Source organism: Diceros bicornis, chromosome 11, assembly GCF_020826845.1.
Source record: "Diceros bicornis minor isolate mBicDic1 chromosome 11, mDicBic1.mat.cur, whole genome shotgun sequence".
In the NCBI taxonomy this organism is placed as follows: Eukaryota; Metazoa; Chordata; class Mammalia; order Perissodactyla; family Rhinocerotidae; genus Diceros; species Diceros bicornis.
The window spans coordinates 67,228,204-67,500,539 of NC_080750.1; the positions used below are offsets into that span (position 1 = coordinate 67,228,204).

Genomic DNA, 272,336 nt, shown 5'->3' on the forward strand with positions numbered 1-272,336 from the left:
ATGACTTAATGAAAAAACATGTAAAGCAGCTGACACATAGAAATAAATTTTAAAAATTAATTCCCTTGGGGCTGGCCCCGTGGTGTAGTGACTAAGTTCATGCACTCCACTTTGGTGGCCCAGGGTTTGCAGGTTAGGATCCTGGGCATGGACCTGCACACCGCTCATCAAGCCATGCTCTGGTGGCGTCCCACATACGAAATAGAGGAAGATTGATACAGATATTAGCTCAGGGCCAGTCTTCTTCACCAAAAAAAAAAAAATTTAATTCCCTTAATACTGTTTATCTACTTCTTACAAGTCATAATAAGAGTGCTATTTCTTCACATTGTCCTGCTAAGATATGGAGTAGTAAAAAGTGAGGGGTGCATTTAGAATTAGAAGACCTGCTTCTAACTGCTAGCTGGTGACTTTGGATAAGTCATTTGAGCTCAATAAACAGAGCTTACTCATTTGGGAAAAAAAAAAAGATAAATTAATAAGCTTGAAACCTTTGAATGTGGTACTCATGTCAGTTATGTCCTATGATTTTCTCATTTCATGAAATATTACATTTATTTACATGTTTTCCTCTCTATCATTCCCAAGAATACCTAAAATACTGAGTAGCTTTATTAGCCAGTCTTCTTGCTTGCATTTACTCTATGGAAATTAGAATAGTTTAATCAATTGTAAATAACATAATAAATGCTAAGGAAATAAGAAGAAACTGAAAATTCCCATTACACAAGCATTCCTATTTGTAACCATGTTTCATTTAAGTCATTGTGTTACCAAACCAAGTGGGCTTGCCTCCTGGTAAGACTCTACACCAGTGGAAGTTGTCTCACAAAGTGTATTTGCAGCAAATAGGAGGCCGTGAGGAATCATTTCCAAAGTCATGGAGTCCCCGAACAAAGGAAAGCAGGAACTTTTATTTGGTTGGGGAATGAATATTCAAAACGGAGAGGGGGGTATTCTCTTGCACAGGCTCTGTTGAAGAACATGCTTCCACATAATGAGGCCTAAGCTCCTCCTGGAGAAAGCTTTGCATTAAAAATAAGGCAAAGGTCATGGGCATAGCTCTTGTGGTGAGGCTTGGTCAGTTTCAGGATGGCTGGTGGTTACATCTCCTCAACACACAAAAGGAAAAGAAACAACTTGGAAAAACAGTTAATTGCTTCCAAACCCACCTTTGAGTTTCTCCCGGTGCCTAGTCAGTGACAATTGCAGCTGAAGCATTTCAAGAACTCGAAGTATATTAAACTACTGCAACTCAAATGGCTTATCAGATTAATTAGTGCAGGTCGCGGCCCAGAAAGATGGAGACACAAGATGAACTAAGAGAAGTGGAAGGCAAGAACCAAGGGAGATGCAGAAAATAGAAACATTCCGGGCATTTGTGGGGAGAGTGAGCAGCCTGGAGATCAGGACTGCAAAATGAGGAAGGAGTGAGGAGCCCCTAGAGCAGAGGGAAGGAAGTGAATCAAAGGGCCTGCAGACAAACATGCCTCAGTTGTCATTCCATAAACTGGGCATGGGGGGTGCGACACTCTCTCTCTCCCATAAACACACACACATGCACTCTCACATATAACACAACTCTCTTAGACAAACGTCAAGCAGAATAAAATCTATCTGAATTCTATCAATCTATCATGTTCCCCAAAAAACTAGATAAGTGCATGATGATATTTTATTTCTTCAAGATAGCACCCTAACAGATGAGAAATATTTCAGTCACTAATTCAGTCTCTTGATCAGTTTTGTGATATGTTACTGAGTCTCTATTATAAAAACATCACTACTCAACCACATGAAGTAAGGCATATACGTAAGAGAATATAATATCGGACTTATGGCAGATGTGACAGCAAACAGAAGGAGGGGAAAGAGGGGGAAGGGAAAAGGAGAGAAAAGAGGGAGAGGAAGGAATTCTCACATACTGCTGGTGAGAGAGTAAATTGACTTAATCACTTTGGAAAATACTTTGTCCTTATCCAATAAAGTTTAAGATGCATACACCCTACAACCCAAAAATTCCACTCCTAAGTAATTACTCTACAGAAATGCATGCTTACATGCTCCTGAATATGGTCATAGTAGCATTATAGTCGGTAATAGCCTAAAACTGTAAACAAAATGCCCATAAAAGAAGAATAGTTAAATTATGGTTTAACTCCAATTCATCCAAAGGAATACTATACAGCAATGAAAATGAAGGAACTACAGCTACACACAGCAATGATGCCATGGATGAAAACATCTTAAAAATATAATGTTGAACAAAACAAGCCAAACACAAAAATATTTCCTCTATACAATTCCACTTATAAAGTTCAACATCAGGAAAAACTAAATTAATTTTAGAGATACATACATAAGTGGTAAAATCATAAAGCAAAACAAAGAAGGAAGGAAAGGGATTGTAATCCATGTGATGGTTAATCTTATGTGTCAACATGATTAGGCGATGGTACCCAGACATTTAGTCAAACACCAGTCTAGGTGTTGCAGCAAAGGCATTTCTTAGAGGAGATTAACATTTAAATCAGTAGACTTTGAGTAAAGCAGATTACCCTCCATAATGTGGGTGGGCCTCAGCCAATCAGTTGAAGACCTTAGGGGAAAAAGACTGAGGTCCCCAAAAGAAGGAATTCTGCCTCTAGACTGCCTTCAGACTCAACCTGCAACATCAACTCTTCCCTGAGTCTCCAGCCTGCTGGCCTGATCTGCAAGCTTTGGACTTAGCCCCCATGACTGCATGAGCCAATTCCTTAAATTTCTCTCTCTCTCTCTCTCTTTCTCTCTCTCTCTCTCTTTCTCTCTCTCTCTCTCCATACATGTATGTGTGTGTGTCCTATTGATTCTGTTTCTCTGGAGAACTCTGACTAATACTATCTAAAATGGGCCTTTGGGTTGCTAGGCCCATTTCTATTTCCTGGGTGATAGTTACACAGATGTTCACCCCTCAATTATTTATTAAGCTGTATATTGATGTTTTATGTACTCTTCTATATATGAACTATATTTTCCAATAGAAAATGATTTATAAAAGTATTACTTTCTAGCTAGCAGTGAGAAGTTCACAAATAAACACAGGAAATTGTGTCTAGCATCAAATGGCATATCTTATAGCTGGATAGCTGGGGAGTTATATAAAATATTCAAAGGTCATTTATGTCATATTTTCCTCCAGTGGCTTATCTTTGATTCTGCCCGTTCTCTAAAAACTCAAGTCTCCTTCTAATGAACCCCGACAATACTTTATCTAAACCTCTTTCTACTTTTTCTTATCTCCTCAATTAGACCCTAAGCACCTTAAGGGAAAGACTTATATCTCTTTCATTTTTGCAGTCTGGAGCACAGCATACAGAAGGAGCGCAATAATGATTTCTTAGATGAATTAATGAACCAGTTCATTAATAAATAAATAACATTTTTCTGAATAACGGACCCTGAATTATGATTTGTCATGGTTCTGAATAATAAGGGAATGGTATAGACTAGAACAGTCGAGAAAAATTCATGGAAAAGATGGTCTTGTGCTGGATTCCGAAGGACAGCAGAATTTAAGTAGGCAAGCCTGAAGAATAGGCATTCTGTCCATAGCTTAGAGAATTTGTAAAGACAGAGGTGAACACAGAGGGCTTGCAGAGCAATGGGGAATATCTGCAGGGATGGGGCAGAGAGTACGAACTGAGAAGTAGAGCAAAGCTGGGCAGATAGGTGAAGTCAGGCGGGGAGACTGGGTCTGATTCTCTAGGAAACGAGAACCGATTACTATTTTCTTATCCTTTCACTTTACATGAAGATCCCACTTTTGGAAAGGGAAACCTGCAAACTCCAGTTCTCCATGTGGTGAGACTTCATCACTAAAAGATCTAAATTCTATGTTACTACAGCTCCAACGCTACTGATCAAAGCTATCGAAACACTTAGATGTCCTCTTTTTCTTTGGTTTTCAGCCAGGGAGAAATGTAATTGTTACTAAAGGCATTAACAGAGTACTTTAAAACATAGGAATGATCGTTTTAAATAGTGGCCTTTGGTTTCTGTCATGTAAGCATGGGACCCAAGTTGTTACATTGAATTATTGGACGCAAGATAACAAGATACAAAAGGTTAAGACCCCAAAATGGAGTAGATTGAATTTTGTCCACAGAGCTGAGTAATATTTTTCAATTATTTAAACGGTTATTTTGACATCAAGTAGACTTAACCACTAACAAATTAGACTTTCATGTTTTGTGCTCTTGAGTTCATGCATTTAGTGTCTAGGAAAAGTAATAACCTTTACGGTAATGCCAGTAACAACACAGAGAGATTGCCAACACAGGGAAATATGTTGGCCCATAGTTTCAGTCATCTCTGTGCCATTGTTCTCGCTGAAAACTTGCTCATTGCTTTTCTTTCTCTTTAGATATACACGGATTCCTAACATAGCTTTCCTAACTCTAAAGTTGTTTTTCTTTTAGTCTATTACATTCATAAAAGATAAAACAGCCATCCATAATTGAATCCTTTTTTAACAAAAAAAATGAAATTAAGAAAAAGCAGAGAAAATGGGAGATGGGGAAAGTGTCTGAACAAATGGTTGAAACTGTGGGCAATTTTCCAGCTTGATTTATGCTGCTCTTAATTGCATTCCCAGGAGCCTCTTCTGCTTGTTCTTTAATAGGAGAGGGGATGATCTATGCTTTGACCGGGAGTGAACCTTAAATGATGGACAGCACGGGCATTCAACAATTACGCCCTGCGCGTGTGCAGGAGACTTCCCCTGCCTGGGCTGAGAACTTAGTCAGTTTGTGATTCAGTCGGTTTGTGATTCCCATAAAAGCCAGAGCCCACACTTGGTGTGCATTTGAATGCCACAGTGTCACTTCACCTGTTTTAAAGGATGGCGTTTGTTGTAAATTCTTTGTCCTGGAATTCACAGAGAATGTTTCACACATCAGTGCAAAACTGAGGGAGAAACAAATTTGGAGGTCATTATCCAACTGTAAGGTGCTATAATAGCATGTGCTATAAAAATGAAATTTCTTTTGAAAACAACATTACAAATATGCACGCATCGCCTCTTGTCCTACTACACAGAGACGACCACAGTTAACTTGGTCGTGTGTGTTCTTCCCACACACTACAGGTGAGGATGTTATTATAAACCGAGTGCTTGTGTCCCCTCAACATTCATATGCTGAACCCTAGTCCCCAACGTGATGGTGTTAGGAAATGAGGCCTTTGGGAGGTCATTAGAGTTAGATGAGGTCATGAGGATGGAGCTCCCGTATGGGATTCATGTTCTTATAAGAAGAAGAGACCACAGCTCTCCTCTCTCCGCGCACAAAAAAGAGGTCACGTGAGAACACAGCCAGAAGGCAGCTGACTACAAGCCAGGAAGTAGGTCTCACCAGAAACCAAATCAGCTGGCACCTTGATCTTGGACTTCCAGCCTCCAAAACTGAGAGAAATAAATGTCTGTTGTTTAAACCACCCAGTCTATGGTATTTTGTTATAGCAGCCCGAGCAGACTAAGACAGGTGTATTTTTTAGAGTGTGGACCAATGGTTTTCCATCCCTTTCACTCCTATCTTTCTTTTTTACTTTGCCCAGTAGTGAAGTGCTCTACAGAGAGAGAAAGGTTTGTATGATAATGCTCTTCTCTGTAGTAGAGTGGTTAAAAGCAGAGGCTATAGTCTGTTTGAATTCAAATCTACCACTTATTGGCTATGTGACATTAGGCAAGCTACTTAACCTCTCTGGGCCTCAGTTTCCTCAACTAAAATAGGATGTATACAGTACCTACTTCAAAGGGCTCTTATAGGAATTAAATTAGTAAATATATATATAGTATTTAAAATATCTGTTATATCGTAATCACTCTACAAGAATTTGCTGCTACTATTCCTGTTACCACTAAGGACATCTCAGATTGAGCACTACCAGTGTGGAGCTGAAATTTGGGGAGGAGGCCAGAGAGATGGGGACAACATGGGGGGAAGAGAGAAGAAGAAGAGAAACCAGAGAGAGAAGGGTACTCCAAGACAGCCACCTGACTCCGTAAGGACTGAAAAACACTGTAAAAGAAAAATTGTTCTAAACCCCGCCAGGGACAAAACCTTTTTGGATGATGTAATTCACAACTCATTTTGAAAAGAAATTAGTATTTCTGATCAAACGCTTGAGCAATTTTCTGATAAACTTTAATGGGATTAAGACTTGTTCTGGGGCCGGCCCAGTGGCATAGCGGTTAATTCCGTGTGTTCTGCTTCAGCTGCCCAGGGTTCTCCAGTTCAGATCCTGGGCACGGACCTGCTCACTGCTCATCAAGCCAGGCTCAGGCAGCGTCCCATATAGAAGAGCTACAACTCTACAACTGTGATATACAACTATGTACTGGGGCTTTGGGGAGAAAAAAGAAAAAGAGGAAAATTGGCAACAGAAGTCAGCGCAGGGCCAATCTTCCTCAAAAAAAAAAGACTTGTTCTGGTAAACAGTGCTCTGCAGTGACTGCCAGCCAAGAGTCCAGTGGTCACGCACCCCTGGGTGCTGGGTGAAGTCCCAGGTTCGTCTCAGTGTAATCATTAATGGTGTGCCCTTGCTCTCTCAAACTATGCCAGTTGGAACAATAAATTCTTTGGACAGTATTCCTTTCCTTTTTGTATGGTGTAACTTTTTATATATAGTTTAACAATGATTATCTGACCATTCTTTTTTCTTTAAATGTGTCTTCCAAAAGTGAATATTTAGACTATATTAAAACCTTTTCCTTTGCAGCAAGAATAAAATAAAACTTTGACACATGTTCTTAACTAAACTGCCAAAAAAAATTTTTACTTGACAACAACTTGATGGGTAAAAGAAAAGATGTCTGGTCCTGTCCTCCTGTATGCTTATGATCTTTTAGAAATAAGTTTGTTACCAGCAAAGAACAGTTGGAATTTGAAATTTAAAATACAGTAGCATTTACATTAGCACCAAAAAAGTGAAATACTTAGGTACAATTCTAAAAAAATACTTACAAGATCTATATGAAGAAGCTACAAAACTTTGATGAAAGAAATCAAAGAGGAACGAAATAAATGGAGAGGTAGTCTATGATCATGGATAGGAAGAATTAATATTGTTAAGAAATCAGTTCTTCCCACTTTATCTATAGATTCAATGCAATCTCATTCAAAATCCCAGAAAGCTATTTTGTGGATAACAATGAATTGATTCTCCAGTTTATACTGAGAGGCAAAAGACCCAGAATAGCCAAGATAACATCAAAGAAGAAGAACAAAGTCAGAGGACTGACAGTACTCGACTTCAAGATTTACTGAAGCTACAGTAATCAAGACTGTGAGATACTAATGGAAGAACAGACAAATAGATCAATGGAATCACATAGAGAGCCCAGAAATAGACCCACACAACTCTAGTTAACTGAGCTTTGATGAAAGAGTAAAGGTGATTCAAAAAGAAGATAGTCTTTTCAACAAATGGTGGTGAAACAACTGTAACACCAACGTGCAAAAAATACATCTAGACACAGTCCTTACACCTTTCACAAGAAACTAACTCAAAATGGATTATAGATCAAAATGTAAAACACAAAACCATAAAACTCCTAGAAAATAACATAGGAGAAAGTCTAGGTGACCTTGGGTTTGGTGATGACTCTAAATACAATAGAAAAGCACAACCCATGAAAAAAGAAAGAAAGATTTGACTTCATTAAAATGAAAAACTTCTGCTCTACAAAAGACGCTGTTCAGAGAATAAAATGATGAGCAGCAGACTGGGAAAAAATATTTGCAAAACACATATCTGATAGAGGACTGTTATCCAAACTACACAAAGAAATCTTAAAATTCAACAATAAGAAAACAAGCACCAAGAAAACAACCAAGAAATGGGCAACAGATCTGAACAGAAATCTCACCAAAGAAAATATGCAGTTGGAAAATAAGCATATGAAGAGAGGCTCAACATCATACATCATTAAGGAGTTGCAGAGGAAGTCAAGATGGCAGCGTAGGCAGACTCTGATCTCACTTCCTCCCATGGACACAGCCGGTTTACAACTACTCTTGGAAAAATTACCCAGAGAGAGAACTGAAAACTGGATAAGAGGAACCCCTGCAACAAACGACAATCCTAATTGAAGTGGAAGAAGCAGAAATTCCCTTCTGGAGAGAAAAAACACCACCTTCACAAGCTGCAGCACTCCATGGCCACCCAGGAGCAACCCAAAGGTACTAAGCCTTCCCTGAAGGAGTGGGCACCTGAGCCAGGAAGTGTGCCCGCTATAGGAATTTTTTGGATCCAGCACAACCGAGACAAGTGGCATAATATCTGACTTTGCTTGCTGCAAACAACATTGGGGAATACCCCCAGAAAAGCTGGTTCACAAAGAAATTAAAGCTAGCTCTTAAAGGGGCAAGCACAAATTCACCCATTTCAGAAAGCAACCTAAAATCGTCAGAAAGAAAGGTGCACAGTCCTTTGGTGAAAAGAGACTCACCTGATAGGCTCTGAGTGCATCTCAGTGAGAGGTGAGACCTCTCCAAGGACTGAGACATTGGTGGCAGCCATTGTGACACACACCATTGTGACACACACCAGACACACACCATTGTGACCTGGTGTGGGAGTGCTGACACAGACACTGGCAGATGCCATTGGAGTTCTCCCTGTGGCCTGCTAGCCCAGGGTCTGCCCCACCCACTAGAGCACGGATTTAATCCAGCTCAGCCAGGGCAGGCAGCCCACGCTAGGGACTGGCCCCACCCAACAACAAGCCCTCGGGCAACTTGTGGGCCTGCATAGATTGGTGACAGGATTCTTCACAGCCTAGCCAGTGGGTCCACCTCTGTGGGGCAGGGTGTGCACAAGGAGCAGGTAGAGAGTGTGGGGCATTGGTGGAGTGTGTTAGGCCCCTGCCTTGGAGAAACTGAGTCTACTTCAGGGGCTCAGGGCATGCACATGGGGCAGGACTGTGTTGACTGTGTGTGTGGACATGTGGGCAGCGGAGGTTGTCAGCTGCAGAAGACTTGTGATTCTCAGAGAGAATCACAAGATTGGCCCCACCTTCCAAAGCTTGAAACAATTGGGTGCTCCCATGCCTGAGGCCAGCCCCACCCAGCTGCAATCCTCAGAGAGCTGACAAGAGCCTTCTAGGCCAGAGGCTTATAGCAACTGTAAGCCCCTGAGCCTAATAAACAGCCACGGTTAGGTCCTATTCACTTAATGGAAAAACTGCAACAGGAATGTGATATTAGACTTTGCAGCCAACTGTGCTGGGTCTCCCCATGCCCAATAAAGAGACTGAAGGGCCCACAACCACTACACACAGCTAAGCATTACAACGAGCCAGCCAGGGGCATAGCTCAGCCTCTCTGGGCACCTAGGCAAGAGCAACCCTGCCACAACAGAAGGACACGTGTAGCCCACAGAGGGGTCACTCCTGGAACATTTGGAACTGGTGACGAGAGGGAAGCACACTGCCTGGCCTCATAAGGCATCACTTACGTGAGGTCACCTCTCCAAGATCAGGAGACGTAGCTGACCTACCTAATACATAGACACAAGCACAGGGAAAGAGGCAAAATGAAGAGGCAAAAGAATATGTTCCAAGTAAGGGAGCAGGACAAAACCTCACAAAGGTACTAAATGAAACAGAAATGAGCAACCTACCTGACAGAGAGTTCAAACAAAGAGTATTACGGATGCTCACTGATCTTGGGAGAAGAATGGATGAATCCAGTGAGAACATCAACAAGGAAATGGAAGATATAAAAAAGAACCAATCAGAAATGAAGAATACAATATTAGAAATGAAAAATTCACTAGAGGGACTCAAAAGCAGAGTAGAGGATACAGAAGAATGATCAGAGAGCTGGATGAAACACTAGAAGAAATCACCCAAGCTGAACAGATAAAAGAAAAAAGAATTAAAAAGAGTGAGGACAGTCTAAGGGACCTCTGGGACATTAAGCACACTAACATCTGTATTATAGGTGTCCCAGAAGGAATAGAGTAAGACAACGGGGCAGAGAATCTATTTGATGAAATAATAGCTGAAAAATTCCCTGGCCTAAGGAAGGAAACAGAAATCCAGGTGCAGGAAGCACAGAGAGCACCAAACAAGATAAATTCAAAGAGGCCCACACCAAGACACATCATAATCAAAATGCCCAGAATAAAAGATAAAGAGAGAATCCTAAAAGCTGCAAGAGAAAGACAACAAGTTACATAAAAAGGAAACCCTATAAGGCTATCAGCTGACTTCTCAGCAGAAACTTTACAAGCTAGAAGAGAGTGGCACAATATGTTTAAAGTGCTAAAAGGAAAAAACCTACAACCAAGAATACTCTACCCAACAAGGTTATCATTCAAAATGGAAGGAGAGATAAAAGGTTTCCCAGATAAGCAAAAATTAAAGGAGTTGTCACCAAGAAACTAGTTCTACAAGAAATGCTGAAGGGATTTATTTGAGTGGGAAAGAGAAGACCACAAATAGGAAAAATTATCTATTTCCATGATAAGAAGGTAATGGACACAAACACACAAAAAAGAGGTTAGATATGATATCAAAAACATAAAACGTGAGAGGTAGGGAGTTAAAGAGTAGAACTTTCAGATAGAGGTCAAACTAAAGAAACCATCAACTTAATATAGATTGCTATACACATAGGTTACTGTATATGAACCCCATGGTAATCACAAACCAGAAACCTATAATAAATACACAAAAACATTAGAGAAAGGAGCCCAAACTAAGTACATATGCATCAATAGCTACTTTAAGTGTCAATGGACTAAATGCCCCAATTAAAAAGCATAGGATGGCTGATAGGATGAAAAATCAAGACCCATATATATGCTACATACAAGAGACACATTTCAGACCTAAAGACACTCACAAACTGAAAATGAAGGGATGGAAAAAGATACTCCATGCAAATGGCAATGAAAAGAAAGCGGGGGGTAGCAATACCCATATCAGACAAAATAGACTTTAAAACAAAAACTATAACATGAGACAAAGAAAGGCACTACATAATGATCAAAGGAACAATCCAACAAGAGGGTATAACACTTGTAAATATCTATGCACCCAAATAGGAGAACCTAACTATATAAAGCAATTATTAACAGACATAAAAAGAGACATAGTAACACAATAATAGTAGGGGACTTTAACACTCCATTTACACCAATGGATAGATCATCCAAACAGAAGATCCATAAGGAAACATTGGCCTTAAATGACACACTAGAACAGATGGAACTAGTAGATATATACAGAACGTTCCATCCAAAAGCTGAAGAATACACATTCTTTTCAAATGCACATGGAACATTCCCCAGGATTGATCACATATTAGGCCACAAAACTAGTCTCCATAAATTTAAGAAGATTAGAATAATGCCAAGCATCTTTTCTGACCACAATGGGATGAAACTAGAAATCAACTATAGGAAGAAAATCAAAAAAGCCACAAATATGTGGAGATTAAACAAAATGGTACTGAACAGTGATTGGGTCAATGAAGAAATCAAAGGAGAAATCGAAAAATACCTAGAGACAAACGAAAATGAAAATACGACATGCCAGAATTTATGGGAAACAGCAAAAGTGGTTCTAAGAGGGAAATTTATAGCAATGCAGGCCTATCTCAACAAACAAGAAAAATCTCAAAGAAACAACATAACAGTGCACCTAAAGGAACTGGAAAAAGAAGAACAAACAAAGCCCAAAATCCATAGAAGAAGGGAAATAATAAAAATCAGAGCAGAAATAAATGAAATAGAGACTAAAAAAACAGTAGAAAAAATTAATAAAACCAAGAGCTGGTTCTTTGAAAAGAGAAACCAAATTGACAAACCTTTAGCTAGACTCACCAAGAAAAAAAGAGAGAAGGCTCAGATAAGTAAAATCAGAAACGAAAGAGGAGAAATTATGACAGACACCTCAGAAATACAAAAAATTATAGGAGAATATTATGAAAAGCTATATGCCAACAAATTAGATAATCTAGAAGAAATGGATAAATTCTTAGAATCATACAACCTTCCCAAACTGAATCAAGAAGAAATAAAGAATTTGAATAGATCAATCACCAGTAAGGAGATTGAAACAGTAATCAAAAACCTCCCAAAAATAAAAGTCTAGGACCAGACAGCATTCTGGTGAATTCTACCAAACATTCAAAGAAGACTTAGTATCTATCCTTCTCAAACTCTTCCAAAAAATTGAAGAGGTGGGGAAGCTTCCTAACTCATTCTACAATGCCAACATTACCCTGATACCAAAACCAGACAAGGACAACACAAAAAAAAAAGAAAATTACAGGCCAATGTCACTGATGAACATCGATGCAAAAATCCTCAACAAAATACTAGCAAATCGCATACAACAATACTTAAAAAGATTATACACCATGATCAGGTGGGATTTATTCCAGGGATGCTGGGATGGTTCAACACCCACAAATCAATCAACATGATACACCACATTAACAAAATGAGGAATAAAAATCACATGATCATCTCAATAGATTCAGAGAAAGCATTTGACAAGATACAGCATCCATTTATGATAAAAACTCTGAATAAAATGGGGATAGAAGGAAAGTACCTCAACATAATAAAGGCCATGTATGACAAACCCACAGCTAATATCATCCTCAATAGTGAAAAACTGAAAGCTATCCCTCTAAGAACAGGAACCAGACGAGGATGCCCACTCTCACCACTCTTATTTAACATAGTATTGGAAGTCCTAGCCAGAGCAATCAGGCAAGAAAAAGAAATAAAAGGGATCCAAATTGGAAAGGAAGAAGTGAAACTGTCACCATTTGCAGATGACATGATTTTATACACAGAAAACCCTGAAGAATCCACCAAAAAACTTTTAGAAGTAATAAACGAATACGGCAAAGTTGCAGGATACAAAATCAACATACAAAAATCAGTTGCATTTCTATACACTAACATTGAAGCAGCAGAAAGAGAAATTAAGAATACAATCCCATTTACAATTGCAACAAAAAGAATAAAATTCCCAGGAATAAACTTCACCAAAGAGGTGAAAGATCTGTACACTGAAAACTATAAAACACTGCTGAAAGAACTTGAAGAAGACACAAAGAAATGGAAAGATATTCTGTGCTCTTGGATTGGAAGAATTAACATAGTCAAGATGTCTATACTTCCTAGAGCAATCTATAGATTCATTGCAATGTCTATCAAAGTTCCAACAACATTTTTCAGAGAAATAGAACAAAGAATCCTAAAATTTATATGGAACAACAAAAGACCCCAAATAGCCAAAGGAATCCTGAGAAAAAAGAACAAAGCTGGAGGTATCACACTCCCTGATTTTAAAATATACTACAAAGCTATGGTAACCAAAACTGCATGGTACTGGCACAAAAACAGACACACAGATCAATGGAACAGAATCGAGAGCCCAGAAATAAACCCACACATCTATGGACAATTAATTTTCAACAAAGGAGCCAAGAACATACAATGGAGAAAGGAAAGTCTCTTCAACAAATGGTGTCAGGAAAACTGGACAGCCACATGCCAGAAAATGAAAGTAGACCATTATCTTACACCATACACAAAAATTAACTCAAAATGGATTAAAGACTTGAATGTAAGACATGGAACCATGAAACTTCTAGAAGAAGACATAGGAAGTACGCTCTTCGACATCCATCTTGGCAACATATTTTCAAGCACAATGTCTGACTGGGCAAGAGAAACAATAGAAAAAATAAACAAATCGGGCTACATAAAACTAAAAAGCCTCTGCACAGCAAAGGAAACCACCAGCAAAACAAAAAGACAACCTAACAATTGGGAGAAGATATTTGCAAACCATATATCTGATAAGGCGTTAATCTCCAAAATATATAAAGAACTCATACAGCTCAACAACCAAAAAACTAACAACCCAATTAAAAAATGGGCAAAAGACCTGAACAGACATTTCTCCAAAGAAGATATACAGATAGCCAATAGGAACACGAAAAGATATTCAACATCATTAACTATCAGGGAGATGCAAATCAAAACCACAATGAGATATCACCTCATGCCCGTCAGAATGGCTATAATTAACAAGACAGGAAACAACGTGTTGGAGAGGATGTGGAGAGAAGGGAACTCTCATACACTGCTGGTGGGAGTGCAAACTGGTGCAGCCCCTATGGAAAACAGTATGGAGATTCCTCAAAAAATTAAGGATAGAACTACCATACGATCCAGCTATTCCACTGCTGGGCATTTATTCAAAGAACATGAAAACACCAATGCATAAAGATACATGCACCCCTGTGTTCATCGCAGCATTATTCACAATAGCCAAGACTTGGAAGCAACCTAAGTGCCCATCAAGGGACGAATGGATGAAGAAGATCTGGTATATATACACAATGGAATACTACTCAGCCATAGGAAAGGATTAATCCAGCCATTTGTGGCAACATGGATGGACATTGAGGGTACTATGCTGAGTGAAATAAGTCAGAGGGAGAAGGTCAAATACCGTATGATTTCCTTCATTAAGTAGTAGATAATAACAACAATAAACAAACACATAGAGACAGAGATTGGATTGGTGGTTACCAGAAGGGATGGTGGGAGGGAGGAGGGCGAGAGGGCTGATTAGGCACATGTGTGTGGTGATGGATCATAATTAGTATTGGGGTGGTGAACATGATGTAATCTATGTAGAAATAGAGGTATACTGATGTACACCTGAAATTTATACAATGTCATAAACCAGTGTTACCACAATAAAAACAATTTTTTTTTAAAAAAGGAATTGTAAATTAAAACAATGAGATAACACTAACACACACATTAGAATAACCAAAATCCAAAACACTATGACACCAAATGCTGGCAAAGACGTGGAGCAAAAGAAAATTTCATTCATTGCTGGTGGAAATCAAAATGGCACAGCCACTTTGGAAGATAGGTTGGCTGTTTCTTACAAAACTAAACATACTGTTACCGTACAATCTAATAATCAAGCTCTTTGGTATTTATCCAAATGAGCTGAAAACGTGTTTACACAAAAAACTGCACATGAAGGGTTATAGCAGCTTTGTTCATAATTGCCAAAACTTGGGATCAACCAAGATGTCCTTCAATAGATGAATGAGCAAACAAACTGTGGTACATCTAGACAATGGAATATCATTCAGCAATTGAAAGAAATGAGCTATTAAGCCACAGAAAGACATGGAGGAACCTTAAATGCTTATTGCTAAGTGAAAGAAACCAGTCTGAAAGTCTAAATATTGTATGATTCCAACTCTGTGACATTCTGGAAAAGGTAAAACTATAGAGACAGTAAAAAGTTGAGTGGTTGCCAGGGGATTGGGGAGAAGGAGAGAGGGAGGAGTGAGCGGAGCACAGGGGATTTGGGAGCAGTGAAACTATTCCGTATGATGCTGTAATGGTAGATACATGTCAATACACATTGGTCAAACTCATTGAATGTAAATACACAGAGTGAACCCTGATAAATATGGACTTTAATTAATAATAATATATTAAAATTGGCTCATCAGTTGTAAAAAAATTTGCAAAACTAATGCAAGATATTAATAACAGGGGAAACTGGGGAATGAGGATGAATGGGCATATGAGACTCTGTGCTTCCTGCTCATTTTTCTGTTAGCTAAAACTGCTCTGAAAAATAAGGTCTATAAATTTTTTAAAAGTTTGCTTTCTTTCTGACAATGGACTGTGTCTGCCCACTCTTCCAGGTGTTTTTTGCATATGTGAAAAATTAAATGGACAACAATGGGATCATATTATCAATATTCTTTCATAGACTTTATCTTTTTTTGTAACTGAATCTTATGAGGATTTTTCCAAGGCAGTAAATATTCTACAACATTATTTTGGCTATAGTGATTTCCATTTATGCATACAAGTGATTATACCAATTTCCCATTTTAGATATTTAGGGTGGTCCCAACAGCTGGTAAATAAATAGCACTATGATAACATTCTTTTGCTTACATTCTTTCAAACAGAGTGATTCATTGGTTAGGATAAGCTCCTAAAGGCAAAATTGTTTGATAAAGTCATATGCATGTTTAAGGCCTCTTATAATTATTGCCAAATTTCCCTCCAGAAACATCCCAGTTTTCATTCCCCACAGTCTGGTCCCTTGCCAACACTGAGTATTATCATTATGTAAAATCAATGCTGATTCCATAGGTAAAAGCTCATTATTATTAGTTTAAATTTGCATTTTACTACTAATGAACTTAAATATACTTTAATATGTTTTTGGCCATCTAGAATTCCTTATGATCTTACTGAAAGGTATTTTTAAATTAATTAACATATTAAAGGAAATGCTGGCTAGGGACCTAGTTTTATTAAAAAAAAAAAAAACTAAATCTCTAAATCTATAGGCCCACATATTCCATAATGATAATTCAAAGAATGCTTTTAAGTGTTAAAAAAAAAAGACAGTAATTAATTTTCTTCAAAGAACTTTAGATTAATAATTTCCAACTCTGTTAGTGGCTATCTACAGATAAAAAAAGCATAGCACCTATTAAGCTTCTTGATACCAGCTGGAAAATTTTTAAAACAAGATTTTGTTATATAGCACATCTGGTAGAAAAGAATCAACCTATAGGAAGACAGCAGATATAAAGTAAATGCCCAAAAGCAGAAAGGCTTTGTCTACATGCCAACCTTTCCATTCACCTGTACTGTGGTGAGATTGTGGTAATTGATGTAAATGAACTATGTTCGCTGTGAAAAGCTGGCCTGATTCCTTGAAATCTTAGAACCATCACTCAGAATGCAGTAGAATGATAAATCTTCCATTTTACTTACTTTGAAACTCACCAGCCTGCTACTAATAGGCTTACTGCCAAACCTTTAAAGTTTTATGAAGAGAATGGGAGGAAGTTCAAAAGTGGATAAGAGATCTCAACACCTCTCTGAAAGATGGGAAGTAAATGGCAGCCAGTGGCCAGTGAAGCAGAGCTGAGCGTGCCCGGCTTTGAACTCAGGGGTGGAAGCCTCAGACCTGCCCTGCAGACAAGGAGGATGTGACTGGAAGCGGAGCCTTAATGGAAGGTCTATGTATGTAAAAGTTCACCACCCACCCACCCCTACAACCACTGCAAAGCAAGCGGAGAAAGTAGGTGTCTACAGTCTCCTCTCCAACACACTACCAGAAAAGACAGAAGAAAACACAAAACATAATCTAAGGATACTCTTTAAAAAATGAACGAGCTGCCTTGCCATCAAGGACAATGACTCAATTTGAAGGGCACTTATGTAACGGCTCATCCTCTCTCACCCAGTTAGCAGGTCACCTCCAAATCAGTCCTTTTATCACTTCGTATTTAGATATGAACAAGTAATAAAAACTTACCAGACATTTGAGGAAAACCTACAACATGAAAAAGAGAGACAGACCAAGAGAAATGTACTAGTTGCAAGATTTTGTGTGAATGGATTCCTCTATTATTTCACCAGCTATGAACTACAAGCACAACTACAAGTTGGTTTGCAAATTCCTGATGCACAGCTGGTATTGCTTCTCTAAAGACACACAGAGAACCAAGAGGTCAATTTCAATATGTGGAGGCTGATCATCAGCAGATGATTAATCTATTGATCTATTGGCTGATCATCAGCCAATTAGAGGTTTCTACTAATACCTGTGACTACTACAACTGGAGGACATTTTAGGTTGCTATATACCACAGCACTTCATTTCATCCACTGCAGAGTCATGGTACTCGCAAAATGTTTGCAAGAACTGGACTCACGCTGAATAGCTGGATGCTATTCTTGGTTTGAAATCTGGGGGAGAACTAAACGCTATTATTCAGAGCTCATTAGTAGAAAGCAAGAGTAGCTCGAATGTCCCTGTGTTGATCCTTGCTCTCACTGGGACTGACACTGTCGTATGACAAACCTCCGTTTCCTTTGCCTTAAGCTCACATGCTGCTATCATTTCAATCACAGGAAACAGATATGGAGTTCTCCCAGTTTCAAGGAGAACTAAGCCACCACACTCCTGTGATTCAATTCGTGTCCTAGGCACAGACAATGATGATCGGACATTCCTATCAGAGCCTATCATTTTTAAGGGAAGCCAGGAAATGTCATTCTACTGACTCTTTTAATTTCTTTTTCTTCCTTCATTTCAGGGATTTATAGTGCTGCTCTATTTTGCTTTCGAAAATAGAACTTGAATCACGTAGCTGGTGTGTTTCCGTGACATTTTATAGAGAACCGTCACAAACAAACTCTCATATTTGTAGTTTGGTACTGGACGTTTTGGCAGTTTCTGTCAGTGCTCAGTATAGCTCCTGTTAAATTACTTTCAATGGAATGACAAATACTTCATTAAGGTTGGTGCAAAGCTCACAATCGGGACACTAATTTGTTTACAGGAAGTGGACTGGTAGCAATTAGAATGAGTTCTCAGAGAGAAGAACTGAAAGACACAGTCTCCAGTGTCTCAATCCTACATTTAGAAAGACAAAAGCCCCATTTGGTTGCTTCATGCATGCTACCTGAGGCCAGAACAAATGCAATTCATGAGTGACTCCTTCCTTGCAACTGCTAAGGAGAATACAGTAGTACAGTTATCATATTTTTAGGAAATGCAATTATAGTGAGGAGTGAAGAACATGAATGGTGAGCAAAAACTTGGCTGAATGTCAACTCAGGCCATGTAGCACTGACAGAGGACGTTGCTGACATTGCTATCAACGTCTAGAACCAGAATCTCTTGTGCTTTCAAGTGGTTCTCACGGAAAGGTCCTGGGATTCACATCAGACCTCCTCCAACACCCAGGGAATCCGCCTAAGAGCAAATGTAGCCCCGTCTGTATCCTTGACTCTGATCAACTCTTAGCAAGTTGGACAGGGCACAGAGAGAAGCTTCTCCAAGAGTTGACATTTATAAATGACCTCCCAAGTCCAATTCTTACACTAGTGCTATCGGAAGCATACGTGTCAGGGAAGCAGTTAGTATAATATTTAATTGCACTTCAGCCATAATCATATTCACCAATGATAGAAACTTCGGAACAGTGATTTCTCAGATCTTCCTTTAGTTGTAAGGAATTCATTCCAGGTATCTCATGTGAATGTACTTTCTATGAGCAAAACAAAGCCTAGTGACTGATGAAAGGGAGGAGTTCATTCACACTTTCTAACTTAAACTCACCCCTGACTAATGTAAGTACTCACAGAAACTCCCAAACATTGGTCTGGATTTCTAGAGCTGGAATTCACGCTCTACTTGTAAGCTCTAGGGATTTACAGGAGAAAATAAATATTATCTGTTTGAACTTTTTAATACCAAAACAATAGTAGTTAGCAAACTAATTTGTTGCACTTAAAAGCTGGCTGTTGTGAGCATTCAGAGAAGCTTCTAAACAATAACTCGTGTTATCAAGGACTAGAATCAAAGCTCTGAATCTTGTGCAATCCTCCCTGAAATGTCGAGGAAGCCACACCAACAATTCCTTGTACTTTTATATTCTGCCAAAAAAATAAGTCACAAGACTGAATTTTCTAGCGAGGGAAATGAAAAATAAGCCTACTGAAGTATTGAAAACGTCTTCTTGAAACTGCCTTAAATTCAGACCACTGCTGTCTGTGTTTTCTGTAGAGATACCTGTACTAATTATATGGCCTATTGGGTGATATGGAGTTAGCTTATTACACACCTGCATTTTCCTAACTGTATCACTTTCTGACAGATGCTTAGAAATTTTGCTTTCGTTGTCTAGGATGTGAATTAAGCACTCGAGCTTGTATGGCTTGGTTCTCCCTGAATCTCTAAGGAATTGAGATCAGATTCTCACTGAAGTTATGATTCTTATAAACAAACTGGGGTTTGTGATGGAGTGCCAAGGTTTCCAAAATACAAGCATTAACGCAATAGCACAGGGCCTCGGTTCTTCTTGACATTGCAAAGAATTCTTACCTTTACCCACAGAGAGTTCATTCGCTCTAACAAACTGGTAGCAATGCTATGTGCTGTGAGCTTTTAGCAAGAAAATGTGCTTCGGTAGAGCATCAACAAGTGTAGACAGAAAATGCAAATATTACTGTCGTTGTCCAAGGACTAGAATCAAAGTATGGGCACTTGTGGCCCCCTATTTTCACTTAAACTTCAAGGGATCCACTCTAGTTGATCTCTGCCATTTTGCTCCCCATGAGCGAAAGGATATTTTCAGCCTCATAGCAGGTGCAAGGAAGACAGTAACAGCCCTGGATAGCCAGCATTCAAAAAGCTTCCCCTTGTTGGCCTGTGTTGTTTGGAGCCAGCTTCAAAGTTCTGGAGAGTTGTCCAAGTTTTAAAAAGCACACACCAGCTACTTCATTCAAGTCTCCTTCAAAAAAAATTATTTTCAAAATTTGGTAGCTTCTCAAACAAGGACGTTGGCATATTTTCTTTGCCCAACAGTCTCAACCATAGCAACCCTTCGAAGAAGCCTCTAGACACTGTTGTCTCTCTCCAGGTGGACAGGACAGATGCAAGAGGCTCTCAGTTCTCAGGGAATTACCAAGGCGTTGACTCCAGCTGCTTCCTGGAAGGCTGCTTCTGGAAACTGAATTAAAAAGACAAAAATGTTTGGGCAGAAAAATGAAGGTGTTAGCACGCTCCTTGATTAGTCGTCAGCCTAACGGACATCAACGAAGACACCCCAGTATTGTTATCTCAGCCAAGGAATAGATTTTAAGCTGTTACTTCTCTCTCCCCAGTTGCCTCAAAACTTCCATGAATCCCTGCTGGCTCTCACTACGGATAAACAGAATTACTGGTATTCATAACAAAATCATTATTATAAATTGTTTGTGATACATTCCATAAAGGGAATGAACAGCATGGTGTGAGAGAGAAACATTATGGGAAACAGTCAGGGGTTGGGTAGTTAGCTGCTGAGGAGCGACAGAATGCATGATACGACTCTCTCTCAACTGTAAAGGCATCATCTCCTCCTCCCAGTCCATTTCCAGGGAGCACACGAGGGCAAGAGGGAGGAGCGTCCTAACCGCAGCAGTGAGGGTATTATCAATCGTGATGCTGAGCAGTGCTTCTGCTTTGGCAAGAAGTGATATTGATGGAGCTTCTGAACATGTCATTTCCTGGGGTTAGACTCCAGGGCTAGAGCTTGGGTCACTTCCTTCTCCTCGAAATTTTAAGGATTCCACTCAAGATGTTCTACTTCCCAAGATCAAGCTTTGTAGATGGTGAGGAGCAGGCTGTAAGAGAATCTTAGTGAGCCTCAATCCTGGTCACAGAGGGTACAGATAGAAGCTTCCACAACATGTTCTGAATGCCTAGGATTTGACCTTATGCTGGATTCTTCCCTGCTAAAAGAATCCACCCCCACACAGCATTAATAACTAATATGAACTCTAGTGAAAATCTCACCAAGGAGACAGTGGAGGGACATGCGTAACATTGCACAGCCCACAGCACACTCCTTAAAGTCCTCATTAAAGGCTCTTTGGTGCCCCAGCCCCTACACCCAGTTTGCATTTCCAAAACCATCACCAGGGTCCTCCAGTTCACTAGATCCACCCTCTTAGGGAGGTGATTGGTTGCCATCTTTTATTATGTTACGCGCTCTAGGGGAGCTCACTTAGGATCCTCACCTGTGGTAGTTTGTTTTTCTAAACAAGTTCAGTACTCCTACAAACAGGAATTATGATGAGTAAAACTGTCTAATTACACTGATAAAGGTAACCAGGTAATCAAAAAGCAAGGGAAAATCAGGCATGGTTTGCAAGCATCAGCAACAGATAACCGAAACTGAAGAGTCAGGGTCATGATTACAGTCAGCTGCAGCACAGTGGTTTCATGGACCATAGGGGCCCAGTCAGCAGTCAGGGAGCTGGACCAAGGCCCCACAGGAAGGAGCCCCTAGACATCAACAGGGGTCAAGGCCTAAGCTAAGTGGAATTTGGAGCAGGGCTCTAGTCTCAGTAGGGAAATAGAGGCAGAAGCCCAGTCCTGCAGAGTTGGAGAAGCAGGAGACGGCGTGACTCAAAGGTCTTGTAGTTATCCAGAAGCCATGCACAGACATGAGGTCAGTGAGCACCACAGCTTTCGTTTCTGAGAGCCCTCCTGCTCCTCCTCAAAACTAGGAAGTTCTAAACCAAGGTGGAGAACATCAAGGCTGGCTATAAGAAGGGCCAAGGGGGCTGCGGAGCTGTGTCTGCCTGGGGCCAGGCACTGCGGTTTGATGCGGACTCTTAGTAACCAAGGACAAACCATGAAATTAAAAAGTTATCATGTACATTCTTCTGGAGAACAGATACTCCCCAACTCGTCATTCTGATTAACTGTTTCTGAGAATTACCTGGATGATGAACCTATGAGTTATTTAAAAAATTGGAAACCACATAGCAGTCTCTTGGATTTTTCCCCCTCAACTTTCTATGTCTTTGATCTAAGATGTTCTATTGTTTTCTGATTCTACTCATTTCTCATGTCAGGAAGCTAAGAGCAAACCCCCCAGATGTTTGCTTAGTTTAATTTAACAGAATATTTCTCCTTAGTTATTTCCTCCTAATTTTAATTTTTTCTCAGCAAAACGAGACTCAGGCACACAATAAAATATTTTTGTATTCAATTTCAGAACTTCTTTAAAAGTATTTTTTGCAAACAACCTAAACTCCCAATATTAGGAGAATAAGTTAGAAAGTATATTTGCATCTAAAGGAACAGCCCACAGCCTTTAAAAGCAATCATTAAGCAGACAACAAGGGAAAAGCTGATGATAAACTATGAAGTGAAAAAAAATAAAATGCTAAATTCTCCTCAGGACATTCCAGAGGATCAAATACAAAATCTGACCTTGGAAGAAATAGCTTACACTCCAAATGAAGTTCAAGATTGTGCTAATCTACACCAGCAGAAACCTAGTAATATGGGTAGGAGTGGATTGTAAGCATGTTAGACCAAGGGGACAGAGCATAGCACAGGACTGGGCTGAGTGCATTGATACTGGTGAAACGACCAGAGATGCAGGGTTTCACATGTCAGCTACTACAACTGGAAATGGTTCTAACAGTCTGCTTGGCTGGGAGACTGAAACTTGGACTCAGCAGTAGCCTACATCCACCAAGGCTGGTATTCTAGAACTTTCATGACATAATGTAGAGGAAGGAATTCAAGGAGTCATGGAGATAGGGATGTTGAGTGGATTTCTCATACACATCATGTACACCTATCTGCACCCCTTCTAAATTCCTCAAGAGGGCTCAGGGGACACTTCCTCACTCAGGCATTGAGAATTACAGTAGTGAGAGAAACACCAGTACCCTCACAAAGCTTTCTGGTGGCTGTCTCCTGGATGCTGATGTGACAGTGGAGGACGTCTCTACTGAGATGGGCTCCTTGGTTTCAGAGGAATGATGGGATCTCAGAGTAGCAGAGGTCAAATAGCACTTAACTGTCAGAGACGGGGATGTACAGTTAGAGTGATGGGCACTAGAATCTTTTGATCTGCCTGGATCTTTGATCCAATGTGGCTCATTGATCACAGTGTGATCCTAAGAATGGAGTAGATGGGAAACCTACTAAAAATATGTCTTGGTCTATACAGAAGGAAAATTCCAGATCTGGTGGTCAGAAACCTGACTTGAGTGACTACAATGAAAAAAGTTTACCCCAGTTTCTACACTCAATCCATTTCACAAACCCTTGATTGAAGAGGAGACTCAGTCACCTTAAGGAAGGACCCTGCAACACTCTCACAACTATATACTCCTCCAAGCCTTCTCTCAAAGGACATATGACCCTAATAAATGGTGACTGTACATGGAGAAAGGAGAATGCCTGGACCTTTTGGGGATTACAAGAGACTGGCTCAGAACTGACGCATATTCCTAAGGACCTAAAACATCTCCGTGTTCCACTAATCAAAGTGGGGGTTATAATAGTGAGCTGACAAGTGGAATTTTAGCTCAAGTCTAAATCACAGTGCACCCGGTAGGTCCAAGGACCATTCTTACAGTTATTTCTCCATTTCCTGAATGTATAATTGGAACAGCCACACTCGACAACTGAAAGACTCCCCACATTGGCTCTCTGACCCGTGTGGTAGGAAGGACTAAGCAGAGTCCCTGAATACCCTCTCTCTGCTAGGACAGTAAACCCAAGGCAGTGCTGCCTCCTGAGAGGAATCTGCAGAAATCTTCCCCCATGAGACCTGAAGGAAGAAAGAGTGATGATACTCGTCACTTTTCTCATGTAACAGATCCATCTGATCCGTCAGGAGGTGGATAGATCTTGGAGAATGTTGATTATTATAAACTTAAACAGGTGCAGGCTTCTATCGCAGCTGCTGCTCCAGGTGTGGAAACTTTCCTGGAGCAAATCGGAACAACTCCTTGCGTCTCGTATGCAGCGCCTGATGTGGCAGATGCTTGGTTTTCTCTGCACCAGTTTCCAAGGACCACCAGAAGCAATCTGCTTAACCATGGCCTGTGGGTTGACAACCTGTTTTTTTTTTTTTAAATAAACTCCAGATGTTACAATAAAAAAAAAAAAAAAGAAGCAATCTGCTTTAATTGGCAGGGCCAACAGTACGCATTCAAATTTTACCAGAGGGTAGAAATATTGATGGTCTTGACATCCCACAAAAATCATACTGATCTACTATACTGACAACATTATGCAGATTGGACCTGATGCACAAGAAATAGCAAATATATTAGATGCCTTAGTAGGAAGACAAACGTAAGCCAGACAATGAGAGATGAGTCCTGTCATCCAAACAGAGCATGCTGGGATATCCTCTCCAAAGTGAAAACAAATTGTTGCGTCTTTCACCTCTTACCACTGAAAAAGAGATGATAACGCTTGGCAGGTCTTTTTTTATTTTAGATGGAACATATATCACATTAAATGTGCTATTCTGACCCATCAAGCTTCTGGTTTTGAGTGAGGACCAGAGGCCAAGAGGGTATCTGCAGCAGGCCCAGGCCCCAGAGCCAGCTGCTCTGTCACTTGGGCCTTATGACCCAGAATATCCATGATGCATGACGTTTCCATGGAAACTAATGATGTGGTATGAAGCCTCTGACAAGCTTCAATAGGGGAGTCATAGTGCAGAACCTTAAGGCTAGGAGCAAAGCCTTGCCCTCTTCCACAGATAATTATTCTTCTTTTGAGAAACAGCTCCTGGCTCTCTACTGGGCCTGACAGGGACTGAATACCTAGCCATGGGATATCATATGGTTATGGGGCCCGAGTGTCCCATTGTGAACCGGTGTTATCCCACACACTGCGTCATAACATTGCAGATGCCCAAGATCAGAGAGACACATCCCCACGTAGCAATGGTACAATGAGTCAGGCTCCAGCAGGCTCAGAATGCACGAGTAACTTGCATGAGCAAGTGTCTCAGACTCCCCTGACATCTGCTCCTGTTCAGTCCACTTGTGCAACCTCATAGAGATTTGCTTAGGATTCATTGACTGAGGAAGGAGAAGGCTCCACCCTTGTTTCAGACAGTTCTGCACAGTATGTGAACCTGAAATAGACTGCTGCTTACTATAACCCAACCGGAAGTGTCCCTAAAAGACGGCGGGAAGAACTCCAATCAGAACATTTGTTGTTGTCTTTGGAGAGGTAGCCAGAGGGACAGGCCTACACTGATTCACAGGGAGGGGCTAATGGTTTGGCAGTTGCTCAGGGACTTTGAACAAGATGGGAAGATTGGTGACTAGGGTGCCTGATGACAAAGAGGTATATGGGTGGATCTCGGAGAATAAGCATGGGGTGTGGAGATAGATGTGCCCCTTATGAATGCCAACTACAGTGCATCACTGCCGGTGAGGCTCTTAACAATTAGGTGAGAGTGAGCCAGCCTCCTCCCCAGCCACCCAGTTCTTTCTCTACATGTGCATGTGCAAGAGGCTCTGGTGTTGGGATGGGGGCAGTATTAGTTTGGACTGCTAGAACAAAATAGCATAGACTTGGTGGCTTAAACAATAGACGTTTATTTCTCACTGTTCTGGAGGCTGGGAAGTCCAAGATCAAAGTGTTGGCATGTTAGATGTCTGGTGAGGGCCTTCTTCCAGGCTGCAAATGGTCACCTTCTTGCTGGATTCTCACATGGTGAAGAGAGAGAGCCAGCTCTCTGATCTCTTCTTAGATGGGCACTGATTCCATTCATGAGGGCTCCACCTCATGACCTAATTACCTTCCAAAGCCCCATCTCCAAATATCATCACATTGGAGATTAGACTTCAATGTATGAATTTGGGTGCGGGGTGGGGGAGCACAAACATTCAGTCCACAGCAGGGGCTATGCATAAATCCATTAACGTGGGCTTCTCTCCAGTCAAGGCTAATCTAGCTAACGCCGCTGCCTAACCTGTCAACTATAGAGACCAACGCTGGGCCCACATTATGGCACCTTTCCCTGGGGAGGCCACCCAGCTGCCTGGTAGTGGTTGGTTATACTTGACTGCTTCCACATAAAGGAGACACAAACTTGACTTCATTGGAATGGACACACAGTTGCCTTTCTGGACAAAAATTCTTCTGCCAGTATGATTATGTGTGGACTTACAGAACACCCTATTCACCATTATTCCACACAATATAGCTTCTCACCAAGGAACTTGTTTTATAGCAAAATAAGTAAAACAAAGGCCTCATGCCCATGATATTCACTTGTCTTAATGAGTGCCACATCCTTAGAAAGGACAAGCTTGATAGAACCTGGTGGCCCAGTGGAATGGCCTCCTGAAGGCTCAGTTATGATGTCAGTTAGGAGACAACATCCTGAAAAGCCGGGGTCCTATCTTATAAGAAGCAATATGTACTTTGAATCAGCAAATAATACACTGATGTTTTCTTCCTTCATAATCAGAATACCTGAGACCCAGAATAAATGGAAGAAAATGGGAGTAACTCCCTTCACTATTACACCTAACAATCCACTTGCAGAATTTCTGTTTTCCATCCTTGCAACTTTAATCTTTGCTGGTTTGGAGGCATCCGTCCTCATGGGAGGAAGGCTTCCACCAGGGACAAAAACAATGGTTCCACGATGACTGCCACCAGGCCATGTTGGAGTCCTCACGCCTCTGAACCAACAGGCAAAAGGGGGGATGCCTGAACCAGCTAGGGTGACTGGTGCTGATTCCAAGTACCTGGGGTACTTCTACACAATGGACAGAAGAAGATATTTCTGGAACCCAGTGGTTCCTGTGGATTCTTCAAGATTCTCTCCCTGCTCAAGATTACCTCCCTGCTCAAAATAATAGTAAGTGGAAAACTACAGAAACTAAAAAAAGACAAGACCACTGAGGATTCAGACCATTTTGGAATAAAGATTTGGGTCACTCTACCTGGTAAAGAACCCCAACCAGCTGAGGAAAAAGGGAACATGGAATAGACAGTGGAAAAAGGAAACTTTTTTAATATGTTGGAATATAAAAAAGATAGTACAGAGAGTGTCTGGCCATCTATACCCTTCACCCAGCTTCTCCTAATGTTATCATCATCACTACTGTGGTGCATTTGCAAAACTAAGAAACCAATACTGGTGCATTGCTAGCAACTAAACCCCAGACTTGGTCTAAGTTTAGCAGTTTTTCCACCAATATTCTTTTTTCTATTCTGGGATCCAATCCATAATATGATTCCTAGATTCAGTTGTCATGTCTCCTTAGCCTCCCCTGGTCTGTGACAGTTTCTCAGCCTTTTGTAGTGTTTCATGGCCTTGACAATTTTGAGGAGTCCTGGTCAGGTATTTTGAAGAATGTTCCTCAATTTAAGTTGGTCTGACATTTCTCTCCTGATTAGACTGGGGTTATAGGATTTGGGAAAGAATACCTCTGAGATGAAGTACCCTTCCTGTCACATCATTCAGGCGTACATGACATTATGGGTGATGTTAACCTTCATCTCTTGGTGTTATACTTGACTATTAAGGTTGAGTTTGCCAGGTTTCACCATGGTCAAGTTGCTATTTATCCCTTTCCATACTCTATGCATTAAAAGTGAGCCACTAAGTCCAGCTCAACCTCAAAGGGTGGGGTGGGGGGAGAATTAAGTCCTCCTCCAGAAAGGAGGGTGGCATCTGTGCACGTTTTTTTTGGAATTCTTCTGTAAGGAAGAGTTGTCTCTTCTCCCCATTTATTTATTCAATCATTTATTTATATCAATATGGACTGACTTACACTTTGGGTTATAATCCAATATGACTTTACATTTTGTAGCTCAAATTGTTCCATTGTGGCCATAGGAGCCCTTTCATGTTGGCTCCTATGTCCCTTTGACATATCTCCATCTTTTTGTTTTTTGAGCATTTCCTTACTTTCTGGAACTACAAGATACTCTACTCTCATCCTATATTTTTCCTGTCCCAGATCTAAAACCAGCCATTCCTCCAAAGAACTCTGATTCTTTTTATTGGAGAATAGCATTTAGAAATCAAGATCTGGGCACTAGGTGTCTGTCATTGCTTCTAGGCCCTCTCAGTGGACAAAGCTAGGTGCATGTGTGTATATACTAACTCATGTGTATACACACATCTATGATTGTTTATGTATCCATCCATGTGTATACAAATATTAAGTGCACCTGAGTTCCAGTGATGCCTCCAACCCTAATCCAGTACCACAGGCTTCATTCTAGCCTTTCCTCCTTGCTTATCTGTCACTCTAGGAAAAGAAAGTTTTAAATATTAACTATGGCCTTATAAACAAGTGATCTAGCAGCTTATGCATATTTTCCCTTTCTTGTGCTTTGTGTATATAGTATATATTGATTAATTTTTCCCTCTCTCTTACTTCTCCCTTTTTATTTCATATAAGGATTATTGGTAGTGGTTAACTGTCGATTTGTTATCTAGGTTACAGAATATTCCCGAAGGACTCTAACTGAATTAGGGGAGTAATAAATATCACCCAGAGATGGATGCCATGACTGACTCCCGGAGTGGGGTACCTCCCTTGTGGGGGAAGAGAGTCACAGCATCTTCTTTACATGAGAGACAGTTGCGTCTGATTAGGTGGAAGCATCAAGTTGTTATTGTTCTCACTGGGAAGTTCAGAAGCATGTAGGAAGCTGTGTATATGGATGCTGGGTACCCAAAGAGGTGAACTGGAATATTATGCTCTATCTCTCAGCTCCAAGTCCACACTTCTGTGCTCTGCTCTGTGACTCCAGGACTGGAATTCTACAGACTACATTTCAGCGGGCTTCCTGTTGGGTTCTGCGAAGAGTGAGCAGTAGAGGGAGATGAAAAGGCTGCCAGCATCACACAGCAATGGCGGCAGCTGCTCTCATTCCAGCTTCTTTCCAAACTTTCAGAACCAGCCTCCTGTGCCACCTCAGATGCTCAGGTGGCCGCGCCCCCTCCTCAGAGAGCTGAGTCCTAGCTCCACAGAGACGCCCTCCAACCTCCCGCTTTCTGATCATGTCGCCTCCTTCCTTCCCTGCCGCAGTCCTAGGCACGTAGCTGCTCCCTGCAGGGACTGTCTGTGTGTTACTCAGTTTCCCCTTTTTGCTTTGTCAGTTCTCCAACTCCTGTTTATCCAATTCTCTATATTAAATTTTCTCTGTTAAAATAACTAATTTAGTTTCTATTTTCCCACCTGTGTCCTCACAGATATTGAACAAAATGTATAAGCATGCAGCTAAGAAACCACAAGCAATACGCAAGCTGAAAATGGTTGTTTTGGTGTGGTGAGCTCATGGGTGCTTCTCTACCTTTCTCTAAATATTCCTAAAGTCCTGGTGTGATTTGGTTTCGTAATTCTGTGCTCTTTTCAGAGGACAGCGTGTACCCTGTGTACTAGGGCAAGGTACCCCTATGTGTAAAGTTAGGTAAGCGGATCAATTTATATAACTCACTGGTAATTGCCAGATGGGAGGGGACAAAAGGCAAGTGCTAGGAGAAAAAGCAAATAGAATACTGAGAAAGATGCTATTTAATGGAGAAAAATAGGTTTTCTGGTAACAGAAAAACAGTCCGAGTTCAAAAAGAGCACAAGGTTTTACTACATTAAAAATTCTGTCTCTCTTTTTCTTTCTCTGCCATTGGAAAGTAGATGGGGTACACAAGGAAACTGGGGTACTCCCAGGAGAAACAAGGTGTGTTTCCAGAAGCAATATGCATGGGAGACAGCTATCCCACCGGATGTTTCCCAGGGGATGGACTGCAAGCATTAGCGCCCTCTGCTGGTCAGAACTCTGAGGATGAATGGACAGCACCCTGAGTGTTATGGACTGAATTGTGTCCCCCCACAAATTCCTATGTTGACGTCCTAACGCCCAGTACCTCACAGTATTATTTTATTTGTAGATAGGGTCTTTAAAGAGGTGATTATGGTTAAAATGAGGTCATTAGGGTGGGCCCTAATCCAACCTGACTGGTGTCCTTATAAGAGGAGATTAGGACACGGACACACACAGAAGGAAGACCATGTGATGACAGGGAAAAGATGGCCATCTACAAGCCAAGGAGAGAGGCCTCAGGTGAAACCTTGACACCTTGATCTCGGATTTTTATTTTCCAGAACTGTGAGAAGATAAATGCCTGTTGTGTAAGCCACCCAGCCTGTGGCATTTGTCATGGCAGCTCTAGCAAACTAAAACACTGAGTCCTTGGTTACCTTGGTGACAGCCCCTTTGCTTTGACTCCACTCCAGAAAAATGCATGTTTTGTTACTATATAAGGCTGTGGCCCCAAACTCCTATCAAGTCTCCTTCTCTGGAGAACTGGGCTGGACAAAGTATGAATTGCAAGGGCTTCACATCAGGTTATCTCAAGTCCAAAGTGGACTGGCTTTCTATCCCAACAATAAGGAATGTGAGGCAGTGTAGCACAGCATGGAGCCAGGCAGATCTGGTTTCGATCCAATCTTGACGCTCACTGAATGTCAAGCAAGTCAATTCCTCACAGATTCCTTCTCTGTAAAATAAGGATACTAATATTTACCCCATCACTGTGGACTGAATGTTTGTGTCACTCCACCCAAATTCATATGTTGAAGCCATAACCTCCAGTGTGGGTGTGTTTGGAGAGCGGGCCACTAAGGAAGTGACTAAAGTTAAATGAGGTCATACAGGTAGGGCCCTGATCCAATAGGATCGGTGTCCCTTATAAGAAGAGACAGCAGAGAGCTCTTTCCCCCACCCCCCACCAGCACACACACAAGGAAAGGCCATGTGAGGACACAGCAAGAAGGAGGCCAGATAAGCCAGGAAGAGAGCTCTCACCAGAAACCACACTGGCCAGAACCTTGATCTTGGACTTCCAGCCTCTAGAATTGTGAGAAAATAGATCTCTGCTGTTAAGCCACTCCATCTGTGGTATTTTGTCATGGCAACCTGAGCTAACGGATATACTCATAGAGAGGCATCAGGGTGTTAAATAAGAGAACATCTCACCAGCTCCCAGTGTCAATAAACACTAGCAGTGATTATTAAAAACTTGAGACTAGTGGATAGAAATGAAAGCGAGGGCCGGCCCTGTGACTTGATGGTTAAGTGCGTGTGCTCCGCTGCTGGCGGCCCGGGTTCGGATCCCGGGCGCGCACTGACGCACCACTTCTCTGGCCATGCTGAGGCCGCGTCCCACATACAGCAACTAGAAGGATGTGCGGCTATGACATACAACTATCTACTGGGGCTTTGGGGGGGAAAAATACATAAATAAAATTATAAAAATAAAAGAAATGAAAATGACTTTGTTTTCTAGTGGTCAGAGGTACCCAAATGGAAGCAAGGCCTTGGCAGGTATGACTGCGCCCATGATGAAGCTCCAGCTCAGGCCAGATAGCCTGCGGAAGTGTTGTCACAGAGATAACTCCAGCACCAAAAAGTGGTTGGAGAACATGTTTTTCAGCTCCCTTTCCACTCCAAGTGTTTTTGGAAGTTTGCACTGAGATTTTAAAATCTTTCCAAGCTGCGTTAATACTCATTTTCTCTGGAGAATATATCCTCAAACCTGTAAAGTGATGGTCAATACCACAAAATGTTATCAGAAAAGATGTCCTTGTTGAGCTATCCTCTTGTGTGCGTGTGCGTGTGTGCGTGTGCGTGTGTGTGTGTATGTGTCTGCTTGTACAATTGAAAATTCCTGCTTTCATGTTTCTCTGATGTCAGTGTAGCAGATGTTTCACAGACCACCTTCCTGGTGACAATAAAGTCACACACACAGAGAGAAAAAAGCCAACGAAACAGTTCATCTGTGGCTTCCTCAACTGTCTCCAACACCTCAGGGCAGCCCTAACCAGAATCTCCCTCTGTTTCACAGGAAACTTCTTCCCCGCCTGAGACACTGCACGGGCATTAAGAGTCGATTTTGTTCATTAGCAACTGAGGGTCTTAGTCAAGGGGCCGCATGTTGGCCCCAAATATGTCCTGACTTCCTGCAGGAGACCCCAGCCTGGCCTGTCCAGTGCCCCATCACCCCGGCCTGGTGCGTGCCTGTAGGACATTGGACTCGGCTGTCGTTCTGGGATCCCCTCACAGGACACAAGAATCACCATGGGTCAGATGTACGTGCCCTTCTCCACCAGGTTTCCCTCACCTTGAGAATAGCCACAAACAACCCTATCATGAGTAGTACTGCTTCAGTTTTAGTGCCTCTCATATCTGTAAGCCATTTGGAAGTAACAAATCCCTTTGTGCTTGCTTTGAACATCTTTGAATTTTGTCAAAGACCAACAACTGTGTGAAGCTGGTTACTGTCATCCGTAGATAATTGCACGGACCCACTGTGTGAGAACCATGAGAGAGGCTGAGAAGCAGGACCTTGGGGATTGTGCTGGAAGCGCCCTCTGGTGGACATAGGATTTGCTGCCTCTTGGTCTCTGCCAAACTGCATGCTGAAAAATTGTTACTGAACCGTATTAAACCCGTTTGATAACTTTACTAAAGTCAAGCATATTGTCTTGTTTTCAAAAATTGATTGGTAAGTTTATTTAATGTTGTTGAAGTGGCATAGAGGCTCAGAGTGCGGGATTTAAAGACAGACAGCGTGGGTTTGACTCCCAGCAAAGCTACTTTCTAGCTGTATAAAGTTAGGCAAATTATTTAAACTCTATATGCTTCGATTTCCTATTCTATAAAATGTCTCAAACTGTGTTGTGATAACTATTTGGGTAAATGCATGCAAAGTGCTTAGAACAGTGCCTAGCACTAAAGAAACGCTAATCCTTAATCCTAAAAGATGCTGAGAAGCCAGGTGTCTGATTCAAAGTTACACTCTCCAGAAATCGTTTATTAATCAAGGGCCCTGCTTTGATCAGTCACATAATGATCAAGATTCCTGCCTCTGAAACTGGCACACTCTCTGTACCTACACTTCAGCAGGTGTCTCCTGCTGCCACCTGCAAGTTCAGCAATGCCCCCGTGTTGGGACTAGTCTGGCTGGGCTATGCCATCACGTGATGTTGACTAATACTGTGTGGTCTCACTTATATGTGGAATCTAAAAATGCCAAACGCAGAGAGACAGAGAGCAGAATGGTGGTGACCAGGGGCTGGGGGAGATGGGGAGATATTGGTCAAAGGGTACAAACTTTCAGTTATAAGATTAACAAGTTCTGGGGATCTAATGTACAGCATGGCAATTATAGTTAATACTGTATTATATGCTTAAAAGTTGATAAGAGAATAAATCTTAAATGTTCTTATCACAAAAAAGAAATGGTAATTATGTGACAGGATGGAAGTGTTAGCTAACCTATAGTGGTAACCATTTTGCAATATATAAGTGTATCAGATCAACACATTGTACGCCTTAAACTTACACAATATGTCAATTGTATCTCAATAAAGCTGGAAAAAAAATCATATAAATGTCTGGGCATATCCTTTGCTCATTTATCCATAGGGTCTTGCATTCTGCTTATCTATTTTTCTGAGTATTTCCCATATGTGAAAATACTAATATTGTTGTATTTGTGACAAATACTGTTTGCATTATATTATGTTAATCTTTTGTAAATCTTATATTTATTTCTAGATAATCTGGTCTTCATTTTTAAATGTAAATGTACCTAAATTGAAAAAATAAATAATAAAAATAAAAAGTGATCCTACAGAAGGACTATGGGTAAGGTTGCTGGCACATACAGCACTCTTGAATCAAATAGATGAGAAACCAACCAAGTCTTTTGGGGAGTTATACTTCTGAATGAACAACCAGCTGAGACTGAAAGGGACTGTGACCGTTCAAGGTTTAAGATGGCTCTTAGGCCCTATTTTAGATCCAGCTTATGCACCTTCCCAAACAGTCTGTCCCCTGGGCCTCAGCCACTTGTCTTTAATCCTAAACAAAGTGGCCCCAGATATGGTTCATGCTCATAAAATCCCAACCACTGCCTCATTACTTCATCCATTTTTTCATACCATTTTTTTATTGAGATATAATTTACATACCATAAAATTCACCCATTGAAAGTGTAAAATTCAGTGGTTTTTAGTATATCACAAAAGTGCATGACCATCACCACTAATTCCAGAACATTTTCGTCACCCCCAAAAGAAACCGTGTACCCAATAGCAGTCATGCCCCATTCTCCCCTCCCCCCAGTCCTTGAGGAGTACCACTCTACTTTCTGTCTCTATGAATTTGCCTATCCTGGACATTTCATATAGATGGAATCAAACAATAACTGGCCTTTTTGTCTGGTTCCATCACTTAGTGTAATGTTTTCAGTATTCATTCATGTTGTAGCATGTGTCAGTACTTTAATCTTTTCATGGCTGAATAATATTCCATTGCATGGTATACCACATTTCGCTTCTCCATTCTTCAATTGATGGGCATTTGAGTTATTTCTACTTTTTGGCTATTGCAAATGAATTATGTTCATTCATGTATAAGTCTTTGTGCAGACATATGTTTTCAGTTCTTTGGGGTATGTATAACAAGGAGTAGAATTGCTGGACCATGTGGTATCTCTTTGTTTAACTTTCTAAGGAACTCCTAAACTGTTTTCTACAACAGCTGCAACTTTTTACATTCCCACCAACAGTGTGTGAGGGGTCCAGTTCTCCATATACTCACCGACACTCCATCTCATTGTGGTTTTGATTTGCATTTCCCTAATGACTAATGACGACAAGCATCTTTTCATGTGCTCATTGATCATCTGTATATCTTCTTTGGAGAAATGTCAATTTAAATCCTTTGTCCATTTTTAAACTGGATTTTCTTTTTATCATTGAATTGTAAGAATTCTTTATATATTCTGGTATGATTTGCAAATATTTCCTCCCATTCTCACCACTGCTGCATCTTCTAACCCTACAGTTATCACAGTCTCTCCCAGTTGTGAGGACCAAGGTTCCTCATAGCTTTGTTGTTTTGTCATGGCAGTATTCACAAAAGCTCCAGTGCCCATGTCAGCCAACTGAAGCCATGGAGGCTCTGGCTTCCCCAGTTGGCCACCCAGTAGGATCAGGTAACACAACCCAGAAATGTGGGGAAGTTAGTGCCCCAAGAGGTACACATTGACTACTGAGGGACAGAAGATGGGAAGGAGTCAGCAGATAATTACCCACTCTTCCTCCACACAATGGATGATTCTGAACACAGTAGTTCTAGCTTCTTCACAGTTGGCCTGTGTGATCAAGTAACCTCCTGCTTTTTCTTGTGAAGTTGTGATAAGTTGAGCAACCCCAGGCTAAGACAGGGCCCCAGCTATCTACAGGACTGAGAAAGCTTGTGAGCCCTCAAAAAGGACAGCATTCCCCAAAACCCATTTCACATGTGGCCAAGGAAGTCCATCACAGAGGCTGGAGTCAGGGACCCTGGGAGTGGAGTGGGGCCTAATCAGTGCTGTCAGGCTGAACGCCGCACATGAGTTACCAGTCCCAGGGGAGGACACTAAACACGTCTGCCCTCCACATCTTGATATCAGAGTCACCAAGAAAAACAGAACACACTCAAGCGCTGGATGGAATAACACTTCCCTTATGCAGAGAGGAGACAGAGCAAGATCAGCTTCAGTAGCGTGCTATTGTCCCTCATGGCTAACGGGTCCCCCTGCAGCCAGTGTAGGACAATCGGCTTATGCACACCCCTCTCATGCCGCAGCAGAAGGACCCTGACCCCTTCCCCTTGGAGTCTGAAACACTGAAAGCTGGGGGTGTGCTGAGGGCCACTGGCTCACACACTTACGAACGCTCGTCGAGCATGAGACAAGGAAAGATATTCCCTCACAAGGCAATAAGCCCCGCACAGGCTGTGAGGGCTCTTTATCTCTTGGTAAGGAAGTGTTGCAGGCCCTAGGCCCATTCCTATATGGCCAAGAGAGGCGCGAGACCGCCTTTCCCAACAAACACCCTCTCGGGATGGTGGTGGATCCTGCCATCACTCATCTCTGGGTTGCTTCACCGCCCTGTCTTTCTGCTCAGCTCTTTCCTCCCCTGTGTAACCAAGTCCTTGTTTTATAATGTTTCCCCTCTTTGAGATACATAGAGTGCTTCTGAGATCCAACAGAAGAAAGACATAAGGAAATCTTCCCAAATGTGGTATAAGGACACCCCAGGACAATCACTGTGCTCAGGTACAGAAGGAAATCCCTCTACATTGCAGTCAGCAAGAAATTTCAAGGATACTCTTCTTCAGGAAGATGAAATTGACAGAATACCTAATGGGGCTGAATATTATGAGAGAAGACATAGACAGTTGTGGTTTAGGGGTATATATGTGGTAAGTACACGAAAAATAAGCAAACAAACAACAAAACAACAAATAAATCAGGGAATATAGAGTTATGCAGAAAAAGCAAAGTCATCATAGTTTACTACCTGACAGCTCTGAGTAGTATTTATATGGTCATAAAAATGTAAATACACACTACTGCTTAAACCATAATTATATTGGGAAAATAACAGTTTTATCCTCATATTCCATGGTGCTTAAAACTGAAGATTTTGAGGGGCCGGCCCAGTGGCGCAAGCAGTTGGGTGCGTGCCCTCTGCTACGGCAGCCCGGGGTTCACCGGTTCGGATCCCAGGCGCGCACCAATGCACTGCTTGTCAAGCCATGCTGTGGCGGCGTCCCATATAAAGCGGAGGAAGATGGGCACGGATGTTAGCCCAGGACCAGTCTTCCTCAGCAAAAAGAGGAGGATTGGCACAGGGCTGATCTCCTCACAAAAAAAAAAAAAAAAAATTTTGACCATTTTGAAAAATCAAGAAGCTATATAGACGTTCTTTAGAGTTATTGATGTAAATACCAAAATTATCACCTGAAAGGAGTGAAGATAGTTGCCTCTTGGAGGTGGACCAAGAGGGCAAGAGATGCAGGATTGCTACTTTTTCTAACACACCTTGTAGAATGTTCTACACTCTAAAGTTGAAAACAACAGCGTGCATAACTTGACTCCAATAAAAATGAGGCCTGGGCTGCGCAGGGCTGTGGTATATTCAGCTACAGCTACACCTCCTTCCAGCTGGGAAGGCAAGGCTGAGAGTTTGAGAAAGAGGGGGTATATTTCTTGCTAGTGAAAAGGATAATATATTTTGCTGGTAGGAAGGCCAATCAAAATCAGCAGAAACGGCACTTGGTGTTCTCGATCCTCACAAAAACGCCACTAGCCAGCAAACACCTGTGAGGACCGCCCTCCACAGAAGGAGCCTGAGAAGCAGCCACCTGATTCAGGCAGTGTGTTCCGTCTCATAACCCCGAGACCGTCTGTGAGAGAATTAGCCACAGGAGGAATCTCAGCTTCAGCGGGTATTTCAAATAGTCCCAGAGAAAGAGCTCTGAGGGTAAATCAAAAGCCATTTTATCCGGATGTGGTGTCTTTGTCATGTGTCCTCTTGGCTAAGCTGAGACACATTTCCCAGTTCCCACAATTCCTTTGTGTTTCTGGGTCACAAGGAAGATTCTTGGGCGACTTGGAGGGCAGAGGGGAAGCAGCAGCCGTTTTGTAGCTCAGGCACATTGTTGCTGATCTGCTGACCCACCTGGGCGGCGGGAAGCAGCAGCTGGGCCTGAACCTGCTCGTCCTTCCCCTGGAGCCTCCCTCGGCTTCTCCAACTCCTGGGTCAGGGGTGTGAGTTCAGCTCCATGTAAAAAGTCCCCAGCTTCTGCAGGACACTCATTCCACCAAGGCCAGAGGCGACAAGAACTGACACAGGTTTCAGGCCGTCCCAGGGTTCCAGCCCATGCCTGTGGTACGCAGCCTGCCCTTTACATCCATCTTCCCTTCCAGGCTCCCTGTCGGGTGGACTTGACACTCCAGCACCAGACATGGAGACAACAGCCTTACAGAGACTGCTTAGCCAGCTCCTGCAATAGTGTAAGTCCCTGCCACAATCCCTTGATCCCTTATCCCTTTGCATATTTAGACTCCTTTTCCTATGGCACTGCTTCTCTGGTTGAACCCAGACTTGGAATTTTAAAATGAACTTTGTCTGCTTCCAGGGATGGGAATGGGGCAGACTGTGTATGGAACCTGGCTTGGAGGAGTCAGACCAGGAATGTTGCACGCTGCATGCTTGGGCACAAGAAGCCCAAAACAAGAGGTGACCAAGGGCCAGCACCAGAGAGGTGGCAGTGAAGCTTTCAGTAGGCAGAGGGTGGACTTGAGGCGTGGAGCCGTGGTCAGTTGCCAGGGTCAAATTCAAAGCACGAAGAGCCAACTTGGGTGACTGGTGGCAGACAAGGGTCATACCTGCGCCATAAAAGCCACAGTGGCCAAGGTGGTCAGGGTTGAGTAGAGCAGAGATTGGCTTGAGAAGCCAGTGACCCCTCCCCTCTGCAGCCCCACCCCACGCACCCCGATGGGGTCTGTTTGCATCAGGTAATTTGCGTACTGTGTCAGGCAACACCCAGACAGGAAAACAGAGACCACTCTGGATATTCAGAGGAGAATGGGATTTAATGCAGTGAATTGGTTACAATGTGTTGGCAGAACTGGAGACGTAAAGTAGGATGAGGGTGGGAATTATCCAGAGATCAGGAAGCTACTCCCTGAGCTGGAGCTGTGCTTGCTGCTGCTGCGGTTTCTGGAACTCTGTCGCTGCTGCTGTTGCTGCTGCTGAAGTGATGCTGCTGGAGCCCCCATCACCTGACCCGGCTGCTGCTTCCTGAGCCAGAGCCAGAGAGAGAGAGCAAGAAATAGACCCATCACCTGACCCGGCTGCTGCTTCCTGAGCCAGAGGCAGAGAGAGAGAGCGAGAAATAGACCCATCACCTGACCCGGCTGCTGCTTCCTGAGCCAGAGGCAGAGAGAGAGAGCGAGAAATAGACCCATCACCTGACCCGGCTGCTGCTTCCTGAGCCAGAGGCAGAGCCAGAGCCAGAGCAGGCGAGAGAGACCCCCATCACCTGACTCAGCTGCTGCTTCCTGAGCCTGAGCCAGAGTGAGAGAGAGAAAGGCAGGCTTCCTCTATCTCATCCTTTCTGGTTTCCCACTAGTGCCTTCCATTGATGGGCCTTACCTGGAAACGAGCTAGCAAGGGAGTCTGGGAAATGTAGTTTTTGGACTTCTAGCCCCCTGTAAAACCAAGAAGAGCAAAGAAGGGAAACAATACAGCTGAGTGCCAACAGGCAGCATCTGGGATGCATGTAGTGCTCTTATTTTTCCAAATTGGCTAGAGGATCAGGGAAGATGTTTTTGTGAATGGGCATCTTGGGAAGAAATGTGGACAAAAGAGGAGATGGCATTGCATCCGTTCCCACCTGGTCTCGTGGGCTGACTTTGATCTTTCCTGGAGCAAAGTCAGAAAAGTCAGTAGCTGCGGGAGCTGTTTTCTTGAAAGTCTGTGTGGACAGAAAGCGGTGGGGCCCAAGCGACGGAGCGTCACAAATCCGTAGGGATCAGGTTTGTTGGACTGCTTGCCAGTGCTGAACTCCTGGGAGCAGGAGAGGAGCGTTAGCGGTGAGGAGATGCGCACAAGGAAGGTGGCGAGGGAGGTGAAGGCCGGCTCTGCAACCAGGGGTGTCTGTAAAGCTCTGAGGAGCCTGCGCCAGTCTGCTCGGGCTGCCGCAGCCAAGCCCCACAGGCTGGGCGGCTTCAACAGCAGACATCTGTTTCCTCACAGTTCTAGGGGCTGGAAGTCCAAGACCAAGCTGTCGACAGAGCTGGTTTCTCCTGAGGCCTCTCTCCTTGGCTGGTAGATGGCCATCTCTCCCTGTGTCCTCGTATGGTCTTCCCTCTGTGTGTCTGTGTCCTAATCTCCTCTTCTCATAAGGACACCAGTCAGTTGGATTGGGGCCCACCCCAGCGACCTCATTTTATCTTAACTATCTCTTTTAAGACCTTGTCTCCAGATACAGTCACATTCTAAGATCCTGGGGGTTAGGACTGCAACAGATGAACTTGGGGTGGGAGGACATAATTCAGCCCATAACAATTGGGAATTTTGGAGAGTCAGGGTTGCCAAAAATCCTCAGGAATCCCCCTCAGCCCTGAGCAGCCCCCTTCCTGATGGAGGGCCCAGGTGACACTTTTCAACACAAGAAGACAGATAGAACACATAACGTTAAGGGGATGCATATGCCACTACAACAGGACACATCTGATCACTGTCAGCTAATTTATAGTTTTGGATGACTGCCCTCATAGTCGAAGCCAGCGCTTCGCAAACTTCCATATGCATACAGATCTCCTGGAGCTTGTTAACATGCAGATTCTGACTCAGTGGGTCAGCGTGGGGCCTGAGAGTCTGCATTTCTGACCTACTCCTAGGGGCCACCCACGCTGCTGGCCTGCAAACCATACTTTAAGTAGCAAGACAGTGGTTCTCAACTCCGACCATATTAGAATCTGGGGAGTTTTTAAAACTCCCAAGGTCTGAGCTACACCTCAACCACTTAAGTCAGAATACTGATTCTCAGGGCCCAGGCATCAGTATTTGTAAAGCTTCCCAGCCAATTCCAATGTGCAGCAAGATGGAGAACCACTTCTTTGATGAATTCCCACTACCCACAGTGTGATGGAACTGGGAAAAAGACAACTCCACCACCCGTACCCACACTGCGCCCCCCTCCACCAGGCGGCTCTGACACCAGGCAGCACGCAGATGGCCACCAGCGTCGCTGCCTTCCTATGGCAGTGCCAGCAGCAGAAGCGGTTTCAAGTGCAGGCACTGGATCTCGACCGGAGACAGAGGCAGACTAATTCCTCAGGATGTGGGGAACACTGAAGATTCCCCAAAATAACTGGGGGAGAATCTGAGGAGGCTAAAGTTTCACGTCGGCGCGTGGGAGATAAGAGGTTAGCAAAATCTGGGTGTCAGTTTTAAAGTGACCTCTTTCACATCCACAGTCTGGAGAGATGTGGGGACATGCAGGTTACACAGGTTCACAGACCAGGGCAACAGACAAGGCAAATGGAGATACAGCTGCAGGCAGAAAACAGTACACTGTCTGAGAACCTGTCCAGCGTTCCAGGGATGAGAAGGTGGTCCCCAGACATGGGCCTGACTGTCACTCTTCAAAGCGACTTAAAGGTGTGAGGTAAGGAGGGCTGGTCCAGCCTCATGTGGACACTGGCCTGAGGGCACACAACTCCGTCCGTGTCTGTCTGGGGAAAGCGTGTTCTCCATCAGCAGTTCTCTTTCCTAGTACATCTAGGCAAACGGACTGGACGTCCTGATACTCCCCACATGCATGTACTTTCAGAATAAAGAAAGAGGCTTAATTTATAGCAAATGAAAGAGCAAATATTAAGTTTACAGACTTTAAAGGGAAACTGAGTTTCCTCCATACCTCAATCTTCTAAATACAACTGTACCACCCTCAGGGGCTGGATGGATGAGAGGCAGAGATCTTCCACGTGGAGACATCTTCAACCTGGACTACTCTCCTTCTCCAGGCCCTCTGGCCTCTGAAGGCCACCTTCCTCCCTGTGCTGTGCTCCCTCGATCCTGAAGTCTGCACTGATACTAAACTCACCCAAATCCTAGGAGAAGCGAGTCAGAGTGGAGGAAGGAGGGGGAGTTTCTCTGTACTTCTACTGCCACAATGGCATTTAAATGTTCCTTCTCTCTCCTGGTCCAAATTTTGATATTGGAAGCTCTCTGTTCACCCTCAGTTTGAGGGCAGTGCAAAGAACATTCTACAGTGATTCGTGTAACTCTTCCTGTAGGTGGCCGTTTTGGGCTATATGATGCACGCCATCCCTGGTCACGAGAGATGGGACCAGGGTGGACCCCTGAGCACCTGAGCCATTTAACTCAACACCTGAGTTAGAGCCCTGGCCTTAGCATTTGGAATTAGGAACACCTAGAGTCAGACCCTTGATCTGAAGGGAATCAAGCTGTCAGGTCATGCAATTTAGGTCTGCATCAGCAAGCCAAAGCCACCTGCAAACCAAAGCTTGCAGAGGAGTAAGCAGGAGACTGGTCGACATTGCAGAAAGAAGCAGACACACAGATGCATGGTCGCTGAGGGCAGGATGGTGGGCCCAGTTCACACGAAGCCCAGCGGCGTCTCACTTCCTCATGTCGGAGTCCTATGAGAACAGCAGATTTAAAATTGGCTTCTTTGGAGTAAGAGATTCCCAGGAACAGTGAGCTGTGGGCCTGGAGTGGAGTGCTAGTGAACTTCTCCTCCCTTCTCCATGGTGTGCTCCCTCCCTCCACCTCCATCCAAACCAAACCAGCTCACAGAGATCACACCCCTGACGGAGCGAGGGCTCTCTCCCAATGCCTGGGGACTGCTGAGCTGTAAGAATTTACAATTCTTACATCTGCTTGCCCATCTGCTTGCACGAAAGCAGACACAGTGAGGGAATTCCTAGGATGACTTGACACATGTCCCTCTAAGTATAAGAGACACATGACACATGGAGACGAGCAGTGCCTGCTTCTCGCCTCGATACTTCTGATGCAGGAGGCTGGCTGGAGGAGTCACAGCTGCAGGACGAAAGAGAGAGCAGCAGTGCACCGGGATATGCGAGTTTCCTAAAGTCCGTGGACACTGCAGAAGGTGTCCAGACTGAAGTTGTCTTGGAGGTACCTGGACCAAAGGGGCCAGCTGACATGAGGAGACGCAAGCCAAGAGACTGTGGGGTGCACTCTGGAGGAAAGGGTCTGGGGGAGGCCAGGATGCCAGCCAGGCAGTGCCTCCCTCATGTCACGAAACTGGGCAGTTATGTCCCCCACACCCTCAGCTCACAGTGTCTGTGAAGAAGCCACACCTGAGCCCCAAATTCTGAAGAGCCAGAATTTGAATGCCTGCCCCAGGGAAAGCCTGCCACTATTGTAAGCCAGTATTAGCCAAAAGCAAACTATAGCAATTAAATTAAAAGATATTTTTTGATCCTTTCTTCTAACCTCCCTTCCCTCCTCCCCATGATCCTGAAAACAGCAGAGACAAAAGGAAGTAAAGAAAGGAAGAAGAGAAATGGAGAAAAACGTGACCATGGCCCTTCTCCCACTGTGAGTCCTGTTATGGGCTGAATTGTGTCCTCCCAACCCAAATTCATTTGTTGAAGTCCTAACCCCCAGGACCTCAGAATGTGGCTGTATTTGGAGATAGGGTCTTAAAGGAAGTGATTAAGTTCAAAATGAAGTGATTAGGGTGTTCCCCAATCCAGTATGACTGGTGTCCTCATAAGACGAGGAGATGAGGACACAGACATGTACAGAGGGAAGACCATGCGTGGACACAGGGAGAAGACGGCCACCTGCAAGCCAAGGAGGAAGCCCTCAGAGGAAACCTTGACACCTTGATCTTGGACTTCTAGACTCCAGAATTTTGAGAAAATAAATATCTATTGTTTAAGCCACCAGTGTGTGTGGTACTTTGTTATGGCAGCCCGAGCAAATTGATTCTGTCCCCCAGCCACAGACCAGCCTGGAATTGGGAGGGAAGGTAAAAGTGAGCTGGGTGTGAGGTTTGGGGCTGGCCCTTTTCATTGTGAAACTAGGTTGTAACTATCAAAATGAAACTTGTTTTTATAGCTGAAAGCAACCTAAATGCTCCAGGTGGAGATACTGTCAAAGGGAGGGAGCAGATTGCAGAGCCGGTCTGGAGGCAGTGTTGGGGGAGATACAAGTCATTTCTCATGTGGACCCCACAGAGTTCAGCCTGTTCAATAAACCCACTATACTTAGAAGAGTTCAGTATCTTCTTGCTGGGCTCTTTTCTCTTCTGACTCTTTCTTCTCTAATTATAACTTTTCTGAAATCCTTGTGCTCAAGTTTTCTTATTCTCAGAATTCCTTAAAAGAGAAAGAATTCTTTAACAGATCATAACTTTAAGATCTGAGTGTTTTTCTGCCATTTCTGAATTTTTAGTGTTCACCCACCATAGGGTAAATTGGACTTCACATCTCAACAAATTTTTCCTGAGTAATTTCTCATTGCGGCATACTTTTCCATGCTTATTTAAAGCCCTAGTTTATTGAACCATGAATTTAATTACAGAGCCGCTGCCGGTATGAATCATCTTTATGAATCTGGACAGCAGTGTTCTCTCGGCCACGAAGAAACAAGGGTGATCCACCACAGTGACTGGCCCTGGATGAAATGTATCCTAGTCCACAGTGTTGGAGGCTCTTCTATTGCGAGCAACAGATTCTGGTTAACTTTTGAGAGGGAAGTGGGGAGAATTTTATTGGGAAACACTGAATAACTCTCAGAATCAAAATAAGAACTAAGGAGCCAAACCTCAGGAAAGACAAATTCCGGGAGCATATGGCGCAGGCATGCACTAACTTTTCCTCATGTGCTGCGCTATTGTGATTCAGATCCAAACAAATATATACACAATGGAACATCATTGAACCTTAGAAAGGAAGGAAATCCTGTCACATGCTACAACATGGATGAGCCTGGTAGACATTCTGCTAAGTGAAATAAGCCAGTCACTAAAGGACAAATCCTGTAGGATTCCATTTATATGAGGTACCTATAATAGTGAGACTAATAGAGAGAAAATAGAATAGGCTGGGGGATGGGGGAATGGGGAGTTAGTGTTCAATGGGGGCAAACTTTCAGTTTTGGAAAATGAAAAACATTCTGGAGATGGATAGTGGTGATGGTTGCACAACAATGTGAATGTACTTAATGCCACTGAACTGTACACTTAAAAATGGTAAAAATAGTAAAAAGAAAGAGAAAGAGAAAAAAAAGAAAAAGGAAATAGCGATGGCTACTAAGAGGTTGAGTCACAACCCTAATGCCAGGAGTTAATTCCAGTCTAAAGATTCCAGATTCATGTTTCTATTGTCAAATACACAGAGCAAACTCTAAGAAATCAAATACACTGGAATGGATTTGCCCATGAAGAAGAGAGTTTTGATGTTGGATGATGACCAGGTGTGCACCTTGACATCAATAACTGGGTGCTTATCATCAGGATTGTATGCACCTTGGCCTGTGCTGTGCCTGCTGTCTCTGGGAAATGAGTCCCTTGTTTAGGTGAGATGCTCTGTTCCCATTAACCTCTCTCAGGTTTACTCACTTTGTGACAGTGTCAGGTTATCCAGTGCTGACTAAGAGGGGTTTAACCACTATAGTTTCCTCTGTTGCTTGTAAAGATAAAGCCAGAGGCCTGTGTCCTGGTCAAAGTACAGCTTATACCTGTTACATAAAGCCATAGCTGAACAATCCCATGTATATCCCCCTGATAAACGGAAACCCTAAGTCAGATAACAAAGAGGAAGCCCATCTTTTCTTATAGTTGGTGTCAAGGGGCTCTATTACTTAAAGAAGACTGCTTCAATATGTCAAGCATTTAACAATCCTCCAGTTTTTACACACGAAACAAGTCACTTTCCCTTAATTGCACACATTTATAACCTAGTTATGGCTCTGGGCTCAGACAGTTTTATGGGCAAGTCTTTTCAAACTTTCAAACAACAGACAATTCTTATGCTATTTTGCAACACAGAAACAAACGGAAACAATCCCAATTCATTTAAGAAGAAATCATAGTCCTAGAGCCAAAATCTGGCAAAATTAGCATATACATTAAAAAATAGACCAATCTCAATTATAAGTAGTGATCCAAAGGTCTAAATAAAGTTCTAAAAAATTGATATCAGCTTTATGTGAAAAAACAATATGCATATGTGGTGATGGACAAACAAAAATGTACAACCCAAAATTTCACAATGTTAGAAACCATTAAAACATCAATTAAAAAAAAAAAAAAACAATATGCATGAATTAATTTGATTTGTCACTTCAGTAGATCAAAAAAGAAAAACCATATAATCATCCCAATAGGATCTGTTAAAATTTGGTATCTGTTCTTTAAAAAAAAAGAATCCTTTCTAAAATAGGATTTTAAAAATAGTTTCTAACATGATAAACAATATCTATGTGAACACAACAGCCAAACTCTATTTATTTGGTTGTTTCTTAAAATATGTTCCAAATAATTTTGGTTCTGAGGGATTTTATTAGTAAGTGTAAAAATGGTGCTGTGAGCAAATAAACTTGAGAAATGATTAAATAACCAAATTAAACAGGGTTTTCTGTGTTTATATGTATTCTAACTGCCCAAACGTTCCACACCCATTTGACCCTATAGGATGTTGTTTCCACACAGCGTCTTGCCTGACTAGCATTACAGGAATTCACTTCGGAAAGTGTTGTAGTGATTGTCCCCCCAGTAATGTGGAGAACAAAATAAGAATGCCACTGGCTCCACTTTAACATTGTTCTAAAATTTCTGATCAAATTGTTCTCAGCTAGCATGCTGGTATGGATTGATATAAGAAATAGACAGATAATCACTATGGACATTAGGAGAGTCGAAGGACTCTATCACCCAATATGACTTACTGACACTTACAGAACACTCCATCTGCTAGCACCAGAAAATTCATTCTTCTCAAGTGTGCTTGGGACATTTTCCAAGATGGACCATATTTAAGGTCATAAAACAACTCTCAGTAAATTTAAAGTTATTTAATTCATACAAAATATGTTTTTTAACTACAAAAAATTAAAGTAGAAATCAATAACAGAAAGATCTCTGAATAATCACCAAATGTTTAGAAACTAAATAACACACTTCTCAATAACTCATGGATAGAAGAAGAAAGTAAAGCAGTAACTAAGGTGCCTATGTTAAAGTAGGCAATAGTTAGAGTAAAGCAGTAACTAAGTGCCTGCATTAGAAAAGAAGAAATATTTCAGATACACTTTAGGAAACTAGAAAAAGAAGAGCAAATTAAACACAAAGTAAATTCAAAGAAAGGAAAAAGATCGGAGTAAGGGCTGGCCCCGTGGCCTCATGGTTAAGTTTGGCACACTGTGCTTCGGCAGCCCAGGTTTGGTTCCCAGGCACAGACCTACACCACTTGTCAGCAGTCATGCTGTGGCAGCGACCCACATACAAAATAGAGGAAGATTGGCACAGATGTTAGCTCAGGGTGACTCTTTCTCAAGCAAAAAGAGGAAGATTGGCAACAGATGTTGCTTTGAGAAGTTCTTTGAGAAGATCAATGAAATTGATAAGCTTATAACCACGTGATCAGGAAAAAAGAGAGAAGACACAAATTACCAATATCAGGAATGAGAGGATGACATAGCTACAAGTTCTACAGATATTAAAAAGATAAGAGAATATTATGAACATAACATTTATTAGCACGAATTCAACAACTCAGATGAAATGGACAAATTCCTTGAAAGACACAAATTAACAAAGCATACTCAAAAAGAAATAGATAACCTGAATAGTCCCATATCTATTAAAGAAATTGAATTTGTAATTTAAAAATCTTCCCACAAAGATAACTCCAGGCCTAAATGGCTTCAATGGTGACTTCTACTGAACATTTTAGAAAAACATAATACCAATTCTACACAAGTTCTTTCAGAAAATTGAGAAGGTGAAAACACTTCACAACTTATTATATGAAGCCAACATTACACAGATACTAAATCAAAGACATTACAAGTAAAGAAAACTCAAATCAATATTCCCCATAACAGAGATATAGAAATTCTAAATGAAAGTTTAGCAAATTGAACCAAACAATGTAATAGAAGGATAATACATCATTACCAAGGGCAGTTTATCCCAGAAATGCAAGGTTGGCTCAACATTTGAAAATCAATCTATGTAATTCACCATATTAACAAATTTTAAAATAAAAAGCATATGGTGGTCTCAATAAACAAACAAAAAAAGCATTTGAAAAAATCCAACATCTATTCCTGATTGAAAAAAAACTCTCAGGAAACAAGGAATAGAAAGGAACTCCCTCAACCTAATAAAGAATATCTACAAAAAACTTACAGATAAGATCAGACTTAACAGTAAAAGACTGAATATTTTCCCCATAAGATCAGGAACATGATAAAGATTTCTGTTCTCTCTGTTTCTATTCAACACTGAACTAGAGAAGGCATGAAAAGGAAATAAAGGCACTCAGATTGGAAAGAAAAAAGTAAAATTGTTTTCATTTGCAGATGAGCTGATTGTCTGGACAGAAAATCCAATGGGATCTACAGAAGTTACTGGAACAAATGAGCATGATTAGCAAGATCGACATACAAAGATCAATTGTATTTCTACACACTAACAACAAATAATTGGAAATTCAAATTTATAAAACAATCCCATTTAAAATAGCATCAAAAATACAAAATACTTGGGGAAAAATCTGGCAAAAATGAAAGATCCGTGTGCTAAAAATCTACAAGCTCTGCCCTCTAAGAAGTGAAGCATAACTCCCCACTCCTTAAGTGTGAGGCATGCACAGTGACTTCCTTCCAAAGAGAATAGAATGTAAAGAAGGAAAAATGAGTAACTTCACAGAGAAACCTGAAAAACACTGCCTCAGCCAGGCGATCAAGATTTGCATCAACAGTGATAAGTCATGTTGATCATACATACACTTGATATGGTGTGATGTGATGTGATAGTATATACACTTGATATGATGTGATGAGAATGACTCTTTATCTCTCTGGTCATCCTCCCAAAACCAATAACCCCAGTCTTATCATGAGAGAAACATCAGACAAATCTCTATTGAGGGACATTCATCAAAATACCTGACCAGCACTCCTCAAAACTATCAAGATCATCAAAAACAAGCAAAGTCTGAGAAACTGTCACATCCAAGAGGAGCCTAAGGAGACATGATGACCATAGCCTGGATGGGATCCTAGATCATCAGAAGGACATTAGGTAAAAACTAAGGAAATATGCATAAAGTATGGACTTTAGATTTTAGTAATGTATTATTATTAGTTCATTAAATGTAACAAATGTACCATACTTATATAAGATGCTAATGATAGGGGAAACTGGGTGTGGAGTATATGGGAAATCTCTGTACTATCTTCACCATTTTTCTGTAACTCTAAAACTATTATAAAGTAAAAAACATATATTTAAAACAAAAACTTACATACTGAGAGAAATTTCATAAAGACCTTAATAAATGGAGAGATATACCATGTTTATGAGTCAGAAAATTCAGTAATGTTATGATGTCAATTCTCCCCTAAATTGATCTATCAAGTTCACACAAATCCAATCAGGTTTTTTCTAAAAAAACTGACAAACTTATTCTAAAATTCATATGGAAATTCAGGGGACCTAGAATAGCCAAAACAACTCTGAAAAAGGAGAACAAAGTTTGAGGACTAAACACTAACTGATTTTAACACTTATTATCAAGACGGTGGGATACTGGTGTCAAGATAGACAAATAGGTCAATGCCACAGGATATAAAGTCCAGAAATAGACCCACACATATATGGACATATGCTTTTTAATAGAAGTACAAAAGCAATTCAGTGGAGAATGAAAAGGTAATCCATAGACTTGGAGAAAATACTTCCAAGGTGTATATCTGCTAAGAACTTGAATCCAGAATATTTTTTAAACTTTCAAAAATTGATAATATTAAGTGCCAAAGAAGATGTACAGATGGCAAATAGGCATATGAAAAGATGTTCAACATTATGCATCATTAGGGAAATGCAACTGAAGTATTAAAAAGACTGACCATACCCTGTGTTGGCTAGGGGAGGAAGCAACCGGAACTCCCATACACTGCTGGTGGGAATCTAAGTGGTCCAACCACTTGGGAAACTAGTTTGGCGATTTCTTTTAAAAAGTTAAACATGCCATATGATCTAGCCATTCCACTCCTAGGTATTTACATGTGAAAACCTATGTCCATACAAAAACTATACTCGAAATTTCTTGGCAGTTTTTATGGTAATAGCCAAAAACCGGAAACAATCCAAATGGCTATCAACAAGTAAATGGATAAACAACTTATCCATGTAATGTAACACTTCCCAGCAATAAAAAGGAATGAACTATTGATATATGCAACAACATGGATGAATATAAAAATAATCATACCAAGAAAAAGAAGTCAGACAAAAAGAAAGAAGACAGGCAAAATGAATCATATGTACTATAGGATTCCATTTATAGAAAATTCTAGAAAATGCAAATTAACTGATAGTGACAGAAAGCAAATCAGTGGTTGCTTGGGAATAGGGATGGGAAGCACGGAAGGGAGAGAGGAAGAATTAATGGGCACAGTGAAACATAGGGGGCATATATTCATTATCTTTATTGTGCTGATAGTTTCATAAAAGTATACATGTGTCCAAACATGAAAATTGTACACTTCAAATATGTATAGTTTAGTGTATGTCAATTATACCTCAACAAAGCTGTTAAAAAATTAATACATTTTGAAGAAACTTTTAAAAAGTAAATGATGAATTGGGGAAATATTTGTAAATACACTACAGAAAAAGGGTAAATATAATCTGTATACAAAGACTTCACACAAATCAGTGAGGTAATAGATAATCACTACAATTTTTAAGTGGACAAATGACATGAATATACAATTCACAAAGAATAAGCACAAATGGCTAATAAAGATAAGAAACAGTAATCAAAGAAATATAAATAACACAAAAATAGAACACTCTTGTCTATCAAATTGGCAAATACTGTTTTTAAAGTTATATTCAGTGTTAGTGAGGATATGAGGGCACTTATATAAACACTTTCTGAAGGCCATTTTGACCATGCATATGAAAGTCTTAAAGCAGGCATACCTTTTAACTAAAGAATTCAGCCCCTAGCAATTTGTACTAAGGTTAAAATCATGAATGAATACAAAGATTTATCTGCAAGCGTGTTCATTAAAGAATTAATTATAACAGAAAAAAATGAAAATCAACAATAAGAATAAAGGATTAGTCAAATACATTATACTTCCTTAGAATGGAGTACTAACTAGCCATTAAAAATGTTATAACTAAAAAATATTTCAGTATAGTATATACAAAATGGTATCGGTTTGGGGGGGAATATATGAATATATATACCAAAATTATAACCTTCTTTGTGCTTTTAAAATATTTTTTTACATTTAACATGTATTACTCTTGTTTTTAAATTGTTATTTTAAAAAGCTTACTTGTTCTATGTTCCATTCACTTAGGGTGCTAAGCCTTAGTTAGTACAGATAGATGAATTTGCATCAATGGTATATAAGCAGCTAATGTATTACCTATCCCAGTTACCATGAGGACTTGACTCTCTCAAAATACAAAAGTAAAGAGAACACCCCTCCAACACATGGCTCCATAGTGGAAAGACCATGCTTTTCAGGGTATCCTAAATGACAATGTGTAGCCTCATACCCCTGTACATCACGCATAACAAGAAAGCCAAACCTGGGCATGGGGAGCAGGAATCGGGGACAGGAGGGAAGGAGATGGAGTATGGCAACCAGTTTGACCAGTCATTGGTAACCTTATAGTACCTGTATTGATGGAGAGAGAGAAAGAGAGGCCTGATATCAATAGGAAACACCAAAACAGGCTATGAGAGGAAATGAAGACCCCAACTCCTATTGTGTCTGGTTGGCTAATTGACAACACTGCTGTAAACTCTATTATAAAACAGGCCACCTCTAACAGGAAGACCATCTTACTTAATGGGGGGGTCTGAGACTTTGGCCCCTAGTAATTAACTTTTTTAGTGACTCTTGTTAAATCTATACACACACTTTATATTAATACAAAATTCTCCAAACTCGGAGTCATCCATTGGTCTCCTCATAGACAGAACACAGCCCATATCCACCTATAGCTGGCTGGCTGCTTGCTTAGGAATTGGGTTGTTCCCTGACTTAGGTGTTGCATTCTGTTCTCTTTTCATGCTGTTTCAAGGGCTCCGGAACTTGCTGTTGCTCAGCTCATACACTGCTGCCATCTAATGGAAAAGCTGTGCTACCTGCCAGAGCTAAGTTTTTAATAGGTTTCAAATTCCTCAACAAATATTTTGTCAAACGAAACTATTACACTATAAGTCTGTCATCCAGGAGGCAAAGGGCATGGTGAAAGTAGACAGGACCTGGAATTAAAGTAGAATTAAGCATCTAAAGGCAATCGGGTGAAGGACATTCTTCTAGTAAGAACCTGAAGGACAGGATGCCCTTCAGGAGTGGGTGGAACTGAGTGGCAGGGTGGGGTGTGGAGAAGAAGAGGGAGAACTAGGAATGAGGAAGAGAAAGCAGTAATAATTCCAATAAAGTAATCCTTTGTGAAAATTATAGCATTTCAATAAGTGGCCTCATATTGGATTTGCAAATGAGTCACTAAGAACTGATAGAAACTTCTTAGGGAATGAACAGCAGGCCCTGAGAAATAGGACATCTGGTTACCTTGGTCTTAGAACAGTTTACATAGAAAGTTTAAGTTCAAGGATCAGATCAGTGCCCTTGGAGGTGCACTAGGCCTAAGATATATAGAGAATAGGCCCATGGGTCACTGCTCCCTGCACGAGTAGACCTCTCCATTTTTTTCTTTGTCTTACTTTCATTTTTTAAGACCTGTTAATTCTTTTTGAAATCTTTTCCATCTCCTCAATTAGCTCCATTTTCTTGCTTATGTATCTTGTGGTTTATAGCTCTGTTACAACACTAATCATGAATATTTGTTTACAAGTCTGCCTTCTCCTCTAGACTGAGACCGCATTTGACCCAGTTTCTATTGTACTGGACGTGCCCCCGGGGTTTGGTGGAGGTCCAGCCCTCCACAAACTGTCAGCTAGAGGGAATTCATGGAGGGGTGTAAGTATAATCCACACCATTCTGGCCTTTTCTCTCTGCCAAGTAAGCCCCCAGTGAAAGGAATTTATGGATGCCACCCTGAGGACAATTGTGTCAAGAGCTGAGGCTATAACCAAGAGAGCTCTGGGATGCAGCTAGAATCCATGCAGTCTGGAGTAAATAACTCAACAATTTGGGAATCAATTTCTCATTTTTCTTAAGATAAAAGCGATAAGATTATCATCCAGTGGAGAGACACTTGGACTTTGCAAATAATCTTATAATTAATCTGAGGGTAGTAACTTCAATAAGTTTTTCCACCCCTCTTCTACTTCTATCACCCCAGTTTTCCTTGAGGAACCACCCCTTCCTGTTGTGGCAGAGACAATGCTCCGTGTTAACCAGACTGTCTCATTGTTGTCTTGGGCACACGGGAAGCCTATATTTCCTAAGCTGCTTGCATGGAGGTGAGTCATGAAATGAGTTCTGGCCAGTGGAATGCAAGCAAAACTGATGTACCTATTTCCAGGCCTGATCTAAAAATTTCCTGTCTTCCTTTTCTGGCAAAGCTAGCGGCCACATGTGAGGAACGGTGGTTTCAGAGAATGAAAGGAGCCGGGGTCACTGTGTTACCACTTAGAAGAAAGACACAAGGGAGAGCCTCCTGACCTGGAACAACCGCGCTGGAATTTGCATGGCAAAAAACAACCTGTTGCTATGTTAGCCACTGAGATTTAAAGGTCGTTTGTTCCAAAAAGCTTACGGTTTACTTTGGGAGATAAGACATGCACCTTAAAAAGACAATGACAATAATAGCATTCACTTCTGTAATACTTATGATGGGCCAGGCATTGCTCTAAGCACTTCACATATAATAACTTATTTAATCCTTATCGTGAACTTCCAGAGTGGAAAATATAGATTATCCCTAATTTTTGGATGAGGAAGCTGGGGCACAGAATGCTTAGGTCACTTGCTCAAGAGCACACAGCTAGTAAGTAACAGGTCTGTGATCTGAACCAGATTAGTCAGGCTCCAGAGTCTATGTTCTTAAATACTATACTGTTTGCTTTATAATACAGCTCAGTTGACATTTATTCAGCACCGAACTGTGATAAATGCTTTGGGGGATAAATAAAACATGAGGCTATTCTTAAAGAGCTGATAATCACATATAAGGTAAAATTGAGAAGCATCTACTGAGTGTTGAGTACTGACTATTGAGTATTGAGGACTGAGCATTGATATGTAAGAGGCCAAAGAAGGGAAAGCCAACAGTGCAGTAAATGTAACCATAACAACCCTACAGAGCACCTGGCACTGGTCCAAGTGCGCTTTCACACACTGACCCATTTAAGCCTCCCCACAACCAGATGAAGAACGTTATGATGATTATCCCCACCCCATAAAGGAGGAAAGAGGCACAGAGTTTCAATGACTCACCGACACACCCAGCTAGGAGATGGCTAAGCTAGGATTCGCCTGTACACAGCCTGGCTGCAGAGCCCACCCTCCTACCCACCAGTCTCTACCGCCTCTCATGACTCAGCAAAAAGAGCAAAGATGAGACACACAGATTTCAAATTTTCTTATTTCCAGGAATATGAGGCTGGGCTCGTTATTTACATTCTCTTAGCCTCAGTTTCCTCATCCATAAAATAGAGCTAACAATTTCTGCTTTGCTCACTGTTATGTTTACTACTAGTATTATTGATATGATTGTTATTAACACTAGTATTATCATTAGGTACTGAGGCAAACAAAAGAATGGAGAAGGGTGGTATTCCAAGCAAACGTGCTGAGGCAGCAATACACAAAGATGTGTCACCCTGCTACAAAATGTCTTGGATGGTCTGTCAATGATAAGAAATAACTCAGGGTCACTAGGTCAGCTAATTGTACATCTACCTGGTGAAAATGTTGCTTTCTCATTTCATCAGGACCTTTCTCTCAGGGCAGGCCCTCCCAGCCTGCTCCCAGGAGTCTCTCTCTCTCCTGTGACCCCTCTGCACTCCTTTTCTATCTTCTCACTTCGGGTCATCAGCTTCATCCTGTTCTACTTCCTGTACTTGAGCTAGCCAGTCCCACTGAACAACATTTTTTATATCATTTGCGGTAGATCTTTATATTCTTCAGAGAGGAGCACCTATATAAGGGGGGGAGAAAAACTGAAAAATAAGCTCACCTCTCTTGCTGATGTGGATCACCTCTCACAGCATAATTCTAAAGCACTGTTTTGCCAAAAGGTCCCATTCACACCAGGAGAGGAAGGGGGCAGGAGTGTTTGGCAAACAATAAGGAGACCAGTCTGGCTGAAGCAGAGATTTCATTTAGATAACGTAAAGAATTTAATGAAAGAAAACCTAAGAAATACAAAGTTCAAATTAGCATACAAGGCCCAGGGAGGAGAAACCATTTTTCACAACCAAAGTAGTTCCTGTTAAGTCTGCTCATGTACCAGCCAACCACGGTACTGGCTCCCTACCTGATTAATTGTGCAATGGATTCTACAGTTCCATCCAAACATTTTACTGTATGTTCTGCTTTCCAAGGTAAGGAAAGCAGATTTTTCCCAAAGTGGGAAAAATCAGTTGAAAATGTAAAGTAAGTCAGGGGAAAAGACTATGAGAAAAGACACAAAGGAAATTTGAGTAGACTCATCTTCACTTTCTTTCTCCATTTCTCTTCTCCAGCATCGAAGCCTAGGTCTTGGCAATTCCTTTAAAATGTAGCCAAGGGAACATCTATGTCTGGTCTTTGTATGAGATGGCATTTAGCTCAATTAAGTCCGGAACAATTTTGAGTACCTATCGTGAACCAGACCTTGTGACAAGATGAAGAATATAAAGAATAATGAGATGTAATCCCAAGGAACCCAATAAAAATGGGCAAAAGACTTGAACAGCCATTTCACAAAAGAAGATATAAATACACGAATAATAAATACATGAAAATGTGCTCAATATAACCTCTAGAATGGCCAAAATGTAAAAGTCTGATAATTAAGTGTTGGCGAGGATGTAGAGCCACTGGAATTCTGATACGTAGCCAGTGAGTGCGGTGATGGTACAATCACTTTGGAAAATAGTTTGGCAATTCCTTAGAAAATTAAACATACATCTACAACATGACTCAACAATTCCCCTCCAAAATATCTCTAGCTAAAGTGTATGAAAACATATGTCCACAGAAGACTGCACAAAAATGCACAGCAGCTTTATTCACAGTAGCCAGAAACTGGCAACAGTCCAAGCATCCACCCACAGGTGAATGGACAAATTGTGTATATTCCTATGGTGGAATGCTTCTCACCAGTACAAAAGGAGATTTACTGAATCTCATGAACATTATACTGAGCAAGAAGTTGGATGCGAAAGAATACATGCTTTATGATTCAATGTAAATGAAATTCTAGAAGAGCAAAACTAAACTAGGGTCCTAGAAATCAGAATACCGGTGGCCCCAGGCTACAGCCGGATTATTGTGGCAAAGATTGACTAGAAAGGCACACAAGGGAACTTTCTGGGTGTTGGAAATGTTCTATATCTTAATTGAGGCATTGGTTACATGGGTATATACATCTAGAAAATTCAATGAATTGTATACCTAAAACCTGCACGATTTTTTGTCTCTATACTTCAATCAAGAACAGTTAAACGAAACAAACAAAAATGGATGCAATGAAACCACTTACGAGATTCTTTAGTTATCGAGGAGAGTAGTAATGGTAGTTGGGACTAAAGGCAAGGCAGCAGAGGGGAGGATAAGAGTCAGAACAGAGACTAAAACTGTAGATTTGAGAGGTACTGAAGAGACAGAATTAACAGACTTTTGAGACAGTTTATGTAGAATGAGTGAAGGATAACTAGGAATTGAAGATGACCACTAGATTCTTGGTTTGAAATAACTAAATGGCTTGTGGTTTCAATTTTATGAAACACTAGAGTTGAAACAGATCTGTGAGGGAAAGAAGGCAAAGAGTTACATATTTTACATGTGTTTAAGGTCACCATAAACTATGTAGGTGCGTTTTGAGTAACAGTTAGACATATTGGTTTGACCTGGAAGAGAAGTCATTGTCACATAATGACCTCTTGGGAGTCTTCATCTCATAGTCAGAAAGTGAACTTTAGGAGCAGAGGAGATTGCCTAGGGAGAGAATGCTGAGTGAAGTGAAATGAAACGGCTGGTATGACAGAGATTTGAAGGATTCTAAATACCAAATCAACTGGAGAAGAAAGGGCTGGCAAAGAATACGGAACAACGGCAGGAGAGAGAGGAAGAAAACAAGACAAGGACACGATCGGCAAAGAAAGAAGGGAGAAGTTACCTGCACCGAGTGCCCCCAAGAGGTCAGGTAAGACGGAAATGGAAAGTCTCCCTTGGATTTACGACCAGGGAGGTTGTTTTGTGGTCTAGTCAGGAATTTGAATAAGTTAAGGAGTAAATGGGAGGTGGAAAAATGGATCCAGTGAATCTAGACGCCTCCTCCAAGAAAACTGGCTCTGAAGAAGGCAGGAAAAATAGAGTGGTACCAGAACGGAAACATGGAGTTATGAGAGGGCTTTTTAAAAAAAAGATGTTTGAACATGTCTCAATGTTGATAAAATTATCCAGGAGAGAGAGAGAGAGAGAGATTATAGATAAGAAAGTTCTTTGAGAAGGTGGAAGCAGCAGGCACAGGTAGAGGGACTGACGTAGATAAAACTTGGGATTGAAGAGGAGGCTAGGGTGAGCGGGACAGCTGCAGACAGTTCCATTCATCTGGTAGAGAGGTGTCAAAGACGTTTCTGCGTGATGGTTTACATCTTTATTGTGAAGTGGGAGGCAAGAACATGTCCTCAGAGGGACATGGGGAAAAGAGGGACAGAGATTTGGGATAGACTTTCTATATCTATGAATTAAAAAAATAAGATTCCTGGGGAGTGTTCAGTGCTCAGTGTACAGTTGGAGTTACTGTCATGATTTTCTCATGATAGCAACTTGCCTAGTTGTGCAGTTTTCTCTTGCAGAGCTCTGTGGCCCATGCCCAAGCTAGAGAGGAGAATGGTTGGGTTCATCTAGGGTTGCAGTTTGACAAAGAGGATACAATGAAAGGACAAAGGTCAAGGGATTAGGGTGTTGGTGAGAGAATGAATTAAATGAATTGGAATCTAAGTAGGATAGGGAGGGAAGACAAGAGGAAGCTGGTGGAGGGAGAAGACAGATGGAATGATGGACAGGAAGGCTTGGTGCTGCCAAAGAACAGGAGCATTGGAAGTATCCGAACAAGCAAATCAAAAGGACCAGAGGATTGGTCAGAGTGGGGATGTTGCATTAGTGATTTCAGCAAATAGAGATTTGGGAAAATGAAATGGCCCAGGGAGTAGATAGCTAAGGTAGAGTGGAGAACAGATCACAAGACTGAAAGTCTTGGATACTGGATGGGTCACCTACATGGATGTTGAAGTACCTCCTCTTGATGACGGGAGCTGTGGAGGAGAGAAAACTATGCCATGGTTTGATACCAAAGTCTTCAGTGAATGAGAGGAAGTGTCTCTGAATCAGTAGCTAACAGCAGTGAGCAGGGTGTGAGAGCAGCATAGCCAAGAGGCAGGGGATGGAAGGAGTATTTTTTTTTTGGTGAGGAAAATTGGCCCTGAGCTAACATCTGTGCCAGTCTTCCTCTATTTTGTATATGGGACGCCTCCACAGCATGGCTTGATGAGTGGCGCATAGGTCCGTGCCCCAGATCCAAACCTACGAACCCCGGGCCACCGAAGCAGAGCACGCGAACTTAACCACTATACCACAGGCTGGCCCCTGGAAGAAGTATTGAGGCTTGAACACACATCAACCCCCTACCACCCTGAAGAATGTGGGGAGTGAGATGCAGAGGAACCTCCACTTGAGAAGACTAAGGATAAAATTCTGTCTTTAGAAAGGGGGACTCGGTTTTCCTTTAAGGCAAAGACGTGGAGGAGAAAGTTCAGTGAAGATGAGAGTTTACTGAATCATATGAGTAAGTTTGTTGATCATGAAGCACACATGTAGAGTTTGGGAATGGGAGGTTTGGTCAAGGGGAAGAGGCACAGAAGAGGATAGAGGATAGTGCCCAGAAGGACAACATGTGGGTGACAACTGATAAAAAAAAGAAGACCAGCTGCGATGGACTGGACTTCCATAGTCCCCTGTTGCACAGTAGCACTCGGGCCTCTGGGAATGCAGCCGTGGCCTGGAGGGAGACCAGGCAGTTGAGGATGGGTCATGAATTCTCATTCCTCGTGATTCATTCCTCATGATCTGGCACACAGTGTGGATTGCCAGGGAGCAAGTGAGCAATAGTCAAGGGGTCCTTCACCATGAAGGGGTTGTCCCTGTGCTTTGGAGTTGGTGCTCCAGATCAAGACAGAGCCGTGCGGGGGCTACAGGCTGGCAGGGCTCCTGGGGTGGGGGAGGGGGGATCCAGAGCTGGGGATTGTTCAACAGGTACAATTGGAGGACATGGGTTCAAGGATATTGAGGGAACTAGTAAGAGAGTTCAAGTGCATGCCATGGGGTCCTGGTGGGATGCCAGGGGGAGGCTAATAGCCAATGGACAACCGAGTCAGGAGACTGAAGGTGTCTGACATGAGAAAGCGGGTGTGGTGGGAGGGGGCGGACAGGAAAGCTGGTCAGACAGCGGAAGAGAAAGCTGGGAGCCCACCTCCCTACATCTGGGCGGGACACCCACAGTCCATCCCAGCACACGGCCAGCCCTTCCCCTCCTTGTTCTCTTGAGAGACACAGCCCTTGCCGACGTTCACCTAATACTTAAATACGTAGTAAAAGATAAAAGATGTGTGTCTCCAGCAGAGGGAGTGCAACACCAAGAGTGAGGTGACCGCCTGTAATAGCTTGTGCCCTGAGAGGCCTCTTGAACTGCTAAGGGATAAAAATGGCGAACCTCTGGAGTGATGGGAAAAATCAAGGGAAATAGCCATCAGAATGGAAAGCCTCGAAATAAAGTCCACTGTACTTTCAGTCTTCTCTGAGGAGGGATTGATCCTAAAGTGCTGTGAACAGCAAAACAAGAAGTTCTCCTCTCCTGCCCCCTTCTTTCCCGAGGGGTCCACCCTTGGATCCTATCAAGGATCCCTAGTGTCCCCAGAGTCCCAAGACAAAGCTGAAAACAGCCAGTCTCAGGCAAGGTCCTCGCTGGAGGAGTCGGGGCCACTTCTCTCTGACTTCCACCCGCCCATCACACACACCAGGCTGCAGGATGGTTCTGTGTTGTGCGATGAAGTTTATGAGGATGAGGACTGTTTGCATAACCACAGTGCGCACGAGGCTTAGTTGCCAAAGCTAATCATATGAATAATCTCAATGCAATAAATTATTTGAACCATAAAACTTTATATGGTGTAGCGTTTGGTTTTCAACTCTCCCAGTGGGACTTCGTGGGCCCCTTACTTTATACCCAGCCCTGGAAGCCCCAAGCCTCGAGCAGATGCCACACTTCTCACTGCCAAGGGCAGCCCCTGCCTGCTCACTTCCTGCCTGCACCAGCCCTCTCATGACATCAAATCCTCATAAAATGACCACGCACTTACACACCCAGGGCCCTTTGCTCCTTTTCAAAGTATTTTCAATAGACGTTATTTTATTCACTCTTTCAAGATCCTTATAAAAATTAATTGTATATATGTACACCTATGTGTATACACATATTTGTAATTTTTCACCAAAGCAACATAATTTCCCCAAATCTTGTTTATAAAACTTAATGCATCAAATTGTTTTCCTTTACACTTTTTGCCCTTCTCTAAACCATTGTCCTCCTGCTCTCTGTGTTTTATGGGCCTCTCATGCCTTCTTCCCTTGGAGCCCATGTTCCTCCAGGTTTGTGTTGGCTTCACGAGATCATGGTACTCTTTTCTGAAAAGCTCCCATTTGTCCACAATTTTCCTCCATGAGTCTGCCTAACTACCTCCACAGTCTGATTCTCTGGCACTTTCCATCTTTCCTTATCCCACATCCTTCTAAGCAGGAGCTTCGTCATAAGAGATAGTAGAATAATAGTGATCAAAACATGGCCACTGGCCTCGATAGAACGGGTTCAAAGTGGTTCTATCATGCTGAGCAAGTTGTTGAACTATCTGTGCTTCCGTCTCCTCACCTGCACAATAGAAAAACAATAGTGCCTTCTTCTGGGTTGCTGCAAAGATGAACTGAGTTGATGTGTGGAATGCCCTTAGAGCAATGCGTGTCACATAGTAATAAATGTCAGCTGTTAGCAACGTGACTTTGACCAACAGACTGTTTTGTTTAACAATCGACACCATCTCTGATGTCTCATATTCTACAGTCTCTGCAGTCAACTAAAGACCTGTGTGGTCATCAGTCTGCATCTGCTAATCTATTTCTACTTTAGGAGAGACACAGGACACTGTTTCCAACAGCTTCCTATTGCTTCTTTGCGATCCTCTACTCTACACCATATCTGATTTGTGGCTTGCCCCTTCTGATTTGGTCCTAAGCTGGGAGTTAGGTTGAGTAGATAACATCATCTCTCTCTTGCAGGGAGGGTAAATACGGCCCAGAGAAGCTAAACAGCTTTCTGAAAGATGCATAACTAAGCAGCAGCACATCAAAACTTACCGCACCTCAGTTGATGGGAAAAGCATACTTCTGCCTTTTCTTATGTGTGCTACATATATGTGCTACAAAAACCTGCCAGAGAATATAACTTTCAACTCACAGCAATACAAGACAAAACACTTCCTGAAGCATATGCATTTCACTTCCGTTTTCCTGATGCTCTAAAATCTGTTTTTGGATTAAATCACACCACCAGAGTTAAATACCTGGCCCCATGGGACTCCCTTTAGAGTACCCACTCTCCGCCCATCCTTCTGCAATTCTCTGCTCAAATGGACCCACAGCCACTCCCAGCACCTACACAGGCCTCCCTGCTGGGTGTCCGAGAGCAGACTCACAGCTGGTGTGGACAGCCCTTGGGGGGGCTGTTTCCCAGGGGTTGGACAGGACTCAGACACATGGGCTGAGGGGTCCACAGGCACCAGCATGAGGCCTGTTTCGGTGTGGGATGAAGCCTGGGTGGGAATAGGAGAAAGATGGGCTGTGAGCCTGAGATTTCCACTTTAACTCTTATTGCAGGTACCTCTGATGCTAGAGCAAGCCTTTTTGCCCCCCTCTCCTGGACAGATTTGATTTTCCAGGATAAGCAGCAGCTCTACACACGCCACATTGGTTGCTGGGGAATCCGGAACTTGCCCTCAGGGCTGAGGACCAGGAATCTGTACTCCTTCCGGAGGACTACTTTATTCTCCTGTCACTCTAATGTTACATGGTCTTTCGGCCACGTTTCGCTTTTTTGTGTTTGCTGCTGAACCGCTCAGAGCTCCCTCACAGGTTTACAGCCTCGTGGCAGGTGTGCTGTACTCAAGCCATTCAGGCTTTCTCTTTCCTACTCTTACTTGCCCTTCATCAAATGCTGCTTATAAAAGCTTGCTATAGTATATATATTTTTGTAAATCACCTCATATCTTGTTTGGACAGGGCTGGATAGAAAAAAAGAGAAAGGAAGAGAAAAAGACCAACGGTTTGTCGGGCCCGGGGAGCCCCAAGCACACACCTCCTCATTCAGTGTTTTCAGCACCAGCAACACTAGCGCAGGTTAACAAGATGACCAAGCGTCCCTCTCACCCGATGTGCCTTCTTAGCACTTGCTTGGGGGCAGGAGAACGGGTGCTTTATGTCCTGGTTTCCTGCAAGCTCCTTGGCTGAGCTCTGGGGGCAGGTCAGCACACTTGAGCCTCTTATCTTCAGGCCCCAGGTCGTGTGCAGGCTCTCCAGGTGAACACACTGCAGGAGGGCAGAGAACCCCGAGGGGTCGCCACTCTGACCTATCTGGCCCACCCGATTCCCAGGCCCAAACTCATGATTGCAGCTTGATTGTGGAGGCTCACGTGTCCTCTCTAGGATGGAGTCTATGGATTTCTGACACTCAGCTCTGTGACGCAGAGCTCTGCTAGGAATGAGACCTCAGTGGCCTGGATGTAACAACCTGTGACATGCAGTGAAATCTCTTGAATTGGTGGAGTCATCAAAACGAGGTCGCAGGCGCCCGTGAAAGCTTCAGGAAGGGAAGTCTCGCAGGAGGGCGGGCCAGGCAGCTGCCTCCTTGAATATCTCAACACAGACACATGCTGAAACAACCACATTTTGCTTTATTAGGCGTTCCATGGTAATATAACACAGAGTTCTTCAGGAATAATAAACACGAGACTTGTTTTTTTACCATAATTATTTTGCCATTAAGACAGCGGTTACAAAAAAAAAGGTACTCTTCTGGCTACACACATGATCAGCTTCAGCACTGAAAATTCCTCCACTCATGGGTCACAATCACAATTCCAAGGATTAAAAACCATCTATGATTAAATCCTACGCTGTTTTAGAGCATCAAGTCACTGCAGTTACTCAGTTCTGAGATACTGTCAATTTATTTTAGCATTTACATATGACATTCATTGAACAGACACACAAAGCAAGCCCACAGGTAAACATGCTTACACAACCTGCGGAATCTTCGGGTTTTGTGTTAAGAGAACAATCCAAATGACCAAAACGACCATGACCAGTACAGGAAAAACAGGAAGACTCAAGTGAATACTGAGGAGCTGCAAGTGTTTCTTAGAATTGAAACAAAAAATTTTTTTCCAACTTGTTCAAATTTCCTCGAAGTGCAGGTGAGAAAAAAAAAAGCAAATATATTAAGTTAACCAATTATTCTTTAAAAGTGCAATTTACTTTTAAAATAACAAATAAACAACAACAACAACAAAAAATAACCCCCAACCATAACCCCAAAGGCAGAACGTATGGAGAGACGAGTGTAAGGATGTGATGACCTACGTCTTTAGGTTACGCTTTACAAAAGCAGATTTGGTTTAATCAAAGCCTGCAAACATGACATTGCTTAGGAGAAGCTGTAAACACGTTTGGAAGGAAATGCCACACAAATCAGCGAAGACAGGGACGGGCACAAAGGCAGCTCTGGAAGGGTCTCTGAGACAGGTGGGTAGGGATGTAGACACAAGGTCACCTGTGGGCTCCAAGGGGGCCACACGTCTGATTTGTAAGGTTTCCTCCCCACAACAGCTCCAACGTATCACTTATTAAACAGATTTTTCCTCTTGCAAAGTAAAATGGACTTTAAGTTAAATTTCCCCAGGATTTTCTCAGTTGAGAAGGGCTCCCTATATTGCATGATGTCTTTTGAAATAATTGGACAAGAAAAAAATATGTTTTTCTCCAAAGTAAGAAGGTATTTTCTGGAATCCCAAAAGATACTTAGCTGGGAAACGGCAGGACCTCAGGGCCAGACTCTCACCAGCTCAACGCCTCTGAGCTGGGTGGGGGCTGGCTCGAGGCTGGTTGGTGCACTTGGGTTTGGGGTTCCATTTACAGATTTGATCATGCCTTTAGCGAGTTAGCATTGCACAGAGGAAAAAACTCTTACGGCCTATAGCCTCAGACTTCTTCAACATCTCGGCACTGTTTGAGGTTCTATTCTGGGCCCACCTGTGAGGGTGTGGGTGAGTAACTCGGCCCTTCCCTGCACCTGGGAAGCGTCTCAAACTCAAACGCATATCCTCGTGACGGCGAGTGGGTAGCACCAGTCTCACGGGGACTACGACAGCAGTCCCTACAGTTGTGATGACAAAGCTCAACATCCTTCCAGGCAGGTTCTTATGCTAGATCCAGTCATTTGAGAAGACAACGGGGAAGGAGAAAAAACACCGTCTCAGAGACAAGGGCTGGAGGAAGCACAAAGAAAGAGACAGACGTGAAAATATTCATGAGTGAAAAAGCTAGAGAAAGAGGGCAGAAAAGTGGTGAAGAGAGAAGAGAATCCTCAAAAGATTTAATCTGCAGCAAAATCTAGGCCAAAAAGAAAACCCGCCCTTTATCAACAGTTGACCCAGAAGACTATGGAATGACGATGTGGACATTTTGGAGCCTCTCAGGGGGTACAGGATGAGTTTGCCAACCACCCTGATCAGCTTGATGGTGACATAATTGCATCATTAGGATGTCCAGTTCAAACCCCTTGTATTAATATTGAATTAGGCTTTCCAATTTAGCATTTAAAAAAAAAAAAAAATCTCCCCCCTCCCCCGCCCACCCCTCCCCAGCCGCACAAAGAAAACTTTTTAAAATTTAAAAAGAAAAAGGCAGCTCTGGCCAATTCACTTTATCTTCCCCTCCATGAAAAGGAAGAGGACAACAAGTACAACAGAGGTTAGAGATGAAAAACACCCTCGTTATGATTTGCTTTGTTCGCATGTCTGAGTGTTGGATGCAGTTCTGTGTATGGGGTTGGTGAATAGACTTGGGTGTGATATTCGTAGATGTGTAGGGAAGTGGGTGAGCAAAATCAGTGACTCCAGGTGAGGGACGGAGTGCGGGGCCCTAGAGGGAGCCCCCCGTGAACTGGCTGCCCCACAGTAACTATCACAGGCTCTTAAAAAAAAAAAAAGGAAGGAAGGAAGGAAGAAAGTCTCAGAATGTCTTCAGGTGTCCCATCCCCCATCCCCAGGCGGACTGCGGCCGGAACTCTAGCCCAGGCTGGTGATGTTGGCGCGGCCACCAGGGGGAGCCACGATGCGCTGGGTGGTGCGGCGGGGAATGTTGTCGTCGATCTGGGCGCCTGGAGGGGAGAGAGGGGCGAGGGTCAAAACGCAGCTACGCGAATTCTTGCTCTAAACCAAAGTAACACGGCTGGGGCGGGGGGCGCGGGGCCGGGCAAGGCCCATTCTTTGTCCTCTCAAAACCTCACTGGCAGCTTGGACTACAGCAAAGGGATAGGCCTACAGTATCATAGACTGTATACAGCAGTCCTTACAGAAGCTAGTTGGTTGGATGCATTGCTTGAAAAAGTAAAACCACGTATAAAATAACACTACGTGTGAGGCTTCTGACTGCTCAGACCGCATCCCGTCCCTGTCCTCATTAGTCAAAGTGAGAGTGGCTTTTCTGAAGGTGCAGCCCTCCGTCTGGCATTCTGTCCCCAACACTGCACACCCACTGTGTAAGCAGAAGTGGCAGTGATGATGGCTCCTTATATCTGAACGGCCTGGGGAGATGAGACAGCACAGACATTTTTATTATTCATTTTACTTTGAGAGAAAACTAAGCTTCGTTATTTTTAAATTTCATGGTAATCCATATATGGCATATATGGTAACTTTCTCAAAACCAGTATATTTGACAAGAAAAAAAAACCTATCCAGTTAACTGTTTCTTTAACATGCCATAGAAATCTGGATACGCATCTGTGGCTCAGGGAGCTGGAAAAGTGGAAGGTTTCTAGTCACAGGCCAAGTGAGGGACTGGAGGCAAGTTTCAGGTAAGGAAGCTCTAAAATCTGGACCATTTCCTCTCGCCTTCCCTGACATCTGGTATTTTATCCAAACAAATAACTAACAACGATCACATGGCTCTGTTCTAGGCAGTTTACATGTCTATTAACTCATGTAACGCTCACAACAACCCCACGAGGCAGCCACTACTATTATACCCATTCTAGAGACGAGGAGACTGAGGCACAGCCAGCATCTGGGCTAAGAAGTTAAGCTGTTGAAACTCCAGACTCCACAAGCTGAACTGCTACAATATACTGCATGTGTGGGGGAGAAAAGAAGTCCTGAAATACCACAACACCCTTTTTTATGACGGACATAACACATTGAAAAAATGTCCTCCTAATATACTGGGTGTTACACACAGCATATGCACCATGACATTATACGTGATATGAACTCATGCCAACATTCTGAAACCCACTGGCCACTGCTGTGAATTACATCTCTGGTGATATTAGTGTTTCCTACTTTGGGAAGAATGGGAGTATCATTCCTTTCTGCTTCTGCTCCTCCTACAAGTGCTTCCAGACTCGCCAGCTCCGCTGAGCGTGGCCCTGCAGAACTGGGCCCTAGCCACACCACAGCCGTACCAGACAAGCTGAATCCAGACTGGTGCAGGTTCCGGACAGGCGGGGCCTGCTGCTTGGCAGGAGAGGTCTTAGCGGAGGAGGCTGGAGTGACCGTCTTGGGTGTCACAGACACCTCGCACACGGGTCCGTCATACAGGCCGCGAGGAACCCCTCTCAGCTCCGCCAGCTGCAAAACACAAGAGCCTAGACTCAGGCACGTTCGCAGAGGATGGCTCCTCGGCAACCCTCCTGATGGGGATGGCAGACAGACCAGGACAGCCTGTGAGATCCGGGGCTGGAGGGCTCTCCTTATGGACGGGAATGGCAGGGACAGAGGAGAGCATGGAGCCAGCCCCCCGGTTCTAGGCCAAAGCTCCCCCAAGGTGGATCATGGGCAACTGGTTACTCTATAAAACCTGACTAACACTTCTTATCATTTTTCCCCCGAGGCACTTTAACTTCAACCCTGTAGGAACCCCTAAACGTGTCGTGAAGAAGATCTGGTCTCACACTTCCTTTCCAATCTCACTCTCCCTTTAACTCCCTTATAGCTCCATCCACTGCCTGCCTCCCAGTCACGAAGCACCAGTGCTGTAGACTGTTCACCATGCCCTGAATACATTGTACATTTTCCATGCTCATGACATTCTCTCTACCTAATTCCCTTGTCTCCCTTCTTTGACTTGTCAAACTCCTACTTAAACTTCAAGACCCAACTCAAATTGCCCTCTCTCCATGACACTTTCCCCCATGACTCCGCAACAGTGGTTCTCTCCTCTGAACCTCATTGCACACTCCTCATCACAACACATACTGTAGTCTCACTTCATTCTGGCTGGCTGTAGACAAGCCTGACTCATCTGCTGAAATTCTGAACTCTGGGAATAAAAAGACCATATTTCCCTTATTCCTGATTCCTCCATCTTCATCTGAATATTCCGGCTCAAAGTGCTTAGAAAGTGCTTATGGAATTGAACTTAATCCATGATAAAAACAATTCATAAGATCAGAGCTACTCACCCTGCTCCTTGCCTTGATACGCTTGTAAACAAAATCAGGGAAGGGCTTCCGGGGAATGTAGCGCCCAGAGCCTTCGGTGACATGAAGGGTGCCATCTTCCAGGACAATCTTCCCCTGGCTGATGACCACCAGTGGAGAGCCACGGCACTCCATGCCCTCGAAGATGTTGTACTCAAGAGACTAGAGGAAGGGAACAGAGAGAGGTTCAGCCACGCCCTGCCATCCGGGCCGGATCTAACCAGCCTGGCGGCTCCCACTGCCCCGTATCATGAACACAAAAAAAAAGGCCCAAGATGCAGTCCCTGTCCCGACTGGCCGCCCCAGCAAGCACTTAATCTCTATATCTCCATTTCCCTGTCTAGAATGTGGAACAGTCTTTTCCTATTTCTCAAAAATTTGGGGGGAAATAATTGAACAGAAAAACTGTAAGGAAAAGCCTTGGGATTTATAAATGCTACACAAATATAAAGAAAATAATTCGTTGTATTAACAGTGACTTTGTTCTCACGAACTCAAGCTCCAATCAGATTCAGATCCAAAGGCCTTCTCTGAGCAAGTTCTAAATTTAATCTTGAAATGAGCCGCGCAGGAGTAGGTTTTCCCTCTGGCTTGCCTGGTTTTCCAATCTGTTAGCGATGTGGTTAAACTGAAGGCCCTAAATGAAAGGACTATGGTAACCTAAGAGACAGGCCTTTGATAAAATGAGGTTTAGTTCATTTCATTTGCCTCCCTCGCAAGGCTCATGTGAGGACGACAAAACGAAAAGCATCAGGCGTGTGTAGATCACCACGAGAATTCTGTCAGCTCTGAAGCGACCTCTGAAGGCTGTGCATCATCCTTTAAGGGCTGGATCAACCCCATCTCTTCCATGTCACTCCACAGCTAACTGTCTACACCCTGAGAAACTCCTCTGTGCCCTAGTGGATTGTAATGGAGACAAGCCTGGACACAGTGCCACCTGCCCTGGGTTCACAGCCCAGGTCTGCTACTCTCCAGCTGTGTGACTTTGGACAAGTCCCTTACACTCCTGAGTCGCAGCTTCCCCATTAGAAGGGAATAAGGCCCACGTCGCAGGACTAATGCCAGGATCACACGAAATGCAATGAACATAAGCATGTGGCAGCCTACTGAGCACAAAGCAGGCATTTAGAAAATGTTCATCCGTTCACTGTCTGATTTTTTATCACACTTTCCCAACAAGTCTGCAAGCCCTTTAGTGTCAAAGACATCGTAAGACGCATATATTGCCTTCAGGTGCCTATAAATGACTATCACAGTGCCTAGCAGAGCTCTGGGCCATCGCCCAATTTTAAAAGGTGGAGGCACCAGCTCGTGACTCTAAGTGACTTAACATTAACGAGTCCATGGGTGGGTCACAGCCCACAGTATTCAGAACCACGAGGCAGTGAGGCTTCGTGGTTCACCAGGTGTAGAAATTTTTAACCTACATCCACACAGCCTCCCTAAAATTACTCATCTGGCTGGATGCCTGGGAAATCCAAGCAGAGGCTTAGCAACAGGGCTGTCAATAATAGTTAGCTAAATGCTCCAAATTAAAGCTAATTAGTCCCGTGGTAGGAAACACTGTATTACACGGGGAAAGCCTCCTATTTGTATTCTCCAGATGATTAATGCTGCACAGGCATGCTTAGTGGTGGCTCCTTCAAACAGGTGAGGATGGAAAAGAGGCACTTCTGGAAATCAACATTTCTCACACGGGTTTCCTGGAGGTAAAAGGGTAGAGCGGTGCTATTGCTCTGGAAAGGTTTGGGTGGAATGTCTGGAGGACAGACTCTGTCTTCTTGAATCATCTCTCCTTCACATCCTCTCTCTGCCACGTTAAGAGCTCCAAATGCAAGCTTCCTGGCTGGGTCATCTGCAGCTTAAACAATGAGTCCAGTTCGCCCTTCATCTTACCTCTGGGGAGGGGACTCTGCAAGGGAGGGGAAGCAATTTCTCCATCTAAGCCTGACCAAGAAGCTGCAGACACAGTCTGGTAGGGAAGAGCCCTGGACAATTTTGGGTTCTAATTCTGGCTCTACCGCAAAATAGCTATGTAACGTTAGACCGGTCACTTAAGCTCTCTAACCTCTGTTTATTTATCTTCCCAATCGGGATAATAACACCATCCCTTTATTGAGAAGGCCAAATGAAAGAGTAAAAGGGACTGTGATGTTAAATGTTATGAATAGGTAGGTTCACTGGGCAGGACCCTAGGACCCCTGCCCGTAAAGAAGCCATTCTGGACTCCCAAGGGATTGTGATCTAAGTTACAAGTCAGTATGGCTGTAAGGCTATGCTGCGAAGCTAAGCCAGGGCAGTGGGGAAGGAGGAAAAAAGTCAACTAGGAACGCTGAGAGCTCAGCAGCCTTCCAGAAGGCACCCACAGACGCCAGCGAAGCTAGAGTGAGCCCCGCAGCTCAAGTGCCTCTGCCCAAATGGGAGAGGAGTGGGATATGGCCAAGGGCCCCGGGCTGCCCTGGAGGGATGCCAGAAGCCCACCCTTGCTCTGTCACGGTGCTTGGCGGAGGTGTCAGTACTTGCTGGCTGAGGCTACCTGGGGCAGGCAGTCTAGTCTACATACAAACATACACTAGTCTACATATAAACATACACACGTAGTTTTTTATACGAAGAACCAACGGTATCTAACACTTCTGCCTCTCTTCTAGAATCACAGGACTCCGAGACCTCGTCTAAATCCCTCGTTCTCAAGTGAGGAGCCTGAGACATGACGAAGTCACTTGCCCAGGGTCCCGTTAACAAAACAGGACATCCCCAAGCTCTGTAGTCTAGACTGAGACGCAAGAGATACCTCAAAACTGCAGAAACTAAAATCCTGATCAGAACGGCTGCTGGGGGCATTTCTTCTACTTGGGGAGAAGTCCAAGTCAATCAATTCCTTTAGGACAATAAGAGCACCTGTCATTTAGGTTTCTGTACAGCAACAGTGACATGAGAAAACAGGGGCTTAAAAGAATAAAAGTGCCTAGTGGCCATCTCAGGAGTGGACATGTGAATGTTTGATGTAGGTTCCTTGAACCAAGTGCTGCTGTGAGAGGTGCTGCACCAAACTATTAAAATGGAATGGCGCCTGACTTCTAGAAGCTTCTGATGCCCAGGCATGACTTTGGAGACTCTAAAGATCTACAGATAGAGACCTCTATCTATACAGAGGCCATGGTACTCCAAAATGATGATAAGAGTAACAGTCTTACTGACCTCATTAAAGAAAAGGAAATAGCTCTTTTTTTCTCAGAAAATTGCAGGTTATAACATATTCTGGGGAAAAGTTCTTTCCTATCACAGTGAGTTCTTTTCATAAATCCTCTCCCTGCCTCTGTCTCTTTCTGTGGCTGTCATTCGTTTGGACTGGGTCCGTGTGGCTAGCAGGCCTTACGCTGTTGTGGGTCTTGGCAGAGATGGTTTTAACGCTGTCGGGGTCCCAGATGACCAGGTCAGCATCGGATCCCACAGCAATGCGGCCTTTCCGGGGGTAAAGGTTGAAGACTTTGGCTGCGTTGGTGCTGGTCACGGCCACAAACTGGTTCTCGTCCATCTTCCCAGTGACCTGAGAAGTACAACACACACACACACACCCCAAAAGCAAGTTAAAAAGTTGAAGGGCATTACTCTACTTAGCAATAAAAAGGAATAAACTTTTGATACACACAACAACTTAGATGGATGTTAAGGGCATCATGCTGAGTGAAAAAAACAATCTGAAAAGGTCACATACTGTATGATTTTCTTTATATAACATTCTCAAAATAACAACGTTGTAGAGACGGAGAACAGACGGAGGGGTGAGATGGAGATCTCTCCAGGGTTAGGGGTGGGTGTGACTATGAGGGGCAGCATGAAGAGGGTCTTTGTGGTGATGGAGGAAATCTGTGTCTTGACTGTGGTGGTGGTTACATGAACCTACATCTGACAAAATGACATGGAACTATACACACACTGTGCCATTGCCCGTCTCCGGGTTTTGACATCGTACGAACGTTATCTAAGATGTGACCATGGGGAAGACTGGGTGAAGAGTATGCAGGACCCCTCAGTCCTATATTTGCAACTTCCTCTGACTCCATAATTATTTCAAAGTGAAAAGTTTAAAACAAAAGTTGAAGGAACAATGCCTCTTCAGGAAATAGCACTTGACTTGAATGGCTGTCCTTGTCAAAATACAGGTGTGGTCTAGGATTCTGGCCTAGGCAACTCAGGAGTCTCGGCCCCGAGCCTGGCTTTCCACAGCATGCCACAGGTGCCAATCACACCTCCCCATGTCCCTCCCTGCACTTTCTCCTCTCCACCACTTGTGCTCCGCTTCCCTTTAAACGCAGAACTTGAGGAAATGAGTGCCTGTCTCTAAGTTAGGAAACCCGCTCAGAAGCCAGAAGAAAAATGGGCAAAGGAAATAAGCTGGTATCAAGAGAAAGAGAAAAATACAAATGGCCAATAAGCATATGAAAAAATATTCACTCTAATCAGTAACTGGAGAGATTAAATGTAAAACAATGAGACACAAAATTCACTAATCATCAAATCAGCAATACTTGTGGGTTTTTTGATGATGATAACAATTTGAACCTGGTGGAAGAAACTGGGGAAAGTCATACACTGTTGGTGGCATATAAACTGGTACAATCTTTCCAGAAGGAAGTTCGACAATATATAGCAAAAGCCTTAAAAATATACACACCCTTTGACCCAGAACTACTACTTCTAGAAATTTCTACTACAAGCATAATTAAAGATGTGTCCAAGGATGTGTTTACAAGGATGTTCAACCCAGTAAAAAAATCAGAAACAACATAAATGTTTAACCAAAGAATTACAAATGAATTACAGTTCAGCATTAAGATGGAATAGTTTGCTATTAAAAACCAAGTTTTTCACATATATTTAAGGATGTGGAGAGGCTGCATGATACACTGTTTTTAAAAACAGGCCACAATGTTTGTATGATGCCGATGTTATTTACACACTCACACACACACATCATATACACACGTGCACTCTTACACTGGCAAAAAATGGAAAGACATTTGCCAATGTTAATTGCAGTTATATATCTGAATTATAGTTTTTATATCTGAAAGATGGTGTTATGAGTGATTTTTATTTACTTATTCTTTTTGGAATAAGGATATACAGTTTACATAATATAAGAAATTCATTAAGAAACAGAAAACCTTTCTGTTATCACGTTTTAAAACATTGACGGGGGCCGGCCCCGTGGCATAGTGGTTAAGTGCGCGCGCTCCGCTGTGGAGGCGTCCCACATAAAGTGGAGGAAGATGGGCGTAGATGTTAGCTCAGGGCCAGTCTCCCTCAGCAAAAAGAGGAGGATTGGCACGGATGTTAGCTGAGGGCTGATCTTCCTCACAAAAAAAAAAAAAAGAGAGAGAGAGATAAATAAATAAATAAATAAATAAAACATTGAAAACGAAAAAGCCCAAAGATCCCTTACAGGTCAGTGTGCGTTCATCAAAGCAGGCCTGCCAGGAGCCTGCAATGGGGAGAAACGCTAAGCCCAGAAGGCCTGAAATGACAATTTTAAGGAAATTGAGTCCATTTCCAAGAGCAGAAGATTAACTGAGAAAGTCACCAGGTTGCTAAGGAAGCTTTTCCCTGACTGATCAAAAGAGTCATATTTTAAAGACTCGATGTTTTTTTTCAGTCTCCACTGATCCACAGATGATAATGATAAGAGATATATATGTAATATTTACGAGGAAATGACCTATAAGGAGCCTTGGGTTTCCAAACCTAAGAAATATTGTCACACAAGTACCAGCCTGTAGAAATTTTCTCAATTGCCATTTTAAGGCCTACATGAGACCTTTGCCCTCTGCTGAGGAGGCAGGGGAAAGCTGAGCCCAGCACATGAGTGAGACCACTGCTCCTTACCACAGCCTTATCCCAGATGACAGACATCCGCTCCTCGGTGCCATTGGTGCCTTCAGGGATCAGGGTGAAGTTGTCCTTCCCCACAGCCTTCTGGGCGGTGTTGAAAGTACAATGTGCACTGCCAGTGACCTGGAGATCTCCACTGGAAGGGAACAGAAGACTGGCTTTTAACAAATCTTTGACTTCAAATCACCTTTGAACATTTTTGTTTTTTTAACGTGCCAGGCCACTGAACGTTTTTGCAATAGCCTATCCTCCCCTCAGGAGATAGGAAACTGGGGAAGACATGACATGGTATTGAAGCTTTTTTACAAGGCTGTGTATCTAAATCTACTGTGTGAGGCGTCTGGTGGGTGACACTGCCCCACAGTGGAAGCCTTGATACCTCCTTCATCCCCTTTGGTTGACTTTCAAGATGGCCCAGATTTTTATCCAGAATTCCCCCTAGAACCACATCGGAATGATAATCTCTTGTTCCCGTTTAGCGATCAGAGTTTGGAGCACAAGGGTGCCTTTGTCTGCAAGCCTGCTTTCACCCACCATGTTGTAACCCGCCACGTCAGTCTGGTTTGAGGAAAGACTGAGAATGGAAAGTGAAAACAAGTCGCCAAGACTCACCAGGACAGCAAGGAGTTCAGAAAGTCCGGAGTGGTCGGGTCGGGGCTCAGGGGCGGGGAGGTGACGAAAGCAGCAGCCTTGGCCCAGTTCTTGCTCCAGTAGTGGGAGCCATCAGTTCCCAGGCTGGCGGTGATGGGCTCGCCATACACCACGGTTCCTGACAAACACAACAACAAGGCTGGGTATGCTATAAGGAGAGAGGCAGGAGACCACTGCTGCTGGAGCCATCCCCTTGCTGGCAGCATGCAAGTGCTCTCACCATCCCTTCAAGGAGGATGCGAGCCGTCTCACAGGTGAGGAAATCGATGCCTGGGGAGGTCAAACGCCTCAGCCAGCCAGTCACCGGTCCAACAGGTGCTCCCTAAGATTTCACTTTGGCCCCTACTCTTCTAACCCAATACATTCTCCCTACGTGATCCCAAATGTTCCACCTCCCACACTGATGATCCCAAAATCTTTTAACAATCTCCAGCCAGACTGCATTCAAGCACCCCATCCCAAGCGGCTTCTAGACTCTGATTTTGGGGTGATCCATGGCACCTCAAACTTAACCTTACTGTTCACCAAACACTCCCCTGGCTCTCCCAACATGTCCCAGGTCCCCTGCACCGTTGGGCTCTGGCTAATGGGCCGACAGAGGAAATTAGATGTGTTATCAGCGGGCTGAAGCATCTGGGAGCAAGTACACAGCCCTCCGCCAGCCCTGGTGGTCTAGTGGTTAAGATTCTGCGCTCTCACCGCTGCAACACGGGTCTGTTTCCCAGTCAGACAACCACACCACCCATCTATTGGTTGTCATACTGTGGCATCTGTATGATGCTGAAAGCTATGCCACTGATATTCAAATAGCAGCAGGGTCACCCACAGTGGACAGGTTTCAGCGGAGCTTCCAGACTAAGACAGACTAGGAAGAAGGACCTGGCCACCTACTTCTGAAAAAATTGGCCATGAAAACCTTATGAATAGCGTGGAGCACTGTCTGATACAGCGCTGGAAGGTGAGAGGATGGTGCAAAAAGACCAGGTAGGGTTCCTCTCTACTGTACACAGGGTCGCTAGGAGTCAGAATTGACTCCACTAACAACAAAACACAGCCCTCCAGATCTGCCCAAGAGACAGTCTGGATCCTTGAGTCCCACCCGAAGGGAGCTGCTCTTGAGTGCCACCAGATTCATAGAGTGAGAAATAAAGGATTTTGCACAGTTACGCTATTGAGATTTCAGAGTTTCCAGAAGCCTAGTCTAACTTAATTAATACATTGTCAAGAAGGAATGTCAATTCCCTGATGCTACAATCATGTCCTCTTTTCCGCCCATTCATGTGCAAGCCAGGAAGTTGGGAATCATTTATATCCTTCAAATGCCAATGCTTTAACACCGTAAAAACATCTTTTCCTTTCCACTCCACATACCTTCCCTTAAATCAGCCCTCCATGATTTCTTCCCAGCTCATTCCAGCAGAGCCTCCCCATCAGAGTTTAGATTTATTTTTGCTTCCCCAACCTTGGATTCACTCTCCGTGACACTTCCAGAGTGATCTTCCTAAAACATAACCTTCCCATGATATTCTCCTGCATAAAATCCTCCCAAGGAGCCCTCTGCCTTCAAAGATAGAAACAAACTTCTCGCTGAAACATCGGATGCCCTTCATTATCTGGCTGCATATCAAAGCTGATCTCTTCTTTAACACTGTCCAAAACTCAATCCCGTCCTCCAGTCCAATAATCCAATAATCATCCAGTTTTGAATTTTTTGATTCTCCATTTGATGGCGATATCCTGAAAAAAATGAATCTGCCTGCACATGGTAGGCACTCAATAAATGTGTGTCAAGTTGATTAAAGAGCATAATATTTTATTAATTAAAGGCATGAGAGCTGGAATTGGATCCCAGGCCAGCCCTCCCACCACCAGGAATTCACCTCTCCTCACCTCCTCCCATCACGGGGCTAACCCCCACCCTACAGCAGTCCTGCCAAACGTTCCCTTTTCTCCCAACACAGGGCCCTCAAGGCCAAACCCTTCTCAGTCAGGAATGTGTCTCCTTTCCTCTGCACAGCCTTTTTCAAGGCCTTATCTCTTGATAATATACCACAACACCCTCTGCTGCAGTCAGCCGGCCGCTCTGAGAGCTGGCTCCTCTGACTGCCCCCTCCAGCCTCAGGAATGTCACAAAGGAGTTGCTGTTCAGCCAGGGAGTCTCAGAGGCCACAGCGGGCAGCTCACTTGAGGAAATCAGTAACAATCCCCAGCAGGGGGGAGGGCTCCAGAACCCAGGGGAAGCCTCACCCAGAAGGAATCCCCAGGAAAAAAACGGCCAATGCTCAGAATCGCCTGGAAGGTCCCCTGGGTTCCTGACCTACTCAAAGCCTCCCAGGCAGGATTTGGTCCGAGGAGCCAGCTGGGCAGCTGCACCAACCGCCCCAGCTCATCCCAAAGTGGAAAAACGCCACATAATAAGAAGGCCTTGGCTGCTACCGAGGCTGTTTATGCAATGCGAATGGCTAAGCAGGACCCAGTGCTGGGCACTCAGCTCTCACAGGCCCGCCGGCTCCCAGCGTTGGGTTTGAGCATCAGCAGGAACCGGCTGAGCTGAGGGTGGCCCTCCTGACCCAGGCAGGTCTAGAGGTCCCGCTGCCTATTGTCTGGGCACAAAGGTGAGGTTTGTGCAAGTCATTAGGAAAACAAAGGATCTGTAACCATAAAGGTTTCCTGGTTTTGTCGACGTGAACAAGTTCAAGAAAGCAGAACAGCTTGGAGAAAAAGAACCGCCTGTCCGTCTTTGAAAATCCAGACAAGCATAGTTTCCTGATCTTCCTGTAAGTTGTTACTGCTCATCCTGCCCCCGAATCTGCTCTTCAGTCCTGCTTCTGGAAACCTGAGTAAGAGGAGGGGCTGGTTCCTGGAACGTGTCCTGAATCCCACAAGTGTGAGTGCCCTTGACCGTGGCCTTCATCTCACTCTGTGAAATACAACGCAGATCGGGGTGGGGAACCTGGTACCCAGGGGCTGGGTCCCGCGCTCTCTGTGCACAGGAACCTGCACCTCACCACAAGGGAATGGACTCGGCCTTCAGCCTCTGAAAACCTAGAACTGGGTCGGAGCTCCAAGGCGCTTGCTGATCAGACCTGCCTCCTTAGAGCAAGGCTGAGCCAGGACTCCTGGGCTGGGGCCAAGCCGAGATGGGGGCACCCGGAGAAGCAGGGGTGCATCTCACGGCTCCTTTCTGTTCAAATTCCAAGGGATTTGGAGGTCCTTGCTGTCCTTTGGTTATTTCTTTTCTTCAGCACCCCCGGGCAGGGCAGGAGTTAAACTGGCCTGTCAGAAGCCTCCACCTCCAGGGGAGTGTGGGGTCCACGGGTGGGGGCTCTGCCTCCCAGCACCAACGGCCTGGCCTCCCCAGGGCCTCTCCCCATCTTGTAAACACTGTCCCCGAGGGAGCCGGGGAGGAGCCTCTGGACTGCAGTCAGGCCACAGACACTACTGAACAGCATGCCAGAAATAACTGCCACTAATAATAATAAACCACGAAATAGGCTTAATTGGCCTTTCCGCACTCCTCTACACACACTGCTGACGCTTTCTTGGCGGCAGTTGGACCTTCATGATTTTCTTCTCCAGGGAAAGTCTAAACTGAAGGATGTGACCCGAGCCAGCCCCTGGCAGGCTCTCTCGGATGGCCGGGAACTACAGGGGCCTTGGGGTGGTGTTTATTCACAACGGGCCTGGGGGCTGAGTGCATTCATGAAGAATAAATGGAAGGCTAGGGTTTAGACACGTTTGACAGCTCCCAGTCTGACAGTCAGTCATTTCCCATGAACAAGAAGAGGAGGACAAAGCCACAGTAGAAACAATGCAAAATCATGTATTTCAAAACACAGCCACAAAAGCACAGGGACACACACACACACACCACTCTCCCTCTCCTCTCAGAGAGCCCATGCCAAAACCCATCAGCCTGGGGTCTATCCGTGGATCCCCCTGTCAGATTTTGATACCGAGAGTTGTTCTAGAGGAACAGAATCTTAAAGTTTTCTGAATTGGTTCTGGGGTTTCTGTAACTGGCTTTCTAATCTGATTTAATTTAACGGCACTAATGACTCCGTTTCCAGTAGGAGAGAGTGCTGCCAGTCCACAGTGTGAGGGGGCAATAGAAATGCACTAGATACCACCACTGGATGCTCCTGATCAAATGCTTAAAGAGGCAGAGTTCTGGGTGACTGTGTATTTGACACCTTAGCACATTTTTGTCAAACTGAGTATAGCAAGATTGGCTGGTTGTTCCTAATCAATGCTGGGCAAAGTGGGGAAAGAGAAGGATCCGTTCAGAGATTCAAATTCCCAGTTCAAGCTCCACATAAACGACCCGAAAGTTTCCATGTCTGCCCTGAAGGAGAGCCTCTTCCAGTAGCCTCAGAGCTAAAACCAAACCCAGAGTCCCACCCTGCAAGCGGCTGGATTACAGCGCAACTAAATTCCCAACTGCAAAGCATCTGCATTACAGTGAGGGCACCGACAGGAAGGGGTCCTGCCGCCAGACGGCCTTCGGAATCGGCCTTCGGAATCGAGCTGCAACATCCACTCTTCCCTGAGTCTCCTGCAAGTTTCAGCCTTGCCAGTGCCCACAACTGTGAGCCAATTCCTTAAAATCGCTGTGTGTGTGTGTGTGTGTGTGTGTGTGTAGATTCTGTTTCTCTCGAGATCCCTGACTAACCCAGATTTTGGTGAGATTTTATGATATTCACAGCCACTCTCTGGGTTCAAGATTGCTAGGCTGTACATTAGCTTAACACTAAGGATTCATCCCCAGTTGGGGTAGTCGTCGTGGGCCCTATGACCATGAGCTTCTCATTGTGCCCAAGCCATTCTTCTCGACCCGCAGGGCACAGGGAGTCTTGTCTCAAATTTGGATTCCCAGGGCTTAACACCCCTCAGCAGCCACAACCGTTCTGAACGTTTCTGCAGCTGGGTTATGGGGGTGCGGAGGCAGGGGGGATGGAGAAGGATGTCCACCAGATGAGGTCATCAGGCCCCACCTACGTGCTACCATTCACACACGGAAGGCAGCAGCAGCCACGCTAGATTGCGCACGTGAACAAAATGCAGGCTGAGGGAGCCCGTTCTAGTGAGATTCCTGTATTAGATCCTAGTGGAAAGAGAGACGGCCAGGAATCGGAACTATAGGTTATTTCCCACCGGCTGGATGTTCTGGGGCAAGATATTCAATTTCCATGTTTCAGTTTCTCTTCCATGACAAGAGCCTATTAAATAGACCAATGTCTAAGTGTCTAAGTTCTTTTGATGAGTAAAAATTGCCCAGAGTATTCTGGTCCCGGTGTCTTCATTCCCCCATCTGCAGAATGGGGCTGATGATACACTGTCCTGCCGAATCGCACAGAACGGAGGAGGCAGCATGTGCAGCGGTCTCTCGGGAAAGACCACATGCGGTCATGTTGGATAAAGCAGGCATGTGAAGATAGTTCTCATTTCCGTTTTATTTCCTATCTCCACTTCCCTAAACGCCTCCTGTCTTAGATTTAGGACCTGTAGGGCTCTGGGTGGGCAGGCACACAGGGATCAACAGGAGGAGATGCTACTGCTGCTGCCCTTGACAGGAAGGTGATTTTCACCAGCTCACATCTGTAGAGAAACGCTGAGTCCTCTTATGCAGGCTGACCCGAGATGGGGGGGGGGGCGGTGCATGTCTGTAAACAGGGGCACCTTCCTCTGAGCTCTAACCTTGGTCGGCTTGCACCTCTTTGATAACATGACCACTTCCCACCGTGACTTCCCGATAGCGTGTCCCTCCCCTGCCAGTGAAGGAGCTAACAGGGCTGGGACCATTTCTCATCTCCAGCACAAAGGCCTGAAGTATCACATAGTAAAAGTTCGTTGAGTGAATGAATCTCTCCATTTTACAGATGAAGAAATGGAGCAGCAGACAGTTGGCAGTGTCTCACACTTGCCTCCAGGGGCCAGAAGAACCACCTGAAGTAGAAAAGCAATCCTTAGCAGAAAACCCTTGCCCTAGGTCAGCAGGTGTCTTGGCTCTGCTTTTCTAACCAGCGCAAAGTTAAACCTTCACTCTTTCATCACGATAACAGTAGGTAACGTTATTACATGATGCATCTTTACGTGCATTATCTCATTTAAGCAGCATCATCACCCTATGAGATGAACCACTATTACTATCCTCCCCTTGCAGATGGGAGAAGGAGACCTAAAGATGATCGGTGACCTGCCCAGTATCACGTGCTAGCGCATCATGGAGCTGGGATTTGATCCAGGACAGGATACTGACCCCAGAGCGCAAACGCTTAATACAGCCTTCTATTGTTTCTCTTCTCAGTCATTGGGGAATCCTCGCTTCTGTATTATCCATGACTCTGCTGGGTGTCAGCCTTCAGTTTCTACCAGGTGTGTTGAGGAACTAACCCCCAACAGCTACTGAGAAGGAGATATTCATAGCATTTCCCCTATTAAAATAATCTCAAAGCTTGAAGGTAAGTCGGATATTAACGTGGATATTGGTGGCCTGAAGTCAAATGCCCGACGATCAAAGCCCCATTCCATCCCCCTCACTAGCTCTGAGCTTCAGTTTACTCAGCTGCAAAGTAAAAAAAAAAGAGTACAAAAATTCCTGCCCAGCCGCCTCCCAATGTTGTTATGAAGTTCCTACGAGATGGAAAGAGCCTCCACAGCCTAGGAAGCAAGCTAGGATTTCTCATTCCTGCTCATTAGCACCCGAATGCACCGGAAATTCCTTTCTGGCAGCTTAGGCTTTCAAGGACTAAAGAGGGGCGGTTTGAATGCAAAAGCCACCCTGGGAACTACAATGTGGGCACAGTTGGACTCACATTTAGAAGGTTCTGGAAGGAATAGGCTGATATAGTCCCATGTATGCTCACCCCCCAATACACACACAGAGTCAAAGTCATAAAGACAACAGAGGGACGTTGGGCACCGAGTCGCAGAGTATCAGAGCAGGACTGGACTCTATAACATACTCCAACTCTGCATCTTCAAATGAGGAAACTGAGGCACAGAGAGGAGAAGGCACCCCAGCACTGCCAACAGGGCGGCCCAGCGCCCTACAACCCCAGACAAGGCTAGCTCCACCTGGCCCGGACTGAGGTCTGGTAGAGACTGGACTCCTCCATCCTCCAATCTGGACAAATGAAGAGTCTGAACTGAAAACAAGGCCTCAGTTTTTAAATTATGTTAAATTGTATGTTTAATAATATTAAAGTTATGTTAAAATGTTTGCTTAACTATTTGTTTCTTATTATCGCCTGGGTACGGTATGGTTGCTAAAATAAATAAAATAAGCTGCCCCCTAACTTCCCCTTTTCAGACACTGTGCCAACTTCCCCTTGCTCTGTGTGGAAGCAGCGATTCAGCGATAGCATTGGGTGCTGAGGCTGATTCCCATACTGCAAATGTGTGCCTGGGTGGTAACAGGCCCAGGTGAGCGAGGGCCACCGACAGAAATCATCCACAATATCTCCTAGAAGCACAGCTCAAAGCTGATTCTGAGTGGACGACGTTATTTTGGCTGAATGTTTATTTCAAAAAGGCAATTCCTTCTAGCTGCCAGGAGAGGGCAGGTCTCCAAGATGATAATGCAGCAAACATTTGATGCAAAGCCTAAGGCCAGAGGCCCCAAGAGCTCCAAAGAACAGGGGCCAGGAATTGCTGGGTCTGTCTGGAAGCCATCATCTCTTGGGACAAGCTGACTCAGTGGTCATTGAGTAATTTGTTCTAAGTCTTGCACGAAGTCACCCACCAGTGAAAACATCCTACGGTTCTCCTTATCCACGTGGATCATATCCCGCAGAGAATTAGAAACAGAACCACAGAGGTCAAACTGCCCCCTTATTGACAGAGAAAGACAGAGAGAAAGAGAGATGAAGGGATAGAAAGAGAATGAGATAAAGAGAGAGACCAAGAGATACACAGACCAGGACAAAGTTAGACAGAAACCAAGAGAGAAATGGAGACACAGAGATGGAGAGAGAAACAGAGCAAGAAATAAAGAGAAATCGAGATAGGGAGATAGAGAGATACAGAGAGGAAAAAGGGTAGGGGAGCATAATGAGGAGAGAGGAAGGAAGAAAGAAAGGAGGGAGGGAGGAGGGATCCTTTTATGATACTTATGTTCCCAACAGGCCAAGATCCGCCCTCAAAGTCAACTGTACGCTATCAGGCTACACTCCCAAGCACAGAACATGTGGTGTGATTATCCAAACTCATAGTCAACGGCAGGTTACAAGAGGGCTCTGCTGCATTCATAATGGATAAGTTGCTCCTTGGAACATCCTCTGGAAGCTACACTAGAAGCTGCACTTAGTAGATTAGTTTCCAAGAACCTTTTCGATGGATTCCATAGTGATAACAGAGAGCGAGCTTCAGCCCAGATTATATCAATAGAACTTACAGGAAGTGACTCGAGCACCAGGAGAGCGGGACATGACGGAATCTGGGCAAAATCCCCCGTCCCACGCCCCCACAAGACACTCCTACTTACCACAGCAGAAATCACTACCAGCCACCGAGGGGAAATGCATTTTGCAATAGAACGTTCCCCAGAAGGATTCTGTGGCAGATGGAAACTGATGTCATCTGTGTATGTGCCTAGTTTATTTAGATTGCACCAAATTAAATCCAACTTTTCTATAGAAGGGAGGCAGGAGGGAAATGTGCCTGCCCACCCACTCTTTGCTGCACGCGGCTCTAAGTAGATACTGACAAGGCCGCAGCGGCGGAACAGAGGGAGAAACGGGAGCTCCCTGCCTTGCTCAGCTGTAATTAGGTTAATACTGGAACGTGATGAAAGCCACCCACTTGGCTCGAGGGTCCGGTGGCACTTACCCTTTTTCCGGGCCTGGGCGATGACTTCGGCCGCGCTCTTGCTCATCACCTTGGTGATGTACAGAGGGCAGTTGGTCTGGTTGGCGATGGTGATTGAACGATTCACAGCTTCCGCCTCAACCTACAGAAGAGCATCTAAATGTGAGAACTGTGCCCACTCCATGAACCCCTCACTTTACCCTCCACCACCGAGAGAGACCAAGACGAATGAGAGACCACTGTATCCTCAAGATCCTACCTCGAGCGGCACTGCAGAAGGGGGATGTGACTTACCCAGTGTACTCAATATTGGTTTGTTTGAAATGATGAGGCAACTCCCCCCCAGCCCTTTTGAGTGGTTCTCAAAGTGTGGTCAGCAGGCCTGGGAGTCTATAAGAAATGCATATTCTCGGGCCCCCCAGACCCAAAGGATCAGTAACTCTGGGAGTAGGACCCAGAAATGTGGGTCTTAACAACTCTAGGGGGTTTTTACATCTGCTAATGTTTGAGAACCAATATGCACAGAAACTGATCACTCCAAATTCAGTGCATCCGTTCTAGCTGCACAGTCGAGTCAAGACATATAGTGATGCAATTTTTTTGCCAGGCTTCTGTCCGATGCCCACGAATGAAGCCAGCATCGCCCAAGGAACAATGCGACCTCACAGGGCTCTGGGAACGGAGCAGGCAGCATTTGTGTAAAACCAAAGGCCCTCTGTGTAAACACGACCACGGCCAGCCACAGACTGGTACGACCCTCGGCACGAGATGGGAGAGATGCTCTGATTAATCATCTGATTCTTTAAACCTGACGCTTCAATGAATGATATTTCAAGACCCCAAGTGACTACTGGTAAATACCTGATCAGGTAAGACTACTTAGATCAACTTGCCTCTTACAGAGGAATCAGCAGTGTGGGTTTAGAATGACAACTGAAGGAGCAGACGGAACCGGAATGACAGGGCTCAAGAAGTCTTTTGCTCCCTCCCAAATCCTGGCCAAAGGCGGTGGCTTCAGCTCCTTGAGTCAAGGGGCTGGGTCTTACTGGGTTTTTTGTATCCTCCATGCCCCACCTTCAATAGCTCCCAACGTCGAGCCCAGTACACAGCTGGTGCTCAAAAATGTTTACTGAATAAATAAACGACTTCATTTTGTGTTAATGGTTAAAGCTCTTCCATAAAGAGCTGCTATTTTCACAAGAAATGACTGAGCTCCTAACTGAATCATCTTAGCTAACCGAGTCTCTACAGGAGCTTGGCCGAGAGCTGAAGTTCTGTAACTGCATTAACTGGTAATCTAATTTAATAAACTAAGACAACTTTATTCACTTTTGGCCTTTCAGGCATCAAATATGTGAAGAGAGATGTCTAGAAATCTAAAGGCAAACCAAATGGCTCTTGAAAAAGCTCATTAAACTTCCAAATGTTTTTAATTCCTGGAATAGCTGACCGATCGGCCCTCCCTCTCCTTGGCCCTAGTTACAACAGAAGTGCCTCTGGCCCCGGCAGCACAGGGGAGGGACATCCTGGGTTTCTGTGGTCACCTCCAAAGTCCACAGAGTGACATGCAAAAAGGACTTCCCTGGAATCCTCACCCCTGGGAACAGGGGTGCAGGGGACCACCAGATGTTCTGACCCAGCCCAGACACCTTCGCAAGTGAACAGAGGCACTGCTCGCAACTGCAGGGGCAACTGTGTGCAGCGGGCTGTCGAGGGTGAACTGGAAAGTGAAATCATACTAATTAGGGAGTAAATGGCAAGTGCCATTTCTGTCGGGGGCCCTACTCTTGAAGACTGGCGTCCGCTAGGACTGGCTTTGGATTGAAGATTCCAGGTCCCAGGGCCCTGTCTGGACCTGCTCATCCACTGTGAGGTGAGTTCTGACCCTTCCCCGGCCCCAGCCTGGCACAGGCCTGGAATAAGGGCAGAGGCCCAGCTACAGGGTGACCTCGTTGAAGGAGAAGGTCATTTAAATCCAGCTCTCCAGGTTCCACCCAGAACCATGGAAGGACCCACATTTTACCCTTCAGTGTGTGTATGTGTATGCCTCCAATATAAACACAAACTGTCTTACACACAGTGAACTCTGATTTAAATAATATTGCTTTAAAGTATTATAAAAATAGTATTATAGTTTAAAAGTAAAAACTTTTATTTGCCTTATTATAGAGCTATCAGGGATTAGGGGGTCATCTAGCCCTGCATTCTAATTTTAAAGATGAGGCACCCAAGGTCCAGAGAGGTAAACAACCTCTCGAGGAACACAGGACAGTGTCAGTGCACACAACAGTGTCCGTGCACAACAGTGTCCCTACACACAACAGTGTCAGTGCACACAACAGTGTCACTGCACATGACAGTGTCACTGTATGACAGTGTCAGTGCATGACAGTGTCCCTACACACAACAGTGTCAGTGCACGACAGTGTCCTTACACACAATAGGGTCAGTGCACGACAGTGTCCCTACACACTACAGTGTCAGTACACATAACAGCATCAGTGCACAACAGTGTCCCTACACACAACACACACAACAGGGTCAGTGCACGACAGTGTCCCTACACACAACAGCTTCAGTGCACGACAGTGTCCCTACACACAACAGTGTCCCTACACACAACAGCATCAGTGCACGACAGTGTCCCTACACAGAACAGGGTCAGTGCACCAAGAGGGTCAGTGCACGGCAGTGTCCCTACACACACAAGAGGGTCAGTGCACGACAGAGTCCCTACACACAAGAGGGTCAGTGCATGACAGTGTCCCTACACACAACGGCGTCAGTGCACGACAGTGTCCCTGCACACAACGGCGTCAGTGTACGACAGTGTCCCTGCACACAACGGGGTCAGTGCACGACAGTGTCCCTACACACAACAGTATCAGTACACATGACAGTGTCAGTGTGTACAATAGTGTCAGTGCACAACAGTGTCCCTACACACAACAATCTCAGTGCATGACACTGTCCCTACACACAACAGTGGCAGTGCACACGACAGCATCAGTGCATACAACAGTGTCAGTACACGACAGTGTCCCTCCACACAACGGTGTCAGTGCATACAACAGCATCAGTGCACGACACTGTCCCTACACACAACAGCATCAGTGCACACGACAGTGTCCCTACACACAACACCATCAGTGCAAGACGGTGTCCCTACACATAGCAGTGTCCCTACACACAACAGTGTCAGTGCACGACAGTGTCCCTACACACAACAGTGTCAGAGCACACAACAGTGTCAGTGCACAACACTGTCCCTACACACAACAGTGTCAGTGCATAACACTGTCCCTACACACAACAGTGTCAGTGCACACGACAGCATCAGTGCACACAACAGTGTCAGTACACGACAGTGTCCCTCCACACAACGGTGTCAGTGCATACAACAGCATCAGTGCACGACACTGTCCCTACACACAACAGCATCAGTGCACATGACAGTGTCCCTACACACAACACCATCAGTGCACGACAGTGTCCCTACACATAGCAGTGTCCCTACACACAACAGTGTCAGTGCACAAGTGTCCCTACACTCAAGTGTCAGTGCATACAACAGTGTCAGTGCACGACAGTGTCCCTACAAACAATAGTGTCAGTGCACACAACAGTGTCAGTGCACAACACTGTCCCTACACACAACAGTGTCAGTGCACATGACAGCATCAGTACACACAACACCATCAGTGCACGACAGTGTCCCTACACATAGCAGTGTCCCTACACACAACAGCGTCAGTGCACGACAGTGTCCCTACATACAACAGTGTCAGTGCACAACAGTGTCCCTACACGTGACAGTGTCAGTGCACACGACAGTGTCCCTACTCACAACAGTGTCCCTACTCATGACAGTGTCAGTACATGATACCCTTTTTACGACCCAGTCCCCCAGCTGTCTGCACACCCCAGTCACACCCTTCTGCAAGGCCCAGTTAGAACATTCCCTTCTCTGTCAAGGATTCTTGTCACCCTCCCCTCTGAGTCCCCACTGTCTTCCCAGATCCCGGAGTCTGACGGCTGCAACTCGCCCAGAGCTCCACCATGTTCTACCCCCTCGCTACTGTCCATCTCCCTCTTTCTCCCCAGCTCGTCTAGAATCCCTTTCAGAAGGGATCACTTCCTCACTCTGTCCCCCACAGGGCCTCCATCGTAATACGTGCTGGGCCCTATTTGTGGATCAGTGGTTTCCAGAGTTCTGCATTTCCTACAGTCTCCCTTCCAATCTTCTCAGCTGACGACTGGGGAAACCCTCCTGGCAACCTCACCCGGTGGGTGGGGAAGAGCAGCAGAGAGCGGCAGGAACGTGTTTTGTGCAGTTCAAGCACAAGTCGGCGATCAATCACAAAAGCGTGAAGGAATACATTTTTGTCTGTCATTAACTACTGTTCACCTGTACAGGCAGTGTCCCCCTGACTGGACTGTGAGGCTCAAGTTCCTTCAGAATGGTTCCATATTTTATTCCCTTTATCGCCCACATAGAGTTTAACACACAACGCATCCCTAGTGATGAACCAAAAAATCGTCACCAGTAACTGTGGGAGAAGGCACCGACTGGTGCCTGGCGCCTCACAGGGCTGTCATAAGGAGGCCCCTGCTCGGGGGAAGCACCACACACTGTGGCCTCCAGGGAGTAGGTGCCTCTGAATCAGCTGAGAAGCAGGTGACCCTGGAAAGCAGAGAAAAGAGAAAGCCCCAAAAGCAGCCTCTCGTGAGACAAGAGGGCCCTCCGAAGGAGCCAGGAGCCCCCATGTTGCAGTGTTCCTGGATCTGTCAGCCCCCAAGGAGCCTTCCTAACCCACTGCCGGGGACTCTGAAATCCTCACAGCAACAACCTCTAAGTGTGCTTTTGGCAAAGGTGAAAGCCATATCAAGGTATTACTATAAATGCTACTGCTACAAGAGAAGGGCTTGGTTTTTGTGGTCAAAATGGCAACCAAGACAACTCTCCTCTGACAGCTTTGGCCTGTCCAGAAAACCCAGGGAGGGCTTGCTTCCTGTTTTCGGGTTTACGGGGCCCTGAGGATGCAGAGCAGACAGCAGGAGAAAGACAAAGCGAGCCCCCAGGAAGGCTCTCTAAAAATTAAAGCAGCGCATGGCTCTCAGAAGTAGCCTCGTGTCATGGGATAAGCGGCATCTACTTCTCTCAGAGAGCAGCATCTTCTCACCCATCTGGACAGCTGGAGCAGGAGGTGTGGCTCCCAGCCAATGAGCTGGATGAAGGTGAGAGTAAACCTTCTAATTAAGCCCAGCCCCAGGTGAGACCACCTGGTTACAGGGGCCCACTGGCTTTATGCTTAGCTTGGGCTCCCGTGTGCATGTGTGTACACACTGAGGCATGGGTCGGGGAAGCAGGCAGGCACTACACTTTCTAGCTTTCTGACACTGGGCAGTCACTTAACCTCAGGCCTCCGGAGTTTCTTTACGTGAGAGAGACAGAGATAACAAGGCTTCACCACAGCACAACTCCGGGCAGCAGCATGCCCAGGGAGTAGGATGTAGATGGGTTCCCTGGACACAGCCATGCCATCTACGTGAATGCTGCCCCCCCTGGAGTCATGTGAAGGAGGCTGTGCTGTGTCTCCCTCCCAGGACAGCCGTAAAGCTTAGACGTGAACTGCTAAGCATGGTGTCTGGCACTTGCTCGGTACCTGCAGGGTGCTCGGTAACTGTCAGCTCTCAATGGGTGCACAAGGAAAAGAAAGAAAGCACTTGAGAGCCACGTCTTCTCTCTGCCTCTCCTGGAGTCCTTGCAGCTCAAAGGCCTGATCCCAAAACTGTTTCCAGACTGAACACAGGACCAACCACCTCCAAGGGGGATGGGGCTGAGGACCATCATGGCTTACGCCATCCTTCCCACCCAGACAGGTTTATCCAGATTATTTAACCTGGTTGAAATGGTCACCAAGGCCAGCTCTGAAGGGGACACAAAGCCAGAGAGAGGAATCTTGAGGGCGTCTGTGCAAGTGAGATGCTGTCTGCACGTGTGTCAGTATGTATACGTGTGTACACAAGTATCTATGTATGCGTGTAAATGTGCATTTGCATGTCTGCATAGCATTTCATTGTGTGAATGTGTGTTTGTGCGTGTGCATGTGTATGTGTACGTGTGTGCTTGTGTGTGTGTGTGTGCATATGTATAAAACCAGCCTCAAGTACTTTTAGCGTCAGCTACTAAGACTGTCTCCCTCTCTCCTGCAAGCTGCCTCCCTGAGGTCAGTGACCACCAGCCATGGTCACAGCATGGGGCTCCCCAGAGCTAACACAGGGGCCTAAAGATGTCACTTTAGCCTCCTTCACCCTCATGCTGGCTCTGGCTCATCCCCTACAGCTTTGTAGCAAGCACAGGAAGACTGGACGGCTATGAAAGGACCTATCTGCCATGGCCTGGAGAGAGACCACAAAATATCGAAAATTTAATAGCTTCTATCCTTTCACCTGGAGAGACAAACACGTCTTCAGGACCTCAGATGGTGCCAAAGATGCCCTGGTGTGCATGTGTCTCTGTGTGTGTGACTGTGTGTGTGTGTGTAACTGTGTGTCTCTGTAACTGTGTGTGTCTCTGTGTGTGTGCCTGTGTGAGTCTGTGACTATGTCTGTGTGTGTCTATGTATGTGTGTGTAACTGTGTGTGTCTCTGTGTGCGTGCCTGTGTGAGTCTGTGTGTATAACTGTGTGTGTGTCTATGTATATGTGTGTAACTGTGTGTGTCTGTGTGAGTCTGTGTCTCTGTGTGTGTGTATAACTGCGCGTCTGTGTAACTGTGTGTCTGTGTGTGTTTGCATGCATGCAGTAAGGGCAGAACGAGAAGCGTAGACCCTCAATGTGTGCAAGACATTCCAAGTGGCTTCCACCTTCTCTTTTTTCTGCCTCTTTGTTACATTTGTTCTCCTTTTCCAGCCTCACCCAAAGTCTGAAGAAAACGGCTATGGATACATGCCACTTCACCCCCACACTAGGCAGCCTGTTGATGGCACTTTTGATGTCAAACCAGCATGAATCCATTTTCCTTCTAGGGGAGCAGACGCCCCTTCCACCCACGGGTCCTAACATGAATGCCTCCCAGATTCAGAGGGTGCATCCTAGGTCTGAAGTTGTGCGATATGGTGGCACTGGTCCCACTCATACTCTTGTCAAGCATCTCCCTCAACCTGTTTCCAGAAGGAAAAATCAGAATTTTAAGCCGACATCCAGTTCCTTGATGACTTTTCATCTGCCCTTCTCTGCACGGTGCCTTTTCCATCAGGGACTTTTTTCCCGTAAGAAAAAAGTCGGTGACTCCATGAGACCCCCCCAGCATTCTCTTGGCTCAGAGGCACCAGATCCTCAAAAGCCTGACCTTGAGCCTTTCATTAGGGAGCCTACTCTTGAGAAGTATTGAAAGGCCACAAATTCTAATTTAGAAAAACAGATTCTCCATCACATAAGATGTAAGTGTCCCCCTTCTAACTTATAAGCCTCACCATCCAAGACTGACTCTCAACCCTTGTGCCAGCAAGGACTCTGCTTGTAATTTTCCCTCCCCAATACTGAAAGATTCTGTCTACCAAACCCTGCTGATTATGTTATACCCTGTGCAGACTTACAACCGGAAAAACTTACAATTCCCCTTATGCTTTTTAGACATTTAGAAGAGCTTTTAGATCCCAATGACTATGTTTTGGTGACTAGTAAGATTTTGGAGGCACCAAGTTATGAACCACAAAGCCCAGACTGCAGGATGCTAATAAACAGCTGTCTGTATCTACCCAAGAAAGCGCTGGGAGAATTAGACACAGAAAGAGGAGTCTTCAGGCTAAAAAATCCACACTGTTTATCCCACAGCTCAATCTAACACTTCACTCTGCCTGTTAGACACACACACGGGTAACCTACGACTTCTCACAGGGACCACAATCAGCAACTAGAAGCCCCATTCTGGACAGGCAGGAAGTGGGTTCCATGTGGCTCTGGCAGTGCCCAAGGGACACCAATTCCCGCATTCCACTCACAGATGCTCACCTCCTCAGGCCGGCTCAGCACATGTCCCTCGGGACCCGTGATGCCCAGATCCAGGATCCTCTGCTGTTCCTGCAATGTTGAAAGAAAGCCAGGCTGTCAGGGAGAGCTGAACTGCAGAGGGCTCTGATTGCTAGAGACCTGGGTAAAAATTCTTCAGGCAAGACATAAAAATGGCATTTTTATGTCTCGGCCCTCATCCCAAGACCCCATGAAGGGAAGGGCTCACCACACTGTTCCCAGACCTGCATGAGCTAAGACAGATCAATTAAAGCCTCCCAAATATGTCCAGCTACTCCCCCGCGATGCTGAAAGCCAATGTGTTCCCAGCCATGAGCTACAGCGTAAAATGTCTGTGTGACTAGGGGGTCCATGTTCCCCACGCCACAGGCAGCACTGAGAGAAATGACTTCTCCGTGGAAAAGGAACAGCCGTATGTCCTGCAGAACACACTGAGAGGCGCGAGTGTCACCAACATTCACACCGTTGGTGAGACTGCTAGCACAGTGCCCCAGGACGGTCACATCAGGTCACCCTGCTTTTCCTCCTCAGAGGTGAACTACAGAATTTGCTTCACTTTCCTGAGCCTGCCTCTTGCCTGGTAGGTCATGAAGTAATGATGAAGAGGAAAGCACCCACCTCTGCAATGATGTCGCCATTTTCTGCGTGGACTTGGGCAATTGCACCAATATCCCGGATCACGCTCAATACTTCATAGATCTGAGAAAGGGAGGCGTGGGATCAGACACAGAGACTTTCACCTTCCTGTCGGCCATAGGGATCAGAAACAGCTCCCTCTGGCTGTTTCTGTTAAGGCCAGCTTTTTGGACATGCCCCAAGGACAATGTTTCCAGCCACATGCGGCAGAAGAGGACCTCCCAGTAACTGAGAGGCAGCGTAACCTAAAAGGATGTGGATCAGGAGTGAGCAGCTCATGGATGACACCCGGCTCTGCACCAGGTGTGCTAAGGAGGCTCTGAGCACATCTTGGCCATGCCATCCTACGGCAGATGATTCCAGAGCCTGGTGGAACACTGGTCCTGGGGGCCAGAGCCCTGGGGTCAGACCCCCGCTAAAGGCAAAGTTACGTCAGGGACTTCATCCACCAGCCACTGTCCATGAAGCCAAGGGATGTACATACACTGAAGGCAGCTTCCAAGATAACAGCAGGGGCCCAAATGAACCAAATGCCAGTAAGCCAGTGAGTTCAGAAAAGATGACTCTTCTTACCTGGGAATCTGTTAGCTGGAAACGATCTTTGAAAGCCATGTATACGAGGAAGGAATTTACCCCTGGTGGACAGACAGAATAGAGAAGTGGAGATTTGACTTCAATAGATAAAACAAAACCAAATAATCTGGAAGGGAATAAGAAAGTTATAATACTATGTATATGTGTGTATAGAGAGAGACAGAGAGAGAGAGACAGACAAAGACAGACAGAGATGGAAACAGAGACAAAAGAATAAAGCAAATAGGGTAAAATATAAACAACTGGGGAATCGGGGAATAGGGTGCACAAGAGTTCTTTTTAATATTCTTACAATTTTCTCTAAGTTTAAAATTATATCAAAATTAAAAGTTGCCCATATTTGTACACTCATACACATACATACCAGCATTATTCACAACAGCCAAAGGGTGGAAGCAGCCCAAGTGTCCACTGACAGATAAACGGATAAACAAAATGGGGTCTATCCATGCAAATACTATTCAGCCTTAAGCAGGAAGGAAATTCTGACACATGCTACAACATGGAGGAACCCTGAGGACACAATGCTAAGTAAAATAAGCCAGTCATAGAAGGACAAATACTGTAGGATCCCACTTATACGTCAAATTCATAGAGATAGAAAGTAGAATGGGGGTTCCCAGGGGCTGGGGGAAGAAGGGAATGGGGAGTTATTGTTTAATGGGTACAAAGTCTCAGTTTGGAAAGATGCAAAGTTCTGGAGATGGATGGTGATGATGGTTGCACAACAATGTGAATGTACTTAATGCCACTGAACTGTACACTTAAAAATGGTTAACATGGTAAATTTCATGTTAGGTTGTATTTTACCACAATTAAAAGTTAAAAATTAAAAACAAAAGTTGCCCCCAACTGTTGTGACTTTAACAAGAAAATGAATTAGAAGATTCTGTAGATGAAGATGTATAATAAATGTCTTTTCTTTGGTAAACAGACTGCCCTCCAAGCTCATTTTTAACAAACATTTTTAAATAAAAGGTCCATGAGTGCAACAAGCAGATGTCGCAATTCTCATCCTGGCATTTTAGAATTCTTGCCTCCAGAGGAACCAGACCGAGAATGCCTGCACGACATCCATCACAGTGGTAAACAATCGTACTGACAACCTTCTAGCCTTGGAGCTTAATTCAAGCCACTGAGGGTGCTGGAAGCTGCCCGAGTTCAATGACTCGGGACATCCTGGCCCTTCTCTTCTGCTAGGCAACAGTTGCTATGGTAACCTTCTTGGCTGATTTGAAGTAAATTCATTATAAGTATCAAAGTTAAATCCATTTGAGTCCCAGTATTCTCAAAAGTGAGAAAGGTCAAAGGTTAGCTATTTTCTTTTATGTGGGACCTTCATACCTGAAAGAATCTTAGGCTATCTAGTTCAACACCCTCACGTGATAGATTTTGTGTGTGTGTGTGTGTGTGTGTGAGGAAGATCAGCCCTGAGCTAATAACATCTGATGCCAATCCTCCTCTTTTTTTCTGAGAAAGATTGGCCCTGGGCTAACATCAGGGCCCATCTTCCTCTACTTTATACGGGACACCGCCACAGCATGGCCTGACAAGCGGTGCGTCGGTGCATGCCTGGGATCTGAACCTGCGAACCCCAGGCCACCGCAGCGGAGCCCATGCACTTAACCACTACGCTACCGGGCCGGCCCCCGTGACAGATTTTTTTAAAAACTGAGACTCATAAAATGTAAGTGATTTGCTCTAGGTCATACAGCTAGGCCACACTAGGGCAAACATGCTCTTTGTGCAAGAGCAGAGACAGAAACCCAAGACTCTAGATCTTCACTCTGGGCTTTTTCTACCACATCCATGCCTAGAGATTTCCCTCCTGCCATTTTACTTGGAGGTCATGGTACTTCTGAGCCTAGAAGTCCCAGAACCCTAAAGCAATAGATGCTTCCCTGATGGCTGAGATCCAGTGAAGTCAACACGTGACCCTAGGAGTCTAGTCCATAGCCAAGCTCCAGGAGACCCTGGAAGACAATGTGGTATGGCAACACCACCTAAACCACCCCCCTCAGGTTCCTGTGAACAAGAGTCCCAGGGGCACCTTGAGGTAGTTATAGTCTTCCAGCCTCCCTGGGAATCTTTCAGAACCCAATTCCTGGAATCTTGCTCCCCAAAATAGTCCCGTGGAACAAAAAAGATCCCTCAGGTTGCCCCAGAGCCTCATTACCCTCAAATCTACCCCGGTTCTTCCACGTTTGCAGAACAATGCTGTTCAAATCCTCTACTCTCCTAAGACCGCCCAGAATCCTCACTGGGATATTCACCGATATCCTTTGAGGGCAATCGCTCTTGAAGCCTCAACTCCCCACCTGGCTAGGTCACACAATTCCCTCAAACCAATAAGCTGTGAGCAGTCGTTACATAAGAACAGGTCCCCCTAATAAGGCTCATGTTCTCATATCAAAGCTTCTATTGCTGCACTGGGTTTGGCCACCTCCAACCAGCATGAACTGTAGCCCATGCCCTCTCTCCTTGCAGGCAAGGGGGTGAGGCACAAAAGGGATCTATAAGCATTATTCACAGAGCTTTTCTTCACAGAGCTGTGCCAGCTCATAGACTGAAATGGAAATATCCCCAGAAGGTGTCGGGTCGGCGCAACGTACCGTGGTCCTTCACCAGGGCCTCCATCTCCTCTTGGATGCCCTTATGCCACTCAGTGATGTCCACGTGCAGAGAGTAGTCGCAGCAGGACTTGCTGTCGGCCCATTCCCTCCACTGGTCGAAAGCAGCCAGCAGGCTTGTCCCAGGCTCGGGAACGACATGGTCAACTAGAAAAGAACAGAGATTTGTCATCATCAAGAGAAACCTTAAAGGCCACAGGGCAGCAGGTGTTTTCCCATTTCAATCCTGAACAAGGCTTCTCAAGTTCAAAATCGAGATGGTGATCTCTATAACCAGCTTCTAAGAATCCACTTAAGCCAGCTGACTACCCAAGAGCGAGAAAGCAGAAAGGAAAAACTTGGCATGGCATGACTGCTCCAGTGAAACCACGCATGAACTGCCCAGATCTGATTTCCCAGCTCAAAACCCCTGAAAGCCCACACCTCAGGCACTTTTCACGGACAATGAGTCCTTATGGACAATGGCAGTGTCAAATGGCCGGCCAGAGCCGCCAAACCCCTCTCTGTGTTGATAGCTGCTTGTGAGACGCCCCCCTAGAGGACAGGGAACTTGAAGATGCTGGACCGGAGCCATGTAGACTGGGCCTTTTAAATGCTCCTTGGCATATCCACTCTCTCATCTCCACTTGTATTTCTCCAGCATAATACCACTTTGTAATTTAAGGGAGATCTTTCAACTTAAGAGTTCAAAGCATTTGAAAACCGTGGTTATCGTTGTATTATTATTGAGCTAGGCTGATAGAGGACAGAGGACTCTGGAATTAGGCTGACCTGAGATTGTTTCCTGGCTCCACAACCCACCAGCAAGGCACTCTTGGGTAAACTATTTCATCTCCACTACCCGAAGTTCCTGTGCTGGTTTAAAATAGAGATATTACCTACCATGTACGTAGGTAGGTACGTATGAGGATTGTTATGAGGATTAACTGAGACAGCATATCTATCAACCGTATTTCACTCCTCTATTTAAATCCTCCAATGGCTTCCTCTTGCTCTTCAGATAAAGATTAAAGTCCCCACCAAGGTCTACAAGACCCTGACCAGCTTGGCCCCTGCCTACCTCTACAGCATCACCCTGGACCGTCTCCCCCTTGCACTCTGCTCTCCAACCACACCAGCTGCTTTTCAGTTCCTACAACAGCAGCCTGCTCCCTTCTGCCATAGGGCCTTTGCACATTATTGTCTCTCTTAGGTCTTGGAGAGCTCTCACCCAGTTACCATGATGACAGGAGGTTTACCAGAACTATTAATGACCCATCTTCTACACAGGGACACTAGAATACAAACTGAAATGACTTGTCCAAGGTCAAATCAAATTTATGCAACAAAGAAGATAAAACCCAGGATTCTTGATGCCCAAAGCAATGAATCATTCTTCTAAATAAAGTATTAGATTTTCTACACGCAGGTAAGCAGTTCTCAGCTAAGAAAATGCCAACCCAGGCAATGTTAGTGAGCTCAGATTTCTGAAATGAATCAAATCTTGCAGATGCTGCTAAATTGTAATCAACTGAGCTTGGCTTTATATGTCTCAAAAATATGGACATCTACGCTGAATTTTCTTTTGATAAATTTTACTTTGTGTAAGTAGTAGTATATGTAATGAAATGGGTACATACATAGCTGGTACTGTAAGAATATAATGTCATCTAATGAAAGCAATGAGAATGTACACTTGTAATGCAAGCCTGTCCCATTTGTAAAATGCTAACACTGAAACCCTGACAAAACAATTCCAATTTTCTTCTTAAATTGTGTCCCCCAACCCTCTGAAAAAAAAAAAAAAGAGGATAACACGACTTTGTAGCAATCACAATTTGGACAGAATCTCCCCAGGCTTCATCTGTTGTCCTCGTCCAAACCACTATTCATAAGCAGCCAGAAGGATCTTAAACCTTTCATCAGATCCTGTCCCTCTCCTAATTAAATCCTGTCCACCATCTTTAGAGTAAAATTCAAACTCCTTCTCTTGGTCCTGCAATCCGGTCCTGGCTCATCTCTCCACTCTCTGCCCCCTGCCCCCTGCCACCACCATCAGGCCACCCGGGCCGTGTTTTACTCTGACCTGCCCAACCCCTCCTCACCTCCAGGCCTCTGTACAAGCAGTCTCCTCTCCCTGGAAACCCCTCCCCTGGCTCTTTACTCGGGCCTCTCCTCCTCCTCCTTCTCATCAGGCTGAACGTCACCATCCCAGGATCGCATCACCATGTGCAGGAGTTTCTGTATCAGTTTCCCTAGTGTGCTGACTCCCTACTAGGATGTCAACTCCCTGAAAGCAGGAAGTGGATGCCTAGATAGAGGAAGTGCTCAGTAAATATTTTCAATAAACGGATCGATGTTCCCTTCCAGCTCACATTCCACACTGCAAGAGCAGGTCCAGCATAGAAGGAGGTGCTCTCCTGGGAACACAACCAGATTTTCCTGCTCAAGCCCAAGCATACGTAAGATCATCTGGTGCCATGCTGCTCAAACTTCAGGGTTATAAGAATTCTCTCGAGAGCGTATAAAACACAGGTTCGCGGACATCACCCCCAGAGTTTCAGTTTCAGCAGGTCTGGACTGGGACCTGAGAATTTGCATTTTTAATAAGCTCCTGGGAGCTAAAGAGTCCACCTTGGACCACTTTGAACATCACTAATTGAGTGCAAATCCTTTCAGATTTACTTCTCCTGTCACCTCCATTCACTCAGAGCCATTTTACTGCAAGGGTCCCATTGACCACCCAACAATATCATCACTTATAAATACCATCAGGTTCCCTGGCTGTAATACCATGGCTTCCCATCATATCCAAAAATAGCTCCTAGAGTTATGAACCCTTGAAAACTCAGGATAGACAAAGCTGAGGGCTTCAGGGAAATAAACATATTTCCTCCAAGAGCTAATGACACTCAGAAACGTGTCCACGAAAAGTCTCCACATGTTTTCCCACAGATCTCTTTCCATAGAAGCTCTCCTGGGAAGAGCTGCTCCAGGGAAGAGAGCAGAATGTCACGCTTCCTTCCGGAAGGAGCAGATTCCCCACTGAGCGCACAGCCTGAAAACGACTTGCCCCGAACCCACAGCCCTTTTCTCTGGTGACTTTCCTAAGCTATCCGCCCCTGGAGGAGCCTGGCTTTTGCCTTGGAGCTGACTTCTCTCCACTCGTGCGAGACATGAGGGAAAGCGCATCAACCCCGCCTTCCAGCGGACTGTGGGGTCAATGAGGCCCAAGTTCTGGTTCTGGTTCCTGCTGCAGGGCCTTCTCACTGAACAATTTTTGGAACCTCCATTTCTTCACCTATAAAACATGGCCCGCCCTACTGTGAGGGCTGCAAGAAGTTTAAGAAAGCGTGTGCGAAAGCACCTGGCAAATGTCTGGCACACACTGAGTTTTCATTCCCTCAGGATGAGCAATCGGAAACCCCACTGTGGTTTCAGTGGGAGGCCGTGAATGTGGTTTATGAGGGAGCCCAGAATATGCCCCAGGACAGTGGCCTGAATTTAGGCCTGAATTTAAAACCAATGTCTAGAAGTGCTTTCATCTAGAAGACACTAGCTATTTCCAAAGGACTAGCATTCCTTCTCTTAAAACTGTCAAAGGACCCTAAATTTTTTTATTGAGATGTAATTCACATACTATACAATTCACCCATTTAAACTGCGTAATTCAATGGTTTTTAGTCTAGTCACAGAGTTGTGCAACCATCGCCACAATCTAATTGTAGAACATCACCCAAAAAAAGAAACCCCAGACCCATCAGCAGGCCCTCCCCCTGCCCTCCTATCCTTGCTACTCCCGGCCCTAAGCAATCACTAACTTGCTTTCTGTCTCTATAGATTTGCCTATTCTGGACATTTCATATAAAAGGAATCATACAATATGTGGCCTTTTGTGTCTGGCTTCTTTCACTCAGCATAATGCTTTCAGGGTTCATCCACATTGCAGTGTGTCAGCACTCCATTCCTTTTCATTGCCCTCACTGGTTCTGGTATCTGATTTTTACGTTTATTGGATAACGGCAAAGTGTTAGACACAGAGTAAACAAGCTGCTCCTTGAAATTTATACAGGACTCCCTTGGAGTAGTATTTGAAAGACTCTAATTTTTTTAACTTTTTATTTTGAGGTAAATGTAGCTTCATACGCAGTTGTGAGAAATGATACAGAGAGATCCTCAGACCTTCCACACAGCGACGCCCAGGGGTAACGTCTTGCCCAACTTCAGCACAACATCACAACCAAGAAGTCAACGCTGACATAATCCAAGACCCTAGTTTTTAAAAGGCCAGTGCGGTTGGTATTTCTGACCAGTTCTCAAGGGGCCCTTCGTATTTAAAACACAGAGAGAGGCCAGAAAAGTCATCACCGCGTCCCTGTTCTGGAATTGAAGAGACGAGCAGGAACCACATTCCAAAAATCTGCCAGGGGCGATAAGCAGGTAGAGAGAAGGAAGAGGGGGGACAGCCCTGCCAGGTCCCCTTTTTGGCTCCCAGCTTCTTTGAAGCCTCACACCCAGTCGCAGGAAGGGGCAGTTCTACACACACCACCCGCGCCCCCGGGATACCTACTCTATCAGAATCACCCATCGTCAGCCTCCCATTCCAGAATCATCACTGCTCATTCTCTAGTCCCAGCACCTAATTGCGTGTGCGTCAGTCTCTCCCTTTTTCATCTTAGATAAATTAATGGACTTGAATGAAAAGCAAACCACCAGGGAGATGACAACACAAGCCACCGCTGGCTTATCTACAGCGTCCTCGAGCTGGCATCCACTCAGCAAAATGCCGGGTGACCTATTCAACGAGGAATGGCTTTTGTTGGTGGAGAGATAAGAACCTTTGGGAGCCTGGCCGGCCAGTTAGAATAACATGGTTTTGTTCTGAAAAACAGGCAGAAAAGGAAGAGAAGACACCTGCCCCTGGGAATCTAAGGGGTCCCCAGAGAGGTGGTGGAGGACAGATGGGGTCAGACGCCTGAGTTCTGGCAAGTTCTGCCGCTTATTCATCACGTGACTTTGGGCAAGATATTCAACCTCCCTGGGCTTCAGCTTCCTTATCTGTAAAATGGGGCTAATATTGGTACCTGACCCATAGGGTTCTAGTGAGGTGTAAATGAGCTAATACGGGAACAACTCAGAAGAGCGCCTGGTACATGGACGAGCTCAATAAACACAGCAAGAAGACAAGGTTCTAGTCCTTTACAAGGAAAACTGTCTGGCATTAACCCCTCCGTGAAGTATGTGGGGGCCTCTAAAGCACACGGTTACAGGGCTAACTACTTGCCTTGTGCAAATCCACTGCTTCTCCTGCAACACAAGGAAGCATTGTTCTCAGAGCTGGAACCATCTAGAATGTTTGTGCCTGATTTTCTCATCTACAAACTGATGACAATAACGTACCTCACAGCATTTTTTGAGTGTTCACTGAGAAGGTGTTCGTAAACTACAAAGCACTCTTCAAATATGACCAGTTATCATTCATCTTCTCTTCTCTGTGTCCCCTAAAGCACTAAGCCAAAGGACGGGCACACAGAAGGTGCTCAATAAGCACAGGAGAGACCAAACATCATCATGCATGCCTCTGGCAAACAAGGCCTTGGCCAACTCTAGCCCCGGAGCTCCGGGGCCTCTTCCTCCCAGGGGCCCAGCCACGGGACTTCACGATGGAACACACCAATCTAAGACGCCCTGGAGCTCCACCAGAGTCCTCAGAGCACACAGCTTTCCTGTGGGTCTGCCATACAGACTCCCGTGGCTGGTTTTTAAATCCCCCAAAGGCCGGCGAGGGGCCCCACTGCCTTAGGTTAGTTAACACCGGCCAAACAAAGAGTGACTAACTTTAACGCAAGTGTAATTCTCATACTTCAAAGACAGGAGTAACAGTAAAAATAATTAATATTTATTGAACACTTTCTATGTGCCTGGTACTATTCTATGCATCTTCCACGGATTATCTCATTTAATCCCTACATCAGCCCCTGAGGTTGGAGCCAGCGTCGGCTCCAGGTTTCAGGTGAAGAAGCTGAAGGACAATGAGATTAAGTGACGTGCTCGTGTTCCTTAAGACGCACCCAGCAGAGAGCCTGGCATACAGCAGGGGTGCAACGCTCACACCACCCGAGCCTTGGCCAAGTGAGGCCCTTGGCAGAACTCTGGGAGGTCGGCGATAATGTGGTCTGAGCTGGTGCAGCTCCTGACCGGCAGAGGTGGACTGTGACCCCAGGATGTGACTCCGGAGCCCTTACTGTCAAAAGAGGGTGGGGAGGGGTGGTTGAGAAGGGAAATGCAGTCCTAGCCCTTTATATATTCTACCTACGGCGAGTAGTTCACCAATTCAGTCACCAGAGAGGAAAGCCGTGGAATCAGCCCCACAGTCGCAGGCTATTAACACAGAATCCTAACCGCTCGGACCGAGGCACTTGGGTAATCCCCTATTTCTCTCTTTCCCAAACTTTCTTTAATGTAATCTTGCTTTTAAAACTAAACAAGTACATTCATATAAACCAAGCGGAGTTGTCAGTAATTGTGCAGCATCCAGCGAGCACTGCTAGAATCATTAAGCCAGAATCTGGGGGGAACAAGGACCGAGGCAAGATCCAGTAAAATGTATTTATAAAACAAAGAGCCTCTTCAGAGATCTGATCATCAGCCAGCTTTGGAGGAAACAAAGAGGTAGGAGATATAAACCATGTCCTTAAAATGTTTAAAAACTAGTTGGGGACAAAAAACTACGTTAAAAGCTACACATCAGAAACGATTCTGCTTGATCCTCGTGCTCCTGCCCTCTTCCCGCCCATCCTTCCCACCAAGCTCTGGAAAGAGCCGGATGTTGGTGATGCCCCCACTTTCTTGCCTCCCATTCACTGTTCGCTCCACCCTGCCAGCACCATCAAACGTGCTCCTGATTCATCCCATCCCTGCTCCCCCACCCACACCACCCTCCGCGGCCTTGGGGTGACCGCCCTCAGCATCGCGGCTCCGGCTGCCCACGCCCGCCCCAGCTTCTGGACAGCGCTCTGCAAGTTCGCCTCCCGCTTCTCTGAATAATTTTCCCCAGGCTCCTCTTTCTCCCCCACATTTTCCAGGAGCTCTGTCCTGCTTCATTAGATTCACTCACATTTCTGACGTTTATTCAAAAGATCCTGAGCTGGGGATCTGAACAGTGGAACAGCAGGTCCTTCTTCGGCTGGCCCGCATGGAGCTCCTTATTTCTTGCTCTCGTCTGTCTTCTTTTTCTTCTCTTTCCTTCCAGTCAGTCCTCACTTTCCTCCCTCCTGATCTCCTTCCTCCCCATTTCTCTGCTTCCCACAGTCTTCTGCATCTTGGGATCAGCACTCACCAGCTGGATTTGGGGATCTGCCCTCTTCAGTCGCAGGCAAATCCCCATGATAAGTACCTGGATGCAGGTGGGACCCAGGTGGGACCGGCTACAGCACCTGTCAGGTGCTGGCTCCAGCTGCACAAAGAAAACTGCCCGTCCAGAGGCTGAGAATGGGCACATGGAGCTTCCCACACTTGCAATCCACACCCCCTGCCCACCAGATTTCCCTTCCCGTGGCCTGGGCCCACTGGAATGAGGTTACCATTTCTTCCAGACTGCTGGAAGATGACTCTGGGAGTCCAGGAGTCAGAGCTGGGGACCGAGGGTAGGCAAAGAGAGATGGGGAGCAGGGTAGAAGAAGGCCCAGATTCCCAACCCAGTGTTATTTCTGATTCTAAAGATGATCTTGGAAAGGTATCTTTGGCTTTTCACTCCATTTTCACAATTTATCACAGGCATAACCAGAGCTCCCCACTTTAGGGGAATATATTTATCCCTCCAGACATATTTTTAAATGGGAATGAGACCATTGAACCATGTTTAATTTCATACCCCTGTTTGCACTTATTTGATAGCAATAGTATCAGCCTCACATCGGTATAGCTTTTTAGCAGTTCACAAAGTGCCATCACATACCTTATCTCATTTGATGCTCAAACTAGGTAAGAGATGGGGAAGTTGGGTGCCACAAGACTTGCCTGCAGTCGTGCAGACACTAACTCAAGAGCTGGAACCCAAACCTGCCTTGTTTTACAGCCTTTGCTAACCACCACCTTCTTGGCATTTCTACAAATAGCACTCACCTCAACTTTCCATATCTAAACCCTTTTCTATCACTGAAAACATATGTAGGTTCACTTAAGTGGGCAGCTGACGAACTTAACCCATGGACAGAGGGGGAAATAGCCAATGCTAGTTCATGAAAGTCAATTTGGGGCATCAGGTAAAGAGTGTGTCAAAATGTCAGCACCTCATAAATCCTTTTCTTTGAGGCTTGGTTAGCTTGCACACAGTCTCCTTGCACGCAAGATCAAAGGCCAGGCTAATGAAACCTGTGTGTGGGAATGGAGGGTCATTTATAATGCGTAAATCCTTGAAGAGTGACAAACCCAACGATGAGCAGAAGTCTCCTTGACTCATCAAAAGCAGACAGAGAGAGACTGGGAGAGCCCGAGAGCCCATCTGTAGGCAGCATAGGGTCAACGTTCCCAGGAAGGGGCCCACCAGAGTCCACCGGTGGGCATGGGGAGGGAGTGTCCAAAGTGACCCACTCGCCCAGAAAGGGCTTGACTTGAAAATCAGCCTCTGAGGCAGGAGCTGGTAGTTTGCTCTCCATTCACTCAGAGTGGATATGCATGGGATGAGTAGCGCCTGCAGGGAAGGTTTCAACAAACTGCGAATGGTGAGAACAAATCTGGAGGAGCACTGTTTAACCACCAGGAGTGCTTAAAGGACTTCAGTGGTTTGTGCACAATGATGCTACTAATCACTCACAAGTCTTACTTATTGATACAAGCAAGTCGGGCAGACTCGACTCAAAGAGACTGTTAGTGGCTAGAGTCAGGTTCAGATCCAGGGACCCTTAGAAATGGTTCTGTCTTTTTACTACCGAGGAATCTGAGTCCCAGAGAAGTTTCAAGAGTTGCTAAAAGACACATACGGAGATGTAGCAATACCAAAATTAATCCTAGGTCTGAATCCAAAATGTGTACTATTTCCTTTACTTTTTTTTAATAATAGGAGAAAATATTACCTATAATCCTGCCATCCTAATAGAACCTATGAATCTTTTTCTCTATCTTCTTCCAGATCTGTCATGTGCATATATTTTATGTGGGTGTAATCACAGGGCACGCTCACTTTTAATTGTGGCTTTTTTAATACCATGTTGTCTTAGAATCTTCATAATTCAATTTTTTATGAGAGCTACTCTTGAGGGAAACCACTATAACTTTCTTAACCATTCCCCGATGTTGAACCTATAGATTGCTTCCAATTTTCCTCTATTATACGTAATGTTCTTATGAAGATATTCACACAAATAACTCTCCCCCATTTTTTTTTAATTTTTTATTTATTTATTTTTCCCCCAAAGCCCCAGTAGATAGTTGTATGTCATAGTTGCACATCCTTCTAGTTGCTGTATGTGGGACGCGGCCTCAGCATGGCCGGAGAAGTGGTGCGTCGGTGTGCACCCAGGATCCGAACCCGGGCCGCCAGCAGCAGAGCACACGCACTTAACCGCTAAGCCACGGGGCCGGCCCAACTCTCCCCCATTTTAAATGGTTTTCTCTAGAGTTGGGATTCCTGGATGAGCCACGGTTCTTAATACAGATGATCATGTTGCATTACAAAAGTGTCACCACTTTACACTGCCACCACCAACACAACAGGATGTCACTCCAGCCAGTGCTGGTATTTCATCTTATTTGCTAACTATTTAAGGGGGTAAAAAACAAAGCTCTTTCACTATACCAGGCCATCTCTGTTTCAGATAAATGGCCACCTTCCAAGACCCAAATAGGGGACTGAGTAATACATGAGATGAGATCAACCAGCTGTACAAAGAAGTCACTGACACCTTAACAAGAACATGATCAAATGGCTACATCCACCATCTTAGTTCTAGTGACCCCTCAACACTTCTCTCCGCTTTGTCAACCTGAGCCCTGAGATGATCCCCAGTAAGGCCACCTTGTTAGGCACACAAGACGTAGGCAAGGCAGCACAGACCTGGAGAGAGCCCAGGCCCCTAAGCCCCCGGTGTACAGAGAGAAGCTTTGCTTTGTCTCAGCTCCATGTATGTCCACAGATAGACACTTAATAGAAAGTGCCATCCCCAAAGCAGGATGACGAAATCGTGGCCTGGGGAGAAGGCAAGGAGAGCCAAAGGTCAAAATTCCAGCCAAATTCATTAGAATGCAAAGCTTCAAACTTCAGGTCAACGTAGAAGTTCTCCAAGAGATGTTGAAATTGTTGGCTAACTGTGGGAGAGGGTTCTGTTTCCTGTAATTAGACAGGCATTCTGAGTCTGAGTCTGAAAAGAAGCCGAGTTTCGTGCATCTCATATCCACGCAACAGTGGGAGAAACACAGAGTTTGCTTCAGGCTAGCATTTCGATCCTGGAATTCTTCTAAGCATTCCGAAGTCGCGGGGACAGACTACTCACACACAGGGACTTCACTGGCCCTCAAACACCAAGCTCAGAAACCTGGGCCTCAACACCACCATCTGAAAAGCTGGGCTGAAACATGCTTTCGTTCATGAAGGAAATGTTAGAGAACCAGTAAAAACAGTGCGAGGTGAGTACGGTCTCCAATGCCGAACTGTCCCCACTGACTGTGCTGGGAACAGGACCACGATGAAAACCCACAGCGAGCACACCACAGACGCACAGGGCTTTGGCTCCCAAGTTTACTTGTCTGGGGTTGAATCTATGCTCTGCTACTGACTAGTTCCAGGACCTTGGGCAAGTTACTTAACCCCCCAGTGCCTCAGTTTCCCCATGTGCAAAAAGAGAATAGCAACAGTGCCCACTTCACGGTATAGGGGTTAAAAGCATGAACTCTGGAGTCAGCTCTGCCCCCCAGTAGCTGTGTAACTCAGGATCCTTAACCCTCTCTGGGCCTCAGTTTTCTTGTCTGTAAATGGAGATAATAATGGTATCTATTCACAGGGTTGTTATGAAATGGTATTTGTAAAGGGCTTACAGCACTGACTGGCAAAGTAGGTCCTATATAAGCATCTGTTAAATAAATAAAGAGTAACATAGGAACGCTTGAGGATATAAGGCTGCTTGACCCGATTCTTGGCATGCACTCAGTCTTCGCCAAATGTTCAATTTTACTTTGAGGTATGATGTAAAGGGGATCAGACCTCGGGGGATCTCAGGGCACAGAATCTGGAAGGCCCAGGGCACCCTCCAGTGCTGCTTGTGGGCCAGGCGGCAGGGGAAGGGCTCGGCAGTGGAGGCTCAGGTAGAGGACCCAGGAGGAGCAAGAGTGGGTGGGAAGGGGCCAGATAAAGGTGTTACTGACAGGAGGCCGGAGGCTCCCAGCACCACAAGGAAGGCATGGAACTTCATCTAGCAGAACAGCCGGGTGCATAAAACCAAATAAGACCAAAACAAGTAAAACAAATCTGTCCAGTTTACACAGCAAGTAAGCACTGGTCGTAAAATACAAGACAGTATAATGCTAGAGCAGGAAGAATCACAGAGACCCTCCCTGGTCCACAGACATAAACACAGACTTTTCACGTCCCAGGGACCCTCCCTGCCCGCACGCACCTCTCCTGAACCCTGGTCAGCCTGAGAGAAACAATCTTCCTATCAAATGGAACGTATTAGGAATTAACAGATTCATCCCCCATTTTATTATGAATCAAATGCAAGTAAACTGCCAATCAGAGCAGATAACACCAACTAATCATCATTAACAGAGATCATGGAATTACAATCAAAAGCCAAGAAACCTGATCCTACCCTCGAAACATCACTTCAGTTAAATCTCCAGCAGGCTTTTTACAATATTGAAACTATTTAAAACAATTTTCAAAAACCCCTAGGGATATGGGAACCACAGGCTGGGATCAATGACCTGGTTCTCCCCTTTCCCTCTCCACGTGGGGAGAAGACCTGGCCGGAGGTGAGTTGCCTAAGAGCTGCTAGCCCGAGGCTCTATAGATGTCCTGAGCAGACCTCCTTCGTCAGCACCATTTAACCAGACACAAGGTGCTGGGCACCGGGATGATGACCAGAGTCTGTGCATGTGCCTGTGTGTGTGCATGTGTGTATGCAGGTGAGTGTGTACACACGTGTGTGCGAACATGCACGTGTGTCTGTGTGAGTGCGACGGGGCAGAGGGGTAGGAGGCAACCTCCCCACTCTATTTCCCGTGGCCTTCAGGCTGCTTTAAGGAAATGGAGGAGACTTCCCAGGTTTCCCCACAAAGTCTGCCATAAAATAAATTCCAGACTATGAACAAATTACATAAAGAATACAGGAAAGTAATGAGCGACAGGGACCCTAGGGGTCGGGGCCATGCGGGGACAACCTCAAGGGACTCCACATGGGGCCAGGTCAGACAGCTCTGAGGAGCTCCACCTCGAAAGAGGGGCGGCAGCTGGCCGTGTCAGGCCAAGATGAGGTGGCTGGGGAAACATGTGAGTAATGACACTTCCTCTGTTTGTCTCAGCTTTTGGTTGCCCAGGGCTACCAGACCACAGATTCAGTGCTGGCCTGCCAAAAATCAGAGATTACAGGGCTCTGTGGAACATCACAAAAAAATAAAAGTCACACCACACGCCATTCACGTGCAAAGATTGGGTTTGTCTCAGTTTTCTTTCCTGCCTGTTCCTTGTTGGGAAGGGAATCCAACTATAAACTCAAGGACTTGCAGCTTCCTAATTAGAGATCGACAGAAATACATGTACTCACATATATAAAGTGTGGAACCATGTCAAACCGCTCCAGCCAAAGCCCCAAGGTCATTGTCAAAACAGGAAAGAACAACAAGCAAATTAATGAAACAGGGTCATGTTTACATTCCTGTTGAAGTAGATAATCAAACAAACCCTATGATCTGATCACAAATCTTTCCGTGAAAATACGGACTGAACTAAAAGATGTGATGTTCACAACTACTATACTTCAGGACACCAGTTATGAACACACATCAAATAACATAGTACACACAAGAGGGCCTAGTTCACACAAGAACTGGCCTGTACACAGGACTCTAACTGGCGAATGGCACCCATCCCACCCTTGTCGAAAGCTGCTCTGACAGTCTCGCTGTGCACGGTAAAGAGTGTATCGGCTATTGGACTGGCGCTCAACCCAGAAACAAAGGCAGGAGTCTGGTGTCTATTCTGTCTATTCCAGCGCTGCACAACTCTTCTCCCCGCATCCCCTCCAATAAAGCTGGGCAGGGAAGGAAGAGTTGGTGATGTCATATGTTGACTGGGATCTATCTCGAGCCAACATAATTGACGGGTGTTTTCCTCCTAGGAACCTGGACTGAATTCAAAAACATAGCATAACATCTCTGGAGTCTGAACCACGCCATTGTACCATCATGTGCTGCCCATCGCCGGCTGAGGGCTAGCTGTTCAATGGGTCTTTTTTGCTCCCAGTGGATTAATAAGACTCTGAATAAGAGCCAGTGAATCTGGACAACAAGGTTTAAGCCTGATAAGGGTCCCAGTTGTTCAGGGAGCCTTTAATTACACTTTACAACTGTGTGGGGAGCTGAGAGTTCAGGCTGCACCCCGACACCAGCCCGCACTGCTGTCCATAAATTTAACTGCTTCCTCACATTATGCTCTCTTCCTTCCCAGGGATGACAGCAATAAGAGATAATAACCCAGATGCAAAGGAGAGCTCCAAGGGAACTTTTCTTTTTATAAAACTCCTTTAAGTGCACAAGTACTTAAATACCAAAAACCTGAAAAACCAGAAAGAAATGAGGAAAAACCCAAAATTTTCCATTATTCCATCATCCAAAGAAAATTACTATTAATATATTGATGTATGTCTAGCCAATCTCTTTTTTCCTACCCACTTATACACCCACATATATATTTTTTTTACAAAAGTGGTATCATAATTTTATAGTATGTAAATTAAACTTCAATGAGGCTCTTTAAAAAAAGGTAGTATCAAATCGGACACAGTGATCCTGGCCTGCTTTTTTCCATCAATATATTATGAACATGTTCACCTTAATAAATATGTTTCACAATGGTTTTTATTTTTATTTATTTATTTTTTTTCTGAGGAAGATCAGCCCTGCGCTAACATCTGTCAATCCTCTTTTTTTTTTTTCTGAGGAAGACTGGCCCTGGGCTAACATCCGTGCCCGTCTTCCTCCACTTTATATGGGACGCCGCCACAGCATGGCCTGACAAGTGGTGCATTGGTGTGCGCCCGGGATCAGAACCGGCGAACCCGGGGCCACCGCAGTGGAGCAAGTGCACTTAACTGCTTGCACCACCAGGCCGGCCCCTCACGATGGTTTTTAATGACTACATGCTATTTTGTTCTAGAGATGGCCATCATTTACTTAATCAATCACCTATTTTGGTCATTTAGGTTGTTTCTAATTTTTTCTCATCATAAACAATGTTACAATGAACATCTTTAGAACTAAATGTTTGCACATTGATTATTCTGGCTCAAGGGGTATGAACACTTTTCGTTTATAAATTTTTAAAGCTCTTGTTAGATATTGTCTTGCTACCCTCCAGAAAGGCCTTATCAACGTGAACACCCATCAGCAGTTTGAGTGCCCATTTCACTACACCCCAGCCAACACCAGGTAGTGTAAGTCCTTTTTATATTTGAAAATTTAGTAGACAAAAACTTAACTCATTGTTATTTTAATTTGTATTTCTTTTATTACTCATTCAGTTGAATATGTTTTCATAAGTTTAATGGTAGAATTATTTCTTTTATTTGTACGCTTTTTCTATTAAAGTGTTCATCTTTTTATCAAAATGTTAAGATCTCATATTTTAAATGCGTCAACCCTTTACCATATATTGCACATCTAATCTCCTACTTCTTGGTTTTCCTTTAATTATTTAACTCTGATGATGTTTTTAATTCCTATGTAGCCAAATATCTCCATCTTCTCTGATTTCTACCTTTGAGGAAATATCTAAATTATATGACTCTCTGTCTGTATTTTCTTCTGGTTGTCTTTTGACGTTATTGTTTAAATTTAACTAACCATCTGAAAGGTATTTTGTTCTATGATGTGAGGGAAGGGGTTGACCTGTCTTTGTTTTTTGAATGGTTAACTATTCCAGCATAATACTGTGACTATGTCATCATGTCACCATTAGTTTGAAATGTTACCTTTTGAAATGTTACATACACTAAATACTTAGATACAGTTGGTTCCACTTATGGATTTTCTACTTTATCTTATTGATGTGGATGTCTCTTCTGGAGCTAGTGCCATATCACTTTAATTATTATATTTTTTTATATATAGCCAGTAGTGGTCTCCTGTCCTTTTTCATTATGTTCTTTTTTAATATTTTCTTGGCTTTTATCATCTGTTGATTCTTCCACCTGAACTTCAGAATCATTCGGTCAAATGTCAAAAAAACAAAACACTAAAACACTTTTTGAGGTTTTGGTTGGAACCACACCGAATTTATAGATTAATCTCTAAAGAATATGTTCTTTACAGTTTTAGGTCTTTCTATTCATTAATAAAGGATTTCTTTTAATTTATTAATGTCTTCTCTTGGGTCCCATTTATAAGAATGCATTCTTGTAATTTCCAGTTATTTTATATTTTGTGTTGCTATTGTGAATATTTTTAAATTATATTTTTCATTTGGTTATTTCTGACATACAGGAAAGCTATTAATTTTGAATACATATTTTTTAACTGATCATCCTAATAAGCTTTCTTCTTCGATCCATTATTTTCTTCAGTCAATTCCTTTGAATATTTAAGGTAAACCATCTAATGAATAGCAATCATTTTGTTTTTCCTTTCCAATATTTTTACTTCTTATTTTTCTTGTCTTATTACACTGGCCAGGACTTTCAGAACAATGTTAAATAATAGGGACAATAATTGGCATTCTGTTCCCTTATTCATCTGGGAAGAGACATGACGAATTTGCTGGGCCAGCCCTGGTGCTCCTACTCAAGTTCCATGGCCCAGGGACCTGATGCAAAATGGCAATTTCAAGGCAAAGAGACAGCAGTTCCTATACATTTTCCACAACCGAATAAAATGCCTTTGAGAAACACATGAGATATTGAATACTAAAACAGATCAAATGAAGACAATGCTAATATTTCCTATGGTAAAAGCAAGACTTCACACGCAGGGGATTAGGGTGGAGATGGTCAGATGTCACACTTTTCATTAGTCCTGCAGTGAAGAAGTGTTGAAAACATGGCAGCATGGAGCCTGAGGGGCAGTCAGCGGCTGATTTCCCAGCTCTGTGCTTTTGTCACGGATTAGGTGCCTCCAGAAACTCAAAGGTGGGTTTGGAAGCAATTAACTGTTTTTCCAAGTTGTTTCTTTTCCTTTTGTAGGTTAAGGAGATGTAACCACCAGCCATCCTGAAACTGAACAAGCCTCACCGCAAGAGCTATGCCCGTGACCTCTGCCTTATTTTTAATGCAAAGATCTCTCTAGGAGGAGCTTAAGCCTCAATACGTGGAAGCGTGTTCTCCAACTGAGCCTGTGCAAGCGAATACTCGCCTCTCCCTTTTGAATATTCATTCCCCAACCAAATAAAAGTTCCTGCTTTCCTTTGTTCGGGGACGCCATGACTTTGGAAATGATTCCTCATGGCCTCCTATTTGCTGCAAATACACTTTACTTTGTGAGACAACTTCCACTGGTGTAGAGTCTTATTTAACTCACCAGGAAGTGAGCCCACTTGGTTCAGTATCACTTCCTGACTCTCTCAAGAAGAAGAAGGCAAGTTCTCCCATGCATTCCTTCACCTCCTCTTTCTCCAACTGGGTCCATAACCCCCTCCTCCAGGAAACCTTCTGAGACCGTCCAGATGGAAGCTGTCCACTTGCCCTTCGGACCTGGCAGAGTACTCATCTGGCTTTCACCTCCTCCCTGGCACGACTTTCCGGGACGCAATGACACCTCACTATCCAAATCTGGCCATCTGACTTCTCACTCAAAATCCACAAAATTGCCAAAAAAGACCTCCATTCAGTCACAACAAATTGCTCTCGGGGAGGGGTGGTTATAGATTCTCTCACTCAGGGCTCCTATCTTACTACTTTCACACGATGCTGAGGATCTCGGCCATCTGGTCCCCAAGCAGAAGGAAGACTTGAAATGTGAACTTAAATGGGGGAGGGTGGCAACCAAAGTCAGGCATACTAACAGCTCTAAGAAGTCAGAGAGGAAAGGAAGGGAGGAGGCAGGAAAATGATGACATGGAGACAAATATTCCCAATAGCTAGAGACCATTTGTGGGAGTTGTTAAAAACCCAACACTTCAAAGGTAAGCATAGTGCTATAACATAGATTCACAATAATAACCCTGAATCATTAAGAAAGGCTTAAATTACGTTCCGTTCCCTTCACGTAGAAGGAAATATGCACTACCCTTAAGCAGGTATTTTTCATCAAAGTAGTTAAAAGTGCTTTTGCTTTAAAGGGTTAATTTTTCAGGAGAGAGTGGAAGGGGCCTTTCAGGAAGGAAGAGACTTAAAACATTCATTATGTGCCAGGCACACAATCGGTACTTTGTATACTCTATCAAATTTATGCTGCAGAGTAACCTTGAAACATCGTATTACAAATTAGAAAACTGTGGCAAAGTACACTCTATCAAATTTATGCTGCAGAGTAACCTTGAAACATCGTATTACAAATTAGAAAACTGTGGCTCAGAATTACCGTATGATTCAGCAATTCCACCTCAGGGTGTACGTCCAAAAGAACTGAAAGCAAGGACTCAAACAGATATTTGTACACCCATGTTCATAGTAGCATGATTCACAATGGCCAAAAGTGTCCATTCACAGATGAGTAGATTAAAAAAATGTGGTATGTACATACAATGGAATATAATTCAGCCTTAAAAAGGAATGAAATTCTGACACCTGCTACAACATGGATGAACCTTAAAGACATTATACTAAGTGAAAGAAGCCAGTCATAAAAGGACAAATACTGTATGATTCTACTTATATGAGCAGAATTATACTTATACAAAATACTCAAATTCATAGAGACAGAAAGTAGAATAGTGGTTGCCCAAGGCTGGGGGGCGGAGGGTATGGAGAGTTATTTTTTTTGTTTTTTTGTATTTTATTTTATTTTATTTTTATTGCAGTAACATTGGTTTATACCATTGTATAAATTTCAGGCGTACATCATTATACTTCTATTTCTGCATAGATTACATCATGTTCACCACCCAAATACTAATTACAACCCATCACCACACACATGTGCCAAATTATCCCTTTCACCCTCCTCCCTCCCCCCTTCCCCTCTGGTAACCACCAATCCAATCTCTGTCTCTATGTGTTTGTTTATTGTTGTTATTATCTACTACTTAATGAAGGAAATCATACGGTATTTGACCTTCTCCCTCTGACTTATTTCACTTTGCATAATACCCTCAATGTCCATCCATGTTGTCACAAATGGCTGGATTTCATTGTTTCTTATGGCTGAGTAGAATTCCATTGTATATATATACCACATCTTCTTTATCCATTCGTCCCTTGATGGAGAGTTATTTTTTAATGGGGACAGAGTTTCAGTTTAGGAAGATGAAAAGCTCTGGAGATGAATGGGGGTGACGGCTGAACAACAATGTATATGTACACACTGAACTGTCCACTTAAAAATGGTTAAGAAAGTAAATTTTATGTTATATACATGTTACCACAATTTAAAAAAAAAAAAAGAGGGAAGGAAGGAAAGAAAAGAAAGAAAACCGTAGCTCAGAGAAATGAGAAATACTTGCCCAGCTGGTGTGCAGAGAAGAACTAAGCAGGGTATGTCCAAATCCAGTCCAAGCACCTCCCTAGAATGCCCCCTGCCCCTAGGTGCACACTCCTGAGGTCTGTCCCTGCACAACAAAGGCTTCACTGTAATGCCCTGCTCCTGCCCTCCAGGAACTGACTCTCTGCAAAAGAGATTCCCCTGCCCTAAATCCCAGCAGCACCTGCCACAGGAGCCTGCAGGGCCACATGCAGCCCGGAGTCCCTCAGCACCGTCTGTGAGACGACTGGCTGAATTTTGATGGTAAACAGAAGGGGCTAGAGCCTGGAGAGGAGCTGATAAAAATAGGTAGCAGCTCCTGCCCCACGGACAGGACCACAGGACAGGACCATACCCACGGGGTATCAGGCCCCTCCCCACCAGCCTGATCCAGCCCACCAGACTCCCCCTATGCCCCTCACGCTAAAACTTTTTTTAATACCCAGCAGTACTGATTTACTTGTAAATTCTAAAGCATACCAGACTTTTATTTATCCAATTCCACCCATCTCAATCCATTCACGCACGCCTCTCTTCTGGCGGGACACCCCTCCTGCTGCCCACCCCACAATCAGACTCCAGGGCGAAATCCGAACCGGCCTCGAGTCTCACCTCACACAGGACCTGTTCAGTCAAGCCTCCTCCTGACTCTCTCCAGCAGATTTTAGAGATTTCTTCTTCTCTGCTACCCCTGAACCTTAGTATAGAAATTATCACATTTTATTGTAATCTTTTATTTGTGGGTCTCCCCAACAGCCTGTAAGTTGTTTGAGAAGAGGGGCCATATCTGCAGTTGTAATGCCACATCAGTACCTACCACGTGGCCTAATAAACATCAGCTGAGTGGATGAATGACGAGATGAATGAACAGGGTTTCCTAGCTGTGGAAACCACAGAGCTAATTAAATCTGCTTACAAAGAACAGTGGCTGTGATGACACCGGGAAAGTGACCACATCCTTTCTTCTCATTATCACCCTCCATCAGCCCACATCAATGCAGCCTCCGCAGTCTAGCACAATAGGTACTCGCGGTTCTCAGATCTAGTAGGTGCTCACGGCTGTTAGGTCAGAAACACGCAGAAAGCAAGGATGGGGTGGCCCTCAAATCCAGCACACGTGCTGATACGCTTCATGCCCGACGGCCCCCTGATGATGGAGGCCCAGCAACATGCCGAGCAGGGCAAGTGCTGGCCAGGGAGACAGATGACCAGGGTTTCAGTCCCCATTCAGCTTCAGATTAGTTGGGTGGCCTTGGGCAAGTCCTTAACCTTTCTATTCTGCAATTTCCTCATGGAAATTGGGGGATATTTCCTGCCCTATCTACTTACAGAGTGAGAGGGAGGGTCCCAGGAAAGGGCAGCTGTGAGTAAAGGGCTCTGTAACTATAAATGCAGCACGTAACTAGTCTTAATACTCTGGCCCATGGGGAGGGGGCATGGCCATCTGAGGCAGGAATGGACTGGCCTGGGAGATCCCCAGCACTCGGCTGAGAGTACCCAGGCCTGGCAAGCTACAGAAAGTGTGCTATGTCAGAAGAGGGACACTTAGCAAAGAGGCTACAGGGCCTCCGCCAAGTTCCCCTCCTGGCACAGGACCACTTATCCTCCCACCCCACCACAGAGCAGAATGACGGATGGTCACAAGAGGCAGCAAAACAGGACTCACTCTGGGCCCCACGGTGAGAGAGGAACAAATCTGGAGCGGGCAGAGGCAGCCATTCCAGCCAGCCAGGAACAGGGAACCCCAGAGAAAGGGCTCCAGGGGCTGTCGGGTGGGAGGGCCGAGAGTCCTGCTTTTCTGTGGCAATCCTTGATTTCAATTATTCTTTCTCATCTCTATGAACATCCTTATACTTTTCACATCGTATGGCCCCGTGCAGGGTTAGGAAAACATACTCAAAACCAAGTTCTCACATCATAGATCAAGAGAAGCATGACTAAGAGTCAGTGAACGAGTGGACTGGCCTTAAAATAAAGCCTAGGGCCAGCCCGGTGGCGCAGCGGTTAAGTGTGCACGCTCCGCTTCGGTGGCCCGGGGTTCGCCGCTTCGGATCCCTGGCGCGCACCAACGCACCACTTGTCAAGCCATGCTGTGGCGGTTTCCCATAAAAAGTAGAGGAAGATGGGCATGGATGTTAGCCCAGGGCCAATCTTCCTCAGCAAAAAGAGGAGGATTGGCGTCGGATCTTAGCTCAGGGCTAGTCTTCCTCATAAATAAATAAATAAATAAATAAATAAAGCCTAAAGTCAAAACCACAATGAGATACCATGTCACACCCCCAGGGACAGCTGTAATCAAAATGATGGACAATAACAAGTGTTGGCAAGGATGTGGAGAAAAATAGAGCCTTCATACAATGCTGGTGGGAATGAAAAAAATGGTAACACTGCTGCTGGGAATGAAAAACGGTACAGCCATTGTGGAAAACAGTTTGGCAGTTCCTCAAAAAGTTGAAGATACAGTTACCATATGACCCAGCAATTCGACTCCTGGATATATACCCAAGAGAAATGAAAACATACCACACAAAAACTTGTCTATGAATGAACATTATTCATTCACAATAGCCAAAAAGTGGACACAACCCAAATGACATCAACTGACCAATGGATAAGTAAAATGTAATACATCCATACAACATAATATTATTAACCCATAAAAAGGAATGAAGTACCTTTTTATGATACGAGCTACAACATGGATGAGCCTTGAAAACATCATGCTAAGCCAAAGACGCCAGACACAAAAGGCCATATATTGTACGAGTCCGTTTACCTGAAATGTCCAGAATAGGCAAATCCACAGAGACAGAAAGTAGATAAGTGTTTGGCATGGGCTGGGGAATGGGGAGTAGCTGCTAAGTGGTATGGAGTTTCTTTTCAGGGTGGTAAGAAGGTTCTGAAATTAGATAGCAGTAGTGGTTGCACAATTCTGTGAATATACTAAAAATCACTGAATTGTACACTTTAAAAGAGTGAATTTTATGGTATATAAATATATAAATTTTTAAAGAGTCAATATAGTTTGTATAAGCCAACACACACATGCATACATACATACATAATAAATGAATGAATAAAGCCTCAACTGATAAGACTCTATTACTCAGCATCTCTTCTTGATGAAATTCCTAAGAACAAGCAAGAATAGGCTGTTTTTTGCAAACTGCCTTAAAGACAAAGAGAATGAGGGAAAGAAAAGGCTAAGCCAATACGTAAAGAGGGAAAATAATTAGAAAATAACATTTCCTGGCACAATCATGGATGGAAAACCTATTGGTCACTAGAGGCCACCTTTAACTGGCAAGGAGACAATGGAAATAGGGGATTTATGTCAGACAAACAGAAATGCTGCGCAGAACGTGGCTTCTGGATCATCTGACTCGCTCAGACCTAAGACATAAAAGTCAAATGTCCATTTGCACAAGCCAAAGAAACCAGAAAATATAGTTGAGTAAGAACTTTCCATCCTCCTACATAGGAGAACCTGTTTGTTTTTTATTTACCAGCTTTTCCAGTCCGTCTTTCATTAAGAGGCCTTGCCATTTAACGAAAACCTACATTTCACCACAAAGAGGGATGATAACACCTTCTTCAGCTATTCTCTGGAAAGCAAGCTTCTTCTCAGAGACAAGTTACTGCATAATGGAAAAGCTTTTCTTTGCATCACTGGCACTCACTGTAGGCAGCGAGCTGAAATGCACACAAGCAGCACTAGTATGGATATGAACGTGCATCACGGGAGAAAGGGCACAGAAGTGGCCTCAGTCCTGCCCCCTCCATCATGCCACCCTCTGAGGCTTAGTTTCCCTGCTGCAAAATGAGGAGACTGCAATAAACAATCTCAGTCCCAGATACAGCCCCCACCTGGAGCCCAGGTGTGGGGCTACCATCCACCCCCCAGTAATAAAGATTTTGGTGTTGAAGCTTTACCTACCCTTCAAGCTGACCTTTATTTAAAAGCACTTTTTTCTATAATATACAGAGAGAAAATGATCCGCCCACTAAGAAGAATATAAAATTCAGCAAAGCGAATCTTCCTTTTCCAAAGTAAGATGGAAACTATGTTTTCATGGAGGTGGGGCGGAGAACTCTCCAGTACACAGAGCTGAATGCCTTCAGCAAGAAAAGAAATTCAGATGATAGTGAGGACAGGCCTCTGTAACGTTAAAAAAAAAAAAAAAGCCAGAGCTATGCTGACCATTTTAATTGATTCTTGATGGAAGAAGAATAAGAAAAAAGATGTATGATGAGATGAGAGGGCTGCTGAAGTCAGTCACCAAAAATAAATTCACCCCTTCAAATATCCCAGTTCCCAGGTGTCATGATCAAAAGTGCCGGGAGCAAAACTGGGCTGAAGGGCCTACGCCCTGCAACCAGGCCTGTCACACCCACCATCTCACTGAATCCTTACACCAGCCCTATTAGGCAAGAAAGGCCGATCCAGGCCTTTCTGACAATTGACAAAACCAAGACAGAGACGTGGGGCAACTTGCCTGAGCTAACAAGCAGCAGAGTGGAGACCAGAATTAAGGTCTCCTGATTCCCAGCTCTGTGAAGATGTGTCGTCAAGAACTTTAGGCCTCAAATTCTTTCCATTATACCTCATGCTGCTCCTTGGATTATCTCCACACAGGAAAAAACAATGCGCAGAACAGCAATCCCAACTCTGAGAAATTGTTTGATTTTCCTCCCTGTCCCTGCTCCTCCTCAAAAAATGCCATCTGCCTGAGGTGTTTCCCAACCAGACTTGCGAAGAGCTGAGTCTAATGAACTTGTAGGGGCCATGACAAAGCGATTCAGAGAAATGAGGAAAGATGAGAGCCAGGCAAGGGCAAGAAGACCTTCGAAGCAGCTTGTGTGATGGAACTCAGCACAATCTGGCCTGCACGGAAAAGGGCTCCTGGGCCTCCCAGAAAAGGGATTAAGTTCAGTTGATGAATGCATGGCATCATTACTCCTGCCCATTGCTCTCCAAAGCCTCCCTGGGATGCAGGGGGAAATCTAGGTCATCAACCCAGTGCTTCTGTTGGGATACCAGAGATGCTCAACACACCACCATCTTGGTGAGCATCTGCCCCCAGTGGGCACAGCCTCCTGTTTAGTGAGAGATGTTCGCTATCTGGTCACTTTCTCCCTTATATGACAGAAAAAATACTTTTAAATAAGAGTTGGATCAATGGGCAAGATAAAGCTTGAACACCAAAATCTTTCTGTGTCTTGGGGATGGTTATTAGCCTAACGCCTGATCACAAACTCCAGGCGGGGGCTGCATCTGGGATGTTTGTGAAGCACCTGGCACATGCTAGGCACAGAACAGCATTCATGAGCACGCTTTTTCATTGTTAAAAAGCACATAGTACTCCTTTATTCTGCGATCTGTGAGTGCCATGCCCAGAAGCTGGGATCAGAATCCCAGCCCTAACACTTGCAAGCTCCGTGGCTTCTCTGGGTTTCCCATTACCTCATTTATGGCATGAGGATAAGCCCACCTATCGTCAAGGTTGACATAAGGATTAGAAATGGTGTGTACAGGGCTTGTGTGGCACAGAGCCCCAACAAATGGTATCAATTATCTGCACCCTCCAAATTACCATCTCGTGTGCAAAGGACAGTGTCATGCAGCTCCTCCCTATGACTCCTTGCAGGTCAGTGGAGGGGTCCAGAAAACAGCCACTGGGTCACTCCCTTTCAGAGCTCATCAGAGGAAAAGAGAATTCAATGCAAGCTCTTTAGAGGAAGAGCGATGGACATCTAAATTTACCTGAGTCAGCCCTGGTTTACGTTGTTGTCCTGGGGTAATAATTAGTAGCACTCCCTTTCACTCTCAAAAGTGCATCCATTTGGACAATGACTTAAATGCCCACCCTACTCATAGGGCTGAAGCTCCCATCTACTTGTGTCAAATAACACTTAAAGCACACCGCCAATACTGGGCCCGAGTTGTGACACTCGGTCGGGTTTGCATTTAAAACTCTGAAGCAAAAACTGCATTTCCTCCAAAATACTAAGTCCACCCCCTTCTACTGGGCTCAGACTGCCCCCAAAATATCTATCAACCCCTTAGGGCATAGTTTTCTAACTAAACTCTCTTCTTGCTTTACTATGAATCTGTCCTGCCTGCTTTTTTATCCCCCATGATTTATGTAGCTAATAAACTAAGGCAAAAAATAAAAAATAACAATCATAAAAACTCCCAGCTGAAGGAAAGGAGCATGAGATGTGCATGTCGAAGAAAAAGCAGCTGTTTGTCTCTGTCAGAACTGACCAATCATGGGTCAAGGACCAGCGCTTTCATCTCTGAGGGGTCCAAGGCAGTCCCTTCATTTGATGCCTGAAAGAGGAATGAGTCACTCACCACACCCGCCCACCCGCCCGGGGGGAAGAGCTCTGCGTGCTGCCAGGACTCGCAGGCCACACTTCTCTGAATGTTAGGCTCCATATGACTAAATGCTTCCTTAGTCGAAACACCCACTGGGGAAGAATTTGTCACTAACGCTGCCAAAGGAATGACCCCAGGCCGTGCACTGGAAGCTCATGGAGCTGCAGGGCTGCCGGAAGGGGAATGTGGGGGCAGGTTAGCCAGGAATGCAAACTGCCTATGGAGGCTGCAATGAACCCGTAAAGAATTCACGACAGAAACGAGGGGTCCGGGCGTTCCACAGCACAGTAACGACCAATTATAAAGTTGGCCTCATGTGAATTCCTTTTTTGGCTGAAAATTCAAATCTAGAAAGAGTTATTGACTTGAGGAGCTGTTTCCTGGTGACATTGCTTTGCGTCTGTGGGCCAGGGTGTGTTGTCAAGAAATTTAGGGCCCAAATTCCCTTGCAATTATTTAGAGGGGGAAAAAAAAGTGAAAAGTCAAAAAATTTTTTTTGTTATAAGAAGCCATTTTAAAGGGCTTGTTATACATAGCTGTTTTTCCTGCTATGGTCGAAACACAAACTCTTTTACATGGGCTTGAAGATGAAACAAGACTCGAACTCTCTTCCTGATCTCACCAAGTGGCAGTAAAGAGAGACAAACCATCTGGAGTCAGCCGGCACGTGACTGTATCCTTAGGTCAGGAGACCAACAGCTGATCAATAGATAGATAGATAGATAGATAGATAGATATAGATAGATATATTTTTAAATATATAACAGATAGATAATAGATTAGATAGACTAGATAGATATAGATGATGCTACATTAGATAGATAATTGAGAGATAAATAGATAATAGATAGATAGAAATTGATTGATTGATTCACACATGTACCAAAAGTGTCACAATAATCATTTTTAAATAGTATGGCACAAACACTCTCACTTACTTTTCACATAACCCTAAGAAATAGTAATCTATTGTCTCCATTTTATAGATGTGGAAATTGCCATCTAAAAATATATCAGATGATTGCACTCAAACAGAAAGTATTAGAAAGGGGAGTTAAACTTAGATCTTCCGATTCTTGGAGCTCTCCCATCCCTGTCTTGTGGGGTTACTTGCAATCTCGTCCTCTGAAACATGGTCCAGTGAATTTCACCCAGCTGGGAGAGGGAGGCTGGGACAGAAGACCTGAATGGTTGCCTTAAGAGTCTATGATTCTCTGTTATTACCAGGTTGTTTTGATTTTTCCCTTACAGGCTCCCCACAAAGAAGGATTCCAGTTCTGACCTATCATTAGAGGGAGATTAGGTCATAAACACTATTGATTCAACCTAAAGACAGTAGGGTTTTCTCAGGGAAACCAGCACAGCAGGTGGCCCACAGGGCTGGGGACAGCAGTCCACATTCCAGCTCCACTCTGCCTTAGCACTCCCTCTCATGCCACCACCGGCCCTATTCCTGCTCCTCGCCTCTCACTCCGCTTCCAAGTCCTAACCAGCGCCCTGTTACGGCCTTAGCCCAGTAAAACCTTCCAGGACACCAAGGACAACTGAAGGAGAGGCCCTCTTGATGACATTAGCTCAGCCTCACCCTGTTGCATAAGCCTTTGAAGGTCCCTGGCTACAGAATCCACCCACCCCAGGTCATGACAGTGTAATCCCCCCGCCCCCTCACCAACAGGGCAGGATTCAGCAGGGAACCAGGAGCAGAGGGCACCTCTAGCTTTTGAAAAACCTGGGCAGACGTGTTCAGTTTCAGCAGAAGTCCAACTGTGGGACAAGCACCTAGGTCCCCGGTTCTTAATCTGCCCATCACCTAGAAGCTTTAAAAACTACTAATGCCCAGGCCCAGGCCCACCTAGAATAATTAAGTCAGAAGTTCCGGTCTCTGTATTTTGTGAAAACTCCCCAGGGAATTCTAGTGTGCAGTTGGAGTTTGTAACTACTGCCCTGGCTCATTGCAAAATTCCCCTCACCAGATAGTCAACCTCGGTCACAGACACCCAACCCCCAGCTGCATCCTCTCTATCATTAGGAGAACATTTAGTCACATTCAAAGAAAGCTGCCTCCCAAATGGGTTAACCAGAAAGAACTCTAATTTCTAGTCACTGTAATTCCCCTGTATCATTAACCATGGCAGTTAAGATGGACTAAAAGCAAGGAATCTGGGTAAATGGCTTCACCTAACAACAGCAGCAAGTCAGAGGCAGACCCCTCAAAACCCAAAGAAATAAATAATCATTTCCCTAGAAATAGAGAGGTCTTCTCAAGGAGTCAAAAGGGGAGAGGAAGGGAGAGGGCTCCAAACGGAGTGATCTGGAGCCAGAGCTATGAGAGTAGGCAGGAAAACGCAAATCCCTTGGCTAACCACTCCCTAAGACGGTCGTTTTTCCCTTTAAAACACTGTGTACCATTAATTTTTTCAAGAAGGACAGAGTACTCACCTATTATGGGCTCTCATGAAAAGCAAAGCAAATCAATGCAAACCTAGGCAAGCAAAATGAAACGGGCGCGCTGTCCTAGTTCCTGTCTTGAACAGAAGGAGGTACATTAAACAAAACCACTGAAAACGTAGTGTGGTTAGGAGTTTCTGAAGTGACTAAGTGGGTATGTCCCTTCTTACTAAACACCTTTCCCCTACAACTCAGTGTAGAAGCTGTGCAGGGGCCAGTCGTGTCGCCATGCTTTGCAGGGAAGGTAAGCAGTGGGGAAGGCAGCAATGGAATGGAGCGCCTCCCTAAGCCCTAGCATTCCCCAGAGGCAGAGGGGCTGCCAAGAGGGGGAGGACAGGGAACAAGGGGGCGAGGATCTGGGCTCTGCCATAGCCCACCATTCCAGCCAGAGTAGCCCAGCTCTTATCAGTCTTATCTGCCAGGCAGGGAGTCCCATGTAAGACTTCACAAGAGCAAAGGGTGGCCCCAGGACAACACTGTTAAAGCTGTCAAGAGTAGAGGGAGCAACAGGGTAGCGGTTTTGGTCCAGACTCATTCAGTTGCTTATCGGGCAGCCAGCACAGGCAGCTTCCATGTATGCTGGGGACCACAGAAAAATTGACAGGGCTCGATCTGAGCACGCCAGAAGTCTTCGCCCAGCTCACTCAGCTGGGACACAGAACAAAGATGTCCTTGGACACATGTGTGTCACGCAGGCTCTTATCTAGCCACGGGGAACCCTGAGCCCACGGGATGCTGACCACTGAAAGCCTGTCCCTCACATCTAAAGGCAAGGAAGGCCTCGCTGGAGCCCAGCATCTCCAGTGCCCCATCACCACTCCCGGCTCAAGCAGTCACTCCGGGCAACAGGACCGACAGGAAGTTCCCAACAGTCTGAACATCCCACTCTACAGAAAGTGAGAGAGGCTCTGGGAGCATCGGGTGCGGAGACTCTCTAAGCCCTGTGCACAACCCACAGGCAGAGTCAGAACTGGAACAGGAAGGATGCAGACAAAGGCCCACCTCCTGCGAGGGCTGGGGTGATTTCCAAAGCTGTAACCGCCAGCTCTCAGGGCCAGGAGCCAGGCAAGAACCCCTGGGTAGATGACGATAAGTGCCACAATGTCCATGAACTAAGGCCTAGGCACCCAAACATGGGTGTCCCTGCTTCTGGAAGGGCCTAGCAGACCCGAAACCCCACCGGGCCATGAGGCTGGCTGGTCGAGCCCAACCCAACGGCCTCCCTCATGAGAAAGGCATTTAGTAAAGCATATGTGCTGGGCCTTGCGGAAGGGCTGTGCTGTTTCCCAGGATGCTTCAGCTTTTCCACTCTCTTCCTCCATCCTGCTCAGCGTCAGGTACCAGGTGATCAGCCCAAAATGTCCCAAGGAGGGAACGGATTCTTCCAGTCCAGTCATTCGTGGCCGAGATCCGCACAGTGATACCTGAGCAGGCCCAGTCCCACGGTGTTTGCTTGCAGAAGGCACTCGTGTCCTCAGGCGAAACGTGTGACCTCACCCATGTGGGGCCTGGGGAGACGCGAGGAGGAGCGGACAGAAAGAGCCCACGCCGACAGCCCATCGGATAACGTGGCTTTCTAATCGCCAGGCCACGGGCCGATTTTGTGGCGACAACTTCGGTCCTGGACTTTGAAACTTGAGTCTGATGTGGTCGGGCTTTTCAGTAAACACTTTCTAACCCGAGTCAAATGAATGATGCGAAGGGAATAATCAAAGTATCAATTACAGACACATTCATATTACAGTGTGTGTGTGTTCACACATGTGTACTCACCAGAAGCAGGGAGCAAACCCAAATGCCACATCGATGAAAAAATGACAAGCAGTGGATGTACCACAGCGACACTCGGAGCCACGTCTCCTCAGGAAAGCCCAGCCAGCAGGGCCGTGGGAAGCCACCTCGCCTTTACCTCAGCCTCCTGCCTCCAGGCAGGCTCCCTAGCTGGGACAAGCCCAAGGGGTTTTGGGGAATGACCGCTGAGTCCGTCATGGTGCTTGGGGCCGCTTCTCCACAGATCTGACCCTGTGACTCAGGGAGCAAGCTCTGTCACAGGAGGACCCGCCCGCGAGCTGCTGTCTCCACCTCCTGCCGAAAGAACAGTCCAGGCAAGGGGGCTGTCCCCATTCACGACCTCAGGCCAGTGCTTGGGCTCTGGCCTTTCCCATCCTGCTTCTCTCCCCCAACTGCTGTGACAGCAGACTGGCTGACCAGTGACTCGGGGGGCTGCTGAAGAGACAGCTGCTTCCATCGAAATGAACACAATTAACATTAGACATGTAAACCCTCTTCCCACCCCAGGATGCTCAGTCCTCTGGCATCACACTCAGATGAAGCAGGAAACCAAGTCCCGTTGGCATATCCATTCATTCATTCATTTAACTGCAGGCATTAACGGAGTGCCTCAGGAGTGAGCCCTGCCGGGTGGGCGGGGAATACTAAAACAAAAGAGACAGAGGGGCCTTGATCAAGCTCTAACACAGGATGAATGTCATAAGGGCCACGGGATAGAAACCCAGTGTTTGCCAAAGTGCAAAGAAGAGGCCATAGATGACAGTGAGGGGGCTGAGCAGGGCCTTTGGGACGGAGGTGGCACCTAAGCTGGGCCTCGAAGGGTAACGGAGATTCCCAGAGGCAGAGAAAAGAAGGGAAGGGCATCCCTGGCTGAGGAACCATGTGAGTCTGGGCAGCGGGATTGGGCCATACTTGGGCTGCATTCTCCAAGCAAGAGAGAGCTGCTGAGGGCTCCAGAGGAGGGAGGCGGCATGATCAACGCTGCGCTGGAGAAAGAGCCTGGCTTCCAGGAGACGTGGGCTGCAGAGGCGGGATGCTGGGGGCAGTGAGACTCCTCAGAAGGCTGCGGCAAAAATCCAGTAGAGACGACAAAGGTAATCACCAGTGGCAGTATAGGAAGAGGTGCAAGAGATAATACAGAGACAAAATGAACTTGATTCAGCACAGGGTGACACTGTGGGTTCAAGCCAGCAGGACCAGGAGGGCAGCCCTCTCTGTGACTGGGCGCCAGAAGAGAGGCAGGAGTGCGGCGGAGGACGGTGCATCTGAATGGAGACAGCTGGCTGGAGGAACTTGAGGCACATCCAGGGAGCCACGTGTAAAGGTGAGTGACAGGTCCAGAGCTCAGGATAGAGGCCCCTTCCAGCACTGCTGCAGCAGCTGACCTCGCCTTCTCTGTGCTCCGGTCAAATCCTGATCTCTGCTGGACGGTAGCACCCGGCGGTGGGGAAGAAGCCATCTTTGGTGTGTAGTGCCCGGGGCTTCACGCCCTCTAGGGAAAGCCACGAGTTCAGGTCAGCAGAAATGACAGTCAGGCTCTCTTCTCAGCTGTGGCTTCTGATCCTTGGCGATCTGGAGTCCGTAGATCTGGCATGGACTCAGGAGATCCGTACCTCCAGACAGCTCCCCAAGTGCCAATTAATCTGCCAATCGCCAGATTAAAATGCAGATTCAGGTCCCACCAGCCGACTCTTACTTCAATAGGTTAGGTGGGGCCCAGGAAGCTGAATTTTTAAGGTGTACCCCAAGTGACAACGGGGTACACAGCCTGCTGACTATGCTTGGAGAAACCCTGCTCCCAGCAGATGTTCAGGGCAGCCCTCCTGCAGCTGCAGCCTCTTTACTCTGGCTCTGCTGGGAAAGTAGAGATCCAGAGTGGGTCTCTACAGAGACAGGAGGTTGCTGACACCTAATGTGGGATGGAATAATAATAACCACCACATCTGAGTGCCTACTATGGACCAGGTACTGTTCTGGTGCCTCCACAGTCAATCGCAGTAACAACTTTCCCCATTTTGTAGATGAGGCAACTGAGGCTTAAAGCAAAAGTCACACAGCTGGCAGGTGGTGGAGCCAGAGCTGCAGGTGTGTGTTCCACACCTGCCCCCTGTGCTGATTCACAGGGTAAGTGTTGCCAAGTAATGCTCTTCCCTCTGGCTTCAGTTTTCCCCTCTATAAAACGGAGGGAACCGTACCCAGCTGCTTCCTGGAGACTCTGGGGTCTTAACAACTCTGATGATCACAAAGCCCCAGGAAGCCAGCAGTGTTTTCCTCAAGCAGCAACCCTGTCACCAGCATGACCCCTCAGCCGGTCTGGATGCCGTCTGCAGGGTGCGTCTGGAGCCGCTGCCCACCCATCACTGGAGAGAAGGGGCAAAGGGCATTCCCTCTGGCCTGCGCTGGGTGCCCCTCACAAAGGTCTTATTGTACGACTCTCAATGGGAGGCTCTGTTTGACGGCAATAATATTATTTTCTGCTGCTGACGTATCACCCTCATTTTTAAACTGGGAATATTCGGCTACATTTTCCTCTGCAGGCGGTGCCATTTCAGACAGAAATGAAGCCTCCAGGTCCCATGACCCGGGAAACACAGAGCAGGGGGCAGGTGAAGACTTACCTTCGGGGGCAGGTGACACAGCCTGGAGAAACTCAGAGAGACGGGAGGAAGGGGGTGCAGGCGGCATACCAACTTACTTCAATGGCTTGTTTCTGCAAGTTTTCACTTGACTCTCTTCAAAGCACCCCTAAGTATTTATTTCTGGCCTCAATACTCATTAAAGAAGCTACAATCTCGTTGAAGGAGCAGGTCGTAGGTAGCAACAAAGTCACATGAAGCTAGCTATTCCTCTTTGCAAGGCTCCCTCTCTGTAAATCATGCCCCAGACGCTCACTCACTTGAAGCAATGCAGAATGTATGATCAACAAGTGGGAAAGAAATCCTGATTTCCTCATCTGTGTTATTAGCACTTGTCTCCTGAGGGAAGGACAGGCTAGTGGGAATTCTATGGAGGTCAGTAACCACAGTGGTTATTTGCAAGAGTAGTCAATATTTTTCTCAGGCTATAAAAGCATTGGAATTTTGGGGTGTGACAACTCTGACCACATCCCCATCACCTCTGATTACTTTCATTCTTTGGGGGTTTGCTCATTAAATCCCCCTACTCTTTAACCTAACTAACTGCATCACAAACCCTGCATTAAATGCAATTGCATTCTGCCCAACCAAGCAGGGCAGGCAGTCTCACTTCTCACTTCTCCTTCATTCTGCTCTGCCATAAGACTCTGTTGACTATTCTGGGCACCCTGGCCAGCTGCAGGATTATTGAGACATCTCTTGTCCCAGCACAGAAGGAACCACCTGGAATGAAGAGAAAGAAGCCCATAACCGCTGAGAAAAACAGCCAAAGAGAAAGTCAGGGCATTGGAAAGAAGGAAGGGATGTGTCCACATGGCGAAGGTGGCAGAGGTGGAGAGGCAGAAAAAGAAGAGGGGCCAAAGAATGGGTCAGGTGTGAGGAGTGAAGAGGCGCCTTCAGGAATGCCCAAGAGGAGAAACCAGACTGATGGGGTCTTTCAAGTAAGTCTGAGAGAAAACAGGGCTTTGCGTATCTGCTGAGCAAAGTGCATTTTGTTAGAGGCCGACTCTGTCTCTGAGCTCAGTGAACCACTGCCTGTGGGATCTAGAAAGGACATCCAGGACCATCTAGTGCAAATCCTTCCTTGTGCAGATGAGCAACCCAAAGAAGTGAGGATGCTTGCCCAAGGTCACATAGCAAGTCAGTGTTGGAGGGAGACCAGGATTCCAGATGCCTGGGTGGGGGCATTTCCACCACAGAGGGCTCCCGCCCAGCAATTCCTCCAACAATGGACATCACCAACCACTCCCTCGGGAAATATTATTTGTGGGTTATTAACACTCTGTGACCAATGCAAGGGCCTACGGGGCCCCCCTACGAACGCCAAACTGAGGCGGGTTATAACCTTGACTTGGCCTCCCAGGCTGATACCCAAGCAGTCTGTGCGGCTCCATAGCCAGCCCTGGAGGAGGGCCAGAAATGCCCACTGGTGCCAACTGAGTCCTGACAGACACCACTGACAAAATGGGAGTCTCCCCCACCAGGTGAGAGTCCCGAGGTGTGTGTGGAGGGCCCCCTTGAGAAGGGCACCCATTAGGTTAGAGAGTGATGTGTGCAGCAAGAAAGAGGCAGTGAGGCTTAAACCTGGAGGCTCTTTCTGGGCAGTGATAAGAACACTGCAACAGGAGAGAGTGGTCCCTGATCCTCCAGGACTGACAGGACACCGAAGCCCAGTACTGACAGAAGACCAGAAGCATGCAAGTTAAAATGCAGGGAGCTCAGACTAGAAGGGGATGGCTGGGCAACGTTCTTCTAGGCAGTAGGACAGAAAAGAGGAAGCTTAGAGACACACCCCGAAGTTACAGGTAAAAAGACCAACGCTCCAAAAAAAACCAGTAAGATAGGTTTCTCTAAAGCATAAATAGCTAAGTTCTTTCTACTGTGACCCTCTTCTGAACTGAACTGTAAGCTTTTAAGACAGACTGTACACCGCCTTTCACTCTTGGATAAAATCTTATTTTTTTTAATACTTGTCTAATGGGCCACTGTGCAGCTCGCCTAAATCCTCAACAACAAAATGATATTTGCCAAAGGGATAATCAACAGGCACAATGGAAACTGACCATTCACAAGCAACATTTGCTATGACTCCAGGAAACAGACTTTAGATCTGGCTGAAGGAAAAGCATCAGTCCTTTGGAGCAACACATCAAGGGCACAGGGCTGCTGGTGGCGGCAATTTTCATATCTAAACGACAATTAGCAACATGTGTGGGCCCTTCTCCAAGCAGGACTGCCAGATCCACTTCTGTCAAACCCAAGCCAGGAAGCACCCCCCATTTGATTTCCTGTCGGTAGAACAGAGGTTCCTGGCTCAACATTTCATTTGCTGCACCCCATCCTCGTTCCAAGAAGATGCACCCAGGAATTCTTTAAAAGTCAAAATCAAGTACTTACGAGCAAAGGCTCAAAATTAATAGCTTTGAAGATTATTCCGAATGCTGTTTTCAAAGTAACCACAATCAAATCACATTTTCAGGTTAAGGAAGACAAAAGTTCTCAAGCAGAGAAAGCAAGAAGCCACTCCTTTTATCCAACCCAAATTCTGTAGAAGCAAATTCTCAAGTTCAACTGGAGAACTCAGAGTCGGACTGAAAATGAGAAGGAAACGAAACAAAGACTGGCCCACCCCACCCCCTTATGAGGTAGATCAATCCACCGCCAGTTCAGCAACTTGGAGAAGGAAAGAGCAAACAAGACAGACTCATTTTCAAATGATAATGGTTCCCCAGCACTAAGACCATCACGTTTAAACTGTCTTACTGATCATGGTGGTTCCCCCAGCCAGGGCTGCCTTAGTGCCTTGAAAGAAGTCATCAGCGGAGGTCATTCCCTGATCAGGCATCTGGAAGCGGGTATGGACATCAATCCCTCCGGGGATCACCATCCTGGAATGGGCTTCAATGGTCTTCACCCCTCCTGGTACAATCAGGTTTTCTCCTATTTGCCTAAAGAAACAGGGTGGGGGATAAAGGTTGTCAATGAAACATCCTCAAATCAAATGGGATCTGACAGACACTTTCACCAAGCCAAAAACTATCCTTCCCTATGTGCTGTAGACTTTTCGGATTATTGTTATTATTCACACGTGCACGCCCCACTCCCTGCCCCCAACTAAGAGGCAAAGCAGAGCATAATACTAGAAAACAAAATTTAAATAAAGCCTCAGAGGCCCTGATCCAAGAGGTTTATTTGCCAGAAAACCCCTAAGATCAACTGATAACAAGGCCCCAAGATATTTATGTTAAAGGCCTACACTTTCTCTGTAACACACGCGGCTGAGCTAATCATCCTATAGCAATTTTCTCTGACCTGGCTGCACTTCACAAACATTTATTTTCACCATGTCCTTTTCAATGTAGAGAAAACAAGGGTGGAAGAGTGGGGGTAGAACAAAACAAAACAAAAATAATAATAATAATAAGTGAACACTATGATTGAAACTATTTAAAAATTTGGAAGCATGTGATCAGCAACTCAGATAATAAACGCAGAAAAATTAATATTCTTTATGTTGGAGCACATGGATTCATTTTCAATTTTTAAAAAATATCTTTGCTATATCTCTTTACCAGTTTTTTAAAAAAGAAAAAGTAATCAAGGAGGAGTTGATAAAGTTCTAAAACAAATTAGTGATGACTAAAAATAGCACACAGGCTTGCTCACTTCTAGGCCAGTGTCTTTCTGCTGGACCAGATCATGCTGCCTTCTAATAGGGGGAAAATGGAACATGAAAGTCATGGTATTTCAGAGCCTGGAGCTGAGACTGTCACAAGCAAACACACATGGAGAAAACATTAAACGTGAAAATGTTAAAACCTCTTTTAGGTTCATAAATCAGAGTGTGAGTTTCCAGGCAACAGACACATCCACTCCAATTTTCCACTCCTCCGACTAGTTTGCTGCTCACACTTGATGAATGCTGCTTATTTAAAAGATGTCATTTGCTGCAGTGTTTGTCTTTAAACAGATGTGCGCCTTCTCCAGAGCCCAGTGAGCTGTCCCAGTCGGAAGGGCACGAGGATACTGGTATGTACTCAGCTCACTTAACCCTCTGGCACCCAAAAATACCCTAATTCAGTAACTGCTCTGTTGTCTCTCCTTTGTAACACAACACACAATAAAGACAAGGGCAGCCTTATTTGTGTTTGTTGCCACTTAAAGAATGAAACCTAAAATCCCCTCGGGTGAAGGAGTAATTTGTCTCTGTTACTTGGTAATTAATTGGCGTCCTTTGGCCCCAACAACTTGGATTCTTGATGAAGAAAGCAGATGTGCTATGTTGAGAGAAGAGGCTGTACTCCACGTTCCTGTCCTTCGATTGGGCAATCATCCCAAACAACTACATTCTAGGGAAACCTTTAGTATATTCAATAGATCACAAACCAAGTATTTGAGCTGGCAACCAGAAGATATTACGTCACCTGGGTTAAAAATAGTAAATTACATAACACCTAAGGAAATGGGTGTGCATTTAATTATGACTTTGCATTTAATTTGAGACTTTCAAATCTGAGTTTTCAAATTCACTAATTACTACCAATCAAAATGGACTTAGATACTAAATTAGTCACTCTCTGAAGTCACTAAAGCTTGACACTATGTTTGTGAATTGTAGGTAATGCCTAGGAACACTGGAAGGGACACAAATGTGTCTATATAACGGGTTCCACTTACTTGATCAACCCATCTTCCATGTATATGTCTGCATAGAATGACTGGTCATCATTAACAATTTTACCTCCTTTGATCAGAAGACGATCACTCTGAAACAAAGAAGGCATAAGGTCACAACGCATGCCTGATCCATGAGAAACATCGGGACTAAGACAAATGAGCTAAGGACACATTTTCACTATTCAAAAGCGATGCTCAAAATGAGTCAATTTGGGAAAGACTCAGTGACAAAGGTGAACCTGTATGTGGCAACGTATTCATCACCTGATGAGTCAGAACATACCGGCAAAGCTCAAAGCTTACCCTAGCTTTTAAAAAAAAAAAAAACTCTCTTTCTTTTAGACCTGCAAGCAAAAAACAAAAAGCCTAGCAGTCTCCCTTTAAAAAGCAGTGAAAACATTTCAGATACAGAAGACAATACTTTTTAAATGGCTTTAGGCTAAACTTCATTTAAAAAAAAATACACCCACATGTAGGGAAGTCAATTCTTGGCAAGGCTTGTGTTGGGGAAAATTAACCAAAAGTCTGTTGTCATGGAACACAAACACACTTGTTCAACCATAGCAAGGTTTCAATTCAATTCAGTACGGTCTTATTTTTATTTATTTATTTATTTTGATGAGGAAGACTAGCCCTGAGCCAACATCTGCTGCCAATCCTCCTCTTTTTGCTGAGGAAGATTAGCCCTGGGCTAACATCTGTGCCCATCTTCCTCTACTTTATATGTGGGACGCAGCTTCAGCATGGCTTGATAAGTGGTGCATATGTCCACGCCCAGGATCCGAACCTGTGAACTCCCGGCCGCTGAAGCGGAGAGGGTGAACTTAACCACTATGCCACCAGGCTGGCCCCAGTATGTTCTTTTTATTTGCATTTATCTTTGAGGTAAATCACAGCAATTGTAGCAAAGAGGGAAAAAAAACACATCAAATATATACCTTTTTAACTATTAAGCTGTTAAGAAAATGGTAAAGTTTTATGACAAAGCAGATGAGATGGCAAGTTCTAAAATCTAACATCACTATGGATTGTTGATGCACTTATATTTTAATTGGTGCAAAAAGTACATAACAAGCAGCACATGAGGGCCGGGAATGCAACAGAAACGTTACATTATGACTCATCTATATCCCAAATGGGCCCACGTCTGTATTCAATGGATACACACCTGTACTATTCCAGACTGAGTTTAAACGTTACAAGTTGAACCACAGATTACCCTTTTTAAAACGCAAAACATTTTAAAGGATGGCATTCATTTTGACAACAGTTAACTCAAAATTCAGTTACAAACAACACTCTCAGCAGGTACTATTTATATTAAGCACCTACCAAGAAAAGAAAGTTACAGCAAATCTCTAAAAAAATATATACCTACTAGAGATCCAGGAAAACATATTTTTACACATAAATGTACACGTGGGTTGCGAAAGTATTTATTGTTTCTCTAACAATGAAAAACAGTAAGATCATCTTAATTTTGTACTCTGTACTTTGGAACCTCAGATGGGAATATATAGTCAACAATTCCCGCACCTGCAGAGGCGAAGTGTAAAGACCTTCACAAAATCCTGCCGTGTACACCATGTCACCAAAGCTGCAAAATGAATATGTGAGGTGGAGGGAACCAGATTCTTACTCCCATGACACATAAAGAAACTGAAGCTCAGAGAGGGTAAGCCACTTGCTGCTGATCAGTGCACTGATCAGCAGTCACCTGATCTAGTGCACTTTCCTCTGCCTACAGTGATCTCCCCTCTCCCTCAATATTCAGCTTTGACAGGATACATATCGCCTGAGAGGCAAGGAGAAGCCCTGCCCTTCACCACCTGCTCCCTTAGGCACTGCGGTACCTTTCCCAGCCAACACTGCGAATCCCCGAGCCAACATCATGCCGAGAAAAAAATGAAACATCACAGCCCCGCTCACTCGGGTGCCTTCCAGCAGGCTTCTTACATAAGAGGCTGGACGTGATGATGGAGGGAGAGACACCATGCTATAGGTCCTACGATAATGCAACCAGATTTTTTAAACGGTAGAGGGGGCGCTCTTTTAAAAATCGCTCTTGTTGATTGTTTGCTTTTTAAATGTTTTCTTCCCCACACTGTCAAAACGAAACTGCCTTTTTCATTCACTAAGACAGCAAATTATTTGAAGCTTGCAGCAAATCTGCTCCCCACCCCCACTCCCCAGACTCCTTCGTCCACTGGAAAGAACACATAATGCTGGGTTCCCCTGCGCCCGGCCCTTTGGGATCTGGAGTCTCTGGCCTTCAAGAAAAAGCCAGTACCCATCCTCGCTGTAGAACAGCCTAGCTCATCCCATACAATCCTCCCGAGCACACGCCCCCTCCCCTGTGCATCTGTTCCCACATCTCTCTCCTGTGGATGGGTGTGCCCTTGTGCATCCAGAGGAAGCCAGGGCGCCCGTGGCTAAGGAGGCAACCAGAGCGAAAGCGCGTCCTCAAATCCAGCCCTAAACACATCTAGACTTTTCAAAGATACTTTCGGTCTCTGCCTCAGCCCTGGTTCTTCCCAGCAATCAGCTGGCCAATTGCAATTGCACATCATTATATAACAATGAATTTCCCTCGCGTTCCTCCCTCCCCGGGATTTCACTCGGGGATGTAGAGAACTAGGACTGGCGAGATTTTTCCAGGAAAGGATGGGGAGGTGGTGGGGGCAGGGGAACGGTGGAGCGAGAACCTGCGTTCATCGCAGAAGCATCGCAAATACATTGCTTAGATGTTTTTCTCGTGATTTACAAACTAACCACCCCGGGCCCCAGAACTGCGCCGACACCTCCGGCCGCAGCGATCATTGTCTGGCCGAGGCCGAGCCATCTGCTCCGCGCGTCGCGCAGCGCCATTACCTCCCCGAGCCCGGCTCGGCGCTGTCCCCAACGCCCACCCTCCCCGCCCGCTTTGTATGCGCCAACACGGACGCCTCCCTGGCTGCAGAAGGGACAGAAGGACACAAGAAAGCTAGCCCAGAGCCCTCCCAGGGTCCCAGCCCCAAACTGGAAGGCTCGAGAAAGCCGAGAGGGCCACCAAAAGCCCGTCCCCGGTCAACAAAAAGCCCACGCCTGGCCCCCCACCCTCCTCCTCTGCTCATCATCGCGTCCCTGTTTTTCCTTCCCGTTTCCACATCATCCCGGTACACCCTGCCCTTTTCAGCATCCCTCCGCTGTCATTACGCCTCTGGGCTGAAACTCGCTTTTTCTAAGAAGCAGAGGAAGGCTCCAGAAAGCCGTTTACGGTGGGGGCGGGAGACAGTGGGAGAATCCATTTCCCATCTCCCCATCCAGCTCCTAGAGTCCAGCCTCGCAGCATGCAGCCCGGAGAACAATATACGAGCTCCAGCCATGCATATTCAATCTGGCATCCATTTGCTTACACCCCGCAGGCCAGCACTGCAGCATCTCGCTCTGACAATAAAAGGATACAGCGGATCTGGCGCGCTACCTAAGACGACCTTAATGCACTCACGCTCCTATTTTAGTGCCTTACAAATTATGTAGCTTACATTGCGTCTCCCACCACCATGATCCCCTTCTTCAGCAACAGGAAAAAAAAAAAAAAAAAGTTGGGTCCCTCTTCCTCCCGCTCCTTTTAAAAAATTCCTTAGATGTTCTGTGCCACAAAAGGTTGCTGGCCCACCGCAGATTTCCCAAACAACAAACTCACCGTGATGCGTGGGATATTTTTCTTCCCCTGATAAGACATCTCTCTCCTGGGAAAAAATTAATTTCAAGAGGACAGCTCTAAAGCAAAAATTGCCAGTAAAGAGACTTGATATTTTTTGCAGGATTGAAAAAGGTGCAACCGCTTAGCCGGTCTTGCTGATAGCAAATTTCAGGAACGTAAGGGATAAATGCAATCCTCCGTCTCTCCTTCTTCCTCTCCTCCAACTCAGCCCCAGCTAGGGCGGAAAAAAAGAAAGAGAGAGAACAGGAGGGAAGGGGGTGGAAATAAACTACAGCAATAAAAGCCTCGGTTGAAGTCGGCCACCGCGGCGCATGCGCCGCCAGCCACTCCCTTTCCTCTCAGGCAAAAGCCATCCGCTTCGAGAGAGACGAGTCCTGATTGGCCACAATCCTGGGCTATGCAAATGAGCGCAGGCGGGGAGGGGACCGGCGCGAGAGCGCGAAATGCTGCAGTGTGCGGCCGAGGGCGGCGGTCCCGGCGTGCGCCCGAGCTGGGAGCGCGCCTTTCGCGCCCTTTCTTTGGGCCAGGGCGTCGGGGACTGCGGCTGGCAGCGGCCCCAAATGCAGCATCAGCAACGCGGAGACTATGGAGGGGCGATCATTACGGACAGGGGGAGCCCAGCTCCGAGACGGTGGGCTCCAGTGCGGCCCGGGCGGCACGCACCCGCTCGCGCGCGCCCCGATGGATGCCCGCCCGCGCGCCAATCCGCGGAGGCCGCCGCTGCAGCCCCGCGTGGGGTGACTGCACCGAGCCAATGGCTTTGCTGGCGGCGAGCGCGCGACTGCACCGCCGGCCGGCGCCGCGCCGCCCGGGAGGGGCGCCCGCGCCCTCCTCCCGCCGCCCTCGCCCTTCGCGAAGGCTCGCTCGGCCTCCGCCCAGGAGTCGACGGGGAATTCAGATAGCAGCGAGCGGAGGAACAGGGCGCGGGGCGGGAGAGCTCGCCGCGGCCCCGTGCAGGTCACGCCCGGCCCCGGAGAGGGGCGGCGGGACGCGGGCCTGCGGGCTGGGCGGCGCTGCGGGCGTCCGGCGCCCGGCCGCGCTCCCCGGGGGCGGGGAGGGCCGCAGCCCCGAGTGAGGCTGCGAAGAGGAAGTCTAGCCTGAGGGCAGGCGCCGGACTGCCGCGGCCTGACAGCTGGAGATTCGAGTCTGAAGCCGTCACTACTCGAGGAGGGAAGGGGGCCAGCCGGGGAAGGCTGTAGTCCGCTGCTGGGCATGAGAAACCCCGCCCTGAATCGTCCTTTTATGCCTTCGGGCAACAAGGCTCTAGGGGGCCAGGGAGCAGCAGCCGCCTGTTGAGGCAAAAATGGCCCATCTAGGGCCCTGTTCTCCTTAACACTCACGCCCATCCAGATCCATTTGGAGGATTGGGGAGTGGGGAGGCATTTCACTGGTGCCTGCAGATCTGATGAGGAAAAGCTGTTAGGATTACCGCGCCCAAGTAGCCCCAAGGACTTATAGTGCTATAGACGGAACCCCACACTACATGAGGCAAAAAGCGAGGAGATGAACTGAACAAGCAGGAGGAATGAAAGGAGAGCTTATATCCCAGAAGAAGGGGAAACTGAGTCATGGAGCAAACCTCCCGGAATCAGAGTTAAAAACGGGAGTTTTGTCTCCCCAGTCAGAGAAACCGGTCACACTTAAGTTGGCATTCAAGGCCTCACTTCCTGGCGCTAGCAATGGAACAGGCCTGGGACCCCTTGGCTTTGCTGGTCCAAGTCAAGCTCTGATGCTTTACTTCAGAGTCACTGTGGAAGAAAAAAGAGGGTCCAGATGATCGATCGGGAGCAAGCTACCAGGGGTCATCTCTGGAAGGTTGTCCCGGCAGGTGAAATGACAAGCATCTGGGCTGGCTCATGGCTTTGGGCTTCTCTGTTGGAGAGCAAACGATAGAATCCCTACATAATCTAGGCCATCAGGCAGCCATGAAAAAAAGAATCTATTTAATTGGCTCACACCTGCTCAACAAAGATTAGCTAGATAAATACAAAATCTTCCTGGGGCCCATGTTCGAGTGTCTCTGCATCTTGTCCCCCTGGCCACTTTGGATGGTTATCTGTCCAGAAGGTGTAAAATGCAGCTTTCACTCCTACTGCTGTAAATTCTAAAGTCCCAGAAAGGGGCTGTGGCGCATGCAGCAAGCTTCCTGGCTGGTTAATTCATTCAAGTTCCAATTAGCTATGCATCTTGAAAATAAAATGGAAGTACTTCTTCCTCCAGCGAAGTGAGGTGCTGAGCGCAGAGTGAGCTGATGTCAGCAAGTATTGGTGTCAGCCTGTAAGGGTTAAAGTCACAAGTCTGAGAGACCACAAGAACCCCCTACCTGTGAAAGCCAACTGCAGGTTCCAACTGGGAGTGGGGGGAGGGGTGGCAGGGGGGGTGGATGTCCTATTAAATCATAAGGAAAATACCACTCGGCAAGCAAGTAAATAAGATTCAAATTAATTTAAAACAAAATGAATTCTAATTATATTATTTGTTTATATTGTTATATTTTCCTGCTCTGGAATTGTTTGATTTTAATGGATTTAACTATATCTTGGTATTTACCAATTTGCCGTTGAATATTTTGCTTTGTAATAAAAGCCCCGAAGAGCTTGTGTGTCTTAATTTTATCAGTCTTATTTCTATAGCCATTGACATGAGGTTTTTAGTCCGTGATAATTGACATTTCCACTCCTAAATATCCAAAGATGTAAGGTTTAAATGGATTTGTCTGTTCTGACTACAGCCTAAGAGTATTCGGCACATAGAAGATATCAGTAGTTTTAAACGACCAAGGACAAGAACTGTCTGAAGTCTGCATTTCTCAGCACGCTTACCGCTCAACGCAGTGCAGGAAAGTAAAGGGCTCCGGGGGGAGAATATTCAACCCGCTCTGCACTGACAGACTGGTTAATAGGCACTATTTTTTTACACTCTTTAGACAAACAATGGAAATTTCCTGTAAAGTTACAAATCATTATCCCTGAACCAAATATTTAAACCTCTTCTCACCATGATTTTTCTGAATTTTCACAAAATTAAGTGCATGTCAAACATGAAAAACCATTGTAAGATGGCCTGTTCCACATTCATGACCCCTTCCCAAAGCCCCTGACTTCCCATACTGCTCCCCCAGGTCCTGGGAAGAGCAAGATGTGGGGACTAAACGAGACAGTCGTTTAATGAAATGGTTATTTCCGGGGCATTCTGGGTGGTCTGGAGGAAGGGAGAACCTGCCTAAACAGATCCCTGGGCGCGAGGGGTGAGTTCTACCCAAGTGCTGTGTCAGACTGACCCCAGCCTCCTCTGCATCGCCTATCCCTCCACAGCCACACCCCCATCCCCATGCTTAGGGAGTGCGTGCACACACACACCAACAGACACACTTGCCCCTCGAGTCAGTGTGCCTTCTCAAATCTGTGCCCTGCCTTATGATGTTCCCTCCACCTCCCTCCCTTTTCCCTCAACACTTCCCCTAAAAGTGAGCTTAAATGTCACCTCCTTGGTGAAGTCTGCCCCCGTGCCACCCCCTAAAGCCTTAAGCACAACGTCCTTTATTCACCTCTGCTGTGACACCCATCCCTCCTTATTGTAATCATCTGTCCATTTCTTCTATCAGAGCATGACTCCTAGACGCCACGAGCTCTGCATTGCTCTCTTTCTAGTGACCAGCACACTGCCTGGTCCATGGCGGATGCCTTTACATTTGGTGCATAAATAAACGCTGTCATTGCTATTATAACAAGAAAAGGTTCTTCCATGTCACCATCATGGTGAGTTTTGCTGTCAACAAAATCCCCAACTCAGGCCTTTCTTTTAGCACTGGCGCCTTGCTGGGTCTTTCTTGTTGGCAGCCCAGCTCGTCTCCTCCAAGTCTCTGAAACTGCAAGAGAACCTTGTTATAATGCAGCTGATTATTCCTTGCATGGGTGTAGCTGCCTGAATTTTAAGCTACGCCTCCCCTAAACAAAACTGCCTCATACCACCAAGCCTGATAAAACTCAGGTGGAGAGTAGCCAATCCAAAATGAACTCCAGAATCATAGAAGGCATCTCTGGTAATTTCTTCCCAGCACCAATTTCTTAAATTGTTATTTTCTCCACCCTCCCATTATTCTGTGTACGTGCCTATATGATACCATTTATCATATCTTACCACCTACACTAAACTACCCTCACCTACCCCACAACTAGGTGAGCATGCTTTTCCTTCCATTTGAAGTCTGAGCTGACAGAGACTAGGAACTCTTCAAAGTCTTCCTCATTTCTTACCCTTTTATAGGGCCCGGCATGGTGGGGGCTCAAGAGGATGGGACGGACGATGGATGTATAACTTCATCCAATCAGGATTTTCAAGATGTTCACATCACACAGCCTCCCAGGACTGGGGGTGGGGGGATGAAGTCACCCAGGCGCTCCGGGTGCCTGGGCTGCTTTCAGTTCCTCTGAACCCTGCTCAGGACATGTCCGGCCTGGACCAGGCGTGCACTGCTCTTGGTTTCATCTTCCCCCTGTGGGAAGCTGCAGTAACCATTTCTGCCTCTGCGGCCCCCTGGGCTTCTGTGGAAGTGTTACGTTCAGGATGTCACCGAATAGGGAAATTCCAAAACATAAATTGCTGACAGGAAGAACGGAGCCTGGATGTGCAAAAAAAACCCTGAGTCCCCGCATTGCTGCAGTATTGACACCAAGGGCCGTGGCCTCAGATGCAGTTGCAGGGAAGGTTAAAATTAATGCAGTGGTAGAGAGAAGGTACCGGAATTCTTCTTTGGCAAAAACTGAGGGCATTGACGAGGACACTTGAGCTGGAAGTGATGCCTTCTTCTCTGCAGATGGAGCTTTCTTTGTGTGGGTAACCCTGAAAGGGCAGACTGCAAGGGACAGCCAAGGGCAAACAGGTCCACTGCCTTCTCCAGTGGGCGCGTCCTCTACCAGGGGGGATGGGCCGGTGGCCAGGAGGGTCAGGAGTGACTGGCCCTCTGAGCCAGACGCTGCTTTTGCCAGAGCTGGAAAGACTACTGATCAACTCAGCTGGGGCTGTGAAAGCCTGCTGGAGAAGTCCTCACTGCATGAAGACACAAGGGTCATTGTCCTGTGAGACCTCAGGGCAGAGGAAAGCGTGCACTTCACAGAATCTAGGAGACTCCGGCTTTCTCCTCTTATCTGCAGTTAGCACACCAAACTCCCAAAGACCCCTGCATCACCTACGTTGCACATCACCCTCTGTGTGACTACAGATTTTCCCTGGGGTCTTTCTGTCAGGGCTAGAGACAGCGGGCATCTTGCTCTGGCCATCATGCCTCAGGCCTGCCCTCTGGTGGCGAATGATGAGAGTGCGTTCTGGTCTCCTTGGTCCTTGTCTGGCGCGGTGACTCAGGACTAGGAAAGGGCCGTGGAGATACCTGTGCCAGCATTCCTGGGTCCAAATCACCTGGAGTGGTTTTGCCTCTGCGTCAGAAGCATCTGGGACCCCAGCTCAGACGTTCTGATTAGAATCTCCTGAGATAAGGCCCAGGAATGTTTTTAACTAGTCTGCCTCTGGCCACTAGACCACATCCACACTCTTTTGCAGAAGAGGAAGCTGGGAGAACATGAACTAAAACGCAGGCCTCACTCCCCACCTAGGACTTCTCCCATCCCCAAAGTACACCGATGGTGCTGCTCTTTACCCAGAGGGAACACCTTATGAAAGAGGATAAATATTATCACTGTCCTTCTACTTGTCTGCCTTCCAGTGAAACACTGTTATGTAGTCAGTAGGAGGGAACTAACATTGATAGAGCACCTACTGTTGTCTAGGTATCACTGGGTGCTTCAAATACATCTTATTTATTCCTTCCCCAAAATCTTACTAGGTAAGTCTTCACAAGAGTAAAGCTCAAAGAAATCTCTTGTTCAGGCCCAGGTTCACACAGAGCCAGAGCAGGATTCTAACCCAGGCCTGTGTGATGACCCCAAGCCCAAGGGGCTATTTCTTTAAGTGATAAAGTACTTGTTCAGCAGAAACCAGGACCCACCTTGTGAAAGCAGCAGGCATAGGTGGTCTGCTTTCTCTTTCTTTACCCCATTTGCAGGCTGCCACTCAAGGCTCCGAGAACGTCCATCAGCCCATCGAGACCTGCGTGCATTCCTTTCACGCTTCCCCTTGTCCCCAAATTAGGTCTCCATCCCTTTCTTTCCTCATCACCCAACAGGACTCAGTTTCTCTCAGTGGCCTGGCTCTCTTCTCATTGGAAACATGACAGATTAACACCAAAGTTTAAAAGAGCAGTGAACCCTGAATGTGCTGAAAGGGGAAGGCCCCGATGGGCAGAATTTCAGACAACAAGGCAGGCTGTTTGGATAAATGAAATGCAAACTGTTTATCAAGACCACTTGCCTTCCCAGCCCCATCCGGGCCCCCCCCTGACTCTGCGGCACCTTCGTCTCCTTCCATTTTCTCCCGGGGCCCCTGCCCTTCCCTCTGCAACCACCTGTTGCAGGGCCAGCTCCTTCTTACCCTCAGTATCCTCTCAGGGAGACCTTCTCAGGGAGGCCCTCCCGAGCACCCGATCTGAAGTCAGCCCACACAGCCACTGCTACTCCCTATCTCAGCACTGTCTCCTCCACAGCAAGGATCACAATGTGGAAGTCTCTTTGTGTATTTGTTTACCTGGGTATTTTTAGTTTCTGCCTCTCAACTGCAAACTCAGTAGGCCACCTTGTCCTCCACCCTACCTGGCAAGGACCTCACGACACTCCATAAACACGAGTTCAATGAGCAAACCAACGGCAGAGCCTTTCTAACGACCCCGTGCAGGTATCCTCCTGGCTTTGCCCACTGAGCCAGCCCCGCAGCCTAGGTGACCGAGGCCTCACCTTCTACCTCTGCCTCCCTGAGGTAAACTCCAGGTTTCTAAAGTGTCAGATGGCAAGAATTCGCCTCATTGGATTGAGTTATGCGGCCTGGGTCCCAATTATCCATGACCGAGTATGCAGAATCCTTTCTCACTGGGAGCTGTCCTCCAAAAGCCTCAGGCCTGGCGTCCGCGGAGCTCAGCTCCGCCTGCAGGTCCAGCTGTGGTAACTGCAGTGGGTTCCTCTGTCCAAGCCCATGCTTCAGGCTCGGGCCCCACCACACCCAGGAAATGCAGCAGATCCTCGTCAAACTGGGCCTTCTTGATTCAGAAGCTGTGTCAGTTCCAAAGGGGCGGAGAAAAAGTGTGAACTATGTGCCCAGATAGTGTATAATATTTCGGGAGTTTAAGTCTCTTAAAAGAATCCAGCCATGTTCAAATACTGAGAACTACTCACTTATTCAAAAACACCCCATGCCTCTTGCCCATTTGTTCAAACAGTTTCCCTGGAGACCTCTTTGGGGCGGTTTATTAGCTTAGTCCGTGAATTCTTGGAAGTAGTCCATTTGGACATTGTAAAGATTTAAAGAAACACTGAATTTTCCCTTAGTCAGTTTGGTCTTCTTTGCCCCTTCCTCACTCCCCTCTCCACTGCCAGCCCCCTTTGGTTTTCAAGTTAGCCAGAGTATTATCCACCGTGTGCCAGCCTGAGAAGACCAAAGGGTAATCAGGAGCGGAGCTGCCAAGCTCCTCCCACACAGCCCCCTCGGTGTGCTACAAGGGGTTGTGCACAGTGAGGCCGAGGGGTGCTGGCAGGTGCAAACCCAGTGCTTCACCAGCTCCAGAGAAGCCTGCTCCTCTGCCCTACACCTGGGCGGGGGGCTCTGTGCCCCCAGAGTGTCACCCATCCAAGACTGAGCACCAACCAGCTTCTGAGCACATCCAGCCTCCCTGGAGAAACAGAATGGGACCTCATGAGGACACAGCAGGCATGGAAATCATTGAAAGGATGAGCAGCGAACTGGAGCTGTGCTGTGAGCAGACTATCCACTGCATATGTCAGCCTTTAAACTACCTCTACATGGATGGGCAACGTTGACTCCGCGCAGGCACGCAATCAAACCAGGGGAGGAATCGGAGTGCCTGTGCTCGTCCATGCAGCTCAGGAGCTCCCTTCTGTTCCTCAGGAATGGAGAAATAAAGTTAAATCAGTAAAATGACCACTTACGGTGATGGAGCTAAGAGAGGAAGAAAGGAACACTGGAGGCCTGAGAGACTAAGGGAGGTGGTGCCCTTCCTCTCTCCTCCTTTCTCCTCTCCATCTGAGGCCACGGCCCTCGTTGGAGGTGTCGCCATCTGTCCCATGCTTAATTAACTGGGGCCCTGCTTCTAGGTCTTATTCTGTCCTGAAGTCAGAGTACTTTTTCAAAAGTACAAATCTGATTGTGTTTCTCTTCTGCTTATAATGCTTTAATGGCTCCACAATACCTGTGGGATAAAGTCCAAAATCCTTAGCATGGTGTCCAGGCTTTTGAATAATCCAGCATCTGTCTACTTCTCTTGGCTTCCTTAGCGCTCTCTGCAGCCCTATTTAACACCCCGCACTCCAGCCACATGAAACTTCACTTTCCCTGAAGGTCTCAAGCTGTTTGTAGCTTCTGTGGCTGTATTCACATCTCTACCTGTCCCAGCACACCCATCCCCTCTCTGAACCCTACACCATCACCCCTTCTGTGCAGCCATTCCTGAGTCCCCTAGAGCTGACCACTCCTTTTTTATGCACACTGGGTTCCGTACAGACTTATAGCAGAGCACCTGAAACAGCTTCCTGCATTATTTCTTCATTGTCTCCTTCTTCTAGACAATAAGCTTCTTGAGTACAGAGGCTACACTCTCTTTCTTCAGCACCCACCATAGGGCCTTGTATCTAATAGGCACACCACAAGTTCTGAAAGAATGGATGGATAGGTAGATGGGTGGGTGGATGGGTGGGTGGGTGGGTGGATGATGGATGGATGGAGGGGTTGGTAAAAGATAGATAGATAAATAAATGAATAATCTCCTTGAACAAAAGTCCCAGTTATAAAATACAGTTACAAGGGACTTGAGTCTAAAATGATCTTCCAAGGCACAAAATTCATAACCGGGCTCTGTCTTAGGCCCCATCCATTTAGTTAAAGTTCCCAGGAGGACCAACGGGCACTCATGACAACCATTCTCTCCTACCGGAGGAGCCTGTGGAAATGTCACTAAGGCCTGGGCTCCTCTAACTTGCTACCAGCACCACCCTATGTTCATAGATGGATTAGGCCCTCTCTGACAGACACCTTCCATGTTGCAGAAACTTCTAGAATCTGCAGATGTGTCTCCAGACACCCCTCCTTAATAGGATAGGATTGGAGAACTTGAACAAAGGACATTTTTACAGCACTGGCATCCTCCAGTGTGACAAATATCCTTCTTGGTTGGTTTGGCCGAAGTCCAGATAGGCAAAGGCAGGATGATAAACTTCACCTTGTGAAATGTTCTTTCAATCCAATATTGAGACAAGTGCTCCTTCTCCCACCCCTCCCACTTTCTTCCTCTTTCTTTTTTTTTTTTTTTTTGGCTATATCAAGTCATTTGGCCATCTGCCTACAGAATGTTGGAAGTAGTCATAATCTGGTGGATGATCAAGGTTATCACCAGACTGCAGGGGTCTGAATCCTAAACTCATGACCCCTGGGGAGCCACCAGGTTGAGCCCTTCCCTTTCAGCCCCCTTTGGGGTCAAGGCCAGAGCTGCGAGACACAGTGTGAGCCTCACGCAGACTGTCTCCTGAGACCTCAGCTGCTGGGGAGGCCAGGTCTGGGCACTCATGTGATCAACCTCCCAAACAGAATGGTGGAGAAGAGCAGTGGAGAAGAATATGTCAAGGCCATTGTAATTTCTAGTAGCAAGGATGTGGCAAAACTTTCTAAGTCTGCAACATCATAATAAAAAACGCAGTATTAGAACACATGACCATTCCTGGCTCAAGCCACCCTCTCAGCCTATGGATGTCCATAGCCGGTTGGCCAAAATGCAGCTTGCTTGCATCACTATTTCAGCCTACCTAGGTTAATACTCAACAGCAGTTCCTACTGGGACAACCCGAGAAGTTTCTCCCATTTGCTTGTGAAGGTTAATTTGGTCCTCACGATGACAGCAGTGAGCAGGCCAGTGGGCGATGGTCCAACCCCTCTTCTGCATCACCATGGACCTTCCTCGCACTGTAAGGAACTGACTTAGCCTCTCTGTGCCCTCAGACCTTCAACAACCCAAACAGCAACTGCCTGATTCTGACCGAATGCCTGATTCTCCCCGCCCTGATCATGGCAGGGGCCTCCTGACAGCTTCCTCCAGGACTGTTTAACAGGCAAACCTCATGTAGCCCTCCTGTGGCAACTGCATCTGCCCACACCAGTCTGAGTCCAGCCAGCTAATGCATCACTGAAAGAGATGGTGCCATTTGGAACGTTACTAGCTGTGGCTCTCATCAAAGCATGAAGAATATAGTGGCCCCAAATGACTTCAGGCTGTACCCCAGCCTGATGGATTCCAGGGACTGAAATCTGATATGCATGGGAGAACCTCCTGAGGAATGGTGGACCTCCCACAGAATGGAGGACCTCTCACAGAATAGCAGGCCTCCCATAGAATGGCTGCCTGCTTCCCTACCAGCTAGTGCTTCTCAGAGGGACCTACTCCAGGATCCCCGTTCTAGGGCTCTACTTACCTGATGGACCGCTGGCCTTCGCACCTTAGAGATACCACCACCCCCCACCCGCCGCCCCGCAGAACTGCCACCATTGCCACCTACTTTGCCTGAAAAGTGACTAAAGAGAGCTAAACTGTTTGATGGACTGTACCTGCCCAACTAAAGCTCCAGTCCCAATCTTGGCATGAGACTCAACTTCCTTCCATTTTCATCCTGGCAAAGGAGGAGGACCTAGGACACACCACAGCCCCTTCCCACTGGAGAAACCAAGAGTTCTGCCTCAGGGTGTTAAGATATAACTCCTTCTCCTCACACTGGGGGTGTAGCTGGTACAGTCAGGGTATAGTGGATAGAGGCAGGGTGGAGTGGAGCGATTCTCCACCCATCCAGCACTGTCAAGTCCCCATGACTCACCAAAGTTACAGCCCTGAGGAGTGTCTTACACTTGAGCGTGAGACAATATGGAATTCTGCATGAACTGTTCCTCTGACCCCCGTCCTGGCTATGTGACAAGACATAATAAATCGGTGCAGATAAAACATAACTATATGTCTACATCTAAGCAAGGGAACCACTTGTGACATGATATCACCTTTCATGGCCCTTCCGTCTAGGGAGTCGTGCTTTGTAAAGGGACTTTCTGCAATGAGGGGAATTTTCTATACCTGCTCTGTCCAACACAGTAGCCACTAGCCCCCCCCCACCATCCCCCATACCTGTGGACCACTAGAAATGTGGTTAGTGCGACTGAGGGACTGAATTTTTAATTTTATTTCATTTAAATTAATTTCAATTTAAATAGCCCCTTGTGGTTATGGCTACTGTGTTGAACAGCACAGATCTGGAGGCCAAGGCTTATAGGTGGCCTTAATTGATGCAGAATAAGCAAGTTGCAAATTGGTGGCCCATGGGCCAGATCAGCCCTGAGACATATTTTGTTTGACCATACAGTGATTTTAATAGATTTTGAATTTGTAATCAACATTTTAAAATGAGGACACTTCACATGAAAAAGCCACACTTCCACCTTCTTTTGGAAAATCAGAAGCTCTAGGCAACTCTAGTGTCTGTTCCCAGGTGACTGGAGTGGGACAGCGGCTGCCCCTGGAGAAGGGGCCTGGGCTCTCCTTGCTCAGTCTCCACACAGCTCCACTGAGGCTGAGTTTCAGCTGCGATCTGTCATTTCCCTGGACCCTCTTCATTCATGCCCATTACACAGCTACCTACCTGCTCCAGGTAGCCTTGATGTGAGGTCTGCTCTAGCCAGCCACAGACCTCACCCAACTTTCTGAACAAAGTTTTCCCTCTGCTTGTGATTTTGAAGGGCCTTAAATATGTAGAAGAAGAAAAATAACTTCCATGAAACAGCTGCTCTTCACTAAGCACTATCAGGTACATCATCAGGTTCACACTATGAAATCAGTGGTATTGCTCCCATTTTACAGATGAAGAGACCAAGGCTGGAAGAAGTTAAATAATCAAGTTAAATAACTGGGCCAAGATCAAAAAACTGGAAAGTAGCATACCCAGCATTCAAATCCAGACAAATCTAACTCTTAAATACTCCATTTGTTCACCCCACAATGTCATTTCCAGACCATCACACCATGCAAAAGCCCTGCCCCAGTGCACCTTGTGCTGTCATCTCTCAGCTTCCAGGCTACTTCTCCACATTTATTCAGGATATAAGCAACTGGATCGGCCTTTCTGTCTGTGGCACTGAAATGTGGCAGAGCTGTTCTGGAAGTCCATGTTCTCCTCTTCTTCTAGGACACACAACTGGACTGCATTTCCCAGCCTCCTTAGCAACTAAATGTGACAGAGTTCTAGCCAACTGAACTGCCTTTTATGTGCCATGGGCTATCCCTTGATTATCCTATGATAATGAAAAAACTTACCACATCCCTGCCCCTATGGAAGTTATATTCTATAAATAGGTAAAGAAACAAATAGACAAGGTAAATACAGATTGTGGGAAGTGCTATCAAGCAGATAATCAGTCAGAGGATGGAGTAAGATCGAGAAGCACTTTAGATACAGTGGTCTAGGAAGGTCTTTCTGGGGAGCTGACATTTAAGTGGGGATTTAGTCCCAAGAGCAAAAATCAGAACTTTGCCTCTGGAGGGAAAATTCTGGACTTAGCCTCAGGCAGCAGAGGTCAAGACTTAGCATCCTGAGGGAGAAGTCAGAACATGGTGCCTGGGAACTGAGTTCAGGACTCTTGTCTCTGGAAGGAGAGATCAGGGCTTCCTCTCGCCAGCAAAGTTGCAGACTCACTGCGTGAACCAAAAATGAAGACTTAGTCCATCTCTGGACTAAGAAGAGAGTCAGATGTGCAAATATCGGGGAGAAGAAAGTTCACGTCAGAAAGAACAAAAAAAGTGGAAAAGCTCTGAGGTCAGGATTAGTTGGTGCGTTTTTAGAATGGAAGGGAGTCTGGTGTAACTGGAGAACTGTGAGCAAAGAGACAGTGACAGAGATGAGGGTGGCAGTTAAAGACATTGCCACAATTCTTCCTTCCACATCCTCCTGTTGAGGGGTGGGGTCTGTGTGCCCTCCTCTTGAATCTGGGTGGGCTTACAAGTGCTTTGACCAATCGAGTATGTGAGAAGACATGATATTTGGCTTCTAAGTACAGGTCACAAAAGGCCATGTTCTGAGTTCTGAGCCATATTGTAAGAAAACCAACAACGCTGAGGTTGCCATGATGTAAAGAAGCCCAAGCCATGAAGATGCTGATGTTAGGAAGGCCAGTGGACAGTCCCAGCTGAGCCCTGTCTTCCTGCCGTCTCTGCCAAGGTGCCAGGCACGTGAATGAAGGCGGCTCTGGATGATTCTACTCCTAGTTGCTGAAGTCACCTCAAGCTATTCAAGTTTTCCCCCAATGAGTTCCCAGACGTCATGGCGCAGAGATGATGCATCCCTGCTCCACTGGGCCTGAATTCCTGACCCACAGAATCTACGAGCATAATAAAACTGTCGTTGATTTTTGCCACCACATTTTGGGGTGGTTTGTTATGCAGCAATATCTACCTTGTACAACTGAAGTTAAAGCAGTAGGCAGGGGCCACATATAGAAAACTTTCTAGGCCATAGAAACAAATTTGAATTTTATTCTATGTTTTAGAGGAAACCACTTAAGAGTTTTATTCAAGGAGCAACAAAATCTGATTCACACTTTCTTTGTATCATTCTGGCCGCAGTGTGGTGAAAGGATTGCTTCAAGGCAATCTGGTAAGAAGGTGAGAGCTGATCACGGCTAAGACTAGGGTGGAGGCAGGTAAGATTGAGAGAAATGGACAGATAAGTCATTTATTTTGGAGGTAATAATAACAGTTACCACTTTTTCAGTAATTACTGTGCCAGGTATTGCTCTAAGTACTTTACATGTATTAACACAGGTTAATCCCCATAATACTTACATATAATCCTCATAAAACCCTATGAGGTAGGGTGGAAACAGAGAGAGGTTAAGGAACTTTCCCCAGGACACAAAACTAGTAAGTGGCAGAGCCAGGAATCAAGCCTCTGCAGTCTGGTCAGAGTCTGTGTCCCTTCTCTTACCCACTCTAGTTGCTACTGCCAACAGAAACCACCAATAGATTGGATGTGGGTAAGCACAAGAAAAATATCTGGTGTGAATCCTGGATTTGAGGCCTGAATCTAGGTGAATGGTGGTGTTACTGACTGATGTAAGGAAGACCAGGAGAGGAGCAGGGTGACGTGGGGTGGTGAGAATATGGGGGCTGGTCAAGACTTCCACTGGGGGAAAGGAAGATTTCCATTTGAGGCCTGGCAATTTGAGACAGCTTTAAGACATCCAGGTGGAAATAATCAAGCACTCAGGTGAGAAGTCATGGCTTAGGATATTAATTTAGGAGCCATTAGCTCATGGATGGTAATTGCTATAGACTGAATGTTTCTGTCTTCCCAGAATTCACGTATTGAAATCTAATCCCCAAGGTGATGTATTAGGAGGTAAGGCCTTTGGGAGACGATTACATCAGGAGGGCGGAGTCTTCACGAATGGGATTAGTGCCCTTATAAAAGAGGCCCCAGAGAGCTCCCTCACCCCTTCCACCATATGAGGACACGGCGAGAAGACGGCTATGAACCAGGAAGCAGCTCTCACCAGACGCTGAATCTGCCAGTGCCTTGGTCGTGGACTTCCCAGCCTCCAGAACTGTGAGAAATAAATTTCTATTGGTTATTAGCCCCCCACTCTAGCAGCCTGAATAGACTAATTAAAGCCAGAGGACACTATAAGACCACCTGGGAAAGTGAGGATGGTGGAGAGAAGAGGGCCCAGTTCTGATATTTCTGATTCAATTAAAAAAAAAAATCTGTCTGTGAGAACTGAAAAGGAGTGGCCAGAGAGAGGCAGGCAGGAGGGTGTGGCATAATGGGCACCAAGAGAGGAACCTGTTTCAAGAAAGCGGGAATTGTCCGCTAAGGCTGCCAAGAGCATCAGACAGAACATCCCCGCTCAGACGGCCCACTGGCCATCACAACAGAAACACTCAACGATGGACTTCTGGATGAACCTTTCCCTTCTCATTTGCCCCTCGCTTCTTTGAAGGTTGCTGTGGGCGGGCAGAGGGTGAGATAATAGATGGGATAACAGTGGGATAACATAAGGTGCCATTAATAACCATGGACAATTGCTCTCTCCCGTCCTCTGCGAGATTCTAGCCCAAATTCAAATTCCTCTTAGACCCAGAGGCCCCACAAACACTTATCATATAATTAATGATGTTTCTTTCCTTCCTGGTGGGAAACAAGTGGGATCAGCAAATTATAACTCCTGCCAATTACACTTACTTAGATCACACTGAGGTTCACATGTGCCTTTATCAAAAGGATAAATCGTACACATCGCAGAAACAGAGCACATAATGCTTGGAAAATCCCCATAGGAAATCCCCTTCTACCAAAAAATTATGGCTGCTCACTCTTTTAATGTTTTGAGTAAAGAACAGATTTGAACCTGCCTCAAGGGACATTATCAGGTGTCACCAAGACTCCATCTCTGCTCCAGGGAGGGGAGGCCCCCAAACCCCTTCCCCAAGAAGTTCTCACTGAGTCCTGCCCACAGATCCTGCTTGTGAGCCATGGACACTCATTTATGTCCACCTTCAGCATCAAGTAAACGGACATCCAGAACTTCTCAGGCTTTCAGCCAGAACGTCATCTCACCAGCAGAGGGCTGCAATCATTGTGAATAAAATCTAAACGTTATCTTTTTTTTTTTTTTGAGGAGGAGGAGGATTGGCCCTGCACTAACATCTGTTGCCAATACTCCTCTCTTTATTTTTTTATCCCCAAAGTCCCAGTACATAGTTGTATATCATAGTTGTAGAGTTGTAGCTCTTCTATATGGGACACTGCCTCAGCATGGCTTGATGAGCGGTGAGTAGGTCCGCACCCAGGATCCGAACCAGCAGACGCTGGGCCACCAAAGCAGAAGGCGTGAACTTAACCGCTACACCACTGGGCCGGCCCCTAAATGTTATCTTAAATAGAGAATAAAGTGGGCAAATCCTCTGACAGGGCTCTGTCTTCAAATGTCCTAAGACTTGTCTTACTGCTCATTTGTAAATAACCCAGAAAAGGCCTGGCCTAGAGAATGGAAACACACCTAGTTTTGTGAAAAGTTCTACAATACCCCCCGGGGTCAGTCAGGATCACCTGCCAAGACCATCAAGCATGCTGGGGTCCGCTCCTGAGGAATAATTACACTCGGTCCTTAGCTGAGCCTACTCTGCATTGTTACTATTAACACAGTATCTCCTATGGACCTGTTGCGGCAGAGCCGGGATGTGAAGCCGGGAGAAGAGGAGAAAGGTCTCTGCTGTGTCCCCATAGCACAATGAGACCGGCAGTGCGGTTACTGGACCATCCTGGAAGGCTGCAATCCCAGGGCATCCTCCCTGTGTCTCTGACCCCCGTTGGAACTTGCTCCGTTTAACATGAGCCAGAGCACAAAAGAACTTGAGATGGGTGGAGGGGAATTTGTGAAGCATGACACCAAAGCTAGAAACTATAAAGAAAAAGATTCATAGAGCTGACAATATAGAAAATTTAAATGTCTTAATATTGTACATAAAATTAAAAGGAGGTAACAAACTATGAAATAAACATTTGGAACCTATGACAGTAGAGTTAATATCCTTAACTAACTCTTTACAAATCAATAAGAGAAAGATGAACATTGTAATATATTTAAAGAAAAGAACTAAGGAAGGGACATGAATAGACAATTCATAAAAGAAGAAATAAAATGGAAAACAAATATACGAAAATATGTTTAACTTCACTATTATTCAATAAAGGACAATTTTTTAAAAAATGAGATGTCATATTTTAGCTGTCACATAAGTGGAGCCTGAAAAGATCGGGAATACCCAGTGTGAGGAAATGGGCCCTCTCATTTCTTACACAGGAATGTAAATTCTTGTACAACATTTGTGGAGGGAAACACAATTAAAAATTTTAATGTACGTATCCCTTGATGCAGCAATTCCTTTTCCAGAAATTTATCCTAAAGAAATAATGGGCAAATCTGCATGTTTATGGATGTTCCTCACAGTACTATCAGAAATAGTAAAAAAGTAGAAACAACGGAGAATTGTTTAAATTCATGATACATCCAATCATGCAACTGTGAAATTTTTTAATGTGTACAACATATTATTAAATTGAAAAAGTAAGTTACAAAACCCTTTATACAATATGATGCCATTTTTTAAATTAATAGACTTTATTTTTTTAGAGCCGCTTTAGAGTTACAGAAAAAATGAGCAAAAAGTACAGAGAGCTCCCATATACCACCTCCCCCTCCCACAAACACAGTTTCCTTATTATTAACATATTAACATATTAACGTCTTGCATTGGTGTGGTAGATTCGTAGCAACTAAGGAGCCAATATTGATACATTATTAACTAAAGTCCATAGTTTACGTTAGGGTTCACTCTTTGTGTTGTACATTCTATGGGTTTTGACAAATGCACAAGAACAGGAATCTACCACTATAGTATCATACAGAATAGTTTCACTGCCCTAAAAATCCCCTGTGCTCCATCTATTCATCATTCCCTCCCTCCCTCTGAATGCCTGGCGATCACTGATCTCTTTACTGTCTCTACAGGTTTCTTCCCCAGAATGTCATATAGTTGGAATCCCACAGCATGTAGCCTTTTCATACTGGCTTCTTTCATTTAGCAGTAAGCCTTTAAGGTTCTTCCATGTCTTTTCATGGCTTGTTAGCACATTTCTTTTTGGCACTGAATATTATTCCACTGTCTGGATGAACCACAGTTCATTTATCCATTCACCTACTGAAGGACATCTTGGTTGCTTCTGAGTTTTGGCAATTATGAATAAAGCTGCTATAAACATCTGTGTGCAGGCTTTTTGTGAGTCTAAGTTTTCGACTCCTTTGGGTAAATACCAAGGAGTGTGACTGCTGGATCGTATGGTAAGAGTATGTTTAGTTTTTGTAAGAAACTGCCAAAGTGGCTATACCATTTTGCATTCCTACCAGCACATCCTAGTCAGCATTTGGTGGTGTCTGTGTTCTGGGATTTTAGCCATTCTAATAAGTATATAGTATACCTCATTGATTTAATTAGCATTTCCCTAATGACATATGATGTTGAACATCTTTTTGTCTGTATATCTTCTTTGTGAGGTATCTCTTCAGATCTTATGCCCATTTTTTAATTGAGCTATTGGTTTTCTTATTGTTGAGCTTTAAGAGTTCTTTGTGTATTTTAGATACCAATCCTTTATCAGATAAGTATTTTGCAAAGATTTTCTCCCAGTCTGTGGCTTATCTTTTCATTCTCTTAACAGTGTCTTTCAAAGAGCAGAAGTTTTTAATTTTAATGAAGTCCAACTTATCAACTTGTTTCTTTCATGGATTGTGCTTTTGGTGTTGTATCTAAAAAGTCATCTCCAAACCAAAGGTCATTGAGAATTTCTTCTATGTTATCTTCTAGGAGTTTTATAGTTTTGTATTTTAAATCTAGGTCTATGGTCAATTTTGAGTCAATTTTTGTGAAAGATATAAGGTCTGTGTCTAGATTCATTTCTTCGTATATGTATGTCCAGTTGTTCCAGCACCATTTCTTGAAAAGAATTTACATTCTCCACTGAATTGTCTTTGCTACTTTGTCAAAGATCAGTTGACTATATTTGTGTGGGTCTATATCTGGGCTCTCTATTCTGTTGCATTGATCTATTTGTCTATTCTTTCACCAATACCACACTGTCTTGGTTACTGTAGTTTATAGAAAGTCTTGAAGTCGAGTAGTGTCAATCCTCCAGCTTTGTTCTTCTCCGTCAGTATTATGGTGGCTATTCTAGGTCTTTTGCCTCTCCATATAAGCTTTAGAATCAGTTTGTCATATCAATGAAGTAACTGGCTGGGATTTTGATTGGGATTGCACTGAATGTATAGATTAAGTGGGGAAGAACTGACATCTTAATATTGAACATTCCTATCCATGAATATGGATTATCTCTCCATCTATTTAGATCTTCTTGTTTCTCTCATCAGAAAATTGTAGGCTTCCTCATATAGATCTTGTACACATTTTGTCAGATTTATAACTAAGGGGATTTTTTTGATGTAATATAAGCAATACTGTGTTTTTAATTACAAATTCTAAATGTTAATTGCTGGTATATAGTAAAGCAATTGACTTTTGTATATTAACCTTGTATTCTACAACCTTGCTATAATCACTTCGTAGTTCCAGGAGTTTTTTGTTGATTCTTTGGGACTTATGACATAGAAAATTATGTCATATGCAAACAAAACCATTTTATTTCTTCCTTCCCAATCTATATACCTTTTATTTCCTTTTCTTGTCTTATTGCGTTAATTAGGACAACACAATGCTGAAAAGAAGTGGTGAGAAGAGGCATCCTTGGCTTGTTCCTGTTGTTAGTGGGAAAGCATTTAGTTTCTCACCATTAAGTATGACGTTAGCTGTAGGTTTTTGTAAATGTTCTTCACATCTAGTTGAGGAAGTTCTCCTACATTCCTGGTTTTCTGAGAATATTTATCATGAATGGTGTTGGATCTGGTCAAACGCTTTTTCTGCATCTACTGATATGATCATACGATTTTTCTTCTCTAGCCTGTGGATGTGATGGATTACACTAATTGATGTTTGAATGTTGTACCAGCCTTGCATACCTGGGATAAATTCCACTCAGTCATAGTATAGAATTCTTTATATACTTTGTTGGATTTAATTTGTTAATATTTTGTTGAGGATTTGTACACCTATGTTTATGAGAGATATTTCCTTTCTTGTAATGCCTTTGTCTAGTTTTGGTATTAGGGTATTGCTGGCTTCACAGACTAAGTTAGGAAGTATTCCTACTGCTTCTATTTTCTGGAAGAGGTTGTAGATAATTGGTATAATTTCTTCCTCATTTGGTAGAATTCACTGGTGCTTTCTGTTTTAGAAGATTATTAATTATTGATGCCAATTCTTTGATAGAGATCTATTCAAATTATATATTTCTTCTTGTATGAATTTAAGTGGATTTTGTCTTTCAAGGAATTGGTCCATTCATCTAGATTATCGAATTTGTGGTCATAGAGTTGTTCATAATATTTCTTTATTATTCCTTTAGTGTCCCTGAGATCAGTAACGATGGCCTCTCTTTCATTACTGATATTACTAATTTGTGTCTTCTCTCTTTTCTCCTTAGTTAGTATGCCTAGAGGTTTATCAATTTTATTGATCTTTTCAAAGAACTAGCTCTTGGTTTTGTTGATTTTTCTCTAGTCATTTCCTGTTTCGATTTCATTAAATTTCTGCTCTTATTTTTATTATTTATATTCTTCTGCTTATTTTGGATTTAATTTGCTCTTCTTTTTCTAGTTTCCCAAGGTAGAAGCTTAGATTACTGACTTTAGATCTTTTTTCTTTTCTAATATATCATTCAATGATATAAATTTCCCTCTAAGAGCTACTTTTGCTGCATCTCACAAATTGTGCTAAGTTGTATTTTCATTTTCATTTAGTTCAATTTTTTTATTTCTCTTGAGACTTCTTTGACCCATGTGTTATTTGGAAGTGTATTGTATAATCTCCAAGTATTCTGGGATTTTCCAGCTATCCTTCTTTCATTGATTTATAGTTTAATTCCATTGGGGTCTGAGAGCTTACTTTGTAGATCTCTATTCTTTTAAATTTTTTGAGGTATGTTTTATGGCCCAGAATGTGAAGGTTGGTGAATGTTCCATCTAAGCTTAAGAATAATATGTATTCTGCTGTTGTTGGATGAAGTATTCTATAAATGTCAATCAGATCCAGTTGATGGATGGTGCTGTTTTGTTCAACTATGTCCTTACTGATTTTCTGCCTACTGGATCTGTCAGTAGATGCTGACATCTCCAACTATAATAGTGGATTCATCTACTTCTCCTTGCAGTTCTATCAGTTTTTGTCTCACGTATTTTGATGCTCTACTGTTAGGTACATACACATTAAGGATTTTTGTGTTTTCTTGGAGAATTGACTCCATCATCATATAGTGTCCCTCTTTATCCCTGATAATTTTCCTTGCTCTAAAGTCTTCTTTATTTGAAATTATTATAGCTACTCCAGCTTTCTTTCAATTAGTATTAGCATAGTATATCTTTCTCCTCCTTTTACTTTTAGTCTATCTGTGTTTTTATATTTAAAGTGGGATTCCCACAGAAAACATATAATTGAGTCTTGTTCCTTTTACCATTTTGACAGTCTGTCTCTTATTTGGTGTGTTTAGACCATTGATGTTTAAAGTGATTATTGATTTAGTTGGATTAATATCTTCCATATTGGTTACTATTTTCTATTCATTGTCCTTGTTCTTTGTTTCTTTTTTTTCTTTCACCCTTCCCTGCCCTCTCTAGTTTTAATTAAGCATTTTATATGACACCACTTTCTTTCCTCTCTTAGCATGTCAATTATGCTTCTTTTTTAATTTTTTTGTAGTTGCCATGGAGTTTGCAATATATATTTAAAATCAATCCAAGTCCACTTTCAAATAACACCATACTGCTTCACACACAGTGCACATACCTTATGCCAGAGAATTCTCAATTCCTCCCTCCCATCTCTTATAGCATTGCTTTCATTCATTTCACTTATCCATAAGCCATAATTACCAAATACATTGTTGCTACTATTATTATTTTCAACAGTTATCTGTTAGGTCAACAAAGAACAAGAAAAATAAAAAATTTTATTTTACCTTCATTTATTCCTTCTCTAACGCTCTTCTTCCTTCATGTAGATCCAAGTTTCTGACCTATGTCATTTTCCCGCTCTCTGAAGAATTTCTTTTAATATTTCTTGCAAGGCAGGTCTATCGGCAACAAATTCCTTCAATTTTGTTTGAGAAAGTCTTTATTTCTCCTTCACTTTTGAAGGATAATTTCACTGGACACAGAATTCTAGGTTGGTGGGTTTTTTCTTTCACCACTTTAAATATTTCACTCCATTCTCGTTTGCATGAGTCTGAAGAGAAGTCTGATGTAATTCTTACCCTTGCTCTTCTCTATATAAGGTATTTTTTTTCCTGTGGCTTCTTTCAAGATTTTCTCTTTCCCTTTAATTCTCTGCATTTTAAGTATAAGTCTAGGGGGAGATTTTTGGTATTTATCCTCCTTGGTGTTCTCTGAGCTTCCTGGATTTGTGGTGTGGTGTCTATCATTAATTTTGAGAAAATATCAGTTATTATTGTTTCAAATATTTCTTCTGTTTCTTTATCTCTTTCTTCTCCTTCTGGTATTCCCATTACACATATGTTAAACCTTTTGTAATTGTCCCACAGTTCTTGGATATTCTGTTCTGCATTTTCATTCTTTTTTCCTCTCTGCATTTCAGTTCTGGAAGTTTCTAGTGGCATTTCTTTAAGCTCACTGATTCTTTCTTCGGCTGTGTGTAGTATACTGAGAAGCCCATGAAAGGCATTCTTCATTTCTGTTACAGTATTTTTGTTTTCTAGAATTTCTTTTTGATTCTTTTTTAGAGTTTCCATCTCTCTGCTAACATTATCTATCTGTTCTTGCATGTTTTCCACTTTTTCCATTAGAGCCCTTAATATATTAATCACAGTTATTTTAAATTTCCTGTTTGATAAGTCCAAAATCTCTATCGTATCTGAGTCTGGTTATGAGTCTAGCTAAGCTCTGTGTCTCAAATTGTATTTTTTATCTTTTAGTATGCCTTACAATTTTTTCTTGAAAGCCGGCCATGATGTACTGGGTAAAAAGTATCTCATACTTGCTGCTGTGGCAGGCTTCTGCCCCAACAAACTCTGATTCTCTGTATTAGCCTGTCTCTCCAATTGTAGGTGCAGCAGTTTTCCCAGTGACCTTGATTATCTGACGGATCTAAGAGGAGTTGTTGATTTTCAGTTTGTTCAGCTTTTTACTTGTTGTAAGAACAGAAGTCATGATTTCCAAGCTCCTATCATGTCAGACCAGAAACAGGAAGGCCTCTCATCTGAGCCCATTTTTTTAAATGTAATATACATACAATAAATGTAAATAAATGCATGTGTATACATTTTTTTAAAGATTCTAGAAGAATATACACCAAAATATTAATATTATTGAGCAAGAGCAGGTACTATGTGCCAGATATTGTTTTAAGCTCTTACAATAATTAATCATTATTATATGATATGCTATAATTATATTATCATATAATTATTAATAATGATTGATTTAAGTAATTTGCTTAAATAATTTAAGTAATTGTTTAAATAGTTATTTCATTAAATAATTGCTTAAATAATTAAATAAATAGTTAATTTATTCCTCACAACAATCCCAGAGAAAGTTTGTCACTATGATCATTTTAATTTTAGAGATGAAGAAATTGAGGCACAGAGAGGTCAAGTAACTCACCTAAATAAGTATTTGAACCCAGGCAACCTGTCTGTAGCATCTGCACATTTAACACAACAATAACAGGGGTTATCCTCGAGTGGGATTAGAGCTGAGGATCATTTCTTTATACCTTTCTGTATTGTCTGGATTTTTCACAATGAGCATCTATTACTTCTGTAATAAAATAAATAAAGACATTGCCTTAAAAAAACTAGTAGGAATGCAAAGCAGCTGGGGGAGGAAATCACAAGAAACATTTCAAAGTCAAATCTAAATTGCTCTTGTATCATCACATCACTGCTTGTCTCCATAAAGGGCTGCGGTCCTTACACTATATCTAGCAGAAGACTTTAGACCAGTGTTTTGCGAACATTTTGACCAAGATCATTAGTAAAAAATACATTTTACATCATGACCTAGCATACATATGTGTGTCTACACAACTGAAATAAAACAAAATATCTTCTCTTTTAAAAATCGGGTCACAACCCACCAGTGATCTCAGCACCCATTACCCCCAATTGGAAGACTCTTAGACAACTGTACCAAAGCAATAATTGGTATGACTGATTGACAGTGTGAGTGTAAGTCCCTCTCCCTGACTTTTAACAAAATTTGGTGTCAGGAGTTTAGAGGGTTATTCTATTTATACATTCTGAATTCCCAATTCATCTGCCTCAGAGCTTGTACATCCACTTCTCAGGAGGTCAATGTTCAAAACTGGAGAAATCCCATAGCCTTTTGAGGTTTTGCTATACCATGCAGCAGGCAACTGCTGCAAAGCTCACCAGCTCCCAGGACCTGGACATTTAAGGAACCCCCAGAGAACCCCCTCTCCAGGCAAGCTAACTATGAGGATGGGGCCTTAGGACTCCAAGGAGTACTGTCAGCAGGTACCAGTCCCATCCAATACTGCAGGAGACCGTCTCTGACCTTGCAGGTCAAGACTGGTCACTCAGACACCTGCAGCCCCATGTCCAAGCAGCCAACAACCAAAACACCCAAGAACAACAAGTCCCAAAGGCCTCACGTCATATGAGGGCTATCTGTCTACCCCAGCTTCTGCTTTTCACAAGGTACATTGCAATTATCCCCCCTCCCCAGGCCATTTAACAAATAATGTACCAAACACTCTGCTAGGTCCTGGGCATATAAAGACAGACAAGGTCCATATTATCCAGGAACTTGCAGGCTAGAAAAGGAAAAAGACAATTAGATAACCGCACTAATGAAGTAAGAAGCTAGAACTACAAACTTAGAAAGGGGCCCTGAGGACTGAGCAAAGGAGTATTTTTGAAAACATCACTGTAGCTGCAGCATGGAGAACAGGAGACTCAGACATGACGAGGGGAGAGCAGATCTTAGGCTATCACGGGACGTCCAGGGGTGACCGACAGCAGCCGGAACAGTGTCGCACAGTGAAAGGAGAACCACACCAGTTCTAGTCCTGTCTCTGTCACAGATTAACTGTGTTACCTTGGGCAGCAACAAGTTTGCATCTGCCAAATGTTGATTTCACAGGGTACTATGAAGATTAAAATAGAAAAAAGTCCTAAAAATTACAAAATGCTACACATTAACATAAAAAGTATTGTTCTTTATGGTAGGCAGACTTCTAAGGTGCCCCTCAGTGGTCCCTTCATCTTGGTATTCACACTCTTGTGCAATCTCCTCCCCTTGAATGTGGGCTGGACCCAGTAACTTGCTCCTACAAATAGAATGTGGCAAAAGCGATGGAATCGCACTTCTGTGATTGTGATGGTTAATTTTATGTGTCAACTTGGCTGAGCCACAGTACCCAGACATTTATTCTAGATGTTTCTGTGAAGGTATTTTTAAATGAGATTATCACTTAAATCAGTAAACTTTGAGTAAAGCAGATTACCCTCTATAATGTGGGTGGACCTCATCCAATCAGTTAAAGGCCTTCAGAGAGAAAGACTGACCTACCCTGAGAAAGAGAAGGGAATTCTCCCAGCAGCTTGCCTTCAAACTTGAACTGCAATATCAGCTCTTCCCTGGGTCTCCTGCCTGCCAGCCCACCCTGCACATTTTACACTTGCCAGGCTCCACGATCACATGAGCCAATTTCTTAAAGTAAACCTTTCTCTCTATATTTGCACATCCTGTTGGTTCTGTTTCTCTGGAGAACACTGACCAATACAGTAATTAAGTTACAAAAGACTATGGCCTCTGCCTTACCAGCATACTCTTTCTATTGTCTTCTCTGCTTGTATGAATTAATGAAGCAAGCTACCGTGTTGGAAGAAGAGACCCATGTAGCAAGTAAGTGAGGGCTTGCCAACAGCCAGTGAGGAGGTGAGACCCTCAGTTCAATAACTTGCAAGGAAATGAATCCTGCCAACAACCATGTGAGTGAGCTTGGAAGCAGATCCTTCCCCAGTCAAACTGAGAAATGATTAAAACCCTAGCTGACACCTTGATCACAGCTCATGAGAAATCCTGAAGCAGAGGACACAGCTGAGCTGTGCCCAGAGTCCTGACCCACAGAAACTGTGAAATAATGAATGTTGTTTTAAGCCACTAATTTTGGGGGTAATTTTTTATGCCATAATAGATAATTAAAACATTATTAATTACTAGTAGTAGTAGTAGCATAAAAATATAAATTGTCAAAATTACTACTATTAGTTTTGGGGATAAGTGTTTTTAAATGTGGGAAGAGCTAATGCAAGTTTTTCAAATTAGCAAATACTTTGATGGAGAGGCAAGGGTTGTGGCAAGAAATCTATATATTTTTTTAAATGCCCAGGTGATTCTGATACTTGGCCTCTTGGAGAATCCTTGACATGGCCTGTGCCCTTAATTCCATGAAGTCATTTCATAATGAAAGATGCTAAGCCTGGGGCCAGACTGCTCTGGGAAACCCACTGGACCATTATTTCCCAAAGCGTAGAGGTACTCAAGGTGGCACCTAGAGAAACACTTTTATTTGAATAGTTAATATATTTATTGTGCATGAGAAAAAGGATAACTAGCATGTCAACCCCATATTTTCACAGATATTATTGCTTAGACCAAAGTTAAAGTGAAAAAATAAAATGAAATAATGCAAACTGCTTCCCTCTTCTTTCTCTTCCCATTGTTCAGGACATGTCCTGGGGGAGCATCCAGTCAGAGCACTCAGCAGGAGTGGAGGGCGACGGGGGAGGAGTCACCAGTCCCAAGCTGAGGAAATGGCTCACATGACCAGGAAGTCAGTTGCTTACAGGAGTGTTGAGCAAAATAAGTAAACATATTGAAGATAATGGGAGTCACATTTCTTACTGTCAAAAAGGAAAAAGGAGAAAGCTAGAATAAATCCTCTAGTGTTGGATTGGAATTGAAAGATATAGAGACAGAAATATAGATACATAGGTAAATATAGATGTACACGTGTGTCTCTGTATGTTTGCTGGCATTTATATACATACATGTATTTCCCAGTCCTGTCCACTCAGAGGGCCTGGAAATAATGACAGCTCAGTAGCACTAAGCACATCTAGCACCCAGATCTTAGTTTCTAACTACCATTCTCTACTGAAAAGAACCAGGGCACCATGGAGATGATTCCAGCACTGGGACAGAGAAAGTACAAGATGATTCTGGAATATCTTGTCATACCAGAAAATAAGGAAGTACTCAAAAAATGATGAGACGTGAAAAAGACAGAGGAGCCAACTTGAAGAGGCACCTAATGTCCAAATCTGGGACAATTTAAATATCAAAATAAATAATTATCAGAACAAATTATAACCCACTGAGTAAAACATAAATCCATAAGTCCATACTAATACAAATAAATAAATGGGAAAGAAGGGAAGGATCTACCTTAGAGTAGAGTATAACTAATAAATATGGAAGGAAATAGGGAATTTTTAAAAGTATAAGCTTTTGGCAGCCATCATAATAACATTTCATTCAACCAAGAGTCATCAATGGATGCTGAAGCCTGCATGTGAAAGACTGAGGAGGAGCATGACATTTATATAATCTCAAAATATCACCCCACAAGATCATTATTAATTACTTACTAATTAATAAATACAAAATTTTTATCAATTAACTTTACAGTGGATAAATCTGGCAGACCAACTGATCAAAGTTAACATCACCAGTAACGGAAGAAATGGGCGTCATATACCTCCTGATACAATACTCTGAAGAGACCCAGCATCACCTCGGAGACAGTGTTACCGACTGAATGTTTGCATGCCCAGGAAATTCATATGTTGAAATCTAAGCCCCAATGACTAAGACAGGTAGTCATGTCAAAAATGCATAAATCATGAAGAAACACCAGAAAAATCCAAATTGAGGGGATGTTCTACAAAATAACTGGTTTGTAATCTTCATTAAGTGTCATGGTTATAAAAGTCAAGGAAAGATTAGCCATTCTAGATTGAAGGATACTAAAGAGACATGAAAACTAAACGTAAATCCTGACTTAGATGTTGGACCTATAAAAGTCTTACTGGACAACTGGTGAAATCTGAATGGAGTCTGAGGGTTAGATGGTAGTATTGTATCAATGTTTGCTTTCTAATTTTGAGGGCTATACGTTGGTTAGGGGAGAGAGTGCCCTTGTCTTTTAGGAAATACACACCGAAGTATTGGGGGGTAATGGGGCATCATATCTGCAACTTCTCCTCAAATGATTAAAAAAAAAATATATGGTTGTGTGTGTGCTGAGAGAGAGAGAGAGAATAAGGCAGATGTAGTAAAATGTCAACAGTTTAGGGAAACTGGGTGAAAGGCATACAGAAATTCTCTACTATTTTTGGAACATTTCTCTAAATTTTAAATTACTTTAAACTATAAAGTTAAAAGATAAGATTTAAAAAAAGAAGTCGATTTTTACAAATTTTGAATAAATAATAGTAAAGATTGTGCGCAGATATGGCAAAAACTAACGACTGGAGTGAGGGACCCGTGCTGAGTCATCCTGCAGCTCCTGAACTCGCCTGGAGGTTGCAGAGCTGGGGCAGCCTGCCCACATGGGTCTCCGCTAAATGGGAGAGTGAAGAATCAAGGCCACTCCTCGGCTTCTCCCAGAACACCTGATTTTGCCCTCATTATCCAAATATTTAAGCAGTCGTGAGGAAACTATCGCCTAATCAGTTCTGTAGGAATTACTTCTAATTCCCACAGCCCTTTAACATAAATTTAGCTATGAACAAATCTATTTAAATCACTAATCAGAAAATCAGTATCAAATAAATATATCCTTATTACCTATCATAGCCTTCATTTGTATGTCTCTCAGCTATGAGGGGATGTCAGGTTTAATAGACATTTTCTCACCCATTGCCAAAGAGAGTCCCCTCGGTGGCCGTGTCAGGCTATAGCTCACATCTTCCTCACCATTCTTTCACTGCCTTTCTCGTCAACAAAGCTGCATTCAGAATCTTCAGCATTTCTCTATTATATGCAAATATTTCTCTTTTGCTTCTGTTCTGCTTCTTTCAGACTTACAGTAGTCCCCGCTTATCTGCCGTTTGTCTTTCCATGGTTTTAGTCACCCACGGTCAACCACGGTCGGGAAATATTAAATGGAAAATTCCAGAATTAAACAATTCATAAGTTTTAAATTGCATGCCATTCTGAGTAGTGTGATGAAATCTTGCTCCATCCTGCCCAGGACGTGAATCATCCCTTTGTCCAGTGGATCCACGCTGTAGACAGGACCCACTCCTGAGTCACTGTAGCCATCTTGGTTATCAGATCGACTGTCAGGGTATCCCAGTGCTTGTGTTCAAGTAACCCTTATTTTAATTAGTCATGGCCCCAAAGTTCAAGAGTAGTGATGCCGGCAATTCAGACATGCCAAAGAGAAGCCACAAAGTGCTTCCTTTAGTGAAAAGGTGAAAGTTCTCCTCTTAATAAGGAAAGAAAAAAATTGTATACTGAGGTTGCTAAGAAGTATGGTAACTTTTATCACAGTATATTGTTATCATTGTTCTATTTCGTTATTAGATATTGTTGTTAATCTTTTACTGTGCCTAATTTATAAATTAAACTTTATCATAGGTATATATGTATAGAAAAAACATAGTACATATAGGATAGGTTGGGTACTATCCGAGGCTCCAGGCATCCAGTGGGGGTCCTAGAATGTATCCCTTGCGGATAAGGGGGGACTACTGTATTTCCAGATTCCTCTTTGTTCAAACACGATTTACTCCCCTTCACAAATCCACTATTCATGTCTTGCCCACCTAATAATTTATTTATTAAAAGCATGTTACCCATAGAGAACTTCTTTAGATGGGGAGAAAGCTACATGAACTGTAACACCACCAGACCAGGATAACAGCATTGTGTATTAACAGGAAGCTCTGTGGTGAAGTGGAATATGCTGGCACTGTGTCCTGCTACATTTATTTCAAGGCAAAGTCAACAAATTAACAATCTCATCTTGACCAGGTCATCTAAGTAAATAACTGGTTTACATCCCAATTCATAATTTTGATCTATGCGACCCGACACTGAAAAAAAACCAAATCTCAGCATTCAATTTTGCATGAACAGGCCCGAAACATAGTAAGTTTTTCTTTTTTCGTTTTCTACCACTATCTCCACACTTACATTCTGTGAAATGAATTCAGGCTTCAGTCAGACTAGAGCAGAAAAAGGTTATGCAACATCAGAGGTAATAGTTTGGTTTTTAGTATGTGCCAACTCCTGCTCTAAAAACCATATATGTTTTTACACATTTAATCTCCCTAAACAACCCTAACGTTATGGACTGAATGTTTATGTCCCCCCAAAATCCTTATGTTGAAATCTAATCCCCAAGGTGACAGTATTAGGAGGTGGGGCCTTTGGGAGGTGATTAGGTCATGAGGGTGGAGCCCTCATGAACAGGATTAGTGCCCTTATAAAAGAGGCCAGAGAGCTCCCTCACCCTCTTCCCACCATGTGAGGACACACTGAGAAGTCGGCTGTCTGCACCTTGGAAGAGGGCTCTCACCAGAATCTGACCAAGGTGACACCCTGATCTCAGACTTCCTGCCTCTAAAACTGTGAGAAATAAATGTTTGCTGTTTAAGCCACCCAGTCTATGGCAATCTGTTAGACCAGCCTCAACTGGCTAAGACAGGTAAGGACCTAGACATTGTTCCTATCCTGATTTAAGCCAAGAGGAAACAGTCACAGAAATACCATTATCAGGTGAAATATACGATGCCCAGTTAAATTTGGATTTCAGATAAACAATGAATCATTTTTTCAGTATAAGTTTCCCAAATATTGCATGGGACACATTTATACTAAACAAAGTATAAAACTATTTGATGTTTACTGAAATTCAAAATTAACTGTGTGTCCTATATTTTTATTTGCTAAAACCGGCAACCCCACACAGAAAGGGTAAGTTGGGTAAGGTCACACAGCTGGTCAGCAGTAGCAGCTGCCAATATGAAGCCAGGCAGCTGGCTCCAGAGCTCACACTCTGAGCTCATAGATCTTTGTGAGGATTAAACGAGATAGTCCACATAAACCGTTCAGCATAGTATCTGGCACCTAGTGAGGATTCAAATACTAGTTGTTAATAATAATACCAAAAACTAGTACTGCTGTCGTTTTTGTTAGTGCTAAGACCTTCAACTTCAATCTCCTTAACAGCCCATTCGCATTACATTCTCTGTAGATTTGAAGAACATGGACTTCCCAACTCCCAACTCCTGAACTCTACCATTCCTCTATCCTGCCACTCATTCTTGCCAAAGTGGCTTTTCAGTTGCATTAATAAAGCCCTTCCTGTTTTTTCAGGGCATCACTGGGTACCTCCGTCAGTGACTCTCAGCCCTGCTCATGAGAGCCTCACTTCCTTCAAGTCTTTGTTCTTCTACCATTCTTCCACCGTCTGGGATCTCTGGGACTCCTCTTAACCACACGGCTCATCCTGAGAACATTTTACAGCCATGTTCATGGGCTTCACTACCAATGCGACCTTTTAAGTCCCAGCTGTTTCTCCTATGCTGTGTGGCGATGTTTTATGCCTATCGCCACTCCTGGAATATTCTGCCAATCAACAAGTGGTGCTGTAACAACTGGATAGCCACAGGCAAAAGAATGAAGTTGGACTCCTATCTCACACCATGTACAAAAATTAACTCAAAATGGATGAAAGACCTAAATGTAAGAGCTAAAACTATAAAACTCTTAGAAGAAAACAAAGGTTTAAATCTTTGAAAACTCAGATTAGGAAATGGTTTCTTAGATATGACACCAAAAGCACAAGCAACAAAGAAAAGATAAATTGGACTTTATCAAAATTAAAAACTTTTGGGCTGGCCCAGTGGCTCAGCAGTGAAGTGCACACACTCCACTACTGGCGGCCTGGGTTCGGATCCCGGGCACGCCCCGACGCACGGCTTCTCCGGCCATGCTGAGGCCACGTCCCACATACAGCAACTAGAAGGATGTGCAACTATGACATACAACTATCTACTGGGGTTTTTGGGGGGGGGGGGGCGGAAAGGAGGAGGATTGGCAATAAATGTTAGCTCAGAGCCAGTATTCCTCAGCAAAAAGAGGAGGATTAGCATGGATGTTAGCTCAGGGCTGATCTTCCTCACACACAAAAAATATTAAAAACTTTTGTATGTTGAAGGACACTATCGAGAAAGTGAAAATGGACCTAGAGGATATTACGCAGTGTGAAATAAGTCGGACAGACAAAGACAAACATCATTTGATTTCATTTATATGTGGAATCTAAAAAACAAAACAAACAAACAAAATAAAACAAAAACAGACTCACTGATACAGGAAACAACTGGTCATTACCAGAGTGCGAAATAGATGAAGGGGATTAAGAGGTACAAACTTCCAGTTATAAAATACATAAGTCATGGGGATGTAACGTATAGCATAGGGAATATAGTCAATAATATTGTAATAACTTTGTGTGGTGACAGATGGTAACTAGACTTGTTGTGGGGATCATTTTGTAATGTATATAAATATCGAATCACTATGACGTACACCTAAAACTAATAAGATATTGTATGTCAATTATATTTCAATAAAAAAAAAGAAAGTGAAAAGACAATCCAGAGAATCAAAGAAAATATTTGCAAATCACATATCTGATAAGGGGCTAGTTCCAGAATATACAAAGAACTCCTACAACTCACCAACAAAAAGACAAACAACTCAATTTTAAAAAATTCACAAACACTGAAGAGACATTTCCCCAAAGAAGATATACAAATGGCTGACAAGCAGATGAAAAGATTCTCAACATCATTCATCATTAGGGAAATGCAAATCAAAACCACAATGAGATACCACTTCACACAGACTAGGATGGCTATAATCAAAAAGACAGTAACGGGGCCGGCCCGGTGGCACAAGCAGCTAAGTGCACGCTCTCCGCTGCGGCGGCCCAGGGTTCACCGGTTTGGATCCCAATGCACCGCTTGTTAAGCCATGCTGTGGCGGCGTGCCATATAAAGTGGAGGAAGATGGGTACAGATGTTAGCCCAGGGTCAGTCTTCCTCAGCAAAAAAAAAAGAGGATTGGTATCGGATGTTAGCTCAGGGCTGGTCTTCCTCACAAAAAAATAAAATAAAATAAAAAATAAAAAAACACCACCCAACCAATGCAATAAATTAAATCCACTAAAAAAAAAAAAAAAGACAGTAACAAGTGTTGTCAAGAATGTAGAGAAATTGGAACCCTCATACACTGCTAATGGGAATGTAAAATGGGGCAGCCACTGTGGAAAACCGTTTGGCAATTCCTCAAAAAGTTAAACATAGAGTTACCATACAACCCAGCAATTCTACTCCTAGATATATACCTAAGAGAACTGAAAACATATGTCCACACAAAAACTTGTACATGAATATTCATAGCAGCATTATTCATACTAGCCCAAACGTGGAAACAATCCAAATGTCTGTCAACTGCTGAATGGATAAAGAAAAAGTGGTATATCCATACAATGAAATACTATTCAGCCATAGAAGGGAATGAAGTACTAATACATATTACAACATGGATGAACCTTGAAAACATTATGCAAAGTGTCTTCATCAGTTCAGGTTGCTATGACTGAATGCCAATGTTCAAATGTGGCTTGAACAACATTTATTTGTCACAATTCTGGAGGCTGGAATTCCAAGATCAAGGTGCCAGCATGGTCAGATTCTGGTGAAAGACCTCTTCCTAGTTTACAGACAGCCATCTATTCATCGTATCTTCATATGGCGGAGAGAGGCAGCTCTCTTTCTTTTTTTATAATGGCACTAATCTCATGGGGGCCCCACCTTCATGAACTAATTATTTCTCAAAGGCCCCACCTCCTACTACCATCTCCTTGGAGGTTAGGGATTCAACGTGTGAATTTTGGGGGGACACAAACATGCAGCCCATAAAACTAAGGGAAAGAAGTGAATCATGAAAAGCTTCATATTGTATGATTCCACTTATACGAAATGTCCAGAATAGGCAAATCCATAGAGACAGAAAGCAAATCAGTGGTTTCTAGAGCTGGGGGTAGAGAGAATAGACAGTAACTGCCCAATGGGCTTCTTTTTGGGGGTGATGAAAATGCCTTGAAAGTGGATAGTGTGATGTTTGCACAACTTGTGAATAAACTAAAACTACTGAATTGTACACTTTAAAGGGGTGATATTTTATGGTATGTGAACTATATCTCAATAAAAAATGCTTTTACCAAAACTCACTCCTCTCCTGAAGTCCACCCTGGCCTCACCTGCCCTTGAAAGATACCCTCCTCTCTTCTTTTACCTAAAAATCAAGCCCACCAGACATGAACTCCCTCAAGGGCCCCCTCTTCACCTTCAACCTCATCCCTGGTTCACACAGTCTCTTCCCAGCTGCAAGAGAAACCCCTGATCATCCTCAAGCAACATCTACCTCTGCACTTGAAGCCAATCCCTCCTCCTTGTCAGAGAACCACACTCCCACCCTCTCTCAGTCCTGCCCTCCCACTGGGGCCTCCTCTCACTACACAAAGGTGATCAGAGTGCCCCATCTTACCAAGAGCAAATGAACTTACAAATGCATAAGGGCCCTCCCTGTGTCTGCCTCCCCAGCAAACTACCGTCTTCCCCAAGGACACTAAGATGAGATCCCCCACACACCCCCACCACCTCACTTCCCAATTTCCCCAACCTCACAGCACATGGCCGCTGCCACCTGCCCCCACCAAGACTGCTTGCACAAAGACTTCATTTTATTCTGCTTTTGACACTACTGACCATCCTGCACCTTCTGAAATTTCTTTTCCTCCCTTCCCTATCTTAATTTTTATGATATTAATTAACATAAAACAGCCATTGATTAAGCACCTGCTAATACCAGGCACTGCATTTCCACCAATCCTCTTGGTTAATCTGAAGGATGCTATGGAATAGGGGGTTGTCTCTATTTTTCTTATGTGGCTCCAGAGCCAATAGATGAGTTACACTGAGGCCCAGAATTAAATAACTGACTCATCCCCAGCTCCAGATGACTGCAAAATCAGTGCTCTGTCTACCATTTCGCCTGCTATTAGTCTTATTCCTCTGGCTGCTGCTTCTTAATCTTATGGTCATTTTGCCACCAGACTTTTCCCACCTCTAATAAATTGTTCACCTCCTGCCAGAAGAATCTTTTCACAACAGACATCTAATCATGTCATTCCTGTTGAGACCGTCCAGGCGAGTTCCATCAGCTCTTGAAAGAACAGGTAAACCTGATATTGTTTAAACCATTTCAGAGCAGAAAGAAGAAAAGCTTCTAAATTCAGCAGAGTCAGCATAACATTCTAATAGCAAAACTTGGGGGAAAGCCCACATAAAGAAAAAAGAAAACTAAAACCATTCCACTTAAAGCATTATACGAAAATAAATAAAAACAGAAGTGCCAACATTAGCACTTTCCCCCCATAAGCTATATAATAAAACTCAAGCACCTTAGCATGGCTTTCCCAGCCCTCCACAATCTGGCCTCAACATACTTTTGCAGCTTCATTTCCTGATGATTCTCTCTTTCCTGATCCCTCCTCCCTCAACTTTCACCTAAAGCCAGTGAGAGTATTCCTGACAAATAATGCACTCCCCTCAACTCAATGCTATTATTTATTCTCTTCTTTCTGCCTGTTGTGGTCCATTTCTCTTCATGATGAAAAGTCCTACTCATACTTCAAGGGCAACCTCAAAAATCATATCCTCTAGGGGCCCGGCCCAGTGGCGCAGCAGTTAAGTTTACGCGCTCCGCTTCAGCAGCCCAGGGTTCGCAGGTTTGGATCCTGGGCACAGACCGACGCACTACTGGTCAAGCCATGCTGTGGCGGCATCCCATATAAAGTAGAGGAAGATGGGCACAGATGTTAGCCCAGGGCCAATCTTCCTCAGCAAAAAGAGGAGGACTGGCATCGGATGTTAGCTCTGGGCTAATCTTCTTCACACACACAAAAAAAATCATATCCTCTATGTAGCAAACCCTGACCCACTGCACCTCTGTCCATCTATCCTTTCAATTCATCCAACAAAAACATTGAGTACCTCTATATTCCAGCACAGGAAATCCAAAAGTTAAAGTCATGGCTTCTGCCATCAAGAAGTTTATAATCTAGGGGAGGAAGACCAACATTAAGCAAGTAAATAATAACAGCTAACATTTCTATGGACTTCCTATATACCAGGCACTATTTTAAGGACTTAACATCTGCACAACAAGTCTCTAAGTTAGGGGCTATTCCTATGTTAGATTAGCAGATAAGGAAACCAAAACACAGAAACGTTAAGTAACTCTCTCTGTAGATCATACAGCAGCAAAATGATGGAACTAGAATTTGAACTTGGTTGATCTAGTTCTGAAGTCCATACTCTAACTCTTCTGAGTACCCCCATGACAGTGGCTTTGAAGGAAGTAAACAGAGGTGTGATAGAGGGTAACCAGGGCAGGGAGAGGGAGTCATTTTAAGGCTGTGCTGTCCAATACAGTTTCCACTGGCCACAGGTGGTTATTGACCACTAGAAATCTGGCTAGTCTGAATGCAGGTGTGTTGTAAGTATAAATAAAATACATACCAGATTTCAAAGCCTTAGTATGGAGGGACATCAACAAGATAACTGAATAAGACATCCCTCCCTTGTATCCCCCCTCCACAACAACAGTTTGGCATCCATCTACAGACGAAAGTGTCTTTGCGGGAGCTGTGGGATCCAGCACCGTATGCCAAGGGATCTGAGAGGAGTCTTGACCACCTGTGTGACAGGTAATAGGTAGACAGACCTTGGTTCCAGCTGTGAACACTGCAGTGGCCTGTGAACCAGCTCCAGCCCCTCTCAGCTACGGTCCAGGAGCCCCTGGAGAACACTGTCTTAGACAATCACTCATGGATAAAACAGCCTTTGTAGAAGCCCAGGTTTCCAGCAGAGAAGTTCTAGCACACCACTGGAGGAAAAAAATATGAGTTTGGATGCATTGGAGTGGGAAGAGGGACAGTTTACTCTCCCTGCATCACATCTCCCCTAAGGTGGCACAGCTCAGTGATAAGAGCCCTTCTTGGCCTGTGATTTCTCCATGGGTGAGTGAGAGTATGAGTAAGCACCCAGCTCTCCCACCTGTGTGGGATGCTGCCAAAAAGGCCCATTTCTCTCTTACCCCATCCAGAGTACTGAGTCATGAGCTGTGGGGCATGACTAGGGGGCAGAAAAGAAGCAGAGAGCTCTGAGAGCAGCAGATAGAACACTCCGGGCATTAAAGTAGAATGCAGATCCTACTAACTGCATCACGGACTCTATCAAGAAGCTAATCCAGGAGCCATTAGGACACCTCCCTGTGGCCAGCTCCCTATGCACACTCCTGACAGTGGCAAGAGCAGCAAGAATGAGTTTGGCAGACAACTAGTGAGCACACACAGATGGCTGGCCCAAATTTGTGGGCCAGGGAGACATCACCAGCTTGAGCTTTTGCTCCACTCTTGAGAAAGCAAAAGGGAAGCTGACAGCACCTGGCCTGGTGGAGGGTCAAGAGAAGGCACACAAGCTTAAGAACCCTGCCACAAAAGGGAGCAAGAAGTATGCAGCAGGCATATCCATAGAAGCATCAGAATCCCTAGCAGGGCTGACAGAAAGCATTTCTCTCCCAAAGTCAGTTAGTAAAAACTAGAGGTGACTGCTACTTCAAATGTGAACAGGAAAAATCAAGGAAACAGGACACCACGAGGGGATAACAATAATCTTCCAGTGCCCAACCCCAAAGACATGGAGATCTGTGATTTACCCAATAAAGAATTCAAAATAGCTGTTTTAAGGAAGCTCGATGAGCTACAAGATAGCTCAGAAAGACAATGTAACAAAATCAGGAAAACAAAACACTAACAAGTAAGAAGTTTAACAAAGAGACAGAAATCATAAAAAAGAACCAAATAAATTCTGGCACCGAAGAATACAACGAATGAAATGAAAAATACAATAGAGAGTATCAAAAACAGAGTAGATAGGGCTGGCCCCGTGGCATAGCGGTTAAGTGCATGCGCCCTGCTACTGGTGGCCTGGGCTCGGATCCTAGGCACGCACTGATGCACCGCTTGTCAGGCCATGCTGTAGCGGCGTCCCACATAAAGTGGAGGAAGATGGGCATGAACGTTAGCTCAGGGCCAGTCTTCCTCAGCAAAAAGAGGAGGATTGGCATGGATGTTAGCTCAGGGCTGATCTTCCATGCACACACACACACAAAAAAAAAACAGAGTAGATAAAGCAGAAAAAAGAATCTGTGGATTAGAAGACAAGACCTTTGAAATTATGCAGTCAGAGAATGAAGAAAAAGAATGAAAAAGAGTGAAGAAAGCCTACATAATCAATGGGAAACCATCAAAAGAAACAATCTGTGAATCATTGGAATCCCAGAAAGAAAAGAGAGGGAGAAGAGGGCAGAAAGTTTATTTAAAGAAATAATGGCTGGGGCCGGCCCGGTGGCGCAAGTGGTTAAGTGCGCGCGCTCCGCTGCGGCGGCCCGGGGTTCGCTGGTTCGGATCCCGGGCGCGCACCGACGCACTGCTTGGTAAGCCATGCTGTGGCGGCGTCCCATATAAAGTGGAGGAAGATAGGCACAGATGTTAGCCCAGGGCCGTCTTCCTCAGCAAAAAAAAAAAAAAAAAAAAGAGGAGGATTGGCTGATGTTAGCTCAGGGCTGATCTCCTCACAAAAAAAAAAAAAAAAAAAAAAGAAGGAAAAAAAATAAAAATAAAAATAAAAAAAATAAAGAAATAATGGCTGACACTGTTGGTGGGAATGTAAATCGGGGGCCGAGTGTAAAACAGGGGGCCGGCCTGGTGGCATAGTGGTTAAGTTTGCGCACTCTGCTTCAGTGGCCCGGGACACATGGGTTTGGATCCCAGGCATGGACCTACACACCACTCATCAAGCCATGCTGTGGCAGCATCCCATATACAAAATAGAGGAAGACTGGCACAGATGTTAGCTCAGGGACAATCTTCCTCAAGCAAAAAGAGGAGGATTGGCAGCAGATCTTAGCTCAGGGCCAATCTTTCTCACCAAAAAAAATAAAAATAAAAATAGAACTACCATATGATCCAACAATTCCACTTCTAAATATTTATCTGAAAGAAACAAAAACACTAACTCAAAACATATTTACACTCCCACGTTCATTGCAGCAGTATTTATAGTAGCCAAGACATGCAAACAATCTAAGTGTCCATAGATGAATGAATGGATAAAGCAAATGTGGTACATGTATATAATGGAATATTATTCTACCATAAAAAGGAAGGAAATCCTGCCATTTGCAACAACATGGATGGGCATTATGCTAAGTGAAATAAGCCAGACAGAAAAAGACAAATACTGTATTATTTCACTTATATGTGGAATCTAAAGAAAAAAAAAAAAGACAACAAACTTGTAGATACAGAGAATAGACTGCTGGTTGCCAGATGCGGGGGTGGGGGGTAGGCAAAATGGGTGAAGGTCAAAACATACAAACTTAGCTATAAAATAAATAAGTCCTGATGATATAGTGTACAGTTTGGTGACTATAGTTAATAACACTGTATTATATATTTGAAAATTGCTAAGAGAGTAAATCTTAAAAGCTCTTATCACAAGAAAAAAAAAAATTTGTAGGGCCAGCCCCGGGGTCTAGTGGTTAAGTTCAGTGCGCTCCTCTTCAGTGGCCTGGGTTCCATTCCCAGGTGCAGACCTACACCACTCATCAGCCGCCATGCTGTGGCAGCACTCACATACAAAATAGAGGAAGACTGGCACAGATGTTAGCTCAGGGCAAATCTTCCTCAGGAAAAAAAAAAAATATTTGTAACTATTTGTGGTGATGGATCTTAACTAGACTGATTGTGATGATCATTTCACAATATATACATATATTGAATCATTATGTTGTACACCTGAAACTAATATAATGTTATATGTCAATTATTTCTCAATTTAAATAAATAAACAAAAAAAGGCTGAGAATGTCCCAAATCAGGAGAGATTTGGACATCCAAGTTCATGAAGCTCATAGGTCACCAAACAAATTCAACTTAAAGAGATCTTCTCCAAGACACATTATAACAAAACTGTCAAAAAAGTCAAAGACAAAGAGAGATCCTTAAAAGCAGCAAGAGAAAAAAAGCCTGTAATTTACAAGGAAACTTCCATAAGGCTTTCAGCAGAGGTCTCAGCAGAAATCTTACAGGCCAGTAGAGAGTCAGATGATATATTCAAAGTGCTGAAAGAAAAAAACTGCCAACCAAGAATAATCCATCTGGCAACGTTGTCTTTCAGAAATAAAAAAGAGATAAAAACTTTACAGGCAAACAAAAGCTAAGGGGGTTCATCTCCACTAGACCTGCCTTACAAGAAATACTGAAAGAAGTTCTTCAAGCTAAAATGAAAGGGTACTAATTAGTAACATGAAAACATATGAAAATATAAACCACATTGGTGAAAGTAAGTATATAGTCAAATTCAGAATAATCTAATACTGTAATATGGTGGTGTGTTAATTACTTAACTCTAGGATAAGGATTAAAGGTCAAAGATATTAAAAACAACTATAGCTGCAATAATTTGTTAATGAACACACAATATAAAGAGACAAATTGTGACATCAGAAACATAAAAGGAGGGAAGCAAAAGAGTAGAGCTTTTGTATGCTATTGAAGTTAAATTGTTATCAGTGTAAAATAGACTGTTATGTCTATAAGATGCTTGATAAGCCCCACTGTAACCACAAAGAAAAAACCTAAAGTAAATATACAAAAGATAAAAAGAAGGGAATCAAAGCATACAGCTATGGAAAATCATCAATTCACAAATAAGGCAGCAAAAGAGGAAAAAAAGAACAAGGGAACTACAAAACAGCCAGAAAACAATTAATAAAATGGCATTTAGTAAGTCCTGACCTATCAATAATTACTCTAAATATAAATGGATTAAATTCGCCAATCAAAAGGCAAAGAATGGCTGGATGGATAAAAAAACAAGACCCAACTATATGCTGCCTACAAGAGACTCACTTCAGCTTTAAGGGCACACATAAGCTCAAAGTGAAGGGATGGAAAAAGATATTCCATGCAAGTGGAAACCAAAAGACAACAGGGCTAGATATACTTATATCAGACAAAATAGACTTTAAGCAAAAAATGGTAACAAGAAACAAAGAAGGTCATTTTATAATGATATAGGGGTCAATGCATCAAGATGATATAACAATTTTAAATATATACGCTCCCAACATTAGAGCACCTAAATATATTAAGGAAATACTAACAGATCTGAAGGGAGAAATAGAGAACAATACAATAATAGTAGAGGACTTCAATACCCCACTTTCAACAATGGACAGATCATCCACACAGGAAACCAGCAAAGAAATATTGGACTTGAATTGTATTCAAACCAAATGGACCTAACAGACAGATACAGAACATTCCATCCAACAGCAGAAGAATATATATTCTTCTCAAGTACACATGGAACAGTCTCCAAAATAGTTCATATGACAGGCCACAAAACAAATCTTAGCAAATTTGAGAAGACTGAAATCATTCCAAGTATCTTTGCCAACCATAATTATATGAAACTAGAAATTAATAACCAGAGGAAAACTGTAAAATTCAAAAAACATGCAAATTAAACAACACATTCCTGAACAACCAATGGCTTAAAGAAGAAATTAAAAAGGAAATAAAAAAATATCTTAAAACAGATGAAAATGGAAACACAACATACCAAAACTTATGGGATGCAACAAAAGCAGTTCTAAGAGGGAATTTTATAGTGATAAACATCTACATTAAGAAAAAAGAGGGGCCGGCCCCATGGCTTAGCGGTTAAGTGCACGCGCTCCGCTACTGGCGGCCCAGGTTCAGATCCCGGGCGTGCACCAACGCACCACTTCTCCGGCCATGCTGAGGCCACGTGCCACATACATCAGCTAGAAGGATGTACAACTATGACATACAACTATCTACTGGGGCTTTGGGGAGGGGGAAGGAGGAGGAGTGGCAATAAATGTTAGCTCAGAGCTGGTCTTCCTCAGCAAAAGAGGAGGATTAGCATGGATGTTAGCTCAGGGCTGATCTGCCTCACAAAAAAAAGAAAAGAAAAGAAAGATCACAAATAAACAACCTAACTTTATACGTTAAGGAAGTAGAGAAAGAAAAATAAACTAACCCCAAAGTCAGCAGAAGAAAGGAAATAACAAAGATCAGAGCAGAAATAAATGAATAGAGACTAGAAAAACAATAGAAAAAATCAACAAAACTAAGCTGGTTTTTTGAAAAGATAAACAAAATTGACAAACTCTTAGCTAGACTAACTCAGGAAAAAAGAGAGAGGACTCAAACAAATAAAATCATAAATGAAAGAGGAGACATTACAGCTGATACCGCACAAATACAAAAGATCATGAGAGACTACTATAGAACAATTATATATGCCAATAAACAGAACAACCTAGAAGAAACGGATAAGTTCCTAGAAACATAGAACCTACCAAGACTGAATCATGAAGAAATAGAAAATCTGAAAAGACAAATAATGAGTAAGGAGATTGAATCAGTAATGAAAAAACCTCCCAACAACAAAAAACCCAGGACCAGACAGTTTCCCTGGTGAATTCCACCAAACATTCAACGGAGAACTAATATTGATCCTTCTCAAACCCTTCCAAATAATTGAAGAGAAGGGAACACTCCCAAATTCATTTTACAAGGCCACCCTTACCCTGATATCAAAGCCAGATAAGGACACTATAAGAAAAGAAAACGACAGGCCAATCCCTGATGAACACAGATGCAAAAATTCTCAAAAAATATTAGCAAATTGAATTCAACAGCACATTAAAAGAACCTTACACCATGTTCAAGTGAGATTTATTCCAGGGATGTAAGGATGGTTCAACATCTGCAAATCAATTAATGTGATACACTACACTGACAAAATGAAGGATTAAAAATTATATGATCATCTTAATAGATGCAGAAAAAACTTCTGACAAAAAAAAAATTCTTTCATGATAAAAACTCTCAACAAATTGGGTATGGAAGGACGTACCTTAACATAAGAAGGGCCATATATGACAAGCCTGCAGCTAGCATCATACTCAATACCTCCAAGTACTGGAAGTCCTAGCCAGAGCAATTAGGCAAGAGAAAAAAAGCATCTAAATTGGAAAAGAAAAAGTAAAATTTTCTCTGTTTGCAGATGATATGATCTTATATACAGAAAATCCTAAAGAATTCACCAAAAAGCTGTTAGAATTAATCAAGGAATTCAGTAAAGTTGCAGGATACAAAATTAACATACAGAAATCAGCTGCATTTCCATACACTAACAACAAATTATCTGAAAAAGAAATAAAGAAAACAATCCTATTCAAAATAGCATCAAAAATAATAAAATACTTAGGAATAAATTTAACCAAAAAGGCAAAAGATCTTACACTAAAAACTATAAGACTTTGACAAAAAGAGACTGAAGAAGACAAAAATAAATGGAAAGATAACCCATGTTCATGGATGGGAAGAATTAATATTGTTAAAATGTCCATACTACCCAGAGCCATCTACAGATTCAATGCAATATCTATGAAAATTCCAATGGCATTTTTCACAGAAATAGAAAAAGCAATCCTAAAATTTATATGAAATGACAAAAGACCCCAAATAGCTAATGCAATCCTGAGAAAGAACAAAGCTGGAGGCATCACACTTTCTGACTTCAAGCTATATTACAAAGCTATAGTAATCAAAACAGTGTGGTACCAGCATAAAAACAGACACATAGACCAGTGGAACAGAATCTAGATCTCAGAAATAAATCCTCACATATACAGTCAACTAATATTTGGCAAGGTTAGCCAAGAATATTCAATTGGGTAAGGAAAATTTCTTCAATAAATGGTGCAGGAAAAACTGAATAATCATGTGCAGAAGAATGAAATTCGACCTCTATCTTGCACTACTCACAAAAATTAACTCAAAATGGATTAAAGACAAATATAAATCCTGAAACTGTAAAACTCCTAGAAGAAAACAGGGAAAAAGCTCTGTGCCTTTGGTCTTGGCAATGATATTTTGGATATGACACCAAAAGCATAAGCAACAAAAGCAAAAATCAACAAGTGGGACTACATAAAACTAAAAAGCTTCTGCACAGCAAAAGAAACAATTAACACAAAATGAAAAGGCAACCTGCAGAATGGGAGAAAATACTTGCAAGTCATCTATCTGATAAGGGGTTAATATCCTAAATATGTATGGAACTCATACAACTCAACAGCAAGAAAAATAAATCCAATTTAAAAATAGGCAGAGGAACTAACTAGACATTTTATACAAATGGCCAACAGGTATATGAAAAGGTGCTCAACATCGCTAATCATCAGGCAAATGCAAATCAAACCACAATGTAATATCACCTCATACCTGTTAGGATGGCTATTATCAAAAAGACAAGAGATAACATTACTGGTTAAGATGTGGAGAAAGGGGAACCCTTGTGCACCACTGGTGGGAATGGAAATTGGTGCAGCCACTATGCAAAACAGTATGGAAATTTCTCAAAGGGTTAAAAATAAAACTACTATAAGATCCAGCAATTCCACTTCTGGGTAGATATCCGAAGAAGATGAAATCACTATCTGGAAGAGATATCTGCATTCCCGCGTTCATTGTAGCATTTTTCACAATAGCTAAGACATGGAAACAATCTAAGTGTCTGTCTATGGATGAAGGGATAAAGAACATGTGGTATATGTATACAAAGATTCTATTTTGGACATGTTAATTTTGCACAAAAATTCTATTTTGGACATGTTAATTGGCCTGTGGTATATATATACAAAAATTCTATTTTGGACATGTCTATTAGATATATAAGTGAAAACGCGGAGTAGGCAAGTGGATAAGTCTGAGTTGGAGACATAGATTTGAACTAAATAGCTTACGTATTTAAAGCCATGGGATTGGATGACTGCATCTAGGCAGACATAGAAGATTTAAGCACTAGTCTGAGTCCTAACGCACTCATTCCAACACTGGTTCTTTTGGGGAAGTCTAGGAGATCAAAATTATTATTATAATAATACTAAGACATAATTTGCCTTTTTCAATTTCATTCTCTCGTGAGTATACAGTAGAGTCTTCCAAAGGCTATATGATGTGTGATAACATCATGGCTCCAACAGCTAATGGAGTATGTTCTTGTGTATCCGTATGTTTTCTAGAATTTTCTAAAGTAGTACGTTTAAGTTATAAATATATGTGTTTTCAGAGATTAATTCTTTTCTCAGGACTTCTACTCTCTTCTTACCAGCTATCATCACTTACACCTGCCATAATCTCTGTAGTCTCATTACCAGTCAATAAACAGTTATTTTGAAATCCCAAAGTTTGCTTGAGCCTCTGTGGAAACATAACTAGAACTAAGTATCCTTTGTTTCTTTGTTTTGCAATAAATTTTTTTTAAATTTTGAAATAGTTTCTAAATTTTTAAATTTTATCTCAGACTGTTATTATTTAGAACAATATTTTATTCTAAAATAAAATCTATTTATAATATTTTTATCATATTTAAGGATGGACGGTTGACTTTAAAAAAGATTATAGGAGTCGATTTCAGGACACATAGCTGTACTGTCCACATTTAAAGATGATGAAGATGAAACTGACATAACAGAAGGTTCTCTGAGTCACTTTTCATGTAAAACATGCTATTTATGTTAACTTGTAATGGGTTTATTATTGTTATTTTCAAATGGATTAGTAAGTATTTTTTTAATTCCCCAGTTTTAATTTCTAAAATGGTAAATAGAGAGAGATATAACCTACAAAAACAAAGGCTCTTTGGGGTCCTCAACAATTTTTAAGAATGTGAAGGCATCCTGAGTCCAAAAAGTTTGAAAACCACTGATCTAGAGGACACAGAAGACCGTGAGTCAGCAAAGAGGACTGAGAGGGAGGCCGGTGATTGGGAGGAAAACAGGGGGGTGCAGCATCAGAGCGGAGAGTGTAGCATTCAGAAGAAGAATGTTTCAAAAGAGGAAGTGTTAAATAAATGGGTTAACATGGCCCCTGTATACCGGCCCCCATGTTGTTTACTTGTTCGCAGTACACTGGGACTGTTGGCGCAAAGCTTGCCAGCACCAAACTCAAATTTTCACACATCCAATTGCTTTAAATATAACCCAAATAAGCATATTTTTAGCCATTTAGAGCCTGTCTGTTTTGCAAATCCTGTAAAGCTGCACCCAACATCTGCTTAGCCATAGATAAAACAGGTCTTACGGCTGTACAAAACCCCAAGCTGCGGCAGCACTTCAGAGCCTTCCGACCCAGAGACGCCCGCTGTGCTGCTGAGCAACATCGCCTGGACACAGAAGCCCCCACCTCCACCCCTCAGATGCCCCTCTCCCCCAGGAGCTCCCCTGCCCCCTTCCCGTTCTGGGTGGTGGCCCCACACTTGTCCCTGGAAGGTCTCCTGCTGTGAGGGACTTCCCATCTCAAGCAACCTGTCACAGGGCTGCCCAAACAAAGCTGGTTGTGTCCTACCGCCTTCTAGTGGTCATGTTTTTCCTTTACCAGCCCCAACATCCTCAAACCCACCACAGTGGGTGTGGTCATAAACTACTGGGTTATAGAGTAAGACAATGACAGGGAAGGATCTACTGAATCCACCATACGGAGGATACTATGACCTTGACAGGTTCCGGTAGAGATAGGAGCCATATTGGAGTGGGTTGTGGAGTGAGCTTCGGTGTCCAAAATATAGAAACAACTCTTACAAACCAAAAAGAAAAAGACAAATATTACCACAGAACAATGGGTACACAGGCAGTTCACAGAAGAAACACTATAAATGACCAGTAACCATAGGAAAAAATGCTCCACCCACCAGCACTCAGACAAAGCCAAGTGAAAATCATGAGACACCGTTTTTTTTCTTTTTGATGAGGAAGATTATCCCTGAGCTAACATCTGTTTCCAATCCTCCTCTTTTGCTGAGGAAGATTGACCCTGGGCTAACATCCGTGCCCATCTTCCTCTACTTTATATGTGGGACGCTGCCACAGCAAGGCTTGATAAGTGGGGAGTAGGTCCATGCCCAGGATCCAAATCTGCGAACTCTGGGCCACCAAAGCAGAGCACGTGAACTTAATCACTATGCCACTGGGCCGGCTCCACAAGAAACTATTTTTAATCTATATGATTGGAAAAAATTTTAAATATGATATCAAGTCTTGGTGAAATCATGGGGAAACAGGTATGCTCCTGTATGGCTTGTGGGAGTATAAAATGGACAGTCCCTTTAACGGTGACTTGACAATATGTATAATAATGTTAAATGTACTTACCCCATGACCCAGAAGTTTCACTATCCAGTGTCTACCATAGAGAAACACTCACACTCCTGCACAAACAAGCAAGCATGTCCAAGATGCTCCCTGAAGTGCTGTTTATTATCAATAAAAACCGGAAACTACAGGAAAATGGCTTAATGCAGCGTGGTATTATTCACACTACAGAACAATGCAGTGATTAAGAACACAGACTTTGGAGCCAAATGCCTGATTTTATATCCTGTCTTCATCACTTACTGAGCACATAACCTTAAGCAAGTTACTTAGTCTCTTTCCGCCTCAGTCTCTTCATTAAAATGGAGACAATAATACTTAGCCCCTAGGATCACCGAAAGACCTCAATAAGTGTCCGCTTGTAAAGCAATTAGAATAGTGCTTGGGACGTGGTCAGCACGCAATAAATATTAACAACTATTGGGGGCCGGCCCCATGGCCTAGTGGTTAAGTTCTGTGCACTCCACTTCAGTGGCCTGGGTTCGGTTCCCGGGTGCAGACCTACACACTCGGCGGCGGCCGTGCTGTGGCAGCAACCCACATACAAAATAGAGGAAGATTGGCACAGATGTTAGCTCAGGGCAAATCTTCCTCAAGCAAAAAAAATAATTAACAACTATTATGAGCATCAGCAGCTAAAAGAATGTAAGTTTGTGTGAACTAACATAATTTATATATACTAACACAGACTCCTGAGACACAGGGAGAGAAAAGGAACAAGCTGCTGATATAGAGCGACATCATTTAGGTAAATGTGCACGTGCACACACACACAAATAACACTACACGTTTTTCCCAAGGACATCTACACATGTAAACACGTGGAAAATGGCCTGGAAGGATCCAGAGGAACGGATGACCCTTGGTTACCTCTGGTCAGCGGAGGGGACCCGGACGGGAAGAGCGGTCAGAGTGGGCGTCAGCTTGTCTCTGGATTGAATCACACATTCCCGTGTGACGGACATCAAGTTTGTTTTTAAAAGCGGTGAATGGGAGATGAAGAAATGGAGGCAGCAAATATAGATGAGACTTGAGAAACGTTTGTTAAGAAGACTAGAAAAATAGTAAGATCTGGAGAGGATTGTGAGGTCAAGAGAGTTTTGCGAGTTTTATTGCCATTGTTGTTTTCTAACGGGGATGTTAATGGACGTCTGCATGCTGACAGAAACGATCCAGTAGATGGTCACAGGGTGGACAGTGCCAGGAGGTGGGAAGTGACAGTGCTCAAGGCATACGTGAGCAGATGGCTACAGACAGAGTAGGGACCTTTCTTCTGCTGTGAGTGGCGGGGAGGGGAAGATGGCACCGGTGATGGAAGATGATAAATTTGGTGGCGAGAAGATAAAAGGGCTCCTCCCCGAAGACTGGCTCCCCCACACCTCCCAGTGAATAAAGCGGAGTCATCCCCCGAGAGAAGGTAGAGAGATGGCGTGTGTAAGATTTGAGTGGAGAGGAGAAGACACAGAGCTTTGCACTGAAAATGACTCAATGTCCATTTGTAGTTTGTGGTCACAAATTAAAAGAAAATAAACTCTTCCCACCTGGGCACTCCCACAGCAATGCTTCCACGCCTCTGCTATCGACCTCACCAAATGGTTCTCTAATTATTTATACACAGTCCATCTCCTACTCACTTACAATATTCACCGCTAAGGCTGCTGAGCCCCTACTCAGGCCAAGCATTTTACATACAATACTCCACTCAGTCCCCACAATAACCCCATGAGGTCAATATTTTGATGCCCACTTTTCAAATGAGGAAGCAGATCTAAAAGAAATAGGGGATTTGCCCAAAGCTACCATGTGGCATAATCAAAAAGCCCTCTATAGCATAGTAAATTCATCCTAATCTTATGCATACTAAATTCTGCAGAGACATTCAAGGAAGCCTCAAGAATTAAGTGTAAAACACAACATTGGACTGGTTTTCTCACAAAAGTACATCTTCTTACCTAATTAAATGGCAGAAGGAAGGAAAAAGAACCAACGGTGATAATGTTAAATGTCAAAGTCCAGAGTCCTACTGGGCCTGAGAGTTTGCACAATGTCTCTGCATTGCTCTATCTGGTTCCAAACTTGGATAATTCCATGCAGGGCTAAATTCCTGAATCCAGCATGATAACTGCAGAGTCCACAGCTAATTAGGATGTGACCGAAAATACCACAGACCAGTTAAAGGTTATTTCAAGAATAACATTACAAAGATGTACTTTCACTGGTGTACCATCGTTAAGCTAAGATAGCTAGATGGTGCAGTGATGCGAGTGTGCACTGTTCCAGGACGAATTCAAGCTCAGGAAGGAAAGCGGATCCTTCCTGGAAATCCTGTTTTTGCTAATTCTGTCATTGAAGTTGGAGGAAATTTAGTGAGCAGAGCTGTAGACGATAGTTTTTTGCAGCTGATTTTTTTCTAGCCATCTTCACTACCAGCTCTGGCATAATTACATGTCCTGTAAGAAATGCAGTTCATTTATGTAAATAAATAACAAGTCCCAGCAGTGTAATGGAGGTTTTGGTTCCATTGCTTTTAGTGATTGTGACTATAACTCTGAACATGCAGCAAGTTTTTAAAAGTCAGATTATGGATTTCCAGACTTTAAAAGGCCAGAAACCCCACATAAAACATCCCAACTAAAACACTACGGAAAATCATACAAATACAAAAGCTCCCAAGACAACAGACACCTAAGGCCAGAATCTTGTAATAATCTTGGATCTACTCTTGCCAGTTAGGATCGTCATATTAATCATGCAATTTTATGCTCTGTATTTTGGATGCTTGGACACCTGGGGCCTTGCTGACCCTGCAGAGAGTGCCCCTCCAGGGCCAGCCAATTCCCAGATTCCCGGGAGTGCACCTTTCACACACAAACCAATCAAGCTAGAGCCCAGACCCCCGTCTACCTCCTTTCTGAAGCTCTGAAACTCAGGGCCACTATCTGCCTGCCCTAATCACCCCAGGGGCCAGGTATCAGACAAGTAGGGACAGCCCCTAGCCCCAGAGCCCACTAAAATTATTCAAACTAACCAATCCTAAGCCTGCTTGCCCTGCCTTGCCTTTTCCTTTCCCAAAACCACAATAATGGCTCTTACCCATGTCTTCCCCTCACTCCTTCTGCCTCCTGACTGACCTGGTGCTGCCCGGTGTAGTCCTGCGTGCACGCTCTGTCTCCTGTTTCTAGGGATCTGTGAGTACAAAAACTCCTTGCTCCGTGACAGTCATTTCCATGTCTGTGTCTTACCATACCTGATTAGACAAATCCCAGGTACACTTGAAAACAATTGCCCACACTGGCCTGGGAGGGGTCCTGTCTCTTTATCCAACAAAGCCCACAACTCCTGGAAGGAGACAGGTCAGACAAGGAGAGGTGAGAGAGGGGCCACCTCAACCAATGCTGGTTTGGTAGCTGACGCTAGGCTGCCTGGGGCAAAGTGTTCACAAACCTAGGTCAAAATAGGAAAAATAAGGATAATACATTTAATTTTTCATAAAGCTCAATTTATGCATATTTTTAAATTCTAGAGTTATTTTCCCTTTAATAGTTTTGGTGCTAAAATGTTCTTCATTTTATGAGATGACACTACATAGTAACGTTGTTTTGTTTTGTTTTGTTTTGTTTTGTTTTGTTTTGTTTTGTTTTTTAGTGTCCTTTAGTGTCCTTATTTTGGCAACCCTTTGGCTTTTCCCCAATTTTATTTTTGAAATTTACCTGGACTGTGAAAGCCATAATCTGCAACCACAGCACCAGAAAAAGGGAATTGGACAAGGAGCTGGTACTTGAATCAATCCTCAAACAATAAGCCTAATAAAGAAGATTCAGCTGGTGCATGGAGTCAGGGAGTGGTGCCAGAGACAGTTCGCACACTCCTCTGCTAAAAACAAGGATTCTGAAGGGATCTCACCTGAATTGAAGGTAAATACAAAGGAAAAAAGATCAAGCTTATGAAAAATTATTACAGAACAAGGGATAGGAGATATTCTCTGGGGGTGGGGGTAAAGTTCAGGAAACTATTTGGCATCTTCAGTGGAGGGTAGGAAGACAGCTCTAAAATAGCAACAGATATAAAACACTAGAGAATATAATCTATCACATCAAACTCTGATTTTAACAGTATATGGAGAAACAGAAAATAGTTGCCAAGAGCCGGCCTGGCACTCACAGCAAGGCCTGATGTTCTCCTGTTGAATGTAAACTTCACAGAGCATCAACATCAGAGACGCCCACTCAGTGACCACAATGGATCAAGACAAAAACTTGACCCCTCAATAATCACGTCTAATAAAATATGGACATTGTCAAAGTCACAAAATACCAAACATCCCCCTACCCCAGCTAACATGAGTGCCTGCTGCGGCTACACCAATTCCAGCTCCAGCCTCAGTCTAACCTGCCCTTCTCTAGATCAGATTTCTGGAAATACCCAGTTAGAGAGTTGCCCCCACTTTATGACCGCACCTGGTCCAGAGGGAATCCTCGCTTCCTTGAGCCCTCCCTAAAATCACCCCACCAAAGCCTAAAGTTCTCTCCAATATCCTCTGATAGAGACGCCCATGGGTCCCTGTGGTCTGTCTTCCCCTCCCTGCAACAAGCTATAAGCCCAACTCGTTCAACTGCATGTGTGCTCCTGGTGGTCACTGGCTGAAGGACACTGAGGGTACACACTAGCAGGAACTGAGTGATGATTTACCACGATAGAGAGTCTCTCTCTCACGCAATAATGAAGGCGTAGAGGCTTCTCATTGGAGTCAGAAATGAAACAGGGGGCCCTCATACTACCACTGTTATCCAACATGGTTCTAGAAGTTCTAGCCAATGTAATCAGACAAAGAAGAGAAAGAGTAAATAAAGGTATTGGAAAAAAGACATAAAAGTAATGTTAGATAATGAAACTGTCCCAAGAGAATCAATTGAAAACTATTAGAACCAAAAGTGAGTTCAATAAGGCAATCAATTATTAATTAATATAAAACTCAAGAGTCACCCAGAATGTAAACCACAAAATACGATAGGGAAATTTCCCATTCACAACAGCAACAAAACATCTAGGAATAAATGTAACAAAAAATTTCAGAGGAACAGAACAAAATACCTGAAAAAGTGGCAAGATATACCATAAACTTAGGTAGAAAAGCTTGCTATCTTAAAATTAAATATTTCTTATAATTCAATATATAAATTTAATATAATTCTGGTAAAAATCATATTAGGTTTCTGTAATTAAATATATCTTTAATGGAAAATACAACTGAATGGTGGAAAAAATTAAGAAAAGTAAAGATATTAAAAAGCTTCAGTAACTAAAGGGATATTGAACCACCACAAAATCAGGAAGGCAGATCAATGAAACAGAGCAGGAAGCCAAAAAACACATCCCGACATACATAAAAAGTTGAGGATATAAAAAGATAAGTGGAGGGGCCGGCCGCGGGCATAGCGGCTAAGTGCATGCGCTCCGCTGCTGGCTGCATGGGTTCAGATCCCTGGCGCACACCAATGCACTGCTTGTCAGGCCATGCTGTGGCGGTGTCCCACATAAAGTGGAGGAAGATGGGCACAGATGTTAGCCCAGGGCCAGTCTTCCCCAGCAAAAAGAGGAGGATTGGCATGGATGTTAGCTCAGGGCTGATCTTCCTCGCAAAAAAAAAAAAAAAAAAAAAGATAAGTGGAAAAACATTAATTATTCAATAAATGCCATTAGGACAACTGGCTACCAATTTGAAAAATTAAATTATACCTTACTTCAAGTTATATGCAAAAATTAATGGCCAGATTTAAATATAAGTAAACACAAAATCCAAAAAGGTTTTAGAAGAAAATATAAGTAAATAATAATCTTGAAAGGCAGAAAACATATCAGAAAAGGTGAATTGACTTAATTATGTAAAATTTAAATTTGGATGTCAAAAAATAAAGACCATAAAAAAAATAGATGCATACTAGGAAAAAAATGTGTAACAAGTGACGTTAAAATGGTACACTTTAATATATAATTTTTACAAATTAATGTTTAAAATATGAATATGTTAACAGGAAAATCAGCAAAAAGCAAGATACTACTTGTCACCCATAAATTTGAGAAATATCTATAGGAACTATAATATTCAGTGATGTTAGGAATGCTGAAAAACAGTATTTCTTATTCATTTTTGGTGGGAGTATGAAGACTGGAAAAAATTACCACAAAATGCTATAGTGGTTACCTCTAGATAATAAGATTATCAGTGACTTCTTTCTTTTTAAAAAAAATTTGTTTATCAGGGTTATCTACAACACACATGGTACTTTTGTCATGTTATTTCTAAAAAATAGAACAAAATAAAAACTGAATTCAATTAATTTCTCAAATTTATTTTTCCTAAATTCAGCTTGTTAGTCACTGCCCTCCTCAACACCATCCCCGCCACTCTCAAATCACTGGTCTGGAAAACAAGTTTTCACCTTCATTAAAAAATACATAAATATAAAAAATACCACATATATGTGTGAACACACACACAAATGAAAGAATTTTCTTTATATGAGCAGGATCATGAGATAGAAAGATCAGACTTATGCAATACACAAAACATTCAAGAATATTGAGCTATTGCGAATGCTATTCTAAATGAATTTCAAAGCTCCCATAAAACAACAGGATTTAGTTACATAAATGTGATTCTAGGAAATGAGGCCCTGGAACTTCCTTGCTAGATTTCAGCTGCAACAGTTTTAAGCACAGCCAGGGATAATATGACACCAAAAGCACAGGTAACAAAAAAGATAGATAAAGATAGATGAAAATAGATAAACTGGACTTCATCAAAATTAAAAACTTTTGTGCATCAAAGGACACTACAAAGAAAATGAAAAGACAACCCACAGAATGGGAGAAAATATTTGCAAATCATATATCTGATAAGGAGCTAGTATCCAGAAGTTACATATAAAGAACTCCTACAACTCAACAAAAAGACAAACAACTCAATTTTTAAAAATTGGCAAACGACTTAAATAGACATTTTTCCAAAGAAGATATACAAATGGCCGATAACTACATGAAAAGATGCTCAACATCATTAGTCATGAGGGAAATGCAAATCAAAACCACAATGAGATACCACTTCACACCCATTAGGATGGCTATAATCAAAAAGAAGGAAAATGACCAGTGTTGTGGAAGATGTGCAGAAATTGGAACCCTTGTACATTGTTGACGGGAATGTAAAACGGTGGTAAAATTGTGGAAAACAGTTTGGCAGTTCCTCAAAAAGCTAAACATAGAATTACCATATGATCTAGCAATTCCAGTCCTAGGTATATACCTAAGAGAACCGAAAACACATGTTTAAACAAAACCTTGTAAAAGAATGTTAATAGCAGTATTACTCATAATAGCCAAAAAGTGGAAACAACCCAAATGTCCCTCAACTGGTGAATGGATAAATAAAATGTGCTATATACAAACAATGGAATGTTGTTCAGTGACAAAAAGGAATGAAGGGCTGACACGCTACAACATGGATGAACCTTGAAGGCATTATGCTGAGTGAAAGAAGCCAGACACAGAAGGCCACACACTGTATGATTCCATTTCTGTGAAATGCCCAGAACAGGCAAATCCACAGAGAGAGAAAGTAGATTAGTGGGTGCCACAGGCTGGGGTGAGGGGGTAATGGAAAGTGAGTGCTTAATGGATGCGGGGTTTCTTTCTGGAGTGATGAAAATGTTCTGGAATTAGACAGTAATGATGGTTGCACAACACGGTGAATGTACTAAAAGCCACTGAATTGCAGATTTTAAAATGAGAATTTTATGTTATGTGAATTTTACCCCAATTAAAAAAAAAGAACAGCCACGGACAGCATAGCCTTCTTTCAGAGCCCAGCCTGATGACAGCCCCAGGTTAGGTGACTGTGTGGCTAGCACAGCTAGTGAATGACAGCACCAGGACTACGAGCCAGGTTTCCTTACTGCCGGTCCAGAGTGCTTTCTGCCAGGGAGCTGCCTTGGAATCAGAGCCCAGCAAGCTGTCCATAACGTCTCAAATACAAACCCAAGCCACCTTCAACACCAAGTGCCTCCCCTTCAAGGCACTGCCTGTGTGCCGCTCTTGGCCTATGCTGCCAGCCTTTGCCATGGCTGCAGCCAACCAAACTCAAGTGTCCATCAGCCCATGGTCCACTCAAGGCCACCTGACAATGCTTTTAGTGACAGCTCCCTCATTATTTGCTTGCAGTTCATAATTTATATCAAGTGGGAAATCACATTGTCATCACATTGCTCTAATCTTGGAAAAGCATGTCACTCATACTGTCAGAGTGGGCCTCTGTTCCAGAGATACTTGAAGACATTTCTCGTGTTTAAAAAAATGGTGGACAGAACATCAGCAGTTTAGGGTACATTGATAAAGAGAGATCAACGGTCCCTTTTACAAATGGCGTCAAAGAGTACATTGCAAAACAGAAAACAGAAAAAGCAGCCACTTAAAACTTTTTTGCAATAGTTAACTCTTTGGAGATAAAATGAGAAAAGAATAATTAATATAGAAAGCAATTCGGTACCTCACAGTGGTTAAGAGGCTCTTTGGCCACACAGACCTGGGTTTAAATTCTGCCTCTGGCTTTTGATTAGCAAGTTGCTTTGCAAGTTTCTTTTACTTGCAGATATTTCTTCTGCAAAATAAGGACAACAGTAGTACCTGCTTAATAGAGTTCTCTTAGCATTAATAATAGCACATATAGAGCACTTAGCACAGGGCCTACCCCATAGAATACATGAAGTTTAATGGGATATGAAACATTTTGCCTGCAAAACTAAATTGTACCTTTATGTTCAATAACTATCTCTGGCAATGGAACTGAGCCACAGCAGAGTGTGCTGCAAGAAATATGGGACTGAGTAGGAAACCTCGGTTCAAATCCTAGTTCATGCACTTACTAAATAGCAAGACCTTGGGAGAGGTCATTAACATCACTAAAGCTCAGTGTCCTTATTTACAGACAGGGAATAACACCTATATCAGAAGGTATGGGGACAAGTTTTAAAATAATATATTCTATACATTCTGAAATATAGAATCTAGAATGTAAACATACATTCAAGAGTTATATAATGCCCCATAAATAACAAGGTTTTACTGGTATAGGACTGCAGTGGGACTGGGCAGTGAGAGGCCTCCATTCTCATCCTGGGACTATCACCTGAGTTCCATGGGATGAAGCACTGTTTTTCAGAGCATCGCTCTCTCCACCTCTAGAATGAGGTGATTAAATAATCATTAGGTCTCTTTCTAGCTCTGACATTCGATGGTAGTATACGTGGGAATCCATGATGAATTCTGACTCTCCCTTCTTTCTCTGACTGGCACCAAAGGACTCATAAGAATACCTGGCTAGTCTTTACCAAGGGTAGGAAAATGCCCAGTGCATTCCTGATTTCCATGACCATGAGTTTGTGAACTATGCAACGTTCAAGAGGTCATGGCCAAATATCACTGGAGGTTCAATGTCAGCAATTCTCCTCCCCACCCCACACAGAGAAAGATGGCAGAGGCGTTTAGCTGGTGGGAGTTTTCTTCTCCTCAGGCCTCAGGCCCCAGGCTGGAGGAGTTTATCTCATTCCAAATATAACCCTTCTTGCTTCTTCCCACGATTAATTCATTGCCGGTCAATTAATTGAGCAACAACTTTTTCAATCATCAATGACATTAAAATTTAACTAATTACAGGAATATCATTCAGCCTTAAAAAAGAAAGAAATCCTGTCACATGTTACAACATGGATGAACCTTGAGGACACTATGCTAAGTGAAATAAGCCAATCACAAAAAGACAAACACCGTATGATTCCACTTATATGAGGTACTAGTAGTCAAACTCATAGAGACAAAAAGTAAAATGGTGGTTGCCAGGGGCTGGGGGGAAGGGGAATGGGGAGTAATTGTTCAATGGGCACAGAGTTTCTGTTTTGCAAGATGAAAAAAGTTCTGCAGACTGGTTGCACAACACTATTGAACTTTACATTTAAAAATGGTCAAGATGGTAAATTTTGTTATGTGTATTTTACCATAATTAAATTTTTTAAATTTAACTAATTATATGATTAGTTCCATAATCATTTGGGAAATCAAGAGCAACCAATAATTATGGATTGTCGCCATTTCCTTCTCCTCCCCAAGCACCTCTCTCCCTTTGAACCCAGACGGGTCTTACGTTTTTTTGGAATTCTGAACACACAAATGTTCATATTTGTGTCTCCTCTTTTGAAACAATGTGGCTTCTTAAAGTATCAAATTAATACCCTTGTTCTAGGCTCCCAGCCAAATCTCTACCACTATCCCGCTAACTACACATTCATTTTGTTGAACAGCCTAGTTTGTTATCAAACAAGTGCCTCTGGGGACAACTTGTATATCAGTCCTTCACATAAGAGATGGATGCCTTCAATCACGGGGATTTCTCTCTAACTAAGATTAACACAAGGAAGAGATTTTGAATGGGAGAGGGAAGGGCAAAGGGGAAGAGAGTGATTTCAGAACTCATTGCTTTCGGAGGAAAGAGGATCTAGAAGGGGCATCAGCATCAGGATGGCATAGGAGTGGCACTGAACAGTAGGAGGGCAGCAGAGTCACTGGGCATCCAGGGCTGGGAGATTATCAACATGGGGAGAGGAGACGGGGACGCAGAATGGAAGGGAATGTCAGAAAGCATTTTACAGACCCAGTGATTCTGTCAAGTTCAGCAGACTGGTGTATAGCTCACTCACTGGCACCTGCCCTGGAGAAGTGGAGAATCACTCCTCTGCCACTCAAGTCCATGGAGGCTTTTGCTGCTGGGAGAAGGGCCTAGGAGCCCCTTGGGAAGGGATGCTCATGCTCCAGTATCCCTGGCTAAACAGCTGGTTCTGGCTAAACTGTGTCTGAGGTGGAATGCAGGGAATTCCTAAGAGGAAAGGAGGAGGCTAAGGGAGCCCTGGGCACTGGCAAGAGAGAATTTGGCCAACAATATTGCCCTTCTGCCCTCTATTCCAAGAGGCTCAGAGTCTTTCACAGGTCATAATCAATTTAACCTCATTGCAGCCCAAGGTAGACTTCCCCAAGGACACAAAGGAAAAGAGAGTAATGAGATAGAAGCTTTCCTCATTCACAATCACACCACTGCCTGTTTCCTTTCACCAAAACCTGACATCCCAGCCAAAGCCACGCCCATTGCTTTCTGGTGCTGACCTGCTCACAACAGAAGCATATTTCACTTAGTTCCTGCAAATGCAGACACTCAACCTCTCCTCACCTCCCACAAGTCATGCAGCACCTGGGCTAAGGAAGTCTGTTCCCTCCTTTCTCAAAGCCTTGCTAGAGGAACAGCAGGTGCCCTAGTGCGACAGGTGGGCAAAGCCACTTCTGACAACACATTAACAAGACCTATAAAGACAGATTCGGGGGAGGAGGGAGGGCATGAGACAGGGGCCCTGGGATCCACTCACTCTAGTTCTCCCCACCTCTCTCTGTGCCAGGGCTTCTGACAGGAACGCACTGAGATGCTGCCAGTCACCCCGCTCATTAGCTGAAAACTAAGTAACGGCTACTCAATTCAGTCAAAATGGTGGGCCCAGCTGTGCTTTTGGAAATCACCATTGATACACACACACACACCTCAAATGCCTTTTCTCTCTCATATAGACATGAAATATTCAAACACTGTGAGCACTGATCCTGGTAAATGTTCTTAGTCATGAATGAAAAAAATCCCATAGGAACAGCCGTTACGTGTTAAGGCAAAATTGAAAATGAAAATCCAGGACTGCAGAAAGACCAAGCCAGGATTACTCTCTGTTACTGATAAGCTGGCAACTGAAGCAAATGTAGGTTTGCGGAGGCTAATTCGGCCCAGGGTTTTGGTTGGGTATTTCCTCTTCAAATCTCCCCCTCCATGCTCCCTAGGTTTACAATTTAGAATTTCTAATAAATCTGGGGCGTGTTCAAACAAGCAGCATCTAAGCTTCTAAATGGACAGGAAAAGAGAGGTGTTATTTAACCCAGTGAAATTTTGCCTTTCAAATTTGAGTTTTAATTCACTGCCATCATTACAGGGGTGGCCGCTCTCAACTTCTGCCCCCTGACCTGCCATTTTTTTAAATGATCTCTTCCTTATCTCAAGGCATTTTTCTCCTCCCTTGAGGACATCTGAATTACCAGCACAACTTATTGAAGATGAGGTTATGTTATTAGAAACTTTTACTTAAATTGTCTGATCACTTGGAACAAAGCGAGGTTTTTAGACTTCGGTTCTTCTGGCTGCTTCATAGTGACACATGCACATCAGATACCCTCCTATATGAATAAACCAGAGGACAGGGCTCGGGGAGGAGGAATCAATTAAGTGATGTGTTGTCCCACCTTTTGAAAATGACAGCAAATGTCTTATCTTTCCTAGCATTGGTCCTTTAAGAGTCAAAAGCTCCAAAACTCTATGCCATATCAGGAAACAGTAACATGCTCAGGCCATTATCAGCAACTCATAATTGTTCTCACTGTAAGCACACAACCTGAATGCCAAATAAATGCTGTGGAATCACTCGGTGAATATGTATAGACCACTCCCAACTAGTCTGGAAGCCTCTTAAGAAGAAAGCACCTTGAACTTTTAATAGCTAACCATCCCCCTGCCCCACAAGGGAAGGCACACAATAGGTCTCCAATAAATAATCAATCATTGACTGATTTCTCATCTTCTCCAATGGGCATGGGAGAGAAACAGCAAACAAGTGTTAAAACATTCCACACTGTAACTGATCAGTAGAGAAAATAAGGCTGTGAAAAAAATTGCACAAGTATGAAGGTCACCCTGATAAAAAAAAACGTGGTGCAAGAAGACTACTGCACTTAAAATGCACACTATACATATTTGCGAGAGATGACAACACTTTCTAAAATCAAGGTTTACCAAATCGGTCTTCTTTGTTCCCCCATTGACACAGTGTAGGGATCTAATCCATCTCTGACAATCTATTCAAAATGTGAGGGGTTTTCCCCTTTTCTTTTCTTTTTACCCTTTGAACATAATCCACTCAGTCCCCATCCCCAACGTGCTTCCCCAGCAGCGGCGGGGGGACCGCTCTGGGAAGCCCTTGCTAGGGTACTCAGCGAACTTTGTTCTCCACATGGCTATTGAGGAGCGTCTCGGTTTCCTCGCGTGACTCCACCGCCTCCCTCGTTCTTCTCACACTGCGAACAGGAGTCAAGGGTGGTGCGATTCTGCGAGGCGGTCCGGGGAGGCGCTGGCCATGGTGCTGGCCTCTGAGCTCGGGACGCGAGCGCGGAGGGCGCGGGAGGAGGTGCGGTGGGTGAACGCGCAGGGCGCGGTGGGGAGCGGCCATCGAAGCCCCCGCCCCTCCCGACCCCCGGGGAGCCCGCGGGCCTGCACGCGAACTCTCCGCCGCTCGCTCCGAGCTGCATCAAAAAAGGGTGGGGCATCCAGCCACAGCTGCAATCGGAAGCCGCCCGGCCGGATTTAAGAATGGACGGCGGCCCATCCCCCCCGACCATGCGACCCCCTAGCCGGGGATCGGCCCATCCTTTACCCCCACGCGCTACTGCCCAGGCCCGGGGAGGCGCCGGCAGCCTTTGTGGGCGCACAGCCGCCCACCGCCGAGCCCGAGCCTCTCCGCACCCTGCACGGAGAAGGGGCGGGTAGGGTGGGGTGCGTGTGCAGATGCGGGGAGGCAATGTTCGAGGAGGGGCAGGACGGTGGGCACGCTGAGATCCTCGTTCTTCACCGAGCTGGAAGGAGGCGAGGGAGGGGCGACCCCCGCGCCCGGTCCTCCGTTTCAAACACCCCTCCCCCCATACCAACCTGGTCGTTGATGTTCTGCAGGGCTTCCTTGCCCGAGGCCCGCCGGATCTCCACCTTCCGGCTCGATTCAACAGATGGCTCCCCGCCGGCGCGCCGGCCCTGCCGGGAGTACGGAGGCTGCGGGTCCGGGCCCAGGTGGGCGACGTCCCGCTGCTGAGCCACCACCTGCCCCGAGCCCCGGCCCACCGACAGCGAGTCGAAGTCGATGGTCTTGTTCTCCGAGGACCCTTCCACGGGGCAGAACATGCCACAGAATTTCTGCCGGGGCTTGGGGCTGCCTGAGCCCAGGTTTTTAAAAAAGGCAGGGACCTCTTCGTCCTCCGCCGCCTTCCCGGATTGCTTCCTCTCGGCCATGGCGCGGGGGCTCGAGGAGGGTCCTCTCTGTCGGTCCGTCCGTCTGCTGGTCCCTAAGTCTGCCTCTCCCTGTGCACAAACCCCCTGGCTGCTGCCGCGGCTACCGCTCTGCGCCTACCGCAAGGTGTACAGAAAGGAAGGAGGGCTGGCGAACGGGCGGCCCACCGCTCCCGGTCCCTCCCCCTGACCCCGCTTTCTCCCCTCCCTGCCCACGCCTCCCCCCGCCGCGCGAGCTCCGGCGAGCGGCAAAGTTGGGTCTGGGCGGGTGGCCGCTGCGGCAGCGGGAGCGGAGAGGCTGCCAGTTCCCGGCAGCGGCGGGAGGAGGGAGGCGCGGGCGGGGCGGGGGCGGGGCGCGGCGCCGGGAGAGGAGCCGAGCGCAGCGGAGGGAGGGAGCGCCGCGCCGCTGGGAGCCCCGCGCTCCGGAAGTGAAGTGGCCAGACCACCGGCTAATGGATGCGGAGCGGAGGGCCCGCCGACCGCTCCCGGCTCCACCGTAAGTATGGAGCAGGGCACGCGGCGGCGAAGACCTGAGGGCGCAGCCCCTGGCTCCCGCGCCCCTCTTCCCCGCCTGCCCGGCCCAGGCGTCTCTCCCCACCACATTGCGGAGATGGGCCAAGGGCTGTGGCCCACCGTGGGGAGGGTTTCATCACCCAGGATGTGAGCTGATGGATGGGGAAAGAGGGACAAACTGACAGGCGTCAGGATACCCGGGGGGAGGGGAAGGGGCGGCACTGAGGATGGGGAAGGGATGGCGCAGGCGGCGCAGAAAGGTAGGGGCCATACGAGGCGCTGGACACCAAAGCCTTAGTTTACACACGGCCCTTGGTGGGCTGCTGGGAGCAGAGATTGAAACGAGAAGGTTCTCACTTTGTGCATCCACGGTGGTGGGAGAGGCACAGCATGGCGGGGAGAAATGCAGAGGGGCGTAGCAAACGGTGGGGAGCGGATAGAGAGAGACATAGGTCTACGGTCCGTGAGAGTGTAGCAGAGTCCAGTCCAGCACGGCAACTTATGTATTGCCCCAGGCGCCATGCACCAGTAACTGCGCCACTGCGCCAAGTAGAGCACAGGAGAAGGTCTTCATTTGGTATCTCCCGCCCCCGCCCAAAGTGGGGGAAAGCCGCAGATTAAAGCCCACTCCCCAAATCTCCAGTCCTTCTCCGGCGCCCCGGGCGCCCCGCCTCGTCCCCACCCCGCCCTGCTGCGCACTGCGCCAGAGCCGCGGGGTTTCCCAGGTGGCCAGACGCCGCGTGCCTGAGGCGTAAGTGCGTGCGCGTCCAGTGGCGGGTAGGAGATGGGGTGCTGGCTGTGATTGAGTGTCTTGGATTGTGTGAGGCCAACCTGGGGAAAGGTGTGTGGGGACTTGGTGTGTATGTACGGATAGACTAGCCACAGCCACAGGGCATCCAGGGGGGTATTTTGATTTGTGCCAGTAACACGGTCTCTGAGGGTCCTTCACGGCTTACTCCCGTCCCCACGTCCTTTCCGTGTATCAGTCTCTACCTCTGGTCGATTACAGCCCCGCCCCTCTTTCCACAGTGTCAAAATCCTGCAAAAATGATGCCCATCCTTTGGCGGCTCGAGAGAGAGGTCTGGGCATGCTCAGTAACCAGGGTGGGTTTGGGCTAAGAGGCTGTTTACCGCAGGACCGTAGCGAGGGGCAGTGTGACCAAGTATTCGGTCCCGTTGTCAGCCCTTGCCCCTAGAAGCATTAAATGCGGATACCCACCCCCTAGTTGTGAGGGATAGTTTGGTGAATGGAGTTAAATTTAGAGGACCACCACTCACAGTTTGGTGAGGAGCCCACCATGCTAGGTGGGCAGGAGTCCCCGGATGAGAAGGGGAGAAGGGGGAAGGAGAGGAATGTGCGTGTGGAGGGGCTGAGAGAACCAGGGGCAGGCTTTCGGACTTAGCACCAGATGTGCTTAGCATTTGAATAAAGTGCTTCTACGTGAATTACATCATTTCCTCCTCAAAGCAGCCCAGGGAGAAGAGTGCTTTCCTTCCAGGGCAGGAAGCTGAGGTGTAGAGCTATTGAGGAGCTTTGCCCAAGGTCACTATCTAGTTAAATGGCGCAACAATTACAGTGAAGTCTTCCACCTGAAAGTCTGGTTTCTTTTCCAACTTATCCTGTCTTTATGTGAGAAAATACAAGATTTTCACATTTTTTCCATATCCAAATATTTCCATACGGGTCATCCCGTATCTAAGAAGAGGAAAGTGAGGTACGGAAGAGTCATCGAGCTCAGATCCCTGGGCCTGCTGGGGAGGGCGTGACCCACCATTTTGCCCTCTGGCCCTCTGGCATGCGCCGCCTTCAGCACCTTCCGGGAAGACTCGGGAAATGTGCCTGCAGCAGGAGCAGCTGCCGCCATAACTGCAGGTTGGCATCTGTGGCATATGGACCCCATTAGGACTGATGGAGATTTTCAGGCCTGGGGAAGAACGGTGGTGGTTCCTAACACACACTCCACACCAGTAACTGGGACACGTTAGGAGCTCTTCCCTTTTCACAATACCCAGTCTCCACCCCCTCGCCACAGATGTGCTTCCTCTCTTTTCCTTTTTCCTCAAATGACCCGTTCAAGTTCAAATGCTATGAAGAAAGTGTCGTGTTAATAACTTACCATTCATAGCAAAAGAAACATCTTAATTTTGCTTTTGCAAAGCCTGACCAGACATAGCAAAAGAGAATTAATTCATAATTCTGAGTTTATTTGGCCCTGAGGTTTTTTAAATTGTTATACTTCTATTAGGTTGTAATACCTATATTATTATGTCATATTAAAGTATATTTTATAAATTATATTATTATGCCTATATTAAATTGTTTTTAAATATTTGAATGATTTCTAAAAGAAATGAAGCAACTCAATTTAGTAGATTTAATTAAGTTTTGAAGGATTGCCATATTTTTGAATAAGTGCATTAACAGTCTTCATCACTGGATATTATCAAGCCATAAAAATACACTATTATTTATGTATAACAGGGCAACTTGGCTTGGCTGGAGCTAAGATCCAGACACGCTGTTGTGTGGACTTGGGTGACATCTTCCTGTGCTAGAAGCTGAATAAGCTCCTTGACTCTCATGGAACATTCTGGAACGCATAAACAGGTATCTCACCACATTTCCTGATTTCATTATTCATGTGGGAAAAATCTTGAGTCCTGTCCACAACTGGGGCTCAGATATTAATCAGCACTTCTGATGAGCGTGCGGTGGGGAAGCTAGGTTGCAGGAGGGTCCCCAAGAGAAAAAAAAAATGTCACTGTAGGCAAAGAAGAGATCTGACAGAGTGGGATAGACACAAGTACAATGTCTCCCCGGGTCTCCCTCCACCTCCATCCCTAACTGGAGTACAGATGCTCCCTGGGAAGGAGAGGGCTGGTAAAACTGACCGTTCTCTCATTAGGAGTCCAAGCCACTCTGCAGTGAGACGTCTCTCCAGGACTCCTCGGGGCCAGAGGAGGTATTTCCCTGTTGACTAGAGAGGTGAAGCAGCAGAGACGGGGAAAGTGGTGAAAACAGCTCTCGAAGGTGCAGCGGACCGTCAGCAGGGGGTCAGCACCACCACGTGGCTGCTAGCATTGGCGAGAGAAACAGCAGCCACCAGACTCCAGAGCCACTGAGACACTGCCACCCACCGCAGGTCTAGAGACAACGGGAGGTGCTGAGCTCTTGCCACTGGGCAGTGAAGGTTATTGGTCCAGAAGACTGAGGCTGCTCTTGGAGTGACCTGACCCAGGTTCCATTCCCTGGTGGGTTATAAGTTTGGAAGCTCCTCCAGGATAGTCTCAGTCCTGAGGCAGTGCCCATCTGCACCACAAACTAATTGGTACCCCTAGGGTCAGAGCGAGTAAATATTTGGGACGATGGCACTGGCACTGCTGGAGGACTGGTGCAGGATAATGAGTGTGGATGATCAGAAATCGCTGATGGTTATGGGGATACCAGTGGACTGTAATGAGGCTGAGATTCAGGAGGTTCTCCAGGAGACTTTGAAGTCTCTGGGCAGGTATAGACTGCTTGGCAAAATATTCAGGAAGCAGGAGAATGCCAATGCTGTGCTATTAGAGCTCATGGAGGATATTGATGTCTCAGTGGTCCCCAGCGAGGTTCAGGGAAGGGGGGGCATCTGGAAAGTGATCTTTAAGACCCCCAACCAGGACACTGAATTTCTTGAAAGACTGAACCTCTTTCTAGAAAAAGAGAGACAAACAGTCTCTGGTATGTTCCGGGCCCTTGGCCATGAGGGAGTGTCTCCAGCCACAGTTCCCTGCATATCACCGGAGTTATTGGCCCATTTGTTGGGACAGGCAATAGCACATGCCCCTCGGCATCTGCTCCCCATGAGATACCGGAAACTGAGGGTGTTCTCAGGGAGCGCTGTGCCCACCCCGGAGGAAGAGCCCTTTGAAATCTGGTTGGAACAGGCCACTGAGATAGTCAAAGAGTGGCCGGTAGCAGAGGCAGAAAAGAAAAGGTGGTTGATGGAAAGCCTGCGTGGCCCTGCCCTGGACCTCATGCATATAGTGCAGGCAGACAATCCGTCCATCAGTGTGGAGGAGTGTTTGGAGGCATTTAAGCAAGTGTTCGGAAGCCTAGAGAGCCGCAGGACCTCTCAGGTGAAATATCTGAAGACCTATCAGGAGGAAGGCGAGAAAGTCTCAGCCTATGTGTTACGGTTAGAAACCCTGCTCCGGAGAGCTGTGGAGAAGCGGGCCATCCCTAGGAATATCGCAGATCAGGTCCGCCTGGAGCAGGTCATGGCTGGGGCGAGCCTTAGTGAAATCCTTTGGTGCAGGCTCAGGGAGCGGAAAGACCAGAGGCAGCCTCCCAGCTTCCTTGAGTTAATGAAGGTAATCCGGGAAGAAGAGGAGGAAGAGGCCTCTTTTGAAAATGAGAATGTTGAAGAGCCAGATGAGGGGGACGGCTATGGCCACTGGGACAATGAGGCAGATGACTAAAAACCAACTCAGAGGGAGACCCACAGCCTGTGGGCCTGGGGCCATTCCCTGTACCAGGCTAAGACCTTGTCAGTATTTTTTTCTTTAATGTACGCAATTGAAATCAAGGCATTCAAGCCAGGTCTTGATTCTTCTTTCTAAAAAAAAAAATCTGAGAGTTTGTTGGACCCTACATAGATTATTAATAAACAAAAGATTAAATTCCAAATAGTAGACAGTAAGCCTGAAGGAATCTGAAGCACTTCAGGTTTCCTTTAAATACCCCCAAATAGACCCAAGTTTACCCACACCATGCTAAGATGGTAAGAAAGAAATGATGTGAGAAAAAAATATCTTTAAAATCTATTTAAAAATCTAAGCTCTTTGACTCCTTGGGTGTTTTCCGTTCTCAAATCGGCAGATTCCCTCTGAGTTCCCAGCAGCGTGAGGCGCTGTGCAAGGAGGTCACAGTCATAAACCGAGCATGGGCCGTGCTCTCGGAGCTTACGGTCTCATTGAGGACATGGCCTCGACATGTGAAAAGCTAGATATGTAACCTCGTGTGAATAAGTTCATGATGCCAATAGAAGCCAATGAAAGTGTTGTTGCCAATGAGTACAACCATCTCCGCCTTTAGGTCTCTTTCTTTCCTGACTTGGAAAGCACTCCTCCTGCTTCTCCGCTAGGTGTCAGATAGACAGTTCCAGGCACTGTGTTAGGCCCTGAAGACTCAGGTGACTCAGCCTAATCCTTGCTTTCAAGAGGTCCACAGTGAGAGAGGCAGCCTCCGAGAAAGGGAGACGTTAGAAGAGATCATGCTGGAGAGTGGGGACATGCGGGCCGTGTTTGGATTTAATGAGCAGGCCAGTCTGGTTAGAGGGGAAGATGTTGAGTGGCGACAAAGGGCAAAGAGGAGAGGAAGGGAACTCCCATTTACTGAGGGCCTGCTATGTGCCAGGTGCTTTACACATATCCCATGTGATGTGTCCAGCAGCCCCAGTATGAGGTGATTTGCTCTTTTTGAAAGAGAAAGAAACTGAAGCTCAGATGGGTTAAGTGGCCTCCTCAGCATCAAAGTTCTGACAAGCGACAGAGCCGAGACAGAAGTCTGGAACTCTCTGATTTTTGTTAATTTTCTCTTCACTGTGACTATGGTTTTCTACAGTGATTTTTCACCCGTTCCATCTTTAAAACATGTTTTAAACTCTTTAAATCTCTAATAAATAACAGGTAGATTCAAGTTTGTTGATATTCAAATTTTAACACATCAGCATTCACCAGCAGGCTCACTTTCATTTCCAGATTGACTCATTTTGTGCAGACGTTTGAGAAAATGTTCCCTTGCGATATCTGAGTGCATATCAGAACTTCTTTTAATCATTCATAGAATAAGGAAGAGATAGCACCTCATAGATGTTTAAATCAGACCCATGCGTATCCTGTGATGTGAAGTGTGCTGGCAGAGCATAAATGAGCACCATTCAGTTACATGCTAGGCCAGGCTCCCACACGGTGACGTAGAGCATCATGGGAGCTTTGTGTATCCAGTAAACAAGTTGCTTAACTTCTCTAAACATCAGCTTCTTCATCAGAAAAAGGGGAAAATAATAGAATAGGGTTGTTGTTAGGATCAAATGCCATAGTGCCTTTTAAGCACTTAGCATGAAGTCTGGAACATAGAAAGCCCTCAAACCTTGAGACTCATTATGATTTTCATAATGCTTATTGTCTGCTCACTGCATGCTCTCTTATTGGTCTAACAGTTGTGCAATAGCAAGTAAATATGTAACCTGTCAGTCAAGTTGTGGCAACATCACATTAGAAACCATTTTAGCTCTTATGGAAGTTTGAGTGCTTGTGTCTGTTATCTTTGTGATAAGAGTCCCAGTAGTTGTTGACTGTTGTTAGGGATTTGACTTTGAAACAATAAATTATTCTTTCTGATCGTGGATAATTTTAACTGAAGAATATCCTGAGAGTGTAAGAAAAGTATTTTTTTTAAAAAGGTACCATTTGTAATCATTTATCTAAGTTATATTTTTCAGTACTGTTCAACCAAAGTGATACAATTGTCATCCAATATACCCTGATTTCATGTGTTTTTGTATTCATGAAAATGGCCTCATTGTTGTCGTTTGTTGACAGTAGACAAATTAAAATGTTATAAACGTGATGTTATAAAATAAATATATGCTAATAAATTTCTGAGTTTTTTCTGTTTCATGTATTGTGGTTCTGTATAAAGTATTGCTTGAAGAACAAGTTTCATTACTAAAAAAATTTTGAGAGCTAAGGTTAGAAAATCAAGCTAAAGCCAAAAGGTCTTGAACTCTTCTAGAGAAAACCTCAGAGCAAATGCTGGAAGAGAATCCTGAGTCTTTGTCTCTGGGGAGGAGAGGGAGCTCAGTCCACCCATCATTGGTTTCCCTTTTAAAATATAAGAAATGACAGATGGAGGCCCGAACCCTCAGAGACCTCCAACTCATTTTCTTAGGCAAGGAACTGTACAGACAATTTCACCAGCCTCTATTCTGCCAAGGGTGAAATGACCAAAAGGTGAAATATTGCATTTTTTGGATAAAGTCATTTCTTACTATATTGATGTGTAGGGGAAAAAAATTCCTCTTGCCTTTGGCCCTCTTGAAATTGCTTCTCTTTTCTACAGTGCAATGGGGGAGCATTCCTTATTGGGCTGTACACTGTGCAGGTCGACCCATTACAAGATGAATGTCCTGAGGGATGCCCGACACCCCCTCCCAATTACTTGAGCAAAAACCTCCCAGGAGCTGGTCTCACCTTGTACTTAATATGTCTCCAGTCCTGACCCTCAGAGACTGAGGCCTCCAAGATTACATCGCCCACTGCTGAAGATAACTTTTCACCAGGAGCCATCAGTCTCTTCAGGCCTTAGGTGTCACCTGTCATCTCCTCCTGTTCCAGCCAGTCCTGCCAAGCCTCGCATCCTGTTGTCTTCACTCTGCTACCTAAATGCAGGACTTTGTGATAGTCAGTTCTCATCTTTACTCTCATGTTCATGCTACACTGTGCTTCCTCCCCAGTGCTGGTCTTTAAGACCCTCCAGCATGCCTACTGGATAGTCCATGATGTCTTGAACAAACTAGCCTGTATCATCAGAGTCCTTCAGAATACCCTGTCACCGTGTTCCTTAACTGAGCTCTGATCCTCCTGGTCGTCTGTTGAGTGGAAGCTGCGCAGTCTCCCCCGACCTCAGGAGAGATTGGAGAGTGGTGGTAGCACTTCTTTTGGCTCACCATCATCACTTCCCCACTGGCAAACACATTTGCTCCTTCCTGGAAGGTGCTTACCCACTCTGCCCCACTTCCCACTGTGGATTGGTCCTGACAAGCCTGGACAGAGCATGGGCAAAGAAGCTAATGTGGAGAGGGGCCTATTTAGGACTGAGTCTGGCTGGGTGTTAGCTAAAGCAACAAAAAGTAGGAAGAAAAAGATAATGAATATAAATCACATCCAAGCCATCCTATAGGTCAAGACTGGCAAATCAAAGAGGGTTGGAAGCTAGAGTTTTGAAGGAGTGGAGCCTGAAATGAAACACAGAAGTGAAGTAGAGGATCTGAACAAAACACACTCTTTGGATGGTCTAAAGGCCCAGGATCAGGGCAGACGTCTCTCCCACCCGCTTTGTTTCAGAGTGGGCCAGGAACTCCAGGGAAGACTTATACTCATTGAGAACCTCTCTTGGAGTGGAAGATGGTGTCCATAGATGGGCTTCGCAGAAGCTAGCCTTCCCACTGTAGCAGGCCCTGGAGTTGTCCCTGATCCAGACTGCATTACATAACTCTGCCATGCCCAAGTGGTCCTTGACATCCCAAAATGGACATTTTCTTAAAAACTAGAGTAACTCCAGAAGTATATGCCAGAATCAACTCTACCATTAAAAAAAAAAAGGTGTAGGATTTCCGTCTCTTTTTCAGGACCCCAGCTGGAGCTGCCCATTAATTGTCTGGGCTGTTTAAGCAGCAGCTGAGACTTTTTCCCAGTCTGCTCTACCCCCACCCACCCTTGAAGGGAAAAGTTACCAAAGGGAGGAGTTACCCAGACTGTGCAGTGGTGCTGAGGCTGGGAGCCACTGCAGGAAGTCCCCAGGGAAAGCAGGGGAAGCTCACCCCCCTCCCAGCCTGCCCCAGCCCTACCCCTGCTCTGCGTGGCCTAAAGGCAGTCCACTGAAGGCCTTTCATGGCTTCTGGACACAAGGGCTTTGCCAGCAAACTCGATTACTAACATAAAACTTTCTTGTAATAAGAAATTGTCACAAAAGTAAACTTTATTTTTATCCAGCTTTATTGAGGTATAATTGACAAATAAGAATTGTATATATTTAAGGAGTACAAAGTGATGTTTTGATATACATTTACATTGTGAAATGATCTCCACAATCAAGCGAATTAACACATCCATACTTCACATAGTTACCATTGTGTGTGTGTGTGGTGAGAACACTTAAGATCTATCCTCTTAGCAAATTTCAAGTACGCAATACAGTATTATTAACCGTGGTCAGCATGCTGTACGTTAGATCTCCAGAGCTTATTCCTCCTGCATAAGTGAAAGTTTGTACCCTTTGACCAATATGTTCCTGTTTCTCCCACCTCCCAGCCCCAACCACCATTCTACTCTGCTTTTATGAGTTCATCTTTTTGAGAGTCCACATAATACAGTATTTTTCTTTCTGTATCTGACTTGTTTCACTTAGCATAATATTCTCCAGGCTCGTCCACGTTGTCAAAAATGGCAGGATTTCCTTCTACAAAAGTAAACTTTATATTGTGAGTGAACATAAGCAAGACAGTGGAAACCAGGTTGGTGAAGAAGGGACGCTGAGTTCGGCTGACTAGCCGTCACATTGCACTCCCTGGTAACACCCCATACAAGGGGATCAGCCTCTGATGATGCTCGTTGAGCCTGGGGACTCTGCTGTTCCACGTAGTGGCTAGTGGACATTTTAAAGCTTCTAAATAGAAAGCGTCTAGATAAGTCTAAGGCAACTGTAAATGTCTGCGGCTAGGTGTGCTGCCATCTTGGGAAAAACATCTACCAATCCAGAATTGCAAGAGCCGTTTCCAATTTCAGGGCGATTTACGGGTGTAAAACTAAGGTAGTAATCCTTTGGACTCCCATGCCCTGTGACTGGCCTGGGTTTATGGCCTACAAATGGCAATACAGGGAGAGGACCCAGGCTCTGGAGGTCCCACAGGCCATATTCAAGGCCTTGGATGGGCAACTTGGCACAGCCATGGAATCCCTAGGTCATATTTCCTCACCGGGACCACTAGGTTTTATCAGCAGCTCAACTACTTGGGAGCTAGTCCTCCTATCACAAGCTCTGTGGGACCTGTCCACAAGTTCTTCGATGCTTCAGAACTCACAATGGCACGGATCTGAAATGTATTCCACTGATACTTAGGAATCCATCAGAGTTGTAATGCAAGGGATAGGGGCTGGGCATATCCACCTCCTCCATTACCAGGCAGGCTGTGGTGTTTGCCAGGAGTAGGCAAGTGAACCTGAAATGGGCATTCTGCTTCTAAAGTAGACAAAGCCCTCATAGACACAACTGATACATATTGAGGAAGAAGGAGAGAGCCAGAGGGGGCCATGCGTGCCTCCTACCCACACACCCCCACTCCTGGCACTCCCAGCCTATATCAGAAGCAAAGGATAGAGCAACAGAAATTAAAGCCTAGAAACAGACAAGGAGTGGAACAAAACATAAGCAAGGGAACAGACAACCCCAAACAGAATAAGTATGAAGAAAATCACGTATAGGCTCATCATAGTCAAACTGCTGTAAACCAAGAAAATCTGGAAGGCAGCCAGGGGAGAATGGCACGTTACGTGCGGAGGAACACATCATAGGGGTTACTGACGGCTTCTCATAAGAAGACGTGGAGGCCAGAAGACAGGCAGTGACATCTTTAAACCACTGAATACACAGGGATTATTTTTTCAGCCAAAGTTTAGTAAAAATTTGCCATTAAAATCATCTGAACCTAGAATATTTTTGGAGGTGGTTGGCAGTGTAGGGGGCTGCGGAACTGGGGAGAAACTTCTGACTCCTGATTGGATTTCTTTAATGGCTACTGAAATATTCAGGTTTTCTATTTTCATCTGGAGTCAATTTTAGTAGCTCAGATTTTGTCATTTTTTTCGATTTTATCTGAGTTTTTAAATGTATAGGGGTAAATTCGTCAGTGTTCTCTTCAGATGTTTTAAATCATTAATGCTTCTGTAGTTATGGCTCCTTTTGCATTCCTAATACTAATTATTTGTATTTTTTCTCTTTCTTTCTGGGTTAATATTCCCAGAAGTTTAGCTATTCCATTGCTGTTCTTCAAAGAATCAGCTTTTGGATTTGTTTATCCTCTCCATCATTATTTTATTAATTTCCGTTCTTATTTTTATTATTTCTTTCCTTTCAGAATGTTCAGAATTAATATAGCATTTCATTTTCAGCTTCTTGAGGATTGTTCCTTGTTTTCTATGTTCATGATTTTTCAATAACTTTATTTAAGCATAGAAATTTATGTCTAAGTACCACTTTAATTACATAATTCCCATAATTCTGTTATATAGTATTGTAGCCACAGGCCCTCCAGGACCAGTTCCACTGACCCCATCTTATCAACAGAACGATTAAGAATTGTCTTTCAGGAAATGTGCAAAGTCATGTAGCCAGAGCATGTGCAGAAGAAGAAATCTTGACCTGAAATGACCACGGAACCAAAAATCCTCCCCTCTAGGGAACCAAAGGACCAGGACACGACCGGAATTTGAAAGTCAGACTCTTATAAGAAGCGAAGGGTCCCTCATTCAGGAAGATATGGTGTTAAAATTCCTTCCCCACCTCATCATAAATGTTTAGAACCGTATCATAAAGTTTATCACCTTGTCATAAATGTTTAGAACCCTGTCATAAATGTTTAGAACCTCATCATGAACGCTTGAAGCTCACCAATCAAAATCTGTCCCCCCAGCGTTTCTGCATGCCAACCTGTTCTCCCTCACCTCCTAAATTTTGCCCCAAATCCTGAATCAGAGACAGATCTGAGGGCACATGCTCCCTGTCTCCCTGCAGGTTGATCTCGCAGAATAAAGCTGATCTCTTTTCCCAAAGGCTGATGCCATAATTAATTGACCATTTATGTGCATCGGGCAAGAGAACCCCAGTTTTGTGTGGTAATAGTATTTTAAATATTTTCATTATAATTTTTTTCATTAAACTATGCATTTGTTTTTGGGGGGGCAAAGTAGTTAAAGTTATTGTGATTTATCATAAATACAGTAGTCCCCCGTTATCTGTGGGGGATACATCCTAAGACTCCCAATGGATGCCTAAAGCCACAGATAGTACCAAACCCTATATATACAATGTTTTTTCCTATACTAAGCACGTACTATGCAGTATGGCCGTAACTTTTTCAGTTTGAGAGGCAACAACAAAACTAGCACAAATTTCTTTTTCCTACAATTTCACAGATACAAGATTTGTTCTTACTGTGGATCTTAGCAACATCAGCATGTGATTTTTTTTCTTTCCTTATTAAGGCAAGAACTTTCACCTTTTCACTGAAAGGAAGAACTTTACGGCTTCTCTTTGGCATATCTGAATTGCCAGCATCACTACTCTTGAGCTTTGGTGCCATTACTAAGTAAAATAAGGGTTACCTGAGCGCAAGCACGGCAATACCGTGACAGTTGATCTGATAACCAAGACAGTTACTAAGTGACTGATGGGCAGGTAGTGTATACAGCATGTATAAGATGGACAAAGGGATGATTCACGTCCCAGCTGGGACGGAGCAGGATGGAGCAAGATTTCATCATGCTACTCAGAAAAGCACACAATTTAAAACTTATGAATTGTTTATTTCTAGAATTTTCCATTTAATATTTTCAGACTTCAAAAAATGCAGTTGACTGAGAGTAACTGAAACCACAGAAAGTGAAACCGTGGATAAAGGGGCACTAGTGTGTATATTTTGGTCTTCCAACCTCAGTTCCTGGCCTACAGCCCCCAAAACCCTTGGAATTTCCTAAGTGGTAAGAGCAATGGGAGCGTCTTTTGTTGTAATAATTGGTCTCTTGTCCTGGAACAGCTTCAGAGCCATAAAGGTGAAATGGATGTCTTATTATTCAAAACAAGCCCCTTTCAAGCACAACTGAGTTTATGTTGATGAGGTGACTTTTGGAAACCCCCTAAAGACGGAGGGAGCTGGCTGCCAGGGAAACCAACCATGAATAGAGGATTAGAAATTTCAGTCCCACCCCCTGATTTCCAGGCAGGAGATGGGGGCTAAAGGTTGACTTGAGCACCAATGGCCAATGATTTAGTCAATCATGCCTATGTAATGAAGCCTCCATAAAAACTGGATGAATAAATGAAAAGCAATAGGATATATTGGAGTATATAAGGAAACTATTTGGTTTAAAACTGATTTGGCCTGATCTTGTTTTTCCAAAAAGGCCTGACATGGCCTGTTGAGCATGCATTGTACATCTGCTTTAAACATTTACAATGTCCCAAAGCCAAGAATGATGCCCTTAAAGATAGGGATGTTGCCTCCCCCACATCAGCATTTCTTTATAGATCAGCATGTCTTCCCAGAAACTAAGGATTAACTACTGACCTGCTTTAACTCACTTCATGACCACTGACCTGCTGACCAACGACTTGCTGTGCTCACCTTGTGACTGCTCACTTGCTGTGCTAGCAAAGCGTCTCGTGACAGTAGTAAAAGGGGTATTCCTGTTATATGTGATGAATGCTCTTTGTTCCAAGATGGTATATAACCACTCTGTACACCCTACTTCTTTGGAATGCTTCCTTCCTTGGTGGAAAAGTTCTCCTGGGCTGTAGTCCTCAAGTGGGCTCATATAATAAACTCACCCCAATTTTGATTTATAGATTGATTTTGGGTTATTTGCATTGACAAACCCAAAAGGAGGGGGTTTGGAAAGCTTCCGGGTTGGGGAACCAGAAAGCTTACACACACCACCATGCCAGGCCCCAAACTCCACAGGGACAGAAGCTCCTTTGTTCAGGACCTCACTCTGTGTATCTCTCCATCTGGGTGTTGAGTCGCATCCTTTAATATCCTTCATGATAAATCAGTAATCTACTGAGTAAACTGGTTTCCTGAGTTCTGTGAGCCTCTCTAGCAAATTAATGGAACCCAGGGAGGGGTCCTGGGAACCTCTGATTTACAGCCAGTCAGTCAGGAGTACAGGTAACAACCTGGGCTTGTGATTGGCATCTGAAGTGGGGGCAGTCTTGTGGGACTGAGCCCTTAACCTGTGGAATCTGATGCTATCTCTGGGTAGGTAGTGTCAGAATTGAGTTCAAGTGTAGGACACCCAGCTGGTGTCCAAGAATTGCTTGGTGGTGTGGAAAAACCCACACACATAGGAATTGGTGACCAGAACTGTAGTGATATCTTTTTAATTAAGATATTTCTAAGTAATTGCATTATGATAAAAGAATATATTAATTCTCTGAAATGGGTTGACATTTCATTTGTGATGGATGGGACCAAAGGGACCAGTGGACCATTTTATAAATATCCCATGTGTACTTGAAAAGAATCTATATTCTGTATTTATTGGCTGTAGAGTTCTATGTTGTTAATTCATTGTCCAAATCTTCTATATTTTAATTTTTTTTTCCTGAGGAAGATTCATCCTGAGCTAACATCTGTTGCAAATCTTCCTCTTTTTCTGCTTGAGGAAGATTATCCCTGAGCTAACATCTGTGCCAATCTTCCCCTATTTTGTATGTGGGTTGCCATCACAGCATAGTGGTCGAGTGGTGTAGGTCCAGACCCAGGATCTGAACACGTGAACCTGGACTGCCGAAGCAGAGCGCACCTGACTTAACCACCATGCCATGGGACCGGCCCCCTATTTTAATTCTCAGCTACTTTACCTGTCACTTTCTAATTCAGCTGTGTTAAAATTCCCCACTATGATTGTACAATTGTCAATTTATCCTTAGAATTCTTGTTTTTTTCTTTTTCTATCTCAAGGTATATTTATTAATTATTTTCAGGTTCAAATGCAAGTGACAAAGAACCCAAAATAATAGTGACTTAAAAATCTGATGGTCTCTGTAACTTAATCAGTCAATTTAATCCATTTACACTTTTTTTATTACTGATATATTTGAAGTTACTTGTACCATCTTTGTGTGTGTGTATGTGTGTGTGTGTGTGTGTGTGTGTGTGTGTGTGTGTGTGTGTGATCTATTTACCAGTCTTTTTCTTTACCTTATTCATCCCTCCCCACTTTCCTTACTCCTTTTCTGGATTGATAATTTCTTTATTCTCTTTTCTCTCCCTGCTAGTTTTGAAGCTATAGATTGCAGTTCTATTTTTTATTGATTACCCATATTTTATAAGGATATGCAACTGTAAATTTTTTCTATGAATCTAGTGTTATTCATCCTTTCACTGCCTCTCAGAAACATGCTAAGACTGTAGATAATGGTCCAGCATGACACACCCTCTCTTCTTCCTCTAGCTCCTATCCCACTCTGTCTTTCAGAGAGAACATCTTTTAAAGCAACCATTTCAGGGGCCAGTCCCGTGGCTTAGCAGTTAAGTGCCCGCACTCTGCTATTGGCGACCCAGGTTCAGATCCCGGGCGCACACCAACCCACCGCTTGTCCAGCCATGCTGAGGTGGCATCCCACATACAGCAACTAGAAGGATGTGCAACTATGACATACATATAACTATCTACTGGGGCTTTGGGGAGAAAAAGGGGAAAAAAGGAGGAAGATTGGCACAGATGTTAGCTGAGGGCTGGTCTTCCTCAGCAAAAAGAGGAGGATTGGCATGGATATAAATATCCCATGTGTACTTGAAAAGAATCTATATTCTGTATTTATTGGCTGTAGAGTTCTATGTTGTTAATTCATTGTCCAAATCTTCTATATTTTAATTTTTTTTTTCCTGAGGAAGATTCGTCCTGAGCTAACATCTGTTGCAAGATCAGCTCAGGGCTGATCTTCCTCACAAAAAAAAAAAAAAGGAAACAAAAAAAAAAGCAACCATTTCACTTGTGAAACCACTAGAGTGTGTTTTTCAGCATTGACTTAGAGATGGTGTTGTAGTTGCCACAGGAATCCCAAATCCAAGGGCTTGTGCCAGGAAAGATCTGTAGCAACAGCGCCAGGAACAGAGTTTGCCATCTCAAAATATGCCTCTTTGGCTAAGGGCTATTTTGAGCTGACGATTATTAAAAAACAGCAGACACAGGAAAAGCTCTGAAAACCTAGTAGAATTTACCCTTTTCTGAGGGAAACTTACATTTATAGGAGAAATCTCCATTTGTAAGGGTGCCTCCCTCTAGGAACTCTTCAGTGGAGAAGGCAATGACTTAAATCTGCATAACAACTTTACCCTTGTTTACTGTACTTTTACCAGTAACCCTCCATAACTGGCCCCATCTTAACAACAGGATGTTAAAGTTATTTTTCAGGGGTGGCGAGCCAACCGGGAGGATGCGCGGAAGAGAAAATTTTGATCTGCCAATCGAAATTCTGCCAGAGCTTCCCTGATCCCTTAAACTTTACCCATTAACTTGAACGGGGAGACGTATTTGAGAGCCTGGCCTTCTGTCTCCTTGCCAATTGATTGCGCAATAAAACCTTTCTTCTTTCAAAGACCGGTAGTCCACGGAGTCGGCTTCTGTGCTGTGCACATTGAGTGGTGATCACTTGCTTGGTAACAAATCCAGGAAGAAAATTAAGGTCGTTAAATAGATGACTTAAGTGCGTATTTATGTATATACATTTGGCAATCCAAATTTCTTTAGAAGGAATGTAGTGTCAAACTGAATGGAGATGAAAAACAAAACATCAGATACATAGAAAATTTCTTGGGCACAAATATCCAATCACAGTGTGAAGCAGAATCACAAAAGGATTCTTTGAAGTGAAACGTGACCCTGGCCGTGTATATGATTACATGGCCTCTTAAAGGAAAAACATGCCTGTGACTTGCTACAGTTTCTGCCTGTATCTAGGCCAGGTATCTTCCTGAATATTTTGTGTTACCTGTGCAAATCAATCCAAATCCTTGAAGTTGACTGTATAGAAATCCTATTTTTCCCCTGCATTGGACAAGCCCAGACAAGATTGTCCTGAGTTCCTCCAAACAACCACCACCATCATAAAAATGTAATTATAGTAAAGCCTGTGAAAAGACAGCTTATTATTATTAACATTTATATCATCAAATATGTGAGTACTTTAGAGTATAAAACTACTCTGACATATATTTTGGTTCAGCCAATACACTGTGACATAGATATTGTTTTTATGTCATCTTACAGGTAAAGAAATAGGGTGTCTGAGGGATTAAAATAATTCCCAAAGTTGTATAATAAGCAGCAGAAGCAGGCCCGCCCGGTGGCGCAAGTGGTTGAGTGCGCGCTCCGCTGCGCCCGCCCGGGGTTCTCCGGTTCAGGTCCTGGGCGTGCACTGACGCACCGCTGGTCAGGCCATGCTGTGGCGGCGACCCATATAAAGTGGAGGAAGATGTGCGTGGATGTTAGCCCAGGGCCAGTCTTCCTCAGCAGAAAGAGGAGGATTGGCAGATGTTAGCCCAGGGCCAGTCTTCCTCAGCAGAAAGAGGAGGATCGGCAGATGTTAGCCCAGGGCCGATCTTCCTCACACAAAAATAAATAAATAAACAATAAGCAGCAGAAGCAGATGAGAAACCACATGGTCTAGCTTTCCATCCTGCCGCATGCTCAGTAAGCATGTTGTAATCTGAAGAGCTATACATCCTATTAAATGCTAACTGCCTAGATATTCTACAGGCATCTCAAACTTATGTTTTGCTTCAGTTTGCTAGAATTCATCAATGAAGCCAACAGAACCTGGAGATTTCTTTGGGGAAAGATTTTAATTACAAATTCAAGGCATTTGAATTTTCTATTTCTTATTGAGTTCATTTTGTAATTTCAAGAAATTTGTCCATTTCATCTAAGTGATCAAATTTGTTGTAATATATTGTTCATAATATGCCCTTTGTGTCTTTTCCAAGACTGTAGGAGCCCCAGTATTCTCCCCTTTCATACCTGATATTAGCAACTGCATCTACTCTTTTCTTCCTTCATGACTCTAACTGAAGTTTTATCAATGTAGTTGATCACTTCAACCAAACAACTCTTGGTTTTATTGATTTCTCTGTCTGCTTATTTTCTATTTCATTTATTTTTGCTTTCACCTTTATGATTTTCTGTCTCTTGCTTACTTTGTACTTAATTTATTCTTCTCTTTCTAGCTTATTAAGGTGGAATATAAGCATTGAAAGCTATAAATTTAGTTTTATGAACTGCTTTAACTGCATTCCACAAATTTTGATATATAGTTTTATTATTAGTTATTTCAAAATATTTCCTAATTTCTCTTGTGACTTCTTCTTTGATTCATGAATTATTTAGTAATATGTTTTCCAATTTCCAATATTTGGGGTTTTTCAACCATCTTTTCATTACTGATTTCTAATTTAATTCTCTTGTGGTAAGAGAAAAAACTCTGTATGATTTCAAAGTTATTGAGACTTGTCTTATGATCTAACATATAGTCTATATTGGTGAATATTCAATGTGCACATGAAAATAATGTGGACTCTACTGTTGTAGGTTATAAATTTTAATTATGTCAAGTTGGCTGAAAAAGTTATACAATTTTTCTATTTTCTTACTCATTTTCTACCTACTTGTTTTGTGAATTACTGAGACAAGAGTGTTACAATATCCAGTTATTATTGTGGATTTGTCTATTTCTCTCTTTTAGTTCTTCTAGATTTTGCTGCTTCTTTTTTTTTCTTTTTTGCTTATGGATATCCAATGGTTCCAACACCATTTGTTGGGAAGACTATCATTTGTCCACTGAATTGCCTTTGAATCTTTGTCAAAAATCAATTGATCATATATGTGGCTGTCTATTTCTGGACTCTATTCTGTCCCATTGATCTATTCGTCTATCTTGGCACCAATACCCACTTTCTTGTTTACTCTAACAATATAATAAGTTTTGACATCAGGTAGTATAAGTCCTCCAACATTGTTCTTCTTTCTCAAAGTTGTTTGAGCTGTTCATGGTCCTTTGCATTTCCATGTGCATTTTAGAACCAACTTCTCAATCTCTACCAAAAAAGCCTTCTGGAATTTTCTTGGGATTGCCTTTAATCTATAGATCAATTTGGGGATAATTGACATCATGACAATAGTTAATCTCCTGATCATGGTCTATCTCCCCATTTATTAGATCATATTTAATTTTTTATAGCCATCTTTTGTAGTTTTGAGTATTGAGGTCTTACACATAATCTGTCAAATGTATTCCTAAGTATTACATTTTTTTAATGTTATTGTAAGTCATTTTGTCTTTTAATGTGTTTGTTGCTGGTATGTTGAAATACAATTAATTTTTATGTATTGATCTGTGTCCTGCAACCTTGCTAAACTCAGTTATCAGTTCCAGTAGCTTTTTTTAAGATTTCATGGGATTTTTCTACATAAAAGATCATGTCACCTGAGGTTAAAGACAGTTTTCTTCTTCCTTTCCAATCTGCATATCATTTATTTCTTTTTCTTGAGTTATGGCACTGGCTAAAACCTACAGTACCATATTGAATAGAAGTAGTGAGAACAAAAACATCCTTGTCTTGTTTCTGATCTTAAGGGGACAACATTCAATCTTTCATAATTAAGTTTGATGTTAGCTGTAGGGTTTTCATAGATACCTGTAGTAGGTAGAAGTTCTAAAATGGCTCTACAAAGATGTTTCCTCTAATTCCTTGAAAGACTGAATATACAAACTGACGATGGCCAGACCATGTATAAAAATAGAACACAAATTCTACAGCAACCAGCCCAAAACAGTCAGCAGTTGGTCAATAACTGCCAGCTTCCCTAATTTTTGCCCCTACTTCCAACTTAGGAACAAGAGAAAGCCAAATATGCACTCCCTAAGCAATCATATAGGATGTCCTTCTTCTAGTTAGCCCACCTCCAGCTTCTCTATGCCAAAAGCCTCCAATCAGAGCATACTTTAAGCCTTCCCTTTTTCCGCTTTAAAGCTTTCTAACTCCCCAGCCTGACTTTGAGTCTCTGTGAAATGCAAGTGATGGTGTCTGACTCCCTTGCTATAGCAAGTGCTAAATAAATAGCCTTTGTTCACATTTGGGTGGTCTTCATTTATTCCCACACCCTGGAACCTGTAAATATGATGAGATTTCACTCCTGCAATTATGTTATATTATATGGCACAGTTGACCTTAAGAGGGAAATTATCTGGGTGAGCCATATCTAATCATATGAGCCCTTAAGGAGCCCTTAGGGAGCTTTATGGACCAAAGACCTTAACAGATACCTCTCTAAAGAAGATCTACAGATGACAAGCATATGAAAAGACGCTCCACATCATATGTCATCAGGGAAATGCAAATTCAAACAACCACTCCAAACCTACTAGAATGGCCAAAATTCAGAACACTAACAACACCAAATGCTCACCAGGGTGTGGAGCAACAGGAACTCTCATTCATTCCTGGTGGGAATGCAAAATGGTACAGCCACTTTGGAAGACAGTTTGGCAGTTTCTTAAAAAACTAAACATACTCTTAGGTTATGAACCAACAATCATGCTCCTTGGTATTTACCTAAAAGAGTTAAAAACTTATGTCCACACAAAGACCTGCACACAGTTGTTTATATCAGCTTTATTCATAATTGCCACAACTAGGAAACTACCAAGGTATCCTGCAGTAGGTAGATGAATAAATAAACAGTAGTACATCCAGACGATGGAATATTATTTAGCTCTAAAAAAGAAATGAGATATCAAACCTTGAAAGGATGTGGAGGAAGCTTAAATGCATATTGCTAAGTGAAAGAAGCCAATATGAAAAGGCTACATACTGTATGATGCCAACTATATGACATTCTTGGGAAGGCAAAGCTATGATGACAGTGAAAAGACCAGTGGTTGCCAGAGATTGTGTGGAGGGGAGGGATGACTAGATGGAGCACAGAGGATTTTTAGGGCAGTGAAAGCACTCTGTATGATACTATAATGATGGATACATGTCATTATATATTTGCCCAAAGCCATAGAATGTACAGCACCAAGAATGAATGTAAGGTAAACAATGGACTTTGGGTGCTCATGATGTGTCAATGTAGGTTCATCAATTATAACAAATGTAAGGGGCGTTGATAGGGGATTCTCTGGTAGAGGATGTTGATAATGGGAGAGGCTATGCATGTGTAAGGCAGAGTGTATATGAGAAATCTCTATACTTTCCTCTTGATTTTCCTGTGAATCTAAAACTGCTCTAAAAAAATAAAATCTTAAAAGAAAATTAGAGACTTTTCTCCAGTTAATAGAAAGGGAAGTCAGACAGATTCAAAATGTGAGAACTTGATATATCACTCTGCTTTGAAGATGGAGGAGGCCATGTGAGAAGAAATGTGGGGCTTAGAGAGCTGATGGTAGACCCTGGCCAACAGCCAGCAAGGAAACATAGTCCTCAGACCTACAACCCACAACCTAGAATTGGGTTCTGCCAACAACCTGGATGAGCTTGGAAGTAAATTCTTCCCCAGAGCCTCCAGATGAGAGCCCAGCCCAGCCAACACTGTGAATGTGAGAACCCAGGCCAGCCCACCCCAATTTCTGACCTACAGAATGTTAGATAATAAATGGATGAAACTTCTTTTTTTAATAATTTTATTTATTTATTTATTTTCCCCCAAAGCCCCAGTAGATAGTTGTATGGCATAGTTGCACATCCTTCCAGTTGCTGTATGTGGGACGCGGCCTCAGCATGGCCAGAGAAGCGGTGTGTTGGTGCGCGCCCGGGATCCAAACCCGGGCCGCCAGTAGCAGAGCGCGCGCACTTAACCGCTAAACCACGGGGCCAGCCCTGGATGGCATTTTAAGTTTTTAAGTTTGTGGTAACTTGCTATACATCAACAAAAACTAATTCCATACATTCTCTCACTGAGGAAGTTTTTATCATTAATGAATGTTGGACTTTATCATTTGAGATAATCATATGGTTTTTCTTTTTTAGTCTGTTTATATGGGGAATTACTTTCAGTGATTTGTAAATGTTAAAACCAACCTTGCATTCCTAAAGTGGGATAAATCCCACTTGGTCATGATGCATTAGACTTTTTATAAATCTTATAAACTGTTGAATTGGATTAGCTAAAATGTTAAGAATTTCCTCATCTGTATGTATAAGGGATATTGGTCTTTCGTTTTCTCTTCTGTCATTTGTTTGTCTGGTTTTGGAATGATGGTGATGCTGACATCATCACATGAATTGGCAAGTATCCCCTCCTCTTGAGTTTTCTGGAAGAAGGTGGTTAGAATTGGCATTATTTCTTCCTTAAATGTTTGGTAGAATTCACCAGTTAGGCCTTCTGGGACTGGAGTTTTCTTTGTGGGAAAGGTTTTAACTACAAATTGGATTTCCTTAACATATATAGTGCTACTTAGATTATCTATACCATCTTATGTAAGTTTTGGGTTTTGTCTCTCTCAAGAATTTTTTCCATTTTATCTAAGTTGTCAAATTTATTGGCATAAATTTTTTTATAATAATCCCTTATTGTCCTTTTAATATCTGTGAAATCACTTGTCTCATTCCTCTCTCTCTTGTTGGTAAATTGTGTCTTCTCTCTTTTCCTGAGCAGTCTAGCAAGAGATTTATCAAATTTATTGCTCGTCTCAAAGAACCAGGTGTTATATTTATTTCCTCTATTGTTTTTCTGTTTCCTCTCTCACTTATTTCTGCTCTGATCTTTCTTACTTCTTTTCTTTCGTTTCTGCTCACTTGGGTTTTATTTGCTCTTCTTTTTCTAGCTTCTGGAGGTTGAGGATAAAATCATTGATTTGAGACTTGTATTCTTTTATAATACAAGTGTTTAGAGCTATAAAATTTCCTCACAGTGCTGCTTTAGCTGCATCTCACAAATTTTGATGTGTTATGTTTTGATTTTCATTCAGTTCAAAATACTTTCTAGTTTCCTTTTTGACTTCTTCTTTGCCTCATGGGCTATTTAGAAGTGTGCTAGTTCATTTCCAAATATTTATGGATTTTTCCAGATATTTTCTGGTTTGGGTTTATAATTTAATTCCTTTAACGGTCATTTAAATCTTTTCACATTTATTGAGATTAGTTTTATGTTCCAGAATATATAAATGTTCTACGTGCACTTAAAAATAATGTGAATTCTGCACTTGCTGAGTGGAGTGTTCTATAAATGTCAGTTAAGTAAGTTGATAGTGTTGTTCAAGTCTTCTCTAGCCTTACTGAATTTCAGTGTACTTTTTAAGTCAATTTTTTGAGAGTTTTTGAAATCTTTGAAATTGTAGATTTTTCTATTTTGCTTTGCAATTCTATCAGTTTTTGCTCCATGTATTTCGAAGGTCTGTTATTAGGTTCATAAAAATATAGAATTGTTCTCGTCCTGATTAATTGGCCCCTTTATCATTGTGAAATTACTGACTTTATTTCTGGTAGTGTTCTTTGCTGTGACATCTACTTTGTCTCCAGCCTTCTTTTGATTAGTGTTAGCATGGTATATCTTTCTCCATCCTTTTATTTACTTTTTATTTATTTATTTATTTTTGGTGAGGAACACCATCCCTGAACTAACATCTGATGCCAATCCTCCTCTTTTTTTTTTTTTTTTGGCTGAAGAAGATTGGCCCTGAGCTAACATCCGTGCCCAGCTTCCTCTACTTTATATGGGATGCTGCCACAGCATGGCTTGACAAACAGTGCATCGGTGCATGCCCAGGATCCAAACTGGTGAACCCCAGGCCACCGCAGCAGAGTGCACACACTTAACCACTTGCACCACCAGGCCAGCCCCTCTCCATCCTTTTATTTATAAGCTATTGCATCTTTTTAATTTAATGTATGTTACTTTTAGACAGCATATAGTTGGGTCTTATTCAATCTAACAATTTCTGCCTTTTAATTAGGTGTTAAGACCATTTACATTTAATGTGATTATTGGCATTACTAGTTGATGTTTATTTGTTCCATCTGTTTTCTGTTCCCCTTTTCTTCTTTTTCTGCCTTCTTTTTTATTATTTTTATGATTCATTTTATCTCTTTTGTTGGGTTGTTAAACATAATTATTTGCTGCATTATTTTAGTGGTTGTTTTAGGGTCTATAGTATCTATCTTTAACTTACCACAGTCTAACTTCAAGTGATGTTACATCATTTCACATATAGCATAAGTACCTTACAATAATAGTGCATTTCCATTTCTCCCCTCCTAGTCTTTGTGCTAGAAGTGTCATACATTTTACTTCTCTATATGTTATAAACGCAAATACATTATTATTTCTTTTTTTTTTTTTTTAAAGTTTATTTATTTATTTATCCCCCCAAAGCCCCAGTAGATAGTTGTACGTCATAGTTGCACACCCTTCTAGTTGCTGTATGTGGGACTCGGCCTCAGCATGGCTGGAGAAGTGGTGCGTCGGTGCGCGCCTGGGATCCGAACCCAGGCCGCCAGCATCAGAGCGCGTGCACTTAACCGCTAAGCCACGGGGCCGGCCCTACATTATTATTTCTGATTTAAATTGTAAATTATTGTTAAAGCAATTTAAACGATGAAAAATCTAATATATTTACTTACACAGTTAACATATCTAGTGCTCTTCATTTCTTTATATAGATCTATGTTTTCACCTGGTATCATTTTCCTTCTGCTTGAAGCACTTCCTTTAACATTTTCCACAGTGCAAGTTGGCTGAATGAGTTCTTCCAGTTTTTGTGTGTCTGAAAATTTCTTTATTTCACATTCTTTTTTGAAAGATATTTGTGCCAGGTAAAGACTTCTAGGTTGACAGCTTTTCTTCAGCACTTTAAAGCTGCTCCCCTGACTTCTAGCTTGCATGGTTTCCAATGAGAAATCTGCTCTCATCCTTACCTTTGCTCTTCCGTATCTGTGTCTTTTATCTCTGGTTACTTTTAAGATTTTTCTCTTTATCTCTGGTTTTAAGCAATTATTATCATTATTATTATTATTATTAAACATACTTATTATGTACCTTGGTGTAGATTCTTCGTATTTCTTGTGCTTGGACTTCATTGAATGTCTTTGATCTAGCTATAGGTATATCATGAAATTTGGAAAAACTTTTGCCATTATTTCTTCAAATATTTTTTCGATTTCCTTCCTCCTTCAGTGACTCCAATTACATGTATATTAGGCCACATAAAGTTGTGCTCCAACCCACCTTTTCTCTGTCATTTTTTAAAAGTCTTTTTCCTCTTTGGTTTCTTTTTGGCTCATTTCTATTGCTATGTCTGCTGGTTCATTAATCTTTTTTTCTGCAATAGATGATCCATCATTAATCTCATTTTGTGTATTTTTTATTTCAGACATTGTAGTTTTCCATCTCTAGAAATTTGATCTGGATCTTTTTTATATCTTTCATATCTCTACTTATCATGGTTAATCTTTCCTTTAACTTCTTAAACATATGGAATACAGTCATAATAATTGTTTTAACAATCTCTTTCACTAATTCTATCTTCTGAGTCATTTCTGGGTCAGTTTTGATTTATTTTCTTCTCATTATGAGTCATGTTTTTCTGCTTCTGTGCATGCCTGGTGATTTTTGCCAGACATTGTGAATTTTGCCTGCTGGATATTTTTTTTTAATCTTATAAATATTCTTGAGCTTTGTTCTGGGATGCTGATAAGTTAATTGGTAACAACTTTTTTCTTTTAATTCTTACTTTTAAGTATTGTTAAGCAGCATCGGTATAGAATTTAATCTAGGTCTACTTTTGCCCCAATACTGAGGCAAAATCTTTATGAATAGTCTACCCAATGCCCCATGAATTATGAGGCTTTCCACTCTGGTTGGTGGGAACAGACACTATTCCTGTAACTGGTTTGAGTACCAACAACTGCTCTCTCTAATCCTTTTAAGTGGTTATTTTCCCAGCACTGGGTAGTTTCTTCACACTCATGAGCTAATCAATACTTAGCTGAATACTTGAGGGGGATCTTCTGCAGATCTCTGGAATTATCTCTGTGTAAAAGCTCTCTCATCTCCAGTGCTCTGCCCTGTGAATTCTAGCTACTTTGGCATCCTTGTTGCTCCCAGCTCTATCTCCTTAACTCAGGGAAACCACTGAGCTCTATTTGGGTTCCCTCTTCCTGCACTGCAGTAAATTCTCTTCAGTTAGTAAGTTGGAGCAATTATGGGGGTCACTTCATTTGTTTCCTAATTGTTAGGGATCACTGGCCTTTGATGCCTGATATTCAACATCTTAACGAATTGTTATTTCATGGTTGTTTCAGACCAAAAAAACAAAAAAGTAAATCTAATCCGTTACTCCGTTTGGCTGAAAACAAGTCTTCTGTGTTCAGTTTTCTCTTAAAGAGATTTAAAAATTAGAACAAATGTCTTTTATATTTATTCGTTCATTTAATATTTCTAGCACTCTTCATTTTTTGTGTACATTTGAGTTTCTATCTAAAATCATTTTCCATCAGCCTGAGGAAACTCCTTTAACAATTTCTTGTAGTGCTAGTCTATTTATTGGCAATGAATTATCTCAGTTTGTTTATATAAAAAGTCTTTATTTTATCTCTACTTTTTAAGAATATTTTCACTAGAAATAGAATTTGAGGTTGGCACTTTTTTTTATTTCAGCACATTAAATGCCATTCCTTTATCTTCTGGCTTGCACTGTTTCTGATAAAAATTCTGTGGTAAATCTCATTTTTGTTCTCTTGTATATAATGTGTTTTTTCTCTAGTTTCTTTAAGATTTTCTCTTTCTCACTGGTTTTCATCAATTAGATTATGATATGATTTGATGTGGTATTTATTCTTGGTGTTCATTGAGCTTCTTGAATATTGTTTATAACATTTTTCATCAATTTTAGAAAAAATTTGTACTATTTTTCCAACTATTTTCTGATCCTACTCTCTTTTTGGGACTCCAGTTGTGCTTGATGTTGTCCTAACAGTCTCTGAGGCTCTTTCTTTCTTTTTTTTCCCAGGCTTTTCTTTTCTCTGTGCTTCAACTTAGAGAGTTTCTATTACTGTGTCTTCAAGTTCGTTGATTTTTTTTCTTCTGTGGTGTCTAATCTACAGTTAATTCCATTTGGTGAATTTTTCACTTTGTATATTTTATTTTTCAGCTCTAGATTTCCATTTGGTTCCTTTTTATACCTTCCATTTATCTGCTCATTATCTTTAAATTCTTGAGCATGTTTATGATGGCTCTTTTAAAGTCCTTTTCTGTTAATTCTAGCATCTCTGTCATGTCCGGGTCTGTTTAAATTTTTCCCTGGTTATGGGTCCCATTCTCTTGCTTCATTAAATGTCTAATATTTTTTTAATGGATGCTGAATGTGATGGCTTTGTGATATGTCAACTTGGCTCGGCTGAAATACAGTCCCCAGAATGCCCTTTCTAGAATGTTTGCAGTTAGGGTGGGGTACAAGGGATGTTCTCTCATGGGAACTGAAGAATGGAGTGGAAGCAGCAGCTATTTTGTAGGACACACACACTTCTTCTCTGAGTTATTCAATCAAATACAAATCTAGGTGCTGTTTTGAAGGAATTTTGCAGATATAGTTCAAGTCCATATTCAGTTGTCTTTAAGTTAATAAAATGGAGATTATTCCAAAGTGGGTCTGACTTAATCATTTGCAAGTGTTTTAAAGAGGGCTCAGACCTCCCCTGAGCTCAGAGACTCCAAACAACAGCTGTGTCTGAAATTGTTCTTCTTTCTTCCTTCTCCCGCCCCATGCTTCTAGCCTACTGTGATCCTCCCTTCCTCACTGCCTGCACTATGGACTGCAAGCTTGCTTAGCCAGCTCCCACACTTGTGTAAGCTAATTCCTCTAATAAATTCAATATGTATTTCATATATATATATATATATTCTATATATATATATATATATATTCTATATATATATAGAATATATATATATATATATATATATATATATATACAGTCTCCTACTCATTCTGCTTCTCTGGTTGAACCCTGACAATACATTGGTCATTGTGAATGTCAGGGTTGAGTGTCTGGATTTCATTCTCTTCCTTAAAGGGTGTTGAAGTTAGTTCTGGCATATAGTTAAGTTATTTGTCAAACATCTTGAACCTTTTGAGGCTTGTTTTTAAGCTTTGTTAGGGGGAGTCAAATAGGGCTAATTTAGCCCTACTACTAATGCATGACCCTTCTGGAGTCTTTACTAAATGGTCCAGGGGTTCAAAGAGGTCTCTCTCCTTTGGCTAGTCATAAGTCACACATCTCCAAGCCCTGTGTGAGCTCTGGGAATTGCTCAATTTGGAGAATTGTCATTTTCTTTGCCTGGTGATGTGGGGTTTTTCCTGGCTAAACTAAGTATTTAGCCAAAGACTCAAGGGGACCCTTATGCTGATTTCTAGAGCTGTTTGTCTACATAGCTCTCTCCTCTCCAATACTCTGCCTGGCAAATTCTAGATACCTTGGCCTCTCCTCAACTCAATGAGACCACTAGCTCTTGTGGGGTACCTCTGCCTTGTGCCATCCGTCAGGCAAGTGTCTCCAGGAAGAAAGCTAGGGCAATCGTAGAGCTCATCTCATTTGTTTCCTATCGATCAGGAATCACAACCCTGAACTGGCTATTATCTAATGTCTGAACACATTTTTTCATATATTTTTGTCCAGTTTATTGGTGTTTAGATCAGGAAGGCAAGCCTGGTACTAAATATTCCATCATGGACAAAAGTAGAAGTCCACCTTTTTGCTTGGAAGATATAAAAGACATTCAGTACACTGCATACTGGGAGGAAAGAACAACTAGAGAGGAAGAATTAAAAATAGAAAAGAAGAGGTGGCTGATGGTCAAGGTCTCTGGAGAGGAGGCTTCTGTGCACACATGGCCTTGGGGAGGAAGAAAGAGAGTCAGGAGCTCTACAAAGAAAGACAACAGCTATTGGGTTGATGTGCAGTCAGAGTGTTAAGGCCAGAAGTGTCTTAGGGACTGTCTAGTCTAAAGCCGCATTGTATAAATGAGGAAAATTCAGCCCCAGGGTTTGTTACTTGCCCGAGGTCGTAGTTTCTCTGAGTGGCAAAGGCAAAGGCAGACTTCTGTTTCTGCCTCTCTAGGTTTTCTTCCTAACTTGCAGCCCTATTTCAGGATGCTTTCTAGATTCCTCTTCCTCCACCCACTCCTTCCAGACTCCAAATCCTTATTGCTCTTTATTTGTGCACCAGGCCAAAAGGTGGGACTTCAGTTGGGCTTGACGATGTGAGCAACTTTAGGACGGACCAACCTGGGAGAGATGGGTGATCTGAGTCTGGGGGAACAACCAGAGCAGGGTTACAAATGAGGCATTTTTCTGGGAGCAGAGAGGAAACTGAGCCAGCTAGACCAAAGTGCCTGTGAAGGCTGAAAAGTCGGGACCAGATCACAGAGAGCTTTGAATGCCAGAGAGAGGAACTAAGAATTATCTCTGCTCTCATTTATCTATTAACTCATTTTTAAAAATGTATTGAGTGCTTACTGTGTGCAGTATCTTTGCTTGGAACTGTGGATACTGGGAGCCAGCTGTGGATGTTGGGAGATTTTCAATGAGGGAAGTGAAAAGAAGACAGAGGTAAAGCCAGTAAGCACACGGACTCATACCAGGTCCTTTGAAACATAATTTAAAAAATTCACACTTGGTTGCTGTTCTTAAGAGACTATGCTTAACTGAAAATATAGGTGTTATCCCTTTTCTCCTGACATGGCTGTTTGCACAATGGCTGTATATTAAGTTTACTGAGTAGCAGAGTGGAAAGACCCTCAAACCTGGATTCAGGAGACCTTGGTTTTAGTCCTGGCTTTGCTTCTGTGTCACTTCACTACTCTAAGCCTTTGTCTTCTCCTCTGCAAAAAAAAAAATTAGGGGGCTGGCCCGGTGGCGTAGTGGTTAGGTGAGCGCACTCTGCTTCGGCAGCCCCGGGTTCGCAGATTCGGATCCCGGGCACGCACCGACGCACCGCTTGTCAAGCCATGCTATGGCGGCGTCCCATATACGGTAGAGGAAGATGGGCATGGATGTTAGCCCAGGGCTAATCTTCCTCACACACACACAAAAAAATAGGAACAAAAGACCAGCAATTTCTCTTTTGCTTTAAATCCTGAGGCTTCCTTCTCTTGGCCAGAATAAGATCCACTAATTTATTCAGAGACATTTATTAAGTACCTTCATCCTAAGTACAATTCCAGTGGCTGGGATACAAAGTGGAAGAAGATAGTATCCCAACCTCAAGGAATCCCATTATGGGATCTCAAATACATTAAAAATACGGTAAAGGTGGGTGGGTGGATGAAGGAGGGACACAACCACTCATGTTGCCCAAGCCTCCTGGGCTGAATCACTCAGACCTATCTTTGCCTCCTTTTGCTGTAAATGGTGGGTGGCTAGGTCCCCATCAATCACTTCACAGAATGTTTATCCAGTGAGAGAAAAGACCTTCAGACGTGTCAAGGCACAAGTATATAACACATCACACGGGAGGGCAGTGAGCTTGCTGGCGCGCTTGGTGGAGCCTGTCTCTCTCGGAACGGGACTGTAAAGCGGAATGATTTTAGGCTGACTTCCCTAAGCCCCGTTCTGACAAATCTTCCCTCTGCAGCCCAGAGGGAAGTTATATTATTCTGCTCAGGCTGCCGTAATAAAATACCACAGACTGGCGCGCTTACACAACAGAAATTTATTCTCTCACTGTTCTGGAGGCTGGAAGTCCAAGTTCAAGGAGCCGGCAGTGTTGGTTTCTCCTGAGGCCTCTCTCCTTGGCTTGCAGATGGCCAACTTCTTACTAAGTACTCACATGGTCTTTTCTCTGCATGCAGCTGGTGTCTTTTTGGTGTGTCCAAATTTCTTCTTCTTATAAGGACGCCAGGTAGATTGGGGCCCACCCTAACGGCCTCATTTTAACTTAACCACCTCTTTAAAGGCCCTGTATCCAAAATATACAGTTACATTCTGAGGTCCTGGGGCTTCGGGCTTCAACATAAGAATTTCGGGGGGATTCATCCTATAACAGAAGTCAAGTCTGGATCTCTCATTGCTTAGCACAGTGGGAACAAGGGTGAGGGGCAGGGGCCAGGGTCAGCTCTCCTCTGAGGCGAAAGCACTGCCCATGTGCCAAGGCCAACAAAGAAACAAAAAAAAGGAAGCCAGCAGCTTCCAGGGCAGGCACTGTTGCTCGGAATGTGCAAACATGGCCCTTTTCCAAAATTAGAGAGCTCTGCGCTACTGTGTTACTCTAAATAGCGCCTGTTGAGCTGCCGTCAGCTTTTTTCAGACCTCATCTTTGGCATCTTTTAACCCTTTGGTGAGCAGCAGCGCTCCCTAAGGAGAGAGGCGTCAGTCCTGCCCTCCTGGGCCAGCCGGGGGCCTCTTGCCGGCCTGCTGACTCCGCGCCTGTGGATGTTCTCTCCTTGTCTCGTCTAATCTCATTTTCAATGCTGGCCATTACTCCCAAGAAGAGAGGAGCGGGGTTCTGGCACACCGAAAGAGAAATGATTTCAAAGGAAGCCTGTTGCCATGGGGACTGGTTGTCAAATGCTTTTCTGCGCGGGAGGTGTCAAGAGTGGGGCCGCAGCTTTTCCTGAGCACTGCCTGCTTTTCTTTTTAATTTGCAACAAGAACAATGAGTGACGGGAGAGGGGTGGGGAGGAAAGCACTCATCTGTCAGAAATTCACCCGAGAGGGAGCCCGGGCTCGAGGCAGGGCCTGTTCCAATGGAGCCTTCAAATTGCAGCGCTTAGGGACGGGGCAGGGACACGCTGGAGACGGATAAGGACGCAGCAAGAGGCCCCTTGGATGGATCAGAAAGTGTTGCCAGGGCTTTTACTCTGCGCTCAGTCTCAGGCTAGGCTCTGTCGTGGATGCTGAGGGAGTCACACACAGTCTGCAGCTCTGGAGGGCTCACAATCTCACCGGGGAAGGGGAACCAAGACACACAGAATGAGAGAAACAACGCAGACAGTGCGTGATATGGACATGTGCTGCTACTGTAGAGAGGCCTCCTCTACATGTGCAATACTGCCTAGAATGGATGCAGACTCCAAGATTTGCATGGCTACGCATGACCCACGTCCTTGAAAAGCTGTTTCCCTTTGCTTGGGGCCAAGGCTAGTGTGGCAGGCGTGGAGATGCACTGCTCAGATGGCCCTCTGTGGAAGCACTGGCCCAACCACTAGGCACGTGGTTAACTGACAGACTACGGTCGTTAACTCCTGTGGGTCCACCTCAGCTTTGGAGTCAAAGTCACCCTCTTCCTGGGGCAGCCAAGACGATGACCGAGCATAACACAGCACAAGTGCCCGGCTGCTCCCACCCACCCTCCTCTAGCAGGCGTTTGTTCTGGAGCTCCCATCAGGCTGGCAGAGACTCAGAGCTGCACGGCGTTCTGACTGCCCCCCGTCCCTGGCCATCCTGCATCCCGCCTTCTCATTTTACAGGTGGTACCCACCAGTAAACTTTTTGCATTCGTAGCTCATGTCAGTGTCTGCTTCCCTGAGGACGCTAGCAGAGCTCCAGTTTCACTGGTCATGAGGTGCCTATTGGAATCTACAGCTAATCCTAGAATATCCATGGTAAAGGCAGCCTTAGAAGCTTTAGTGCAGATGTGCTTATCCTTTTTGGCTCAGGGACTCCTCAGAATCTGGAAATAAAGCTATTTTTCTACACTGGCAGTGGATGGAAGCAGCAGGGACATCTAGATACAGTTTCCGGGGTCAGTGGAGGCAACACCTGGTGTCCAGTGTGGAGATGGCCCCTGGGCTGCCTGAGCCCCAGCAGCACGAGGGTGAGTCCTTCCGCATGTGGCAATTTGTTCCTGGACACACAGCCTCTGAGCCTGGTTCTCCATCCTTCCTAGAGAGTCCATGACCTACCCAATAGCCCTTGCTCAATTCCTTCTCTTCTTTAATTATCCAGAGATGGTTTCTCTTGCTTATCACTAAGAACCTGGTATAATTTGGAAACGAGGGGACATTGGATTATAGAAAGTGACTCTCTCACGAGGCAATAGGAAACTTTGAATCTGAAAAGGCACTGGCAATGAGGCAAGTCCTAAAGAGAGCTGCTCAAGCGCAACATTATTAATCATATACAAGGCTGATGTTAATTGTAAGGAAGTCTAATAATTCAAACGTTCAAAGCCAGGCCCTGCTGGGCTTCTCTGAGGAAGGATACATTTGATGACCGGAGATGTGCATCTGGTTCTCCTCTGCTCCTGCCATCCCCAGCTCAGTGAGCCAGAATCCCCACATACCTTTCCTTCTGCCTGCTTGCTTCAGTTAGAGCCCCAATGAACAAAGAAGAGTAAAGGTGGGTGTTACAGGTTGAATTGTGTCCCCCCCAAAATCCATATGTTGAAGTCCTAACCCCCAGTACCTCAGGAGTTGACCTTATTTGGAAATAGAGTCATTGCAGATGTAGTAGTTAGGTTAAGATGAGCTCATACTGGAGTAGAGTGGGCTCCTAAGCCAATATGACTGGTGTCCTTAAATAAAGGGAACATTTGGAGAGGCACGCACATAGGGGAGAACACCACGTGAAGATGAAGGCAGAGATCAGGGTGACGCATCTATAAACCAAGAACGCCAAAGATTGCCAGCAAACCACCAGGAGCTAGGGGAGAGAGGCACAGAACGGATTCTTCCTCACAGGCCTCAGAAGGAACCAACCCTGCCAACACTTTGATCTCGGACTTCTAGCCTCCAGAACTGTGAGACAATAAATGTCTGTTGTTTCAACCACTCAGTTTGTGGTATGTTATTATGGCAGCCCCAGCAATACGGGGGGCGGGGGGGGGGGGGCGGGAATGCATGCCCCCATTTAGGTAATTTAGGATTTTTGGTTTGGGGCAGGGGTTGCCCAGAGCCTGGCAATGACCTATGTGGAATATCAATTAGGCCACTGGTCAAGATGGGACCAGAGACTTCAGGTTGCAAGTTAATTAGTATCCTGGTGACATTCCCTCCAGCTTCCCTTCTATGTTTAGTGTGTAGTCACACGGTTGTATTTGGAAGAGGGTAGAATTTGTAAGAGGGAGTTGGGAACTTATTAAATCTTTGTGAACCTCTCTCTTAGGCTTGACCCAGGATAGCGCTTCACTCCTCTGGTAGAGTAGACATTTGCCCACTTGCCAATAAAGACAGCACCAAGTAGCGTTTGAAAGCCATCCCCAAACACCGAAAAGCCTGTCACGATTAGGGCGCGGGTCCAGGTTGTTGTACCAAGAATACAGGAGGCATGGAAGCAGTCCCAGTACAAAACGATGACGTGGCCAAAGCTTGTCTCTCCTTCCTGCCTCCTTTTCTGTACCCTCTGGGCACCTCTCTGTGCTCCGTCCTCACGTTGCTCCGGGGCCAGCTTCACCATGCGGCACCTTGAGGTGCAGGACCAACCTATCCATCAGGCACACTAGCCACAGTGCCTAGGGCCGATGGGAGTGGTTTCATTTTAATTTCTTTTAGAATCAGAACAAGGAACATGACTACAGTAATAATGGAGATAAAATAATGAATCTGGATTACGTTCATTTTTTTACCAACACAGCTGTGAGATATAATTTTTATTGGTTTTACAGAGGAAGGAGCTATGTTCTGACTCCAACTGGGTTTCCTACAATTCAATTCAGTTCTCACACTAACTGGAGTTAGTACAGATCTCATAAGTTAAGGGCTCAGTCCCACAAGACTGCCTCCACTTTGGACACCAGCCACAAATCTCAGGTATCCCCAGGCTACCCACACTTCTGCCTGTCTGACTACAAATTCAGGGATTCCCACAACCCTCCTGCTTGATATGTTGATATGTTCACCAGCAAGGAAGCACCCTGAGTCTCGTTGTTCAGAGTTTTTGGCAAGGCTTCATTACGTAGGTCTGATTGATTAAACTATTGGTTGTGTGATTGAACTCGATCTCCCCCCACCCTCCTTCCCTGTAGGTCAGGGGTGAGGTGGGGCTAAGAGTTTTAACTCTCTAATCATGTGGTTGGTTTTTCTGGCACCAGTCTCTATCCTGAAGCTATCTAGGGGCCCTGCCATGAGTCACCTTGTTAGCATAAACTCTGGTATGGTCAAACCTGGCTCATAATAAATATAATAAATAACAAAAGACGCTCCTATCGCTCAGGAAATTCCAAGGGTTTTCTAAGATCTGTGCCAGGAACTGGGGACAAAGATCACAAGTATTTTTTTAATATACCATGGGGACCCATGAAGGCAAGCATGCCTATGGCCCATAAACATCATAATGCAGCTCTGAGCTGTGCTCCCAGGGCCTGTGGGGCCAGCCATCCTAAGGTCCACCCCACCCAGCAGAGGTCACGACAGCCCAAATCCCAAGGTGGTGTTCACTGCAACCCCCACACCTAAGCTGCTCTTGGCCGTTCCCATCCAGTGTCCTCTTCACTCAGCCTTCCCACCTCCGGCCTCACCGAGGCTTTGTGGCCCTTGGTGAGCATGTAAGTTTGTCCCTCCTTCCTGGCTCAGTACTCACACTCTAGCTTTCTTTTTCCTCATACTTCCTGACTTCCAGACAGGCATAAACCATCTCCTCAGAGTTCAGGCCCCCTCCCCTGGCCTCTGTCCCTGAATGGTCACACATGAACACAGTATCTTTAAACAGTTTCCCACATCGGAAACAATTCTTTCCTATGTCAGCATCCTCCTCCTCTCCTGTTGAGTCTGCTGGTTCTTCAGGCACACGCTGTCAGCTTGCTGTCTTGGGCCCACCGTGTAGAACGGTACCAAAGAAGGGGACAAATCAGCAAACGTGTCCCGGCTCCCACATGATGCCAGGGGCCCCAGACTGGCCCTAGTGGCCATCCCATGTCAACTTCGTCTACTTGCATTTGCCTGGAACCAAGACATTTTAATAAGGGGAGCAAAAGAGCAATCATCTAATTTTGGAACTTCAGGCACTACATCAGCTGGGAGGAGAGAGATTTGGGGGCAGAAAATGTAGCTTCAATCACACCTCACAGGACACTGCCTGGGCCGCCTCACCAGATGCCAGCCCCCATCTGAACACCATACCCTTTCAGAGACCAGAAGTGAGGCTCAAAGGAGCTTTTCCTTTCTCTTAAAATTAATGACTTTGAAATGCTGACCTGAAGGCATTATAATAGACTGAGACTCAATACAAAGGAAGTGGAGCAGTGAGCTTATTCGGGGAATTGGAGGATAAATGATCAATGCAATTAAATTCGCAAAGGAAAACTTCAACTTACTTTTGCTGGGTGGACCGGTCTTCTCAACACGCTTTATCCCACGTACTTTATCTCTTCAAGTTCCCTCACAGGAACCTCACTGTGATAGCATTGCCTGTCCTCTTATAACAAAACAGAGCAAAGGGGATCAGGAGCAGGGGCAGGGGGTCTGAGATGCAGAAAGCAGGCTACGTATGGGGCTGGCCAGGGGCTGGGGGATACCACTCTGCTTTGGGGTCCAGCAGAAGGGAAGTACAGTTTGGCAAGTAATGCTGGGTCCTAGATAACAGCTGTTGCAGGTAGCAGGCCAGGCAAACAGTTGGCGATAAGTGTAAGGGGAAAGGATGGGAGAGGAGGAATCTAAGAAGCAGAAAGGAAAGGACTAATACTTGTTCAGCTCTTTCCATATGCCAAACACTGGGCCAGGAACTTTGCAGATATTATTTCATTTAACCTCACGACAATCTCTATTGTACAATCTCCATTTTACACATGAGGAACCAAGATTCAGAGATCACCCAGCTGACGGGGATGGAATCTGACCTCAGATCCTTCAGTCAGAGCCCACAGTCTTTTCCTCTGATACTAAAGCATCTGAGAAGTCAGCTGAAAGCAGGTCCTGGGGACAGGGGCTGAGTGCCAATTTCAATCCTTAGGAGGAGGTCTAGAAAGAGAAAGGCTCTCCTCGCACGATAGAACCATGAGTCCCTGCAGCAGGAAGCAGAGGGCTGACCGTTAACAACGACGTCTTGATGGTTGAGTTACAACGTGTGGGCCTGGATCTGCTTGAATTCCCCCTGCCTCAGGTCTGGATTCACCTGTAATTTACCATTTTCCCACTATTTGTCTTCCTTACTAGGCTGTGGCTTCCTTAAGTGTTCTTGGTGTCCAGCTGGTGGTGCAGTACCTAGCACTGGGTAGGTGCTCCATAAATGATGGTGGAATGAATGAATGAATGCACAAGTCCTTAGCCAAGAAAAAGCAGCCCTGCAGAGACAGCTAAATCAGGCAGTGACTGGGCAGACAAGGTATCAAAGAGAAGCCAGAGTCCCGCATACCCCTTCAGGAAACTCAGTGGTCGCTGGTTAGAATTCTCCCCTAGGATTCTTTGTACTTCTAAGTGGGTTTGACAGATATGAGTTTTAAAAACCCATGCACACTTGGTTTATTAAATAAACACAAGGTTTATTTTTTTCCTACATATTGAAGGCTGAATTGGCTTAATTTTTCATTTTACTTGCTTTTTGTGTCTGTGGTGGGAGGGGCTGTAAACCGTGTTAGAGGAGGTAGAGGGAAGGTTCTGGGCTTCTCAGAAGCATCCAATCCATTGTTTATCCAAGGCCACAAAGAGCCTGAAATCCTAGCATTCTCTTTCTGAGATGTTCCCATGGAAACCATGCTTGTGCTGTGCATACAGAAGGGCAAATTCTAGCACAATCGGCCCTGGCTCCTGAGAGAATGTAGTGCCTGAGGTAGCAACCTGCAGACCAGTCACCAGGAGGGAAAAGCAAACAGATTGCTGCAGAACATACAGATTGTATGTTCTGTACAAAACGATTACATAAAAAGATTGTACAACCAGAACATACATTTTCCTCCTCCTCCTCTCATTCCTTTTCTCCTAGGCACCCTGGTGGGTAATGTGCCAGCCCCTCAATGACATGGAGCACAGACCTCCCCTGGCCTGAGTGATGGTTCAAGCAGGCATCTGCCTAGGGAGGCTAGAATATTAATTGCACCCTGTCACGTCAGAGGAAGAAATGAGACAGGGCTAAGGAATTTTGCATAGGGCAATGTCTGATGCATTCTGCAGCGTGGACCCATGATGATCAGGAGTAACCAGGACAAGAGAGAAATGCTGCTGCTTCTCTGGACAGGGAGATGATGGCCATCCCAGCCATCCTGCCACTTCTGGTCAGCAAGTCAGTCTTTTAGGCAGGAGCCACTGGAGTTGCCATCTTGGTTTCTAATGCCAGCTCCATATCTGCTTCCGCCACCTACTAATTGTGTGACCTTGGGACATTGTGTGACCTCTTTGAGCCTCTGTTTCCTTGTCTATTAAATGAGGATAATAAGATCTGCTGCATACAGTTCTTGCAATTCCAAAAGGGAGTGATATACAGGAGGTTCTGGGCATGGTATAGGGCATGCATAGGCATTCAGCCGATGTTCGTGCCCTCTTCCCTTTCCATTTGCATCCTGATGTCCACTCTGTCAAGAGAACTGGTGTTTCTTCCTTTGAAATGTCTCTTGACGTACCTTCCTCCCCAATCCATCTCTGTATCTGTTTATTTGGAACATGCTGAAGAGCAAATTAGAATCTATCAGAAGGATGCAGGGATATCTTGTGGAATATTGGGATGGGAAACACAGCCAGGCTTCAAGAGGGCCTGAAACCAGGAACTGGGACCAAATGGCCTTGCCTTCTTGCACTTTAGCCTGTCTCTGCTTGTCAGCTTGCCCCGCCTCTCTGTGCACGTGGAAATAATGATCACGCTAGCCCTGACGCCACGTGGCCTTCTGACTTGTTGGTTCAATAGGAACTAGAAGAGTCTCCATGCCAGCGCCCAATTCCAGGAATATCATCTCATTTATCCATATTCAGTCAAGTGTCCCCCTATGTCCATTCAACTGTGACCAGAGATGGTGCCTAGGGTCAGAGCCTCCCCTTCTGCAGGGGGAATTCTCAGAGAAGGGAACATGGAATGAGCAGGCACCCAAAGTATTCTTTGGTTCCTTAAAGCCCCCAAATCTTTGGGCAGATAATTCAGCAGGAGATTGTGGTCCTGGGAGAGATCATCCCTATGCAAAATGAAGCAGACAGAGCCAAACTCAGGAACTTCCTTCCTGCTGGTTTTATGGTGTTTTTTGTTAGTACCATCGAATCAGTTCTGACTGCTAGCAACCCTGTGCACAGCAGAGCGAACCCTGCCTGGTCTTCTTGCACAATCCTCTCACCTTCCGGCGCTATATCAGACGATACTCAGCTGCTATTCATAGAGTTTCATGGCTACTTTTTCAGAAGTGGGCGGGCAGTTCCTTCTTCCTAGTCTGTCTTAGTCTGGAAGCTCCAATGAAACCTGTCCATCATGGGTGACCCTGCTGGCATTTGAAATACCAGTGGCATAGCCCTCAGCATCACAGCAACACACAGCTGCCACAGGATGAGAAGCCACAGATGGGTGATGTGATTCCCTGACCAGGGAAGGAATCCGGGCTGCTGGTGATGAGAGCGCTGAATCTTAACCACTAGACCACCAGGGCGGGCTAGTCATATAGTAGTGTGCGGAAATTCAAATCTTACAAACATGTCCAAATTTTGGCATCTGGAATACTGAGAGCTTCCCTCAAGCTGTAAATGGTGCTTCCCTCACGCACCATTTCTAAGGAAATGGTGATGACGTAAAGGACGTGCTAGATTTCAGGCACGGCTGCATGCGAGAGAAACATTATTTCACTGTACTGGGTCCTTTCCCAGAAAGTCAAAAGCCATTCTCCATAGCTGAGTTTAATAGGATTCCTCTGTTTTAGAGTTGTTCACTTTTGGGGACGATCCTTTATCTGCATTATTCTGCCAGTCTTAGAAGAAGGCAGCCAGGATCATCAGTGCTGCCTCGAGACTCCTAGAGGGAAGTGATTCAGTTAGTCACTCATTCATTTGACGAGTATTTATTGAGTGCCTATTATGAGTGTGACAGTGTATTAAGCACTGGGGATAAAATGGTGAGCAAAAGCAGGCAAAATCCCTGATCTCATGAAGTTCAAGTCTAATGGTGAAATGGGCACTATGCAAATCACACAAGTGGTGTGAAATGACAACTGTGACAGGTGTTCCACAGGAGAGAGAGCCTGTGCTGGGATAGGGAGTTTGTCCCACTCAGAGAGTCAGCTTCCTTGCCAACTGATGCTTGAGCTGAGTTATGAATACTGAATAGGCGTTCCTAGGAATCAAGGCAAGGAAAAATGGAATATTATTCAGCGCTAAAAAGAAATGAGCTATCAAACTATGAAAAAACCTGGAGGAAACTTAAATGCGTATTACTAAGTGAACGAAGCCAATCTGAAAAGGCTACATACTGCTTGATTCCAACCATATGACATTCTGGAAAAAGCACAACTATGGACACAGTAAAAAGATCAGTGGTTTCCAGGGGTTGGGGGAAGGAGTGATGAGTAGGTGAAGCAAGGGAATTTTTAGGACAGTGAAATTAATCTGTATGATGCTGTAGTGGTAGATGCGTGTTATTATACCTTTGTCAAAACCCATAGAATTCTTTGTACAACACAAAGAGTGAAACTTGATGTAAAATAAGGACTTTAGTTAATAATAGTGGATCAATATTGGTTCATTAATTGTAAGAAATGTGCCACACTGATGCAAGATGTTCATAATAGGGGACACTGTAGGGGAGAGGGGTTGTATGTGGGAACTTTCTGTACTATCTGCTCGATTTTTCTGTAAATCTAAAACTTCTAAAACATAAAATCTATTAGTTAAAAAAAGAGAGTGCAACTATACAATGTTTATCTTTGTGTGATGAAACTGAGCAACATCTTTTTCTTTTATATTTCACTGTAATCCCAAAATTTCAACGTAAGAAGGTTTTTCTTTATGTACCTTAAAAATTGTTGATTACATGATTGATACATAAGTACTTCCTTACTGAAAATATTTGAAACACTACAAAAGTATTTTTTATCATTTAATTGAAAATCAATCAAAAATGTTTGATCATTTTATTATTTTATTTTTAAAGTACTACTCCATAATCATCTTTTTCTTTTTTATAATTTTATTTATTTATTTTTTTCCCCAAAGCCCCAGTGAATAGTTGTACGTCGTAGTTGCACATTCTTCTAGTTGCTGAATGTGGGACATGGCCTCAGCATGGCCCGACAAGCGGTGGTCAGTGCGCGCCCGGGATCCGAACCCAGGCCGCCAGCAGCAGAGCGCGCGCACTTAACTGCTAAGCCACGGGGCCGGCCCCATAATCATCTCTTATGGGTGCTCTGGGTGGCACAGGGGAAGCATTATTTGTTGTCCTAGACCTCAAGTATTTACACCTTGACTTGGAGTTTCTAACAAATGGAAACAATTAAGATAATAAAAGTGAATATATATTCAGTTGCTAAGGCAATTGATTTAGAATTGAAAATGTGATGAGCATAGATATGTTAGATTTATTTATTTTTTCTGTTCAAGTTATTTATTTATTTTATTGTGGTAAATTGGTTTATCACATTGTATAAATTTCAGGTGTACATCATTATTCTTCTATTTCTGCAGAGATTACATCATGTTCACTACCCAAATACTAGTTACAATCCATCACCACACACATATGCCTAATCATCCCTTTTGCCCCCCCCACGCCCCCCCCGCCCCGCGCTTCCCCTCTGGTAACCACCAATCCAATCTCTGTCTCTATGTGTTTGTTTGTTGTTGTTTTTATCTTCTACTTATGAGTGAGATCATACGGTATTTGACCTTCTCCCTCTGACTTATTTCACTTAGCATAATACCCTCAATGTCCATCCATGTTGTCACAAATGGCTGGATTTCGTCATTTCTTATGGCTGAGTAGTATTCCATTGTGTGTATATACCACATATTCTTCGTCCATTCATCCCTTGGTGAGCACTTAGGTTGCTTCCAAGTCTTGGCTATTGTGAATAACACTGCAAGGAACACAAGGATGCATGTATCTTTACACATTCGTGTTTTCATGTTCTTTGGATAAATACCCTGCGGTGGAATAGCTGGATCATATGGTAGTTCTATCTTTAATTTTTTCAGGAATCTCCATACTGTTTTCCATAGTGGCTGCACCAGTTTGCACTACCACCAGCAATGTATGAGAATTCCCTTCTCTCCACATCCTCTCCAACACTTATTATTTCCTATCCTGTTAATTATAGCCATTCTGATGGGTGTGAGGTGATATCTCATTGCAGTTTTGATTTGCATTTCCCTGACAGTTAATGATGTTGGACATCTTTTCATGTTCCTCTTGGCCATCTGTATATCTTCTTTGGAGAAATGTCTTCATATCTTTTGCCCATTCTTTAATTGGCTTGTTAGTTTTTTTGTTGTTGAGCTGTATGAGTTCTTTATATATTTTGGAGATTAACCCCTTATCAGATGTATGGTTTCCAAATATCTTCTCCCAATTGTTAGGTTGTCTTTTCGTTTTATTGATGGTTTCCTTTGCTGTGCAGAAGCTTTTTAGTTTGATGTAGTCCCGTTTATTTTTTCTATTGTTTCTCTTGTCTGGTCAGACATGGTGCTTGAAAATATGTTGCTAAGACTGATGTCAACGAGTGTACTTCCTATGTTTTCTTGTAAAAGTTTCATGGTTTCAGGTCTTACATTCAAGTCTTTAATCCATTTGGAGTTAATTTTTGTGTATGGTGTAAGATAATGGTCTAGTTTCATTTTTTTGCATGTGGCTGTCCAGTTTTCCCAACACCATTTGTTGAAGAGACTTGCCTTTCTCCATTGTACGTTCTTGGCTCCCTCGTGAAAATTAACTGTCCATAGATGTGTGGGGTTATTTCTGGGCTCTCAATTCTATTCCATTGATCTGTGTATCTGTTTTTGTGCCAGTACCATGCTGTTTTGGTTACTATAGCTTTGTAGTATATTTTGAAATCAGGGAGTGTGATAGCCCTAGCTTTGTTCTTTTTTCTCAGGATAGCTTTGGCTATTCTGGGTCTTTTGTTGTCCCATATAAATTTTAGGATTCTTTGTTCTATTTCTGTGAAAAATGTTGTTGGAACTTTGATAGGGATTGCATTGAATCTATAGATTGCTTTAGGAAGTATGGACATCTTAACTATGTTAATTCTGCCAATCCAAGAGCACAGAATATCTTTCCATTTCTTTGTGTCTTCTTCAATTTCTTTCAGCAATGTTTTACAGTTTTCAGTGTACAGATCTTTCACCTCTTTGGTTAAGTTTATTCCTAGGTATTTTATTCTTTTTGTTGCGATTGTAAATGGGATGGTATTCTTAATTTCTCTTTCTGCTACTTCATTGTTAGTGTATAGAAATGCAACTGATTTATGTATGTTGATTTTGTATCCTGCAACTTCACCGTATTCATTTATTACTTCTAAAAGTTTTTTGGTGGATTCTTTAGGGTTTTCTATATATAAAATCATGTCATCTGCAAATAGTGACTGTTTCATTTCTTCCTTTCCAATGTGGATCTGTTTTATTTCTTTTCTTTCTCTGTTTTTTTTTTTTTTGAAAGAAGATTAGCCCTGAGCTAACAACTGTTGCCAATCTTCCTCTTTTTGCTGAGGAAGATTGGTCCTGGGCTAACATCTGTGGCCATCTTCTTCTACTTTATATGGGACACTACCAAAGCATGGCTTGACAAGCGGTGCGTCAGTGCGCACCTAGGATACAAACCTGCGAACCCTGGGCTGCCAAAGCGGAACACGTGCACTTAACTACTATGCCACTGGGCCGGCCCCTCTTTTATTTCTTTTTCTTGCCTAATTGCTCTGGCTAGGACTTCCAATACTATGATAAATAGGAGTGGTGAGAGTGGGCATCCTTGTCTGGTTCCTGTTCTTAGAGGGATAGCTTTCAGTTTTTCACCATTAAGGATGATATTAGCTATGGGTTTGTCATATATGGCCTTTATTATGTTGAGGTACTTTCCTTCTATACCCATTTTACTCAGAGTTTTTATCACAAATCGATGCTGTATCTTGTCAAATGCTTTCTCTGCATCTATTGAGATGATCGTGTGATTTTTATTCTTCATTTTATTAATGTGGTGTATTATGTTGATTGATTTGCAGATGTTGAACCATCCCTGCATCCCTGGAATAAATCCCACTTGACCATGGTGTATAATCTTTTTAATGTATTGTTGTATGCGATTTGCTAGTGTTTTGTTGAGGATTTTTGCATCGATATTCATCAGTGATGTTGGCCTGTAATTTTCTTTTTTTGTGTTGTCCTTTTCTGGGTTTGGTATCAGGCAAATGTTGGCTTTGTAGAATAAGTTAGGGAGCTTACCCTTCTCTTCAATTTTTTGGAAGAGTTTGAGAAGGATAGGTATTAAGGCTTCTTTGAATGTTTCATAGAATTCACCAGGGAAGCCGTCTGGTCCTGGACTTTTATTTTTGGGGAGGTTTTTGATTACTGTTTTGATCTCCTTACTGGTGATTGGTCTATTCAAATTCTCTATTTCTTCTTGATTCAGTTTTGCAAGATTGTATGATTCTAAGAATTTATCCATTTCTTCTAGGTTACCCAATTTGTTGGCATATAGCTTTTCAAAATATTCTCTTATAATCTTTTGTATTTCTGAGGTGTCCATTGTTATTTCTCCTCTTTCATTTCTGATTTTACTTATTTGAGCCTTCTCTCTTTTTTTCTTGGTGAGTCTAGCTAAAGGTTTGTCAATTTTGTTTCTCTTTTCAAAGAACCAGCTCTTGGTTTTATTAATTTTTGCTATTTATTTTTAGTCTCTATTTCATTTCTATTTCTGCTGTGATTTTTATTATTTCACTTCTTCTACTGATTTTGGGCTTTGTTTGTTCTTCTTGTTCCAGTTCCTTTAGCTGCATTGTGAGATTGTTTATTTGAGATTTTTCTTGTTTGTTGAGATAGGCCTGTATTGCTATAAACTTCCATCTTAGAACCGCTTTTGCTGTATCCCATAATTTCTGGCATGTCATGTTTTCATTTTCATATTGTCTCCAGGTATTTTTTGATTTCTCCTTTGATTTCTTCATTGACCCACTTGTTGTTCAGTAGCATTTTATTTAATTTCCACATTTTTGTGGCTTTTCTAATTTTTTTCCTATAGTTGATTTCTTGTTTCATACTGTTGTGGTCAGAAAAGATGCCTGGTATTATTTCAATCTTCTTAAATTTATGTAGACTTGTTTTGTAGCCTAATATGTGATCAATTCTGGAGAATGTTCCATGTGTATTCTTTGGTTTTTGGATGGAATGTTCTGTATATATCTACTAGGTCCATCTGTTCTAGTGTGTCATTTAAGGCCAATGTTTCCTTATTGATCATCTGTTTGGATGATCTATCCATTGGTGTAAGTGGAGTGTTAAAGTCCCCTACTATTATTGTGTTACTGCCTATTTCTCCTTTTATGTCTGTTAATAATTGCTTTATATATTTAGGTGCTCCTATGTTGGGTATATAGATATTTACATGTGTTATATCCTCTTGTTGGATTGTTCCCTTGATCATTATGTAGTGCCTTTCTTTGTCTCTTGTTACAGTTTTTGTTTTAAAGTCTATTGTGTCTGATATGAGTATTGCTACCCCAGCTTTCTTTTCATTGCCATTGGCATGGAGTATCTTTTTCCATGCCTTCACTTTCAGTTTATGAGTGTCTTTAGGTCTGAAATGTGTTTCTTGTATGCTGCCTGTATATGGGTCTTGTTTTTTTATCCAATTAGCCACCCTTTTAATTGGAACATTTAGTCCACTGACATTTAAAGTAGCTATTGATAAGTATGTACTTACTGCCATTTTTTAACTTTTCTTTCTCAGTGTTTTAGTAGTTCTTCTCAGTTCCTTTCCTCTTCTCTTGCTCTCTTCCCTTGTGGTTTGATGGCTTTCTTTACTATTATGTTTGGGTTTCTTTCTCTTAGTTTTTTGTGTATTTATTATAGGTTTCTGGTTTGTGATTACCATGGGGTTCATATACAGTAACCTACGTGTATAGCAATCTATATTAAGTTGATGGTCTCTTTACTTTGACCTCTATCTGAAAGCTATACTCTTTAACTCCCCTCCTCCCACATTTGGTGTTTTTGATATCATATCTAACCTCTTTTTTGTACATTTCTATCCGTTACCCTCTTATCATGGAAAGAGATATTTTTTCCTATTTGTGGTCTTTTTTCCCCCTTAAATAACTCCTTTAGCATTTCTTGTAGGGCTGGTTTCTTGGTGACAAACTCCTTTAATTTTTGCTTGTCTGGGAAACTCTTTATCTCTCCTTCCATTCTGAATGATAATCTTGCCAGGTAGAGTACTCTTGGCTGTAGGTTTTTTCCTTTTAGCACTTTAAATATATTGTGCCACTCTCTTCTAGCCTGTAAGGTTTCTGCTGAGAAGTCAGCTGATAGCCTTATGGCCTTTCCTTTGTATATAACTTGTTGTCTTTCTCTTGCAGCTTTTAGGATTCTCTCTTTATATTTTATTCTGGGCTTTTTAATTATGATGTGTCTTGGCGTGAGCCTCTTTGAGTTTATCTTGTTTGGTGCTCTCTGTGCTTCCTGTACCTGGATGTCTGTTTCCTTCCTTAGGCTAGGGAAGTTTTCAGCTATTATTTCTTCAAATAGATTGTTTGCCCCTTTGTCTCATGCTTCTCCTTCTGGGACACCTATAACACAGATGTTAGCGTGCTCAATGTTGTCCCAGAGATCCTTTAGACTGTCCTCACTCTCTTTAATTCTTTTTTCTTTTATCTGTTCAGCTTGGGTTATTTCTTCTAGTATTTCATCCAGCTCGCTGATCTGTTCTTCTGTATCTTCTACTCTGCTTTTGAGTCCCTCTAGTGAATTTTTAATTTCCAGTATTGTATTCTTCATTTCCAATTGGTTCTTTTTTATATCTTCCATTTCCTTGTTCATGTTCTCACTGGGTTCATCCATTCTTCTCCCAAGATTGGTGAGCATCCTTAACACTCTTTGTTTGAACTCTCTGTCAAGTAGCTTTCTCATTTCTGTTTCATTTAGTACCTTTTCTGAGGTTTTGTCCTGCTCCCTTACTTGGAATGTATTCTTTTGCCCCCTCATTTTGCCTCTTTCCCTGTTTGTGTCTATGTGTTAGGTAGGTCAGCTATGTCTCCTGATCTTGGAGAGGTGACCTTATGTAAGTGATGCCTTATGAGGCCTGACAGTGTGCTTCCCTCTCATCACCAGTTCCAAATGTTCCAGGAGTGACCCCTGTGTGGCCTACATGTGTCCTTCTGTTGTGGCAGGGCTGCTCTTCCCGTAGGTGCTCAGGGAGGCTGAGTTGTCCCCCTGGCCAGCGGTTGTAATGCTCAGCTGCGTGTAGTTGTTGTGGGCCCTTCAGTCTCTTTATCGGGTGTGGGGATCCCCAGCACAGTTGGCTGCAAGGTCTAATAGCACATTCCTGTTGCAGTTTTTCTATTAAGTGAATAGGCCCTCAGTGCAGCTGGTTGGTAGGCTCAGGGGCTTACAATTGCTATAAGCCTCTGGCCTAGAAGGCTCTTGTCAGCTCTCTGAGGATTGCAGCTTGGTGGGGCTGGCCTCAGGCATGGGAGCACCCAATTGTTTCAAGCTTTGGAAGGTGGGGCCAATCCCCTATGTGGCTCTTCGAGAAGCACAAGTCTTCTGCAGCTGACAAGCCCTGCTGCCCACAGGTCCACACACACAGTCAACACAATCCTACCCCGTGTGCGCACCCTGACCCTCCGAAGTGGACCCAGTATCTCCAAGTCAGGGGCCTCACACACTCCACCAATTCTCCACACTCTCCACCCGCTCCTTGTGCAGGCCCTGCCCCACAGAGGTAGACCCACTTGCCAGGCTGTGGAGAACCCAGTCATCAATCTATGCAGGCCCACCAGTTGCCTGAGGACTTGTTGGGTGGGGCCAGTCCCTTGGGTGGGCTGCCTGCCCTGGCTGAGCTAGATTAAATCCATGCTTTAGTGGATGGGGCAGACCCTGGGCTAGCAGGCCACAGGGAGAACTCCAATGGCGTCTGCCAGCATCTGTGTCAGCACGCCCACACCAGTTCACAATGGTGTGTGTCTGGTGTGTGTCACAATGTTGTGTGTCACAATGGCTGCCACCAATGTCCCAGTCCCTGGAGATGTCTCACCTCTCACTGAGATGCACTCAGAGCCTATCAGGTGAGTCTCTTTTCACCAAAGGACTGTGCCCCTTTCTTTCTGGTGATTTTAGGTTGCTTTCTGAGACGGGTGAATTTGTGTGTGGGCCCTTTAAGAGCCGGCTTTAGTTACTTTGTGAACCAGCTTTTCTGGGGCTATGCCGCAATGTTGTTAGTAGCAAGCAAAGTCAATTATTATGCCACTCATCTCGGTTGTGCTGGGTCCAAAAATTGCCTACAGCGGGAGCACTCCCCAGCTCAGGGCCCCACGCCTCCAGGGAGGGCTGTGTACCTTTGGGCTGCTCCCGGGTGGCCGTGAAGTGCTGCAGCTTGTGAAGGCGGCGTTTTTTCTCTCCAGAAGGGAGTTTCTGCCTCTTCCACCTCAATTAGGATTGTCGTTTGATGCAGGGGCTTCTCTTATCCAGTTTTCAGTTCTCTCTCAGGGATAAGTTTTCCAAGAGTAGCTGTAAATTGGCTGTGTCTGTGGGAGGAGGTGAGTTCAGAGTCCACCTATGCCACCATCGTGACTTCCACCAATATCTATGAAAGTATTTAGAGGAAAAAGTCAATCTCATTCCATTATGGAGTGGTGACCATAAGCAATTTGGTGAGAATTCTTCTGCATATTCTCTGTGCGTCTTCTCTGGATATATGTGTACCCATATATGCTTGTATCAGTAGGAAATGTTTGCCTAGAAACTTGTACTAAAAGTTACTTAAACAAATGGGGGTTTTATTGACTCACAATCCAAGAATTCTGGACAAAAGTAGGTGCTAGAGTTAGCTCAGGAGCTCAGGGACATTAGGTGGCACCATTGTCTTGAGGATTCTCTGGAGCTTTCTTTCACATTTGTGACCTTGTAACTACAACATGACTGTACCCCTCCAGCAGTGCACCTGCTATAATTCTGCATCCAAGTCAGGAAGAAGAGGAGAGCATTGCTCTACCCGACCTTTTTATCAGGAAAGCAAAGATTTCCCAGAAACCTACCAACAGACTTCTGTATATGATTCATTTGCCAAATGTGTCACATGGCCACTTCTAGATGCAGTGCAAGCCAGAAGGCAAGTATTCCACTCTTCCAACCCCCAGAGGAGATGGCATCAAGCAGGCAGTTTGATAGTTACTTTGGGTCTGCCAATAGCTGTATCTGACAAAACAGCTATTTTTTTCCACTTGTATATGTTTTCAATTAACAAAATGCCTTAGAGATTCTCTGTCAGTACATTTATATCATTCTTTTTAATTCTGCACGATACTCCATAGTATAAATAGATGGTAATTTTTGGTTCAAGTTGATAAACACTTAGATTGCTCTTAAATTTCCCGATTGGAAACAACAATACAGCAAATTCCTTGTACAAGTTTCTTTGAGCACATGTGAAAGAATCCTTCTATGATAGCTACAGGGGCAACTGTGTGTCAAAGGATGAGTGTTTTTGAAACTTTTATGGATTCTGCTGTATTACCCTCAAAAATGGGCCAGTTTACATCCCCACCAACACTGTATTTGAGTGCCTATTTCCCACATTCCTACCAACAGTGGAAATTCTAAATTTTATCCAAATAAGGAGCAAAAGTATCACATTATTTTATTCTTATTTATTGATTACTGGCTGTTTCCACTGTTTCTCTAGGATGTTTATAGTAGATAATTGTAGTAACTGCAAATAGTAGTCTTGTCTCTTCAACGTTTATACCTTTTATTTGAATTAGCCTTTCTGAAAAAAAGCCTTTTTTAAACAGTTCACTTCTGTTCTATGTTTACTATTTTCTAATATGCGCATTTGAGGCTATACATTTACTCTGGTTACTGTTTTCTTTTCATCCATGGGTTTTGATATATATTGATCTTGGCAACTGTATTTCTAAATAACTCATTTTTTTCAGGTTTTTTAACTGGAACAAGGGAGATTTTGCTTATTATATATCTTATTCATATGTTACTTTATGTATTTATTACTTTATACACTTAAAAATTACACACAATAATAAAAAATTCAAGCAAATACTTCATACGTGAGGCTATATGTGAACATACCCAGACCCACATCCAACTCTTCCCCAGAGGTAATGACTAGCAACAGTTTTTGACTCTTTCTTAAATTACCATATGAATGGTTTCATTTTTCACATTTTCTTTTGCAATCATTTTTGTTGTTGTGGCCATCTTGCATTTTTGGAGTTGAGATTTTCTTTGTGACCTGGCAGCTAATTTTTATTCATGTACCTTAAGTATGTAAAAATAATGTAGTCTCTCTTTGTTGGGTGTGAAATTCTACATATAGTTATTTGTAAAATGTGTTCCTTTATTCAAGCCCTCTGTATCCTTGCTTAATTTTCATTTACTTTATTTGTCAATATCTAAAAGAGGTGAGTTTTTTAAATCTCCCACTATGATTATGGATTCACTCATTTCTCTTTATTCTTCTATCAGTTTATGCTTAATATGTTTTGAAGTTGTGTTATTAGATGCATAAAGATTTATAACTATTATAACTACTTGGTGAATTGTAACTACTATAAATAAAAAACATTTCTCATAATTTTTACTTTGAATTCTATTTTTGTCTGATATAATTTTTTTATTAACATTTGCTTAAAATTTCTTTTTTCATGTTATGTTTTCAACTCCCCTAAAACAGTTGTTTTAGGAAAGTCTTCTATCAACTGTATATTCCTGAATTTGAGGTTAGTTTTTCTTAATCCAATCTGAGAGACTTTTAATAGAATATTTAAACCCATTTTCATTTATGGTGATTATTGATGTACTTAGAATTATTCCTGATTATCTTTTATACTTACCATGCTTTCTTGTTGTTTATTTTATTTCTTTTCTGACTTTTATTGGATTGCATTTTTCTTGTAATTATTTGGAAATTCTACATTATGATTCTATTTTTCTGCTGATATCCTGTAACTTGAAACCCGTTTTTTTCTATCAAAATCTAGTGCTAATCAGAACATACATCATTCCCTTGCATGTTCTCAGTGTGGGTAGAGGTGAAGTAATGATTTTGAGCTTGGAGGCCCTCCTTATTAAAAATAGATTTTCATTCATTTCATGGGATCTGGGACTGGAGAAGAAACGGATACATATACCATTTTGATCCAATATATACTTGGTATATCATTTTGTTCCAATCTCTATTCTTTTATTATATGGGGAAAAGCAACTGAGAAAGCTTATTTCAAAACAAAAAAGATGAGAAGAAAGCAGAGGATGATGTTGGAGCAAAAGGGATGATTTGGTGATGGAAAATTAGGCATCAGAGTGCAGTTTATCTGGGGGCTTGGAGTCTTTCTAGGGCAACTCACATTACTCTGTGAGGGTAAACTTCTCTTCAAACATTAGTTCAGCTTTGCTTGTTGTGTTGGCTTGACTTGAACAGAGAGAAATTAAAGCAGATAGCTTGAAGAGTCAGATGACAGGCTTAATCTTTGGCTAAAGAATCAAGGCCAAGGAGCCAAGTCCCATTCTGAGTGTCACCAGGAATTACCAAGATTTGAGCCAAAGAGAGGCTATAACTTGTTGTAAATTGTACCCAGGATTGTTTTAATCAGGTTTAGTAAGACATGCAGACACAAAAATGATTGTCATGAAGGAAGAAGTTTTTTATACTCACACATCCCTAAAAATAGGGGACACACCATGCCATGGGGGGAGGCCACATGGGGAAGCATCAGGGTCAGTCTTTACTGCAGGCAAGTCTTTACTATGTCTAGGAGTTGGCTAGCCCTGGGAGGGGCAGTCTCTCCAGGATCAGCAAGCCTCCAGGTGCCAAGGCATCAGAAAATGCAGAAAATAAAAAGGCATGATTAATATAAAAGTCTCAGCTCAACGTGAGATTTGAGGATCAGGAATCAGCAACAAGGTCAAGGTGCTGGCAAACTGGAAGATAAGAAACAGTCATGTCGGGACCTACTATTCTCCAAAGAGGCCCTTAGGGATGGTTTCAAAAGGCCGCCCACAAATGAACTAACTCTAGCCTTCTGTCTTCTGTCTAATGTCTTAAAGACAACTCCTGATATTGCTCAGAAGCAGAAAATTGTGTTCCCAGCTGGAATACTGTGCCTCTCAGTTTTCCCATAGCTCACATAACACAAAAATAAAGGCAAGTGGCTATCCAAAGGATTTTTTAAATTAGTGAACTCACATGAAAAACTTTACAAAGATATAAAATTCACATCACATTTAACTGTTACATTTAGCACTTCATCTCCATTCCAATGAAAAAAAATAACGATAATCTGAACTCTTCCAGAAAAACCCAGACCTAACTCAGCCTGTTCTCCCCAGAAGTCTGGTTTCCATTAGGTAGTCGATAGATCCAGTGCCCCCCGCTGATGAGCTTCCGAGGAGAAGGCAGGCAAGGAGGGAGGCTGCCAGGCCTGCAGATGGGCATGCATACAAGATGCCAATGTGCAAATCCACCAGAGTGGACCAGCCATTTTCCCTGACAGCTCCACCACGGCCAAATCCAGCTGAGATGTTAAACAGAAAGTCCAAGGGTGACGGGAAGCCCGGCCAGCCTAGAGCCAGCACGTCTGGTCTAATGAAAAGGCCTTTGGCTGGTGGCCCTAAAGGCAACAAGTACAATCCTCTGAGATGGCTGAGGCAACTCCTTCACCCCCTTCCTCCGCAGTCTTGGCAGCTGCACTGGCTCCAGCACCAAGAATGCTGAAGCAGCAGGACAGCTATGACCCGAGTTTACAATTCACAGGGAGCGGGAAAAGGAAGAACTCTGTCCACTCCTCCTCGGCCTCCCTTCGGGGAGAGAGGCAGCAAAGCCAGTGGCTGTGGCTTCTCACCCATTCTTATAGCCATCAAACATTGTGCAGCCCCTCTGAGCCAGGCACTGGGCGAGGCGCTGTGGGACATGCAAAGGCTAAAATCCAGGCTCTGCCCTTTGAGAGCTTGCGGACCAGAAAGGGGATAAGGCCCACACAGACGGCCCAGACAGACAGGGAAAGAGAGTCAGAAACAGCCTCACAGGGGAGCAAACAATGGGAGAGTCCGCCCAAACCAGCAACTTCCTACTGCTGGTTGGACTGGACTGTGCTGGGAGTGAGAAAAAATCCAGCCTTGGGAATTCAGTCCAGTGGAGGCAGCAAAGGAGGGAAGGCAAACAAACACTGGGGAGCCAACGCTGTATGCACAGTAACAGCAGTGCGTATTAAGCACAGAAATAGCACAGTGGAGCACTGGAGCTGGGTTTTTAAAGCTTAGGAAGGATTGCAACAGAGCGGGGAGGAGAGAAAATCAGTGTTCTAGCCAGAGGGAGCAGTGCATGCCAAGGCAGAGGTAAGGGTGTTAGGGCATGTCCAGGTTATGTAAGCAGAGAGAGCAGGTGTGGGAGGGCCTTGAAAGTCAGGGTGCAGAGGATAAATTTAGTCAATTCATCCATAAGTCATTTTTTTTAATATTGGTAAAAAGCACTTATAAAATTTGCCATCTTAACCATTTTTAAGTGTACAGTTCAGTGGTGTTAAGTATATTCACATTGTTGTCACACTGATCTCCAGAATGTTTTCATCTTGCAAATCTGAAACTCTGTACCCACTAAACAACAACTCCCTTGTTCCCCCTCACCCTAACTCCAGGTAACTCCCATTCTACTTTCTGTCTCTATGAATTTGACCACTCTAGGTACCTCATTTTAGCAGAGTCATACAGCATTTGTCTTATTGTGACTGGCTATTTCACTTAACATAACGTCTTCAAGGTAAATCCACGTCGTAACATGTGACAGGATTTCCTTCCTTTTTAAGGCTGAATAATATTCCATTGTGTGTATATTACCACATTTCGTTTATTCATTTATCTGTGAAAAAAGACAAATATTGCATGATTCCACTTACATGAGGTACCTAGAGTTGTCAAATTCATAGAGACAGAAATGAGAGAAAATGAAAGAAAAGGGAGTTATTATAATAGGAACACAGTTTCAGTTTTGGATGATGAAAAGTTTCTGGAGATGGATGGTGGTGATGGCTGCATAATATTGTGAATGTGTGTACTACCATTGAACCATACACTTAAAATGGCTAAAATTGACGTGTATTTTCCCACTATATATATTAAAAAAAAAAAAAAGTTTCCATGCTGCCAGTAGGAAAGCCAGCAAATCTCTTCCCCATCTTGTCCTTAGTCTCATCTTTAATAAGAGGGGCTGATTAGATGCTTCTGGGTCTGCAGTCTAATGTTTCCATGGTAACCACAGTAAGCAGCTGCCTGGCGGGAAGGATTTCACCATCAAGTCAACAGGGTTCACCCTACTGGTCTCCCTTCCATCTGCTCCATTCTCTAAGCTGCTACCCAGAAAGCTAAACATCAGTGTCAAATCTTGTGCCCCTGTCTGCATCTCACGCCATCACCCAGCCACTCAGGCTCAGTTCTTCAAACATGCCCTGTGAGAGTTTGTTCCCAGCCAGTCACACATGCTCTTCTCTCCACTCTAGAACACCTTCTCTTTCTTCTCATACTCCACTCCCCCACTTTGTGCCTTCACTAGGTCTTCCTCCTCCTTTGAATTCTTCAGGGCTCAGCTGAAATGAGCTGAAATGTCCCTTCCTCCAGGAAGCCTTCCTTTCCTGATTGCCTAGATGATGTTACATCCTCTGTTATGTACTCCCATGGCCTCTTCCCAAGGGAAGACAGTCATGGAACGAACCACAGGTGAGGATGAGAAAATCAGGCAGCGGGAGAAGGGAGAGTCATCTCAGATGCCTTTTATTTAAATTAGAGAGAAGCCTGTGAGCATTATGGACTTTGGACTCTGAACCTATCCAACGGAAACCCCAGATCTGCTCACCAGCTATGTGACCATAGGAAGTTACTCAACTGCTCCAAGTCTCTGTTTCCTTTTCTATAAAGCTGGGATAAAATTTCCTAACTCTCCAGGGTGTTGAAAAGATGAAGGGAAGTGAAATATCCCAACAGCTCTTGTCTTGGGCCATTCCCCACCAGTTATATGTCCTCACCCCTTCTTACCTAACACCTGGATTCCTGCCCACACCCTACGTCCTCCCCAGCTCATTTCCCAGGTTGCAGCCACAGCATCTTTCTAAAGTGCACATGTGATAACCCACCGCCTGCCTCTACTCACTCTCCAATGACTTCAGGATAAAATCCACATTTGCAGTTCATCCCCTGCTGCTCTCTCTGGCCTCATATCTCTACTGCCCCCGACACCCTGAATTCCAGCCACACCAAGTGCCAGTCCCAGCCCCTCTCCTGCCTGTGAGTCTTCATGTTTTTCTTCCTCCATATGAAAGACTATCCCCTGTCCCATGCTTTGCCTGACAACACATGTGAAGCCTCACCTGACCACCAGCACTTGCATGCATGGCTCTACCTTGAGCCCCTATAGAACCCTATGATTCTCACCTTCCTACCCCTTATTAATTACATTTTTGTTGTGCATTAAAATTGTTTTTAACTTTGGCTTTAACAGCTTCATTCATGTATAATTGACATACATAAACAGTACATATTTAAGTGTACAATTTGATAAGTTTTGACATATGTACACACCCATGAAAGAATCACCACAATCAAGAAAATGAATTTCTCTATCACCCTACAAAATTTCCTTGTGTCCCCTGGCAATCTCTTCCTCCTGCCCTCCTGCACCTTTTCTCATTTGCAGGTAACCCCTGATTGGCTATCACCATATATTAGCATTTCTAGAATTTTATATAAACTTAATCACACAGTATATAATCTTTTTTGCTGGCTTTTTGTTTTACCCAGAATAATTATTTTGAGATTCATCCATGTAGTAGCAATAGTTCATTCTTTTTTTTAATTTTTTATTCTTGAGTAGTATTCTGTTCTATGCATATTAACAGTTTGTTTATCCATTTTTCTGTTGATGGACATTTGTGTTGTTTTCTGTTTGTATTAACCCATGCTTTCATGTCTCCTGGGTAAATATGCAGGAATGCAATGGCTGGATCATATGACAGTGCATGTCTAACTTTCTTAACAAACCGCCAAACTGTTTTCCAAAGTGGTTGTACCATTTTACATTCTCGCCAGTGGTGTTTGAGAGCCCCAGTCGCTCACATCCTTCTCAGCACTTGGTATGATCAACCTTTTTCTTTTAGCCATTGTAACAGGTGTGTAATGGTGTCTTATTGTGGTTTTAAGTTGCATTTTCCTAATGACTAATGACATTGAGTATCTTTTCACGTGCTTATTTGTTGTCCATGTAGTATCTTGTTTGGTGAAGTGTCTCTTCAAAAAGTTTTAAAATAAAACAAATTGTAAAAGCTAAATCTGTTAGGTAAATTTTTTTCATGAATTTAATTTCTATGCTTCATTCCACTATCTAAAGGTATTATCATAATCTTTTCACATGTTTAAAATTTGTGGTAAAATATTCACAACATAAAATTTATCACTTTAAGCATTTTTAAGTATACAGTTCAGTGGCATTAAGTACATTCACATTGTTGTGTAACCATCACCACCATCCATCTCTCTTTTCTTCATCCCAAATTGAAACTCTGTGCCCATAAAACACTAACTCCCCATTCCTCTTCCCTCTCCCAGCCCCTGGCAACCGCCATTCTACTTTCTGTCTCTATGAATTAGACTACTCTAGGTACTTCGATCATGTATTTGTCCTTTTGTGACTGGTTTATTTCACTTAGCATTATGTCTTCAAGGTTCATGCACGTTGCAGCATGTGTCAGAATTTCCTTCCTTTTAAAGGATGAATAAAATTCCTTTGTAAGTATGAACCACACTTGGTTTATCCATTCATCCATCAATGGACACTTGAGTTGCTTCCACCTTTTGGTTATTGTGAAAAATGCTACTAGGAACACGGTTGTACAGATATCTGAGTCCCTTATTAATTGCATTTTTAATTCTTAATATATTTTAATTGCATGTAATGGTTGTATCCCATTGCCTACAATAGTGCCTGACATATAGCAAACATTTAATAAATACATGTGAAATTAACAGCTAAATGAACAAGTGAATGAATGAAACAGTGAATCCCAAATTGGACACCAAGTGAGACAGAGCTGTATCATTTGTCCTGTGGGTGCCAGTCACTGTCCTAACCCCAGAATGCTGAGTCAGTTAAGAAACTGATCTCAGGGCCGGCCCAGTGGCATAGTGGTTAAGTGCGTGCACTCCACTTCAGCAGCCCAGGGCTTGCAGGTTGGGATCCCAGGTATGGACTGACGCACTACTTGTCAAGCCACGCTGTGGCAGGTGTCCCATATAAAGTAGAGGAAGATGGACACAGGCGTTAGCTTAGGGCTAATCTTCCTCCCCCCCCCCCCCAAAAAAAGGTCTCTTTGGATCCCATCCAAGAAGTGAAGAAAACACTTCCCATGACTTGGTTTGTCACCCTTGTCACCCTTGCCTACACTTGGAGGCCCAGCTGCCTGAAATCTCTGAGTTAGTCACAAGATACTAACTCAGGGGGAGGCATAGCTGAGCCTACTCAGAGGAATTCTTCCCTCTGAGACACCTGAAGAGCCACTTACTACGTTCCTTCCCAAGAAATAATAACAACATCAATAGCTAACATTTTTGTGTGCTTACCCTGTGTTAGGTACTTTCTAAGCTGTATCTTATTTAATTGTTAAGTAACTGTGGATTAGGCACTGTAAGGCTCCTCACTTTACAAAACAAAAAACAAAGGCACAGAGAAGATAATTTGCCCATGGTCCCCCAGCTGGTAAATGGCAGAGCCAGGATTTGAAGCCAGGTACTCTTGACTCCAGACCTACCAGGCAGAAGCAAAAGGCACAACCAACCACTCAGGCTGAGAGCAGTTTTCAATTAGTTATATTGAAGTTAACCAGGGTCTTTTCACAATATTGTTTTTCTAAGTTTAAATAATATTTATTGAATAAATTTTTGAAAATACATAAAAAGAATTAAGTAACCCAATCCCACCAAAAAAGATAACCACTCTGAACATATTAGAATGTTTCCTTCCAGTTTTTTCTCCTTACTTATGTATTTTAACTTAGTTGATATAGAGTGTCTTCATTCTCTTAAGAGGCATCAGTCCTCCTGTGTTGATATGTCTGCTGCTGGCACCCACTCCTCCGCCTTACTTCTCTTCTGTAGGTTTCTAATATACTCCTGCCAAATGATACAATAAAAATGGCAATGTTAGTTTATAGTAATGATGATGGCAGTTGACACTGAGTGCTCCCCACGTGCCAGGCACTGTGCTGAGGAAGCACTTCACATCCACTATCCCATGTAGCTCTCCCGGCAACTGCATTAGGTGGGAACCATTATTATGCTCATTTTACGGATGAGGAATCTGAGACTTCAGATTTAACATGTGGCTCTTCTTCCCCTTCCCTGCCTGGATAACTTAGTCCTAAAACCGCTGGGTGAGGCCTCGAAAGGCAGGTGTCCACACGGTGGGTGGAGAGGGGTTTAGATGGAGGTGTTGGAGCCCCCCTCTTCACTCCAGGCAGGTAGAGAGAACATCTACATGAGGGCAGAAGGCTGTTTGGTTCAGGGGGTGTCAGTGTAGGGGGTCAGACACTGAGCAGGGTGAAGAGAGCCCACAGCGGTGTGGGGAGTACCCCGGTGTGCAGCGTCAAAACCCAAGCAGATGGAGGATGGGGTCCATGCAGGAGGGTGGGTGGCCCTGGTATCAGAGCCCCAGAAGGGTGAGGAAGGCCACTGTGTGTGCGAGTGGGGTGCTGGAGCCCAAGCCAGGTGAGGGTGGCATCCGTATGGGGGAGGGGTGCTGGTGGCAGTGGGAGATCAGTTACATAAAGAGGGGTGATCATCAGCTAGTCATATTACAGAGAATGCCAGGCAGATTTCTCCCTGCTGGAGAAATGAGTTATAACTAAACAAAGGGAGGAGACCAGGATGAATTCTGTGGTGCTAGATTGGAATTGAGGCATCAGTACAAGCTCATTGTTTTCAACAGTACAGGTAGAGACAGAAATAAACATATATGTATAGATGTAAACATGTGACTGTATCTTCACATACACCCCTAGCTCTGTCCACTGAGAGGGCCCAGGAGCAGCAACACCCCCAACTGTAATGAGCACATCCACCCCCTCATCTTGGTTTCTAAATCCATTCTCAGCTAAAAAGAACCAGGGCTACTAGGACCAATGGCAGAGAGAGGACAATATGCCCAGAATATTCTTACACTATTCTTATAATAAGAAGTGCTTAAAGATTGATGGGGACACTTCAAAAGGACATAGAAGCCAGCTTAAAGGAGGTCCCACTGGCCCAGTTGAGGACAATTTGAGTATCAAAATAAGAAATCGTAGTGGGGGCCGGCCCCGTGGCCTAGCGGTTAAGTTCAGTGTGCTCTGCTTCGGCAGCCCGGGTTCAGTTCCCAGGCGTGGACCTACATCACTCATCAGTGACCATGCTGTGACGGCGTCCCACATACAAAATAGAGAAAGATTGGCACAGATGTTAGCTCAGGGCGAATCTTCCTCAAGCAAAAAGACAAAGATCGGCAACAGATATTAGCTCAGGGCGAATCTTCCTCAGAAAAAAAAAAATGTAGTAATGGAGTATAACCTATTGAATAACTTAGGAACCCATGATTCCACACTCACATAAACAAATAATTGAACTAAAAGTTTGATGAAGAACAGGTATTTATATAGTTTCAAAGAACTTCCCCACAAAATATACAATAATGACAAAGGAAAAAGTAACTTTACGGTGGAGAGGCCTGGCAGACACCATCTTAACCAAATGAGGAAAGGGAACATCTTAGTAATGGGACAAACTGAAATCAGGGGCTGCCTGATAAGATGAAGTGAGAACACAGTTTCCTGGGCTCCCCCAGAGAGAGCTGAGCTGTTTCTGGTGAGGCCTGCTGGAAAATTTGGTCTCTTCGACATGAGGGCATAACCTTTAACTTTCTGCTTCTCAGGATGAGAGATAATGCGTTTTCTTCCTGAAGTGTCTCAAGTAACCATTTAAACATAACTCTTCTGACACAGGATTTTCTATTAGAATGAAATTCTTAACATCTGTCAAGACGCTTGTTTAACCTGTGCCCCTAATGGATGGAAAGCGAGAAGGCAAACTGCACTACCAGAGAGAAAACCATCCCAGCCCGACACAGAGACCACAGGATGGCACCCAACAGTTGCTGACTTTTCCTCTGGAGTCACCTCAGTCCACACCGAACCCCCTCAAGTGGGCATGGGCAGCCTCCCTCTCTCATCTTCTTCCTCCTTCCCCTCGTCCCCGTGGACCCTCTGCCCTCTCCACAGAATCTAGCCAGGATCATAAGCCTCTGCCTCAGGTCGTCCATCAGCTCCACCTGGTTTTCAGGCCGTGGAGCTGGAAGAGATACAGTCCAGTGAGCTGAGGGGCAGCGGGGTATCATGTAAAGGAAAATGGGCCCTCTTGGGCTACTTCAGTGACATTTCTGAAAGACATGCCCCTCTTGATGGTATTTTGGTTCAAAATCGGCCACAACACTCTCTCCCACCCCGCATGCCCTTTTGCAGTGTGACTTTTGCCACTCCTCCTATCAAGAGGTGGTGTCCATGTCCCTCCACTGAGTCCTATCTGGCCCTGTGACTTGCTTTAGTCAACAGAATGCAGTACAAGTGACACTGAGTAACTCCTAGGCCTTGGCAATAAAAGGCCTCGCAGCAGCCGGTTTTTTCCTCTCAGAACCCAGCTGCCATGCTGTTAAGAAGCAGTCTGGCCTAGGAAAGGATTGAGGCTCCACGGAGAACCAGGGTTCCAGGTGATGGCCAGCACCAACTGCCAGCCACACGAGTGAGGTGGTCCTGGCCCTGCCAGCTGGGCTCCCATCTGACTGCAACCACACAAGGGAGCCCAGGCAAGAATGTGCAGCAAAACCACCCGCCTGAGCCCAGCCCACTGGCAGATTCATGAGCAAATAAACGATTGTTGTTTTAAGTCACTAAGTGTGGGGGTGGGGGGTTGTTACACTGGAAAGATAACTAAAACACCTGCTAAAGCCGACTGCTTCTCCTAGCACGACTCTGGGGTGTTGTACTAAAAGAATCTCTGTCCCTTTCCTCCATCTGACCAAGAACCTGTCAGTATCCCAGCTTGGCATGGGCCGGGCCCCAGGAAGGGGTGGAGATAAGTGTCCCATCTCAGCAAGCAGGCGACGGGAGGAGACAACGAATGCAATCTACCAGTCAGACCTGGAAGTATTTAGTGAGAGCCTGCAATACATTCAGCATTACTCTGGGTGCTGGAGGAGTACAAAGATACATCTAGGAGCATCTCTGCCACCAGGAAACTTACACTCCAGATGAGGAGTAAAGATTCATAAACGTAAACCAATGCAGGTAACTCACAGTCATGAGCAAGCATGTGAAATGACTCTGAGCTGTCAGGACTGAGGTGGAGGTGGGGCCACACCAGACCTCGAGGATGAAAAGGGTTGACTGAAGTGAGAGAGAATATTCTAGGTGTGTGTATGGGGAGATATCCTGAGAGGAGGTATAAAGATACAAATGAGCTTGCTGAGGAGAGGGGCAGTGGTAATGCTGAGAGACAGAGGACAAAGGGTCAGGAAGGCAACAGCCTGGCCAGAACAAAGAGGGGTTTCACAAGCCATTTTACTCACTCAGTACTTCATTTAAGAGCTGACACCAGCAAAGTCTGCTCGGCATGCCATTACTTACAGCTCTGCAGAAAGACTGTACCTCCAAGAATGCACCTGTCAGCAAAGCAGGGTCCACCTGGGGAAGGAGACAGGCTGGGGCCAGGCTCGGGAGGGCTTGGCTGACTACTGCACACCGGAGGAAAGAAGGTGCACACATTTGCATTTATGTCCACATTCTGTGGCTCAGCCCTGAATGTTCCATCAATCAAGCTACTTCCTAAATCACGGGCCCATGTTTAGCACAAAGGGAAGCTTCACCTACCCCATCCAGCGTCAGAGCGTCGCAAAGCCACACTCTGCCCCTGGGGAACCCCAGTGTCATGACATCTCTCTCTGTGAAGTCCGCCACACCTCTCCAGCCTTCCTCCTCCCCTCCCTGTGGGGAGTACCACCCTCCCTGCCAGGCTCCTCCTGGCCCCTCCGTGTTGCTTCAGCCATGCCAGGCCACTGATGTCACTGGAGGCTGCACCCACTCCATCCCGAAAAAATGGCAGTCCCACCCACCAACTGCCTTGATGTGGGAGAGGCTATTTCAGAGTGCACCTACCCTAAGGGAAGCTAAACAGCCAGTACCTTACTCCCGATTTACAGGTGGAGAAACTGAGTCATGGAGGTGACGTAGCAGGGCGTTCTTAACACTTCAGTGACTCAGCGAGGTCAAAATCCCAAAAAGCCCAACTCGAAAGCTGTGTGACTTCAGGCACGTCACTCCGCTCAGCACTTCATCACTGACATGGGGCCTGGCTGGTGCCAGAAGTTTTGCCTAGTGCTTTGCTGTGGCAGGTGTGGGATCCCACCTCTCAGACCCAGTCATGTTTCTGCCATTAAAGCTAGAATCTCAAACCCAACACAGACTTGCAAATCAAGGAATTCTGGCTGAGAATCATCCGAGTGGTTCTATATACCTATGTGAGAGATAAAGCTATGAAATGTGTGTCTCTGTGTGTGTCCGTTCCTTCTGATGTAATCAGTATCAGGAAGTGCCCTCTGTGTGATGTGTAAGAATCCCTAACAAAGAATAAACAAGCTGAGACCGTGTCTTAATGCAGCCCCAGTCTGTAAGGGGATGTGCACCCCAGAACAGGTGGCAACTATGCCAGGTGCCTATTCTATATGACTCGTAGACACCGATTCTGTTGGAGTCGATTTGGCTCTTGGCTGTCTTTAAAGCGTCCAGCGATGCCTCAGAAGTTAACTCCCTTCTCCTTCTGGGAGGGAAAAGGTCTAAGTTTATTAAGCAGCCCCATGCTATGAATGGCATTACAGTTTCACAGCTATTATAAATCTTCACAACAGTGACCTACTGTCCCACCTACAGATGAGGACACTGAGGCTCAGAAAGGCTACCTTGGCCAGGTCACACGGCTGCCGAGCGCAGGAGCCTCGCCTCGCACTCGCCGCACACCCAGCAGACTGCAGGGCACTGGCCCGGCCCGGCACTTTTCTGGCTCCCCTCCCACTCCTCCAGTCCTCGACTCCAGTTCCACATCCCACTCTCCCGGCACCGCCCCGAGCACACAGTAGGTCCCACTATGCGCCACGGAGTGCCCCCACCGCTCCGCCCCGCCAGCAAGCGCGCGGGACACGACCCAGACGTCCCTGCCCTCTGGCGCGCGGTCCAGCAGCCGAGGCAGGGAAGGGCGGTGGCTGTGAGAACGGCCGCGGAAGAACCGAAAGGCCCAGAAACGTGCTGTGACCGGAAACCCCCAGGCGCGGCGACGGCGCCAGGGCCAAGTCTCTGCAGGCGGCTGCAAGCCCCCTCCGGCCTCGCGCCCCCCGCACCCGACACTCACTCGCGGGCCCGCGGCCGGTCGCAGCCCCTTCCGGAAGCCCCTCCTCCCATAGCTGGGGCTCCGTCTTTTCTCCTAATGGGCCAGTAACGATTCACCAGGGACACTGTCCTCCGCGGGAAGAGGGACGCGGCTGCCCCGGCCGAGACCAGGCCTCCGCCCCGCGGCAGGAGGCGCCCCCGCGCCCATCTTCTCCCCACCGTCCCCTCTCCGTCTCCCCACCCCGCCCCTCTTCCCCTCTGCGTCTCTCCCACCCCTCGTCCCTTTCTCCCCTCCCCACTCATTCCTCTCCTCTCCTCCTCCCCTCCACCCTGCCCCACCCTACCCTTCTCGCCGTCTCATTTCGTCCCTCTCCCCGTCTTCTCCCCACTCCGCCCCTCTGCCCACGCCCCCGGTCCCTCTCCCCTCCCCACCCTGCCCTGCTGTCCCTCGGCTCGCTTCCTGCCCCGCCCCAGCCGCAACCCCAGCACCTCCGCACCCCGCGGCGCGGTCTCCCGGGCACCGCGCGTCACCGCTCGTCCCACCGCCTTCCCAGCCAATCAGTCCTCCCCTCCGCGCCCGGCCTGTCCTCCCTGGGGAAACCTGTGGCCGGAGATGCAGAACCGAGTACAGCGTATGCAATAACCGTGCGAGAGGGCAAAACTGGGTGCGGAAGAAACCAGAAGATGGGGGTGGGGTGTGGGTTCCAGACATCAATCATTTAGCCCAAATCAGCGACCTGAAAGTAGTCACGTAGATTTGGCATTTTACGAGTTACAAAATGCTTTTCTATAAATGATCTCACATGGGCCTCACAACAACCCAGTGAGGCCGGTGTTATCGTCTCCTTTGCATAGTGGAGAGGTGAAGCAACGTGCCCGCGGTCCCAGGCTGGCGGCAGAGCCCCGTTCGGTCAGACGCAGATCCGGGCCGGACTCCACCGTCCTCCTACTCAAAACCCGGGACAAGTTGAGGCACGCGTGATTGTCTCGGTCGGACCCGTTTGAGATCCACTCGCCTGGACTACTCTTAGAGTTTCGACGGTTCAGGAATGGAAAAACAGGGGAAGATAGCTGGCATGAGAGGCGGGGTTTAGGGAAGGACGTTTACGTTCAGGAAGCCGAAAAAAAGGGATAAATCCAAAGGGTTACTTTGGGATTTTTTCTGCTACAAGCCCGGCTGATAGCAGGGAGGAATTTGCATTTTAAAAAGAAAGACAAAGACAGAAAAGCCTTGGGAGCTACGAAGAATGGCAGAAACCCTCGGCAGACATTTACTTGTGCGTGCCCCCCAGTAAACACAGAGCACGGCGCCCCGTGCGTTCCAGCGCCTCGCTGTCCCGAGCCGCTCAAATCACAGTGCTCAGAAACAGTGCGGCGAGGGCACACCCGAAACGAGAGCCCTGGAATGAAGACAGAGTGAGGACGAGTCCGCTTCGTGCGGACCCTCCTTCACCAGCGCGCTCGTCTCCAGCCTCCCTGGCACAGACAGCTCTTGTCTCAGTGCCTGCGAGCCTTCCCATCTGCTGCAGCTTCTTCCTCTAAGTGTCTGCAGAGCTGACGGCTTCTAGTCAAAGGCCTTCTTCTCGGTGAGGCCTCCCTAACCCCTACACTGCCTCCTTTTTCTTCCCAACACTTATCAGAGTCTAAGCAGGGCGTCTCAAACCTCAGTGCGCCTGCGCATCACCTGGGCATCTCCCTACAACACAGAGGCACGTTCGGTTGGCACGGGGTGGGTTCCCAAATTTCTAACCCTGTTCCCACATTATGCTGCTGCTGCCCCTTTGCCTGTGCATCTGTGGCGGACACTTTAAATAGCAAGGATCTGAAACACTATACTTTTCATATTTATCTTGTGTTACCTTTGTTCTCCCTGCACTGGAATGTAAGTTTCAGGAGGGTGGGGCTTTGGTCTCTTTTGCTCCCTACTGGGTCCTCAGCACCCAGTAGGGCGCATGGTTATTCATTGAGTCAAGGAAGGAAGAAGTGAATGAAATACAAGCCAAAAAAGAAAATAGAGGTGATAAACCTAATGTCATACAAAGTAGAATTCCAGGTGAAAACTGTAAATGGAACCAAGGTTTATTTTGTATTTATAAAAAAGGGAAGAAATAACAGTCACAAACCCTTAGGTCTTGAATAGTATGATATCAACTTATTTAAAGTAAACTATCAAAACAACAAGGAAAATTGCAAATATCACAGTGATTTTAGAAACTTTAACTCCCTCTCTTGGTCTCATCTCATAGGTGAAAGGTGACATAGAAGAAGACGTGAATAAAGGAATTACCTTGATTTAAGAGCTCTGTATTTACTTTCTTATTGTGGTAAAATATGTATAACATAAAATTTAGCATTTTAGCCATTTTTAAATGTATGGCTCAATGACGTTAAGTATGTTCACATTGTTGTGCAACCATCACCACCATCGTTCTCCAGAACTTTTTCATCTTCCCAAACTGGAACTCTGTCCCCGCTAAACAACAACTCCCCATCCCCCCTCTCCCCTGCCCCAGGCAACCACCATTCTACTCTCTGTCTCTATGAGTTTGACTACTCTAGGTACCTTATATATAAGCAGAATTGTATAATATGTGTCCTTTTGTAACTGGCTCATTTCACTTAGCATAATGAGCATAAAGACTCATTCATGTTGTAGCAGGTGTCAGAATTTCCTTCCTTTTTAAGGCTGAATATTATTCCATTTTATGTATATCCCACATTTTGTTTTTCCATTCATCTGCTGATGGACACTTGAGTTGTTTCCACCTTTTGGCTACTGTGTATAATGCTGCTATGGACATGAGTGTACAAATATATGTTTGAGTCCCTGCTTTTGATTCTTCTAGGTATATATCCAGAAGTAGGATTGCTGGATCATATGGACCATTCCTTGTTTAACTTTTTGAGGAACCACCATACCGTTTTCCACAGCAGCTGTACAATTTTACATTCCTACTAGCAATGTACAAGGATTCCGAGTTCTCTACATCCCTGTCTACATTTGTTATTTTCTTTATTTTTTTAATAATAGCCATCCTATTGGGTTTGAAGTGGTATCTCATTGTGGTTTTGATTTGCATTTCCCTAATGATTAGTGATGCCAAGCATCTTTTCGTGTGCTTGTTGGCTATTTGTATATCTTCTCTTTAGAAATGTCTATTCAAGTCCTTTGCCCATTTTTGAATTGAATTTTGTTGTTGCATTGTAGGAGTTTGTTACATATTCTAGACATTAATCTTTTATCAGATATGTGATTTATAAATATTTCCTCTCATTCTATAGGTTGCCTTTTTTCATTCTGTTGATAGTGCCCTTTGAAGCACAAAAGTTTTTAATTTTGATGAAATCCAATTTATCTATTTTTTCTTTTGTTGCCCCATGATTTTGGTGTCATATCCAAGAAATCATTGCCAGATCCTATGTCACGAAGCTTTGTCTCTATGTTTTCTTCTAAGAGTGTTATAGTTTTAAGAGCTCTGTATTTACTTTTACAGAAAATACATATTCTTTTTAAAAGCTCGATACATTTCAAAAGTAGAAATTGTACAGACCACAATATCTAGCTGCAATGCAATAAAAACTAGTGATTAACATACTAGTAATTGTGTATTTGAAAGTTGCTAAGAGAGTAGCTCTTAAAAGTTCTCATCAAAAGAAAAAAATTTATAACTATGTGTGGTGTTGGATGTTAACTAGACTTACTATGGTGATCATTTCACAATATATACATATATCAAATCATTATGTTGTACACCTGAAACTAATGCAATGTTATACATCAATTGTATTTCGATTTGAAAAAAAAAAAAAAACAAAGAAAACAAAAGCACTGGAAGCTGAAGCAAGTGACTGGGACTTGATCTCTGTAAGCGTTGCCTTACTATCTCAGTGTTTCCTATGGAGTTCAACATAATGCCCTCACACAGTTGCTGTCAATTAATGTCGGTCAAATAAATAAGTTTCTTCTAAACATACACACATATACACACACACACACAAATAGCCTTCCTGGCCACCCCGCACCCCACCATCAAAAAAAAACAAACAAACTAGTAATTAATGACAAAAGATTAACCACTTGGAAATGTTAGAACCCTCTCTCTAACTCTTGGGTCAAAGAGAAACTCAAAACTGAAATGATAGATTGTTTGGAAAATAACACTGAGAACATTTACATATGAAAAATGAACTTAAGGAAATCAAAAGGAAGAAATTAATGAGGATAAGGCAAAATTAATTATTTAGAAAATAAAAAACATAGTGAACACTTGAAAAAATAAAGGGTTTTTTTTTCTAACTAAGAAAAACGGATATAGGGGATGGCCAGGAACTGGAGAAGAAGGGCAGGTGGTGCCAAGGAGAAGAAAGACAAGGAACAAAACAATACTGTCTTCTCACCCGCTGCCTCCCACGGCCTGAGGCTGCCCTACTCAGAGTTCGAGTCTGACAGTCTTATTACATACGAGGTTTGTGAACATGGACAAACTACTCAACCTCTCTGAACTTCAGTATGTTCATCTGACTAGTTGGGATGATACCTACTTTTTAGGAGGGAGGGCCAAATGAGCTACTGATTGGAAAGGACTAAATACAGGGCCTGGCACGTGGGGATGGTTGTTACTATTCTTTGTTGTTGTGGATGATATTGTTAATGAGAATATTAATATTGTGTTTCACCCTAAAGGAGGCCCTAATTGGAAAACGTGGGTGGAAATTCCAGTGCCAAGCCAGGGGCCCTGTTCACCTGTGACAAAGGGAAGAAAGGCATCCAGCGCGGCAGCAGGTCAACCCAGTCCAGGAGACGCACACTGGCCAAAGCACAACATGTCCTCCCTCCTCCTCCAACATTGCTGCACAGGTGAACGAGGGCAAAAATGAAGGTCTCGCCATCCATACAGGGAGGGGCCTGGATTAGTTGTCCCTGAGGTTTTTCCTAGCTCTGCTGGCCTGTAGTCAGGGATCTCTGAGGAGGAGCAACATAGAATGGAAGCTGGCTGGAGGGAACTGGGGCAGTTTTCCAGCTCAGAAGCTGAGAGTGATGGCAGTGGTGGCAATGGGGTATTTATGGAATCACAACCCAGGTCTGGACCTCAAGATGTTTTTAGCTTCTTGCTTGCCTGTGCTGGGAGAGGTAGGAGCCGGCCCTTTTGGAGCACTAGGCAGACAGGGGGCTCCCTGCACCCCAAGGCCTGTAAAGGGAGAACCTGATGTGTGGCAGGGAGTCCCAAAGGAGCAGCACCCAGTGGCCAGCCATCCGCAGTGTCATGGCCCCAGAGGCACAGAACAGTAGAGAAATTCTAGGTGCTGAGCCCGGCTCATTCACTTGGGCAACCTTGCTCACTGACTCATATCTCCTGTGGACAGGTTGGGACACAGGGACAAATGCCAGATTCCTGAACAGAATAAAGCAGGGGTTAACAGATATGCATCCATCAAAACCACACGAACAATAGGTCAACAGATGCAACGCCTGTCCATTGTGCAAGTTGCCCACAAAATCAAGATTGCCCGGAAGAAGCTGGTATTCCCAGCCAGAGCTTTCTCTCCTTGCCTTCCTTTGGGTAGAGGCAGAGAAAGAACATTGCCTGGCAGCACTTTGGGGAATCATCCCCCACATTCCATGATAATCCTCTTCAGTTATGATTGGGCGAGGGTGCGTCTAGGCCTCAACGGGTGAGCATGTGACCCATGACTCCTATGGGGGTTGCCATGGACTTGTGGGGAGATCTTTTTTCTGAGGTTACCCTTGTAAACCTGGGTGTAATCAGGGCGGGCGGAGGGTAATCTTAGCCATCCTGTGGGGAGTTCCTTCCTGAGCATGAAGCAACACTGAGGACAGGAGAGCCACTCCCTTGTGCTTCAAATTATGCAAGTAGATAAACTCCTTTTTTCCCCCTTAAGCCAGAGGTTGTCTGACACTTTCAACTAGAACAGACCTAATATACCTGTGGCGGGTTGAATTGTGTCCCCTAAAAACGTATGTTCAAGTCCTAACCTCTGGTACCTGTGAATGTGACCTTATTTGGAATTAGGATCTTTGCAGATGTGATCAAGCTAAGATGAGATCAATTGTATTAGGGTGGGCCTTATTAGACAAAGGAAACTTGAGCACCCAGACACACACAGGGAGAAGACCATGTGAAGAGGGAGGCACAGACTGGAGTGATGTGCCTACAAGTCAAGGAACGCCAAGGAGTGACAGGAGCCACCAGAAGCTGGGAGAGAGGCATGGAAATTCCCCCTCAGAAATCCCCTCAGAAGGGAAGAGAAATTCCCTTCTCTCAGAGCCTCCAGAAGGAACCAACCCTGCTGACACCTGGATTTTGGACTTCTAGCTTCCAGAACCATGAGAGAATAAATTCCTGTTGTTTTAAGCGCCATCCAGTTTGTGGTACTTTGTTACAGCAGCCCTGGGAACCTAATACAACCTCTAACAGATGGTGTTGAGTGTGTTATCACCTCCCACCCCTTCCTCCCAAGAAATAGATGCAAGAGACTTTTACAAAGTGGCTTCAGTGGTAAGCCACATTTTACCTAAAGATGAAGTTTGCGCAGCTGTTTTCATCAGATCCTGGCCTCTTGGCCGTCCTTCCCAACTCTTCTCCCAGCAACTATGCTAAAAGAAATCTTAGTGCAGGCCCTCATCATATCTTGCCTGGATTGCTATAAATAGTCTGCCATCTTTTTCTCTCTTGGTCCATCCTCCATACTGCCACTTTTCCCCCAACAAACTGATTTCATCTTTCCTCTTATTAAAAATCTCCATTGGTTACCCGGGCCCTATAGAAAAATTCCAAGCTCTTCAACATGTCATTCAAGAACCTAAAGAATCTCATCTCAACTTCTCTCTGTCTTGTCTGCCCTGGCTCCCTTGCCACATGTCCTATACTTTGGTGATATTAAATTATTTGATCCTAAATATTCCACGTACTTGCACAGCTCTCTGTTTTCATAAATGCAGGGAGCATTTTTTTGTAAATGTTTTTGTAAATGTTCTGTCTGTTAGTTGGCTCACTCAGGGGCCAGTCCCAACCCCCTTCTCCTACATGCCTTCCTATAGAGAAACTGCAAAAGTCAAATCCTTTCTTTCCCAGCCTCCACTGCTGCTAAGAATAACCATGTGACACAGTTCTGGCCAATGATATGTAAGGAGAAATCCATGGGAAGGTTTCTGGAAAAGTTTTTGCTTTCCTGATAAAAGAGGGAAACACGGCTGGCACTGTCCTCCTCATCATCTTTTTCCTTTGAATGTGGACACAATGCCTGGAGCTGCTGCAGCCAACCTGTGACCACAACTCAAAGGACAAGAGAATTCCGGAAACTTCAGCTCTGACATTGTTGAGCTAATGTGCCATTTTGAGTGCCTAACTCTGGACTTATAATAAATATATAATACATATATTATACATATCTATAATATTTATTTATTGTTATTATTTTTTAAATCACTGTTAGTCAAGCATTCTGTTAGTTGTAGCTGAACACATTTCTAACCAAAATATTGGTAAGGTGTTCAACTTTCTAGATCTTTCCAGTTAGATTGTTACTTCCTATGAGAAGTAGTCCCAAACTTCCTGGTCAGACTATGATTTCCTCCTCTAAGCCCCGTGACCTTGGGCACTTACCTTGGTTGCAGGACACAGCATGTTATGATTAGTTGCTTACCTCCTGCAGCAGGCTATGAGCTCCGACCTTAGTCTTGCATGTATCTGCCCAAGGCATGCTGGGCCCCAGCAGAGTGACTCACACAGAGTAGGGGCTCCAAAAATGCATCGCAAGTGGAGACTTCCATTCACTGGAGCACATCACTCTATTGTAACCCCTGGCTAGGTTTCTCACCCTTTGAGATCTACAAGACAATGGCTGACCCACCTCACTGGGTCATTTCTACAGGCAGAACATTCTCTGTAAGTCAGTCCTTCCAGCAGATACTTGCTGTGCTTTCACGTAAAAGATGCTGTGGTACGCTCTGCACGGGATGACAAGAAAGGAAGGGCATATCTTGTCGTTTAAGGGAATACTTTAACATGGAAGTTAATGTTTCCCTTGCATGTGTCTTAAATAACAATACAGCCAAAGGAGTGGAAGCAATACATATTTGTTTACAACAGTAGTTCTCAACCCCAGCTACATGTTAGAATGACCTGGGAGCAAAAAGACAAATGCCCTGGAGAGTCTGATTAAATTGGTCTGGCGCTCCCTTCCCCATCCCATCTCATTTTTTAAAGCTCCCTAGGTGATTCTAATACGTAATCAGGGGTAAGAACCATTGACATAAAAGAAGGAGAGGTGGGGCTAGGAAGGATTTTTGGAGGATGTGATCTACGGGCTAAGCCTTGAAGTATAGGGGAAGTTTGGACAACATGGAATAGGGGTATTTGAGGAGTGGGGAAAGGTGAGTGTGGTGGCAGGAATGGAATGTCAGTCTGGCTGTCAATCAACCAGACTAGTTGCCAATCAACCAGACTAGTTGGAGAAGAATCTTCTAATAGGTCAGTACTGGGAGATGCAGTCAGAAATATAAGTGGGCCTGTCTGGGAAGGGCCTTGAATGCCAGGCCAACAAATTTTGACCATCTTGAAGGCAAGGAAAGGTCGTTGGTGACTTTTATGCTAAGAAAGTAGCATGATCAAAGAGAAATTTAAGAAGATAACTCCATGTGCAGGAGGAATATAGACTATCTGAATTATTAAATAGTGATACATTCTCTTAAGACAATTACACCCAAGCTAAAGCAGCCACCGATGAGGTTGCCCGTGGATCTGAGGTTTTCCCAGGTTAATCTTCCTTCCCTCAACCTCGGCTTACAGCTCTTGTCCAGTTCAGACATGTTCAGACCTAAATGATGTTCCTAAGAGAATCCCAGGTTTCTTTGGAGTTCCTTGATATCAGCAGTCATGTTTCTTTCATCCTTTTCTCCCTAATGCCTATCAAAGTATATCATAGTGTCTGGCACCTTTCAGGTCGCCAAGAAAGGTTTATAGAAAGGAGGGAAGAAAGGAAGAAACCTGCAACAAGGTAAGGTCCACATAACTCAGGTAGACTGAGCTGCAAGGGCTCCCAGGCTCAGCTGAGACCTCAGAAGCATGGAATGCTGGGGAAATGGAAGAGAAGGCTAGACCCAGTTAGGGCTGACAGAAGTAAACAGCGTAGGGGTAGCCTCAGGTGTGGGTGAAAAGCAGTGCAACCTGGAACACGGCAAGGGCTGTGGTGAGCCACCAGGAACTGACTGAGGCCAGTAGCCAAGGCCGTCCACACTCGTGAAGGTGGGGAAGGCACTACCATGGGAGGCTCCAGGTGGCAGACATGCTGAAGGGCGGGTGCTCTTAGCTGGGCAGGAGGGTCCTGGCCAGGGAGTATGCCCCAAAAGCTCAGCAGGATGTCAGGTCCAGACCAGACCTGAACTGCCAAACAGAACATGGGGTCAGAATACCAGGGGAACGGTGGGGCCTTCCCAGCAGGTGGTAGCTCTGAGGGCACAGCATTTGAGGTTCACCTGAGCCTTGGGCTCATGGCAGCAGGGAAAGGTTTGGACCCCAGCAAGCGGTGAGTGTAATACAACCAGTCCCCGATCGAGCGTTGACTCAGGAGCTGCAGGGGTAGTCCCACCCACCGCAACTCCAGCGGATGGAAATGGAGAGGTGAGTCCAGGCAGCATTTGCTGAAGACGCCCAATGCCAAGATGCCTGTGAGAAAAAACAGAGGTTGTTGGTTTGTTTTCAAGACTTAGCAGGGGTTCCAAATCGGTGAAACAAAGACAGTTTTCTGGCTTCCTTTATCTTCTCTCTGAAAGAGAGATGACATGATCAATAGCCATTTCCCTGCACTTCACCACTCCAGGACCACCAAAGTTCCCACCCTTCCCTTGTTGGTCCCAACCTCCCTGAGCCTGCACTAATGTGCTCCCTTGAAGGTCGTCATGCAGCAAATAATGAGCTCCAGAGGCAGACCCCATAAGGAGACTGTCTCAGGAGGCAGTGCAGACAATGTACTGTTGGAAAAAGAGCCCTGGTCTGGGGTCAGAAGACGTGAGTTCCAGTCCTGATTTCGTCACTAATTCACTGCATGCCCTTGAGTATGGTACCCACTGGGTCTGTCAGTTAGGACAAAAGCAAAGAGTCATTTGGAATTTGTTTCGTAATGGCAGCCACCTTTCCTGTCTCACCAACCCCTTCAGGACTCACGTCCCCAGGTTGATTTGGTAACTGCACTGCGTAATGCCCAGGAAGAGGAAGAAGAGGGAAGTAGTTGGGAAATGGTGTCAGACACCGGGCCATCAAACTGCATTGTGTGAAGTGAAGCCTTGGGGCCCTACCCAGAGCCATTGCCAGGCCACTGCGGTGAGTGGGGGCTGCCCACCGGCCCCGGTGTCTAGAGAACGACCCTTTACTGACAGGAGCCTCACACAGCTTTGACATGATTGATACAGTGTACAAAGCTGGCCCCTTGCCTCAAGGTGGGTCAGCTCTGCAGTGCAGTTTATGTTCCAGAACCTTCCCCCTGTGGATTAAGCCAAACCTAAACTCTACTTGAGACTACAGTAACGTGCTGCATAGCGACGTTTCGGTCAACGAAGGACTGCATATACTACTGCATAACGTTACCATCTAGGTTTGTGTAAGTACACTCCATCACGTTCTTTCGCACAACAACGAAATTGCCTAACAATGTTTCTCAGAATGTGTCCCGGTCTTTAAGCAGCGCAAGACTGTACGGTGTTGCTCGGCCCCAGCCCTCCCTGCTCTCTATCCTGCTTCCCTCTCTCCCTTACAGGTTTTCCCTGGAGAGCACCCTCTTAATAAATCACTTTCACAAGACTGTCTTGTGTTCTGCTTCTAGGGACTTGATCTAAAACAGAATGTTTTTTAATAAATAAAGGTAAAATGCCATTGATGGGTAAAACATGAATGGGGGCAAATATATATGGGAGTATAGGAAGTAAACTCCCAGACTCACTTAAAAAAAAAAAAAGGCTACACGAGTCCATTTGTGGGAGAAGGAAGCAGAGAAAGACCAGCTTCCTGTTTGTCCCTGGACGGCAGTAAACTGAGTAGTTCCCTGGTATTGAAACCCCATTTTGCCTGTTCATTTCCTAAGCATAGTTGGGCAGCTAAGAGCTTCCAAAATAAGGATGGATCCCATTTTCCTGAATAGCACCAGTCAATGACTTACCTGACTCATGCAAGTAAGAATATCCTCTTTCGAAAGTCCCTCTCTTAAAAGCTACAGTAAAAGTGTCAGGAGTTTCTTTCAATGAAACTCCAATGAGGAATGCAGCCCTTTTCCCTTTAGAGACTAGACTGATCTGTTAAGAGTCTAATTCAAAAAGGCTACAGAGGCCAAAACTAGCCAACCTTGCCCACAGTGGCCACTCAAGTTCCAACAAGATGGTCCAGTGAGAGTCGTGCCTAACAAAGAGCTCTCACGGGCCCACCAGCTGCTCTCAGGCACATCAGTCAGGTTTTCCAGCATGACGCGTAAGGGCACAAGCTCTGGAACCAACGTGCCCGTGTTTGATTCCTGGCTCTGCCCCTTGGTAGCTGTGTGGCCTTGCCTCAGTGTCCTCACCT

General features: G+C 44.0%; 2 protein-coding genes across 4 annotated transcripts; one reads left to right on the plus strand and one right to left on the minus strand.

Annotated features, from left to right (window-relative positions):
• Positions 1-65,188: 65,188 nt before the first annotated feature.
• Positions 65,189-197,356, minus strand: DPYSL2 (dihydropyrimidinase like 2). Of its 2 annotated transcripts, none has more exons than XM_058550476.1 (14): positions 196,874-197,356; positions 132,021-132,109; positions 130,107-130,291; positions 95,268-95,432; positions 92,635-92,696; positions 92,044-92,124; positions 91,408-91,476; positions 83,414-83,534; positions 74,546-74,702; positions 73,928-74,069; positions 71,418-71,588; positions 68,018-68,197; positions 67,019-67,184; positions 65,189-65,713 (listed from the first exon to the last, which is right to left on the minus strand). In XM_058550476.1, exons 1-14 carry the CDS (start codon positions 197,225-197,227, stop codon positions 65,622-65,624), a joined length of 2,034 nt encoding a protein of 677 aa, XP_058406459.1. In that variant the 5' UTR covers positions 197,228-197,356; the 3' UTR covers positions 65,189-65,621. The 2 variants fall into 2 exon arrangements, with proteins under 2 accessions (XP_058406459.1, XP_058406460.1); XM_058550477.1 differs by lacking the exon at positions 196,874-197,356 and adding an exon at positions 135,706-135,997.
• Positions 197,357-197,638: 282 nt separating this feature from the next.
• PNMA2 (PNMA family member 2) lies at positions 197,639-204,398 on the plus strand. 2 transcript variants are annotated; one of them, XM_058550478.1, is made up of 3 exons: positions 197,639-197,720; positions 200,220-200,345; positions 200,644-204,398. In XM_058550478.1, exon 3 carries the CDS (start codon positions 201,104-201,106, stop codon positions 202,196-202,198), a length of 1,095 nt encoding a protein of 364 aa, XP_058406461.1. In that variant the 5' UTR covers positions 197,639-197,720; positions 200,220-200,345; positions 200,644-201,103; the 3' UTR covers positions 202,199-204,398. The 2 variants fall into 2 exon arrangements, with proteins under 2 accessions (XP_058406461.1, XP_058406462.1); XM_058550479.1 differs by lacking the exon at positions 197,639-197,720 and adding an exon at positions 199,555-199,610.
• The last annotated feature ends 67,938 nt before the right edge of the window (positions 204,399-272,336 follow it).

What these genes read in the sequence shown, in the direction of transcription:
- DPYSL2 (XM_058550476.1), bottom strand. Translation starts at nt 197,227, where the DNA reads ATGGCCGAGAGGAAGCAATCCGGGAAGGCGGCGGAGGACGAAGAGGTC. An exon ending in TCATCTGGGATAAGGCTGTG is followed by an intron (nt 71,589 to 73,927) that starts GTAAGGAGCAGT and finishes TGTACTTCTCAG; the next exon opens with GTCACTGGGAAGATGGACGA. An exon ending in GTATCAAGGCAAGGAGCAGG is followed by an intron (nt 67,185 to 68,017) that starts GTGAGTAGCTCT and finishes TGTGTTTTGCAG; the next exon opens with CTGGCGGAGCTGAGAGGGGT.
- PNMA2 (XM_058550478.1), top strand. Translation starts at nt 201,104, where the DNA reads ATGGCACTGGCACTGCTGGAGGACTGGTGCAGGATAATGAGTGTGGAT.